The sequence below is a fragment of the Echiichthys vipera genome (genome assembly GCF_963691815.1).
Source record: "Echiichthys vipera genome assembly, chromosome: 21".
Taxonomy (NCBI): Eukaryota; Metazoa; Chordata; class Actinopteri; order Perciformes; family Trachinidae; genus Echiichthys; species Echiichthys vipera.
In genome coordinates this window covers 3,067,461-3,355,818 of record NC_139846.1, presented here as the reverse complement: position 1 = coordinate 3,355,818, position 288,358 = coordinate 3,067,461, and the positions used below count along the sequence as shown (strand labels likewise).

The 288,358-nt window shown below is 42.1% G+C and overlaps 1 protein-coding gene and 2 long non-coding RNA genes across 4 annotated transcripts; 2 read left to right on the top strand and 1 right to left on the bottom strand.

The window, feature by feature from the left end:
* Positions 1-33,455: 33,455 nt before the first annotated feature.
* Positions 33,456-38,923, top strand: LOC310963510. The gene is made up of 3 exons (XR_014593696.1): positions 33,456-33,611; positions 38,409-38,553; positions 38,885-38,923. It is a non-coding gene; the product is annotated as an uncharacterized lncRNA (long non-coding RNA).
* Positions 38,924-59,793: 20,870 nt separating this feature from the next.
* cubn (cubilin (intrinsic factor-cobalamin receptor)) lies at positions 59,794-215,992 on the top strand (the record flags this gene model as incomplete). Its single annotated transcript, XM_083936559.1, has 67 exons — positions 59,794-59,915; positions 60,495-60,624; positions 63,080-63,175; positions 64,905-64,943; positions 65,026-65,127; positions 66,616-66,719; positions 67,899-68,025; positions 69,602-69,770; positions 74,180-74,311; positions 77,097-77,192; positions 79,399-79,523; positions 92,594-92,786; positions 93,973-94,091; positions 96,982-97,216; positions 97,492-97,673; positions 98,149-98,311; positions 101,127-101,317; positions 105,566-105,722; positions 106,907-107,082; positions 114,716-114,881; positions 116,486-116,711; positions 116,809-116,939; positions 118,838-119,027; positions 120,372-120,532; positions 121,734-121,915; positions 122,787-122,943; positions 124,681-124,865; positions 125,068-125,227; positions 127,042-127,223; positions 129,694-129,862; positions 136,780-136,961; positions 138,247-138,403; positions 139,432-139,548; positions 139,862-139,975; positions 140,256-140,384; positions 140,500-140,632; positions 143,115-143,320; positions 143,484-143,665; positions 145,001-145,193; positions 148,734-148,931; positions 149,552-149,698; positions 154,618-154,808; positions 155,445-155,610; positions 159,013-159,187; positions 164,425-164,603; positions 164,990-165,199; positions 166,116-166,256; positions 169,398-169,582; positions 170,664-170,835; positions 173,294-173,497; positions 176,689-176,838; positions 176,928-177,049; positions 182,711-182,936; positions 186,600-186,787; positions 187,770-187,926; positions 189,069-189,218; positions 189,375-189,560; positions 189,809-189,938; positions 194,055-194,272; positions 197,864-198,063; positions 198,728-198,890; positions 199,975-200,183; positions 204,501-204,645; positions 205,656-205,837; positions 207,525-207,690; positions 208,792-209,027; positions 215,885-215,992. 67 exons carry the CDS (start codon positions 59,794-59,796, stop codon positions 215,990-215,992), a joined length of 10,884 nt encoding a protein of 3,627 aa, XP_083792685.1.
* On the bottom strand, positions 71,868-72,925 carry LOC310963666. Of its 2 annotated transcripts, none has more exons than XR_014593697.1 (3): positions 72,848-72,925; positions 72,359-72,396; positions 71,868-72,082 (listed from the first exon to the last, which is right to left on the bottom strand). It is a non-coding gene; the product is annotated as an uncharacterized lncRNA (long non-coding RNA). The 2 variants fall into 2 exon arrangements; XR_014593698.1 differs by having other exon boundaries at positions 72,359-72,455; positions 72,848-72,916.
* Positions 215,993-288,358: the final 72,366 nt, after the last annotated feature.

Genomic DNA, 288,358 nt, shown 5'->3' with positions numbered 1-288,358 from the left:
CATATTTACGTTTATCCTTAGCCAGAAGTTTCAAATAGGATTCAATGTTGCCCGCTCTGGCCCCTGGGACGCATTTTACTATGGTCCCTGGTGTCGGGCAGATGGTCAACCATGGGCTTCGATTTAGAACTATGCTTTCCTCTCACAGTCACCAAGGAGGACCCTGGCTGCTCAGGGATTGCCGGGGGAGGGCTAGCAGGAGCTAACGCTACACTATGTGGCTTTGCACCGGCTAAAGTCATAGGTGGCCGACTAGCTACTGTAGCGTAAGACTGAGCTTCCATGGTGCGGAGCCGTGCCTCTAACTCACTGAGCCTCGCCTCCAGCGCTACAAACACACTACACTTATTACACTTACCATTATCACTAAAGGAGGCAGAGGAGTAGCTAAACATATGACACTCCGAGCAAGAGAGAGCAGGAGAGAGAGCAGGGGAAGCCATCACCAGCCGTGAAGCTAACTGCTAAGCTAAAGTGGCTAACAGCGTGTAACGTTTAATTAGCCATAAAGCGGCTGAAAGAAGGAGAGCTGTGAGTGCTTGAGTAGAACTAGTTGATGATTAAATGTTAAGCGCTAGTTAGCCGCTGTGGTGAATATTATAGCAAAAACAGTTGAATTTAGTGAGAGCAGCTAACAGTGAAACAACAACGAGTGACCAACACACAAGCACCGGAAATTCCGTAATACGTCACCGTAAAACGTCAGCACGTCCTCGTCCACCACCTGACCGTGGCTGCACTCAGTGTCCTACCAGTGTGGATCAGTGTCAGATCAATAAGGGCAGGAACTGACAATACAAGTTAAGTTGGGTAGACAATGGGACCCAAATTATGACCACAAAGCCCATATAAAAACAACTGAACAAACCCAAATGAGTGCTATATGGGGAGACATAAATCTAGAAAGGGTACCAGAGAAGTTACCAGAGAAGTTAGAAGGGAACAAACTACTTAGGACAGAGGTGGTAACAGGAGGGAGATTAAGGTTTGGTAGAAAGAAGAGAGGTGACAATTTCAAAAATCCTCAAAGATGGAAGTAGGCAAGTTATATGTGAGTGGATGTCAGATAAGTTAGGATCGTCAGTGTGGGACTATGGGGCAGTAAAATGCGTGCTGGTAGTGCGAGAGGCGTTGTGTGGATGGATCATGGAAGTAGATAATGAAGGACACGGATCAGAAGAAGTCTAATTGAGGACAGGGAAGTGTTTTTTGATGTTATAGGACAACCACAAGGAATTACATACGAGTTTAAGGCCCGAGATTAGATAAAGCTATGAACAAATTAAAGAAGTTACAGGCCGAAATGACAAAAATGCTGGCAGAGATGCACTTGAGTGGAGAGGACTAGAAGCAATAGCCGGAGAGTGGGGAGCGATATGTGTAAAAGCTATTGCGATCATTTTCATATTGTTAATTATTGTACTATTCCTACACTGTTGCATCATACCCATACTGAAAAGGTGGATCCAGGGAATGTTGTATAAGCGGGCAGTGGAAGATACAAAACTACAAATGGCTCGGCTGGAGTTGGTCAACTGAACCACTACCCAGAGCAAATGAACTATGAAATGTCTACATGGTTTCTGATTCTTTCTCTTTCTCTTTCGGAGCAGTAAGGAGAATGGTGAAATGGACACAAACTAACAGAGAGAGCTCATCAGGACTGTGCCATGAGACATCCTCTCACTCTGAAATATTGCGCAACTGAATCTTGGTATTGGCGGAGTCAGCGACTTCCAGGACTGATGATGGGCGATGCCGACACATATTATTCCATTATTGCTTAAGACTCTACAAGAATGTTCATGCATTTCATATGTGTATGCTATCCAATATTAGAGTGTAAGTCACAGTATAAAGGTTACATCATAATTATACACTAGATAATAGTTACAGGTTTTATGGTAATAAGACAATCAAGGTAAATCACATATAGTGACTTCAGGAGGGATGTGATATGGTGGATGTAAACACACACACCGGGATTAGATGGTTATAATCACCAGATCACAGCGGATGATCTGCATAGTTGAGAGTCAGGAAAGTCAGTCATTATACTCAGTTAGATTAAGATTAATTTTCATTCATTGTTTAGTGTTTTCATTCATTCGTTTTTTTATTCTAATCAAAACATGATTTACCAACAACTATATTCAGTTAGGTTAAGATTCATTTTTATTCTAATCAAAACATGATTTAACACAACTGCACAACGCAGGCAAGCGCTAGTGTAATGTTGCTCAGGCTTACACTACATTTATAACCCAGTTGATAGTTTTACAGGTTATTAAAGATTATGATTCATTTTCAGATATAGACACATACTGTATATACTCTAATTTCATGTTCTGATTTAACACAACTGCACAACGCAGGCAAGCGCTAATCCACAGTTGCTCAGGCTTACACTACATTTGATGATTTCAGTTGAAAGTTTTACAGGTAATAACACTATATCATGATTGCATTTATTATTTACAGTGTTACAGTTTATTAATTTAGGTTTGTATAATCTCATTTCCAAATGTTTTATCATTGGTTAATTTTTACAGTTTAATAACTTAGGTTTGTATAATCTCATTTCCAAATGTTCTATCATTGGTTAATTTGAATCACATGCTAAAAGATTAACGTGAAGAAATCCATGCAGCCGTTGCTCGCGCCCAGAGCAGTCGCCCATTATCTATGTATGTCAAAACAGAGGCCATGGGGACTATACAGGACTTTTCTCCTCTACAGAATGATGAGATAATCAAGAATGATTACATGATGACGAAATGAAGGCCGGAGGTTTTTCACCTGCATGAGCCGTGGATGGCGAATTGATTTCTAACGATAACACTTTAATGAGGGTTAAAACCCTCACAGGAGGGATATGTGGAAGAAAACATGATTGAGAAAGTGAAAAACAGGCTGAGGTCACTGTACTGGGGACATAGGTCTGATAAGCACATTCTGTTTAGAAAACAATTGAACTGTATTTGGGCATGATGACGTCTGGACACAAAGTAGACGCCACTGATTGTAAATGTACTGAGTGTGTATTGGAAAGACCTGATGGGGCGTGTAAACGTCATCATGCAGACCTTGGTTGCTGTGAGACCTCTCTGCTGACTCCTTCCTGTAGACCTTTCTATTTTTATAATACATTGTTCTACCATAGTCACGGCTGTGAATGAGTGGCCGACGCCTACCTCCAGGAAGCAAGTACAGCGGTTTTTGGGTTTCGCCAACTTTTACCGTTGCTTCATCCAAAACTACAGCCATGTAGTATCGCCTTTGACCAGGTTGACATCCCCCACAACTCCTTTTGTCTGGTCTTCAGCCGCCAACGACGCTTTCTGACTCTAAAGAAACGGTTCTTGTCCGCTCCTGTGTTGGTTCAGCCAGATTTCGCTCTTCAGTTCATTGTGAAAGGTGGATGCCTCGGATCTGGGTGTGGGGGCGGTTCTTTTCCAGCGGGCAGTTTTCGGACAACAAGGTTCACCCATGCGCGTTCTTCTCCAAGAAGCTGTCCCCGCTGAGAGGAACTACGACGTTGGGAACGGTGAACTGCTAGCAGTCAGGTTAGCTTTAAAGGAGTGGCGACACTGGTTAGAGGGATCAGAAATTCCGTTCTTGGTCTGGACTGACCACAAGAACTTGGCTTATATCCAGACTGCAAAGAGACTTAATTCCCGTCAAGCCCGGTGGGCCTTGTTTTTTGGCCGCTTTAACTTCACATTAACCTACATTCCTGGCAGCAAGAACATTAAGCCAGATGCTCTCTCTCATCAGTTTGGACCTGCCGAGGAGGAAGAGACCGGTTCCGATCACATCGTTCCCGCATCTTGTGTGATGGCAGCATTAACCTGCACTGACCCCGACCCTTGTGGTGGTCCACCAGGGCGTCTGTTTGTTCCTGCCTGTGTTCGCTCCCAGGTGCTCCAGTGGGGGCACTCTTCTTGTCTCTCCTGTCATCCCGGAATCACCAGGACCCTATCAGTCCTTCGTCGTCACTTCTGGTGGAAGACCATGGGTACGGATACCCGGGAGTTTGTTCTGGCCTGCAGAATGCATAATGCTCCATCGCCCCCTCACATGTGAACAAGATCCCGAGGTACTTGAACTCCTTCAATTGGGGTAAGGACTCATTCCCTACCTAGAGTAAGCAATCCATCGGTTTCCTGCTGAGAGCCATGGCCTCAGATTTAGAGGTGCTGATCCTTATCCAAGCCGTTTCCCACTCGGCTGCGAACCAATCCAGTGAATGCTGAAGGTCACTGAACTGCGACCCCTCCCCACCACGACTACGCCTTGATATCCTGTCCATGAAAATCACAAACAGGATTGGTGACAAAGTGCACCCCTGGCGGAGGCCAACCCCCACCGGGAACAAATCCGACTTACTGCCGAGGATCCGGACACAGCTCTCGCTTTGGATGTACAGAAATTGGATGGCCCACAGAAGTGACCCCCTCACCCCATACTCCCGCAGCACGTCCACAATATCTCCTGAGGGACCCGGTCATATGCCTTCTCCAGATCCACAAAGCAGATGTAGACTGGATGGGCTTACTCCCAGGCCCCCTCCTTGCGTCAGTGAAGAGATGGTCCGTTGTTCCAAGTCCAGGACGGAATCCGCATTGTTCCTCTTCAAACTAAGGTTCGACTATAGGACGAACCGTCCAGACCTTGGAGTAGACTTTACCAGGGAGGTTGTAATTGGCACACAACCTCTGGTCCCCCTTTTTAAACAGGGGAACCACCACCCCGGTCTGCCACTCCCTTGGCACTGTCCCAGACTTCCACGCAATGTTGAAGAGATGTGTCAACCAAGATAGCCCCTCCAAACCCAAAGCTTTCAGCATTTCTGGACGAATCTCATCAATCCCTTTGACACTGTGGAGTTGTTTGACTACCTCAGTGACTTCCGCTTGAGATATTGACAATGATTCCCTGGATCAGCCTCCAGCTCTGCCTCTATAAAAAAGTGCATGTAAGTCGGATTAAGGAGTTCCTCAAAGTGCTTCTTCCATCGCCCGATTACCTCTTCAGCTGAGGTCACCAGCGTCCTGCCCTTACTGTAAAGAGCTTGGACAGTTCCCCATTTCCCCCTCCTGAGATGTCGAATGGTTTTCCAGAAGCACATTGGTGCCGCCCGAAAGTCCTTCTCCATGACTTCTCCTAACTCCTCCCACACCCGCTGCTTTGCCTCTGACACAGCAGAGGCTGCAGCCCTTCTGGCCTGTCGCTACCTTGCAACTGCCTCCGGAGTCTTCTGACATATACAGCTCTGGAAAAAATTACACTACAAAAATGATCAGTTTCTCAGGTTTTACTATCAATAGGTATGTGTTTGAGTAAAATGAAATTCATTTTTTTGTTTTAGTTTATCAACTACTAACTAAATATATATTTTTATATATATTGGCTAATGACTAAACTAGTCTAAATAACAAAAAAAAGTATCGTCAGACCTTGAACAATAATAATCACAATAACAATAATAATAATAATAATTCAGAGAAAACATGTTGATATTTATTCCTAAAGACCACAGCAAGAATATTTTATCAGTTTTCGTGGGATAAATCAATGTTTAATCCCAGCAGTTGTTTTTATAATCTTCCTATAAAATCAGATTTGGTTCAGGTGATGACCTCATCAGTGTCTCATTAAGTAGAATGAGTTGTGTTTGTGTTGGTATTTAAAAAAGAAAATAAAAGAATGACTGTCTGCTTTTAAGAAACATTTATAAAAGTGGTCTCTTATTTATATAAGTGGTCTCTTATTTTTTCGGAAACAAATAAGAGACCACTTTCAGTGAGTTAAAATAATCTTGCTGTGTTCTTTAGGAATAACTATGAAGCTGTTTTCCTTGCATTATTATTATTCAAGGTCTGAAAGGACTTAATATTTTTGTTATTTAGACTAGTTTAGTCATTAGCCAATAAAAGCTCTAGTTGATAGAATAGAACAAAAAAAAAGAATTTAAACATCCCAGCTTAAATTGTGGAGTGTCTTTTATCCCTGCAAATTAAGATCCATGCAGCTGAGTCCCTGTGCTTTTATCAGAGCTGGAGGACGAGGCCAACCAAAGTTATTTTTTTCTATGGAGCTTCTGTCCTGGCTCATCGATGTCCCCTTACCAGTGTCTTGCATTGCAAATCTGTTGGGTGTCAGCCAAAGCACAATTTTCAGGCAGGTAAGCGTGAACTTGGCTTGTCCATGTGGTCTACATACAGCAGCCTAACTGACAGTGAATTGGATAATGCAGTCCAGTCCATCAAAAGCCAGATCCCAAATGCAGGATATCAAATGGTAAAAGGCTGTCTGCAAGCCGATGGGCATAGGGTCCAGTGGGATTGGATCAGAGAGTCAATGCACAGAGTTGATGCTCCAGGAGTTTGGAGAGAATGACACGGCTGGGGTGCATTGTGAGGAGGAAATACTTTGAGCAGGGGCCTTTGTCATTAGTCCATGCGGACACCAATCATAAGCTCATACAGTATGACTTATTTAACATTTAACATTTATTCACATTTGTATTTATTGGGGGGGGGGGGGCGGTGTAATTTCTTATTTTGTTTTGAAGGTACAACATCATCATACGTGGTGCAATAGATGGGTACTCAAAGGTTGGTCACCTATGGCTGGCCTTCCAGCTAAACAATGATATGAACTTGGGTTATTGTTTAATTGTCCTAATAACTAATTTCAGTAATTTTCAATGGAACATTTTGTTGTGATGAATATGGCTGAACATTTCTTCAATGTATTTTCAAGGGTCAGGGGCGATGAAGGCATTGAAAATGTCTCAATTGCTGAAACCAATTTCACTGTTAAAGGCGCTGGAAGAGGGAGCTTCATAGCTGGGCGCAGTGTACATAATCAAAGGCTACAATAAACAGTTCAAATAATTTGGGAAGGCGGCATTCTGTTATAATGGCCCCCGATTGTGGAACAGTCTGCCAATTTCAAATTCCTTATTCCTTATGCTTCTTAGATTTTTTTAAAAATTGGTTTTAGCTTCTATTCCTTTTATCTTATTTTTACAGTTTTGACTGTTTTTATTCCCTCAGTTTCTATCCTTTTTATCTTATTTTACTGTTTTGACTGTTTTATTCCCTCAATTTTTAGCTTCTATACCTTTTTCATCTTATTTTACTGTTTTAGCCCCAGTGTTTCCTCCTGGGGGCCGACCACACCTGGAGTTGTCTCTGGTACACTGATGGGGGTGCTGTCCCGTGGACGGCCCTGGTCCGGGTGGCTTGAGAGCTCTATACCGTGGTGTGGAGCCTCCTGTCTGCCTGGGCTGGGGTTGTCCCTGTGGCGGCGCCCCCTGCAGCCATGGACCATGATTCCTCTTTGTGTGTGCGGCCCCCAAAGGTAGATTCTTCCTCACCTCAGATCTTGGTGCCCAGCCATGTCGCCTCAGCAATAGCTTGTGTGTGTGGGTATGTGTATGGCTATGTGTGTGCGTGAGTGTGTATGTCTTTATGTATCTCTGTATGTATATTTTTGGGGGTGGTAGGTTTGGGTTTTCATGGTGTTTTTTTGTTGTTAATTTTTTGTTTTGCTTATATTATATACCGTGACACACCTTTACTATGAAGTTCTTCACAGTCTTGAGGAAGATGATCTGTTGCATTTGCAGATGTTGTTCATCTGTTTTGTGTCCACTATGTCTTCATTCCACGTCTGGCAGAGGCCCTTCACACCTTCATAGAAGGCTGGGACAACCATCCTTTACGGTGGAAGGTGGAATCTTCCCAAACCAGCTCTGGGTTTTGGGCCACATGAATAACCCATGTGACCCGAATGAAGATTTGCAGATTTATTGAAGCTCAAACTCAAGTTGCTGTTTACAAAGGCAAAGTGCAGTTGACAGGTTTTGAACCTGAATATTTGAGGTTAGGTTGATATAAATGCAATTGATTTTTTTTATTGTCATTTGAATATCTTCAACAGTGTGGAAGGAGTATGACGTTAAAATTCAGGAGCAAGTTGTTTAAAAAATGAATTACAAATAAGTGTGTGTGATACTTCATTGAAGTGATCACACAAATAGAGCACGTAAGCAAAGCAAGATTTATGATAGATGTGCTCAATGTTGAACATGAAACAAAGTTTGTTCTCTGGATTAATGTTTTCTGTTCTCACTGCACGGTGCCTGTGTATGTCAGTGTGTGCTTTGGTATATTGTTATAATATTTATCCATTATTACCTTTATAACTTTATTGCCTATGTCATATTTTGACTAAATTGTGATATCTACCTAGTTCCCCTAACACTGCAGATTCATTCTGACTCAGGCAGTTATTCTATCAGGCTAACAAATGCCTTTTTCATACAAAATAGCATTAAACGTTTTGTTCTGGGTTTTGTTTTCTTTTTCAGAACACAGAGCTATTTGGAACAGACTGGGAGATTTTTGATGCTGTACATGAGTAACCATATTGAGTTCATGTCCAGGAAATCGAGTGCCCTCTGACTGTGGATTTTATAGAAACTGTACAGTCCATGATAAATCGTAAAACACATTGTAAAAATTGTATTGAAAGTCTAATGGAAACATGAGAAATGCCTGACACGACCTTGCAAAGATATGAGTAGTAAATAAGGTATACCGATTGGGCGTGCACGCGCACGGCGCGCGTGCGCGCGCGCGGCGTCGTGCGTGTGTTTTTTTTTTTTTTGCGCATTTAAAATATGTGTGCGGTGTGTGTTATAGGATGTTGTGTAGATATAAATAGTTTATGTTTTAACTATACTGGTTTTCTTGTGTGGAATCCTTTTGTTAATGTATTTCCTGAGCGTCTGTGTGGGTGTGTGTGTGTGTGTGTGTGTGTGTGTGCCTGTGTTGTCACTGCGCATGCTCTGTTTTAGCTGTCGTTGTTAGGTGACGTGTTATTTCAGCGTCTGTGTGTGTGTGCCTGTGTTATCACTGCGCATGCTCTGTTTTAGCTGTCGCTGTTAGGTGACGTATTATTGCAGCGTCTGTGTGATTGTAGTTTAAATATGTTTTGTGTGACAGCGCATGCGTGGTAAGCTCCTCCGTTTTGTTTTTAAAAGTATAAGTCTTTTTACATAAGTTGACGTGTCCTACCTTGTTTTAATGTGAGGGTTTTACTGAAGCCTTATGCTGTTAATAATGTGAAAGGGGTAGAGTGGGGTTTAAATGAGAGTTGTCTTGTTTTTTTAAAATAGTAAGACCATGTTTTCATGTCTTTGCGGCTGTAATGTTTTTTTTTTTTTTTAAATAGAGGTTTTAAGTTAAAATAGGTATGAGCAGAGTTATAAAAAATCGTATTGTCTTAAGGTGAGGTGTCTGGACATGTAGAGACGGTAGAGACGCCTCACATGTGTAAATAGTAAGACCATGTTTTCATGTCTTTGCGGCTGTAATGTTTTTTTTTTTTTTAAATAGAGGTTTTAAGTTAAAATAGGTATGAGCAGAGTTATAAAAAATCGTATTGTCTTAAGGTGAGGTGTCTGGCCATGTAGAGACGGTAGAGACGCCTCACATGTCCAGACACCTCACCTCTGCAGACGCGACGTTTTTGCAAAGTATAAGTCTTTTTACATAAGTTGACGTGTCCTACCTTGTTTTAATGTGAGGGTTTTACTGAAGCTTTATGTTGTTAATAATGTGAAAGGGGTAGAGTGGGGTTTAAATGAGAGTTGTTTTGTTTTTTAAATAGAGGTTTTAAGTTAAAATAGGTATGAGCAGAGTTATAGAAAAATAAAAAGTATGCAAGAGTACTATATAAAGTGGTGTTTTTTAAAAATAAATAAAATCTGTTTAGAATATTGGTGTTATATGAGTAGGGATTTAATCAAAATAGTATTTTCTAGTTCTGTGTCTTGTGATGTAAATTAGTGGTGTTTAAACAAGAAGAGATATAGTCAAGATTCTATTTTCTCTTAGAGGCTGTGTTTTCTTGTTAATTCTTTCTCATTTGATATTTGTGTGTGTGGGTGTGTGTGGGTGTGTGTGTGTGTGTGTGTGTGTGTAAGTGTTTTTATTTTATTTTTTTAAAAACAGTTGTTTATATGAGAAGATTTTTTCTTAGCATTATAAGTTTTTATTCTTGATACTGTTACAGTCGTGGGAAGCAGGGGTTTTGGGGGTGGTTCGCAGACGCATTGTCTTAAGGTGAGGTGTCTGAACATGTAGAGACGGTAGAGACGTCTCTACAGACATGTCCAGACACCTCACCTCTGCAGGCCCGATGTATGCTAAGACTGATAGCCTTTGATTGTTAATTCTTTCTCATTAGATATTTGTTTGTGTGTGTGTGTGTGTGTGTGTGTGTGTGTGTGTGTGTGTGTGTGTGTGTGTGTGTGTGTGTGTGTGTGTGTGCCTGTGTGTGCGTGTGTGTTTTAAAGCTGCAGTTTTCTCTCACTATTTACGTATTATTATATTATTCTTTTAAAAGTAAATAACTACATTCAAGACGGAGTCTTTAACATAAAAAAAAATAAAAAGACAATATAGAATTGATACAAAAAAAAAATAAAAACATTTAACCACCAAAACCAGGTTGGTGGGAGGTACTGTCGCTAAGAACCGTATGGAGGTATTTGGAAGTAAGTATGGAACAACTTTCATCAAAGCTGCAGTTTTTCTCTCACTATATACGTATCATTATATTATTTAAAAAAAAGTAAATAACTACATTCAAGACGGAGTCTTTAACATTAAAAATAAAAAAAAGACAATATAGAACATTTACCCCGCCAAAACCAGGGTGGGGTGGGGGAGACACTGTCTCTCACGAACCCCATGAGGTGTGAGATAAATGTCAATAAAAGCTGCAGATACGAATCAGCATAGACATCCAGAACAATCGAGGTGTTACTTTGAGGAGGGTTTTTCTGTATAAATCTAGGGACTCTGGTAAAGAAATTTTCTCAGACCTCAGACTTCATATATTCCCGATCTTCAACATACAGCATACATCTTTACAAGGAACCGAGACAACAGAAGCGCCTATTCTGATAAAGGACACACAGGAAGAAACTGATGAAGGACCCTCTACCTCAGCTACCAACACTGACACAGAATCAGAAATTCCAAACTGGACTGAGGCACAGATACAAGACTGGGACGAAAATTCTTTCACCGAAGAAAATCAGCACTCATCTCATAGTAAGAAAAACAATACATATCAACCTGTACAACAGCTGTCTACAAATAAGTCTTTCACCTATGCAGAAAGAGAGCTACAGGGGTTGATAAGGCGTAGCAGAGCCCAGATTAAGGAATGCCGTTATACAAAGACGGTAGTCAATAACAACAGCATCAGACTCGCCAACATAGCACTCAGACAGATTAGGAAATCACATCAGCTGGAAAGAGAGGTTGGATTGCTTAGAAGCGAGGTTTTGGAACTTAGAGGCCATCTTAAAAGAGATTTCAATATGATGAGTAATAAATTGGATCTACTGCTAAGAAAAATGTGAATAGCGTGTGTGCTAGACTCCTGGAGGTGGATAAGTTTGTGTCTGATTTAGCATACGGTGTCTTGCGTTGTCTTAAAACATGGGTCGCAAATGCGCTCGCAAATCAAAACATGGCAGACGTTGTGTTGTGGTATCTAACGATGATGAAAATGACCCTCTCAATAGCCTATCGGAGATAGAAAAAGAAATACATGGAATGGTTGATGCAAATTCAGGTGTTGAGGAGGAGGAGGAGTGGTATGAATATACTCCATCGTCTCTCATCGACAGCCTATCTGATATTGAAATTGAAATGGATGCATTAGAGGAAGATGAGGTGGATATGACATCGGTGCAGGCTCTTAATCTTTTGCATAGCATGGGTATATTGAAGCATGATATCTCAGGATTTGTTGAGTCAGATGAGGAGTTGCAAAAGGCACAAATGACTGGTGCTTCTGTACACCAAAGACAACCCCCTCAGAATGATAGCATCCCTTCATCACATAAACACAAACATAAAACTGCAATGTACAGCCCTGAATTAGCCACACGTTTGAACCGGGTGGGGGGAGCACGTGAGTTTAATATCACAGAGAGGAGCAATTTTAACGGTGCAGAGATAAGACAGCGTGTTAACCTGAATGATATTGCGTTGGATAATCTTAGCACTGCATTGTCAACACTCAGACATAGACTAACAGATATAGTTGACTTTTCAACAGATTTGGCAGCGCCAGATGGCGTATTAAATGTAGTTTTAAGAGGACCATCATTGTCCAGCGATGTGTGTGCGTTGTTAAATGCATCTAACAACTTCAATGCTGAAGCTTTCCTGAACGAAATTGAGCAGGTGATGCAAAGTAATGACAGGATTGCGTCAGATGATCAGCTTGAATTTGTAGTCTCGGCAGCATTCAACAAGCGTGGGGGTGTGAGACGCAAACTAGCATCCATCCCCTATGACGATATAATAAAAAAGAAAAAATTAAATCTCTACATACCCCCAAACACGGATAATAACTTGTGCTTTTCCATTTGTCTCGTACACTACATGAACCCAGACATGCATGAAAATGAGGTCCAAGAGCAGGCCCTGCAGGTTCATTCCGGTGTAGGTTTTGATGTGGATCAGAAGGTATCGTTGTCAGACGTGTCCAAATTTGAGCAGCATTTGGGTATCAAGATTATTGTATTCCATCACAATAACATTACGAAAAAATTGGAGACATTCCAAACACATGAAGACCCCCACCCCAAAACAGCCTGGCTCTACCTGAACGATGAACATTATTACATGGTAGAAAAGAAAACCGGATTTTTGGGGTCTAGCTATGTGTGTGATTACTGCTACAAAGGTTACCAAGCACCAGCATTCCACAAATGCAAATACTTTTGCAATGTATGTCTGTCTGCTGAATGTCGCACACAGCAAGGTTTATCAGCCATACGCTGTGCAGATTGCAACCGCTTCTGTAGGTCAAAAGAATGTTTTGACAGGCACAAGCGTGTAGTTGATGCTGCAAGCAAAAATTTTAGACCTTGTGAGCGCACTAAATATTGCAACGATTGTGGTCGTCTTTATGGCATCAGCAGCAAATCAAAAGCGGGGGGTCATAAATGTCTAAAGGACAAATGTAGTCACTGTGGCGCATTGATGGAGTCTGACATAGATCATCAGTGTTTTATACAACCAGAAAAAACGCCAGAGCCCCAGACTAAATATGTCTTTTACGACTTTGAGACACACACTGATAACGACAACCACGAGGCCAATTTTGTCTGTGCTATTGATTTTGAAAATGAGAAATGGACAGCCTCAGGCCCAAAATGTGTTGAACTCTTTCTACAAAAGTTTAGGAAACCAAAATACAAAGACTACACATTCATTGCTCATAATGCTTCAGGATTTGACCACTACATTGTGTTGCACTATCTCACCAAACAGGGTATCACCCCTAAAATCATAATGAAAGGAAGCAGGGTAGTGTGCATGTTTGATTCGGTATACAGACAGAGGTGGATTGATTCGTTCAGTTTCCTACCCATGAGACTTGCAAAAACTCCTGCAGCATTAGGTTTTGAAGACCCCAGAAAAGGCCATTTCCCTCACCTGTTCAACGCCGCAGAAAACTCAGAATACATAGGCGCCTATCCAGAGCCTCATTACTATGGATATGACAACATGTAAGTACATGACAGGACAGAGTTCATGCTGTGGTACAACACAGTACGGCATGGGGTGTTTGATTTCCGGAGGGAACTATATTCTTACGGGGTGAATGATGTGATTATTTTGCGCAAAGCCTGCATTGTTTATCGTGAAACCTTTTTGGAGGGTGCCAAGCTTGATCCTTTTGAATATACCACATTGGCTTCATGCTGCATGGCAGTGTTTAAGACACAATTTCTCCCCCGTGACACTCTGGCACTGACATATGACGGGGCTTATACCAGGCAACACAAGGCATATTCCAATGCATCCATCCAGTGGCTGGAATTTGAGGCTTTCAAAAATAAAACAGAAATTAGGCACGCTTTGAATCATGGCGAGGAGCAGTTTGGACCATACTATGTTGACGGTTTTTGTCAACAAGACAATAGGCGAATTGCTTATGAGTTTGCAGGCTGTTTTTGGCATGGTTGCTCCAGATGTTTTAATCACGGCCATAAAAACCCCTCAAACCACATTGCATTTGGGGTTCTTCACCGACAGTTTAAGGAAAAAATCCAATCACTTAGACTAACACATAAACTAGAAGTCAAGGTTATGTGGGAATGTGAGTGGGCGAGAGCCAAGCAAGGTGACCCAATTCTGCAGGACTTTTTGAAAACTTATGATGCGCCTGAAAGACTCAACCCTCGAAAAGCCCTGTTTGGCGGTCGAACCAATGCGTACAAACTGTACTACAAAGCAGCTCAGGGTGAAAAGGTGCATTATTATGATTTCACATCGCTGTACCCCACTGTTCAGGCCCACAAATGCTACCCCATAGGGCACCCCAAAGTGATCTTCCGCGATTTTGAACCGCTGGAAAATTATTTTGGGTTGATAAAGTGTACTGTACAACCTCCCAGAGGGTTGTACCACCCCGTGCTGCCATATCACTGCAACAGTAAGCTGATGTTTCCTCTGTGTCGCACATGTGCCAAAAGTGAAAACCAGGAAAGCGAATGTAGCCATTCTGTTGCTGAGAGAGCTCTCTCAGGTGTCTGGGTGAGTGCTGAGCTTCTATAAGCTGTAGAAAAGGGTTATACTGTAGACAGGATAGATGAGGTATGGCATTTCGAGCACAAAAGTGACAGTCTGTTTAAAAACTACGTGAAAACCTTCCTACAGCGGAAGCAGGAGGCGTCAGGGTACCCCTGCTATGCAAAAGACGAGGAGTCAAAAGCAAAATACATCCAGGATTATCACGACAGAGAGGGGATTCATTTGAACCCCGACCGGATTGAATTTAACCAAGCGGTGCGTAGCATTAACAAGCTTCTTGTGAACTCTCTCTGGGGGCGCTTTTCCATGCGTGAAAATCAGGTCACAAGTGAACTTGTGACAGATCCTAATGTTTTTGCCCGCTACATGTTTAGTGATCTGTATGATGTCAGACATTTTCTATTCCTATCTGATCATGTCGCACTTGTCCAGTGGCGGTTCAGAGAAGCACAGACGGGTAGAACAAAAGACATAAACATCTTTATAGGAGCTATGACTACAGCATACGCACGTCTGATGCTTTATGATTTGATGGATAAGCTAGGTGAGAGATGTCTCTACTCTGATACAGACAGTGTCATTTTTGTTTCAAAGGAAGGTGACTGGATGCCCGAAACAGGCCCCTTTTTAGGGGATTTGACCGACGAGCTCAACGGTGATAGCGATGGGGGTGATTATATTGTGGAGTTTGTATCTGGTGGGCCAAAATGTTATGCATACCATTCTCTACACAACAAGACTGCTCTAAAGTGTAAGGGTGTGACGCTGAGTGCACACAATGCATCCATTGTGACATGTGATGCACTCGTGAAGCTTGTCCACGAATTTGTGGGGTGTAATAGGACAACGCAAAACATTGTAACAAAATCAGACACAATAGTGAGAGATAAAAAGACACTTCAGCTGAAAAACAAAACAGTCAGGAAGCGCTTTCAGGTGGTCTACACAAAGAGACGGTCACTCCCTGATTTGACTACACTGCCGTATGGTTACTGAGATGAGTGTTCGGGACATTGGGGTGTTTGATTGTAGGCTGCAGCATCCTTTCAGTCTTATTGTGTCAGGTCCTTCAAACTGTGGCAAGACCTATTTTGTAAAAATGCTGATTGAAAATGCTGATAAAATAATATCAAAAAATATTGATAACATTGTGTACATATATTCATGTTGGCAGCCAATGTATGATCATATCTTAAAATCTAGAAATGTAAATTTTATTGAAGGCCTGCCGGTAACTTTATGTGATGATTCATTGTTGCCTGTAAATAAAAACAATTTGTTGATCATTGATGATTTAATGAATGATGCTTGTAATAATGTTGAAGTTCAGAATGTTTTTACAAAGTATGTACATCACAGGAATTTAAGCTGTTTGTATCTTGTACAGAATTTGTTTTTTCACGGTAGTAGTAGCCGTACTATCAGTTTAAATGCCAGTTATCTTGTTATTTTCAAGAATCCTAGAGACAAGTCTCAAATTATGGTTATGGCACGACAGATGTTTCCTGGGAAAACTAAATTTTTTATGGAATGTTATGAAGATGCTGTGAGTAAACCTTTTGGTTATCTTTTTATTGATTATAAAGCCACGACACCTGATCATCTCCGTCTCAGAACGGATCTGCTTTCAGATCAACCTGTTGTCTACATTCCTAAATTCAAATAAAAACATGTTTGAACGGATCAGAAGAAATTTGTCCTTGTTGAAACTTTTGCATGATGCATCTCCTTCTCAGAGAAAGAACATTATTAAAAGTGCTTCCTCAGACTTTATTCTAACATTATGTGAAATTGCATACAATGTTCTAAAAGGCAAGATCCCTCTAACCAAAACACAATACCACAAGTTGAAAAAGAAGAAGGCGGGGATTAAATTATTTGCTGATAAAAAGGTGGGCTTGGTGAAGAAAAAGAAGAAGCTAATCAATCAGTCTGGGGGATTTCTTCTACCTCTCTTAAGTATTGCTGTGCCTTTTATAACTAGTCTTATAGCCTCAAGACAGAAATAGAAAGAACATGGAACATGCTCAGAAGATGTTTCTTGTACCACAACAACAACTAAATCTTTTAAGACATCAACCCCCGCGAGCGTCTATAAGGGATATGGTTGAAAATGAATTGGATCGCGATATTAGAGACATTTTGGACAAGAAAACTGAGGATATTCATGAAAAGGCAAAAAAATATTCCATCGTCTTGCAGAGATTTCTCACAATGGTTAGGCAAGGTGAGCGTGATCAGAATACACTTACATTGTCTCTACCCCTGAATGAAAATTTGAACGGGACAGTGCATGAGGAGGGCCGTGAAGATAAAGATTCTGTGGTTGAAGAAATTTTAAAAAACATTCCAAAAAACAACAAGAATAGAGTGCAGCATATCATGGATAAGATGATATCTGCAAAACATATTACTTCATGGACTAAACAGGGGGAATTTGTTTTTAATGGCAACGTGATAAAAGGATCCCACGTTTACGATTTGCTAAGAAGTGTAACAGCCCCTAACAATATATCTGACAGTCAAAGGCCTACAGGATGGGACAAATACCTGCTATCATTATCTATGCTGAACGTCCCTCTCTCAGTCGTACCCAATCATCAGGTTAAAAGAAGAATTGAAGAGCTTAAGAAACATTCATCTGTCACTCAATCTTTGAACCCCAACCCTGCTAAAAGAAAGCGAGTAGTAGACGAGGAAGAAAGTCTTTTTCCATCTCCGAGACTTGTGTCTTCAAACTGGGTGCATTTTTGATTTTTGTACTGTCTCATGTGGTGTTAAATAAAAAAGAAAAAACCAAAAGATTACGTAATAGAGTGTTCAGAACCCTTTTATTTATATTTTCATGCATAATACAGTTGGTATAAAATACAAATAGCAAAAACAAAAAACAAAACAAAAACAAAAACAACAAAAAAAATTCATCTTAAAAATAAATCTCCAGATTGTACACATTGTACACACCCAAAGTCACTCTTTACACATGAAACAGAGGGTTGTATCTTTTTCACAAATTTGCACACCATAACATCATTTTTCTGTAGGTTATTACTATATTTCTTCATTAGAGCATCATAAGAAACCCCTTTATCCATCTGATAGAGAAAAAAAATACAATGCTGACCACACACTGTGGAGCACACATCTTGCACTTGTTTTACAGAATGCTGTATAGACACACTATTTCTATTAAGAAAGGAAAAAATTGATTCAGGGAAGTGTGCGTAAGTAGGCGCATTCCCAAAGCTGTCAAAGAATGAACCCACTCCATGTTCATTGATGTAGAGAGCCAACCAATGTTGTCCACTCATGTAAGAGGGGTAGGTATTTATCACCAGCCCATAGGGTCTATTCATTATCATTTTTTTTTTAGGCAACTGATCGCTGGCAAATACTCCTACAAAGACACTTTGTTTTACCAACTTGCCAAGTATCTCAGTCAACTCTATTGTGTTCATATTGTGGCGATCTCAGTAAAAATCAATGAGAACCTGCCGCCGTGAAGATATCTCGATTATAGAATCATGTGTGGAATAAATGATAGCATTTATTGTTCTCTGTAGAGGGTTTCTAAAACGCGCCTCTAGACGAACACTGCCATTTTTTACAAGGGACATATGCCCTCCACAGCCCTCGTCAGGGGTCAAGTTAAAGCAAAACATGGAATAGCCTTTACAAAATTCATCCCTGGATATCGCTACAGCAGTGTTTTTTAAATACTTGCCAGTGGCTGTATATAGCTGGTGGTACTCTCTTACGGCATTACCCCTGGCAAAATTGGGCTGAAAGGGTTTTGAGGGATATTGCTGCCCATCAACGTATAAACATAAAAATTCTATATCATATTGGTTAAATGTAAAAGGGTTACGTGCATAAGAGCCACTAAAAGATTCATTATCTACAAATGCTATAACAATACTTTTCGGTATCTGCCCCAAAAATATATTTTCCTGATTACAGACCCGGGTACCTGCCGGAATGCTAAAATTCTTGATGCAGACCCTATCAATAGGGTATTTCACGTTACTGTGCATTAGAGCTTTGGCGTGGGCGATCTTAAAAGAGGGTGACACAGTGACTTTCTTTATAAACAGGCTCGCGGACATAATACTGACCTTAAAGTCATCCACCGTATTTCTCATTAGACAAAATTCGTTTTTTGCTCTTATAAATTTAAGTTTAAGATCAACACCATTTATCAACAACTTGTCCTGAAAAAACAGATCAGAGTGTATAGGGGAAATTAATTCCACCACACGACCTCCTTCTGTATACCCCATTCTCTTGATAAGTCCTTCATTATCACCGCCAGCTGTCACATCCTCCATATGACCCGCAGTGTCCATGCAAAACAATCCAGATCCAAATTGTGATTCTAATGCATCTTTTCCATAATTTAAAAGACATTCTATAATCCCTCGATAAGGATATGTGTTTGACGACTGTGTAATGAGTCTGTCCCCCAGCGATATATCCACTTGGGAAAACAGAGTACATCCAGGGTAATTGATAAAGCCAACTTCATCTCCGTGTGCCAGATTTCCCCCGTTAGCCTTGGTGATCTTAGCACGGATGTACATAAAAGTATTGTTCAGGTCCAGATATTCTTCTGAGCTTGCTGGGATGTAAAATTCTAATGGAGCTGTGTCTGTAATGGCTGCTAGAGGAGGTACTTCCACATATACACATTTCTCAATACTCGTTTGTGTTAACGGAACGAGAAACAGGTCCAATTCCGATTTCACACATTCTTTTGACATTTCGTGTACTAAAGCCATTTTAGAATATATCTCCAGCTCTTGCCTTGCGTTTTGTTCCCTTACGTCTTCTCAGGGGTGTACTTTTTCTTTTTAAAGCAGCCCTCTTCTTATTTGCAACTAGGCGGCGCCTCTTTGGCTGGGAACTCCCCCTGCGCCCAGGTGGACGTTTTATTGGACGACGAGATATGGCCATCATTCCGGACCCCTCTTGCTTTCTACTGCTATGGTTCATGACGTTGGTGACAACATCAGAAACAATGTTTTTAGCAGCCGTCTTTAAATGTGGTGCGGCTACAGTGAATCCTTTCCTAAGCAAGGGAAGTGCAAGTCTAAACAGACCGCGAAATATTCCACCCAGTCCTAGACCGTACTGAGACTGCAGCCCCGAAAAACCACTAAGGTCACCGCCCGCTTGGGCTGTGTAATAGGCGACGTACTTGTCTGGGTTCTGTATATGCGGCTGATACATTGTCACACCTTGTCTAGAAGTGATATTTCACAGGTCTGAAGTGTAGTTTTAATATAACTTTTCCGTATGTAAACAGAATAGGTTGGTTCTGATCCGTCTTCAGGGAGATTTCAATGGTATCAATGTGTGTTTTACAGAGCCTATGATAGTGTGGTCTGTCATATGTCCTTGTGATCATTTGGTTGTTGGATCCTTCAATATGTACGATTCGTAAAAGTGGTACATAACTGTCGCCGACTGTCTGATATTCAACAATGTCAGAGTATACAAAGATATTGTACAGGCCTACATTTACATCAGCTGGATATGGTGCAATATACACCAGGGGTGAAATATGTTCATCGTCTATTGCGCTGTCTTCTGGGGTTTCAAAGACCTCCCCGGGTATAAACCCCAACATTTGTGCAAGTTTTCCTCGAAACGTCAATTCCAGGTCTCTTAGCGGTATTACAGACACTCTGTTTGTAATCGTATTGTATCTCAGCTTGATATAGGGCATATTATTATTGGACAGGCAGTTGTTTATCTCAGTTATTAGCTGTGACATAGTATTGTAGAATCCGCTCGTTACTGTAATACAGGCCCTCTTGTCTGTTTTTCTATCAAATGCAACAAATTCTGCATCACTTGCTGAAAAGTTTGTCCATGTTTTGGGGTATTGAATTTCTATTAAACCCACTTCATAACTCCCTTTAATCTGTAAAGGTTTTGGCAGTTTTGTTCTAAAATTTGCTATTGTATTGTCAGGGTAGAATGCAGCAGAAGAGTTACTAGGCAGTGTGAGATAAAATCCCTCACCGTCCATGTTGGACCCCTATGGTAACTGAATGACCTGTTTTTCTGAAATCCAGGTATTAAACTTATCCGGCCACCCCACCAACTTGACTAGCACCATGGATTGCCCCTGTCGTCTCTCTTTAGATAGTATTTTTTCTATTTTATACGTCTTGTTTTTATCCACAATAACTTTTTGTAGCTCTTGTTCGTAAAAGGTTCCATGCAGTATCTCGCCGTCATAGTCCTTTAACCTGTAGACAGGAGGTCTCCGCGGTACACTCTCCACAATAGTAAAATATTCATCAGTGAAATTTTGTTTTAAAAGGTCCTCTTAATTTTTAAATTCTTACTGTATCACCCACTAAATACTTAAAATGAGGCACTCCTTCATCTTTTGTTTTATACAAGTTATTAAAAACAATGTATTCGTTGTCTTTTGTCACTTCAGATGGTCTCATTTTAATACTACGGTGATAACTCATGTTGTAGGAGCTCACTAGGCCTTGTAGAATGTCCACATAGCGTTTTGAGTTATTGGCTGACAAATAACGCCACATTTTAGATTTCAGAGTTCTATTGAAACGTTCTACTACAGAGGCCTTAGTTTCATTTGAAGTGGTAAAGTGTATAATTTCATTATTTTTGATTAGTGACTCAAACTCTTTGTTTAAGAACTCCTTTCCTTTGTCTGTCTGTAATTTATGAGGTATTCTACCTTCTTTTAGAATATCTTTAAAAGCTACCGAAACACATCTACCCCTTTTGCTTTTCAAACATCTAACCCAGGCATATTTTGAAAACAGGTCTATACATGTTAATAAATATCTCACCCCATCGTTTTCTGAAGAATATTCCGACATGTCCACTAGATCTGCCTGAAACTGTCCGTCAATTTTATTTACCAAAACTCTATTTCTCCTAAAATGTATGGGGGCTGTTTTATGAAGATTATACGCATCCTGTTTTAACAGCCAATTTTCTACATCAGAGTCTGCACAGCGAGCTCCTAGATGTTCGTGTAAAGCATTTTTAAGTTTCTGTTTACCCCCGTATCCTCCTGTACTTTCCGGATCATAATATATTTTTCTCATAACGTCCTCCATGACTGATGTTGGTAAATGAATACTCATTGTTTGTGATCAAGGGTTTTTATTACCAAAACCACAATACTTCACACACCTCAGAATCTTGTCTTTTAAAAAACAGACAAATATAATCTACACATTGTCTTCTGTTTAACATAAAAAATAAAAACGGCACAAGGTTTTTCAAAACTCAAGACATAAAAACAAAAAACATGGCCCTTATGGTCTTTGTCATCATTTGAAGAAAACAATTTACAACATTGACCAATGCAGCCTTTATCTCACTGCATTTACCGACAATCCTCCGTACCATGATCCCTTGCCTCAAACAATCCATCTGTTTTTTGATACTAGTCAAATACATATTTCTGTCAATAATAGATAATGTATTATCAACGGTATTACTCCACAAAGGTCTCAAATTGTACATGATACATTTTTTTCTTCCCCCATTTAGCATGTTAGATACACTCGCCATTACGCTGTAGTGTTTTACACACACCAAATCTTCAGAGAGTCCTGAGCTACAGTGTTCAGTCTACTGTATTCCCTAGTTAGCTGCTTGAGCCTGGAGATGAGATATGGTTCTGTCAGCCACTTCAACAAGGCAGTTGCAGCCACGTCTCGTATGCTGGTCAGAGAAGATGAAGCGATGCCTAGACAGTCCAGCACATATGTCTGTGCCCTTGTATAATTATCATTTAAAACCTCTTGCTTAATCTCTCTCAGATTTCCTCTAATGTAGTGTAAAGGAAGAATGTCGAGACATGAATGCGGTGTTCTATACATATCATATGTATAAATACAATACACACAGTCTTTTTCAGCCCTTTGTTGAAGAACTCTGTGTAGATAATGGGCTACTGTTACCTCTATAACATCATGGGCTGTGGGGATGTTTGGCGTTATAGGAGGGGAAATGTCCATCGGCTCATCATCCTGGTCGTCCTGTGGACCCCTGAAGGGGTCGTCTGTTGGTTTTTCTCCAACAGTAAGAAATGTCAAATTCCTTTTCCCCAGATCTTCAGCAAAGTCTTTCAACCAGGTGTTGTCACTGCAGGACTCCTGGCCATTTGTCAGAGGTGTATCACCCCCTGCATAATTGGTCACACCTGTACAAACATACGCTAAAAATTAGATCAAATAAAAAAAGAATAAAAAAAAAAAGAAAGAAAACTACCATTCTGTCCTTGTTGTTTTACACTTCGTAAAACAATACTACAAACAGCTGTTCTTGACATTCTCTGGTGTACCAGTAGTGTCAAAAAGTCTTTTGCTAAGCTTTTCATAGCTCTTGTAGATCTTGTTCCAACCGAATAAGGTGTCTATACGTGCGAAAACATCAAGGGCCTTCCTCCAATCGCCCCACTGGATTAGAAATCCAGTAGTAAACCATGTCTCCCATTCTTTGGATGTGCGCGGGAAACGATTGTCTTCATCAGGCGAACCCCTCCTTGTCTTTTGAATGACGCTGTTGTCCATGCATTGTCTGAAAAAAATGTATGCTTCGGGGTCGTATACTTCGAGATCAGTCTCCACACGGTATGTCTCTCCGGCCACTGATCCATCCCATTGTTCAGCGTACACACCATTTGAGCTACATAGCTCACGGCATATTTTGTTTCTAAAATGATACCAGTCTTCGGCAAAAAAACGAATGTGCGGGGTTGTACCATGCACAAACATTTCATCGGCCTCTCTTGAATACAGGTATACTGTCCCCTGTTCAAAAAAAAAACCAGCCACCCTAAAGTCTGCAACATCCCATTCATACATTGGAGACCATGCTTTTTGATCCAAAAATTCTGCCAGGTTTTTAGGAACTCCCCTTTTCTTTTTAGGAGCCATAAGTAGCTCAGCATCAACAAGGTTTATACGGCGTTTTGGCGTCAAGACACCGCTATAATTACCTGTGCCACCCATGTCCTTGGTAGTATTTTCACAAGGGATCGTAGAATAGAAGAAAATTCGCTTGAATGTAGTGCAGCCTTTGTCTCGGCGTTGATCTTTCGTGAAATGATCGCTCCAACATGCCCCCGCTATATAGTCGTGGAAACGCCACTCCCTCAAGGCGTTTACAATCACACACACCCCCCACGTCGCGTCTGCAGAGGTGAGGTGTCTGGACATGTGAGGCGTCTCTACCGTCTCTACATGGCCAGACACCTCACCTTAAGACAATACGATTTTTTATAACTCTGCTCATACTTATTTTAACTTAAAACCTCTATTTAAAAAAAAAAAAGCATTACAGCCGCAAAGACATGAAAACATGGTCTTACTATTTACACATGTGAGGCGTCTCTACCGTCTCTACATGTCCAGACACCTCACCTTAAGACAATACGATTTTTTATAACTCTGCTCATACCTATTTTAACTTAAAACCTCTATTTAAAAAAAAACAAAACATTACAGCCGCAAAGACATGAAAACATGGTCTTACTATTTTAAAAAAACAAGACAACTCTCATTTAAACCCCACTCTACCCCTTTCACATTATTAACAGCATAAGGCTTCAGTAAAACCCTCACATTAAAACAAGGTAGGACACGTCAACTTATGTAAAAAGACTTATACTTTTAAAAACAAAACGGAGGAGCTTACCACGCATGCGCTGTCACACAAAACATATTTAAACTACAATCACACAGACGCTGCAATAATACGTCACCTAACAGCGACAGCTAAAACAGAGCATGCGCAGTGATAACACAGGCACACACACACAGACGCTGAAATAACACGTCACCTAACAACGACAGCTAAAACAGAGCATGCGCAGTGACAACACAGGCACACACACACACACACACACACACACACACACACACACCCACACAGACGCTCAGGAAATACATTAACAAAAGGATTCCACACAAGAAAACCAGTATAGTTAAAACATAAACTATTTATATCTACACAACATCCTATAACACACACCGCACACATATTTTAAATGCGCGAAAAAAAAAAAAAAAAAAACGCACGACGCCGCGCACGCGCGCCGTGCGCGTGCACGCCCAATCGGTATACCTTATTTACTACTGATATGATTGCATAGAGGTGAACAGTGAGTGTACTTGTTTCAAAATTGGCATGCCTGACATCTGTTCAATTTAACATGAGACAGTAGTCCCAAACATTTTTATTGAAAACTTTCCCATGAAATCTCCACAAGAGTCATAAGAATTTAATTTGTGACTTTTCCAACTTGACCCAAAAACAAAAAAATGACTGGATATTCTGAAGAGTACATGGTGGTAAAAACCAACTTTGGAGTCAACCTTCTACCAAAAGAAAAGCAATGGTTCTGTAACAGTAACAAGTAAAAAGACAACTGAAACAGTAAGCTGTCACATCAAATGATAAAATAAAATAATAATACATATGAGCTGTTGCAGTTACGGTTGTTTTCCTTATCAAAGGCTTGTCCATGGGGAATGGCTTGTGTCATTATGTTTTTGAATCCTCTGTATGTTTTCAAGTAAGCTGAATGGAATGTGACAGTGCGACTTCACATACTTACAGTCGGAAAAGTGTGTGTTTTGTGTCACAGTCATGTTTGAATCTTATATGACACTGCTGTCTTAAAAAAAGAATTCACAAGACCTGTGAATAAAGCCCGACATTATCCCAGAGATTAATATCTTAATTTACCAGGAAGGCACACACAATTTCACCTTGTCTGTCTGGTTGAAAATGGAATCTGGGATTTCATCATCATGTGCTTCGTTGCAGCTTTCCTGGGGGATATTAATTAAATCATGTGTCAAAATGAATTCTAAGATGGGTGTTTTTCTCTTGACTTGACACAAGGCGGTAAATTAATGGTAGTGTACCTAAATGAGTCACGTTTTCCAGTGGCGAACCGTGAACTGGGCCTTCACCTCTGCCCTCATTTCTCAGAAAAGAAATCATCACGGAAAAAAAGCCACAGTACGATGAAATGAAAGCGTTTAACAAGTAATCCTTTAATCAATGGTTAAAGGTTTAATCAAGTATAAACATAGACCATAACATATCAATAACATTCTCCGCAACAACAACAATTCTCAACATTAACTTTATAAAACTGGAGACAATTTAGGCTACATTAAATAAACATGCCAAATCTGGAAGTATAGAATGAGGTCACCCAGAATGTTACCCGTGACACTGCTGACACCAAGGCTCATTTCGTCACCATGGACAGCGCTATGAAACAAACCGTACAGACATTGACAAATAAATTTATGAGCATCCTCAAACTACAATACAATTTCAAATGCACAAAAATTAGCCAAAAGTTACACAAATTTGGTAATGTAAAGACATTTTTTTAAAGTTGCAATGAAGTGCAAATACCTCTCCATGCGCAATTAAGCATTGCGCAATGAGTACCGATGTCAAATAAAAGTCACAATATTCATAGGTTCCACTACACCTCCTTAATACTCTACAGATAATACAAAATCCTCGAAAAACAAAAATACAAACACACACTTCTATTAAGTTCACATGTTGAATTAAAGGAAAATTGCGCTGTAAGTGTTACAGACAACCTACAAATTATTGAATGTCCACTTGGCCTGAATCAATCACTTGAAATAATCAAGGTGATTTGTACCGTAGGCCTACCTTACATGATAAGGAAACCATTTGTCTGTCTTTCTTTGTAAAGTGGGCGATGGTAGCGTCATAAAGTGTGTCCTTTGACTTGAACTCCAAAAGAAGTCCTTTGCATTCGTCTTGATGTGCTTTAGAGTCGAGAAAGATTGCTCCAAGGAAGAAGTGGACAGGGGCATGGTCAGCACCAGGCAGGTGAGGTGATACAGCGGCATGCTCTCAGTCAGCTCTTTAAGTGTCAGAAAGTGCAACAGGTCTGATGGGCTCCTTGCCTCAAAGTTTGCCATGTTGTACATTACTGTCACTTCAGTCTTGAGCCTGGGGAGGTCAAAGTGCAGCCCGTAGTTTTCAGCGAGGCTCTGAAACTCAGAGCTGGGGAAGTTTTCTCTGTATGAGGCAAACGGCCTGTGAATGTTCTCATTTGTACTGGTCATCGTTATCCTCAAAGCAATTTCAGTGAAAAGCAACTGGACTTGGTTATTTGTCTAGGAAGATGTTTCACCTCTCATCCAAGAGGCTGCATCAGTTCATGTACGCATCTGATCAGGCTGGGACTGGTCCAACTAAATGGTGTGGAGATCCAGGTATTTAACCTTTCACAAGGCCGATAATGTCACTGGAACCCTTTGAGGCAGTCGTTGGTGAGAAGTTGGTTTCGACTTCTTCGGACTCCGCTTTCCACTTGAAGTTCTGTTACAAAGAAGAAGATTTTTTTCGTTGTATAGCAAAAGAACCAGTGGAAACAGTAATCCTGACCAGTCTAGAAAAGTTTCCACTACAACTTGGTGTCAGAAGTGGGAACGTTCAAGAGTCCGTCTGGACCGACCGATGTGGGGGGGTAACAGCCTGAAGTGACAACTTTATCCTCTACCTCCATTCAAACTTGAGAGAAGAGAGGACCGACGTCCCGAGGCCGACTGGCTGACTCTGCAACGATCTACACAACGAGAGAACCACCCATTTGGTGAGAAGTTGAATTTCCTTTCATTATTAACATTGAACTCGAAACAACGACTTCTTCTGAACAAAAGTGTAGTAATATATTCTTGAGCCTGTGATGTATTGCCTTTGTATCACTGATTATGTCAGTGATTTGGTTGGTACTAAATAAGTCGACTCATAACACAGAATAACTCCTTGTCTGATCAAAGTACAGATTGAAATTGAGTCTTGTATTTTTATAGTGTCTGGACGTTGAGAGATTTGACTCCTTCTTGTGTGATACAAGTTAAGTTGAGGATTTGTGTTTACTGCTTTTTCGAACAAAATTAAGTGAGGGAATCTCCTTCCCCGATTAGAATTGACTATTTGTGGGGTCAAGTGAGGCTGGATTTCTGTTTACTCCTTTTTTTTTTTTAAATCGAAATTAAGTGAGGGATTCTCCTTTCCCAATTAGAATCAACTGTTTGTGGGGTCAAGTGAGGCTAGATTTGAGTTTACTCCATTTTCAAACAAAATCAAAATTAAGGGAGGGATACTACTTCCCCAATTAGTTGACTATTTGTGGGGTCAAGTGACGCTAAAATAATTTAAGAGGTTAAAAGAAATTTAAGAAGTTGCAAGAAGGAAAAAAAAACCCAAAAAACCCCAATAAGAAATAAAAATAATAAAAAAAAAATGTAAAAAAATAAATAAATTAAATAAAATAAAAAAAGGAAAAGCTAATTTTAAAACAGAGAAAGAAAGAAAAAAAGAAAAAAACAACAACAACAATAATGGGTAATACTATTGGTAGAGAGGCTGGTCCTGAACCACCTAAAGGACCAATGAATCATATTGGGTTGAATGTCACAGGTTTCCTGAGGGAGGCTCTTTGAGCAAGTTTCAGTTGATGAAACTGAGGGAAAGTCTAGAGAATGAAAGGGACATGGTATTAAAAAAGGGAAAGATTAAGTCAGAGAGGGTAAGAGAACTGGACAAAAACGAATATTGTCGGAAACTGTGGGAAACTGAATGTGAAGCAAGGGAGAGAAAACAAGTCTGCGGCCAAATGTCACGCATGCAGATAGGGAGTGAGGGAAAGGACGTGAAGAAAGAAAAAGAGGAAATAGATGTTAAACCTAAGAGTAAAAAGGGTTCTCTGTATCCTCATCTTACAGGCTGCAGCTGACCTCTGTTTGTTGACGAGACTCCATCTCCGGTACCTCCCCCAGCCTACCCTCCACAGGAGGAGAGCCAAGACATGGGAGAGCCACTTGAAAGCCATCTTCCTCCAGAATCTCCTTCCACCATTAAAGAAGAGGGTAGAGAAAACTCCTGTATTGACATTGATGATGCACGCCTAACTGACGTAAAGAAACATGCCATGCACGCACAGAAACAACACCAGTTTGAGCAGTCCAGAGACAAGCAGAGTAAAGAGGAAGCGGCGCACCAAGCACACCTTACACTGATGCATTAATCTGCCAACGCCAACGCTGGAGAGAGAAGCAGACTCCCTCCTAATCCCAATCCAGGCAGACACCGTGGCCGTGACATGCAGAGAGGCCGGCGCCCCTGGCAAAGCCACAGCAGAGAACCCCTAAGACAACAACAAGGGGACCCTAATGTGTGCTTTAACTGTGGCGAACATGGACACTGGGCAAACTAATGTCCACATCCTTGTGACCATCAAAGAAACAGAGGTAGAGGTCATGACCCCAGCTGATGCCCAGGGTCCTCACCTCAAATCTGACTGATCTACAGGCTGGACAGGTGACGGAGTGGAGGCTGACTTCGTACAGACATCCGTTTCAACACCTGCTGAGGGACAGGGAAGTGAGAACACACACACACACACCGCTTACACCGCAGCAACAACTCACCATACACCATGCTATCTCTGTTTTAAAGAAAGCTACTACTCCTGTTATTTCTGTAGGGACATATGCTAAATACTCTCAAGAAAACTTTGAAAAAACTCCTAAAATGATGGTTAAAGTGGCAGGGAAACCTGTAGAGTTTCTAGTGGATTCCGGAGCAACATGCTCTGTTATTAAACTAACTGACATGCCAAATGTTAAACTCAGTGGACAGTTCATATATTCTCTTGGTGCATGTGGAACTTCTGTGAAGGAGAGATTTTCTGCCCCATCATCATGCTTGCATGATGAACCGTTGACTATGTTTAAACACTCTTTTCTTCTCTCCCCATGTTGTCCTATCAACCTTTTGGGTCAAGACTTGATGCTCCGTTTGGGCATTGATTTGATTTCTACACCAGATGGCGGTAAAGCTGTGCGAGGATCGTCCCCCAACGAGGAAGAAGCCTGCACACTGGTGAAGTATTCTCCAACCACACCACTCTATGTGTACCAATGGAAGGTTTCACTGACAGTGGCTCCTCCCCATGTGGCACAAGCGAGTGCAGTGGTAAGCCAGACTGCAGATGCAATGCGGCCGGAGGTGCTCCACTGCACTGTGCATGTCACACGTGGACCTGACAACAGATATGAAGAGTGTTTTATTCAGACCTGAATGACGTCATTCTAACCAGTACCTTGTTTGAGGGTACTTGGCGCAGCACTATCACTGTTTGTTTGTCTTCAAAACAGCATGCTTTATTCCAGGTTGACAACTCCCACCCATACATCTCACTGACTAAAGCACAAAGTGATCAGTGGAGAGATTTGGGTCCCTAGGTTAAGAAATGTAAAGCCCTTGATGACTGGGCTCCAACACCTGACCCACATGTGATGTATTCATCAAAGGGGGGTGTTTATAAGACTCCAAGCCTGGCACGTTTACATGTGTAAAGGTCTGTTTAACTTTTTGATACTATGACTGAACCTGAAATACCAGACATGACTCTTCTCTATGCAACGGACGTAGACCCAGATCTCAGTATTGTTCCTAACACATTTTGGGCAAGGGGAAAATATGATGTTGGCCTCATTAAAGGAGCAGAACCAGTTGCGATCATACCTAAATCCACATTTAGGCCAAGAAGAGTACAGTATCCTCTAAAAACTGAAGCCGTAACCGGCATTCAACCAGTATTTGATTCACTATTACAGGCTGGAGTAATTAACTTTTCTGTGGTGGACCTGTCGAACACTTTGTTTAGTGTCCCGGTCCATCCAGACTCCCAGTACTGGTTTGCATTTCAGTTCAAAGGTAGAGGGTACACTTTCACTCGTTTGTGTCAGGGCTATTGTGAGAGTCCAACCATTTGCAACATGGCTCTTCATGACTCTTTGGCACGCCTTGAGTTGACTCCAGGTACTGCACTCTTGCAGTATGTAGATGACCTCATGGTGGCTGATCTATCTCAAGCTCAATATAAAGCTGATACTCTCACTCTCTTGAAACATCTGGCTGCAGAAGGTCACAAAGCCAGTCTCAGTAAACTGCAGTTTGTCAAACAGGAAGTGACATTTTTGGGTCACATTGTGTCAGCGAAAGGGAAGACTTTATCTCCCAAACGCATTGAAGCCATTGCTGAGATTCCAAAACCATTAACTACTAAACAAATGATGTCGTGTCTCCTGTTCCCCCAGACCTGATCTTTCGGACACTCCCCTGCCTAATCCAGACCTCATTCTCTTTGATGATGGATCTGCTACTAAAGATTTACACACAGGCCTCAACAAGGTAGGGTTTGCGGTCTGTTCTGAAACTAATGTGCTAATTTCTGTACCCCTCCCTTCTCATTACTCTGCACAGGCGGCTGAGTTGGTGGCTTTGGCTGCTGCCTGTGATCTTGCTCGGGGTAAATCTGTCACCATCTATACAGACTCTAGGTATGCCTTTGGGGTTGTACATGACTTTGGTCAGCTTTGGAAACATAGGGGTTTCCTCAAGTCAGATGGTAAGCCCATTCTTAACCACACACTTGTTGCAGATCTTTTGGAGGCTATTTTAATACCATCTGCTGTTGCTGGCTGTAAATGTGTTGCTCACACAGGAAACACTGACTCTTTCTCGAGAGGAAACGCCAGGGCGGATGCTGCTGCAAAGGCTGCAGCTTTTCTCCCCCCTCTCTCAGGCCCAGGCACAGTTGAACACACCTGCTCCTTTGCAGTCATTTTCGACTCCTGATGAGAAGCGCTTGTGGTCTGCCAGTGGTGCCTCATTCTTGACGGGCATTTGGGTTGGCCCTGATGGTAAACCGTGTTTTCCCAAACTCTTTTTCCCACACTATGCCAAATTTTCACACGGGTAAGACCATGTGTCAAAAGGGGGGATGTGTACACAACTGAACACCGTTTGGTTTACAAAAGGGTTTGCTGCCTATGCACAAAAACATTGCCAAGCATGTGTTATTTGTGCCACACACAACGTGGGCAGACCCAGCCATTCATCACACCAAGCAGCACACCCACCTCCCATGGATGGATTTTGTTGAACTTTCTCCTTCTGAAGGTAAATCACATTGTCTGGTCATGGTGGACATGTGGTCCAAATGTGTTGAAGCATTCCCATCATCCCAAAGGACAGCCTCTGTGGTGGCCAAAGCACTGCTCACTGAAATAATTCCACGTTGGGGAATCCCATCTGGAATTTCCAGTGACAATGGCCCACATTTTGTGAACAGTGCCATCACAGAGCTTGGTCTTTATATGGGCATAAATCTGATGACGCTGAAAACCAAACTGGCAAAATGTTGTGCTGACACAGGTCTCACATGGAAAAATGCTCTGCCACTTGTCCTGATGTATATGAGAATGAGAAAACGAGGCAGGAGTAATCTCAGCCCATTTGAAATTCTGTTTGCTATTCCACCCTTTGTAGGGTTAGACAAACCTCAAGCACCTCTTCCGACAACCACTCTCTGTGAAAACAACATACTAACCTATTGCGCTAAACTGTCTCATGATCTCTCTGATATAAGGCAACAGGTTGGTGCTGCTCTCTCGGACCAGGCTGATAGTCCACTGCACACCCTCCAACCAGGCAACTACATGGTGGTGAAAGACTTCAGAAGGAAAAGCTGGAAACACAAGAGGTGGAAAGGCCCGTTCCAGATCCTTCTCACAACACACACAGCAGTGAAGGTCGCTGAGAGAGCAACCTGGATCCATGTGAGTCACTGCAAGAAAGTCCCAGCTCCAATTGAATCAGAGAATCACCGAAAGTGTCGTGACTAACATCTGTGACTAGCACACCTGTGACATCACAAGCACCAGTTGGCGTACGCAGTTACACTGCTCTCAACACATCTCTGCTATAGGGAGAAGACATCGAGTGCAGGCGACGTTGGATGTGATGTCACAAGAGAACACATACCATCTCTTCTATTACACACACCTATCTCACGGACACCACAAGGAAGACAATTTATTGCTGAAGTAAAAAAAAAAAAAAGACTATACCTGTTATGTATTAAGTCATATTGTTATGATCATGTTGCAGGGCTCGTAATTACACCAGTCAGTGTATTTGTTGTTAACCAGTTAACCTATGATTGAAGTCTGATTGTTTGTCTAGTGTTTATCTATGTCAGTGTCTCTGATGTGGTAAGTGATTTGTGGAAACCTAGCGGTGATAACATAAACAAATCACTCCATCATACGGGTCAGTTGCTCGGGTGAACTCCATACGAACTGACTGGCTGATACCTGGTGAAGTGTTGAAAAACAACTGTTTTAGTCTTGATGCTTGATTAACTGGAATACTTGTTTTATATTTAGTTGATTCTAAAGGATCAAAAGGGGGGAATGTAATGGTAAACGTATTACTAGATGTGATGCTTGTTGCAAGGTAAAATAACTAATAACCATATTTGCTTAAGATTATGTTTGTGCAACATCCCGTGGAACAAATGTGCATGTAGCATGACATTTTGACTTTTACTTATGAAACTGTGACTTTATGAACTCTTTTTGCACTTCTCCAATACCAGGCACATCTTCTGAGAAAGCACATGCAGAGGCAGCCTGTTCAGCTAGACATCTGCTAGCTTAGTTCCTCTTTAAGGTGTTATATTGGGCGCGTGATCATCTGAAGTGTACTCCACATAGACACCAATGTATGATGATCTTAAGTGTACTCCACATAGACACCAATATATTAGAATCCTATAAAAACGCCCTGTTCTTGTATTCTGTGCACCATAACCTGACATTTGCCTGTGCACATGTTAGCAGATGACACCCTGCGGTATACCCAGTAAATAAAGGCTTGTACTTGCATCAAGGTCTCAAGAAGTTCTGTTACAAAGAAGAAGATTTCTCATTGTGTAGCAAAAGAACCAGTGGAAACAGTAATCCTGACCAGTCTAGAATAATTTCCACTACAACACCACTGAGGGCTGTCATACTCCGCCGAAAACTCCAGTAACTCCAGGTAGTTCCCCTTGTTTTCGGAATCTTTTCTTTCATCATGTCCTCTAAATGCCAGCTCTTGCTTTCCAAGAAATGTGACAACATTGATAAGATGTTTCAGGATCTCTCTGTTCTGCCTGACCTTGTTGTTGTTTGCCATAGTATGGTTGCAGCGCTGCCCAATTAGGTGAAGATCAACTCTTGTGTCCCCAAAAGTTTTCAAACTGATCGTTGCTTGCAGGTGTGCCGCAGAATCTTGATGTCGGTGGGCTAACTTTGTCAGATTTGTAAGGCTGACAAATTCGCTGCTGACCCAGGTGGATGACTTGTCAGTTGTAAAGAGTAAACAACTCCTGCAGTACAGCCTGTTCGTTTTCTTGAAGCCTGTCATCCATGGATATCACTGATGATTTTCAGTCTTGAAATGCCTTACCACTTAACCTTAATTTCTTTTAATTCCAGTTCTGGAGTTGGTCTTCCGTTTTTTATTATTTTAAGTTTTTCTGTGAAAGGCCGCCTTGAAAAAGGTGTCGCTATCAAGCTAGCCACAATGTTGCTCTTAATCATTTAACTGAATTGTATTAAATGTATGGTATTAAATTTAATTAGATTTTTAAAAAATATATACATATATATTATTTAATACTATACGATATATTTTTTGGATCAGAATTTTAAGGCCCTGAAGGTTACCCTCTGACTTTTTCAGATATGGATAGTGAACATTTTCCAAGGACAGCCAGCATGAGTGGCAGTTCCTCTTCTCCTTTTGTTGTTTTTTTCATATTGTTTTTCAAAACGAAGTTCACCAAAAAGCTCTTCTCAGATTCCTTCGTCCTATATGGTGCAAATTGCCTCTTGCCTCCTTTTGAAAAAATCCTGGAAAATACCTAAAAAGATGGCATACTATTATTCACATCTTTTATATTCCTTCAACAACAAGTAACTTCGAAGACTAAGTAATTATGTTAGCTTTCAGTATGTAAAATTATTTAATTTGTTTTATGCAATAGTTAATATGATGATGGTCTGAAGCTCCAGAAAATAAATTATAAATTAAAAAATCCAGATGTTTCACTGCCTTCTGATTGAATCAGAATCAGGGCATGCGCCATTTCTTGTTTCACTGACAGTCCATTATTCTGAGATCTTGTAAGTTGTTGCGCTGCCTGCTGAGGCTGCCTTGCTGTCGGAACTGACAGCACTCCCTGTCAACAGCATCTTCTCCTGGAGTTCCCTGACTGACTGGCCTGACATTTGCTGGTACACTGTTACTTAACATCAACACCAGATTTTGTGCGGTGTTGATCATGTACCGTAATTGGCCTTGATTGAAAAAAATAGACAAAATTAAAAAGTAAATGTTACAGACATGGGTACTTTTCAAGATTTTACAGAATGACCTCAAAGTTCACTAACTTCTTCTTAAAGTCTGAGCTTGGGTCAACGTGCACACCAAACAACAAGCCAGTCTGGACCATGGATGTATTATAATAGATCCCTGGTCTGTCTCTGGACTCATGCAAACCACACTTGAGCGCCTGATCTCAAGCAAATGACTGCAGGCAAATAATAAGAACTCTTATAGGGCTTTATTGAGGGTTATCAATGTACGTCTGTTATTTGTGTTTATTAGATCACTGCTGGGGATGCCACTCTGATCAAAGAGGCTACAAAGGAACTATGCAGGATATTTGCCTTATGGTTCTTTTTTTTTACCTTGATTAAACCGCTTCAGAGAAATAGTGCTGGTTAAATAAACGACTTATTACATGGAGAATGGAGCCTCAGACCTGATGTCCGAGCTCTCGTCTCTGCAGCACTGCGACACAAATGGGCACTGTAACGCATAATCTCTTGTTTATGACAGATAAGACTACACAAAAGTAAACGTGGTAATGGTTATGCTTCGTTGTAAACAATTGCACGTGACCGAGAACAGAGTCAGCAAAGAGGAATTAAAGCCTGACTAATACAATGGACAGATTTATATTAGTTTTATTTTTGTGTTCATCAGTGCTAATTAGTTAATTGCTAGTAGCTAATGCAAGCACTAACTGAGTATCACCTGCCGGCATGTTGTTAGCTTGTAAGCCAAAGCAGTATGTCTTTACTTGCTTCCTGCTTTGCTACAGTGCGAACGCTTTTCTGCTTGCTCTCGCCTTTGCTTGCATTTTTTGCTACTATCTGCTACTATTTGCTTCTCCTCAATAAGAAACAAAGAGCAACAGCTCCTGGATACTTACAAAACCAGTGGGATTATATTTCTTTTAGATAACAGGCATTTTTCAATATTTTTACGACTTCCTCAACGCTAGGCAGGGAGGCCTACCATTCAAGATAAGCCTGAGCCTGTGCTACAGTGCTAAAGGTAATCAGCAGAAGATGCCTCCCTTCTCTACGGAAGATTACCACAAACTACTACAGAAGATTTTACTGTTGGAAACAAAAATTAATTCGTTAGAAGTATATATAGAAGTGAATGGATATTATGGAAACAATCAACACAGTCTCACTCCCAACGCGTCAAAAACTGACGATCGGTCAGGGGCCTTTGGCGTTAGTTACGGACTAAAAAGGTCTCCTTAAACGTACAAACTCGACGCAGAGGGCTTTCAACTCATTCCAATGTAAGCCCATCCGCGGCGATATTTGAAGCTTAGGGCTATCCTTAAACGTCCATATTTGAAGTTTTGGGCTCTCCTTAAATGTCCATATTTGAAGCTCAGGGCAGTCTTTAAATGAGTTGAAAGCCCCCTGCGTCGGGTTTGAACGTAGGCAGGACGTATGCCTCTTTTCGCATGTGTCCATGGTGCATTGTGGGTCTATTTGATTAAATATTTTTTCATCGCTTGACACACGGACTATTAAACGTAAGTAGCTAGTAATAAATAGTGCTAAAAACGATTTGAGAACGATCAAATGTGTAAATCATTGCATTCTATGTCCTTTCGCCGTCTATTAATGTAATAGAAACTAGATTATTATCGGCTGTATAATGTTTTAAGAGCTCAGTTAACATTCATTTAACAAGGCAATAAAGCTAGTCAGCTAGCGCGGACAACCGCTAACGTAATATTTAACTTTGATGATGCTTTGTATAAATATCTGTTTTCACAATAGCTAATATTAATTGAAAGAGATCGCTCATCGTTATTGTTTTAGGTGTTTAACGTTATATGCGTTTACACGCTCCCAATTAGTCTGACGTTACATGAAATGGTAAGCTAAAATGATATGTATTTTAGATTTAATCTTTTCTTTTAATCAGGCTGTCTAGTTGAGATTAAAATATATTTTTAGACACCCTAGATTACGTAAAGACACGTACAGGTGCAAAGCCAGGAATACATAAGACACGGTAGAGGACAGACAATTTGGAATGTTTAAGTTTACATCTTTGAAAAGTTCTCTAGGTATTTCTTAATTCAGAACAAGCAGTTATTGTTACCTTCTAGAGCCCTCAAGAAACTATCACATATACAGTTTTTATAAATTGACTTGGAAAAAAAACTAATTTGGGGACACAGGTCCTGAGTAGTATTATGCTGTAGCAGTTTTCTTTGAAGGCCAACATGTAAGAGCACTGTATTTATTGTGTTAATTTATTGTTCACTGGTAACACAGCATGCAGTGTTCTCATTTCTTATTTATCTTTCTGTCTCTGTTTCTGTTATTTTTTTTCTTTCAGACAGTTGTCATAAATAATAAGTAATTAATTGCTGATCTTTACATTTACATTGCTATATTTCTCTTACATTATTTGCTTTTGCAGCAATTTAACACTCATCTTTGTTTTATTGTGCAAGACAATCCTGAATTCTCGATTTACTGTACCACTCCCAATTGTCTTGTCTTGTTGTCTTGTTTTCACTCTACCTAAGGGCGCACTCACACTGTCCTTCCGCACTGGGCCAAAACTGGTTTTTCGGCTAAAGCCTTGTGCGTTTGACAAGTGTGAGTGCATCCGCTCCGGGTATAACTGCGGCCAGTGGGCCGTCCACAGCCCGCCTGAGAGAGGTGGGCTTTTGTAGAGCCCGTTTGCACATGTACGAGCCAAACACGATGCCTACAGCGATTCTGACGTCATTTATGTGCGCCTGTTCGGACATAGTAAATAGAAGGACGGACCATGCGCGGACATTTAACAACAACAACAATGGCGGCAAAAGGTTCACGTTGGTGTGATGCGGAGGTGGAGTGTTTACTGCAGATTTGGTCGATGAAAATATTCAAAAACAGTTGGACAAGACACACAAAAACTCTGAGGTCTATGGAAAGATTTGTAAACAAAGAGACGCATGGCGATGACGTCAATCAATGCATGTGACATGTGAAGCATTTGCGCGAGGCCCAGGCAGTGTGTGTACAAACGGGCCTGGGGCGCGGGGGGAGAACATTTACATTGCAGGATTAGAATTCGGAAGTTGTTCCTTAACGCATATCTGACGGTATTTGATATCTTCTAGTGTTTTTTTGACCTGCTCTTTATGAAAAGTGTCCTGAGACTACTTCTGTTATGATTAGATACCATGAATAAAATTTAATTGGATAGTTTGTAGCGTTAGCTGTGTTTTTAGATATTGAAGCATTGATCCTTCCCTTGTCTCACACTGAATTGGAATAGCTGTGTTTGTTACCAAGGTTTTTTGTTTTTTACATTGCTACTAAAACAGTTTATAGTGACATCACTCTGAGTCTCAATGTATAGCTTATATGTAAAGGTATCAAAGCATAAAATATATTTTTTTATGTATTATGACCTTCCATTTATGTATCCAATTTTCTGTCTTGTGATTTTGTGCCAATTTTGTTTCAGCTCCACAATCGACATCCCATCCTCCTTGCCAGCAGAACTCCAGATGGGTTTACAGCCGAGTGTGTCTGTCCATGGGAAATGGACACAGAAGATGCCAGGAATGCCCTTATTACAATTAAGAGGATTTATGAAAGTCTTCTTAGCGGTAATGTACACAGTGCATGCTATATCTTCAAGACTCCTTTGAAATACTGCCTTTGCAACATATTTCTGCATATAGCAAAGCAAAGTCTTTTTTTCTTTATTAACATGTGAACAACATGGCTTAGGATGAAAATGCAGACCTGGTTACCCATCAGTCTTTAACTATGTCCTTCCACAATTTGATGCGGAATAATGAATCTTGATTGATTCCATAGTGCTATTATGTCTCTTTCATTTGGTACTGACATGTTCAGTTTGTACAGCAAACTGTTTTGTGCTCTAATCAAGTGTCACACACTTATTGTTCCTTATATCTTTCTTTCTTTTTTAAGGACCGTGCCGAGGTGTTGGTGCAGTGGCTGCCTTGCTCTGGATGGTGTGTATGTTCTTAAGTTTATTTTACTGATGAGGAAAATCCACTAATAAAAAAAGTAAAATGTCTTCAACTTTAACTGCAGTTTAATAAGGGACAGCAAAGTCTGAGGGTCAGGCAAGTCACATAGCAGTCAAATGTTTTGGGCAGTATTGTGCATTGGACTTGAAATAAATTCACAGTATATAACATAATCAAGAAACCCCCTGTGCAATATCACTATAATGTGAAATGATTCAAAATTGTATCACCTTATAAAAGTGAACGCCACAATTTTCTCAGTTTTGGCCTGGTGTCTAATGCAATCTAAGAAAAAAACATTCCTCATAAAACGGCACAAAACTGCAAGATTTAACTTGGCCAAAAACATGAAGAAAAAAAGATTCATACTGGCAATACATTCTTTAGTCAAATTAAACCTAAATTTACAAATTTTTTTCCCCCATACAAATTTCCCATTTACACAGACGTCGACTCTGTGCTGTTGCGTCTCTGTGACTACCTCCAATGCCAGCTCAGAGGTGTAACAGTTCTGTTGCCCCCATTCCTTCTCCATACCTTTCACACAGACGTTGGGGAGTTTTGTTATACACTGTCTAAATATGATATTGAAAAGCTCATTTTCAAAAAAGAATGCATGCATACCTGTATAATCCATATCTCATTGTAAATAGTACAGTGTCAGTTATATTCTCAAAAATTATGAACAATTTGACAGTAATACTTCTGCTGTGTTTCTGTCTTACAGTGGGGACAAATGGAAAAACTCCTGGGAGCCGAAAGAAAATGTTTTGCAAAAATAAATGTTTTTAAATCACATATACCAGTTACTGGCTGTGTTCCTTCATATACACTTGATTTCTATGATCGTTCAGAACCTTTCAAGAGAGAATTGTAGTAGTTGCAGTTTCCCAAAAAAAAAGAACATTTTGTGTTATTTTTACTGTTGGCAAATTTAGTGTTCAGTCACCATCTTAAAAACATGAGAAATAGAATGATTTACTGAAAAAAGGTGGATGTAAAACAATTATTTTTTGGCTTATTCCCTCACCTTTTCTTAAAGCAGAAATATTTTTCCATCCCCTGGGTTTCTTTCTATGTATTATGTATTTGTACGCTGAAGACAATACCCAGACAAAAGGAAGAGTACATCCGTTTTTACCCCCAGCCACCGTTGCGCTTGTTTGGCTTGTGTTGCAGGCGGAAGTGGTGTGTTCGAATACTATTTTGAGCTGTCCGCCGTGGATGGGCTGCATTCCAACTCAAATTGCCACCGGTCAGCGTCAGTAGCTCTGTTGATGAGACATTTTATAGCCAGTGATTGTAAAATATGAAGTGGCTCATTAATATAATTTAATATTATATTTTTAAGAATATATGGCTGATTATATTTAAAATAAAATCGTATTTCGTATGTGACTTCCTCAATTAATATTGAACCACATACGAATCAGAATGGGTTTTTATTATCATATTGTCATATTAAAAGGAAAAAGACCAAAAAATAAATAAAAGGTAAATACTAAATAATAGATAACAGGCTATAGACATTTGAATGTAATTCCCGTGCTAGGCAACAGCCTTGGTCCTTGTTAACTTCCCCAAATTTCAGTCCTGGAGGGCCACTGTCCTGCATGTTTAAGTTTCTCCCTGGTCCAACACACCTGATTCTAATGATGTGCTCGTTATCAAGCAGCTGAAGCATGTCACAGTTTGAATATCATATAATCTATATATGTAATAATATGTTGCTGAGGATATTTGATCTACATCATCAAATAAAGCACTGTGTGTGTTTGTGTGTGTGTGTGTGTGTGTGTGTGTGTGTGTGTGTGTGTTTGTGAGTGAGTGAGTGAGTGAGTGAGTGAGTGTGTGTGTGTGTGTGTGTGTGTGTGTGCGTGCGGCATTTGTGCGTCATACATAAAACATCATTCTTAATGCTTGCATTGGCTAATAATAACATATACACAGTGAATATTGTGATATATGAAGGTAACTCATGTCAGTCAACAAAGAAACAAACATAGAATGAAAGAAAGAAAGAAACAAACAAACTTTTATGTGTAGAGCCTTCAAAGTGCTGTCTAGATGTAGGGTTTGGATGACATCATCGGAAAGGTCTCGACCTGGGGAGTAATAATATGTTAGTATTAATATTCTACATGGCTCCTGTTTTGAAATAACGAACTTTGAACCTTGACCTCAGGGCCTGTTTGAGGGCTTATAATTCTGCAATAAAAAGAAATACAGAAATGGGACCAACTGTTATGGAGAGCTCTTGACCCCAGCTATAACATGAGTACAATCAACAATTTTGGGTTTTGTCAATTATGGGTCAAATTAATTTTCACCTATGAAATAATTTGATTTTAAAAATCTGATTACATCAATGTGTTAACTATGCCCTTAAACTCCTCAATGTATTCTCATTTCAACATTTACAACTTCCAATTCTATGAAAAATACAACCTTAATTAAAGGACTACAACTCCAATGAGCCGCGCAATAACGCTAAGTACTGCTATCTTCCGGTTTGTAAATAAATAGGTTCACAAAAAAAAAAAAATATATATATATATATATATATTACAAACCGGATTCCAAAAAAGTTGGGACACTATACAAATCGTGAATAAAAACTGAATGCAATGATGTGGAGGTGCCAACTTCTAATATTTTATTCAGAATAGAACATAAATCACTGAACAAAAGTTTAAACTGAGAAAATGTATCATTTTAAGGGAAAAATATGTTGATTCAAAATTTCATGGTGTCAACAAATCCCAAAAAAGTTGGGACAAGGCCATTTTCACCACTGTGTGGCATCTCCCCTTCTTCTTACAACACTCAACAGACGTCTGGGGACTGAGGAGACCAGTTTCTCAAGTTTAGAAATAGGAATGCTCTCCCATTCTTGTCTAATACAGGCCTCTAACTGATCAATCGTCTTGGGCCTCCTTTGTCGCACCTTCCTCTTTATGATGCGCCAAATGTTCTCTATAGGTGAAAGATCTGGACTGCAGACTGGCCATTTCAGTACCCGGATCCTTCTCCTGCGCAGCCATGATGTTGTGATTGATGCAGAATGTGGTCTGGCATTATCTTGTTGAAAAATGCAGGGTCTTCCCTGAAAGAGATTACGTCTGGATGGGAGCATATGTTGTTCTAGAACCTGAATATATTTTTCTGCATTGATGGTGCCTTTCCAGACATGCAAGCTGCCCATGCCACACGCACTCATGCAACCCCATACCATCAGAGATGCAGGCTTCTGAACTGAGCGTTGATAACAACTTGGGTTGTCCTTGTCCTCTTTGGTCCGGATGACATGGCGTCCCACATTTCCAAAAAGAACTTCAAATCGTGACTCGTCTGACCACAGAACAGTCTTCCATTTTGCCACACTCCATTTTAAATGATCCCTGGCCCATTTAAAACGCCTGAGCTTGTGGATCTTGCTTAGAAATGGCTTCTTCTTTGCACTGTAGAGTTTCAGCTGGCAACGGCGGATGGCACGGTGGATTGTGTTCACTGACAATGGTTTCTGGAAGTATTCCTGAGCCCATTCTGTGATTTCCTTTACAGTAGCATTCCTGTTTGTGGTGCAGTGTCGTTTAAGGGCCCGGAGATCACGGGCATCCAGTATTGGTTTACGGCCTTGACCCTTACGCACAGAGATTGTTCCAGATTCTCTGAATCTTCGGATGATATTATGCACAGTTGATGATGATAACTGCAAAGTCTTTGCAATTTTTCGCTGGGTAACACCTTTCTGATATTGCTCCACTATCTATCTGCGCAACATTGTGGGAATTGGTGATCCTCTACCCATCTTGGCTTCTGAGAGACACTGCCACTCTGAGAAGCTCTTTTTATACCCAATCATGTTGCCAATTGACCTAATTGGTGTTAATTGGTCTTCCAGCTCTTCGTTATGCTCAAATTGACTTTTTCCAGCCTCTTATTGCTACTTGTCCCAACTTTTTTGGGATTTGTTGACACCGTGAAATTTTGAATCAACATATTTTTCCTTTAAAATGATACATTTACTCGGATTAAACTTTTGATCTGTCATCTACGTTCTATTCTGAATAAAATATTGACATTTGCCATCTCCACATCATTGCATTCAGTTTTTATTCACAATTTGTGTAGTGTCCCAACTTTTTTGGAATCCGGTTTGTACATATATCATATATCTAGAACAGCTGGATTAGTATTTAGATTACATAAAGATGATCTATGTCAACAAAAAGTAAAGATGTATTCTTGAAATAGGTATGCAGTCTTCTGGTTTGCAAAAAGGGTAGTAAATAATGTGTCGTATACTTTAAATATTGAATATAGCCTAACTCCCGTTTTCTCATCATATATATGGTCTTTATGTTAAGAAACAGTTCAGATGCTAGGTGTTTGAAGAATATTTATTAGTTTTAAGTAAATTAGGGTTTGCATGCAGCGGACTGGCTCCGTCTCTATAGCCACTTCCGGCTTCCGCAGCGTGCGTGGCAACCACCATAGCAGTATAGAAAACGATGCATCTGTGCATTCCAACTATTTGTTCGCTTTGTAATAACTCATAAATAATATATCATAAACATTCACTGGACAAAGCTGTAGATTAGACATTTATTTGTGAGGCTTAATTCTTCATGTCTACGTTGTTATTACATACAAAATACAATATTTTTAAAGATTATCTCCAGACATGTTAGATGTATGAAAATACCTCGTTTGTAATAACAGTAATGTTTGAATGAGCCACCGGTATACTGGATGAACCAGAACACCATGGCACAACAATTTGTGACACGAATAATGTTACATTTCAGAACGCTGTTTTTATATTGTATTTACTCACATTAGAATATGCCACTCTCATGCAAAATAAAACACATCCCACTGTGATATACTGTAAAGCTTACAGAATCTTTAAAATATTTAAACAAATAATTGGTCACACTGTCCAGCACTAGGCACTATATAAATGCAGCCATTTACTGAACTTCCACGAGTAACAAGTACAGCACTCTGCCCGAAACTGAGCACAACTTTCGTCACCTGTTATGTTAACTTTATACAACAGTTAGTTTCCAGCTTACACAAAGTATCAAGCTATTGCACAGACAAATGGTTATGTGTTGCTTAGCCACAGTCCAGTTCCAGTCTGGTGCATTGTAGAAAGGATGTATAAAAGCAATATCACACGAGAGGGAGTGATGTTGTGCTGAACATCATCACAGCTGTGAATATGTAAAAGGCACAAGGCCTGCGGCCTTATGTCCACAACTGAATCCCAGCCTCAAAGGCTTTACATTTCTTCCTCTGAAATATCTGGAGTGCTGTTGTCCTCCTGGTCACTGTCCTCTTCAACGTCCTCATTGTCTTCCTCCAACATGAAAAAGGAGGGTTCAGTGTCAAAATGGGTGTAAGTGCTGGTGACTGCGCTCAGTTTCTGCTGCAGAATGTGCAGCTTGTGCAGCAGACAACAGAGCAGCCCCCTGTATCCCTCTTTTCTCAGCTCTCTGGGAGGTGCTAAAATAAAATGTAAAAAAAAGAAATAATAATAATCAGATAGAAAATAAGGCAACTCTTTATGAACATTAAAATGCAGATTGTCTGCCCAGCTCTGAGACTGTACCACTACATACCATACTATGTTTCGTGATATTCTCTTGAGTGTGACGAAGGAGGCTGTATACTTTGTCCAAGGCCTTTCTCAGGTACTGGCAATGCTGGGTCATCTCCTTCACAATTATAACTTTTTCCTCTTCCATAGGCCTGACCAGCATAACCTGGTCAAAAAGTCGCCTCTTCAGGCGAAGACTCACCACTGTTTTGGAAAAGAGAACAGATGGGACAAAAGTAAAACACTTAAGCCCCTTTCACATACACACTGCAAACATAAAATGATCTAGACAATCAGTATGTGAAAACACAAATATTTGATCCAGTCAGACTGTACATCAAGTGGAATTTACCTGGCCAGCTCCCAAGTACTACTACTATGAGCTACATGTCTCTTTTGAAAAACAGAAAAACAAAATAGTATTGTAAAACATATAGCGAAATGTATGTCAAGACTACCAAATCTATACACCCGTGACAATAACACATACCAGTGGCTTCCCACTGCTGGACGTCACACACCCATTCCTCCGTGTCCTCCAGAGAGATGTTGAGCTCCTGCTTGAGACTCTCAAGATTAGCTCCTTCGATTTCTGCTCTCTGTTTAGTCCATTTAGAATGTTTAAAAAAAAAAAAACATAGATAAGTCATGGTGTGATCCGTAAAAAGGTATGTTAACATAAGGCATTAGAGATAAGAGAATAAAGATGTTTTCACATTTGAACCCAGAATAATGTCAGAGAATCAGGTCCGGAGATAGTCCCGAGTTTCTCTTTCACACATGCAGCACACACTTAGATGTGTTCACACTTAATGTAACTACTTAGTTTGGTTTAGGCAAGGGGAGCGTGCAGCTGTATTCACACATGTGCACACTCTGGAATTACCCAGTCTTTGCACTATTAAGCTGGGAGGGTAAACTCCATTTGATGCCCGGTCCGACTGAATCCGATATTTGTGTACACACACAGCTGTACCAGGAAATATTCAGATAGTTTCAGGTTTGCAGTGCATGTGTGACAGGGGCTTAAAATGTAGGACAAATATCTTTTGGAATTTAATACACCAAAAGTATTTCATAGTATCAGACAAAATATGTTATTTTAAAAAAAGGGGACAATATCAGTGAGTGTATCTCTAATCATGATTGAAAAACCTAAATGACAACATGCAAAACATTCAAGCACAAATTTATGAGGATATTCTTAAAGGTATGTCCTCAAAAGAGACTATGTGCCTCATGAAACAATTATTTCCTTGTTATAACAAAGGCTATTTTATGGTGAAAGAATGCAATACGTATATGAGAATGCTAATTGGATAGAAAGGACATTGAGTGGTTTGCTGCAGTCATTTGATGTCAAAAACGCTTAATGGTGATTTTTGTGAGTTGTCATGATGACAACACACGCCAGTGGGGCCGTCAAGTGTGCCACAGCTAGTTGGGAGAATGTTCTTCAGAGGAAGGTGTGAGGAGAAGGGACTGTTAAACTCAGTAGCAGTGAGTCAGTGGACCATAAGCCCATTGTTCTGCTCATTTTTTGTAGCCAATGCAGCACAAAAACACAGCGATCCAGCAAGCCAGCAGCCAACCAGCATATGGCTCTGCCATGCCTCCACACCACACCAGTCACAGGACATGAGCTGAACAAAGTTGTCACTCCTTTAACCTGTGTAGTATTCAAGCCCACAGAAAGTAACCATGAAATGACAAATGTTAACTTGCAGTAAAGACTTCTTACTTTGAAAAATCTTTTTGCCAGGGTCTTGTGCAGACTCTCTGTCTTCCTGTTGTTCCATCCCATGGCAAGCACAGTTATCATCTCTGCTCTGCCTGTAAAAAAAATATCCACACACACAAAACCCCCCAGAAAATATCAAAATTCAGAAAAGCCTACCCTCAGTCAAGGCCTACCCTTTTCTGACTACACACCAACCAGCATCAGCTGTTTTACATTGCTGACAGCAATGTGGAGTTACAGTCTCTGCGCCCAATTTCGAATTCGAGAGCTCTGGAATTGCAGCTCTGAATTCTTTTTCAGACATTAACTGTTTTCTTGTCCATGCTGACATTGTGGGTGTCTCCTCCACTTTAGTCTCTGAAGATGTTGATCTAAAATAATAAAACACAAATATCGATGTAAAGGACAGTGTATTTAAAGACAGAAAAGTCATTTCCATAATGGCTTTGTTACTGCATGTGCATAAAAAAATCACGGCCACTACTTAAGTCAGTTGCCTAAATTTCACGTTTTTAAATGGAAACATAAAGGTCGTCTTTAAGCTATTTAAGCTATCAGATGTAAATATGCGTACCAAGACTTGGGACATCTTGAGGAATGTCATCTGTCAGCAACTCCTCCACTTCTGGGGGCTTCCTAGCGCCACACGGTTTAACTATAAACACAAAACATAATGCAAGAAACATTACTGCTGACCAACTTGTGATTAACAGTAGAACTGTATTATATTTTACTGACCAGACCGATTCTTCCTAAAGTGTTGAGCTATAATGTTCCCATTCTTGTCCCTCTTCCTCAAGGTAACTCTGGAAACTTTAGTCCCTTTCTGTTTTCTTTTCTTTTCCAGATGCCATTTTAGAGAGAGAGAGAGAGAGAGAGAGAGAGAGAGAGAGAGAGAGAGAGAGAGAAGTAACTAACAAACAGAAGACCAAACAAAGGCTACAGTCAAAGTAAAGACAAAGAGACAAAATGACAAAGCAAAAGCTCAGAAAATTAAATTAGTGTAACAGGAAGAAGGATTAAGAAAATGGCTCTTAAAAGAACCGTTGTATTTGTGATATATGAAGAGAGTTTTTTTGATACTAAAAAAATGAAGCAGGATTAGTTGCACTTCCATAAATGTTACTTATTGCCACTAAAAATTAAAATTTAGCAAAATGTAGAGTAAATAATCAAAAGAATGAAAAGAGAAATAAAACGTGTGCCTACAAAAGTTAGTACACTAACACTAATTAAAACTATCAGGGCTCTGTATTTAAGAAATGATTAAGTATCAAAATGCGCTCTCTAAGTTCTTACAGTGCATTTTCACCTGTTTATTACCGAAATAAATAGTTAACAGATGTCCTAATACTGACGGAAATACACAAAATCACATAAGGTAGCATTTTTTGTCAAGGTAGCATAAATAAAAAGCGTGTTAGCATGTACGCTAACCTTAGCACCTTATTGATAGTTAACATATGACCTCCGTGGCATTCCCAACTGAGTTGTAACTTAAAAGTCAAACTGAACTAACTTACTTACACATGATTTGCAGACAATCACCGTGATAGCTCACGCACAGAACACAACATGACCACATAAATTGAGTACACAAACGCACTTACCAATGCTACGACGTCCAGTGAAACGTGAATGCCACGCCTCCTTCTGGCGCATCACATTTTGATTGGTGCCAAAGGTTAAAGGGTAGGCGATGACGACATACCCAACACACCGTTTATTGTAGTTATGTACACGACCGCTAAACTAAGCAACGTGCCTATGGGTCGTAATAAGCTCCTTGATCAAACAACCTATGTGGTCGTTTTTGGGTGGAGGACAGGCTGCTTACATTGGAATGAGTTGAAAGCCCCCTGCGTCGGGTTTGTACGTTTAAGGAGCGCTCCGATGAGCGCCCCGAAGAGCGCCCTCAAGCTTCAAATATCGGCGCGGACAGGCTTACATTGGAATGAGTTAAAAGCCCCTGCGTCGGGTTTATATGTTTAAGGACTGCCCTGAGCTTCAAATATGGACGTTTAAGGAGAGCCCAAAACTTCAAATATGGACGTTTAAGGATAGCCCTAAGCTTCAAATATCGCCGCGGATGGGCTTACATTGGAATGAGTTGAAAGCCCTCTGCGTCGGGTTTGTACGTTTAAGGAGACCTTTTTAGTCCGTAACTAACGCCAAAGGCCCCTGACCGATCGTCAGTTTTTGACGCGTTGGGAGTGAGACTGTGTTGAAACAATACCACTCTAGCACTGACTGAAAACACAGGACAGGGGCATGCCAGAACCCAGCTAACTAGCAATGATGAAGCTACGAGGAAACGGGAGGTCCCTGTACAGGGTAATAAATCTACCAGCGATAATCCTCCCTGGAACACACTTGGTGCAAAGCCAAAGAGAAGACCACCTCCCTGCGACAAGGGAGAAGGGATTACTGGGAGGACCCAGCGCGCCGATATCTCTGATCGGTTGGCCTTCGCTACTATCTCTATCCAGGCATAGCGCTTCATCAACTCCACTGCCACATAGGACACAGCAGAAGACAGTTGAGAAGAGGAAAAGTACCAAGAAACCTCCCCAGCAAGCAAGTGTTCAACTAAAGAACAGGTTTGCTCCACTGTTGCCGGACAATGGATCCCCCTCTGATTTCCTGAATAACCCACCTGCTTCTCTCTAAAACCACAGAGAAAGCTAACAAGTGGGCCTGAAAATTTGATTGTGGGTGACTTTTCTGTAAAAGATATGAAAAGCAATAATAGCACCAAAGTACTCTGCTTTCCGAAGGATACGGTGTCTGACTTGGATAAAGGAATCCTGCAAATTGTGGCTGCACACCCAAATGTGAAAAATATCATTCTTGGTTTGAAAAACAACAATCAAGGGAGCTGAGAGAGCACTTCAATAAACTCTTTGAAACAGTCAGCGCTGTGAATGCTGAGGTGTTTATTAGTGGTCCTCTACCCCCGATCCGGAGAGGAGCTGAGAGATTCAGTCGACTTTACTCGCTGAATGAGTGGCTCTCCAGCACTTTTCTTGCTCGTTCAATGCATTTTATTGAAAATTTTAGCTTTTTCTGGGACCGCAGGCATCTTTTTAAGGCAGACGGACTTTGTCTAAATAAGCTGGGAGTAAAGCTTTTCATGACCAACATGTCTTACTTCCTGCGTCATCCATCTATCATCACTGCCAAGGACAAGAGACAAGAGGAACCAATGAAAAAGGAAGACACAACACAGTTTATCATGAACGTCGAAGGAGGACCGCCATTGCAAAAGGAGAGTGCTGACCATGAGAGACACCAGAGCAAAGAGGAGAGGTGTCCACCCCCCTCTACCGCCCCCTTCATTTCGAATGCGCGTGAAGATCCCTCCCCCACACCCCCCAAGCCTCCATCTAGGTCTCCATCCTTCTCCCTTCCTCAAGTAAGCCTTTCTCCCCCTTGGAGTTCCGGGAGCTACCCCCATCCACTCCCCGCCCTACTTCTACTTATACCCCCCTTGACCGACCTGAGCGATCCCCCCCTCGATGGCATCGTCATCTCAGTGGCACCCCCTTCTCACCCCCCCCCCCCTCCATGAGGGCGTGGTTCACAAACCCTCAGCCCTACTTCGCCCCTCTCACGTCAAACCCCTCTACACCCTCAACGTCCACCTTCAGTAGTTTGTTCCAGCTCTGACGCTGCTCACTCCTCCTCCCCCTCATGGCCACCCCCGCCCCGCCCTGACAGCAGTCCTGACTATTACTGATACAGAAAAGGGTTCAGCAGCAGACCACATTATCAGCTGGGCCCAAGGCTGCCTATGTCAAAGCTTGGCACCTTCTACATTCCTGTTGTGACTACCGAGAGAGTGAACATTGGGGAACTTAGACACCCTGCTAACCTAAACAATCTTATTCCTATTCTCTCCAAATCAAAGTCAACATTGAAGCCTGTCAATAACGAAGCCTGTCAATAACATGTTAGGTCTCTCATTTTTAGTCAACGATTTTATTACCACTTTCAAACTTGATTTTATGTTTAGAACTAAAACATGGCTGGAGCAAAATAACAGTGCAAGCATTCTGATCAAGACAGCACCCCCCAACTATAACTTTATTGATGTATGTAGATCTGGGAAAAGGGGGGGAGGGGTTGCTGCTATATATAAAAACATATTTTAGGGGAAACAGATGTCACTTGGTGATTTTACATCATTCGAATACCTGTGTGCTGTGTTGAAATGCTCTCCCAAAATTCTCCTGTTAATTATTTACAGGCCACCTAAATATTAATAATTAATAATTTTTTCGATGATTTTACCGAATTATTGTCTAGCATCTCCACTGACTTTGACGGCCTAGTTATAACTGGTGACTTGAATTTTCATATTGACCATTTGAATGACAAGGGTGCAAAGGAACTTTTTTAATGATAAATGATAGAACTTTTTTACTATTTTAGAACTGTCTCAACATGTGAAAGAGGCTACTCATTGTAAAGTACACACCCTGGACCTGATTATCACAAAAGGTCTCAATTTTTCTGATGTTCTTGTGACTGATCTTTCATTGTCTGATCACTTCTGGGTTTTCTTTAATATTTCTTTGATTCCGGAGACACAAACAGATCGCCCGATAGATCTTCTGTGCCAGTGCATTGAGCAAGTTAAACACTGGATATGCGAAAATTTCCTTCAACTCAATGAGGATAAAACTGAGATAATTGTTTTTGGTGCTAAGAAAGAAAGGTTAAAGTTATCCAACACCTTCAATCACTGTCCCTGAAAACCTCAAATAAAGCCAGAAATCTCGGGGTTATTATGAATTCTGATTTAGATTTTGACAGTCACATCAAATCAGTAACAAAATCAGCCTACTTTCACCTTAAATATGTAACAAGACTTAGAGGGCTCATGTCAGCTCAAGACTTAGAAAAACTTGTCCATGCCTTCATTACCAGTAGACTGGTAGAGAATCGATTTCAAAATCCTCCTGCTCACATATAAATCACTACATGGTCTAGGGCTGATGTATATCACTGATATGCTCCCACTACATAAGCCTTCTAGATCACTAAGATCCTCTGAGGCTAATCTGTTAGTAGTTCGCAGAGTAAACTCAAATCAAGGGAAAGCATCTTTCAATCATTATGCAACAAACAGCTGGAATAAACTCGACCTGACTGAAGATGTAAGACTTTCACCAACTCTGACAGCTTTTAAAACTAGACTGAAAACGTTTATGTTCACCTTAGCTTTCTGCTAAATCTTTGCACTTTTAACGTCCGCACTGTTTTTATTATTGTCTATGTTTTTTTTCTCTTTGTCTTTCTGTAATGCATTTTAATTCATGACATGTTGTGCTGTGAAGCACTTTGAGTCCGCCTTGTGTATGAAAAGTGCTATACAAATAAAGTTGCCTTGCCTTGCCTTGCCTTGCTTTGCCTTGCCTTGCCTTGCCTTTACGTCCATAAATTAAATTATTTAAAACAGCACAATTTCATGAAATAAATAAATAAATAAAATAAAATAAATGATTGATGTGTTATTGACTTTACCTGTGATTATGCTTCCCCTAAGTTACCGACAGTGTCCATGGGTGCACTGTTGTTGGCAGCCATCCTCGGATTTGGTGCATCATTCGGGGTTCGATTACTTTCCCCTGTGACCTGCCTGTGATGCTATTTCAACAGTCCAATTGTACCCACAAAGTGAATTCGTATTCACAGGGAAGACCTTGTAATCGTAGAAATTAGAGTTGTTCTTACAGCTTTTAGATTCATACTCGCATACAAAGAATCCTAACACAAACAATTTCTCAAACTCATGTGTATGACAGCAGACTTTTGTGTACAACTGTTTTTATTTACGAATACGAATCGCAGAATCGTGGACGACGTCCTGTGTACCCCACCTCAAGCCCGATTACAGCTGGGATTGGCACCTGCCCCCTGCCACCCGATAGGGACAAGTGGTTGAAGACGGATGGATGGATGGAGAATCATGGACGCAATCTTTTAATCATGGACACATCTTTTTGGAAGTTGTCTTACTCTATCGTCGAGGGTGTGATTAAAACAGTCCAACAAAACAACTTGAATCAAATAGAGAGATAAACACAATGCTAAGGCTATCATTATGGATGTCAACGTGAATATTAAAATATCCTACAATGATTACTTTATCAAACTTAAGGACTACATTTGACAGAAACTCTGAGAATTCAGATAGAAAAATAGAGAGTACGGACCAGGAGCACGGTACACTATAACAAGTATAATTGGCTGCACGGTTTTCCAGGTTGAATGTGAAAGACTAAGGACAAGACTGTCAAATGCATTATAATTTAGATTAACAGGCCTGCGTCATAAATAGCACCTCCTCCTCGACCACTGCCTCAAGGACTATGAGTATTAATATGACTGGGAGGAATAGATTCATTTAGGCTAACATATTCTTCATGACACAGCAACGTTTCAGTCAGACAGAGTAAATCAATATGGTTATCTGATATCAGATAATTTACTAATACAGCTTTAGATGACAGAGATCTGATGTTTAAAAGTCCACATTTCATTTTAGAACTTTAGAATTTTTTTATTTAATTAATTTAGATGAATGTGAGGCAGACAGCGTTTGTAAAGGATACTGAGTTAGAAATGCTCCACAGGGAGCGCAGAGGGGTGTGAATGTTCTCATTTGTCCAGGTCATTGTTATCCCCAAAGCAATTTCAGTCAAAAGCAACTGGACTTGGTTATTTGTCCAGGAAGACGTTTCACTTCTCATCCAAGAGGCTTTATCAGTTCATGTACGCATCTGACCAGGCTGGGACTGGTCCAACTAACTGGTGTGGAGATCCAGGTATTTATCCTTTCACAAGGCCGATGATGTCACTGGAACACTTTGTGCTCCAAGTGCCAATGACCGTCGTTAGAGTGACAGTCATTGGTGGGAAGTAGGTTTCGGCTTAGTTAGTGCTCTATTGGGTCATACCGACGTTGGAGTCACAGGAGGTCATTTGTGAACAGTTTTTCTTTGAGGTTAGATTGTTGAATCTCCTGGGAAGGGATGGAAGGGCAGCATTGTAAATTTGAGATAAGTGGTGTCTCAGGTGCAGAAGGGTAACTACAAATTGTGAGGGCGCCTCTCAAGTGCTTGCGTTCTTCCCCTTGGGCCTGTGAGCTGGTGGGTACGTTATCAGCTCTGTGTTGCAGGGTTCTGATAACTCCAAGCTTGAGTTCCAGGGGGTGGTGGGAGTCAAACTGTAGATATTGATCTTTGTGAGTGGGTTTTCTGTATACCCCAATGGGGAGGCTCCTGTCATCACACATATGTCATCACATATGGACGTCTCAGTCTAAGAAAGGCAAATTGTTGTCCTTGACTTCTTCTCTGGTGAACTTGATGTTTCTTTCCACTGAGTTAATATATTCAGTAAAAGTTTGCACCTCTTTGGATTTGATATTAACCCATGTGTCGTCCACATATCTGAACCAATGGCTCAGGGTTACTCCTTTGAAGGAGTTTAAAGCCTTGTCCTCTACCTCCTCCATGTATAGAATTGCCACAATAGGGGCAATACTGGTGAACCCATGGCACAGAACGTGTTTTTGTCCGTAAAAAGTGTCATGAAACTGGAAATATGTGGTGTTCAGGCACAAATCCAGAAGTTGGCAAATGTTGTCTGGTTTGAGATTTGTTCGGTTGTGTAAGTTATCCTGTGTGAGCCGCTCTCTTACTGTGGCCAGAGCCTCCATGGTTGGAATACAGGTGAACAAGGAAGTCACGTTGTAGGATACTGTTGAGATCAACCTGCAGTTACCTCCCCGGGTCCGTTGATCGGAGGATAGAAGGAGAGATCTTGAGACGATGGCTTGAGATCACACCAATATCTTTATTGGAGCACTTTGCAAAGCGGCGACAAGTTCTGATACAACTCAAACCAGGTCATACATCAGAAGAGTCTGTTGTGGTCTAAGGGTAGCGGCTTTAAATACCCTGGTGGGCTGATGGTAACGCCTTAAAGGTAAAAAAGGCGGCAATGGGCATTAATCTGCCTGGCAACAGATTATAACACTAACAGCTGAGTGAAGGAAATTAGTGCATGTCCCTGTATATGGCTATCTAGAGAGACAGATGTGTCTGTGTTTGCACCACACGAAATTGTTAGTTAATGAGTATGTGTGTGTGTGCCTAAAATGAGGAAATGAGCATTCCTCTGTTCTTTAGAATCATAACGAGGTGATGTGTGAGAGAGCACGAGATCTCTATCTTGCACACTCTACAGATCTGAACTCTCTTTTCTGTGAGGCTCTGTGATGCAAGTTATTATCTGCTCAACCAGCCAGGACTAGTCTCATTCCAGGGGTTTATGTACCATGACCCCACTGTGCACCAACTTCAGTTTAGCCATTTCAAAAGCCACATGACCGAGAAGCTCATTTCTCTATCTTCCACAATACCATGGTTTCATCTGGATCAATTTTTAGATTCCGGGCTTTGATCACAAAGTCTATGGAGTTTTAGATATAGTGTGGGGTGTTACCCATCAGTGGTGCCAGGATAATGGCAATGTGCTTGGCAATGTTGTAAGTGACCGAGTTTATGCTGCTGACAATGGGCCAGAGCGGGGCCCCTCCTTATGGATTTTTGGGAGTCCATATAAGCAGGGGGTTGAGTCCTAGGGGTAGAGCCTGTAATATTATGATTTATAAATGACCCCTTCTTTTTGTAGTTGCTGTAGACACTCTATAACCTTTTTTTGTAACCGCTGGTAGGGTCTCATTTCAGAGTTTAGTAAGTGTTACTGAGTAGTGCAGAGATCTTTGCCTGGTAATCATTTGTATTGAGAACTACTGTGCATCTACTCTTGTCTGCTGTAAGGATTGTGATGTTGTAGTCTTTGCTTAGTGCTGTTACTGCTTTTCTCTCCTCCATGGTGAGGTTGGATCGGGGGACTTTAGCTTGGGACAACGTTACTGACACTTTTAACCTTAGCTGTTCAGCCTTAGTTCCAGTAAGGTTGTTTTTCTTCATAGCAGATTCTGTAGCTTTAATCAACTCCCCTATGGGTAACTCTTTTGGTGTCATGGCAAAGTTCAAGCCCTTGACTAAGACCTCCTTCTCTGGGTGGGTAAGATCTCTGTATGACAGATTCTTAACCCATCTGTTATGTGTTTCTTTCTGTGCTGGAGTGTAGAGTTTTTTGCTTCCAAGTGAATATTTCTGTGTTTTTGCCAATATTCTGGGATTGTAAATTGTGAAAAGTCTTTGTTTGTCATTTTTTGCTCTTGTTGTGTAGAGATAGTTGGGCCGCGTGAAATCCACAACCTTCTCCGTGATAGAAACAGGTAAGATTGATGTCAGTTTCTGTAGTGAGAAGTCCGCTTTCTCTTTTAGCCCTTGTTTAGTGAAATTGGCCTGTCTTATTCACTCACTGATGAGTTGGTTTTGAGCCTTTTCTATGATTTTCTCCACTCTATGACCTCTCATAGTGGAATTCAAGCACGGGGTAGTTTGTGTAAGCCTTTGTTGTTTGCATCTCAGACTAAACCATAGGTGGTTTTTGTAATCTGCAATTTTCCAAGCCAACTTTTCATGTTCCCACACCATTTTAAGGGTTGCTGACCCAAATTGGTGTGCAATAAGCCTGTGAATGTTCTCATTTGTCCAGATCATCCTTATCCCCAAAGCAATTCCAGTCAAAAGCAACTGGACTTAGTTATTTGTCTAGCAAGACGTTTTACCTCTCATCCAAGAGGCTTCATTAGCTCATGTACGCAACTGACCAGGCTGGGACTGATCTAATTATCTGGTGTAGAGATCCAGGTATTTAACCTTTCACAGGGCTGGGTTTCAGTGACATTATCAGCCTTTTGAAAGGTTAAATACCTGTACCACACCAGATAGTTAGACCAAATGGTTAGACCAGTCCCAGTCTTTTGCATACATGAACTATGAAGCCCACATCATTTACCAAATGGCTCCCCATCGACATCTGGACAGCAGAAATCCTACACATCTTCTGCCACAACGCATCTCTTTCAACTGCACATTGGCTAAGAAGATGATGATTTTTTTGAACTAATTGAAAATATATATTATTGCACTTACATCCTGCACTTATATGTAGCACTCTGTAGCTTGGCTTATTTGAAGCTAATGCACAAGTTAATTCTTGCTCTTCTGATTTGTACCCCAATGATTGAAAGCGCTTTTTCAAAGTCGCTTGGGATAAATGCATCGGCTATGTGAAATATAATGTAATGTAATGTAATCCTAGGCAGGCTAGTCTGACACCTTTAATGTGAGGGCTGCTGGGAACTCCTCTACTGGAGGGCCCTGTAACAGTGCCAATGGTATTTCACCATAAACACATCTAATCTTAGCAAAGTTGTTAACTTTATTGGCTGTCTCACATGATCTCAGGAGATTGCAGAGTATGTCCTGTTTGTTTGTCTGTGTGTGTGTGTGTGTGTGTGTGTGTGTATGTTGGAAGATGTTACGTAACTTTGCAAGATGGCGAGCTGCTCTAAGGTGACTGAAACCCTGAGACAGCAGGTTGTCCCGAGGAAGGCCAAAGGGATGACCCTCTCAGCCATCAGAGAGACGTTGGGCGTTGACAGTCTGTGATTTCAAGAATATTGAAACTTTACAAGGACACAGATTAATTTAAGTCCCTCAAAAAGGCCGGCCATCCACATAAAACAAGTGCACGAGAGGAAAGGATTATGAGAAGACTCTCAATGGGGAATCACTTCAACACTGCAGCTGGAGTTGGTCTCCAGTTCAGTGCTGAACAGGACAACGATCGTTCTCTGCACACAGTGGGCCTCATTTATCAAACGAACGTACGGCAGAAAAACGTGCGTACGACCATTTCCTGGCAAACGTCGGCATTTATCAATTTGGATGTGAGCGGGAGCTTCGATCAAATGTCACGTCTGGTCTGAGGTTGTGTACGCACATTTCAGCCTGTGTATTTGCGGTGCAGCACGGCGAAATCTGGCTGAAAATAATGAACAAACCTCAGCTGTCATCAAGCATAAGCAGTCACATATTAAGAACAGATCAAAACGGATTCTTAAAACAAATAAAAAAAATAAAAATTGTGGTTGGAGCGATTTATTGTACTCATGTGCGTCTGAAGGCACCATCCATGAATGATTACGCATTCATCAATCGCAAAAACTACCACTAGATAAATGTACAGGTGATGTGTGATGCCAAGCTGTCGCTTTTAAACGTGGTGGCCAGGTGGCCGGGGACACACACACACATGATTCTTTTAAATATCAAAACAGCTCGGCTCCAGCCCCCCGTGACCCCGACATTGAATGAATGAATGAATGAATGTGTTGGCGCGCGGCTGCAGCAAGACGCACTGCAGAGCCAAAGTCATCTCCTCGGTTCGTGGCTACCCTCGATAAATTGCATTAAATCAAACAAGGTATCAGATGATTAACATCTTGGTATGATTCTTCTAGATGACAAAGGAATCTTCTTACGGAATACCTAATGACCAACCTGTAGCGCCGGTGTTGTGCCGTATTCAGCCCCCTGCCGTGAAATGCACCCCTCGCATTATAGGTTATATTCTGGATCAGAAGTCTGTTGTTTCGACCTAAAGGAGTAGCTTATATACAGGTAACCCACAACGGTCAGAACACTGGTTACTTACAGTCTTTAAACTATTTTAAAGAGTTTAAAATCACAATCTTGGATAATAGCGAACACAAACAACACCTTTTTGTATGTTCTGTGGAAATAAACTGCAGCCATAATTACAAAATGAGTTCAATAGATCTTTTGAATATCACCTATAATGCGAGGGGGTGCATTTCACGGAAGGGGTGCTGAATACGGCACACCTGTCCAACAGTGCGCACAGGCGCACTCGGATCACAGTGGGGCGCTGCCTCAGTTTGACTGCCTCCGTTATTCTCTTCCATACAGCGTTTTTATGGGCCCCTTTTATTCCACTCTTAAGACTGCCAAAAAGCACCTCCTTATTTTGCTCCATCTCAGATGTCAAGATGCCGATCTGTGTGTCGGAAAAGTTTCTTTTCAAACCTGCGTTCCTTCTCTCCATGTTTGACCTCAGTGGGCGAGGCCTCCCAACCAGGAATATTTAAGGGCGTAACATGTTAAAGACGATCGAATTCAGCTGAGATTGGTCCGATACGAATGTTTCATAAATCACACGTGGGTCCTTTCCTACGACTAATTCTGCGCTCAGATCTGCGCCCGTTTCCACGCAAGTTTGATAAATGAGGCCCAGTGTCTTAGCGTTTAAGAATTTTTTTATTTGGATAATAAAATGGCCAGCCCAGAGTCCAGATCTAAACCCCATAGATAATCTCTGGAAAATCCTCAGCAACAAAGTAATGTCTAAGAAACCCACTACAGTTACTGAACTGTGAAAGAGACTGAAGAAGAAAGGACCAAGATCAAACCAGATCTGTGGGTTCAGATGTGCTGAAGTCATTCAAAGCTGTGGCCTCTACACTTCCTATTCATTTTTTAATCCTATAGCCGGAAGAAAATAATGTTGAAATCTTCTTTTCTGACACAGTAGTTACTGTTCTCTAATTTTGTTCACTGTTTTTTTCACAAAATAAAGGTTTCTGTTGCCAAGTACCTTGGTTATTTAAAAAAAACATGCTAGTACAGTGAGATGAGTAACCTGCTTCATCTGCACAGTGATTACCCCATCTGACATCTACAGCAGTGGTATAGCCACAGTGGATATTCTATTAAATTCTAAACAGTAAAAAATAACAATATTTCAGAATAAATCAAGTATTTATAATTTGTTCTCTAATTTTTATCTCCAGTGTATTATTGTATTTTCTTTTTCAAAATTCCTTTTTGATGTTTCCTATAAGACCACTATCATCAAAATTTGTTCTGCTCTAATATGTTGATGACACGGCACTATTCTGCTAAATTGACTGGAATTAAATTAAATATTTCAATTTAATAAAGTTTTGAAACTCAAATGGTTACAATACCATCATAAGGGAAACATTTCCCACAGTTCACTCGGAATCATTTGGATGATACTGCACCATTTACAGTGTGTGTTTCTGTTGGGACTTTATTTTTTTCTTTAAATCAAAGAAATGAAAAAATTTGAACTGAAGAAACCGTTTCAAAAAGTTACACTTACTGTTAGTGTTAAAAAGTTAATGACTAATAAATATAATATATAATGTTCCTATAATCCCTTTCTAGGTCAGGAATAAAATATTTCATCAGCTTATATTCATCTGCACAGTGATAACCCCACCTGACATCTATAAAGCACACGCATGTTTAGTCACACGAAGCAGGTTACTCATCTCCTAAAATCATGTGAGGGACATTCTCACTCAATAACAATGTGAACCAGCTTTGGTAAATTAAGAAGTACTTTATGGTGGCACTGTCAGGTCAAAGTCTTGGCAATGAGCATTAGAGTGTGGCAGCACGTCAAACCCCAGTAAAGTTGTTTTGAGTGCCCAGGCAGCACACATCTCTTTTCTATGGCTGTGACACTGCCGCTCTCATGGCTTTTCTTCATGCTCATTTTTTTTCTGGTGGGACTGCAAGGACAGCCAAGGGATACAGAACAAAGACGAAACAAGAGGAGCATTAGCAATGACCAGTGAGTTGGGCTTTATAGTGATGATGATGATGATGATGATTGATCAAAAATGATGGTTTCCTCCAGTAGTACTCATCTTATGTGTTGCTTTGTTGAAACAGCACCAACTACAGTTTATATTCAGCAGGTTGCTATACTGTATTAAATGAGTCTTACTGTTTTTTGTTGGTTTTCAAATTATGTAGATAATAAGGTCTTTGAAAAGCCAAGAATAATTTAACAATTAGTCTTTTGATATAAATTAGTATCTGAGACGTCAAATGTCATGCTGGTTGGTCTTTTTTTTTTGTAACTGCAACTCCCAAACTTTATATTGTAATACTGCCGTTGTGCACCAAGAGGAGCTGACTTCCAGTAGAAAGAAAATATGTTATTATTGGACTGTCATTTGATTCAAGCAGGGATCTAACTGATTATAGACCTTTAGGGAAATACATTCTCTGAATCCTTCATGAAGTTCACAGTGGGCTTCCTGATAGAATGTGTATAATTGTATATCCTATTTTGATTGACACAGCTGCCCTGTGCAAATTATATCAGCCTGTCTGTTGATTGATTGTGGTTGATTTGACCCCTTAGGCCTCGTATGCTGTCAGATGAGGGTCACCTTGTCTTCATAACAGGGGACAATAAAGAGATCCGCTTCCAGACGTCAGGATCAGGCAGGGTTAAAGTGAATAATGAAGACCTCAGCCAACTTTTGACTCAGGTACGACTTCTAAACGTGCTCACTGGATGTAACTGAATACAATAGTTCTGTGGTTCATACGATTAAACAGTTCAGGACAACAAAAGTGACATTTTATACTGTATGACAGATATCCACTAACTTCTTGGTTACAACAACCAGAGAGCATACTGTACAAGTTTAATGTGTTCCCATCCCAACATCCCATGAGTTACCTCACAATTAGAACAGCAGTTAATGATGATTTTGATCAATCTGTCCATCATTTTCTTGGTTGGTGGTGATTTGGTACATAAAATGTCAAAAAATGGTGAAAATGTAAGTGTTTCCCAAAGCCCAAGATGACATCCTCAAATGTCTTATTTTGTCCACAAATCAAAGAGATTTAGTTTACGGTCACAGAGGAGGAAAGAAACCAGACAATATTCACTTTTAGAAAACTGCTATCAGAGAATTGGGACCTTTAAAAAAATATGAATTTTATGAATATTAAAATAGTTGGCCATTCATTTAATAGTTAGACAAATAATTGATTAATGCAGCTCTACTCACATAAGTAAAACTAAATAGAAGGGTTTACAATATATGTAGGTCTTTATTTATTGAAACAAGGGATCTGGTTGTACTGCAGCACCTCACCAACATCACAACAGCACTAACTAATTAGCCTATCCAAACAAGCTAGAGAATATCCACTACTTTACTCCGTAACTGCTCATTATAACCTTCTTATCACACCCTGGCAGAGCTGAAAGCCTGCTACTCCTCATATGAGGCTGTGAAAGATTAACCAATTAGGAAGCAGACACAGCAGTTTGGACAGGACCAAAGATCAGGGGCCAGGTGCATTAGAGTCAGTGAATGATTACATTTTTTCTTTGTGGCTTTGGCAGTTCTTTTGAACAATCAATCCAATTCTCTAAACATTCTCTTAAATTTAAGTGTAATCATCACAACTGTTGTGGGACTTTACAACACTATAATATGCCTGCAAAAGGTAGTACCACACCCCAAACCTTTAATTCATCAGCAGTTTTTTTCATTAGCAGTCAACCCTTGGGCCTGTTCCTTAAAGGACGCTAAGAAAAGAGGGGTAAATGGGGCCGTGTATTATTGAAGTGAGAAAAAACCCAACATCCTATAGATATGTGCTGTCTCACCACTTTCATGGTCTGCAAGTACTATGCTTAATCTTTATAGTGCACGTCAAACAAGAGAAATTAACAGTGCAGTTATTTTTGTTGCAGGCAAAAACAAATGTGTTTTAGATGGAAACTTGGTCTTCACAGTAAATAAAACTATTTATCTGGGAGTTTCTGCATTTTGTTTGTGTTATAATATCACTGCCCGTCTATTATTACATTTGTGTATTCCATTAAATTAAATTAAACTAAATGAATGTGTTTATTATACATGTATGACAATTTTCATCTTGATCTTTCAGCTGCTATCAAGGAGATAACAGGTTAATAAAGTAGGCTTATTAGATATTCAACCAGTGTCTGTTGTAGGGTGATACATACACAATCAAAAGCACAATCAATTAAAGCCTACACTCAGTCACAGGTCCACTGCGCAGTGTGTATCATCACAACTCCTGATTTGTTATACAGGCCTCAGGTTTCAGGTTAGTCTTCCAGCATAGGTTGCCATAGTAACTGAGTTTGAACTGTGCCGAGCTTACTTTATGGAACAAAATTAAAGGTGGAATATGCAGAATGAGCAGAACACCGCCATCTAGTGTCTCAAGATCATAATCGTGCCTCTGCTTTTTGCCCGTCTCCGGTCACTCAGCTGCTGGGACAAATAATGCCCCCTTCACTGAGGCTTCGAAATAGCTCCATTTCACCCAGTGCCAGCCTAAAGAAGCTGCATCCAAAAACCGACAACCCTGGCAACTAGCAACGCTATTGGCTGCTACCATGGAAACGGAACGGGACAGAAAGTCATTGTCAAACCCGTCAATGATTTTAAAAATATTAATTCAGACTAAATATATATTTTTTATGGAAAAGCAACACTTTTATTCTTTACCCCTCAAAATGCCCCTTGGGTGTATTATTATTATTATTATTTTAATATAGCATTTAATAAAGAGTCAACATATTCAACCTTTAACTGAAAATTAGTTAAACTAACTGAAATAAGCCTGGATTAAATATATATAAAATAATCTTGAATATATAACGTTTAAAAAAAAAGTTGTGTATTTTTTTTTTACAAAATGTGTTCACGTCGTCCCAACAGATCTTCTTTGGTACCCCCACTGCAGGTACAAGTTTATGAGGAAAAATCAATACTGTACAACACAGTAGTACACAGAAAAAGAATATGCACAGCTCATATGTATGAACAGTATACAGCTGATGTTTTTGTCTATCAATGTGTTACATGTATCAGGCTAATATTATGTCACTTGATTTCCTTCTTTGCTCTGGATGTTTATTGTATCTGAAGTGTCTGAGTCTGATTTCAGATCCAAACCAACAAAGAAGACATTACTGACATAAAGACTAATGGAGGTGGAGTTCCCCCTGATATCACCAACAAACTAAACCAACTCGATACCAAGGTACTGTAGGGCATTCAAAATGACTTACTTTTCTATGAAAATCTTATATGCAATAAGTAATTGTTTTATTTTGAAAAAATGAAATTAATTAAATCCATATGGAAATTACATTTTCAACAATTCCATATGCATTAAAGTGTAATTCTATGTATTTGCACCCTGTGGTCTTTTTCGGCATGAATATACATTAAATAAGCCATCAAAGACAGTTTTTTTTCATTGATCACCTATTAACAGAGAAATCCTGGACATGGGCTAGTAGCCAGACATGGCTAACACTGAATAGCTCAGGGTGGAGCATTGAACCATCCAAAACGGCTTTTTTTATTCACTAACATTGCTTAAAATAACACCAAACCTCTAACCTGACTCCACCAGATGTATTCATTCTTGTTTGGAAATCTTTGGGGAAGCGGCAAAAATACTGGTTACTGATTGGATAAACCATCTGTCTATCACCAACACACGGGCCAAATCAACCAATCATACAACGAAGCATATGACGCCAAATCAACCACTCAGATCAACAAAGCATATGACGTACTAACAGCGGCAAAGCTCAGAAACATCATGTGGGTAAAGGATATTTTCCGTTTGTGTAATGTGAATTTTCGGATAAAAGGCCCAATTTCAGGAACCTGGTCCATATTCAACAGAAGGATCCAGAGAAAAAAGAGTTAGTGAGCGGCTTGCTCCATAGCTGCTCATCTCATCCGTGAAAGCCTCCATGTTGTTTACACTGAACAGTCTCTTCTCGTTTCCTCACTTAAATCCACCTCAAAACCAATGCTGATTGGTTTGGTCGCTTGGCAAACTTCTCCAAATTTTCTCCACCGCACGTTACCAGACTGATCTGAGAGCTCTAACATTAGCCGAGTCCATCTGTACTTTTTCAGGGGCTACAATGAAGCCCAGGAAAGATACGGTGTTGTCACACACTTTTCTCTGCCTTAACATACAGGTGATTATCACATGATCATAGTGTGTGTCTAGATCGGGATAGTAGATCAAAATATCATCAAGGTAAACATACACAAAACGGTCGAGGAATTCCCTAAGTACATCATTTATCATTGCTTGAAATACAGCAGGAGCATTAGTGAGTCCAAAGGGCATGAATCTGTATTCGTAGTGCCCACTAGGTGTGTTAAAACCGGTCTTCCACTCATCTCCCTCCTTTATCCAGACCAGGTGATAAGCATTGCGGAGATCCAGCTTTGTGAACACTTTGGCTTGTTGAAGCTGATCAAAGACAGAGGACATGAGGGGGAGAGGATAACGGTTCTTTATTGTTATATCATTATCATTACTGTTGCCGTCTGGGACTCCTACCAAGCTCCTCTCCTGTGGAACCAACTCCCAAGTGGTTTTCTGGAGGCAGACACTGTCCCCATATTTAAGAGTACGCTCAAAACTTTCCTCTTTGATAAAGTTTACAGGTAGGGCTTACGAGCCCCTAGCTATGTTGTTATTTTTAAGATGCTTGTGTCGGGACAGATGACTGTCTGTCCGGCGTTCCTGCCTGTTTTGGAAGATTTTTGTTGCCGCCGTACTCTGTGGGGGAATTGTTGGGTTATACATGCTCTGTAAAGGGTCCTGAGATGACTTTTGTTGTGATTTGGCACTGTAAATAGAAATAGAATTGAAAAAACTTTTTCTCATTCTGAATGCACTGCCCATTGTTAATTCCATAATTCATATTTCACATACTTCTTTCTATTCTCTCCAGATATCAACACTTGAGAATAAAGTGACTGCACTTGAATCGGTAAGACATTTAAGAGCTGTTTGTTATAATGGCTGAAACTCATGACCGTGCTGTCATATTCCTCTCCTCTTCTCTCTTCCAGACAGTCCAGAAGGTTTCCTGCAGCAGTAATCCTTGTCAGAATGGAGGAACTTGTCTGAATTTACTCAACTCATACCACTGTGTGTGTCCCAAGAACTGGGATGTGAGTTCCATGCTGGTTATTACATTACAGCGTTGTTATGCATTACCAATTGATATGTGTGATAGAATAGGAATAGAATAGAAATACTTAATTGATCCCAAGCTGGGAAATTGCAGCAATACTGGTGCAAACAGTCCACAGAGCAGCCTACCTAAGTTTCTGTCCAGAGCCCCAGAAACCTACTATTACTCCTGAAATACAATTTACTAGATTCAGCTGAAACGTACTTGGTACTTCATACACATATCACTGGCCACAGGTATATACTATATATTAGAATACCTCTTTTGTCAATTTACAAATACAATGAGATTAAAATTGCAACTCTGTATCAAAGAAATCTGAAATCAATAAATAAGGTTAAAAAATGCAAAATAAGGTGAAAGTATAAAAAATTTAGAATAGTAATAAAGTGACAGTAAAGTTAACAGAGTAAATTGTACTTAGCAGTATTCTGCTAAACGGAACCAACAGTGTAAGTCGCACCCTGGATAGGACGCCAGTCCATCACAGGGCACATAAAGACAAACAGAGAGACAGACAACCATTCACACTCACATTCACACCTACGGGCAATTTAGAGTCATCAATGAACCTTTCACCTGCATGTCTTTGGACTGTGGGAGGAAACCGGAGAAGCCGGAGAAAACCCACACAGACACATGCAAACTCGAGAAAGGCCCCAGCCCGAATTCGAACCAGGAGGTGACAGTGCTAACCACCATATCACCATGCCGCCCAACAGTGTTTTAATCAAACACTATTCAATTTAAATTGTGCAAATAGTAGCTCACCTGATAGCCGCAGCATCCCGAGGTTGGAGTCTGACCTGAGGCCCTTTGCTGCATAACATACCCCCCCTCCCACCTACCTGTATCAATCATAAAGGAAATAAAGCCCCTAAAATAATCTAAAAAAGAAATAAATAGTGATGAGGTCAGTAGATGGCGATAAAGTGACAGTGAAGTTACAACATTGTTTATAATATGGCAGTTTTTTTTATCAGAGTTTTAAAACCAAAAACAGCACAAACAGAACCTTAATATGGGAGTATGGGTTTGTCCATGTTGAGAGTTAATTCAGAGCTACAGTGATTTTTATAGTCAGTCAAAAAACGTGCATACAAATACATAAAAACATCTAAAACATCAGAGCAATCTTACTCAGAATAATTTTAATCATTTCACTTGGTATTAAGATTTAGTGGCACATTTCCAAATAGGTTTTCATTAAATCACATATCCAAAAAACAAATGAGACAGAGGGAGTCCCTCTCTCCCTTTGCCATGTTGAAATCCAGTATTGAAGGTGACAAATGTCTATCCATGCAGCATTTATATATATTCCGTAGATCAGTAAATTTGGAGTGCGTGTAGTTTTTTAGGCTGATTCTGAACCAGCTGTCTGTTTCTTACATTTCACTCTCTCTTTCTCTCTCTCTCTCTGTGTGTCTGTGTGTGTGTGTGTGTGTGTGTGTGTGTGAGTCAGGGTCCTAACTGTGCAACAGATGTGAATGAATGTCAGGTGTATTCAGGAACATTTCAGGGTTGTCAGAATGGAGCAACCTGTGTCAACACCCCCGGGTCATTCAGGTATGTTGTAATACTCTATTGATACGCTATTGTGATGTCATCGTATTGAGTCACATCAGTATACACCTCCACACAGACTAAAGCAGCCCCACCACAGGTGGAAAGGTCTTACAGATTTGTCTTGTTCTACCAGATCAGCCAACCAGAGGGCAGTAGAGACACTCACAGAGCAGTTGTCTTTTGTGACAGACTGTCCTCAGCACAGTACATGAATGTCTCTGCTGTTGAAATGATAGACTCCATAAAAAACACATCTTACATACATGTACATACAGTATCTGACATGTACAATATGTACTGTATGATTTCTGCCACAACATCACTATCCCTTTTGTGATAGTGATGAGTGATGAATGAAGCTTCATGAAGCATTAGTTGTATTTGTTGAGTCCACTAGATAGAGCTCTTGGTTTAAAGATGAAGGCTCAATGAATGGTGATTCAGTGTGTTTTCAACCCTTTGTTGAACAGATAGCTTCATTTGGAGAGCACTAGTCTGTGGTGCTCACAACATTAATAAAAACATTATCAGCAATGTCCTAGTTCTTTAAGACACACTGAACACCATACAGTGGTGATGTAGGGCCTCTGTAGTACTGTCCTGTTTTTTGTTTAAATAACTTACTGCTTGCTTCAGCCATCATTAATGTATTTTTACATCAATATCTTCTTTTTGATCTCTCTTTGCAGAAGACCACTTACAGTTACACCTTGCCTGCCACATCCATTACATTTCTTAGATCAAAATTATCTAGATATTGTATAAAAGCATTTTAGGTTAAGCAATTTGTTACCTTTAATAATGCAAGTTATATTTTCCAAAGGTTGAGTTATGGACAATTATTTGATCTAGTTAATGAACTTTGGTTAACCGAGCTTCTTCCAAGATTGTGAGAGAACTCTTCCTGCAAGCAGCAAACAAAGATTTAAGGCAACAATATCTTTCTTGGGTGTATGATGTTTATCAGGGTGTTGACGTAGAATGAAACCCTTTGGGTTGAGTGTTAAATGAGCCCAGAATATTCTCCAGAGCTGGTTTAATCTCCTTCCAGAACTCTTTCCCATTATCACATTCCCAAACACATTCAAAGAAGGTACCTTTATTCTGTAAACACCTAATTTACAGGTCTGGGATAGCACTATTATCATTATGGTATTGTAATGATATTTGTCCTTGCAGCTGCAACTGTCCTCCAGAATGGTCTGGAAGTCTCTGTACGGTGCGTTATGATGACTGCAGAACTGCAGGACAGGACCTGTGTGTACATGGCATGTGTATTGATGCAGACCGGATTATACCTGGACAGGTAACAAGTCACTTAAAATGTAATATCACCCACAGTCCATTGGAAAAATGCAGCAAAGTGTGCAGATAGCTCAGAGGGGGGCAGAGATGGGGCAAGGGAAGGGCTGTCCACCACAGATTAGAGCTCCTTAACTTTTTTATATTTGAGGATATAGAACCATCCTAACTGGTCGACTCTAGCTCACCATTGGACTTGCAAGGTTAGGACTGATTTAAAACAGTAGTTGGCATGTTAGGACATTTTTAACCCATGAAATGTTACTTTTTATAAATTTGGTAAAGAATGTCAATATTAACACCAGCATCGATGTGTTTCAAAGCACAGTCATAAAATTTAGTTTACAGCAGAAAAAACATGTTTAAGTATGAAGTTCCTCTTTAACCAGTCCACGTAACACATTTGATATTTAATATAGAGAGTGTGTATTGATTTTATGTATCACAGTATCCACTGGACAGAAAAAGTTAAAATCCACTCCATTACATTGAATTTATACTTAAAGGTGGAATATGTAGAATCTTTATTAAAAGCTATATATTTTAAACAACTATTACACCCACGGGGTGTTTTGAGGGGTACAAAGTGAAAGTATTGCTTTTCCATAAAAAAATACATTTAGTCTGAATAAATATTTAAAACAATTTTGACGGGTTTGACAATGACTTTCTATCCCGTTCTGTTTCCATTGTAGCAGCCAATAGAATTGGGCATTGCTGGTTGCCACAGTGTTTTCTGTTGTTGCTACAGAAACAAGGAATCATTTTGAGTTAATAACCAGCTAATGGATTACACACCACTCAAAGAAAGACTTCTAGTGGAATACTGGCTAACATTAAATACTGTTGTTAAATTAAGTGAATTAGTGGTTACCCTGAATGAGTCATCACTTGACATGGTGCAGGCTGATCGCTTGACACACTCCTGGCAAACCTGGCAACCCCACTGCTGGAATTATTTTTTACGATCTCAACTACGATCTTGAGACACTAGATGAGGGTGTTCTACTCATTCTCCATATTCAACCTCTAAAGTAGCTTTTACAATACTATCTGTTCAGAGCATGTCTCGGGGGACAAATCCTTTCAACTGCAAGAAAACAATTTTTTATTTTTATTTTCTTTCAAAATAGTAATGGTGTTTTGGTATACCTATTGTATATGGAATGGGTCACTATTCGCTTTTGCAGTTTTACTAGCAACAAGTGATATCTTGTAATTTCCTGCCATGGTCCATGGAGGCCCAGTAGTTCAGATATTTTTAATCCACACTATCATGTCAGAGCATCCCTTTCAATGTGAAACCTTTTTAAACCTTGCATGGACTGCTGATACTAGTGGAATCACTGTTACAACCTGGAGTCTTCAACAGTCCTGCATATATGAACTTAAAATAAGACGTTCCATTTTGACATGTCATTGGGTCTAGATGGCATATACAGTTGTTGTGAATACCTGCTCTTACTGTGTATTACAATTCAATATTCTCTGAATTGAGTTTTTTTATGATTCTGTTTCATTATAGATATGATTTGAATGACAGAGTTTTCACACTGTGACTGTTATTTCCCAATAAACAGCCTAAATATCAATGTATTTGTGAGAGTGGCTGGGAAGCTCCAGCTGGGAATCCGTCCTGTGTGGCTGATGTTAACGAGTGTAACCTACCCAACAAACCTTGCTCCACCAACCCTGCTGTCCCCTGCTACAACACTGAGGGTTCCTTCTACTGTGGACAATGCCCTGCTGGTAACACTCAACAACACAACTCATACTGGGCTCTATTTGAAATCAAACAGATTCCTTTAAACCAGAAGCACATGTGGAGTCTTAGCACAGTATAGAGAAACCTAGGAGACTGGGTTGGAGCAGGAACAATTAGATTTATGAGTAGGCTAACTTTGATAGAGAAGTCTCTAATCTCAGGACACATTACATATGGAGTAGGTCAAGATCACACTCTACAACTTATTTACAATTTATTTATTTGAGGACGGACATTTGTCTTAACCGGTTAGGGAGAAAGAAAAGGAGAGAGAAAGAGAGAAAAGACAGACAGAAAGATGGACAGATAGAGACAAAGACAGACATAAAGAGGGAGAGAGAAACAGTTCCAGAGATCCAAGCAACAACAAAAGTAACAGCAAATATAGTAACATCTTTAGTTATGTGAATATGACTTAAATGTTATGGTATTTAATATAATGTAGTATAATAGTGAGAAACAAGTACAGCTAAGGTGATAGAAATAGTATAGTATAATAGTAATAATAACAGCAGGAAGCGTCATGCAGGACCAAGGCAGCAGGCACCACCACAATTGGTAGAGACCTGTGAGACAACAAAGCACAAACAACTCCAGGGAAGAAGTTGAATTAGTAACATGCATTGATGAGACATGAATGATACAGACAGAAAGAAGCTCAGAGTATCAAGAACAGTATTATCCTCCAGCAAAGTAGGCCTAGAGTAGCATCATTAAGCATGACAAAATCAGTTTAGGCCCCGTTGATGCAGACGCGAAGAGAATTTGAATGCCAATAACAGCAAAGCTAAGGTCTAGTAGGCCCTAGCTATAAGCTTTATCAAACCGTAAAGTTTCAAGTTTAAAATTTGGGACCTGCACTATCAAGTTGGTATTTATTTAGACTAACTTTAAAATAAGAATGAGAAAAAATGCATGGGACTTTCATAGAGAAATCAAGGGGCCCCTTTGTAAATGGCCATGGCAGTTTTTCCCTCACCCAATTTTTGCCTAGCTTTAGGGTGATATTTATCCTTCGTCCTGATAAACTAGCATGACATGGATGGTACCAATGAATTCCTAGTTTCAGACCATCTAGTTTCATGAAACAAATATCATAAAGCTAGCTTTAAGCATCCAACTGGGGGAAGGCGCCTGGGTAGATCCAGAACGTGCTAGAGAGAATCTATATCTCGTCTGGCCTGGGAACACCTTTGGTCCGTCAGATGGAGCTGGAGGGTGTTGCTGGGGAGAGGGACATCTAGAATACTGTGTTTAGCGTACTGCCGCACAACCCAGCTTTGGATAACGAATGAAAGTGGATGGATGGATAGCTTTAAAGTAGAGCCCTTAACAGCCTCTTACAGACACTCCTATGGACCTCTTACTGGGGTGGCCAGTCAGATTTCAGGGGTTAACCATGCCACCACTGGTCACTTCTGTAACTCCTATCAGGTGGCCGCATGGTTACCAGGCTGTGGCTTGGCAGGTTTTGCCTTTTAATATCCTTTGGGCTCTGTCCAGGCACTACACCGATATCACTGATGCTCTGTAGGTGGATACCAATGATGTTCAGGCTGTTTTAATCACCTGGGCCCAGTATTTCAAACGTGATCTGACAGGATTATCCTGGTCGGATTGGATTAAATCTAGATCTGATCTGAAAACTGGGTATTTCAACACAGATCAGGAGAATCCTGATCCTGAAGATCAGGGTTTCAGCTCTGGTAATCCAATCCTCCCCTGAATCCAGATAAAAGGCTGATTTGGGTATTTCAAAAGTTAAGTCAGATATCTGGATCAACTTGATACCAAAATTTCAGGATCATTTGAATCCCACCTCAGAGGTGGATTTGACTTGGATTGACAAACTCTCAGCGCATACTTCTCCTAGATATTGTTACTCAAGATGTTTGTTACACTTAAGTGTTAGTGTTGTACTTCTAACAAGTAATTTAAGTAATATCAAAAAATGTAAAGCATAGTAAAATTTTTGACCACACTGTAAAACTGCTGTAAATAAAATTACAATTATTTCTCAAATTCTAGTTCACCAAACATTGTAACTTGCATGTACCAAAACAGAGAAAGACAAAGGAATGCAGGGTCCGAACAAAGTTTTATTCCAACAAAATAATTCTGTCTCTTTTTGCTGAAGCAGCGTCAGCTTAATTTGCCGTTTGGCCAGTTCAGTCTGTTTGACTGCCCTTTCGGTCTCCATTTTGAGGAGCCTCTCATAGGCTTCCTCATCCCCGGCATGCCTCTTCCGTCGCCGTCGCTCTGGCGCTGGCGCTGGCTTTGGCTCTCGCCCCCGTGCCTGATGTGGTAGATAGATAAGTTTATTGGTCACATGCAAAGCTAAAACCAAGGTTTAAAAACAGTGTAGTGAAATGCAAAAAAAAACAAGCTCTCACCAATGTTGGAGAGGAATTAGGATGAAGAAATGTTTCTAATTGTGTCACTGACCAATACCATGAAAGTAATGCCATTACAAATTTAAGCAGTTTCAAGCACTTTATTCAAACTCCAATTACTTGAAAGTCTTAAATGTATCAATACAATTAAAGCATTTTCAAGGATTTCCAGCACTCACCCTGTTGTAGCTGAGTGGTCCATGGCTGTGAGTGGACTCTGAAGGTAGAAGGTGTATGAGTATCTTAATCCACAATCCCAAATTGTGTTTATGTAGCCTACACAAAAACATGATATCATCACCAGCATTAGGCTACTGTAGCATTCTGAACCTTCTGAACAAACCTTGTTGTTAATACTCAAACTGTGTTGCGTTGTGTTTTCTAAGCACTGAGCAGGTCTGTACACAATGCAGCCTGCTTATACTGTAAATCTGCCGTGTTGCAAATGACGTGACGCTAATGATAGCCGCTAATGATAGCCCGCTAGCTGCTTAACACACAAGTCAATGGAGCCGCGTTAGCTCCCGTTAGCACGGCCGCGTCTCAATTAGAGATCGCCACGGCCTGCTTTTAATAAGGTGACAATTCAAATAGTTGGCTTGCATGATGTGTTGGTTGCCGTTCGTATGGTATTAAAACCGCTACACAATAGACGACGGTTAACTTACACTTTTGACGTGAAAGTCGGCTCTCTGCTACTCCTTTCATGAAGTAGTCCACCATGTTTCAGATCCCGGAGGCGGAGACTTGAGATTGGGAAATCCGTATCCGGCCAGGTAGGGATGACGGTGATCCACCCTGCCTGTGTTTTGAAATACTCAGATAAAGTCAGCAGGATCACCGTGATCCATGACTGAGAAAAGGAGGATTTCATTATCCGGATTATTCTGATCCAGATTACAAATTTTGAAATACTGGGCCCTGGTGAAGAGCCCTCCTCTCCTGTGCTGTGTGCACACCATTCCATTAGTAATGTTTTCGGTCAGGATGCTTTCTACTGCTCCTCAGTTGACAAGCTATGAGATATTTTCAAAAGACATTTCCCTCTGAATTTTCTCTCCAGGGTGGAGATTTGAGATAACCATGTCGGGTTTCTTTTCTTAGGATCCTAAAACTGTTGCACCACCTCAGCTTCACTGATATAGACAGGGATGTGTTTCTTCGCCTCCTTTTGTAGTGATCAGAAACGACAATGAGTCTCATTCATATTTTTTTATTCTTGCAATGGCTCTAATAATTTAATTTGCTAAAAGTAATAAAAACGGGAAAAACTGAAATAAGAAACCCCTACACCTGGTCCAGAAAACCACACTAGAAGTAGAAGTTCAGTTAAGTAAAAGTTAACGTGATTGTAACATGGCCACTATGACAAATAGCTAGTAACGGCTTTTAAATGTATTTATTTCTCAAAATGACTCTGCTATTTAATGGTTAAAACAACGCCATTATCCCAACTATTCTTTTGAAAGTTGAAGGAAGGGTCAAATAGGATGATTATTGTCTTTTAGGTCAAATAGAACAGGTGCAACGTGTTTTCATGAACAGCTCCGTACCAAATTCTATGAAAGGCTATGCACAGAAATTAGCACGAAAAAACACACTGACGGACTGCAGGACTGGGCCGGAAGTCAAAAAACGCCAAACCAACACAAAAAACAATGTGACGTGACCGATTTTAGCCGACAAAAGGTGACGGTTAGGGTTAGACATGAAAAACCCTTGGTTGAATTGGATCAGTTTAGTACAGACAGGAATTGAACCGCACTCCCCTGGCTTAAGGTCCTGTGTATTGAGGCTTGCTTTCTTATACTACATCACATGCTTTCACTATGGGGAATACACACAAAATACATGCATTAAACACACACAAATGAATGCATGTTACTTCTCGGTATATGTATGAAAACTGCATGAGAGCAGCCTGGCAGGTGACGCCATGCTTGCAGTAAGGGTTTGCACTGAGATTTGCTCTAATAATGTTTTGCTCTACTATGTCTCAGGTTGGCAAGGAAATGGCTACAGCTGTCAAGATGTGGACGAATGTTTGATCAATAATGGTGGCTGCTCCACCACTCCAGTGGTGCGATGTTTGAACACCATGGGCTCCTTCCACTGTGGTCCCTGCCCCCCAGGTATGAGAGGAGAAAAAGAGAGTTAAATGATGCACATGTGCAGGAGTTTTAGACATTATACTGACAAAGACACACATATAACCATTGTGACACATGTAACTATTATTTATTTGTTTATTTAACAGGGACAATGGATAATCATTGATTATCCCAGAGTTAGCTAAATTTCCTCAGCAGTCCATTAAGTCTGACACCCATCGGTGTTCTCCTACAGTATCTTCTCATCAAGATTCAGAATGACAATGAACCCTGAAATTCATTCAGAATTCATAGATCCATAGTTTCTTTTGTTCTGTTTTTTTTTGTTTTTTTTTACTGCCAGGAACAGCATGGAATTCTTGGATGACTCATACCAACATGGTCACAAGAAATCTGCACTCATGTTGTCTCAGATGCAGAGTGGAGATGCAGTGTTGCAACAGGATTAGGGGTGACCGCATTAACCCTGTTAAAGTATGTAAAGATGCAGGATAAAGACCTACATATGTCACAAAGGCTAGATTCATGTGTAAAGAGGAAAGCCTTTTCGGTAGTACTGTCCAAATGAAGCTTCATGAAGCATTTTCTTTATTTTCTGAGTCCACTAGACAAAGCTCTCTGTTCAAAAAGGGTTGAAAAACACTGAATCACCAATCATTGAGCCTTTCTCTTCATGAAGTTTAATTTGGACATCACTACTTTTGGGAAAGAATGAGAAGAAGAGAAGAAAAGCAGTCTTTCCAGACAGCCACCTCATATCAACCTGGTCAAAGGGTGCAATTGATGATGAAGGCAAGGCAAGGCAAGGCAAGGCAAGGCATCTTTATTTATATAGTGCAATTCATACCAAGACAACTCAATGTACATTAAGATAAAACATTTTTTTTAAACAAAAAACACTATTACAAGCAGGAGCAAAGAAGAATCCCCCCCCCCCCGGTTCTGGAAGATGAGTTTTCTTTTGGGGAGTTTTGTGAAAGTGGAGCAAGCCTGTTCTCTAGTAGAATCCCTGTGTCTTGGGGCAGTTGCTCTTAGTTTTTGTAGCAACCTCAGTCCGTGGTTGTTTCCTCTGTGGTATTAGGGTTGAAGAGACATTCCTGTGTGATAGCAGTGCAGGCCACTCTGTGTCATGATGAGTCTCCGGGTGCTGGGTTCTGCCTGATAACCGTCTTCCCATATTTGAGGGAGGCAATTTGTAGTGCTTTTGTTTTGCAACAAGAGAGTTCCAGGGATGACTGTATTAATTACTGCCATTTACACCTGGCTCCTGCCGTGTCTTGGTGGTGCAAGTTAGCTTTCTATTAGCCTGCTCCCTTTTTAGTGTTTTGGGTTATTGGCAGAGTAGTTTCATTCCTATATTGTCCATTTATCTCAACGTTCACTTCGAGCCGAAGCATTTTTGTATCCAGTACTGCTATCTTCTGGAGCAGTTTGTGGTAATCATCCTTGGAAAAGGGAGGCATCTTGTTGCTTATTAGCTTCTGTTAGCTGAACTCCTCAATCCCAAGGTCGAGCAGTACTAGTATTAGATATGCCTGTGGCAGTCAAGAAGGATGAAATATTGCTGTATGTTTATTTAACATTATGTGATGAAGTGATCGCCTCCACTTAAGCCATGTACCCCCAAGTTTTCATCTCCTTTTCCTTTCCTTTTACCCCTTCAGGGAGCAATAGAATCATATCAACTACTCCTTAGTAAGAACCAGGGATTATTTGTTTGTGTCGTTATGATCTGAAGCATCACAACAACCAGAATTTCCACATTAGAAAAAGTATTCCATTAATATTGTAATACAATTGTGATTCAATCATCACCCAGCCCTGGCTGTAACCAGTCAGTGCATTTACATGCATAAGTAACCCGAAAATGGCCTTAAACCCGGTTTAGAGAATGATCAGATTATTGTTGTTGAGAAACCCGATAAAAATCCAACAATGCCGTTTACATGCACAAATAATCGGGGAACTGAAGGAGTTATCTAGGGGTGCACTCACACTGTCCATCCGTACCGTGCCCCGTACTTTAGGGTACATGCCCCCCCCCTCCCCCTCCCTCTCCCCCCACGCCCCAGGCCCGTTTTTACTCACACCACCTGGGCCTCGCACGAATGCTCCTTGCTGCCTATACGTCATCACGTATGCGTCGCTTTGTTTACAAATCTTTCCATAGACCTCAGAGTTTTTGTGTGTCTTGTCCAACTGTTTTGGAATATTTTCATTCGACCAAATCTGCAGTTAACACTCCACCACCGCATCACACCAACGTGAACCTTTCGCCGGCATTGTTTTAAATGTCCGTGCATGGTGCGTCTGTCTTTTTTCTATGTCCGAACAGGCGCACATAAAATAACATCAGAACTGCCGTAGGCCTTGTGCTCGTGCTCGTACATGTGCAAACATGCTTTACAAAAGCCCACCTCTCCCAAACGGGCCATGGCCGGCAAGTGTACCGCTCCTAGGCGCAGTACGGTTGCACTCACACTGGTCAAACGAACTAGACTTTACCCGTGAAACGTGCTTGGGCACGGTACGGATGGACAGTGTGAGTGCGCCCTTAGTCTGTTAACCGAGGTAAGAAAACTCTGAATTTACCCAGGGTATGGTGTTTACATGGTGTTTAAAAAACCGGGTGTTATGCCCTTAACCGGAATATAATCTGTTTTTTAAACTGCATGTAAACGCACTGACTGAGACAAACTACATTTTGAATATGAGTGAATGTAGGATGCTTTGCTCTGAGCCCCACTGACAAGCAACAAACAACCTGATATGCCTGATTTTAAAGAAAACTCTTGTATTTGTGCAGGTTATGAGGGGGATGGGAGAACTTGCACCCAGACCAATATCTGTGCTAGCAACAATGGAGGCTGTCACCCTTTAGCTACTTGCTCCTCCACCCCAGGTAAAAACACATATACATGATTTTATTAATTTTGTTTTTTTCTGAGCTTTTATGATTTTGTCAAGTAAACAAATATACATACATACTTTTATTCATACATAATTGCATCACAACACTGTGCTTCAAGGGACATTTTGGATTTTATGAAAATGATTTTGGGGAGCAGCAGAATCATAAAAGTAGAGTCATGTGTCTGTAATGTGACTTCATTGGGAGAACAGAGGACGGCCTTTTCATTTTGTCTTTTCCCAGATTCATTTTATTTCAGCATAGTCACATCAAACACAGCTATTAAAGGTTGTCATATTGTCCAGGACAACAAAAAAAAAAAAATTAAAATCAAGTCAAGAAGCAATATGTCACTTTTTAGATGACATCTTTACAGTTACTGATGATTGAACATTGTGTTTCAACAGAGCCACTTTTGGATAACAGCTTGTACTTTTACTTACAATGAAGATAAATGTGTTTTTCTGAATTCTGCCTATTATGCTTATTCAAATTAAAGCACCACATTTTGCCAAATTCATCTACTAATGATTATCTTTAAGCTGTTTACAGTTTAGAATGTTGATATGACACGTCCATTATTGTTTCATGTGAAAAGAGACTCAAAACACGGGGGGTGCTTCTACTTACGCAATTTATGCATATCACTGAGCTGATTTTAACTTATCTATATCTTCTGACCATTGTGTGCCTCAAGCTATTGATTATACTAGACCCTGGAGCAGCCAGCTCTGAGCTGATATTTGATTCCAAAAGAGTTCTGTTCTTAAACTGCTATTATCTTGACATAATGAATCAGAATGTGTGACTGATAAATGCCTACTTTGGAATTACGAAGACTGCATGTTGCACAGTGTTTCAGGTACCAGAGCTACAGTGAATGTTGCTCACAGTTTTTTCTAGTGCTGTCCAAATGAAGCTTCATGAAGCATTGTCTTTTCCACTAGATGGAGCTCTCTGTTCAACAAAGGGTTGAAAACACATTGAATCACCATACATTGAGCCTTTCTCTTTAAACCAAAAACTCCCTCTAGTGGGCTAAACAAATACAATAATGCTTCATGAAGCTTCATTTGAACATCACTATTTTTTTCCTCTCTTCAGCGCATCAGCAAAGATCAGACTTTAATTAACCGTGTGTGTGTAGCAGGTGTATTTTGGTTATAGCAGAGGTAATCTGAAATTTTTCAGTCTGTAAATAACAAAAGACCCTCCGATGGATGTCGTTTGTACTGACGTAACGACTGCCGACATAAATAGAAACTAGTTATAGTCTGAGACAAAAATAATAAAACAAAAAAGGCTTCTGGCAGGTTTCTTCTAGACACCATATTTCTACACTGCATCAGTTACAGGATCAACAGTGGCTATTTAACACATACATTTCAAAAAATAATATTCAGTTATATTCCAAACACAATTATATATCTTGATAACTCAAACCTCAACAAATAGGTCTTTAACACAGATTTGTATAACATAAGGGAAAGTATAAGCCCTATGCCTAACAGTGAATAACAAAAAAAAACAATAGCTCCAACAGTTGTTTGCCTACACCTGACGAAGCACTGGTTTAGCCAGCTAACTGTTATGCTAGCATGCAGTGCTATTGACAGTCAATACGGCCTCAAGAAACTTGCAGTGTGTTCCTCCTTATTACTCACATTAAAATATGTTAAAAATGCACATTATTCACACACTATTTAGTAAATTAGATGGCAAAAACATATCATTATACTTAAATTTACCATCTTGTTTACCTGTAAATAACAGAAGAAAGATTGATGTAATTTGTACTGATGCAACGGCTGACATAATCTACACTTTCCAAACTGTGGACAAGTTCCTGCTGTTCTACTCTTAAGGGTAACTCTGCCATTTACCAGGAAGTGTAGCTCTAGTGGTGAGAAGTGCAAATCCGGTATGGTCTTTCTTGGGTGTACATCTAAGCATCTTAAAATGGCAAATATTATAAATGCACAGGAAAACTATGAATGAATGAATGAAAAACTGCATGTAACACTATGAAATGAAATGAAATGCAACCTCCCTCACCAGTCCAGTGATATTGGTACAGTACCTTACTTCTCAAAAGAAGGACTGTTAAACTTTATGATCTGTGCTTGGTTCAATAACATTTGTACAGTGTTCACATGCTCATCTCCTCCTTCTCTCTCACCCTACCCACATCCACCAGGCACAAGTTTGCCTATGTGTACCTGCCCTCCAGGCTACACAGGCAATGGTTATGGACCAACCGGTTGCACCCTGATCGGCAACATTTGTCAGACCAACAACCCGTGTGTCAATGGAGAGTGTATGGTGAGTGTGTATGGCTGTTCAGACATGGTGAGATGCTGTGACCATTATGATTGACACTATCCATCTGGGTATGCAATCAATAATTTTAAATGATAATACTGGTAATATTCTATATTTTAATTATAATGTTTTGATTATAGCTAACTGATACTGAAGTATTGCATGTGTATCCAAAGCCTTATGGATGTGCTGTAGAGCTCAACTGTAATCAAGCACATCAATGAGCCACACTGTTGCAACTTTATACTGTGGGTTGGGCTTAAAGATAAGTCAGGCTTTAACTTTTAAATGCCAGTAGAGCAAATTATGCAGCACAGATTCTGCATTATCATTCACCTGTAAGTATTTTTTACAGTAGAGTCAGATGACTTTGCAACCATAGAATAGCTATTTTAATATCTGTATACTTTTTGGAGTAGCATTATAAACCAAATAGTAAGCTCGGTGTACAGAGGCACAATCCAAATGATCATAGAGAGCAGACAGAACTGAGGCTGCAGAGCCCAAGTGGAGTATGAGCTGTTGATCCCACTCCTCACCAAAGGATGCTTGCAATGCACATATAGTCGTGTCGACTGAAAGGGAAGGACCAAACAACCAGGGAAGCAAACACTTAATTTTTACACAACCCTGTTTTTTTTTTTTATTAATTCATGTGACAGGGAGAATACATATAGGCATTATTACAATTAAATACAATGCCACGATGTCTAAATGACTTCTAACTGCAGCTACATTGCAGTCCTTGTCCCTGGTTAGACAAACAAGCATAAAACATAGAAAAACTACACACATGACTGACAAAAAAAACTAAAAGTATACTATGCAGGACTTTGCTAAAAACAAACAGTGTAAAGACTCATACAAAACTAATCCCTCTCAATCATCACTCTTGATCTACTGTATCGTCTGTATCTGTATTGTCTGCGTCTGTATCTGCAGAGATCCTGCTCTTTGCTTGGATTCTCTTTTTTTCTCATTATTTTGCTGTGTTTGGGATGTACCTGAGCAACAACCATAGTCTTTTTGCCTCATGTGCAGGGTTCTAAATTAACTTTTTTGATCACCAGCCAATGTGGCTGGTAACTTTAGAAAGTTACGAAAGTTGGGCTTAAAGATATATAATAAGTCAAGCTTTAACTTTTAAATGCCAGTATAGCAAATCATGCAGCACAGATGCTGATTCACCTGTAATTATTTTTTACAGTAGAGTCAGATGACTTTGCAACCATAGAATAGCCATTTTAATATCTGCATACTTTTCCTTGGAGTAGCATTATAAACCAAATAGTAAGCTCGGTGTACAGAGGCTCAATCGAAATGATCATAGAGAGCAGACAGAACTGAGGCTTCACCTGCTGAGACCAAGTGGAGTATCTGCACAAAAGTTCCGGAGGCAGGCAGTTCCCCGGTGGTAGTGAGACGGGCAGATTGGACAGTCGGGTGGATTGAGGAGGAGGATCTGAGAGTGCAGGAGGGGGAGGCAACGTCGAGGAGGTTAGACAGGTGGGGGGGACGAGACTGTGGATGGACTTAAATACTAAGAGGAGGATTTTGAATTCAATGCGGAACTTAATTGGGAGCCAGTGGAGCTGTTGTAGGATGGAGGTGATGTGGTGGATGGATGGGGTCCTTGTGATGATGCAGGCAGCTGAGTTCTGGACTAACTGGAGTTCATGGAGGGATTTGTGAGTGACACCGGAGAGGAGAGAATTGCAGTAATCGAGGCGAGAGGTGACAAGGCTATGAACAAGTATAGAAGTGGTATGGGGGGTGAGGGAGGGGCGGAGGCGGTTGATTTTGCGTAGGTGAAAATAAGCAGACCGAGTAATGTTATTGATATGAGTGTGAAAAGGTAAAGTACTGTCGAGGATGACACCAAGACTCTTGACCTGTGGGGAGGGGGAGACAGTGGAGTAGTCGATGGCTATTGAGAAACTGTCGGTTTTAGATAGTGTTGATTTGGAACCAACAAGGAGAACCTCGGTTTTGTCACTTTTTAATTCGAGAAAATTGGAGGAGAACCAGGATTTTATGTCTGTTAGGCAGTCAGCAAGGGATGAGGGTGGGAGGGTGGAGCTGGGTGTCATCTGCATAACAGTGAAAACTGATGTTGTACTTTCGCAAGATATTGCAGAGGGGAAGAAGGTAAATTATGTTTTCGAAGAGTCCTCTCGGAAGCTCCAGTGAGACCCTCGGTGGATGTATCTTCGACGGGGCAGGAAAGCGATGTCCTGGTGGAGGTGTAGTGGAGTCGGCGGAGGCTCGAGCAGGTGGAATAACAGTCTCAGGAGCTCAACCGCTGAGTACTGGAGCAGTCCCATCACGGGCTGGCGAGCAAGCGACAGAAGAGTCCAGGCAAGCATGGACCAGGTGTATATCCTGTCAGACCACATTGTTGGCATGGACTCTGGTAGCTTAGGCGACAAGGTGAGCAGTCAACATTCAAATAAGTTTAAAAGTGCAGGTGAGCAGTGGCAGCCGGCCGCCCCAGCGTTCACTCATCTAGCTAGGTCCGCCATCTTGCGTAATGAGTCATTTACTTTACTAACGTTAGCATACTCCCTCCTCTTTTGTCATTTAGTTTAATCTTAACTTTTGACTTTACTTCACTAACGTTAGCCAACTCCCTCCTCTTTAGTCATTTAGTTTAATCCGAACATTTGACTTTACTTTACTAAGGTTAGCCAACTCCCTAATCTTTAGTCATTTAGTTTAATCTTCTTCATTCATTCCGGATGTCTTAATTCTGCCTATGGCAACAGCCCCCTAGTTTGTTTCCTGTGGCAGTGTATGTGAATGACATCAGCTGACAGGAAGTTACCATGGATGTTGCCTAGCAATAGAATTCCGTTGAACAGGTCGATTAGACAAACTATCTTTATTGTGCAGTTAAGTTACTGCTAATGCAAACAGAACACCATACAGCTGCAGCTTCACATTAAAAGCTTTTAACTGGCCAAATGTGAGTTGAGTTTTATTTTGAAGCAGACCTGCAGTCAGTGAGTCAGTGTGTCTTCAGGGTGGGGTTTTTACACTATAAAAGAAAAAGACAGATAATTTGACAGACTTGCAAGGCAGAAATAAGCTGCGGAGGAACAACAGCAAAAATACACTGACCAGCAGTAGCGTGAATCTTGAGCGCACCGTAGCATTAGCCTGAAGCTGTGCTTTTTCAGACACCATGGCCACTGCAATAGTCAGAGATGATGGAGAAACAACAGAGCTTTGAAATCCTCCTGCTTCTCTAAAGTCACCGGTGTGGAAAAATGTTATACCAATCAATACCGTCTCTGTAAGTCATAAACAAACAACAAACAGTAGTGCGCTGACAGGACTTCATGGTGCATTCAGGTGAACCTTTTGAACTGGGACAAGCAGATTCCACAACAACGATAAACAGAAACAGGTAGATGAGAAAAAGAGCCGCCTGTCAGGTGACAGAGATGCTTCTGTCTGTAAAGAAAAATCTACCATTAATGTTCAAATGACTACATTTAGCTTCTGACAACAACAGCAACAACAACCTAAAGATGCCTTCTAATCCTTCAGTTGTTGCTTTTACATGTTGCATATTTTTTATCCGGAAAAGCGCTGTAGTACAGATCATATATTTTTAAATTTACAGGTGCCTTCAGTTTTAGGTTGTTAATCTATGATTAATTTTAAACTACCTCACCTGTTACATTTAAAACTGCTGTAGAATCGAGAAACACATGAAGCTGCATTCCAATTCCAGTGAAAACAAGCTGCCGGCTTTGACTGCCGGTAAATACAAATTCTGCCATAATCTGTCCTGGTTTCCCCTATTTTACGTTAACCCGCCTGGAAACCTCCTCCAATGGCTGACGTTAGTCAGGCATCTCATCTCATCTCATCTTCATCCGCTTATCCGGGATCGGGTCGCGGGGGCAGCAGCTTTAGCAGGTGACCCCAAACTTCCCTTTCCCGGGCCACATTAACCAGCTCTAACTGGGGGATCCCGAGGCGTTCCCAGGCCAGTGTGGAGATATAATCTCTCCACCTAGTCCTGGGTCTTCCCCGAGGCATCCTCCCAGCTGGACATGCCTGGGAGGCGCCCAGGGGGCATCCTTACTAGATGCCCGAACCATCTCAACTGGCTCCTTTCAACGCAAAGGAGCAGCGGCTCTACTCCGAGTTCCTCACGGATGGCTGAACTTCTCACCCTATCTCTAAGGGAAACTCCAGCCACCCTCCTGAGAAAACCCATTTCGGCCGCTTGTACCCGCGACCTCGTTCTTTCGGTCATCACCCAGCTTTCATGACCATAGGTGAGAGTAGGAACGAAGATTGACCGGTAGATCGAGAGCTTTGCCTTCCGGCTCATCTCTCTTTTCGTCACAACGGTGCGGTAGAGCGACTGCAACATCCCCCCCGATTTTCTGGCCAAACTCACGCTCCATCATCCCCTCACTCGTGAACATGATCCCGAGGTACTTGAACTCCTTCACTTGGGGAAAGGACTCATTCCCTACCTGGAGCAAGCAATCCACTGGTTTCCTGCTGAGAGCCATGGCCTCAGATTTAGAGGTGCTGATCCTCATCCCAGTCGCTTCACACTCGGTTGCAAACCGATCCAGTGAGTGCTGAAGGTCACTGACCGACGATGCCATCAGGACCACATCATCTGCAAAAAGCAGATACGAGATCCTTAGCCCACCGAACTGGAACCCCTCCCCACCAGGACTACGCCTCGATATCCTGTCCATGAAAATCACGAACAGGATTGATGACAAAGCGCACCCCTGGCGGAGGCCAACCCACACGGGGAACGAATCCGACTTACTGCCGAGGATCCGGACACAGCTCTCGCTTTGGGTGTACAAACATTGGATGGCCCACAGAAGTGACCCCCTCACCCCATAATTACCCCGCAGCACCTCCCACAGTATCCCCGAGGGACCATGTCATATGCCTTCTCCAGATCCACAAAACATATGTAGACTGGATGGGCATACTCCCAGGCCCCCTCCAGGATCCTTGCGAGAGTGAAGAGCAGGTCCATTGTTCCTCTTCAATCTGAGGTTCGACTATAGGACGAACCCTCCTTTCAAGCACCTTGGAGTAGACTTTACCAGGGAGGCTGAGTAGTGTGATACCCCTGTAATTGGCACACACCCTCTGGTCCCCCTTTTTAAACAGAGGAACCACCACCCCAGTCTGCCACTCCCTTGGCACTGTCCCAGACTTCCACGCAATGTTGAAGAGACGTGTCAAACAAGACAGCCCCTCCAAACCCAAAGCTTTCAGCATTCTGGACAAATCTCATCAAACCCTGGGGCTTTGCTTCTGTGGAGTTGTTTGACTACCTCAGTGACTTCCGCCAGGGATATTGACAATGATTCTCTATCAGCCTCCAGCTCTGCCTCTACAAAAGAGGGCGTGTTAGTCAGATTAAGGAGTTCCTCAAAGTGCTCCTTCCACCGCTCGATTACCTCACCGGCTGAGGTCACCAGCGTCCCGTCTTTACTGTAAACAGCTTGGACGGTTCCCCGTTTCCCCCTCCTGAGATGCCGAATGGTTTTCCAGAAGCACCTTGGTGCCGCCCGAAACTCCTTCTCCATGACTTCTCCAAACTCCTCCCACACCCGCTGCTTTGCCTCTGACACAGCAGAGGCTGCAGCCCTTCTGGCCTGTCGATACCTTGCAACTGCCTCCGGAGTCTTCTGGGATAACATATCCCGAAAGGCCTCCTTCTTCAGTCGGACAGCTTCCCTGACCACTGGTGTCTACTGCGGTGTTCGAGGGTTACCGCCCCTTGAGGCACCTAAGACCTTGAGGCCACAGCTCACCGCTGCAGCTTTAGCAATGGAAGCTTTGAACATGCCCACTCCGGTTCAATGCCCCCAACCTCCACAGGGATGCCAGAAAAGTTGAAGATCTCTCGGACAGGGGCCTCCTCCAGACGTTCCCAGTTCACCCGCACTACTTATTTGGGCTTACCTGGTCTGTCCAGAATCTTCCCCCATCCTCTGACCCAAGTCATCACCAGATGGTGATCAGTTGACAGCTCTGCCCCTCTCTTCACTCGAGTGTCCAAAACATACGGCCTCAGATTAGATGATACGATCACAAAATCGATCATCGACCTTTGGCCTAGGGTGCTCTGGTACCATGTACACTTATGAGCATCCTTATGTTCGAACATGGTGTTAGTTATAGACAATCCGTGACTAGCACAGAAGTCTAATAACTGAGGACCACTCGGATTTAGATCAGGGAGGCCGTTCCTCCCAATCATGCCTCTCCAGGTGTCTCCATCATTGCCCACGTGGGCGTTGAAGTCTCCCAGCAGAACTATGGAGTCACCTACCGGAGCCCCATACAGGACTCCATTCAGGGTCTCCCAGAAACTGCTGTTTGGTGCATATGCACAAACAATAGTCAGAGTTTTCCCCCCTACCACCCGCAGGCGTAAGGAGGCGACCCTCTCGTCCACCGGGGTGAACTCCAACACCGCGGCGCTCAGCTGGGGGTTCGTGAGTATCCCGACACCCGCCCAGCGCCTCACACCCTGGGCAACTCCAGAGAAGAATAGGGTCCAACCCCTATCCAGGAATACGGTTCCAGAACCGAGACTGTGTGTGGAGGTAAGTCCCACCAGATCTAACTGGTAGCGCTCCACCTCCCGCACAAGCCCTGGCTCCTTCCCCAACAGAGAGGTGACATTCCACGTCCCCAGAGCCAGCTTATGCTGCCCGTGTCTGGTCTGTCGAGGCCCCTCACCTTCACTGCCATCCGTCCAGCAGCGCACCAGACCCAAGTGGTTCCCCCTGCAAGTGGTGGGCCCACAGGATGGAGAGGAGGGAGGTGCCATGTCACTTTTTCGGGCTGTGCCCGGCTGGGCTCCGTGGCAAACCCGGCCACCAGGCACTCGCCGGCAAGCCCTCCGTCTGGGCCTGGCTCCAGACGAGGGCCCTGGGCTTCCTCCGGGCAGTCTCTCTTCTTCTTCCTCGTTTGTCCATTGAGTCTTTGTGAACCATTCTTAGTCCGGCCCCTCGCCTGAGACCGCTTTGCCATGGGAGACCCTACCAGGAGCACTAGGCTCCAGACAACACAGCCCTCAGGTTCACAGGGACACACAAACCTCTCCACCGCGATAAGGTGATGGTTCAGGCAGACAGATATATTACATCGTTGCAGAGCGATGATTGGGGTTATACTGTATGTAAAAAATCAAAGAGTTGTGGGTAAAGGAGCCCACTCAGTGTCCAGAGGTGACATCCCCAGACATTTATTCATACCTCACTGAATCCCAAGGTAATGCAGAAATATGACAACTATGATAATGATCCCTTTCTCTGTGGTTAATATACTGTAATTTTGGTTTCACTTCCTGCTTTGCTACAGTGCGGACGCTTTTCTGCTTGCTCTCGCCTTTGCTTGCATTTTTTGCTACTATCTGCTACTATTTGCTTCTCCTCAATAAGAAACAAAGAGCAACAGCTCCTGGATACTTGCAAAACCGGTGGGATTATATTTCTTTTAGATAACAGAGGCATTTTTCAATATTTTTACGACTTCCTCAACCCTAGGCAGGGAGGCCTACCATTCAAGATAAGCCTGAGCCTGTGCTACAGTGCTAAAGGTAATCACCAGAAGATGCCTCCCTTCTCTATGGAAGATTACCACAAACTACTACAGAAGATTTTGCTGTTGGAAACAAAAATTAATCGGCTAGAAGTATTTATAGAAGTGAATGGATATTGTGACAACAATACCACTCTAGCACTGACTGAAAACAGTGGACAGGGGCAGGCCAGAGCCCAGCTAACTAGCAATGATGAAGCTACGAGGAAACGGGAGGTCCCTGTACAGGGTAATAAATCTACCAGCGATAATCCTCCCTGGAACACACTTGGGGCAAAGCCAAAGAGAAGACCACCTCCCTGCGACAAGGGAGAACGGATAACCGGGAGGACCCAGCGCCCCGATATCTCTGATCTGACCGGTTGGCCTGCGCTACCATCTCTATCCAGGCATAGCGCTTCATCAACTCCCCTGCCACGTAGGACACAGCAGCGGACAGCTGAGAAGAGGAAAAGTACCAAGAAACTTCCCCAGCAAGCAAGTGTTCAACTAAAGAACAGGTTTGCTCCGCTGTTGCCCGACAATGGATCCCCCTCTGATTGCCTGAATAACCCACCATCACCACGCAGAAGGGTAAGACCTGCTAACTTAAAACCACAGAGAAAGCTAACAAGTGGGCCTGAAAATCTGATTGTGGGTGACTTTTCTGTAAAAGATATGAAAAGCAATAATAGCACCAAAGTACTCTGCTTTCCGAAGGATACGGTGTCTGACTTGGAAAAAAGAATCCTGGATATTGTGGCTGCACACCCAAATGTGAAAAATATCATTCTGCACATTGGTTTTAATGACATTGAAAAACAACAATCAAGGGAGCTGAGAGAGCACTTCAATAAACTCTTTGAAACAGTCAGCGCTGTGAATGCTGAGGTGTTTATCAGTGGTCCTCTACCTCCGATCAGGAGAGGAGCTGAGAGATTCAGTCGACTTTACTCGCTGAATGAGTGGCTCTCCAGCGTTTTTCTTGCTCGTTCGATGCATTTTATTGACAATTTTAGCTTTTTCTGGGACCGCAGGCATCTTTTTAAGGCAGACGGACTTTGTCTAAATAAGCTGGGAGTAAAGCTTTTCATGACCAACATGTCTTACTTCCTGCGTCATCCATCTATCATCACTGCCAAGGACAACAGACAAGAGGAACCAACGGAAAAGACAGACACAACACAGCTTATCATGAACGTCGAAGGAGGACCGCCATTGCAAAAGGCGAGCGCTGACCATGAGAGACACCGGAGCAAAGAGGAGAAATGTCCATCCCCCTCTACCTCCCGTTTCATTTCAAATGGGCGTGAAGATCCCTCCCCCACACCCCCCAAGACTAAATCCAGGTCTCCATCCTTCTCCCTTCCTCAAGTAAGCCTTTCTCCCCCCTTATCCCCCTTGGAGTTCCGGGAGCTACCCCCACCCACTCCCCGCCCTACTCCTATTTTTACCCCCCTTGACCGACCTCAGCGATCCCCCCCTCAGCGTCATCTCAGTGGCACCTCCCTCCCACCCCCCCCCCCCTCCACGAAGGCGTGCTTCACAAACCCTCAGCCCTACTCCGCCCCTCTTACGTAAACCCCCTCTACGCCCTCAACGTCCACCTCCAGTAGTTCATCCCAGCTCTGACACTGCCCACTCCTCCTCCCCCTCATGGCCACCCCCGCCCCGCCCTGACAGCAGTCCTGAATACTACTGATACAGAAAAGGGTTCAGCAGTAGACCACATTATCAGCTGGGCCCAAGGCTGCCTACGTCAAAGCTTGGCACCTTCTACATTCCTGTTGTGACTACCAAGAGAGTGAACATTGGGAAACGTAGACACCCTGCTAACCTAAACAATCTCATTCCTATCCTCTCCAAATCAAAGTCAACATCGAAGCCTGTCAATAACGCCATTAGGATGGGTCTGCTCAATGTTAGGTCTCTGAATAACAAATCATTTTTAGTCAACGATTTCATTACTACTTCCAAACTTGATTTTATGTTTTTAACTGAAACATGGCTGGAGCAATATAACAGTGCAAGCATTCTGATCGAGACAGCACCCCCCAACTATAACTTTATTGATGTATGTAGATCTGGGAAAAGGGGGGGAGGGGTTGCTGCTATATTTAAAAACATGTTTCAGGGGAAACAGATGTCACTTGGTGATTTTACATCATTCGAATACCTGTGTGCTGTGTTGAAATGCTCTCCCAAAATTCTTCTGTTAATTATTTACAGGCCACCTAAATACTCAGCAAATTTTTTCGAGGATTTTACCGAATTATTGTCTAGTATCTCCACTGACTTTGACTGCCTAGTTATAACTGGTGACTTTAATTTTCGTATTGACGATTCGAATGACAAGGGTGCAAAGGAACTTTTTACTATTTTAGATACATTTGACCTGTCTCAACATGTGAAAGAGGCTACTCATTGTAAAGGACACACCCTGGACCTGATTATCACAAAAGGTCTCAATGTTTCCGATGTTCTTGTGACTGATCTTTCATTGTCTGATCACTTCTGTGTTTTCTTTAATATTTCTTTAATTCCGGAGACACAAACAGAATCAAAGAATGTCAAAAAGCGCTACATCAATGAACATGCTAATGTACTCTTTAAAAATGCCATCTCCTCGCTACCACCTCTAAACCCATGCCATGCTGATGATCTTGTAAACAACTTTAATTCCAAAATTGTGAATATCATAGATGTCATTGCACCGGTTACAGTTAAAACGATTTCTGGTAAGCAAAAGGCACCCTGGAGAAAAGCTGCTGTTGCAACAGCCCAGAGAAGAGAGTGCAGGAAGGCTGAACGAATCTGGCGAAATACAAAACTTCATATTCACCATGACATCTATAAAGAGAGGCTCCAGGCCTACAATTTAGTCTTAAAAAGTGCTAGAGAAACATTCTTCTCCAATATCATAAACAGCAACACTAATAAGGCCAAAACCCTATTTGCAACTGTCGACAGACTGACCAACCCCCCGACACAAATACCAGCCGAACTCCATTCCACACAGAAATGCAATGAGTTTGTATTCTTTTATACTGATAAAATTGAAGGTATCAGACGTGCCATCAATATCTCAAACAAAAAAGTTGGATCACCACCCCGTTTAGGCCAAAATAACACAGCAATGATGGCAAGCTTTAATGCCATAGACTCTAAAACTCTAGTGGAAACAGTGACCGATCTAAAGCCAACCACCTGCTGTCTCGATGCTTTACCTACCAACTTCTTTAAGAATGTTTTCGACTGCCTATCAACAGACGTATTGCAAATAGTTAATAACTCTATTCAATCGGGCAATTTCCCAAAGGCCTTCAAAACTGCAGTCATTAAACCTCTTCTAAAAAAGCGGAGCCTAGATGCCTCTATTATCAACAACCACAGACCAATTTCAAATCTACCATTCATAAGTAAAATAATTGAGAAAGTTGTACTCCAACAACTAAATCACTTCTTGGCTTCTACTGGCTGCCACAACAACCTCCAGTCAGGATTTAGACCTTTTCATAGCACCGAGACGGCCCTTATTAAAGTTATAAATGACATCCGTCTTAACACAGACTCTGGCAAAACTTCAGTACTAATGCTATTGGACCTCAGTGCTGCATTTGACACTGTCGACCACTCAATACTTTTGGACAGGTTGGAAAACTGGGTGGGGCTCTCAGGCACAGTCCTAAACTGGTTCAAGTCATATCTACAAGATAGGAACTAATTTGTTTCCATTGGCGACTTTGTATCAGAACAAACCAACGTAACGTGTGGAGTCCCCCAAAGTTCAATCTTGGGGCCGACTTTATTTAACATCTATATGCTCCCACTAGGACAAATCATGCAAAATAATAACATTGACCACCATTGCTATGCCGATGACACCCAAAGCTATGTAGCACTATCACCAAATGACTATCGCCCCATAGATCTTCTGTGCCAGTGCATTGAGCAAGTCAAACACTGGATGTGCCAAAATTTCCTTCAACTAAATGAGGATAAAACTGAGATAATTGTTTTTGGTGCTAAGAAAGAAAGGTTTAAAGTCATCCAACACCTTCAATCACTGTCCCTGAAAACCTCAAATAAAGCCAGAAATCTTGGGGTTATTATGGATTCTGATTTACATTTCGACAGTCACATCAAATCAGTAACAAAATCGGCCTATTATCACCTTAAAAATGTAACAAGACTTAGAGGGCTCATGTCAGCTCAAGACTTAGAAAAACTTGTCCATGCCTTTATAACCAGTAGGCTAGACTACTGTAATGGTCTCCTTGCAGGTCTTCCCAAAAAAACTGTCAGGCAGCTACAGCTTGTTCAGAACGCTGCTGCTCGAGTTCTAACAAAGACCAAAAAATGTGAGCACATTACACCAATTCTTAAATCATTACACTGGCTTCCTGTACGTCAGAGAATTGATTTCAAAATCCTCCTGCTCACATATAAATCACTACATGGTCTAGGGCCGAGGTATATCACTGATATGCTCCCACTACATAAGCCTTCTAGATCACTAAGATCCTCTGAGACCAATCTGTTAGTGGTTCGCAGAGTAAACTCAAATCAAGGGAAAGCATCTTTCAGTCATTATGCAACAAACAGCTGGAATAAACTTCCTGAAGATGTAAGACTTTCACCCACTCTGACCACTTTTAAAACTAGACTGAAAACTTTTATGTTCACCTTAGCTTTCTGCTAAATCTTCGCACTTTTAACGTCCGCACTGTTTTGATTATTGTCTATGTTTTTATTCTCTTTGTCTTTCTGTAATGCATTTGAATTCATGACATGTTGTGCTGTGAAGCACTTTGACCCTGCCTTGTGTATGAAAAGTGCTATACAAATAAAGCTGCCTTGCCTTGCCTTGCCTTTAGCTCTGTGAAACAAAACAAACAGCCAAGGCTTTGTCCACCTGAGGTTGTCCAATGAAGGTGAAAAATGTACTGACTTTCTCTTTCTTACACACACACTCACCGCATCTTTCTGCCATTATTCTATTAATAAATATGGAAATATTACTTGTATTTCCTCATTTGTGATCAAATTTATTTTTATAAACTGAGTACTCACTTCTGTTTTTTGTATTAGCGCCTATTGAACACTGAGGTCTTCTCCTTCTCCAGCCTTTTACGTGACGTAGGGCTGCTCTCTTCTATATAAACTTACAATAGAAATCCATGCATCTCAATGTCAGCCAGAATTTTGTCTTAGTTTTGAAAGCTTTAAAATCAGTTAAAGTTTTTATTTCTGAGGGCAGAGTATTACAAATCTGTGGGCTGAAAAACAGACCGACCAATGAAAATAGCATTTTCAGATTTACTTTCATTAGTGTGGCTGTACTCTGAATCAGTCTATGAATGCTTGATAAGTCTTTGCTTTTTTATTAATGATATCCTCAAGAAACAGAAAATCCAAGATCAAATCCCTTTGTAACAACAATATCAAAATGTCTGACCAGTGCACTACTGCTCACACAGGGCACCACCTCAGCTCCTGGTTACATCTGCAATTGCAACTCTGGCTGGCAAGGAGTTAACTGTGACCAGACTATCAATGAATGCTTAAGCAACCCGTGTCAAAATGGAGGAACCTGCACCGACGCCAATAATGGATTTACATGTACCTGCACTACGCAGTGGACTGGCCCACTCTGCCAGACCGCCCAGCAAGGTAATCGAGGGACAATATGGAGGGACTGGGAAGATGAAGGGCAGATATAGGGAGGGATGGGCCAAAACGAGGTGAAGGAGTGTAGAGTGAGAGTGGATGTGCAGTCACAGAAAAAAGTTCAAGGACTGGATGTGCTGGTAGGGAGTTGGTGACTGTGATTAGGGATGATATTGTTAAATATCTTATCATCATATAATCATCTCATAATGATATATAGCAATGGGGGAGGGGGCTCCAAACAGTGAAAAAAAATATTACATTAATTTTCTAAAGAAGATTGCATAGAAATACCTACATTTGTGATTTAGTTAAAGAGACAGTCCAGAGATACAGTAGTAGCCTTTAGATATTCCTTTTTTATGTCTCATTACTTCATACCTTCATGACATTTTACTGGGTATACCAACACAAGCTTGTTTTTAGTCTAATAAGCTTGCAGAGTGTAAAGAAAGGACTAAAGGAAATATTCTGAAAACTATTTTCTTGTTTAACAGAAACACAACTGTACACCTTCTGAAAAAAAAACTTAATTGCCTTGTTAACTTGTCATAAAACACTTCTTTGAAATTGGACAGAAAGACAATAAAACTCACCAAAACTAGGATAGTGTGTTCCAACAATCACCGACTCTGGTTTGGTTGAAATAAACCCTTAATCCACTGAGTGAGATGGGAAAATATTCCCTGCTGACTCTGCTGTTTCTGGCCTGTACTAATCAGTCCTGACATCATTCCCATCACTCCAAGTCTTTCTCAGCTCAACTGCCTGTTCCACCAGTTGAGAGTAGACACTGACCTCTGGTGCGCACTTTATCACCATCATTAAAATAAAAAGAGGAGGGTTTAATTGATGGTATTTAAAATCAAACTGTCGGGACATATACCATGGTATACAGTAATACCTTGATACCGCCAACGCCTAATTTTTGTGTAGTCTGAAGTTAAGTCAAACAGCAATGTTACATGTATATCTTGGCTCAGTTGTTGAAAGTCTATTGGATGAAACAACATAATCATGATCCCATGTGCATCCAGGAATTGAGCAAATCTAAGCAAGTGCACTAAGGCAGGATAAGGGAGAAGCTTTTTTTCTAGCTTTGTCTAAAGTGAGGCCTCAGTCTCAGGCATTGAAAGCCCTGATATAAAATTTAATCTACTGTTTGAAATCTATGTATTTGTATTCACAGTGTGTGGAGGTTACCTGACTGGCCCTGCTGGTTCCTTCAGTTATCCCAACACCCCAGGTCATGATGAATACGATCACCAGGTCAGCTGTGCCTGGGTGATACGCACTGACTCAAACAAGGTCAGTTGAGTGAGAGCACTTGGGTCAAATGTTTACTGTGTTTCTGGACAGGTAGTATTGCTGTCATGTTTTAGCTTCTCATGTAACAAAATACATATGTATGTAAAGGTTATCTCGATTGATTGAATAAATGAATCATCCTATTTCACTGTAGTATTGATATCTAATACATGTTTGTTTTTGACATCCTCTGCATTTATCATGATGGGGAAGCATTGTTGGAATTGTGCACTTATTAGTTTTTTTGTCTGATTAACTTTTCTCCAACTGCATTCTGCGAAGACCCGCCCTACTCCACCTCTGATTGGCTAGTACTCGTGTGGGGAAAAAATAACACCACGGCAGCTTTATGGTACATGTTCACAGGGTCCATCATTTACCCACTTCCTATTCCTTGTCTAAATCCATGCTGTGCAATGCATTGTAGTAGCATGGACGCAAGTTTCGAGCGATTGGGCAGCGAGTTGCCCACTGCTCAAGCTTAGGTTCTGGCTACTTGATGCAAATCATGGGTATGCAGCCACTCTCCTCTTGAAACTCTAGAAAATATTTTCAACTAAACCTTCTCAGTCTAACATGAAGACAGATTTATCAGCTGCATAGCTTATTTCTCACATAAAATGTTTTCAGAAACGCATTTCATTGAACAGGCAGCTCACAAGCGTTTGTTCAATCAGGTGCAGCCATCGCAGTTTTACAGTAGGAAAAGTCTGAGCATTTTAGTCTAGTTTTAGTTGACTAAAAGTCTGAGCATTTTAGTCTAGTTTTAGTGGACTAAATGTCTGAGCATTTTGGTCAAGTTTTAGTCGACTAAAAGTCTGAGCATTTTAGTCTAGTTTTAGTCAACGAAAACCTATGACATTTTAGTCTAGTTTTAGTCAAAGAAAATTGTATATTAGTCTCTTTTTAGTAATGCAATTATATTTAATCAGTATAATAAAAGTACCTAGAAGTATTGACGAAACCAACATTTTCTTTTAGCCAAACCCATGAAGATATCTTTAGTTTACATGCATGTACAGGTCTAGAATAAGTAATCCAATTTATGTTGATGCCAAATTCAGTTCAGTGTTATATGCTCTGGGAAATACAAACCTAGTGAAAGTTTTTGGCCAACAAGGGATGCTTACTGCACTTACAGAGTGAGTCAGTCAGGTAGGAACTAAAAACACACTTTACACTCACACAAACAAATACACATACACACACTAGTCACACACACAAAGGCTAGTCACACACACAGACACACACGCTAGTAACACACACACACTAGTCTCACACACACGCTAGTCTCACACACACACACACTTTTTCTCAGCTCTAGTGGCTAACGCTAATCCTAGCGTTAAAACCCGACACATTAACCGTAGCATCGTGTCACATGAGCTTAATAAAACAGAAAGTATTGTTACGTTAATGTCTGAACCTACCTAAATTTCATTATGGGATGCCCTGAGATGTCTCTGAAGATTCGTGGTGTTTATTCCTGTGATTTTGTGGTCGCATTTCTCCCTTTCTTTTTCCACAGCACATCCCGTTTTCTTTTCCACGTGAAAGTGTTTCTTCTTTTTCTCCCAAACACGACCCTCGGCTGGTGTCAGTAATTTTTCTTTAGTGGGGATTGAGGAAGTGAGGAAGTGACGCCCAGACGCGGGACTGGGAAAAAACTACAAAATTATAATAATAAAAACGTGACTACATGAGATGAAACAACGTTATTTCGTCGTTATAACGAAAATGAAGAGACATTTTAGCATAGTTTTTATTTTGTAAACCACATTTTGTCTTGTTTTTATTCGTCAACGAAATTGCATTATATATTTAGTCTTAGTTATCGTCACATAACCAGCATTTTCGTTTTGTCTCGTCTAGTTTTCGTCACTTTATAAAGGTTCATTGACGACAATATTTCATCATCATTTTAGTTGACGAAAGCAACACTACAAGTAACCTGACTTTCCCAGATGGATTGATTCTCATCTGCTCAGCATGTTCATCTGGGAACTCTGGTTTGAATATATTTTAGGAAGGGGCGAAAATAATGGTTGCTGATTGGATAAACCATCTATCTATCACCAACATACGGGCCAAATCAACCAATCAGATCCTCAAAGCGTTTGACGTAATAACATTGTTATTACGTCACATGTGGTAAAGGTAATCAACATGTGGGTAAAGGATATTTTCCGTTTGTGTAACGTGAATTTACGGATAAAAGGCCCAATTTCAGGTGCCCGGTCCATATTCAACAGAAGGATGCCAGAGAAAAACGTTATTGAGCAGCTTGCTCCATAGCTGTGCTCATTTCATCTGTGGAAGCCTCCATGTTGTTTATACTGAAAAGTCTCTTCTTGTTTCGATACTTAAATCCGCCTTAAAATCAACGTTGATTGGTTCAGTCGCTTGGCAAACTTTTCCGAATTTTCTCCACTGAATGTTACCAGATCGATCTGTGAATAAAATACAATGGAGCTCAGAGATCAGGATGTTCTCACAAGGCTAAGTGACAAGCCCATCAAGCGTGTAATGCTGGGAAGTAGTGCGAGCATTCACCAGTAAAACACCACTGAGGACACATACCATTAAGCTGCCTTTCATGCCGCAGGCAGCAAAGGGAAAGCAGTTTTGACCAAGGTGACAGAGGTATGAAGAGATTGCTACCCAGGTGAACGCGCACAGAATTTTCTCTTCCGATAGAGTTCACAGTGCTGAGCTTTGGATGGTGTCAGGAACCATTTTCAAAAAAGGCTTTGCTTTTTTGGAAAACTGTCTTGAAAGAAGTTGTACATATGGTACAATTCATATCAGAAGGATCGCTGACCCCTGCATTAGTGGATGTGATATATTTTATAGAGCAGACTGACAGAATGATATGTTCTCTGTGTTTTAGATTCTGCGTATTACCTTTCCTTTCTTTCATCTGGAGAGCAGCACCAACTGCAACTATGACTTCCTTCAGATTCATGATGGGGACAGTGCCTCGGCTTACATGATCGGAAAATACTGTGGCCAAAATAACCCGCAGGAGCTCTACAGCTCCCACAATTCCCTATATTTCTGGTTTCGCTCCGACCACTCTATCAGTGCTGGTGGCTTCACAGTGTCTTGGCAGTCTCAGGAACCAGGTAGGGGTGTTCCATCTGTTTTGGTTTGGGTAATGAGTAATCCTTAATGAGTAGGTTAGTGAGTGTTAGAGAGGTTAACAGATGTCTGGTTTCATGTAAATAATATAAATAGGAGATGGCTGATATGAGACATACAACAAAAACGGTGATTTCATTTTTGCACATGTCCAACTGTTTGACTGAAAATTTGACTGTGCTGCTGCAAATTGTTAGTGGTTACGGCCGAAGTGCTAAATAAATGTTCATTCTTCCCTGAAATCTCCCGTTCATGTTAGTGTGTGGAGGCCAACTAACTGCCCCCTATGGCAACATCAACTCACCTGGTTACCCTGGAAACTATCCACCTAGCCGAGACTGCTATTGGACAGTGACAGTGGAGCCTGGCTTGCTTATTACCTTTGCATTTGGGACTCTCAGTCTGGAGCAGCACACTGATTGCAACTATGACTTCCTAGAGGTGAGAAGTGCTAGATAGGTCAAATCAATTAATAAAACAATCATGTTCAATAACAGTTCAACTGTCATAGCCAGATTTTGTGTGTCCAATATAAACGGCACTTCTTAAGCATTTGCCTTCAGAGCAGGCTGATTGCTTGGTGCCCAGAAGTGCTTCTTGCAGCATTCTTGAGAATTTCTCACATGATAAATTTCACACTCAACACTACACACCCTTGGGTCCTCAGCAATAACAAATGTGAAGTTGATCAGTCTTGCATATATGAGTGTCCTGTGCATATTTCAAACGTATACAGACAGAGAGCTATTGAACTTTGATCAAAACTGTTCAGTTGTTTCATTTTTAGCTATGTTGTCAAGTTTCTGCATCATATGCCACTAGTGAGCCACTCTATGCAACAAGCCTACCATGTAGAATAACCTTTAAACTTCTTGCAGTCTTTCTATTGATTGTCTTGCATGGCCAAATATTGTAGATCCGAGATGGTCTTCTACCCGAAGACCCAGTTCTGGGGAAGTACTGCAGTACTGCATCACCTGCTCCCCTGCGGACCACGGGTCCAGCTGCATGGGTCCACTTCCACTCCGACTTTAGTGTCTCTGACCGAGGCTTCCACATTACATACACAACATCACCAAGTAAGAAACTGTGCATACCAATTGTACACCATGTCATAATTTAACACATACATACAGGCTGCAAATGTCTCTCATGTAATTTATTGTAAGATTATTCTTGACCTTGGGAGCAGTTTAACAGGAGAGGACACCTACATCAGTGGTCTTGTCATCAGCCCTTAGTGATCCAAATAAGTTAAGGCCGCTCTCAGTATAGTTTATCAGTATCACTGCTCTAGTTAAAACAAACCCCAATGATTTGCAAATCATTGAAACATCAAATGAAATTGAACACAAATTGTATTTGAAAATTTCCTCATTTAGAATTTGATGCCAGCAACACATTTGAAAAAAGGTGGGAAATTTCAATTTGCCAAAATCATAAGCAAAATACAATGTATAAATTCAAACAGGCCAAATTCAGTGTATAAAATTCAGTGTATACAATTTATCTGGGGAACCAAGGAAGAGAAATCGATTCCAGATACTACTCACAGAGAGCTGTGACAAGAGTGGCTGCTAGTTGGTTAATTCCCCCACAAATTATGGATATATAAACGTTATAATCTATTATCCACCATACTTTCGTGCAGGGATGCTGAAAAATGAAGCCAACATGCAGTTCCTCGAATGACCACTTGATGCTGGCTCCCAAAGGGAATGAATCCCCATAGAACCCAACTATATAGCAGAAATAAACATGTTTACAGCAAAATTATTTTGGTCTGGATAGTTAATTTCACTTTTTATGACATTGGTGAAATTTTATACAACTCAATTATTCAATTATATTAAAGTTATCTGTAAGATTTTCATCTCAAGAGTGAAAAACAACAGTAAAGCTATGGTGATTGATCATATGACCCACTAATGAAACCGCTTGTATAGATGAATCAGGCAAAGCACCGGAAGTGAACAAGCAGTCATTGCTGCGGTGGTGTCTCCCTCCAGTATGGGCGTGATTGAATGGGAGCTGTCATTAAAAGTGAACCTTTTTTACAACCTTCACCTCATTGAGAGTACTTGTGATTATTTACCTCCATTACGGATTAACTCAGTTGGGAACCGTAGGGTCGCCGGTTCGAGTCCCTGTGTGGACCATGAATGGAGTGTGGACTGGTGGCCAGTTCATCTCCTGGGCACCGAACCCCCAACTGCTCGGGGCGCCGATCCATTGGCAGCCCCCTCGCTCTGACATCTCTCTATTATTTGCATGTATATAGGTCCAGTTGGTGTGTATTTCGGGCCTGTGTGTGTGTAACCTGAATAACAACAATAATAACAAAAATGGAATTTCCCCTTGCGGGATTAATAAAGGAATTCTTCTTCTTCTTGAGTTAATTTACGCTGAGCTAGCTAAACAGTGTTAGCTTAGCTGACATTTCTTTTTCACTGTGTCAAGCTAGGCAGCTGCATGCTGTTGACTGTGAGATTAATGACAGCACCCAAAACTGAGTGTGCTGTTTGGAACTAAGTCCCCTCTGGTAATTTTCTTGATCCACTTCTGGATGTGCACGCCCAGGGAATCAATGTTGACCGTACGGCCTCAGACAGGGGCGCTCTTCATGAGGTAATTGTTTGTGTCGTTCATTCAGTTTTTTTCCAAAGTTGAAGTTTCCCACCGCTTTTGGAGCAGCCGAGAATTGCACAGGTTCTTCCCAACTCCCTAGACATCATTGTTAAAAGTAATGCTGCATAAATGTACAGGTAAAAGTAGAAAAAGATACACTTCTAATGACAGCTCCAATTCAAGTGCGCATACTGGAGGGAGACGCAGTAATGGCAGTGCTGCTAGATGGTGAAACACACAAGTGGCTCGCCAAATCTGTCTATTTGCTGCTTTGCCAAGAACTACGATCTTAGTGTCTGTGGCGTCTTTCCTGCACTAAAATTCAATGCGGCACATCCAAGCTACTGCTGCCCCAGGGGCTGTCGACTCATCAGCAAGGACCAACGGAGCAGCTCTGCTTCTGACTGGAGCAGCAAGCCGCTGCAGTCGGGTGCAGAGCTTTTCCGTCTCACTGCAGTAGAACCTCCAGTGGGAGACAGAGGTCATCTAACCTCACTTAGATACAACACCGGTCCCCGCTCATGAAGGTAACCAAGGCAGCTGTGTCTGTCTGTGTCTATAGAACCTGGAGCTCACCACTGGCTTCCTTGAAGCTAACACTGACACCACGCTGCTAGAGGCAGAGTTTAGTTCAAACTTTGAACCTTAAACTTATCTCCTCAGAAATGTGAAGTTTTCGCGACACAATGCTTGTGGAAGCAATATCACATAAAGTTGCTTCCCATAGTTCTGCATAGCATCCAATCACAACGACAAGTCGAGACAATGATACTAGCCAATTACAGCACAGTAAGGCGGGACTAGGCAGAACACGGGGAGTGGCTGATGAAGGAATGAGATGCAGGATGCATACTGTATATATTAAAACAAAATTTTCTCTTGTAATATAAGGATGTGCTTCCCTACTTGTAACCATACAACATAGTTAATATTTAATACGGCTATAAATCCATTGTCTCATGCTGCCATCTAATGTTTAGGTACTAATGTCTGTAAACGTTTGTTTTTAAAAGGTGCTATAAGCATAAAGTGATTATTAATGTCATGACAGAAAAAGCTTAATGAGTCCTATTTGTCACTGTCTTCACGTGGTGTAGTGTACTTGGTAGGCAGATATGTATTGCACATGAGACAGTGAGAATTGGGAACCTGTGGTAGGATAATGCAAGCTTCGGCTTTTCTACTTTGAACTCTGTCTCTATGCTATGCTTTATGAAATGAGCTGCACAGATAATGGAACTCACCCTGGGATGTGTTGTGTCTTAGGTGACCCTGGTTGTGGTGGTACCTTCACTGACAGTGAGGGCATCATCATCTCTCCCAACTGGCCGAACGACTATGCCCACAACCGCCAGTGTATCTATTTGATCAGGTTGCCAGTTGGTGAAAAGGTGGCCCTTAACTTCACTCACATGAACCTGGAGGCTCACGGAAGCTGCACTTTTGACTATGTGGAGGTATGAATTGTTTATGACTCACAACCTTATATCATGATGCTCAAATAACCCATATCTTCCAAAAACCACATAGCAGTGGCGGCTGCTGGTCTTTCAAGGAGGGGAAGCTAATTTTTCCGGCCTACATCATAAATGTGTTTGTCTATTTATATGTAAATTCTAGAAGTCCAGGCCAGCCCGCTGCCCCATAGACCCCCAGAGACGCTGAGCGTCGATGGGCGGGACAAATCCCAGCATTTATCCAATGAGCGTTTAGTTTCGCTGCAGTGGAACAACCTGTTCTACACCTTCCCATTGAAGTCAGTAGAAGCTGAGCGTCCGACTGTGTAAAGCGCTGTGGGGATGAATGAGAAGGAAGTTGCGCCGGTTACCTGTGATAAGTAGCTGATTCTGAACAAAAGATGAAGGCTTTCTAGCGCGTATTTAGTCAATGAAATGTACAAACAGCGGTACATATTTTACCACTTTTTTTGGGTGACATTTTAGGGAAAGCTGAGCTTCACTTGCAGTCTTAGAGTAATCAATTAAGAGGCTCTTCTTAATTCTCTTTATTTTAAATTCAGTTTAAAATTATAATCCGTAAGATTTTCATCTAGTTAATTGTCTGATGAATTCCTATCCATCAAAAAGTGAGTGAAAACAATGGTGATTGATCATATGACCCACTAATGAAAGCACTTGTTGCCTTTTTGCCAAAGAATACCATCTTGTATGTCTGTGGAAACATTCCCTCGCTATATTCAAATGCGCCGAAAGGTTAGTTATGCTTTTTGCCCACAAGGTCACCGCAGATTATGCTGTGTTCCATTGTACTCGGAAATAGGGAACTGCCAACTTCTGACAAGTAAAAGTGCAATGAAACGGAATGTTCAAGTCTGAATTTTGAGTCAGGCTCGCTCTAATGTGTTTGACCGGTGCAGTAAAATTTTATTACTGCTGAAGACAATGGAGGATTGACAGACATATGGAGCATGTGAAGGCAGCACGAAGCATCTCGAAGGTGAGAGCTGCCAATCTAATTATGTCAAATGTGACAAAACTTCCTCCAGTGGGCATAAAAGTTTTTACGTTCCCCTGAGGTGTTTTGTTTTGTTTTTTTTCCAAATTTCATTATTGAGTTTTTGTAAATAAAAGTACACCAGTTGCATACTGAGTCAAAACGTCTACTTTAAAGTAAAAAGTAAAAACAAAAACCCCTACATGAATCCCACTATCCCTACCAACAACCCATGTCAGTAGTAGTCACAGTAAATAACTAGGTAATTACCTAATATATAACATAAGTAAATGATTATAGTAATATGAGACAAAATATAGTAAAAAATGATTATAGTAAAGTGAATAAAGTAATTAAAGGGAAAAAAAGAAGCAGTAGGGGGAAGTCTCTCCTTCCAATTATTAGGAAGCATCCTCAGCATCGTCAGGAGTAACAGTAAGACTATTACTAATAAGACCAGCAGTGAGTCCGAAATTTTGTGGAATGCTGTCAAAGATCCCCTCTGTGAAAACCTTAACTTCTCTAACTGTAGACATTTTAAAATTTCACGCATCCAACTGTTATGAGTCTGCGAAGAAACATGTTTCCAATGAAGGAGAGGCGAGCAGGGTGGTAAAGGCCATGACACCTGTAGTAATGGGCAGAATTTTAGACGGAGGGAGCACAAAAAGAGCAGTCAAATTTCAAAAAGGATCGGGTTCCAAATTTGTGTTTTAGTTTTAGAATGTCCCTCCACTGGATCTCAGTAGTGTTTATCCCCAAATCCTTTTCCCATGTATTTTAGGGTCATACAATGTCCAGGATTTGGACAAGGAGTGGGCTTTCTCTTTGAGATGTAGTTGGACAGCAGAGTCCAGGCCTGAGGAGTTAGCTCTCCTGTGTTGGGCCATGCATTTATGCAGTGGTTGTTTTGTTTCTCCAATGTAGAGATCTTTGCATTCCTCGTTGCATTGTGGGTGTGTGGTGTTCTGTCCTTGGGATGTACTAGTCTCTGTCTGAGTGTGTTACTGGGTTTGAAATACACAGGGATGCAGTGTTTGTTGAAGATCCTCCTGAGTTTCTCTGATACCCCAGCCACATACGGAATGACTGTTGTTTCTCTTGTTTTCTTTTTTTTTCTAAACCACTTTGGTTTTCTTTCTGGAATCAGCTGCCGTTTTCACAAAGGTCCAGCTGGGGTACCCGCAAGTTGTGAGGGCGCCTCTCAGGTGCTTGCGTGCTTCCCCTTGGGCCTGTGAGCTGGTGGGTACGTTATCAGCTCTATGTTGCAAGTGAGAGACACGCAGTTATTCAAAACTGGAGCAAGGATCAAAGCCCTGTGCAAGCCGTGCTGCTTCCTGAATTCAATCCATGGTATTGGTGATGACCAGATTAGGTGAGACCTCATGGGCAATTATGGGGAGCTGTGAGCAAATTGTAGAGTGCAAAGAGCAGGAGAGATCTTTTCTCAGTATGAGCCCAGGGCGGGCAGACATCTGTAACTCCACCATGGAGCCAATGTAAAAGTTTATTAATATTGCAAGCCCAGAAGAAGTGGTAGAAATTAGGGAGTGCTATTCCCCCTTCAGGTTTAGGTAGTTGGAGAATATGTTTTTTGATACGGGCTGGTTTATTCTGCCAAATAAAGGTGTCAAATTGTTGGTCTAGATTAGTAGAAAACGATTTATTTTGAAAAATTGGGAGGTGTTAAGAAAGACACAGAAACTTTGGTAGAATGACCATCTTTAACCCAATATTCAATTAATACCCCGAACCCAAACTGATCCAGAATTGATAAAACTAGGGAGGGAGGATGTAGGGTTTGAAATAAATAAGAGAAGGTCGTCTGCATATAAGGAGAGTTTGTGGACCAGGCCAAAACGAGTGATGCCTCATTCTGGTTTCTAAGCCAGATGGCTAATGGCTCGATGGCTATGTTGAACAACAAGGTTGAGAGCAGACAGTCCTGCCGGGTCCCACGTTTGAGAGGGAAATATGCTGAGCGGACACCGTTAGTGTTTACAGATGCATAGGGGGTTACATACAGAAGCTTAACCCAAGAAATAAAACTGGAATCAACGCCAAATTTCTACAAAATAAAAAATAGAAAGCCCCACTCCACCCGTACGAAGGCCTTCTCTGCGTATAGCGCCACTACGACCACGGGAGTGTCTGACCCAGGTGAGACTATGATGTTGAGCAGCCTTCTGGTGTTGAAGAATGGGTGTCTCCCTAATGTGAAGCCTGTCTGGTCTAGTGAAATTATTGATGACATCACACTTTGGAGGACGGAGGGTGAGGACCTTAGCAAGTATCTTAAAATCTATGTTTAAAAGTGAGACCAGTCTTTTGTTGCCACATGATGTAATATCCCTGTCTTTCTTCAGGAGCAATGAAATGGGCGCCTCATACAAGGTCGCTGGTAGTCTGCCTTCAGTAAAGGAGTCATTAAACATTCACAAAAGGACGGGGGCTAGTAATATTGAGTATGCCTTAAAGAACTCGACTGTAAAACCATCAGGAAGAGGAGATTTACTGTTTTGCATAGACTTGATCACTTCATGCACCTCCAACAGAGAGACGGGTCTACCGAGTTCCCTAGCGATATTTATATCAATCTGAGGATAAGTTAAGCAGTCTAAAGGATAAGGGGTTGCTGCAGTAATTGGGCCTAGACACTTTAGCACGTGTTTTAGCTTCTAGAGGGCACTTTAGCATGTGTTTTGGCTCCCAAGAGGGAACTTTAGCACATGTTTTTCAATAATTGGCCACAAGGGCGGTGTGGCGGCCCCTCCTGCCTCCCCCCTGTGCACGCTTATGGTTCTGTTATAGCAAACATTTACCACACATGGCTGAAAAGCTGTTTCCGCTCTTAGGAAATATCTTCCCAGATATTGCCAAAATGTGTCTTTGTCTCCAGACAGTTTGAAAAGTGGACAATACTAGCTGACAAGTCAGAACTATTAAAACTATCCCAATTTCAATATAACCAACTTTCTCAAGACCTCTGCATTTTTCATGGATGTGGTTAGATGACTGAGGCAACTTGTTTTGTTTCTGGTTATCATCTGCTCAACATAATTCTCTTGACATTTGAATGGAAACACTGCTTCTTTTTAGTTTCTAACTGTTGCTGACAAATGTAATACATTTCGTCATAGTTCTCCTTTTCAGAGGTTGCTTTTTCTTTAGTTTTAGTCTTGTTTTTATTGTGTAAAATAGGTGTTTTCACTGACAAAATTACACTGCGTCTTACCCACCTTCTCCTTCAGGTTCGTGATGGCAGAATGGAGACTGACCCTCTGATAGGGAGGTACTGTGGGATGTCCCTGCCATCTCCCATCCTCTCGTCCTCCAACTCCCTGTGGATTCGTTTCAGGTCAGACAGCTCAGTCAGTCGGGCTGGTTTCAGGGCTGTCTACACCGTTGGTGAGATACACACTCACACGCTTTGGCTGCTTGTGCACACATGCTGGTAGTGAGATATGTATGTCATGGATAATCTTAGGGCGCACTCACACTGTCCACACTGCCCCGTGCTTTAGGGTACTTGTCCCCACCTCCCTCTCCCCTCACGCCCCAGGCCCGTTTGTACTCACTACACTACCTGGGCCTCGGTGCGAATGCTTCTTGCCTGCCTATACGCCATCACGGTGTAACACGTCACACGCGTTGATTGACGTCATCGCGATGCGTCACTTTGTTTACAAAAGCGCACAGTCTTTTGGCTACATAATGGAAAGCAGCGCAGAAAACAGGGTAACCTTTTTTGGCTTTGTGCATCACACCAACGTGAACCTTTTGCCGCCATTTTTTAAAATGACTGCGCATGGTCATTGGCCGGCAAGCGTACCGCGCCTAGGCGCGGTACGGTTGCACTCACACTGCTCTAAGGCACTAGACTTTAGCCATGAAACGTGCTTGGGCACGGTACGGATTGACAGTGTGAGTGTGCCCTTAATTAGTGATAGACCGGTACATCGGCTGGCAGATGCGGGGTGCTGCGTTCAACGATAGCTTTACTGCAATTATTTACAAACAGGCGTCTACAGGCTCTTGTAAGTCCAATAAATGTTGATGTTAAAAATTGAGACTCGTAACATTTGTTATCATCATTGTGTCATTTTTATGATGTAAATTAAGGGAGCAAAAGTAGAATCAGCTCCAAATATCGGCTCAAGACAATCGGCACTACTTAAAAAAAAATTGGTATCAGCATTGGCCTTAAAATCCATATCAGTCGACCCCTAATCTTAATTGACTTGACATTGAATATCAGATTCTTTGGAATTAATCATGCATACAATCTGAATTGAAAGAATGCATTCAATCCAAAGACAATTAGTCTGTGGTGTGGAAAATCATTTGACCTTGCCTGATCAAAAATGAGGGCAGAGATTTGATAATCTGTTTTAGAATTGTCTTGAGAAGGAGACTGTGGTATTTCACAAATTCAAGTCAAATGACATTCTCAGAATTAGGACAGGTACTGTTTGACAGAAAAACGGATGAGCACCAGTAAACCATTAAGAAGTAATCATCACAGCAGGCAAAGATTTGAATCCCTGCAGAAGTCAAAACCCTTGACCAACCATTAACCCTTCTCTCCCCAGGTTGTGGGGGTACTTTGTCTGGGACTGGGCAGTTCCGCTCTCCCTACCACCCCAATGCCTATCCCCACAACAAGGTCTGTGAGTGGGTCATTAACCAGCCAGAGGGCTATGTTGTCACCCTCAACTTCCTGTCGTTCGACGTTGAGGGAGGCTCCTGCCGTTATGACTCTGTTGAGGTAAACAAATGTTAAAATAATTGTTGAAACCAAACTGTTGGTGTGGATGTTTATGATAACACATGAGAAAGTCATCAATAAAACTACAATATTATATTATATATGGATTGTGGCAGGAAAGATTTCCTATATCTGTTGCTACGACAGCGAAGCTGGAGCAGCCTTCTGGAGAAGGTGCTCTGCTGTCTGACCAGTGTGAGTTGGACAGGGTGGAGAGGATTATCCATGATGGATAACAGTTTTTTCAGTGTCCTCCTCTCCACCACAGCCTCCAGAGTGTCCTGTTTGCAGCCAATCACAGAGCCAGCTGTCCTGATCAGTTTGTTGAGTCTGTTGGTGTCGCTGTGATGCTGTTTCCCCAACAAACCACAGCAAAGAAAAGTACACTGGCCACCACAGACTGATAAAAGATCTCCAACATCTTGCTGCACACGTTGAAGGATCTCAGCTTCCTCAGGAAGTAAAGTCTGCTCATCCCCTTCTTGTAAACAGCTTCAGTGTTAGATCTCCAGTCCAGTCTGTGGTTGATGGTAACACCCAGGTACTTGTAATCCTTCACCGCCTCCACATCCCTTCCCAGAATGCACAGAGGTTGGAAAGCCGTCTTCCTCTTCTTCCTGAAATCTATCACCATCTCTCTGGTCTTGCTGATGATCAGCCGCAGGTGATTCTGTCCAGCCCACTTCACAAAATTGTCTACCAGTGCCCTGTACTCCTCCTGTCCCTCACTTCTACACCCAACAACAGCCGAGTCGTCAGAAAACTTCTGCAGGTGACACGACCCAGTGTTGTACTGAAAGTCAGTGGTGTATAAGGTGAACAGGAAAGGAGACAGTACAGTCCCCTGTGGAGCTCCTGTATCACTAACCACCACATCAGACAGAACACTGCCCATACGGACAAACTGTGGCCTGTCTGTCAGGTAGTCAGTAATCCAGGAGATCATTGTGTCGTCTACTCCCATCACCCGCAGCTTCTCCCCCTGTAGCAGTGGCTGAATGGTGTTAAAAGCACTAGAGAAATCAAAGAATGTGATTCTCACAGTACCTCATCCACCATCCAGGTGCAATTGGGCTTGTTGCAGCAGGTAGATGACCGCGTCATCAACTCCCAAGTGGGGCTGGTCAGCAAATTGCAGAGGGTCTAGCAGGGCTCTCACCTGCGGCCTCAGGTTGACCAAAACCAGTCTCTTCAGCACCTTCATGACGTAAGATGTGATGGCCACTGGTCGATAGCCATTGAGGTCTGATGGTGTCGACTTCTTTGGAACAGGAACCAGGCAGGAAGTCTTCCAAAGCACTGCTACTCTCTCCTGACCAAGGAGACAGCTGACTGGCACATGTCTTCAGGATCCTGGGGCTGATACCGTCAGGGCCTGCAACCTTATGCTGGTGGAGTCTCTCCAGCTGTCTCCTAACCTGGCCTGCAGTCAAAGTCATGTGGGGGAGGCTGCTGGTGTCTTCAGTGGAGGACGAGGAGGTGGAGGAGGAGGAGACAGAGGAGGAGGAAGAGGTGGAGGAGGAAGAGGGAGGAGGAGGAGAGGTGCTGCACAGGAGAGCTCACAGCGGGGGATTGAGGGGGGAGGGGGAGGAAGCATTTAGGGCAGTGAGGGTGTGTGGGGGTCATGGAGACGACAGAAGGCTGTGCGCTGAACCTATTGAAGAATCTGTCCAGCTAGTATGCCCTCTCCAGGTTGCCTGATGACTGTCTGCCGCTCACCTTACACCCAGTGATCTGCTTCATACCAGTCCACACATCCCTCAAATTGTTCTGCTGGAGTTTGGCCTCCAGCTTCCTCCTGTAGACTTCTTTACAGGTCCTCAGCATATCCCTGAGTTCATGCTGCACTGTCCTCAGTTCTTCCCTGTCTCCAGACCTTAACGCCCTCTTCTTTTTGTTAAGAAGGGCTTTCAGGTCATGGTGATCAACAGCTTATTATTAGGGAAGCGGCGTACAGTCTGGGTTGGCATGCTGGTGTATTCACAGAACCTAATGTATTCTGTGATGCAGCGGTCATGCTGTCCAGATCCTCTGCATGTCTGTCGACTCAAGTCAAGTCCTGTAGTGCATCAGCAGCCTCCTGAGTCCCCCTCCCTTATGCTCCTAGTGTGGACAGGCTGCCGCTGAACAAGGGGAATATACTTACGGGTCAGCAGAACCAGGTTGGGGTCAGATCTTCCAAGAGGGGGGAGGGCTGTTGGACTGTATGCATCCTTAGCATTTGTATACAACAGATCCAGTGTGTTACAGTCTCTGGTGGGGCAGTCAACATACTGGTGAAATGTTGGAAGGGTTTTATCCAGTGAGGCGTGATTAAAATCCCCAGTGATGACAATAAATGGGATGCAGCGTCTTTATCTGGGCAACAGCGGAGTGGATGACGTCAAAGGCCAGCTCTTTCCGCTGCTTGTCACGTCCCTGTCCGCCCGAATAGTCCTGAAGCCGGGAATCGCCACGCTGTGGTCCAGGATGTGTGAGTGAAGCCACGTCTCCGTGAAACACAACTGCACTCACGATATTCCCTCTGAGCCTTTATCAGCACGGCGAGCTTGTCCGTCTTGTTCCCCAGAGACCTCCTGTTTCCCATGACGATCACCAGTCCAGCCAGTCTGTGTCACCTCCTCTTCACCCAACGTTTCACTCCAGCTCTGCAGCCACGGCGTCTCCTCCACAGCTCCTTCAGTACCTCAGGTCTGGCTCCCGGCAGCAGCACAGGTTCACACAGCGCAATCAGCTGGTCGCGTGTGTAAACAATGCGCTCAGTGATGCGCTCCTGACCCTCTGTTGCTAGGGTTAGCAAAAACATCACAAAAAGTGCCATAAAAGTTCAAAAACGGAAAAAAAGAAAAGAAAGGTGTTCGTCCTTGCCCAGTCTCCGGCAAAAGTTCATCAAAAACAAGAACACAAACACAACAAAACTTTTTAAAAACCCACGGGAGCTGCTGTTAAAGGCTGCCACCTAGTACGGCGCCTTAGCAACCAATTAACAAACAACAGTTATACAGTCAGATGAGATTAAAACTAAACTTTTTGGGCTGAACTCTAAGCTCTATGTTTGGCAGAAACCAAACACAGCACACCACCCAAAACACACCATACCTACAGTTAAGCGTGGTGGCAGCAGTATGTTGTGGGCTTGTTTCTCTTCAGCAGGGACTGGGCAGTTGGTCAGGATTGAAGAGAAAATGGATGCTGCCAAGTCCACCCAAATTCTTGAGGAAAACCTGCAGCCCTCTGTTAGACACTTGAAAATGGGCAGGTGGTTCACCTTCCGCCTGACAACAACCCAAAACACACCATCATAAAAACAACACATTGGCTAAAGGACATGAAGGTGAATGTCCTAGAGTGGCCTAGTCAGAGCCCTGACCTTAATCCTACAGAACATCTGTGGATGGACTTGAAGAGTGCAGTCCATCACCACTCACCCCAGAATTTGACTTAACTCCAACAGTTCTGCAGGAAGAATGGGGAAATATTTCCCAATCTAGGTGCTCAACGCTGGTAGAGACAAATCCAAACAGACTGATGGCTGTAATTAAAGCAAAAGTATTAAATCTTTAAATCTCTTTTCAGAAATTTTGAAAAAAACGATTTCACTTGAATGTTGTAAGGCGAAATGTGTAAATCACGCTGGGAAAATATATATTGTTTTATGTATTATCATTTCAGGCTGCAAAACAAAAAAAGGGACTATTTCATAAGGGTATCTAAACTTTCTATAGACACTGTATACATCACTAGTATAGACCAACATACCTGTTCAAATCTAATTGATAACCTGTGCTTTGCTGTCCACCATACATCATACCAGTTGTATTGTTTTACCTTGTGTTACTTTTGTTTGGTTGCTTTTAGTGAAAAAACACATGACATAAGTGTCTTTGATGTCATTTTTGAGTTATCATAGGTTACTTTGTGTTGTGTCACAAAAGAGTGTGTTATATACTATAGGGAGAGAGACTGATGGATGAAGGGGGGAATAAGACAATTCACCATGATGTCAAAGCAATAATATACGTTCTTCTGGGTGGCAAAAGCTGAATCATTCTCCAATGGCACCACTAGTAACCATGTCATTTGAGCAGGGCAAAGCGATCGAGGAAACAGAGTAAATGGCTTGAAAACTGGGTGATCTGCAAGTAGAATTATTTTACAGACTTCTAAGAATCTACAAGTGAAATATCCTATTTGCACATGAACATTCACGTGTCAAATTATTATGCCAAAGTGATCTTGATGAGAGAAAGCAGTAAGAACAACGCTCAGCCTGAGCGGCTCAGGTGGTGGTTTACAGTAAAAATATGTGACCCCTTCCTGGCGCTGGAAGTATAGTACGAGATAAGGTTACTAAAAAAAAGGTTTAACAAACAGGATCCTGAGCCCTTAGCAATTGATGGTGAATTGACTAAATTCCCTTTCACCAGTAGATGCTAGTATCACAGGCTTGCAACTACAATGAAATAAAGAAATAAAAGCGCCTCCACTGAGGACTAATTTAACTCACAGTCTGTAGGTAATACTGGTATTATTATTAGTAAATTATTGTTTTTATTATTTATTTATTATTATTATTATTATTATTATATTAGTAAAATGAAATATGCAGGACAACCTAAATGAAATGTATTACACAAGTACCGTAATTTCCGGACTATAAAGTGCACCTGACTATAAGCCGCACCAGCTAAATTTAGGGGAAAATACAGATTGCTCCATATATAAGCCGCACCCGACTATAAACCGCAGGCGTTTTGATGTGTAATTACCGTAGTATATAGGGGTTCCTGCTACCACGGAGGGGATTGTCGGGACAGAGATGACTGTTTGGGAACGCAAAGCGTCCCATTTATTAACAATAAATCTTTCAATCATTCAATCAAACTTTCACATCTTTGACATGGCGAACAGCATTCGTGCAGAGTACAAATAATACAATGGTGCAAAGTAATACAAAGTGCTCGCCTGTAACACGGCAGTAAAAGTGCAGTCCCGCGGCCGTTTACGTTATCAAAATAACCAGCCATTCATTGATGTCAAGGGTACGTGCAGCAGCTCTATTTCCTTCTTTGACAGCCAGATCGATTGCCTTTAACTTAAAAGCAGCATCATATGCACTTCTCCGTTTGTTATCGATGTTGAGGGTGTTTGCATGAACACTTCCTTCGCGAAAACTGTCGCTGAAGCTCTCCTACTCTTTGTTTTGCTTTCGTTACCTGGCGCCAGATGTCTGCCTCGGTCTCGCGCATCCTCGGTAGTGCGCGCCCCTGGTTACCGTAAGCTGTAGAAAAGCTGCACCGTTGTATAAGCCTCAGGGACCAGAACGACGGAAAAAAGTAGCGGCTTATAGTCCGGAAATTACGGTATATTTATTTGCTTCAATTCTAAGTTCTCTGTTGTACTCAAATTGTTTGTCCTTATTTGGTTCACTCTCTAATTATCTAGTGATAGTCAACATAAACCGTTTCCTTCTGTTGCTTTACTGTTATAAAACAATCATAGTCAACAAAATCCTCAAAGAAAATAACAAATGCAGACAAAAGTTTAGGCAAGTGTTTTTTACCCCTTGTTCTTGACTATTTAACTCTTATAATTAGTTCCCTTTTTAGCTTAACCAATATTTTTTACTAAGTCGCACTCCACGTGAAATATGAGACACAATTACATTTTAACACAGTCAGCAGTCAATGAAATTACACCTTGTGGGTGGTTAACCAGTTACACCTTTGGTTTTAAATGTTCAGAACAATACCAAGCGCTTTTTTTTTTACCATTGGGGCCCATGAGTTGGTGCACATATGAAAAACGAATCCTTAGATCCTTCTACATTCCGTTCCGATAGAGAAAACACCTTCGTTACTCACGCGGTAACGAAGAAGCAGTGTGGTAGAGTCGGTGAGCTGAGTAGATGGTGGAACAGCTTCAGTCGAGGTTTTAACAGGCAAGCGTCCGCGTAGCAACACGGGTCTGGCGGGTCCCCTCCTCACAAGGCAGTAGCGTTAGCGGCTAATTAACACAGTGCTCCAGCGAAGTCCTCGTCTTTCCCGGAACCTTGATGAAAAGCTGCGGCTGGCGTTTACAGCACACTGTCCCGCACGACAGTGCTAACATAAACCTCCATGTTTTACAGTTCACACTTAACGCTTTTTCAAAGCTAGTGAAAACAACAAACGCAGTTAACCTGACTGCACTTCACTCAAATTTAAAAAAACAAGTCCCAAACTGCGAGTTAATATTTGTGCCAATACTTTAACAGTATTTAAGTCTACAAGCATCAGTCACCTCGATATCAATTTTAGTTTTTCTGCTATGTTTGCTGCATTTTCACACACAACTCCCGCAAATAGATGAAAAGAGGGAAACAGAGGATTATGGGAAATTAAGTCCTACTCTACTCCGTCTTCAAGTATCAATATAGAAGGATAATCTGCATATTCCAATCATCACTAAGATCATAGAAACCCAGTAAAATAAACAAGGAATGTTCTTGCACATTTTAAGAGAACCCTACAAATATAAATTAAGAAGACTTTACAGTTTATTTTGGAACTGTCAAAGCATACCATTTTATTACGAAGGACTGAAGTATGGTCCCTGATGCTTGGACAACATTGATGTTAATGTGGACGACCAGCTGCTCCCAGTGTTTACAGGGAGGAGATCGGGCTGTCCAACTAGAGAGGAGCACATGGCTAATTCACCGGTGTTAGTGTCCTTCTGACCACTCTGGTTAACACAAAGATAAATCAGGCTGTTAAAATTGTATTTGGTTACAAATATATGAAGTTAGACTTTAGTTAACCTCCATTAAATTAACTCAAACATTACATCATCATTTATATTTGGTTACAAATATAAGAAGTAAGACTTTAGTTTAACTACATTAAAATAACTCTAAACATTACACCATCATTTATATTTGGTTACAAAGAGAAGAAGTTAGACTAGTTTAACTCCATTAAAATAACTCTAAACATTACACCATCACTTATATTTGGTTACAAAGAGAAGAAGTTAGACTTTAGTTTAACTCCATTAAATTAACTCTAAACATTACATCATCATTTATATTTGGTTACAAAGATAAGAAGTTAGACTTTAGTTTAACACCATTAAATCAAAGCATTACATCATCATTCATATTTGGAGGTTCAACAGAAGGTTTGATAGAATTTAGCCAAAAAGTTTTCGTCTGGTGACACAGATCGGTTATCTGTGAGAAAATGTCTCCACAAACACGATGATGGAGGTTTGGTCCGTTAAAAGAGGCTCCTCATCCACCAGGCAGTCTTGCGGTCTTCTCTGTAGCACTCGTACTTTTGACCATGTCCGCTCGCTTTAACCTCCTCACCCACAGGTTCAAGGAAATCGATAAAACCCTTCACCTTTTGCTGTTTATCTGGCAGGGCAACCCCAAACACAACACATTTTCATCATCACTTCACTTTCAGATCAACAACAATGTTCTTAACTATGTAACACTGTTTACAGTAGCCGGCCGGATCGCTTCAGGTCAATGGAAGCGTCTCATGTTCTGCCACCCGGAAGTATCTTGACGCCTGTTGTTTACAAACATTCTGAAATGCTTAATAGAGGATCAGTTATAAAGGTGCATGTTTCCTCCATCTTCCAGGTCAGGGATGGGTCCATGTCAAGCTCTCCTCTGCTAGGGACATTTTGTGGTGTTGAGATTCCCCCCAGACTCCAGTCCACTCAGAGATCTATGTACATCCGCTTCAAGACAGACTCCTCCATCAGCAACCATGGCTTTAAAGCAGCCTATGGCTCCGCCATAGAGGGTGAGAGAAGTATCAATATTTACAAAAAGGTTTGATTGTGGCTGCCCTCCTAGGTTAGAAACAATTATCTTGTATGTCACCACAGATAATGTTTATCGGTAACAAACTGTTGTCGTGCACACCTTTTATGCTTTGAAATGAATTTTATATAGTTAGGTTTTGTTTGGATCCACTCTGATAATTGTCTGCTTTAAAGTTGTTTCTCACCAGTGCAAGCAGGCATGGACAGATTATCTTGACAACAGGCCCTGGACACAAACTTGCCACAGACCCCTACACACAACATTCACACATGGTTTGGTTGCACAAAAGCAACCACAAACACACAGCAAGCATTTATCATGAAACTATATTTATTTTTGGCAGTTTCGTTCTATACAAGCCATGTACAGCAAATTAGCACACAGCAACATACAAAACACATTTTCAACAGTGCATATTGTGCGCGACAGCACAGACACAAGTAAACAACAGCATGGCAAAATTCACATAAAAAAAACATCACAACCCCAGATTTGCTTTTGTCCTGTACTTGGCCCACTGCTGACCACAGCAAACAAAGTCACACTGCAGAGCCAAACCACATTTTGCACTAGGCTGCAGTGGATATTGAAAAAAAGTGTCTCTTTTATCTCATAGTTTGCATCAAAAAAACAAAAAACATTAGAAATGATCTCTGGTAGGTAGGATCCTTAGTTCAGTCAACTTTGATAGAGGCAGTGGCCGTGCTATTCCATACCGGGCTCGGCCCAATTGGATGTTAAGCTAGCATCATCTTTGCTAAAGGTTGATAATGATAAATCCTTACTAGTGGTTTTACTCTTAAGACATTTTATGAAATGCATTTTTAAAAATTAAAACTGTAAACAGAATGCCAACTCATGAAGTAACTCCAGAATAGGCACCACCTGCTCCTGGTTAAAGAGAGTAAGGTAAGATAAACATTTGCCTCTGGTTTATTTCCATTCTGTGCAAGGGAAGGAGAAAATAAAACATTGGCCTCTGGTTTCCATCCATTCTGTGCGAGGGAAGGGGCGAATAAATCATTTGCTTCTAGTGGCAAACCAAATCTGTGTGGGGTTCAACTTTGAGGAACTTTGACCAGCACAAACTAGTGGTCAGTCGCCTGTATTCGATTGTGTGAGTGTACTGGTTTCATGTATAGTGACCAAAAGACACACCTAGACCAAAAGTGTGTTTTGTACCAGGATGTAGATATGTTTATTCTTGTTGTAAAGTTGGGAATTTTTACTTTCACTTTGATGAACTGCACTGGCACGTCAGTGTTGGCATCGTTCCTCAGACCTGGAGGTTGCTGCTTGATTTGTCTGATATTCTGTGTTGGCAGCTATAGAAATTATATCTTCTTCTTTTGATATAATTCTTTTTTTTCACACATCCTCCAACTCTCCTCAGTGTCCTCATATTTTCACTTAGCAGCTGCACTGTTTTTGTAGGTATTCTTTCACTAAATTATTGGAAAACGGTTTGTTAAAAATGGCAACAAATGTATTGGGAATGTTATGCAGTATCCTCTAAAGCTACTTTCAGAACTTTCAAAAGTCTACCCATGTCTAATGTTGACCATTTTTTCCCTATACCAGGCTGTGGGGATACCCTGACCAGTCCTTCAGGCACCATCACAACCCCTGGTCACCCCAGCAACTACCCCCATGGTGCCAACTGTACCTGGTACATCAGTGTTACCCCAGGCAACCTGGTCCGGCTGTCGTTTGACTCCTTCAACCTGGAGTACCACACCAACTGTAACTTTGATTACCTGGAGGTGTACGACAATGGCACTGTACAGACTGGAACCAAGATTGGCAGGTACATGATATATTTCTTCTTGAAAATAAATGCAGACATTTGCTTTGTGTTTGTTGTTATTTGGGAATCAATACATTTGGATGCTTCATATGTGCAGGTACTGTGGCCGTGTAGTGCCTCCATCCGTCACCAGTACAGACAGCCTGATGACCCTGCTGTTTGTGTCTGACTCAAGTTTAGTCTCCGAGGGATTTTCTGCCAGCTATGTTTCATTCAATGCCACCACAGGTACTCAACCTATTGGACGGGCAGTCACACACACACACAATCAACTCCACTAGAGCTATATAAGCCACAACTAAATCATGTGCAAAATATGCCACAACTTAGGCCATCATTTTGAATACAGTACTACCAAATGTAGTACTACTACAGTAATGAAAGATGAGTTAGCTGTACAACTTACCTCCGATTATCCAAGCTAATATTATTAGCAGCAGCAGCAGCGACTCAGACACGTCAGGTTGCTGATAGAAATGGGCATGCACACCCAGGATCCAATCGATGCACCCCTCTCTCGTCCCCCCAAGCTCCTCCCTTTCTTGTCCACGGTTGCAAAACTGGCAGCGCCCCATGGACATAGAAAAAAGAAGATGGCAGCGTCCGAGTTGGTTTCTTTTCGGATGTTCGCAAATCTATGAGTGACGTCACTGTAGCTCCGTCCATTCATTATACAGTCTATGGTCCAAACTCATAAGCAAAAAGCTGGAAGCCTTTTCTGCCTAGGGACGACACCTAAATCTGATTGGATAACTCTATTTTCAAGGTTTTAGGACACTGACACTGTCATTTCTGAAGCAAACTTGATAGAAAATTGGGCTTAAAGCTGTGGTCGATGTTCTGAAATTCAGTTGAGCCTCTGAGACAGAGCTTGTATCGCCTTCCCTCGCCTTCTAACGACACGCCCCGTCTGGCAGAGCAATGTAATGCTAGTTTACAATGCTAAAAACACATCGCTAATGTATGCTAACGTGTTGATATAGCCGTTAATCGGACTGGGGATGTTCACAGTTATAAGCAAGTATTGGCACAGACTAGTGACTAGAGCCTTCGTGACGGATGGCTCCCATTGGTCAATTTCTATGCAGGCCAACAGCTGATAGACTGAATGGATTTTTTACTTCTTTTTGCTATTTATATTGTGACTCCCGGAGGCAAATAAGATTGGATCAAGTTGAGAGAACGGGCCCTGGGCGGAGAGGCTACGTCCATTTTTTATAGTCTATGGTCTCTACATAAAAATGTCCTAAGTAGGCATTAAAGCCAAATTCAATCTACTCCATAAGATTTTCATCTGGTTAATTGTCTGTTAAGTTTCTATCTTATCACAGAGTGAGTTAAAACAATGGTTTGATCATATGACCCACTAATGAAAGCACTTGTTTTTTAATTTTTGATGAGTATTCCAATCGGTGTGTCTGTGGAGACATTCCCTCTCCAAATGTAAATAAGCCGCTATGTTAGTGACGCTAACAGTTTTGCTGCGTTCACTTGTTATCAGAAATCGGGACTTTCCAACTTCTGTGTCTTGTAGTAAGGGCAGAAGTGTAATAGGAACATGTGTGTGTATGTATGGATTTAAGATGGGAACATATATTGGACAGACAGGAAGTAGAGAGGTTAATGTGTTTCAATAAAGAGTACAAAAGAGCAAAGTCAACACATAATGACCATAAATGTGACAAGACGGAGGCTCTGAAAGAACAGGCTCAATTACATGTTACTGCCAAAGAGGCCGCTAGAAACAACATATGTCAAATCTTATGGAGTACAACTTTAAAGCATGGAGTTCAAACCAAGAAAATACAGAAATAATGCAATATAAAACACAGCAATCAAATAGAAATATAACATCAAATTACAACATTACTTCTGCCCTGTGACACCAAAAATTAATTGATAACATTTTTGGGAATTCCAAGGAATGTTTGATAATGTTTCAGAGAACTAATCCCAAATATACAGTATTACAGTATTTTTTATTTGGAAAATGTAGTAGTACAAGAACAAGGTTGTGAATAAATCTCTCTCTCTCTCTCTCTCTCTCTCTCTCTCTCTCTCTCTCTCTCTCTCTCTCTCTCTCTCTCTCTCTATCTCTCTCTCTCTCTCTCTCTCTCTCAAATCAGACTGTGGCGAGACTTTCACATCCTCTACAGGGTCCTTCAGTTCACCCAACTACCCTGAGTACTACCCCAACAATAGAGTTTGCATCTTCAAGATCATTGTGCAAGTCAACATGCAGATTATGCTGAACTTCACTGACTTTGAGCTGGAGGGCACCCCTCCTTCTTGCAATTATGACTTTCTTGAGATCAGGTATGGATGAATCAAAAGGCTGTCTTTGGAGAAGAGGTAACTTTTTCGTTTGTTGACATGCCAAGGACATCTCTAAAAGTCTGAAATTACAGCCTGCCAAACAGAACATCTAAATGGTTCAACTGGAATGCCTCCGTTCTACCAATCTGTGTGCTGTTGAGCAAACAGCAAGCAGCACATTTCCACTGATAGAACGAGCAGAGAAAAAAGGAAAGTTATAAAAATGAATAGCTGCCATGCAGTTATATGATATATGTAATGTAGCAGGCTGTAAACATGTTTCTTTCTCCGGTAAAGTTGAGCATTTTCACATGGGGCTCTATGGGCATTTTCTCTGTTTTGGTGTCAAGTGAAATGTAGTTTCAAAGTTCTGCATGAGCTTAATTTTTCAGCGCTTGGGGTTTCCATATGCAAAAAACAGACATAAATTAAGCAACCAGGCAGACAAACAAACAAAGAAAGGCAGACTTAACCAGGCAGGGAGTAGGCAGAAGGGTAGGAGTCAAGGTTCAGGCAGAGAGTAGTGTCGGCAGGTAACAGGCAGGCAGGTGAAATGGCTGGAACATATAAGCACATGCACTGCAAACTCGAAATGATTTCGACATTACCTAGCAGGGCTGTATTTGAGAAAGCACATGTCGGATTCAGTCAGACTGGACATAAAACCGAGTTTATCCTCCCAGCTCCCTACAGATCAGATCAGATCAAAAATACTTTAATAACCCCAGGGGAAAATTATTTAAACAGCTGCTCATTCTCCGGTGTATTCTTGGAATTCTTGGTTGATGACGTTTATATCACGCGTCGGAGATTGGAGTTGGAGAGACAACAAGATTCAAACCAACACTATCAGACAAATTCAAAGAACAGCAAGAGACTTGGTTTAATCCTTGTCATGTCCTCTTTCCTCCGGCTCTACACAGAACCTCCCAGACAAAAAAATACACTATTTCCAGTAAGTGAGAACACATCTGATATGGACACTCTGCTTCTTGTGTGCTGCATTTGTGAAAGAGAAACTCCTGGAACTGTCCATGGCAGCTTTCATGAGACACTTAACAATCTGACATGGAGCAGGTGGAAATGGGCCAGTATATTTACTGCACGGCAGAGGAGAGAACTGGGGACAGGAGAGCATCTGGGTGGGACAGTCAGGTGAACAGGAGTTAATGCAGGTCAGAAAATAATGACCTAAATATAACTGGTGTCGTGACAAGTTTGTGCATCAAACACTCTGCTGCTAAACTTCCCAAGCTGTGTGATGTCTAAACTGTGTGAACACATAAGACACCTGCATCTTTCTTTATTCAATGTGACCACACTTTGAACTTTGATCTTTTGCAGGGACGGTGGATATGAGATATCTCCATTGATTGGTAAGTTCTGTGCGTCTCAGAGGCCTCCAGTCCTGGTATCCCATAGCAACCGTCTTTGGGTTAGATTCCGCTCGGATAGCTCCGTCACACGTCGTGGATTCACTGCCCACTGGGATGGCACACAGAGTGGTGAGTGGTTAATCTTTTGAATGTTATACTTTCCTTTTCTTTTAGCCAGGTTGAGCAGAGAAAGTGAAAAGCACAGACTATCGAGTCATGACCACTACCACTTCTGGACTGTATTCATGTTCATTCATGTGTTCTTGAAGTATACTCTCAGTTGTTGATGAAAATTAATTTTTCTTACCGTTGTAATAAAGTCAGACGGAATTTAAATTGCACATTTTTGACCACTTTGCTTTTTGGCTAAATTTGGCATTATAGGACTATTACAGATCCAATCTTTTTTGCCTAGACTGCTCACATTCATGTTTTAAATGACCCATGTCTGACATCAGTGGTGTGAAGGGATATCTTGCCTTAAAACACTTCACATGCAACCAATATTTCACACACATGCATGCTGTAACAAAAACAAAAAACGTCACAGGCATGTGGCAGCTGTAGCACAGCTGCAGCAACAGACGTTAGCTGAAAGTCCATCTCTGCTCTCCTCCCAGTAAAGGCGAATGAGGTGGAGGGAACGATGCTTCAGCTCATTTTCTGTAATGAGAGGGGCATTAAAGTATGAGGGAATGAACCTTCTCAGTGGAGTGTGATGCAGAAAAACACACATGAATTTTGACATGACCATTTTCATGGTAGTCCCAAGGCTAGTGATCAGATATATATCAGATTAAGGACCACATGGGAAAGTGACCCAGAACTATTCGGGGAAAAAAATAGATTTTTGTGTCCAGATTAGTCAAAGAAAATCACATCTGTGTCACATGAGAGCAAAAAAAAAGATTTGGACCACACTTGCCTGTAATTTGAATGTAGCCTCTGACCTCTCATCTTTTTTGTATGAAGTTATAATGATCATGCTCTTAAGACCATTTAAAAAGAAACATGTTTAGGTGTCAGGATTTAGCTTTGTCATTTTACACGTTGCACATTGGAACTCAAGCAATCTTAACAGTGTTATTATCATTTTTTAAAACCAGTTTTACATCTTCCAATTATGCACCTAAAATGCATCATTAATTTGCATCTTCCAGCTCTCACACACACACAGACACACGCAAACGGACACACACACACACACACACACACACACACACACACACACACACACACACACACACACACACACACACACACACACACACACACACACACACACACACACACACCTACCCACCCATTTAATTGAATTTCTGTGTCCAAGGCTGTGGAGGGATGTTGACCACTGCATCTGGAGGATTTTCCTCCCCTAACTACCCCTTGCCCTACCACCCCAATGCTGAGTGCTACTGGAGAATCAGGACCAGCCAGGGCAGCCAGCTCCTCCTCTCTTTCTCTAATTTCCACCTGGAGTCCAGCTCCACCTGCTCTTATGATTACCTGGCTGTGAGTACCGTACCTCGCAGATTGTGGATGCATAATGCTATTTTGATTTTACAGGCTGAACGTGTGACTTCATCAAATAGAATATGGAGGTTCAAAGCATTGTTATTGAGTAAGTGGTGAAAAGTATAGATCCATTAATAGTTTTTCAATGACCACATGATCAAAATAATAAAATCTCTGTTGACATTGAGAACCAGCTGCCGACTTTGACTGGCATACAAATTCCGCCGTAATCTGTCCTGATTTCCCCTATTTTACGCTGACCAGCCTTGAAACCTCCTGCAATGGCTGAGGTTAGTCAGGCAGACAGCTGTATTACGTTGTTGCAGAACGATGATCGTTATATGGAAAAAATCAAAGAGTTAGTGAATGTTTGTCACCTCACCTTCACCCCCGACCAAAGCGGTTACTCCTGTGTGTGGTGGGCCCACAGGATGGGGAGGGGGGAGGTGCCACATCACTTTTTCAGGCTGTGCCCGGCCAGGCTCCATGGCGAGCCCGGCCGCCAGGCGCTCACACAAAAACGGTAGTAAAAACTTTAACTTTGGAAACACATTGCAGAGAAGTTAAATGTATCCAAATACAATTCCTGGTATAAATGTAAGGACATAAATGTTTGATTCAGGCTGGCAACGCAGTTTAAAACACATATAAGTTTCACTTTCAAGAGATATTTTGAATTGTTTGAAGTGTGGCTGTATGAGGTACTTCTCCCCTGTGTTAGATACAGTAGATGATGGTTGGCACGGCAGAGTACAGGCATACACATGTCTAAAGTAAGTTCAGGTGCTGCCCCCATCCACAGCAGAACATTACATAGTGTGTGTGTGTGTGTGTGTGTGTGTGTGTGTGTGTGTGTGTGTGTGTTCAGGTGTACGATGGTAACAGCAGCAGTGCTCCAGAACTGGCCAAGTTGTGTGGCAGTCAGCCGCCCAGCAGCATCAACTCGTCCAGCAATGAGCTCTACATCAAACTACGCACGGACAGCAGCATCAGCACAGGAGGCTTCCTGGCATCATACACCTCCAGTATAAAAACACGCTCACACACACAAGCTTGCAGGATATGGAAAGAGTGTGGGCATGCAATGTTGTGTTACATTTTTACATTTTTCATCAAGCTTTGTGTTTTTGAGTTAAAACATGCAGATGCAAAACTTTTCTCTCCCATGGAACCACAATGTACAACTTCTACTTCTACTTGAGTCCAAAAGTATCTGCTGAAAAGACTTCTTCAGTTGCAGTTGCACACAACTCTCTTTCTTTTATTTGGTTCAAGCTCACTGACATCATTTGACCACAGATGATAATGATGTGACATTTCATCATGACTATTTTTTATTGATTAAATCCAAGTATAATTATAATTCCTGTATTTAATTTAGAAAATAGTGACCATCTTGTTGGATAATTAAATAATAAAAGAAAATAGGATTACGATAGGAATAAAAATAATGTCCATGTGTAGGTAAGAAAGTTTAGGAGCGTGAACACTTTTTTTTTAAACTACAGTCTTTTCAAAAGTTGAAGTTGAAGAACATTTAGAGTATTGAATTTAACTAATAACAGTTCATCTCTGAAACTATAGTTCTCAAAGACACACAGATAATTTTTAATGCCTTTTCAGAAATGATGCTGTCATATCTCAAAGCATTTGATTGAAACATAAATCTTAATAGTATGTCGAGGATATCTTATCTGCTCTTGAAAAGATTGTTTGCCTTTATGGTTAGATTGTATTTTTCAATACCCCTCATGTCAGACATGGATTATCAGTGTCCATCTTAAAGTGTAATTAGGGCGTAAAATCATCCCATTGTCTTTTTTGGCACTTTCATACGTCAAATAAGCCATCGAGACAGTTTTTTCATGTAACAACTATTAATATAGAAATGGTAGAGTTACTTTTACTGATTAGCTCGGGGCAGTACGGTGAAGGCATTAAAAAGTATTTTTTAACCACTAATACTGCTCAAAATAACAGCAAACCTCTACAGTAGCATGATAAGAGTTCCCACACAGAAAAACGAAGCACCAACAACGTAGTTAGTGAACCAAGAGTTTATTAAAAGAGTGTTTTGAAAGACTGAGATGTCCAGATTTAAAACAATAAGCCACTGGTTTATCAGAGCACGGTCATCGTACCGCAATGGCAGCCTATGAAAAGTTTCTGGGTTGTAAGCTTTCATTTTTGTTTCGCAGCCGGGAAAGATACAAAGACAAACTATTCTGTTTCTCTTCAGTTGAGGTTGCAGGCTAGTTGGCTTTCCCTGTGTTTGCACTCACATATGTTGTGCATCTTCTGGCAACACACGCCCCCTGACCCCTGAGATCTGTGTACCGTTTCGGTGCTGATCTATTATTAACTTATATTTCACCAAGCTGCCACAAACCACAACGTTTACATGTATTACTGAAATAGATCCTCAATGGGTTCCTTCCTTTTGGATTGACTTTGGTAATCGACTTGAATGGACTTTACTATGAGAGGAGCTGGTACCGGGGACAGTAGGTAGGTCTTTAAAACACTCTTTTAATAAACTCTGGGTTCACTAACTACGTTGTTGGTGCTTTGTTTTCTGTGTAGGGACTCTTATCATGTTACTGCAGAGGTTTGGTTTATTTTGAGCAGTATTTGTGGTTAAAAAAAGCCATTAATCATTCATACATGAAAAAAATTGTCTCGATGGGTTATTTGATGACCAAATTTGTGAAAGGAATTACACTTTAATGAATGTTGGAAAAATGAAATGTGTGTGTTTCTAGATTGCCGCACCGTGGTCACAGGCCGACACAGAGGAGTGGTGGAGTCACTGAACTTTCCCAACGACTACCCACAGAACTCTGAGTGCAGCTGGACCATCCAGGCCAGCAGTGGAAACACCGTCAACTACACTTTCACTGCCTTCCAGCTGGAGGACACCTGGAGTTGTGGCTATGACTACATCAGGGTACACCGATGCACTCTATTCAACCATCTAGTAGTCGATATGACTCATTTTAGATGCACAGAAAGAGTAAAAATAGCTCGATTTAGATTTTTCGAAACAAAAAAAACAACAACCTGTATGAGAACCAAAAAACATTTTAATGTGTGTATGTGTGTGTGTGTGTGTGTGTGTGTCTCATACCACTTTCTCCCAACTGTCCTAGCTCTTCAATGGGCCTAACACACAGGCTCCTCTCATTGGTACCTTCTGTGGATTCACGCCCCCTCCAGCCAACGCCACCACAGGCTCAGCTCTCACCCTGGTCTTCAGATCAGACTCCTCTCTGTCCATGTCTGGCTTCCAGATGATGTGGTACCAGAATGGTAAGATGTAAATCTCTTTTGTTGTTTTTGCCAGTCCAGATCAAGGGGACAACGCACACAGATATGCACTTTATCAATTAAAAACAAGTAATAGCTGGATATAATATAATCAGTAAGATTGTGATAAGAATTTTGAAGAACAAAGACTTTATTGTGGTCAACCAATGGGCACGGCCAATCATTACAGTAGATGACTATGAGTGAATCCTCTGTTTTGGATGTTCATACCGTGGGTGATGGTTTTGCTTTGCACAGATCTGAAACATTGATGCCTGCTTTGATCCCTGGCTCTCTGAGACTCTGTGCACAGCAGTGTTCCCGGGGAGCAGCACAGTGGTCCGGCAGTAGACAACTTTATTTGTAGGTTCATAAAATATATAGGACATTATGACAGACATTCCTGTAATCTTATATCGCGACATCTGCTGTATTATGCTGCGCTCCAGTTGATCTCGCCCAGTCACAGATCTGTCAGAACCCAAACTTGCAATCCAACATGGCTGTGCCTGTGTAACTGTACACGGTATTGCTACAATGGCTAACCTGGCAAACTGTTAACATAAATAAACAGCCAGCCACACTCTTTTTCAAGAGCCAGGACGAAAGCGTGCTGGCTCCTTAAATTACTTATTTCAGAGCAGGTCAAACCAGGAAGACACATTGAACCAGAGTAAAAAAGAAACTCTTCCATTAACTATGATAAAAAAAAAGGTGTACAACGGGTACCTATAAGCACCATAAGTAACATAGACAGTGTTACTGTTGAACACTCCAGATGACTGGCAATTATTAAGAAAGTAGAAAACTTTGGTTATTTTTTTCTTTGGTTGTTTTGTCACAGCCTGATGCTGGTTGCACGTCATTTAAAGGTTGAATATGTAGAATCTTTATTAAAAGCAATATTTTTTTAAGACATAATACACCCACGGGGTGTTTTGAGGGATACAGAATAAAAGTATTGCCTTTACATAAAAAAATATATTTAGTCTGAATTAATATTTTAAAAATCTTTGACGGGTTTGACACTGACTTTCTGTCCCGTTGTGTTTCCATTGTATCAGCCATCAGCGTTGTTGTTGGGTGCAGCTACTGTAGGCTGGCACTGGGTGAAATGGAGTTTGCCAATCCTGCAGCTGCTTCGGAGCCTCAGTAAAGGGGGCGTTATTTGTCCCAGCAGCTGAGTGAGCGGAGACGGGCAAAAACCAGAGTCAATATAGGCCAAGCATTCACTCCATGGACTGAGAGAAAGGAGAGAAACACCATTAAAACGCATGCCCAAATGGCTACGTTTCTCCTTGATCACTTTCATCTTTACTTAGCTGTAATGCTAACGGCTAATGGCTAACTGCTAACGGTAACTGTTAAACTCCTCTGCAATTCTTGTTTTTATGGTGCGATTTGCTGGCGCTGTACGTTGGCTGTACAGGTTACTAGCTGACCTTAATGGAAAGTGCTGGTCAAAAACACTCATTGGTTTCTATTCTGTTTCGCTGACATTAATGCCATAATCAAACATAATTGTAGGATCACATGTCACAGGTCAAACCGGTGAGCAAACAAGGAAAAAAACAGGTAAATGCCACTTCGCTGATCGCTACCCTCTTTGCCATATGCTTGCACTAAGTAGAGTGCAGGTCCAACTGTCTGCTTGCTGTGTGATTTCTTGTTCCCTTTGCTTCGAAATGTACAGCAGTAATTCTTGAGTCTTAGTCATCACTGTGTGAAAATTATTGTATCGTCAGATTTAGTATCTATTGTTAGATACACTTTGGTAGACTCTTTAGTCCACTCTGACGTGGTGTGTGTCCCTGCAGGGTGTGGTGGGGAACTCTCTGGTTCCAGTGGCTCATTCAACAGCCCAGACTACCCCAACAGGTATCCAGAAAATAGAGAGTGTATCTGGTACATAACCACAGCAGCTGGCAGCAGCATCACCCTCACTATCCACGAGTTTGATGTGGAGTTTCACCAAGACTGCAACTATGATGTTCTGGAAGTAAGATATAACCTGTCTGTCTGATTGCACATTGCAAAATTTATTTAAACCATGCTGACTGTATCAATGACCTAGGTGGTATAAACTGAAAATGTGGTTTCTGAAACTCATGTGCAGTTCAGTTAAAGTCTTCTACAAGCTGAACTCAATTCAGGCACCTTCTCTGACACACATAAATACATACCCTCTAAAAGCGGACCTATACTGCTTTTCCTTAGCTTCTTACATATACCGTATTATAATGTCTGATATTGATGTTAAACATTAACAAAGTTTCAATTAACGAGGTAAACGTGTGTATGGGTAACCAGTCTAACCCCCGTGAGCAGATCTGCTCAGGATACAGACTGCTGTCAACAGGGTTGCAGATCCGATGTCAGGATTGGGAGGAATACAAAAGTGATTTTTTTTTTTGCCCATATGTAACTCATACCATTCTATCATAAATCATAACTTCATAGAGACTCTTGATATCATTCAAAAAGTACTGCACATGGAATCATTGACTTTGTTTACCTTTCTTGTTTATTTGTCCTAAACAGCCAACAGAGTATCACTGCTTACTGAACTGTTATATTAGTAAATCATCATTTTAACTGTTATATTAGTAAATCATCATTTTAAGGGTCATCTGATGTCTACTCAGCCCCAGTTCTTCTCTCCATCTTCCTTTTCTCCCAGTGTATGGGACTACATTATGCATGATTAACTGATATGGATGAATATGAAAATATGAAGCCCTTTTTTTAAAGCCTGCTGATCATCAGCGTTTGTATAAGAAATTCCCCTTTCATTTGTGTTGTAGTGGAGGAGAGCAGAGATTAATGTGGAGCCAGAAATATATTTGTCAAGCATTTTTTTTTTTACATCATTTGAATCATTTATCATTATCATCATTATAATTTAATAATTTATGCTAGTGGCAGAAAGCTGAATATGTGTTGCTTGCGTTGGTCATTGCTCCTTAATTTGAGAGCACACTCCTACAACATGTCCGGTTGTGCTGTGTTTGGTTTATAAAGCATTATTTTGTGATTTCTGACGGTAGAAATCATGCTTTATTTCTGCAGTCTGCTTTTTACTACATGTAACTACATGCTAGTGGCAGTAATAAGGAACAGGAGAGAGGAGACCAGGAAGTGCCTGACCAATCAGAGCAGACTGGACTTATCAGCACGGGATCTTAAAGAGACAGGCACTGTAACAGAGTGTCTCAGACTGAGGGTGAACACAGGTGCAGCAGCCATGAGCACTAAGAGAAAAATAAAGTGTTTGTTGAACATTAAAGCATGTAAAAATGTTCCGGTAAAAACAAACGATAAATGTATGAACCTGAGCACAAGCATAATAGGTCCCCTGTAAGGGTTTTTATTTCTTAAAATATGATCATGTGACTCAAATTTGACAACAGATCAGATAACAATAACACATAACAAAGTCAAATGTGCAGTTGTTTGGAGTCTTTTCAGACTCAGACTCAGACAACTGTATTAATCCCATCAGGGGCAATTGATTTCAGCAGCTTGAATACTGGCCTAGTACAAAAACACAGTGCACACAAAAAATACATAGGAAAGAGGTTAATAAAGCAAATAAGTAGAATACAATGCCAAGGATTACAGTGTCATCAAGGATTAGCTGAACAAAGTGAACAAATACATAGGTTGCAAATGCCCGACCAACAAGATGCACATGGTAAGAGGAATAAAATCCTTATAAAGAATTTAAGAGAGACAGGTGAGACATAGAGACGACCTGAGGGCAACAGAGGAATTTCACTTGTGACCAGGAGAAGACAAAATATGGTTTGCTTTCCTCAAAGTTTGTTGGTCACAAGGTAAGGTCCCTAAATTTCACTCCTGTGATCTTGGAACATGTTTTTATAATGCTGTACAAGATGATTTTTTTCTTTCAGTGTAAGATTGAAAAACCAGTAGATGAAGCAGAAACACAGGAGACTTTAGATAAAAGACTGATGAAAACCACACAGAATAACAGGGCTGACAGAGAAAGAGTTCAGTTTACGGAGAAGATGGATTCTCTGTTACTTCACAATCTCTGCAGTGTTCACATCAAATTTCACCTTCTCGTCAAAAAAGGTGCCGAGGTATTTATATGAAGGAACTCTTTCCACAGTTTGCCATGAATCTAAAGCTGGGATTTTGTTACGTCTAAAATCACTTATGAGCTCCTTAGTTTTAGACACATTTAGGTCTAAGTAGTTTTTGCCAAATCATGAGACTCCTCCTCCTCCCCTTCCTCCTCTTGAAGTCTTGAATGGGGCTATCCATAATCCATGCCTCAACAACTATGTTTTGTGAAGACTTTTGTGTTGACATAAGGTAGATATTCATATTTGCCAATACATGTTGACTCAATAAATTACTCAGTAGTGTAACTGGTGACTTTTCAGTGTGGAATGGATACTTTCTGAAACAGCGTTACAGTTGTCCTTTTGACTTCTTCTCAGGTGTATGGAGGCCCAGACCTGCTGGCCCCTCAGCTGGCCAAGCTCTGCAGCACCACATCCAGCCCGATGCGTGTCTCCAGCACTGGCAACCTGCTCACTGTGCGCTTCAAATCTGATGCTTATGTCAGCGGTCGAGGTTTCAATGCAAGCTGGACTGAAGTTCAGGGAGGTGGGTTGACATCATTGAGTAAACATTATATGCCCCACCTCTGTGTCACTATACCATAGCAAACAATATCAGACTGGAAAGAGTGGTGAACATGACCGCACAAAATGCATTTTTTATTATTATTATTTTTAAAGCTTTTATTATATAGGACAGACAGGAAGTGGGGTGAGAGAGACATGCAGCAAAGGGCCGCATGTCGGAGTTGAACCCACGGCCGCTTCCTTGTGGACCTTCAGCCTCTTTACATGGGGTGACTGCTCTAACCACTGTGCCACCGGCCACCCCACAATATGCATTTTTGTCCATGACTCAAGAATTATGCTCATTATGACTGAAAAGTCCAACAGAATATAGTGATGAAGTGATGACATTTTCTATCCAAAAGGTCAAAAGTCAACTTCACTGTGACATCATAATGTTTGATAGCTCAGGGACAGAAAGGAAGACTTTTGGTCAGATACTGAACTGGTGACGCTGATCTTGAAGCTGATTGTTTAGGTCTGAAGATGTGTGTAAAGCATCCACCTTTTATCACATTCCTTCAAAGTCTCTACCACATGTATTATGGGAGTCTGGACAGTTTGGATGGAAAGTTGACCATTTGCAAACTTGACTGGTTAGCAGAGGCATAAAACCACAAGGCACTAATTCTAGTTTTTAAGCCGTTTTTAAAACAATACTCGATCCCATGTGTATATTAACACAGTTTTTATCTCTGTAATTGTTCCTCCTTTCCATTCTAGCCATCTAGGTGTAGTAATGGATAAGTGCTATAAGGACTAATCCGTTATCGATTCACAAGCTAGATCACCACTTAAACACAGGTACAGTCCATAATAAACGGGGCGAGAGGCTGATGGCTCCAACAATATAACACATTTTATTTCCAGTCACCAATTAAAACACATTTATATATTTTATATATTTTTTTTTTTATAAATTGTGAAAATTGTCTAGAGCTGCACAGTAACACCACCAGCCACTTGTTAGTTAAGACAATAAGTTAGACGATTAGTCAAAGACGTGGCAGACCTAAATTATACAATAAACCCGGACTAGTTTAGACAACCAGTTGGACAGTTAGTTAAACACTAATGCATTATATATATATATGCATATTTCCACACACTGCCACCGAGCTATGAGCGCACAAGAGGGCCTCACTAAAATAACAGTGAGCTTCTAATTTCTTCTAATACATACATATTAGGTTACCTTAAGGCATATTTTACCAAACACTATATTTAAATTAAAAGTGCTATACCTTAAGCTCATCCAGGTTTAACCAGGCCAGTAACCTGCTAAATGCTGTGATGACACCTTCTTCAAGAGGCATAAGAAAATATACTGAATATCACAGATGCATTAATTTTTACGTAAGACCTAAAAGGTCATAGATTACATACATTTTATTTCCTCCGTTTTCTCGTGATAACGAGATAACTAATTTGAGATCTGGAGAATCAGTGTATCAATGTCAGAGGAGCAGGAGTATATCGATCACCATCACATATCTCTTCAGTCAAGGCCTGACACAGGCTGAAACAGCTTTATTTAGTTTGCGTCATCTAAGAAGACGGTTAGCAAGGCTTCAGCTTTATCAGAGGCGTGAGTGAGCCTGATGTCCTCACTACAGTTTTTTGTTTTTTAACAAACTTTATTGGCAACAATTTTATATTACAACAACATAAATACTAGTACAAAGAGTTTTACAATGCGCACATAAATATACAGATTACAGTTTAATTTCTTAACAGTAAATAACCAACTGGAATCATCTGTCAGTATTGACTATAGTGTTAGTCCTTATGAGGCATCACATGTCAGGTATGATGGAAATCTCAGGCCTATCACATTTCATTTATTTTCTATAAAATTAATTATCTTGTTATCAGCCTTCTGTCACGTAGCGTCTAACACCTCCGCGTTGTGCCGGTAGTAAAAAGGGAGAGGATGTACCCAGCATGCGTTGTCCCTAAATAACTTCCCTCCCGAAAGAAAAGGGCGTGAGCTACGTTTGTTCCGACATAGTCAAATCTCCCCACTACATAGGGATCCCGTCTTGATGGGGACACAATCCACACCTCATTCTGAGAGAAAATGCAATGTGAAGTTTCAAAAATCTGAATAAGAAAAAAAAACATATATCTTCCAAAGTTAATAAGAAAAAGAAGGGCGCCCTCACAACGTGTGGTTACCCCAGCTGGACCTTTGTGAAAACGGCAGCTGCTTCCAGAAAGAAAACCGAAGTGGTTAAGAAACAAAAACAAAACAAGAGAAATAACATAGTCATCCCGTATGTGGCTGGGGTATCAGAGAAACTCAGGAGGATCTTCCCTGTGTATTTCAAACCCAGTAACACACTCAGACAGAGACTAGTACATCCCAAGGACAGAACACCACACACCCACAAAAGCAATCTGGTTTACACTGTCCAATGCAACGAGTAATGCAAAGATCTCTACATTGGATCTCCACACCAGATAGTTGGACCAGTCCCAGCCTGGTCAGATGCGTATATGAACTGATGAAGTCCCAGCCTGGTGCTGGTCCTGGTCCATTCCCAGCCTGGTCAGATGCGTACATGAACTGATGAAGCCTCTTGGATGAGAGGTGAACTTTCTTTCTAGACAAATAACCAAGTCCAGTTGCTTTCGACTGAAATTGCTTTGGGGATAATGATGACCTGGACAAATGAGAACATTCACAGGCCTAAGAAAAAGAATGAGCGTTTTTTTTACAACCAACACTGCTGGAGCCTCAGCTGAACATGTTTTTTAGACCCAACAAAGACAGTGGATCACTTTATCATCAAAACATCGTCATTCAAGGCCCAAAAAACTGTTAGAATGTACACAAGGGAATGTGAATATTATTGTAGGTCACAGAGAGGCGATCGCTTCCTTCAAAACAACAACGGCTGGCCTAAAGAGGAAAGCTTAGATGCTGCAATAGCATCAGTTTGATCACAACCAGAGAGGTTTTCCTCATTAAAAGAACAGAACTGCACTGAATATTGTTCTCGCTGGAAAATATGTTTTCTCTTCTCCTGATTGACTTCAGTGAGAGTTTGATAGACAGGTGATTCATCCAATCACCTGTCAGGTATGTTTTGAAATCACCTGCCCTTTACCAAACAGCTTCAATGAGGCCTTCTCAGATGGTTCTGTGAAAAAAAACATCTGCCCATTAGCTTATGGCTCCCATACGGTACTTCAAATGTTGCTGTTACCACCCTGAGGCAGTTTTAAGTTACTTCATGTTAGTTCAGTTGGCTGGGACATGAACAACCACAGTGACTGAAAGAGGATAATAACACTTAGGTAATCCAGAACCACAAAGAAAAAAGAATGACTATATTGTTGAATTTATGCATTATTTTTATTGTATATAATGTATTGGTGTGCACATTCTATTATTTTGTAACAGCAGTAGTGGGTCAGCAAATAAAAACTTTGTAAATAACATAAATAGAATCAAATATATACATGGTGTATATATACAGTGCACAGTGTGCTATATACAATAAACAATAATAATATATACAACAAAATATGAAAAATATCCTAAACAATAATAATATATACAAAAAAAAACAGTAGAGAGAGCAGAACTCTCTGTCAGGCAGAGGTGAGAGAGTTATTATAAAAAGTGATGGATTGTGGCAGGAAAGATTTTTCCTGAATCTGTTGCTACGACAGCGAAGCTGAAGCAGCCTTTTGTAGAAGGTGCTCCGCTGTCTGACCAGTGTGAGTTGGAGAGGGTGGAGAGGATTATCCATGATGGATAACAGTGTTTTCAGTGTCCTCCTCTCCACCACAGCCTCCAGAGTGTCCTGTTTGCAGCCAATCACAGAGCCAGCCGTCCTGATCAGTTGGTTGAGTCTGTTGGTGACGCTGGCGCCAATGCTGCTTCCCCAACAAACCACAGCAAAGAAAAGTACACTGGCCACCACAGACTGATAAAAGATCTCCAACATCTTGCTGCACACGTTGAAGGATCTCAGCTTCCTCAGGAAATAAAGTCTGCTCATAACCCTTCTTCCCAGCTTCAGTGTTAGATCTCTAGTCCAGTCTGTGGTTGATGGTAACACCCAGGTACTTGTAATCCTCCACCACCTCCACATCCTTTCCCAGAATGCACAGAGGTTGGAAAGCCGTCTTCCTCTTCTTCCTGAAATCTATCACCATCTCTGGTCTTGCTGATGTTCAGCTGTAGGTGATTCTGTCCAGTCCACTTCTCAAAGCTGTCCACCAGTGCCCTGTACTCCTCCTCCTGTCCCTCACTTATACACCCAACTACAGCCGAGCCGTCAGAAAACTTTTGCAGGTGACACGACTCAGTGTTGTACTGAAAGTCAGTGGTGTATAAGGTGAACAGGAAAGGAGACAGTACAGTCCCCTGTGGAGCTCCTGTATCACTAACCACCACATCAGACAGAACACTGCCCATACGGACAAACCGTGGCCTGCCTGTCAGGTAGTCAGTAATCCAGGAGATCATTATGTCATCTACTCCCATCACCTGCAGCTTCTCCCCCAGTAGCAGTGGCTGAATGGTGTTAAAAGCACCAGAGAAATCAAAGAATGTGATTCTCACAGTACCTCCTCCACCATCCAGGTGCAAATGGGCTCGTTGCAGCAGGTAGATGACCGCGTCATCAACTCCCAAGTGGGGCTGGTAAGCAAATTGCAGAGGGTCTAGCAGGGCTCTCACCTGCGGCCTCAGGTTGACCAAAACTAGTCTCTCTAGCACCTTCATGACGTAAGATGTGAGGGCCACTGGTCGATAGTCATTGAGGTCTGATGGTGAAGACTTCTTTGGAACAGGAATTAGGCAGGAAGTCTTCCAGAGCACTGGTATTCTCTCCTGACCAAGGCTCAGGTTGTAGAGGTGTTGTAGGACAGGAGACAGCTGGCTGGCACATGTCTTCAGGATCCTGGGGCTGATCCCATCAGGGCCTGCAGCCTTATGCTGGTGGAGTCTCTCCAGCTGTCTCCTAACCTGGCCTGCAGTCACAGTCATGCGGGGCTGCTGGTGTCTTCAGTGGAGGACCGGGAGGTGGAGGAGGAGGTGAAGGTGGAGGAGGAGGAGGTGGAGGTGGAAGAGGTGGAGGAGGAAGAGGTGGAGGTGGAGGAAGCATTTGGGGCAGTGAGGGTGTGTAGGGGTGTGGAGGTGTCATGGAGACGACAGAAGGCTGTGAGCTGAACCTATTGAAGAATCTGTTCAGCTCGTTTGCCCTCTCCAGGCTGCCTGACTGTCTGCCGCTCACCTTACACCCAGTGATCTGCTTCATACCAGTCCACACATCCCTCACATTGTTCTGCTGGAGTTTGGCCTCCAGCTTCCTCCTGTAGGCGTCTTTACAGGTCCTCAGCATATCCCTGACTTCATGCTGCACTCTCCTCAGTTCTTCCCTGTCTCCAGACCTGAACGCCCTCTTCTTCTTGTTAAGAAGGGCTTTCAGGTCATTGGTGATCCACGGCTTAATATTAGAGAAGCAGCTCACAGTCCGGGTTGGCATGGTGGTGCATTCACAGAACCTGATGTATTCTGTGATGCAGTCGGTCATGCTGTCCAGATCCTCTCCATGTGGCTCAACAAGTGCATCCCAGTCTGTCGACTCAAAGCAGTCCTGTAGTGCGTCAGCGGCCTCCTGAGTCCACCTCCTCACGCTCCTAGTGTGGACAGGCTGCCGCTGAACAAGGGGAATATACTTAGGGGTCAGCAGAACCAGGTTGTGGTCAGATCTTCCGAGAGGGGGGAGGGCTGTTGGACTGTTTGCATCCTTAGCATTTGCATACAACAGATCCAGTGTGTTACAGTCTCTGGTTGGGCAGTCAACATACTGGTGAAATGTTTGGAGGATTTTATCCAATGAGACCTGATTAAAATCCCCAGTGATGACAACAAATGCGTTAGGATTCAGCGTCTGTATCTGGGCAACAGCGGAGTGGATGACGTCACAGGCCAGCACTGCATCAGCTGAAGGAGGAACGTACACACCAATAATGATGGCAGACGTGAATTCCTGGGGCAAATAATAAGGCCTCATCCCCACAGTCAACAGTTCAATGTCTGGGGTACAGAGACGTTTCACATGAACGTGTCCGGGATTACACCACCTCTCACTAACGTACAGTGCAATCCCTCCTCCTTTTTTCTTTCCACTGCTTGTCACGTCCCTGTCCGCCCGAACAGTGCTGAAACCGGGAATCGCCACGCTGTGGTCCGGGATGTGTGGGTGAAGCCATGTCTCCGTGAAACAAAACACACTGCACTCACGATATTCCCTCTGAGCCTTTATCAGCTCGTCCGTCTTGTTCCCCAGAGGCCTCACGTTTCCCATGACGATCGGCCTGTGTCTCCTCCTCTTCACCCTCCGTTTAACTCCAGCTCTGCAGCCACGGCGTCTCCTCCGCAGCTCCTTCGGGACCGAAGGTCTGGCTCCAGGCAGCAGTACAGGCTCACACAGCGCAATGAGCTGGTCGCGTGTGTAAACAATGCGCTCAGTGATGCGCTCCTGACCCTCCATTGCTAGGGTTAGCAAAAGCATCACAAAAACAAAAACAACATAAAAAGTGCCGTGAAAGTTCAAAAAAAGAAAGGTGTTCGTCCTCTCCCAGGAAATATGAATTACGGAGAAGAGTCGCCAAAAGTTGAGCAAAAACCAAAACACAAACACAACAAAAACTTTTTAATAACTTAAATAACCCACGGGAGCTGCCACCTAGTACGGCGCCATAGCCATATTTATCCACCCTTGTTTTTTTTACCTGTCCTGTAGTCGGGCCCAGCTTTTATTTGAATACTGGCCTTTATTTGAGAAATAATGATACATCAGAGACAAGCTGCACAGTTTTCCACCAGCATCAGCACTCTAACTGAGCTTTCATCAACTGTCCTTCTTCCTGCAGGTTGTGGAGGCCCAATCACTGCTCCATCAGGGGAGATCCATTCTCCTTTATACCCCAGCAGCTATCCCAACAATGTGGACTGCTCCTGGATTATCAGTGTGGATCCCAACCACCGTGTCTTCTTCAACTTCTCTGACTTAGACATTGAACATCATAGCGACTGCTCCTGGGACTATGTGGCTGTGAGTGATCCAGGAACATTTCATTTAGAGTTGAATAGCATTGTGTCACAGCAATTTTAATTTGTCACTGACCTTTGAGAGCTCCCACTCTCTTTTGTATTTGTCGGTGTTTGTTTCAGTGGTTTATAGATGTATATGACTTAGCTTTTGAGTACATTTAACTGCTTAATACTGAGGAATTCATCAACATACAGTAGAAATGATGTAGCCTAGCCAGTGAATGGGGAAATACATGTATATAGCAAGTGACCTACTTTACTACTACCACTACTACGAGTTCTGCATAACCTGAATAACTGAGATCATCTTGAGGCTTCATGATGACTATGGAAGTAATCTTACTGTATATACCGTGGAGGAAATTAGCAGAAGAAGCAGTTTTGACAGTTCCTGCAAGACTAAGCAAGTCTACCTCTGCTATCAGTGTTTGTGTGTGTGTGTGTGTGTGTGTGTGTGTGTGTGTGTGTGTGTGTGTGTGTGTGTGTGTTTGTGTGTGTGTGTGTGTGTGTGTGTGTGTGTGTGTGTGTGTGTGTGTGTGTGTGTGGTGTGAATGGGAGGCGAAGTGTAGAGCAATTTGTTGGTTAAGGTAGAGTCCTGGGATTCTGACCATTACTGTCCCCTCCTGCAGTGTGTGCTATACTCCTGCCCCCACAAACAGGGCAGAGAGCTGAGGTAGGACCCTTTTTTAAAAAAAGGGTCCGATGTTCCCCACTTTTCACAGAAAGGGTCCTATGTTCCCATTTATTTTTTTCCACAATCAGTGCCGAATTCCCCGGCAAATAGGCCTATGTAGACCCTAACCCTGACCCAAACCCTAACAAAATACTGAATTAAATCTGCAAAGGCGGAGGCTTATGCGACCGGGGGACATAGAACCCAGGGAACATAAAGATGACCCCCAGCTAATGTTAGCCTCCTCTGACGGCAGCCACCTGCCACTCAAAGTAGCCACACTCTAAATGATGCAAAACGTTAAGCCTTAATACGAGTCAACTGGGTTACACAACAATTCACCCCCTGTATAGTTGTCATGAATAGGAAAATTGGCTTTGGGACCATTTATGTACCAGACTGTAAACATGTTCATTTCTGTTTTGGAGCCAGCCTCAGGTGGCCACTCAACGAACTGCAGTTTTTGGCACTTTCCTGAATTGCCCCCAAGGGACAAATTAAGTTTTTTGAATTGAATTGAATTGAACTTCCAACTTGGTTAATTTCTCAGACTTTATGTTTAGTATTTAAAGTTGTATAGCTTTAATGAAACCATATGTATGTCCCTCTTTAGATCCATGATGGTCCATCCATATCTTCGACTCTGCTTGCCCGTGTGTGTGGCATCAGTCTTCCTCAGTCCATCACCTCCACCCAGAACACCATCTATGTTCGCTTTAGGTCCGACTCAAGTCGCAGCCACCGCGGCTTTAGTGCTCGCTTCTCTGAAGGTGGGCCTCCTTGAACCTCTTAGTTTCTATTTCTAGAACATGGGTAAAATAGCAAATCCATCAATCCATACATCAATCAGTGCTCACTTACTGTATGCGTTGGAAACTGCAGACTACATGACTTTCAAAGGTGCTGCTCATGTCACAGGACATTTGTCTGTCATGTTCAGCTCTGACTGGGGGATCCCGAGGCGCTCCCAGGCAAGTGTGCAGATATATTATAGGTGAAGATACAGTATATTCTCACCCTATCTCTAAGGGACACTCCGTCCACCCTCCTGAGAAAACCCATTTCGGCCCCTTGTACCCTCAGCTCTCTATACGTCACAACAGTGCAGTAAAGCGATGGCATTATAATGGTGCATGGTTTCCTGCTGAGAGCCATGGCCTCAGCATTAGAGGTCCTAGTCCTCATCCCTGCCGCTTCACACTCGGCTGCAAACCGATCCAGTGAGTGCTGAAGGCAACTAACAAATGATGCCATCAGGACCACACCATCTGCAAAAGGCAGAGATGAGATCCCCAGTTCACCGAACTGCAACCCCGGATGGGCATACTCCCAGGCCCCCTCCAGGATCCTTGTGAGAGTGAAGAAGTGGTCCATTGTTCCACGTTCAGGACGGAATCCACATTGTTCCTCTTCAATCGGAGGTTAAATCCTCCTTTCCAGCACTTTGGAGTAGACTTTACCAGGGAGGCTGAGTAGTGTGATACCCCTGTAATTGGCACACACTCTCTGGTCCCCCTTTTTAAACAGGGGAACCACCACCCCAGTCTGCCACTCCCTTGGCACTGTCCCAGACTTCCACGCAATGTTGAAGAGACATGTCAACGTCAACTTTCAGCATTTACAGGATCCAATTATTTATCCATATTATTATTATTATTATTATTATTATTATTATTATTATTATTACTAGCCAAGTAATCCATGCAGGTAGGTCATCCAGCTCTACCTGCATGTTCTGGTGGCTGAGGGGTGGAGGGCACTGACAGTGTAATTTTGTTTTTTTGTTTGTTTTCAACAGCTTGTGGTGCAACCATCATAACCGATGACATTGGTGGGGCCCTTGCCTCACCACGGTACCCAGCACTGTACCCACCCAATCAGAACTGTAGTTGGATCATCAGACCACAGGAACCATGTGAGTTGTGTTAGTCAAGGCCCTCAGACTAGGTCATGACTGGAAGGTAACCCTAGATTGGTGAAAACTCTCAAAAGACTCGCTTCCTTCATGACCCACTGTATACTAGTGATGTCCAAATGAAGCCTCATGAAGCATTGCCTTTATTTTCTGAGTCCACTAGACCTTTGTTCACCAGAGGGTTGAAAACATACTGAATCGCCATTAATTGAGCCTTTATCTTTAAACCAAGAGCTCCATCATTGTTGTATACATGGTGTTATACACTAAATGTTTTGGTCTTTTAACCTTTGACTTGTGTTTATGTGTCCAGTCAACCATGTTACCCTGTCATTTACTGACTTCGAGTTAGAGATGATGAACTCCAACTGCTCCCATGATGTTGTGGAGATCCTGGATGGGGACAACTACCAGGCACCATCTATAGGTAGTTATACCATGTGTGTGTGTGTGAGAGAGAGAGAAAGAGAGAGAGAGAGAGAGAGAGAGAGAGAGAGAGAGAGAGAGAGAGAGAGAGAGAGAGAGAGAGAGAGAGAGAGAGAGAGAGAGAGAGAGAGAGAGAGAGAGAATATTCTCACCATGGCACATTATGTTAACAATAATCAGGTAAGAAAACAAAAAATATGGTTGAATATAAAAACGGTTGCTTGTTCACTACACATTTAGCCTTAAAACTGAAAGTAAAATGTAATGGCAAAATTTGTTAGGGCGCTTCTGTGGCATGGAATTACCTCACCCAGTGACATCCTTCAGTAACGCCTTGGTGGTCAACTTCATCTCCGACTACTCCGTCTCTAGAAAAGGGTTCAGAGCAACCTACTCAGCATCCACCTCAAGTAAGACACACCAATACTGCTGACAGTTCTAGATCACCGAAAATCATTGTGTTCTCATGCATACACACTGGCAGGACCTCCAGGAAAACTCATGCTTCTCACCTCTTCTGCTCAGGTTGTGGAGGAGATCTGGTGATGGAGAGTGGTGCATTTAACAGTCCTTACTATCCAGATGCATATCCACCTAATGTGGAGTGTGTGTGGACCATCAGGAGCTCACCAGGGAACCGTCTCCAGCTCTCATTCATGTGAGTCCATTTGAGGGTCTGTGATGTGATACTCTAAACTCATTGTTCACTTTGTCCTTTGTCCTTCCATTAGGAAATGGAACTTGTTCAGGTGACAATACATGAAGATATATAAAGATATAATCTGTAAGATTTCCATCTAGTTAATTATCTGTTAAGTTCCTATCTTATCAAATAGTGAGTTAAATCAATGGTGATGATTATATAACTCACTAATGAAAGCACTTGTTGTCTCTTTGCTGAGTATTCCAACCTGTGTGTGCATGGAAACATTCCTTCCATAGATATAAATACACTGCGTTAGTCAGCCGTGGTTGGTCTAACCAGCTGGAGATTGTCATTGCGTTCACTTGTACTCAGAAATCAGGAGCTTCCAACTTCTGACAAGTAAAAACACAATGAAAGGGAACGTTCAAGTCGGATTTCCGAGTCAACTATCATGAACGATTACATGGTTTAACTAGCCCTTGTCCCCCCACCCCCACCCTCACTGCAGCCATCTCTCCTTCTTCCCTCTACACACCTCCCCCCCGACACCACAACAACACCCCCCTCCTCCTCCACCTCAACACAATCCCCGCCTCACATCACCACAGACCAAGTCAGAGGACATCTGAGGAAGCTCCGGCCCAGGAAAGCGGATAAAGTGTGTCCGAGACAACTGAAGACCTGCACTCCAGAACTGGAAGAGTGCATACCCTCTGGAAGACATCCTGCATCGCTCCGTTTCCCAAGAAGAACAGGCCCAGCGAGCTGAATGAGTTCCGACAGGTGGCACTCACTTCACACCTTATGAAGACGATGGAGCGGCTCTTCTCAGCCTCCTCAGACCCCAGGTACCACACGCCCAGGTCCGCCTGCAGTTTGCCTACCAGCCAGATGTTGCTGTGGAGGATGCCGTCCGCTACATGCTGCACCGGGTCCACTCCCATCTGGATAAGGGAAGCGGCACAGCCAGGATTCTCTTCCTGGACTTCTCCAGTGCCTTTAACACCATGGAGGACACTGGACAAATTGCTGGACACTATGGACAAAGCCAGCCACCCCCTGCACACCGTCATCAGCAACCAGAGGAGCCTGTTCAGTGGAAGGCTGCTCCTGCCCAAGTGTAGGACCAACAGGCTCAAGAACTCCTTTATCCCTCAGGCCATCGTCCTCTACAACTCCTCACTCAGGGGGAGGAGGAAATAAAGAGGACAGAAGGAAAGGAGTGGGAGCCACTCACTGTACAATTAATAATCTACTCTTACATACCTGGACACTTATCTTCTTCTTTTTTGTGCAATAACTTTATCCACCACTTAAGTACAATAATTGAATCTTACTGCTCATTTCTGTCATATACAGTCATACATATTATATTTTATCTTATACACTTCCTGTTCATGTAACTTATCTGATTTAACATTCTGTGAATTTTATTTGACCTGTATTCTTACATCTACCTCATATATATTTGACTAAGAGTTTTTTGCTTACTGTTTATTGTTTTTTTATACTTTCTGTTCTTTCTTTAGCTAAGAGTTTATTGGTTATCCTATACTGTATTTTTTATACCTCCCCACTTAATTTCCTTGCGGGAGTCATCCGAAAGGATCAATAAAGAGAAGTCTAAGTCTATGGTAAATGCACCTTCCTAGTCTTCTGACTACTCAAGGCGCTTTCACATTTGTCACATTCATCCATTCACACAGACATTCACACTGATGGCAGTGGACATCTGCATACCATGTAATCTAATCAGCACAGGGAGGTGTGAACAGTTTTGATGTCAAATATTATTTAAGTATTATTATTTTTAGTATTTTGCATTCTCATTTCATTTATTTTGTTACGCCCCTGCTGTGTAAAGACCTCAAGAATAAAAGCAAGAATAAGAAAAAGAAGAATAAAGAATAAAAAAAAATCAAAGGAATGATTTGTTAATGTTTTGGACATTAACTGTTTTCATTGGCTATGAAATATTGATATACAGCAGCTGTTATTGCCAAAGAATTCGCTGGGCCAGGGAAAAGCAGGAATACAAAATGGCTAAGTTCAGATGTAACACTGACAATGGCTCTGTGGAGGTTAAAGGTAAAGGTGGTTGATAAAAGTTGTAAGATGTTATGGTTGGGATGATTACACTGGGATCCATTAGAAAGTGTGTATACTGTATGTATATACAGTGCAGATTTTATCACAGATGTGTTGTATTCACATATACAGTATGTTGGCCAATTTGTAACATGTTATGTGTTTATATAAAAAGAATATATCATATTGTTACCTGGTTTTCTCCAGACTCTTACCTATTGATACTGATTTTGACTACTATTGCTATTTAAAACAAATAGCAATAGCAATAATAATAATGTTTGGGCAATTTGTTGAATGATTAATTCTTGTTTTTTTGTACCTAATTAATTTAGCTAATGTTTTATGTTCAGAATAGAATACACCATTTTTCACTATCAGTGACTTCTTCTTGTGTTTTGTACAGTACCTTTCACCTGCAGGGAAACTCTGGCTGTCAAAATGACTACCTTGAAATCAGAGAGGGCAACTCCACCGGCTCTCTGGTTGGTCGCTTCTGTGGTAACTCACTACCCTCCAACTACACCTCTGTCATTGGTCACATCCTGTGGGTGAAGTTCGTCTCAGATGCAACAATTAGTGGAGCAGGATTCAGAGCCACCTTCTCACATTGTGAGTGTCTGTGGGGAAAGGCAATTCACCAGTCTCTTTTATATTAAAAAAATATTTAGTCAACATTGTTATTAATTGAAGTGTTGCCTCTCCAGAAGGAAATACTGCATCTTACTGACGGCTCTAAGAAGGCTCTAACTTTGACTTCCTTGTTGATTCTTAGTGTATGGCAATGATGTAGTGGGGGAGTTTGGTCAGATAGCTTCCCCACTGTATCCCAGAACGTACCCCAATAATGCCCACTACCGATGGACCATAACTGTGGAGGGAGACAGCTACATCCAGATCCGCTTCTTGGACATGGACATAGAAGACCTGCGTGACTGCGCCTACGACCACCTCAAGGTAAGACTGTGTGTGCTGTGAAATCACATTTGTATCATTGATAACCTTGATGTGTCCCATTACAATTGCATTCAGAATGTTTGCACTATTGTTTCTCAGTTGTGGTCAAATTAGTGATGTCAAAATGAAGCTTCATGAAGCCTTACTTATTTGTTGATCCATCTTGATGGCACTCTTGATTTAAAGAAAATTGCTCAATTCACTGTGTTTTCAACCCTTCATTGAACAGAGAGCTCTTGTGGAAAATAAAGAAAATACTTCATGAAGCTTCCGTTGGACATCACTAATTTAAATGCAATGTATTGTTTCACATAGTACTTTATGGCAACAGTCATAAACATGTCATGTTGATCCATTGGTAACTTTAAATTGGATGCAGTGCATCATATCATTGATTGACTCATCAAGATGCAAATCAAAGGTATTTCAGTTCAGATACACAACATTGGAAATAATGGAACACCAGTCTGTTGTCAGCTTCACCTGTTTAAAGTTGCAGTCGTAAACATTTGCTTGATCATATTCACTGAAGCAGACCCTCTGCTCCGATAGAACAAGATAAATAATGCAAAAATCCATACGTGCCCGTATCATCCTGTCCACTCCGGGTAGTTCACAGTTCGTGCACATGCCACAGATCCCTTCTGCCCGCTTGCACATGTTACAATATCACAGGCACACACTTCAAGCTAGGTATATGCTAAATGACATTAGCAGTTGCTGTCTATGTGTAAGTTAGTCAGCCTACCTCCATGTAGCAAGTACTCCATGATGTTTATCGATGAGAGAAGACACAGGCATGTTCACAGGAATCTGGTGCACACGCACTGACGAGCACTCGATGGGAGGGAGCGGAGGAGCTCATGGGAGGGGGAGGGAAGTGAGAGTCACCTAAAATGACTTTATGCAGTTATTACAGACACAGTAAGGCTTCTTACATGTTCCCACATATGTTTTATGTCATAACTCAGGAGCAGCAGGGGAGACATTTGGTCAGACACTGATGTTGAAAGTGTGCAGATGATTGTAGAGATCTGAAGAAAATACAATTAAAGTCGAGTTAAAGTAAATTCAGAGAAACACATTATACAAGACCTGTAAAATACTGAATTATAGAGTTAGAGCATTGAACAGTTTTCCACATTTTTTGGGTTTAGGTTCATCAACACAACAATAAAACACAACAGGGCCACCGGGTCAACTGTGCCTTGAATAAGAAAGGAGCATGTATAATGGAGAAGAGAGGTCACAGCCCTGGTGATGACAGCCCAGGGAGGTGTGTGTTGAAATGAAACAACCTTGTGTACTCTGCCCTAAATCTTTTTTTTCTTGCAGATATTTGATGGCCCTAGTGTTCATTACTACCCCATTGGAACTTTCTGTGGTCTGGCCCTGCCCCCTCCTCTAAGAAGTTCGGCAAGCTCCCTAACCCTACAGTTCCAGACGGATTCAGTGGTGGCAGGACGAGGCTTCCTTGTGGAATGGACTGCTGTCCAGGAATCTGGACCACCACCCACTGTTCCACCAGGTCAGTTTGTCCTTTTGAGCCATTTCCAGTCAGGAGAAAAAAGTAAATGAAGTCGACACATGTTTTTTATAACAGATGAGGCGTGATAATTCATTATTAGCAGAAAGTATTTGGCTTGTAGACTGAACAGGGATATTTGTAAGGAAAGGGGGCCTGACCCAAGCAAGATAAATCCTCCCATGGAGTCCAGACTGGTGATGGTGGCTGATGATTCCCTATGAGGCTGATGGAGCACATCAATCTGCAAAGACTGTTGGTGATGGGATCGCCTGACAGCAGCAGAGAAAACACATAGAAAACACATCAGAGTGTTCAAAAGACAGAGAGAAAATCATATTTAAACAGAGGCAGAAGCAGGATGATGGGCTAACATCAAGATTTGGGTTTAAAACTCTTTTCAGTTCCAAATTTTCTTCTTTCTTTTCTGGCATCCATTATGTGCACGTCGTGGTATAGCTCCAACCTTAGCTAATAGTTTCTCAGGTCATGTGGCCGCCGGCCTGTGCATTTTTTTCTGCAACAGTTGCATACAGAAAAACTACTCATACCATGTTTCAGGTGTCATGATGTTTATTTTTGTCCATTAAATACATAATGTTATATATTATGGTTCAAAAATAAACAATGTATTATTGCTTCAGAATACCTTTAATGGCCAAGTAAGTTTGAACACATACAAGGAATTTGACCCCGGCTTTTCGTCACTTTAAATATACAAACACAGAAATAGACATACAGCCAAAAACAAGGATGACACAAATGAACAAAGGTAAAAAAAACATTAATTGTTAACAGTATATATACACAAATATATAAAAACAGATTTTTTTTAATTCAAATTTTTAATCTTTATTGGACATGTTAAAAAAAAAAATCCAAACTAAAGAACGTCTTCCTAGACAAATAACCGAGTCCAGTTGCTTTTGACTGAAATTGCTTTGGGGATAACGATGACCTGGGGTCCGTTTCACAAAGCAGGTTAAAAAAAACTCTAACCCTGAACTCTGAGTTGATCTACTCTGAGATAGGAAACTCTGAGTTTTCGGTTTCAGAACAGCAGATTTGCGTTGGTTGATCAACTCACAGTAGTTTGACTTGGAGTTAAGCGCGTGCTCCACAAGTAAAAAAAGACAGCATCAATGGAGCCCTGATTCGACGAGTCACCATGGCAACGGGGAAGCGGAGGGCTGCGCTACAACTGCAACTGTATTAATGCGCTCATACGGAGAGTTTGAGCAGGTTTACACCGCTGCAGCAGCAAAAGAGAGGGAGACGGTGCAGGAGAACATTGCGGCTCGGGTCAGTGCATAAGTTTAAATGTAGTCCTGTTGCAATCACAGTAATATCACAGGGGAAACTGCTTGAGTGGGAGCCTATTAGTTTATTTCATTTAAGTGCAACCCTGTGGGGGAGAAGCGCACTTGGCAGCAGCTTAAAATGAAACATAAAAACATACAGGTATTCAAACAGGTAAAACATCTGCAAAATCTCATGGTGACGCCTCATTTTGAGCATGTTTTACATGGTAAAGTAAATATTACCGTAAGTGGCTGTTTTTTATACAACATATAAATGTTGTATAGAAAACTCCCATTTGCAAAAAAACGCAGCGCAACACACAATATCTGCTGTGATATGAGAGCATTACTGGTTGTTAATGTTGGAAATGTAAGGAGGGGTGAGATGGACTGTGACATGAAACGGTGTGCCGTATTCAGAACCCCTGCCGTGAAATTCACCCCTCGCATTATAGGTGATATTCTGGATTAGAGGGCTATATAGGAGTAGTTTATATAGCGGTAACCCAACTAAAAGCACACACTTTTGAACCTATGAATTGCAAGAAAAGCTGGGATTATATTTAGGAAACGCTAAGTCAAATACATTCAACTTGCTCAAAAGATCCATTTCATTCATTTTGTAATTATGGCTGCAGTATATTAAGGACGTCTATGCGCGGTTTGATAATCATCTCCCGACGAATATTTAATTCTCTGTGCAGTAATTCTGCACCTTCATCCACAGGATCGTTATCAAAAGGACATGCCATGGTAGTGAAATAGTCGCCACCTAATATAACTTCTAATGTCTGATTTTTGCAATGATTTTCTGAAAAAACTAACAGAACCATACTACGCCAAAACTCGCCTGCTGACTGAATGAATGAGGAAATCAAACACCGTGTGTGGCTGAAAGAGGGCGGAGACAGAGAGAAACTCGAGGTTTTCTGAGAAAAACCTGGTCCCGACCAGGTTAGTTTCAGAGAGCATGTTACCAAGGTAACTGACCGAGAGGTTAAGTTACCTCTCTTTGTGAAACAGGCTAGAGTTACCCCTCTGTCTCTGGTTTGAGTTACCTCCCTTTGTGAAACGGAAAACTCAGAGTTTCCCTCATTTCAGGGTTAACAGACTCAGAGTTTTCACTAAACCTGCTTTGTGAAACAGGCCCCTGGACAAATGAGAACATCCACAGGCTTAATACAAACTAAATAAAGCGAATGAGCAGTAAAAATGAAAGCAAAAAAGAAAAACAAGCAAATGAGATCCTAAGAATCCTGAGCAATAAATAGATGACTCAAATAATATAGTTCATGTTCAAAGGGATAGGAAGAAAGTAAAAACTTTTCTTTTACTTTTTTTTATAATTAATCATAAACAAAGTAAAAATTCAGTTTAGATCAGTCGGTGTCTGATATTTGGCTCGTGACTTAAAACAAATCACAGCAAAGCAATATCAAAGAGAAGAACAAGAGATAGAGAAGAAAAAAACAAAACAAACAAAAAAGAGCAACAAAAAACAAACCAATGATGAAATTGTAAACATAATGACAACAGTGCAAAAGGTGTTTTAATCAATACGGGATTATTGATGTCCCAGATTGCTTTGTAGTTGTTTAGTAGGGGCTATACGTGTTAACTGTTCCCCATGGTGACAGCCTGTGGGCAGAAACTGTTCCTGTGTCTGGTGGTTTTGGTGAACAGTGTTCTGTAGCTGAGGCGAAGTGAGGGCCAGAGGCTAACTGTCACTCAGGAGTAGTGATGTCTAAATGAAGCTTCATGAGGCATTAGTTGTATTTGTTGAGTCCACTAGACTGAGCTCTTGGTTTCAAGAGAAAGGCTCAATGAATGGTGATTCAGTGTGTTTTCAACCCTTTGTTGAACAGAGAGCTCCTTCTAGTGACTCAGAAAATAAAGAAAATGCTTCATGAAGCTTCATTTGGACATCTATACTCAAGGTCCGTAATTATTCATAAACTTTAACCTTCAATAAAATAAATAAAAAAAAATTCACCCCCCTCAGTGTTGTCATGGAGATATGACCTAAACATACAGACTAGCTTTATTTTTTTTAGTCCTAGGCCTTAAATCGGTTTAATTGTGCTGTTAAAACAGCCTGTTTAACATGGGGGTCAGTGAGAAACAACATGCATGGTCATACTTTTTCAGTATAGCATGTGCACCATCTGAATGAGCCTGTGTGTGTGTGTGTGTGTGTGTGTGTGTGTGTGTGTGTGTGTGTGTGTGTGTGTGTATATCTCAGGTGCATGTGGTGGAGTGCTGATGACAGGGGAGACCCCTGGCTTCCTTTATTCTCCTGGCTGGCCTGAAAACTACGCTCCTGAGCAGGAGTGTACCTGGTTGATACGTTCTCCGGACTCCACTGTAGAGTTTAATCTCTTGTCTCTGGACATAGAGGACTACCCCAACTGCTACTTTGACAGCCTTGTCATCAGAGATGGTAAGCAATCACACCAAAGGTTAAGACAGTGATGAAAAAAATAACAAAAGCTGTTTCACTCTAGGTAGCTGTCATTTCCAGAGCAACTCGTCTGACTTTACACATTGACATGAAAATCAACCAGAGAAAACAGTTGTCTTATTCTTTTGTGGCTGTGGGGGAGCTTTTTTTTTTTATCAGCGCATGACAGCATCCTCAATGTCTATTAATTTAATTATTTCTTTAATTCTTGTGGCCTGGTCTGTACTTACATCAGCAATTACTAACTAACATTGTAGCCTATTAATTGTGTGTTATGCTATGTTAGCATTGAAGAAGAAGACATGGATTTTTGTGTATGTATGTATGTATTGATGTATGTAGCTTTTTTCTTTCAATCTGATTAATAATCGGTTAATCAATCGATTATAAAACGAATTGTTAGTTGCAGGCCTTAATCTAATGAGTCCCTTGTGTGTGTGTGTGTGTGTGTGTGTGTGTGTGTGTGCGTGCGTGCGTGTGTGCGTGCATGCGTGTGTGCGTGTGTGTGTGTGTGTGCGTGTGAGTGATTGAGTGAGTATGTGTGCGGCTGTGTGTGTTTGTGTGTGTGTGTGTGTGTGGGTTTGTGTGTGTGTTCCAAGGTGCGACGAGTCTATCCCCTGTGTTGGCCAATGTGTGTGGTCGGGATCCTCCAGCTCCTCTCCACTCAACAGGAGACTCCATGTTCATCCACTTCTCCTCAGACAGTAGTGTCAGTGGTCGAGGGTTTAATGCTACCTATTCTAGAGGTAATACAACAGAAGCAAATGCATTAAGCAATAAGTCACGACAGGCCATGAAATGTTGGAATTATATCAAGGCTAAGGTGCGTTGTTCGGCTGGACGCGAAGCAAGTGAGCTATAAAACAGTTACCAGCTAGCCATTACCACCTTGTAGACATTGTGAAATAAACTGAAATAAGACCATACATAAACTGCTTTGATAGCTCAATCCTCATCTACCGAAAAAAAAAAAAATTTCTGTGGACAAATTTAGCTACTACATCTGTGTGCATATAGTGTTAGCTTAAGCGAAAGATAGCATTCTGTCACTACCTTATCAATGACACACCTGCACAGCTGATTGACATTGAGAGCGTTGTTAGAAATCAGATTAACCAATTACTTTATGAATATGTTGCAAAAAATAAGACTAACCATCACTTTATAAATATGTTGTAAAAAATCAGACTAACAAATCACTTTTTAAACATCTTAAAATATTTTGCAAGTTTATGTTTAAGTCCCTATACTGTATAAAACGATGAAAGAGGAGTGATATATAATTGTGACAAGGAACTGGACATCATAGCCGTGGTATACAGGATTTATAGCATGGCTAACCACCAATCAGATTGCTTGATCGATCGGTTTTGTTACTCTCAGTATTATAAACAAACAAAGGGGATGGTTGACAAACAGGGGTTAATGTTTTTTTATTTATTAATGTTTTTTGGTTACTTCATACATATTACTTGTATGTGTATACCAGTTGTATGAGATGCATATGTCTGTATGCGTCTCTAAAAATTGTCTAGGGTACACCTATGGTTAAATTGTATCTCACATGAATAATAATCTATTGTAAAATTATCTATTGTATATTATGTTAAATATTACATGTACTATGTATTTTCTGAAAAAAATATAGAAGCATACAAAAAAGATACCTTGAAAATATGAATATTATATTCTGAATAGAATTTGTAATTGATAATGCACTGAATTAGTATTGATACATTAGAATAACTATTATAAGTAATATAAATTATTATAATTATTATTAATTAATTAATTAATTAATCACTCACTCATCACTCATCACTCATCACTCATCTTCAACCGCTTATCCAGGGTCGGATCACAGGGGCAAACTTCCCTTTCCCAGGCCACATTAACCAGCTCTAACTAGGTGGAGATATAATCTCTCCACCTAGTCCTGGGTCTTCCCCGAGGCCTCCTCCTAGCTGCACGTGCCTGGAACACATCCCTAGGGAAGTGCCCAGGGGGCATCCTTACTAGATGCCCGAACCACCTTAACTGGCTCCTTTCAACGCAAAGGAGCCACGGCTCTGCTCCGAGTTCCTCGCGGATTGAGGAACTTCTCACCCTATCTCTAAGGGAAAGCCACCCTCCTGAGAAAACCCATTTCAGCCGCTTGTACCCGCAACCTCGTTCTTTCGGTCATGACCCAGCTTTCATGACCATAGGTAAGGGTAGGAGCAAAGATTGACCAGTAGATCGAGAGCTTTGCCTTCTGGCTCAGCTCTCTTTTCATCAGAACGGTCAAACTCATGCTCCATCGTCCCCTCACTCGTGAACAAGATCCTGAGGTACTTGAACTCCTTCACTTGGGGTAAGGACTCATTCCCTACCTGGAGTAAGCAATCCATTGGTTTCCTGCTGAGAGCCACAGCCTCAGATTTAGAGGTGCTGATCCTCATCCCAGCCGTTTCACACTTGGCTGCGAACCGATCCAGTGAGTGCTGAATGTCACTAACCGACGATGCCATCGAGAGCACATCATCTGCAAAAAGCAGAGACGAGATCCTCAGCCCACCGAACTGCAACCCCTCCCCACCAAGACTACGCCTAGATATCCTGTCCATGAAAATTACGAACAGAATTGGTGACAAAGCACACCCCTGGCGGAGGCCAATCCCCACCGGAAACAAATCTGGAGGACTGGACACAGCTCTTGCTTTGGGTGTTCAGAGATTGGATGGCCCACAGAAGTGACCCCCTCACCCCATACTGCCGCAACACCTCCCACAGTATCTCCTGGGGGACCCAGTCATATGCCTTCTCCAGATCCACAAAGCACATGTAGACTGGATGGGCATACTCCCAGACCCCCTGGAATCCACATTTTTCCCCTTCAATTTGAGGTTCAACTATAGGACAAACCCTCCTTTCCAGCACCTTGGAGTAGACTTTACCAGGGAAGCTGAGTAGTGTGATACCTCTGTAATTGGCACACACCCTCTGGTCCCCCTTTTTAAATAGGGGAACCACCACCCCAGTCTGCCACTCCCTTGGCACTGTCCCAGACTTCCACGCAATGTTGAAGAGACGTGTCAATCAAGACAGCCCCTCCAAACCCCAAGCTTTTAGCATTTCAGGACGATCAATCCCTGGGGCTTTGCCACTGTGTAGTTGTTTGACTACCTCAGTGATTTCCGCCAGAGATATTGACAATGAATCCCTATCAGCCTCCAGCTCTGCCTCTACAAAAGAGGGCATGTTAGTCGGATTAAGGAGTTCCTCAAAGTGCTCCTTCCACCGTTTCCCCCTCCTAAGTTGTCGAATGGTTTTCCAGAAGCACCTTGGTGCCCCCCGAAAGTCCTTCTCCATGACTCGGATTTAGATCAGGGAGGCCGTTCCTCCCAATCACGCCTCTCCAGGTGTCTCCATCATTACCCGCCTGGACGTTGAAGTCTCCCAGCAGAACAATGGAGTGCCCTACTGGAGCCCCATGCAGGACGCCATTCAGGGTCTCCAAGAAGGCCGTATACTCTAAACTGCTGTTTGGTGCATATGCACAAACAGCAGTCAGAGTTTTCCCCCCTTCGGCGTAAGGAGGCGACCCTCTCGTCCACCGGGGTAAACTCCAACACTGCAGCGCTCAGCCGGGGGTTTGTGAGTATCCCCACACCTGCCCCGTGCCTCACATCCTGGGCAACTCTAGAAAAGAATAGAATCCAACCCCTATCCAGGAGTACGGTTCCAGAACCGAGACTGTGTGTGGAGGTAAATCCCACCAGATCTAACTAGTAGCGCTCCACCTCCCGCCAGGAGCACTAGGCTCCAGACAACACAGCCCTCAGGTTCACAGAGACACACAAACCTCTCCACCATGATAAGGTGATGGCTCCCGGAACTAATAAATTAATTAATAACAAAAAGTATTAACAAAAATGAATTATAAAGTATTAATTAATTAATTAATTAATATATATTAATATTATTATGTAAGGAGGGTGTAGGGTGAAGTGGTTAGATTAAATTAGTTATTCTTCTTCCTACTCCTTTTCAAGCTTGAATAGAAAAATTGTTGTACTTTTAAATTTCGCTCTATGATTTTCATTGCTTTGCAAATATTGCCTGGAATGTCTAATTGTTTTACTATTTTGATTGTGTTGTTGATATTTATTCCTATTTAATGTATTTACTTGTTCTGAAGAGAGAGTGGAGACTACACTTATTATAATAAATTAATTAATCACCTTATTAATTATTAATAAGGCTAGTTTATTATTACTCATTAAAAAAGGCCCCACCATAGCTTAAACAGGGAATGTGGACTAAATCCGATGGTAACCTAGTTACCTGCAAGAATTAAGAGAATACTTTTCTATCTAGTTAAGACTCTTTGCAAAACAGAATGAAAGATCACAGACAATAACTTGGGTTTTGGGGTATTACTACAAAAATATGATTTATTTATATACATACATATAAATCATAGGTTATAACATGAAATGATACACATGAGAACAACACAGTAAATGTATGGGCATGGCAAAGTTATAATATGGAAATACTATTTCTAATCATACCTTTATGGAAAGTAACGTTTAATATCAAAAGGCCAGTGGTCACATGATCTGCTCATCAAAGTATACCAACAACATCATTTCACCAAAACTGAGCTGTGAAGAGAGCGAATCAAAGAGGAAAGAGATTTATTTCACAGCTCCAGAGCAGTCTCCAGATGTGGACCGGCTGTCCAACATGGCAGCACACTACTGTTTCTCAATAGGGGACGCTTTATACATTGTTGTTAACCCTAAATCTTTAGCAATTAAGCAAAAAAGTATTTTTGGATACCTCAGCAGAGACAGCTTGAGTTAGGTGAATGAGAGTTCACTTTTCAAGCTCCTGGCGAGCACTGGATTTAATATAAACTTAAAACAAAACAAAATATAATCCTTATTTGATTTCTTCATGACAGTACTTAGTAGTATAATAGTATAGTTTAGATATCATGACACTTCTGTAACTTTGGCATTATTGGTCATTGAAAATTCAGAGTTGTTTCAAACAACACAAATTCCTTTACAGATTAATGAAATACACAGTATTACAGTTTACACTTCCTTTAATAGTTGTTTTAAGAACATACTAAAAATCTGTCTCTGGTCTCCTCTTCTCAGATCGGATAAGGAGTCTGTGATCTGTTCAGGGTCATAAAAAGTGTGTCACAGGTTTCCTGTTGAAAGGGATGCGGGGGTCTCGAGTTCGAGTCAAGGTTCAATAAACCAATCACCTAAAAAAGAGGAAGGGAGAGAGTTGTTATTCTCACTTTTTCTCTTTTTCTTTCAGAAAATAGTCATTCAAGGTTCTTTTTTATTAACGACCTTGCCGTCATTTTCTTTTTTCTTTAATGACCTGCAGTTTCTCTCAAAGGTCAAAGCGCCAGAGAGAGAGAGAGAGAGAGAGAGAGAGAGAGAGAGAGAGAGAGGGACCCAGTTCTGATAAGGAATTAGGGATTTCTGCTCAGACTGGAATTAGGGGTGTCATACCGAATAGTGTCCCCTTTCTTTGATAACGACATATAGGGCAATATTTCCTACAGAAGAGAGAAAGGAAACACACTGTTCAGTTTTTATTGCTGAGAGCCCAGGTGTGCTAGATTAGCTGATGATGCTGATACTTGTCTTTTCAGGTTGTGGTGGCCTTTTGCATGTAGACAGGGGCGTGCTGAGCAGTCCTCGCTACCCCCAGAACTACCTGCCTGGTCTGGACTGTAACTGGCATGTGATGGTGACGGCTGGCTTCAAGGTTTCTGTCAGCTTTCAGAGCCCCTTCCAGGTTCAAGGTTATGGGACTGGATGCAGCACAGGAGATTACCTGGAGGTAAAATACATAAAGATAGCGGAATATTATATCAAAGTTCAATTCTGGGTCCATATTACTACAAATGGCAGTTTAGTTTTGCAAGTTAGCATCAACTTACAATTTTCTGTTGGTTACAAGTTGTTCAGTTTTTATCTAAACTACTCAGATACAACAACTCTATTTTCTATTAAAGAGGCACTATTATGCTAGTTTTCAGGGTAATACTTGTATTTTTCGGTGCAGCTACAATAGGTTTACATGCTTACAAGCACATTATATTTCTTGTATTGTCCCTATCTGCAGCACCCTTGCAGCACCTCTGTGGCAGGCTCTGTCACAATAGAGATTTCAAATTTATCTCTATTAGCAAGAGACACTCTTGCATTCAGAGCTGAGCACAGCCAACCCAGACGGTTGGCAGGGCTCACGTCTAAATGCGTCTAAGTACTTCATTATTTGACGCTTTAATATTATTTAAAAAGATTATAAAACATTAAAACTGCAATTATAGGTCAGAAAAGACGGAGAAACACAATAGGTCCTCTTTAACTATTCCTTCTCTCTGTCTGCAAGTTTGGATTCAGTATAAATGATCAGTTGATTAATTGTTTATTTTACATCTCAGTTATTCTTCACTTGCTGGTGTCTCCGCAGCTCAGGAATGGTCCAGATGGTTCATCTCCACTGCTGGGCAAACTCTGTGGTTCAAGTCCTCCATCCCTCCTACAGACAACTGACAACCACCTGTTTATTCGCTTTGCATCTGATGTCTCCAATGAGGGCAGTGGCTTTAAGCTGACATTTGAAGCCCACAGTCGGGGTATAACCATTGCCCTTTTTTCTATTCTCTCTCTCACAGTAGAATACCAGCATGGTTGGTGTTGGTTGGTGTTCACACAGTAATGTTAATCTGTGACTTTTTCAGTAACCAAGAAATTACAACAGTGTTGTTGATTGTTACAGTTAAAGGAGTTGAATAGTAAAGCCCAGATTTGGACTCAACCGGAAACGTATTGAAATCATTAATTGTTATTGTCAGATCTCTTGTGAGATTTATGGGCTGTTCTTATAACTGTTTGTCGTTACTGTTTATGTGTTATTGATGTATGTAGTGCAGTGATTTTTTAGCTTCGATAGGGGGACATATGCAGACTTCCACTGTGACACAGGTGTCAGGTCATGATAATTAGATCAAGTCACATGGTTCTCAAAGCATTATGATGAAGGCAGATTGACAATACTTCCTGTGACTGGTCAGTGACTTGAAATTGATTCTATACCGGTTATACTACTTTAGAAATACTTAAAAAAAGGTATAATATGCAGCATTACCCTAAAAAAACTACATAGACTACTAATTCTCAATCATCACTTCCAACCCACTAGAAGTGTGTGGCGTTGTCTGCAGAAAGGCTGCCATTATTCCTGTGTGGGGGTTGTCCCTCTCCTCTGCTCCGTGAACTGTGTGCAGCACATAGACTGTAAACATTAGGCATGTTTCCATTAGCCCTGTAGAGTGGCTTCCAGGAAAGTTTCAGTCCACGCCCTCTCAAATGGCCTTCACTCGTAGTGTTTCCATTACAAAAAAAAGGCCCGAGAGGGATTTACGAGACTCCGGAGGTGACGTATCACTCTGTATGGGTTTAGAACGCCGGTGATTAGCTGATCAGTGATACAGTGGCCCGTTCTTCCTCAAGAGAAATACAGAGCAGTTGTAGTGTGATTTAAGGTAGCTCGTATTATTCACAACGTCAACTTATGTACAAGTTACATGAAAGAAAACACACTACCTTAAAGATTTGAGGCGCTGTAAACGTGTTTGTTGACAGACAGGCTGTCACCCCACTGCAGTGGTGTGTGTGTGTGTGTGTGTGTTTGTGTGTGTGTGTGTGTGTGTGGTGTGTGTGTGTGTGTGAGTGTGTGTGTGTGTGTGTGTGTGTGTGTGTGTGTGTGTGTGTGTGTGTGTGTGTGTGTGTGTGTGTGTGTGTGTGTGTGTGTGTGTGTGTGTGTGTGTGTGTGTGTGTGTGCATTCGTGTGTAAATGGGAAAGAGAGAAAGAGAGAGGTATGGAGCATGCAGCAAAGGACCAGAGGTCGGAAATTCAATCCAGAATCCGTGCACAGGCCATTTTCTGTGCTGTGTTCTTCTACACCACTGGATAAAAGTGTCTACTCTACTACACCGGCTTGCTGTGGCGTCTGTTCTATCACTCGACACATCCTGCTGAGAACTACATCCCATCAGCAACCGGGCGTATCTCAGGGGACAGTTTATGTCTCAGTATCTAGTTTCAAGTCTTCTTCAATACAGCATGATGTTCCTTTGGTAAATCATGGTCCCATTTAGAGTCAAATAGACCATAAAGCAGGGGATGCTTTAGGGCAGGTATACAAGATGACCAGTGTTGCCAACTTGGTTACTTTCTCCCTAGATTTAGTCACTTTTCAGACCCTTTTATCTACTTTATTTATAAAAAGTGACTAGCAACCAATTTAGTGACTTATCTAGACCATCTGGAAAAAGGGAGCAATTTATTATATGTTAATTAATTTCCATGCATGATGTTCAGAGTAATCCAACTCCACGGCTGCTAAGTCAACCAGCTCTGTGTCACTGCTGTGAGTGCAGATGAACAGCACCAGCACTGGGAGCTTCTCGCTCACCTGCTGGCAAAAGTCCACCGGAGGATTCAGCTGGTTCAAAATCAGTAAAAGTTTTCCTCTGAAGTGTGTGGGTGCGTGAAGCTCCATTTAAAACTAGCAGTCCTTCCTAGCTCCACCCGTGGGTCCACACATGGCGGCTGTGGCTCAGTGCTAGAGTGGGTAGTCTTCCATTCGAGAGATCGCCGGTTCGATCACTAGCTCCCCTGGTCCACATGTCGAAGTGTCCTTGGGCAAGACACTGAACCCCGAATTGCTCCCTGTGCTGTGCATGGGTGTGTAAATGGGGTGTGAATGGTGAGATTAGATGGTATGTAGATGTCCACTGCCGTCTGTGTGAATGGGTGAATGTGACAAGTAGTGTGAAAGCGCCTTGAGTAGTCAGAAGAGTAGTCCATTTACCATGGTAACTTATCATTCTCCTGGCTTCGAAAACAATCTGCAAACCAATGCGCAACATCACAGTGGCTACATCCATGTCTATGATGCAATAGAATTCTGCTGCTGTCGGTCCATGTGCCTATATTACTATCACAGACAGACAAACCCACACAATGAAGCTTTGATTCTACTCAAGATCCAATATTGTGGCACTTTCCAGCAGGGATATGCGGCTGTGTGTGTGTGTGTGTGTGTGTGTGTGTGTGTGTGTGTGTGTGTGTGTGTGTGTGTGTGTGTGTGTGTTTGTGTTTGTGTGTGCACGTGCATCTTTAAATGATGTGTTGGCAAACACCAACAGACAAAAGTCAGGCTACATATTGTACCTTCGACGAATAAACTTTGTTATTTTCTTAATACATGTATGTATTTGCTATCAAGTAGTGATATCCAAATGAAGCTTCATGAAGCATACACTTTATTTTCTGACTACTTCTACCCACTAGATGACCCTCTCTGTTCAGCAAAAGGTTGAAAGCACACTGAATTAGGGGTGGGCGGATCGATCTAAAATATCGATAGTATCGATACCAAAGTTGGTATTTGTATTGATAAATACTTGTCTGATGAGATCAATATCTACGTTTCTGTTTCTCTTCTCTTTGGTGATTGACCAAACACCGCTCCTCTCACTTTGCTCATGCTCACTGTGCCCCTCCTCCCCTGCCATGCTGTGAGTTGAGCGCACAGCTGGCTGCATGATTCCAGAGCGAGAGGAGCGCCCATTGGGCTTATTTTACAACTTTTTTACAACAACAAATAGGCTACTGTGGTAACACCACATAAACCACATAAAAACATACTCAAAAGAGAACTGCAACTGTATTTAATGGAAATTTGCATATTGATGATGCCTTCACTTCATAAATCATGATGAATTTCTCTCCCCTACACAAAAGTAGCTATTGGATCGATACCAAATTTATCCAGTATTGCACACCCGTACAATGAATCACCATTCATTGAGCCTTTCTCGTTAAAACCAAGAGCTCCATCTAATTGACTCATGAAGCTTCATTTGGACATCTCTACTGTCAAGGATTGGCTGATATGGACATGCAATGAGTAATGCTGGTCTATTGCAAAGTGGTCCAACATAGTGTTATTCTTTCTCCTTTTCCTTAGCATGTGGAGGCTTCATTGAGCTGAATGATAATGACCCTCCAGGGTATATCACTTCACCAAACTATCCTCAGAACTACCCCCAGAACATTGACTGTATCTGGGTCATAACTGTGCCTAATGGAGAAGCGGTCCAAATTGACTTTGAGGATGATTTCTACATTGAACCCACAGCCAGGTAGAGCTTCTACTTTCACTTTCAAGCAGGGTGGTCTCATGCTAAGTTTTCTGTTACATTTAACAAGAAAAAGTACTGCACAGTGATTTGTGTGTGTTTCAGGTATTTTTATGTTCTTTTAGCAGCCAATTTCTGGTCAACCACAGCCCATTTTCTAATCATAACTAGTGTTGGGAGTAATGTCATACAAAAGTACCCCCAAAAAGGGTAATATTCTCAACAAATCTCAGTTAGGTGCATTACAATGTATTTTCAACCCAAAATTAAGTGGTGTTTGATTTTTATACAAAACAGACCCAACGTTGGACAGCACATTCACGAGATAGACATACACCCATTACTTTCAGTTTGTCAGAGACAAGGACATAAGAGAATATTATAGTTAAGTGCAGTTTGTGTGTGAAACCAAAAGATCTATTTACTTCCCGAAATAACAAGTCGTATCTTTAGACGTTATGTTACAATACAGTAGGCTCTAGCTCTATTGATTTGAATATGAACAGACCTAAAGTTACAGTATCTCTATCCCAGTTTACCAGACTTTGACCTTTTGTCTGTTCTTGCTATGATTGTTCCTTGTATTGCCCCATGAGCCATCAATGCGGCTAATACATTCTACTGTTTTTAGCCTTAAGCCTAGCTGGATGTGTAATGAGCTTATTAAGCGTATCATGATTTATTGATAGATAGAAATTCGTTGTACTCATTGTACAAAATTTAAAAAGAAAATAATCATAATTTTTATACAAGATCAACTGATATTTGTCTAGTCTATTTGTAAAATGGACTAGGCCACTAAAAATCATTCGACATCGTGGGCTTTTGGGGCTAAGGGAGCTGTTAGCCTGGGGCTAAGGATGCATTCACACTGGCACATTCCAAGTGGGCTAACCCCAACTTTGGCCCAGGGCTATTAGAAGTGCAGTGTGAATCGTATATCTTAGGGTAACTCTGGGTTAAAAAAATGCATGGTGAAAAAGTCCAGAACCATCCCTTAGAATGCAGTGTGAGAAATTATTCTGGCCAGTGGGTTTGGAGTTTTGACACATAAATAGGCCAGGCATTTACTAGGGCACTTGTTCTCAAACTATGGTACATTTACTACTGATGTATACTCTTTCTAGTGGGACTCACAGGAATCTTTGTAATATTTGAAAACTATATTAAAATACATATATACTGTATACAGCTATCAAAATATGACATTTAATTATTTTAAATATGAGATACTTAAACTGACTATGATATACCTTAATTGTAATTTAAAAAAGAGTTTGCCTTCTCTTACTATACAAGATAGTAAGCAGAGGTAAAAATGAATGGTTTAAAGGCTACCAACAAGAGAAGTGAAAAGGTGGAGCTACATTACCTCACTGTCGAGTCCTGCACCACCACCACCACCTCCTGACAACAACCCAGTGTTTGGATCAGGATGCAGAGTCACAGTCTAATACTCCTCTCTGCGCTGCCCTTACCACAGATGCCAAGAAAGCAGAGTTGCAGTCTTACACAGCTCTCAGCGCTCCCTGTGGAACTTTTTCCAGCTCAGCATCCTATACTAACGCTGTGTGCCTCACGGTCATCTAAATTAATTAAATCAAAAATGAACAGAAGTGGAGCTATACAGAAAAACTTGATACCAATCAACACCAAATCTGCAATAATGAAACAAAATCAGAAAAAAAGTGGAATTTTAAACATCAGATCTGATATCAGATAACGTCATTGATTTACTCTGTCTGACTGAAACCTGGCTGCGTCATGAAGAATATGTTAGCCTAAATGAATCCACACATATTTATACACATTCCTCGAGGCAGTGTTCAAGGAGGAGGTGTTGCAGCTATTTATGACTCAAGCCTATAAATCAACCCTAAACCTAAACTGAATTATAATTCATTTGAAAGTCTTGTTCTTAGTCTTTCACATTCAACCTCGAAAACCACACATCAAATTATACTTATACGTTATAGTGTACCATGCTCCTAGTCCGTACTCTGAATTTTATTTGAATTCTCAGAGTTTCTGTCAAATTTAGTCCTTAAATCTGAGTAAGTAGTAATCATTGTAGGAGATTTTAATATTCTCGTGGACGCTGATAATAATAGCCTTAGTATTGCGTTTATCTCTCTATTGGATTTGATTGGTTTGGAGTGTACATAAACTTACTCACTGTTTTAATCACACCCTCAACCTTGTTTTGGCTTATAGTGTGGAAATTAAAGACTTAATAGTCTTTCCACAGAATCCTATTTTATCAGACCATCATTTGATAACTTTTGAATTCATATGACCGGACTACTCACCTCTGGGCAATAGTTTCTACACTAGATGTTTATCTGATAGTGCTGTAAATAAATTTAAGGAAGCGATTCCATTTGCATTTAATTTAATGCCTTATTCTAATATTCCAGATTCCTGTACGAACGTTAGTTTCTCTGAAATGGATCACCTTGTTGACTGTGTAACAGGCTCACTACGAACAACACTCAACTCTGTTGCTCCTTTAAAAAAGAAGATAGTGAAACAGAGGAAGTTAGCTCCACGGTATAACTCACAAATCCGTGAATTAAAACAAGTATCGCTAAGTATAGTTTCTTCAAACCCAGGAACCTTAGAAACAACTGTATGACCTGATATATTCTTGGACTGCTTTTCTACAGTTTACCTTAACAAATTAACCTCTACTATTTCGGCATCAAAGCCTTCTACTTGTCTCCTAGACTATATTCCGGCTAGGTTACTTAAAGAAGTGTTACTTTTAGTTAGCACTCCTGTATAAGATATGATTAACATGTCTTTATCAGCAGGTTATGTACCACAGTCTTTTAAAGTGGCTGTAATTAAACCTCTTCTTAAAAAACCCAGTCTTGATCCTGAGGTACTAGCCAACTATAGACCTGTATCTAACCTTCCTTTTCTCTCTAACATCCTCAAGAAATGTGTAGCCAATCAGCTGTGTGACTTTTTACATAATAATAAGTTATTTGAGGACTTCCAGTCAGGATTTAGAGCGAATCATAGCACTGAGACAGCACTGGTAAAAATTACTAACGACCTTCTTATAGCTTCAGACAAAGGACTTGTCTCTGTACTTGTCTTACTAGATCTTAGTGCGGCCTTCGACACTATTGACCATCACATCCTGCTACAGAGACTTGAGCATCTAATTGGCATTAAAGGAACTGCACTGAGCTGGTTTAAGTCTTATTTATCAGATAGATCTCAGTTTGTACAAGTTAATGACAAATCCTCCATTCACACACTCACTACAACTACTACTACACTACTTCATTGTTATGCTGATGATACACAATTATATTTGTCGATCAAACCAGAAGAAACCCATCAGTGAGATAAACTTCAAATGTGCATTAAGGAAATAAAAAGCTGGATGACCTGCAATTTTCTGATGTTAAACTCAGATAAAACTGAAGTCATTGTACTTGGCCCCAAAGGCCTCCGAAATTCATTGTTAATCTGGATGATGTTGTGTTGTCCTCCAGCACCACAGTAAGGAATCTGGGTGTTATTTTTGATCAGTATATGTCCTTCGATTCTCACATAAAATTTACGACAAGGACTGCATATTTTCACCTGCGTAATATTGCGAAATTTCGGAACATTGTGTCTCAGAAAGATGCAGAAAAACTAGTCCATGCATTTGTTACTTCTAGGCTGTTAAGAGTCTCCAGTTGGTCCAAAATGCTGCAGCTAGTGTATTAACTACAACAAATCGAAGAGAACATATTTCTCCTGTATTAGCTTCTTTGCACTGGCTACCTGTAAAATCTAGAATAGAATTTAAAATCTTTCTCCCTACCTTCAAAGCTCTTATTGGTCAGGCTCCATCGTATCTTAAAGAGCTCATAGTACCGTATTACCCGACTAGATCACTGCGCTCTGAGAATGCAGGACTACTTGTCGTTCCTAGAGTCTCCAAAAGTAGAATGGGAGGCAGAGCCTTCAGCTACCAAGCTCCTCTCCTCTGGAACCAACTCCCAAGTGTTATTCGGAATACAGACACTGTCCCTTTATTTAAAGGTAAACTTAAAACTTTCCTTTTTGATAAATCTTACAGCTAGGGCTTGCGAGCCCTTAGCAATGTTGTTATTTTAAAGCGGATTTTGTTCTGCTCAATTATGCTGCTATAGGCCTAGTCTGCCGGGGGATAATACTTTTCCAGATACTCTGAGCGTCTCTCCTCTCTGTTTGTATCATTCATGTCTCATCAATGCATGTTACTAATTCAGCTACTACCCAGGAGTTGTTTCGCAGGTCTCTGCTGATCGTGGTGGTGCCTGCTGCCGTGGTCCTGCATCCTGCTACTATTATAATCTATAACCTTAGCTGTGCTTGTTTCTACTATTCTGCTGTATTAACTGCCATAACATATAAGTCATATTCACATTACTATAGATATTATTATAGTTACTGTAAGTGTGTCTGTCTCTGTCTTTATGTCTGTCTTTGTCTTTCTCTCTCCATCTGTCCGTCTTTTCTCTCTTTCTCTCTCCTTTTCTTCCTCCCCAACCAGTCAAGACAGATGTCCCTCCTCCACAGAGCTGTGTCTGTCTGACTTTCCTGCCTGTAATAGGGAAGGTTTTCGTTGCCACCGTACTCTACGGGGGAATTGTTGGGTCTATGTTTATCATAGAGTGTGGTCTTTACCTAGTCTGTAAAGTGTCCTGAGATAACTTATGTTATGATTTGGCACTATAAATAAAATTGAATTTAATTGAATTGAATTATTCACATTGCTTTAGCTATCACTATAGTCACTGTTACTTTTGTGGTTGCTTGAATCTCTTCAAGTGTGTCTGTCTCTCTTTCTTTGTGTCTGTCTTTGTCTCTCTCTGTATATCTGTCAGTCTTTTCTCTCTTTCTCTCTTCTTTTCTCCCCCCCCAACCGGTTTTCATGTAACAACTAATAAACAGAGAAATCTGGAAGAGTCGCTAACAACCGGACGTGGCTAACATCAATTAGCTCGGGGCATTACGGGGAAGGCATTAAAACGTCTTTTTTTAACCACTATACTGCTCAAAATAACATGAAGAGAGAGCCAAGTAAAATCTAATGAAAATGGAAAAAGTTTGAGAATGGAAATCTTTTGTTGCGAAGATTAAAACCAATGATCATTTTATTAACATTTTTCCCCTGTCATCTTCTAGCAATTCTTTAGGGTTCATGACTTTCATAAGACATGTTTTCAGATATCCAACTCTGTGTTTCTCAGCTGCATGTATGACTACTTGGAGCTGCGTGATGGCTCGACTTCAAACTCTGGCTTAATTTCCCGCCTCTGCGGCACAACCCGACCACCTACCCAACATTCAACAAGTTCCTCCATGCTGCTCAGGTTTCGTACTGACACCAGTGTCACGCACAAAGGCTTCAAGGCAAAGTACTCCATAGGTAGGCAAATCCCAGACCCAAACGTTTTGATTCATGGTCTTTGGATATTGATCCAATTCTAATTATGACATGGTTGGCTAAGAACTAACCAGCACCAATCATACACAAACACAAACACTTCCACTCAATTTCAACATCAGACTTTGATATGTTTGAAAGTATGCCATTTAAAAGGCAGAACAAGTGAGTTGGTACCGTTTCCTTTTGTGATACTGTGGTGCCAGAGACAGGAAATCCTCCACAGGAGGTTTTACTGCATGTTTTGGGTTGAACTTCTTCTTCTTCCCTTTCTCTCTTCTTTGTTATGACAATTTACTAGACTTTTTTCAGGATTTTAAAAGAAAAAAATAGTTCATACTCATTTTCATATCTCCACTCCCTCCCAGCAACATGTGGAGGTACCTACATAGGTCAAAGGGGTACGATCAACAGCCCTGGCTTCCCAGGATCAAACTATCCTGACAGCTCCAGTTGTGAATGGTACCTGGAGGGGCCCACAGGGCACTACCTCACCCTCAGCTATGGGACCTTCAACCTGCAGGCCACTTCAGGATGCTCTGCTGACTATGTGGAGATCAGAGAGTACAATGCCTCAGGTGAGAAAACAAAATCATCAGTTCAGATACTCTTTTTGTTTTCATAGCCACCACCATACACTGTGCTGCCAACAACATTTCAATAAGGCAAGCAATATCAAATGTCAGGATTCTCTTCCACCATCTTCTGAATTGCTGAAAATTGTGAATTTAGTTTTGTTGGGTTTGGTATAATGCCACCTTTATACTCAAAAACTATAGAGGATGCATTACATATGTATAAGCTTATTTAAATTGACATGAGTGACCATTATAAAGGGTTCACACACAGGCCTCGGTTGGGGCTAATTCAGAGTTGTTTATGATCAAAAGTTATACAACTGCAATCAAAGTTACTTTTGGGTGCAATAACTTTTACACTGAATGTCAAGTCTGTGTTTTAGCCAAAAAAGGGTAGGTGTCCAAAAACACGCACAGAGTAGGTGTTACATGACATAGCCTAAATCGTTTACATCTCTGGTTCATCCCAAACAAAGATAAAACACTAAAATAATCTCACAAAAGCATGTATTCCATAAGTAAGTAATCATGTCAGCGAAGTCCAATGCTTTCATAGACCCAGGCAACATGGGGTTACACCAAACTACTTGGCTAGGTCAAATAATGAAGGGGTTAGGATATTTTAAGGGCTACCTGCCCGTCTTGGATGCATCTTGAAAATTACACCTTTCTAGTGGTCAAACTTTGGTAAACTTTGGGTATGTTACTAAGGACACCTAATACTACAAAAATAGCTGAGAAACCTTTTGTTCGAATTTTTTTAGGGTTAGATGTTTTTTTTCCATATATGTAGCCGCCTAGTTTACAATTAACAATAATAGGACTACAGAGGTAAAAACCGTATTACTTAACACTGACACGATGAGATGCAACAGACCCACACTTAGATACATTTCCTGTGTTGTACTGTGTGTAGGGCGCCTGCTGGGCCGACACTGCGGCAGTAACATTCCACCTTCCATTGACACGTCCGACAGTTTCGCCTATGTCAGGTTTGTCAGTGACACCAGCGGAAATGCAGCTGGCTTCAGTCTGACGTTTGAAGCCAGCGTTGAAGGTACGTATGATCATTTTCAAAAGATACTACATGACATTTGCATGATATTCAAGAACACATAGGATGGTGGCATTTCAGAGCTGATTTTCTGAAAACTTTTATCAGCTAACTGAGCTCCTGAAACTCATCACAGCTTCTCACTGACAATCTGGTATTTGTAAAATAACGAAACGTGTTGGGTGTAATATCCATATTCTTTCATAAATTTGCTTCTTCTAAGACACTTAATATAAGAATTTGAAACCTTCATGACAGTTGCACAAAGATGAATGTTTTAGCATTCAAAAAGTACAGCTCACATCAGGTTTTATTTTACATTATTGTAGAAGTTTTGAACTTATCTACAGCCGACCAACCTTCTTTTTTTAACAATATGTTTATTGACGTTTTACTTAAAAAATACAGTATGTGTACAGTGTACTATTACAAACTCACAGAAGACATTGACAATTCCAGACTACACTGAGACATAGGTGGTATACACAAAATTTCAAACAAACAATTTTAGGTCAAAAGACTAAAAGGAGAAATTAAATACATTCAAGATACAAATGAAAAAAAAATCTTATTATATTATTATAATAGTAAAAAAATGAAATGAGCAAGCGTCGATGAACGGGCCCTCACACCCGACGTCCGTCGCGGGAGGCTGATTTCCTGTTACCGGTAGGTGGCGCTGTGGCTGTTGGTAAACATTTGCTTGTGGTTGTCTTCAGGCCCGGACTTATCATGTCTGGAAAATTTGGTGCAGTTTGGACAATGTATTTGAAGTTAGAGCGACTTCCTGTTTCATGGCGAGAATCACAAAATGGCCACCATGCCATAACGCAACATTGCACAAAGCATGCCTTATATTACCAAACATAAAGTGCAGAACCCACGATGGAAATTACATGTAAATCAGATTATGTTTGTCATTTTTTGTCCTGCCAATAGGGGCACTATCACTGTGAGTCATTATTGAGATGTAGGTGTGTTCAGGACATTCTTGTCATGCATGATCAATTTGGTGGAGATTGGACAATGTATGCTGAAGTTACAGCTACATCCTGTTTCAGGCGAAAGGCCAAACGTCAGTGCCATGCCACGGCAACACAGAGCAAAAAAAAGAAAATCTGCCGAGTATTGTTTGGTCAGACATGTCTTAAAATGGTACTGGCTGATTTTGAAGTCGATCTTGGTAAATCTCTAGGACGAGTTCGTTAAAGTATGACACGTGTAAAAGTGGAAAAATTACCACAAAACACACTTGTCTTAAGATGGTAATAACCAATTTTAAAGGCGATTCTGTTAAATCTCCAGGAGGGTAAAGACATGTAAAAACAAGAGACTTCCTGTTGCCAGCAGGGGACGTTATGACTGTGAGTCAGTATTAAAGTGGGGTTGGATGGAGCTCTTATGAATCATGAGAAATTTGGGGGAGATTAGACAATGTATGGAGAATTTACAACAAGTTCCTGTTTTATGGCGAAAGGTTTAACATGGGGCCAAGACGCGGCAACATGGGGCGAAAAAAGAAAAGAAAAATGTGCGGAGTATCGGTTTCTGAGCCATTTTGAAGTTGATCTCTTAGAGAGAGTTTGTAGTATGTATGTAAGTATGACCTGTGCAAAGGGGAAAAATGGCCATAAATTTCAAAATGGCCGACTTCCTGTTGAGTTTAGGATATTGCTCAAAGAAGCTTTTTTGTACATCTTGATGAGTTCTATATGCCCATCGACAATTGGGGAGTCTGGGCTTTTTTTTCCAGGGGGCACTAGTGAGTCAATTTGCCATGCCCATTTCTGAAAACAATGAAATACGTAAATTTTCCCCACTCCTGAATTATTTGTGAAGTTTGGTTAGTTGTAAATATAAGAAAGCCTCCAAAAAGACGATTCATTGGAGAAAAAGAGAAAACTAAGAAGAAAGGGAGCAAATTCAATAGGTCCCTCTCCAACGACTTCGTCGGTGCTCTGGCCCTAATAAACCTCTCAGATTTTAACACTTGTATAATACAACAATAGTACAACAAATTGTTGTCTAATCAATCTTTAATCTTTAAATGTAAAGATTCTGAAGTCTTAAACATAAGATTAAGATATTGAACTAAACTGGTAGATATAATTGTCTTGTTGTGGTCGTTTTTTAGTCTTGGGGTCAATTTAACTCAATCCTGATTTTAAAAGCATTCTGACATTTCTTGGGGCCTTTGTGTAAAGAATGAAATGATAAGTTGAAAATTGCTTAGTGTGGTGGAATTATTATATAATACACATTATTTGTCCAAGTACTAATTACTTACTGAGACTATGGTATTTCTGTTTTATCAACATGTACTAAAGCTATGTAACCAGGGCTGTAAACTGTAACTTTTTAGCTCACCTGCCAAGTCAATTTTTTACCGGCCAAATGGTAAATTTTCTCTTTTTGTTGCATATACATCGGTTTCAGTCCTTTTCTTTGAGGTAATAGTATTATAGAGCAATAAATGCTTACTAAAGAGGCCAAAGTATTATTTAGAAATACATTTTAATATGATAAATTGTAGTTTCAAAACATTGCAAATTGAAAACTTTAACATTGCAAAACTTTGACAAAGGAAACACTCATAAATGACTCATCAGAACTACAGATGGGACCGATCCAGTCTGCATCTCTTAACAGAACTCCTCATCACTGTCTTCAGCCGACATCCTCTGAACCACTATCCATATACAATATATTATAATAATATAATGTAATATAATATAATATAATATAATATAATATAATATAATATAATACAATATAATATTAGAACAGTCAGGCCGTCTGCTTCTAACTGAGCTCTTGTGCAACAGCAACATAGTTGTGCTCAGATCAAAGTCACTGTGCCAAACTTTTCAAGAGCAGTGACTTTTACGCTACGTTGCTTCTGAGGGGAACTACAGCGGTGTCAAAATTTATGTCGCCTGGGGAAAATTTTAGTCGCATTTGGCGAGTGGCGACCGCTAGTTTACGACCCTGTAATGTATGTAACATATAGGTCATAAATGTTCAGTATGTACTCTCAGTTACATAAATGTTCAGTCCATTTTGCTTCCCGCTTGCAGGGATAAATATTCACTAACAAAATGTTGAAAATCTCTTTGTTTTACTCTTCCTCACCTTCATCGGCAGTCTGTGGAGGGGAGCTGAACGCTCCCTCGGGAACTATCTCCTCCCCCAATTACCCCAACTTGTACCCACACAGCCGGGTGTGTCGCTGGGAGCTGGTGGTGTCACCAGGCCGCCGCGTTACACTCACCATCAATGACCTATCGCTGGAAGATTCTGGCTCTTCCTGTGCATTTGATTATGTTGATGTGAGTCCTCTTCTGCCAGTATTTTCTTATGTTTCACCATTTAACTTTGTCCAGGTAATCTTGCTTCTTATTTATTTTCTCACATTTAACCAAAATGTAGAGGTCCCCAATTCAATACAATTCAATAATATGTTAAACCATAACAAAAGTTATCCCAAGACACTTAACATATAGAGTAGGTAAAGACAACACTTATTCATGATTTACATAGACCCAACAATTCGAAATCCACCATAGGGATTTGTAGTAGTATTTAAGTTAAGTTAATTCCATTCATGTCAAATGTGTTTGAGTGGTAAAATTGGAACCAGTAGCAAATAAATAAAATAAATAATAATAATCTCAAATGCCAGACTGTTAGCATGCCTGGACACCACTCACTGAAGTGGGACATTTTTTTTTTGTCGATTTAGGTGACCCATCCAATGAAAACTAAAGGCAAACTAGGAATTATTAAATGTTCTTTGAGGCAGAAATATTTTTTATTTTGTTTGGTGTATCATTGACCACATACACATAAGTTATAGCACTGACGCTGAAGCTCAGATAAGTGTTGATATTTTACATTACATATTTCAAGTAGTGCTGTCCAACTGAAGCTTCATGAAGCATTTTTTTTCTTTTTTTCTTTTCCACTAGATGGAGCTCTCTGTTCAACAAAGGGTTGAGAACACACTAAATCACCATTTAATGAGCCTTTGTCTTTAAACCAAGAGCTCCATCTAGTGGACTCAACAAATACAACTAATGCTTCATGAAGCTTCATTTATCTCCAGCCTTATCTCCATAATCAATGACCTGATGAACTGCTAATGTTTCAGATGGAATGGTCAGTCAAAACCAGATTCCCTTCTTTGTCTGCTGTATTGGGACTGTTTGTAATCACTGTCAAACTCATTAAGGTTCTGTGCGAACATTCATACCTACATTTAAAGTGGAATTCCGGCGCAAAATCATCCCGTGTTTTTTTCCGGCTTATTTGATGTATGTAAGTGCCAAAGAAGACCATGGGATGATTTTGCGCTGGAATTACACTTTAAAGAACTCCGAAGGGAATGTTGATGCCTTCCTTGTCTTCTAGATACTGAACGGGTTACTGGTCGATGCCCCTCGCCTGCAGAGACTCTGTGGAACAGTACCAGCAGGCACACAGGTGCGCTCCTCTGGAAACACCATGACGGTTGTGTTCCGCACTGACGCTTCTGTGTCCAATGGTGGCTTCATGGCATCTTACTCCTCTGATGAGCCTGCAGGTTAGATATGCCCTCGGACACAATTAAAACTGAACTACTATCATAGTATGATATCAAACATCTGAACATGCTGCATGTCCCTCCATTTTTTCTATGTAGCAAGTGCTTAAATACATGTGTACAGCAAAATGTTGCAGTAACATTCTCTCAAATGTCTTTTCATATTGGTTTAAGAGAAAGCATACGAGAAGTGAACTCCAGACGCACCAAACGTTCTGCTCCTACCCATGTGTGCTGAATGATGAATCTCACTTGATCGCAATTGTTTGTTCACATATGGTAACTCCCCCTAAACAATAAGAGCAGCTGCTGTGCTGTGTGCAAACACTCACACATGACCAAGAACTAGAGAGACGTCCCCAAAAAAATTGTCAAAGAAAAATAACTTCTGGGATAAATAAAGTTAAACAAAGTAAAGTACTGGTGTTACAGGAAAGTCAAAAACATGAAAACATATGATAATCTAATGTATAAATATAACAATGAGCAGCTGAAATGGGTTTTCTCAGGAGGGTGGCTGGAGTCTCCCTTAGAGATAGGGTGATAAGTTCGACTATCCGTGAGGATCTCGGAGTAGAGCCGCTGCTCCATTGCGTTGAAAGGAGCCAGTTGAGGTGATTTGGCCATCTGGTAAGGATGCTCCCTGGGTTCCTCCCTAGGGAGGTGTTCCAGGCACGTCCAGCTTGGAGGAGGCCTCGAGGAAGACCCAGGACTAGGTGGGCGCACTCACGCTTCCATCAGTGCTGTCCATCCGTACTGTGCACCAACACGCTTCACAGCTACAGTCTAGTTCGTTTGACCAGTGTGAGTGCAACTGTACCGCACCAAGGCACGTTTGTGGTGGTTTGATGCAGAGGTGTTTACTGCAGATTAGGACAGATGAAACGTTAAAAAGCAGTCGGACAAAACTTAATCCCCGAGGGGTGATGACGTATACGCATGACATATTCGCCTCTGGGAGCCGCCATCTTGTCAGACTTTGACTCCTCCTCATTTCCTCTTACCAAAAAAGGGCATTGATGCGATGTTGGGGGAAGGGAGATATGTCTGTCTGGGTTACGTTTACAGAATTAGCCAAGTTAGCTCACATTAGCTCCACTGCCCGGGAGCTAGGGTAAGAGAACATGCTACTAGGTAACTGGAGTGGGAGTCCCATGTCTCTAGTGAAGATTACACCGGCTCCAGTTGTGAAGTGCAGGCAGCATTTATGATCTCTGATTTAAACTGATATTCAACACAGCACCATGCTCATAGACTGTAAAACACAGCGGCCCGAATCCTCCCGGTGCTCCAGATTAGCATCTAGTGTATGTGCCATCGATAGCAGGCTGTACTGCAAGTCATGGTGCAAATGCAGCTATGTAATTAGCATAACAAAGCTAACGTTAAAACGGTGTGTTCCTAAACCATCTGTTGGATAGGTCGATCGAAGAGCAAACCATCTTGTCACTTATAGTAACACCACCACACGAATGGCCGCAGTCCAGGTCGAGATGACAGAGTTAGCATGCTAATGATGCTAACCCTGACAACTAGCCTCCGAGGAAAAGTGAGGGCCAGAGGCTAAATGTCACTCAAGAGCCCACGCCCCTAATTATTTATACACTTTTACCTCCAATAACATAAAAACTAGCCTGTTACAAAAAAATTCACCCCCTCAGTGTTGTCATGGAGACATGACATAAACATACAGACGAGAACGTTTTTTTGTAAACAAGCTCTAAAAAGGTTTAACATGGGGGTCAATGAGAGACTGCTCTATGGTGCAAACTACTCCTACTGGACACTCTGAGAACTGCAGTTTTTGGCACTTCAATCAGCCTAAAACACGGGGCATTGTACGAATGGACAGTGTAAGTGCGCCCTATATCTCTACACTGGCCTGGGAACGCCTCAGAATCCCCCAGTTAGAGCTGGTTATTGTGGCCCGGAAAAGGGAAGTTTGGGGTCTCCTGCTAGAGCTGCTGCCCTCGTGACCCAATCCCGAATAAGCAGTTGAAGATGAGATAATATGATAATAGAAATGTGATTATATGATATTCATGATTTGTTTTATGTCTATCTCAGATTATCTGGTTAGTTATTGTCATGTTCACAATAATTGCAAGATGCAGTCATTGGCATGAAAAAGGTTCCCTCCAACAATACTCATTAAATACCTATTAAAAGGGAAAATCACAGTGAAGTCAAAGAAAATGAGAATGATCCCTGCATGATCCCTTTGCTCCCAAATGTGTGTCTAACTTAAGTATTATTAGGTACACCTAGTTCAGTCTAATACAACAGCCCAACAATGAATCCCTCATAAATATTTAGTTTTTGTTGAAACTTACTATTAAGTGATGATTCAACTTTTGGAGGAATTAAGGAATTAGTTTGTGCTGCTGTAGAACTGTATTGTGTTAATACAGAGAGCTGTGAGTGTGTGCTCTTACATTTTCATTTTGCCTTTTGTTAGAGTGTGGTGGACTCCTTAACAACCCAGCGGGTGGGAATTTTGCTTCCCCTGGGTACCTGGTGTCCAACTACAGCAACAACCTGAACTGTGAGTGGCTGATCCAGAACCCCCAACACATAAACTCCTCTATTGTGGTGCTGATACAGGACCTGCACTTGGAGAACCACCAGAACTGTGAATCAGACTACCTCCAGTTCCGTTTAGGTGAGTGTAACACAGAGAATACATCTAAATCCATAAAAGTATTGCCATGAAGTTGCCTGCACAACATTTCTGCTGCCCCAAACACGAAGCCTCTGTTAAGGACATACCATGGAGCTTTCTCCCAAAATTCTACTTTCAGCACAATATATCTCATTGCATCTAATTATTTGTTAACCCCACACAAACAGCAATATGTATGCTTATATATTTAAAAAATACAATTACATCATAGTACATCAGTTCTTCAAAATCAGCCACCGACTAGGTGACCCTTGAACAGGTAGTAGCCTTGTGGCTGCTGATGGAACTTCATCAATTGAACAGACTTCAGATTCCAAATAATAAAATAAATATGAGTTTGAATCATGGTATAACATGATATGCAATATGAGTGACCCATTTTTGTTCTTACTTTTAGGCCGAAAAGTAAAAGCACATAGGAAATGACGAATGATTGTGCAAATATTTAAGAGAGCTCCTGGGGCGCCTTGAACTATTATCTAACCTTTATTAGTACAATCCTTAAACTTTTTAGAGACTTTTTAACATTTTTAGAGGGGTGAGGGTGGGGACAGGGCATGTTCACGGGCAGACAGCAGTTCAACAGTAGAAGTCACATAGAAGTGCAGTACACTGTATATCATCTGAAAGATGGAACCTGAAGTTTCATTTGAGATGTAGCTCAGCACTGTGTCAAGTTTAATTAAATACAATTACATGAATTAATTGATTACTATTGTGAAAGTGTATTAGGGCTTAGAACTTAGTTAGTATATGATGACCATTCTTATGCTCTACTATACAGTATATCATAAGTTGTTGCAGAAAGTTTTGGGTCAATTTGTTTCACACATTTGGTGAAAAAAACAAAAAAACAATGTAGCAATTGAGAATCGATGAAAAAGGGTAAAAACCCTTCCAAAATCCCAGATTAAGATACCCTGTATTGAGGAAGACCATAGAAAAATCCATGTTGTGTTTGAGATCAAAAACTTTTGACATTTGGAGATTCGATTGGCAAGCACATATACAGTTGGACTTATTATATCCACCGCAAACTAACATGGTTGGCTTGGGCCCCTTAGGTTGTTTACTTTCATATGATATCAAGCTTCATTCTTGTTTTAAAACAGAGCTTGCTCCAGCCTCTGTAAGACTGCCCCTGACCTATAAATGGGTTGGGCATGTACTGTAATACTGATTACAATTATCCATCGTTTCTCATTAACAACTCTTATTAAAAGTTAATGGTGATGGGTCGTGTCGGGTATGTGGTGTAAGAAGAACGTCACAACCACACAGGTCTTGCTCTGACTCTGGTTTCCTCTTTTAATCTGGTGTAAAAAGCAGCAACACACAATGCTGTCATCAGAGATTAACATCATGGTTAACATCAGAGGTTAACCAACTGCATGCCTTCAGATATCTGACTTAGAAGTCCCTTTCTTTTCAAAGTCACCATTTAAAAACGTGATTGTATAGTTTTACATTGAATTCATATATATATATATATATATATATATATATATATATATATATATATATATTTGAGCAAAAGTTACCAAGAGCTATTTTTCTTTTACATTTACATAAAAATGTCAAAACCAGAATTTAATGAATTCATTCATTAATAGTGAACAGAAAAGCATTTAATCCCACACAGGACCACAAACGAGAATAAAATTCTATTAGTCCATTAAAGGTAACATAAAATATGTAATACACACACATTAATAAAGCCCACCTGGTATAAAAAGCAGCAACACACAATGCTGTCATCAGAGATGTTAACAAACTACATGCGTTCAGATCTGTGTATCAGAGACTTACACAGACAGGAAGTCAGTCTGTGAGTCAGCAGTAAAGAAGCATTAGCTTGACAAGACTGGAAGCCAGCTAGTGAGTAAGCTATGTGGCTAGCTAATTAGCATTAGCTCAACACAAAACATGAACAAAATCACCATTTCTGCACGGAATCTGTAACCTCCAGAATACATGCTTGATTCTTTCACAGTCAAAATACACATTACTGAAAATCATTAAAATCATTCTAAAACATTAAACAAAAACTAATAATTTCTGCATTGCTCTGATACACCCACCTTCAGCTTAGAAGTTTCTTTCTTTGTCGAGTCACGTAGGCTACGGTGTCAGAGAAGGGACACTGCAGTTGCACGTTTAACCCACCAGGTGGCTTCAAAACAAATATAAAGGACAAGCACATCAATTTTGTAGAAATTCATAATAGGTTATTTATAACCCTGTTACATATGCACAGAAATACATACGAACAAACCATAACAAATGGACGTAGCCTCTCTGTCGAGGACCGTTCTCTCAAGTTGATGCAATTGTCCTCGCCTATGGGAGTCTCCATCTTGTCAGACTTTGACTCTGCCTCATTTCCTCTGACCAAAAAAGGGCATTGATGTGATGTTTGGGGGAGGGAGATACATCCATCTGGCTGACCTATACTGAATAAGCAACATTAGCACGATACAGTCTATGCCAGGAGCTATGTCCATGAGGCTACAAGCACATGCTATTAGATAAACAGGAGTGGGCGGGAGTTGGAGTCAATATTGAGATTTTTTCTTCAGAAGAGAAAGCCATCTTGTCACTTATGGTAACACCACCACATGAATGACCACAGTCCAGGTCAAGATGATGGAGTTAGCATGCTAATGATGCTAATACTGACAACTAGCCTAAGCAAAGTGAGGGTCAGCAGCTAGCTGTCACTCAAGAGGCCATCAACTTTAACCTCCAATAAAATAATAACTAGCCTGGTACAAAAAAAAAAATCACCCCCCTCAGTGTTGTCATGGAGACTAGACTAGAATGTTTTTTTTATACCAGGCCTTAGATAGGTTTAATGATGCTGTGAAAACATCATCTTTATCATGGGGGTCAATGAGAAACTGCTCTATTATGAAACCTGCCACTAGTGGACACTCTGAGAATTGCAGTTTTTGGCACTTCTGTCTTGGATCAACCTGGAAATCGCTAAGTCACATGCTTCCACTATGAGGGATACACACAATGACTATGTGCAATAGTTTTTTGTTGTTCTACAGGTATGTATGGAGAACAGCCTGAATGATCATATAGTGTGGGCAGCCCAGTAGCTCAGTAGGAGAGAGTCTGTCTTTATGTTTTGCTTTTGTTAAACTGTCTCCCCCCTCCTTCAGGTGACTCTGATGGGGAGCTGTTGGCCAAGTTATGTGGGCAGTCCACCCCCAACATTCCCATTGTGGTTTTTACCCCACAGCTCTGGGTCCATTTCAAGACTGACAACTCCCAGGGAGATCTGGGCTTCAAGGCCAAGTACTTGTTCTCTGGTAAGATAGACATATTTAAATTTGTATTGGTCTAATCAAGCGTCATAATGTTCCTATCAAAGTCCTTAGGCAGATCATTCTCTCTGCAGAGTGTGGAGGCTGGCAGACAGGGGAAGGAGGGGTGTTATCCAGTCCTAACTACCCCAACATCTACCCCAGCCCCAGTCGCTGTGCTTGGCTGCTACAGGCCCCAGTGGGCCACACTATTAGGGTGAGTCCATACCATGGACTGGTGCATTGACCAGTAATATACTGTTTCCTTCTTTATGATACTGTTACTTCTGTATTCATAGCCTTATTTAGATGCTGAGGAACCAAGTACAAGCACAACAGCAGGAGCTCAGCTATCTTAAATGACATACAGTGATGGAACAGACAAATGAAAACTAAATCAGACACAATTTCGATACTTTGTAAAGTAATGTGCCATATCTAACTGAAGACATCTGTCTTTTATATTATGATGTCAACGCTTGGTGAGTCAGCCACTAAAGTGGTTTCTGGATGTGGGAGTTTTACACTGCAAAGACAGAGTCACACAAAGTGTTGTCATGTACAATAGGGCTACCCCCGACCAATTGATTTTCTTGGCCAGTGGTCGTCATTTAGAAAGGTTAGTCGACTAATTGACGCATATTAAAAAAAAATCTTCTCCTCACCCTCTGCGTGTGCACAGGTGGTTGACCCTCTCTCTAAGCTGGGGTCCTCTACGAGAGGCCAGGGAGCTTGAGGGTTCTGTGCAGTATTTTTGCTGTTCCGAGCACTGCACTTTTCTGGACCGAGATGTCCGAGGTTGTTCCGGGAATCTGCTGTAACACTCCTCCAGCTTGGGGGTCACTGCCCCGATTGCTCCGATCACCACAGCCACTACTGTCACCTTTACCTTCAAGGCTCTCTTTACAGCTCTTCTCTGAGCCCTTGGTATATTTCAAGTTTCTCGTGTTCCTTTTTGCGGATGTTCCCATCGCTTGGTATCACCACATCCACCACCATGGCTTTCCTTTGTCCCTTATCCACCACCATGATATCTGGTTGGTTTGCCATTACCATCCTGTCAGTCTGTATCTGGAAGTCCCACAGGATCTTCACTCGCTCATTCTCCACCAGCTTTGGAGGAGTTTCCCATTTGGATCTTGGGGTTTCCAGTCCATACTCTGCGCAGATGTTTCTGTACACTATGCCAGCCACTTGGTTATGCCGTTCCATGTATGCTTTCCCTGCCAATATCTTGCACCCTGTGGTTATGTGTTGGATTGTTTCAGGTGCTGCTTTGCACAACCTACACCTTGGGTCTTGTCTGTTGTGGTATATCTAGGCCTCTATCGTTCTGGTGCACAGGGCCTGCTCCTGTGCAGCCATGATGAGTGCCTCAGTGCTGTCCAGCCCTCAATAGCCATTGGTAGGACTTCTTGAGATCAGCCACTTCAGTGACGTTCCGGTGGTACATGCCGTGTAGGGGCTTGTCCTCCCATGTTGGCTCCTCCTCCAGCACCTCCTCATTTGCTCGCCATTATCTGAGACATTCGCTGAGTACGTCATCCGTGGGGGCCTTATCCTTGATGTTTTCATGGAGCTTGGATGTTTCATCCTGGATAGTGGCTCTCATGCTCACTAGTCTACAGCCTCCTTCCTTACGGCTTGCGTACAGTCTCACGGTCTGCCATTTGCCTGTGGCATTCCAGGGTACTTGTAAGTGTCCTCCACGTCTGTTATTACTCCTTCTGGGAGTGGGACCCCTTCGGGGTGGACTACCTTGCCTCTCCGTGTCACCATCCTACTACATTTCTCAAGGCCGAATGATATCCCAATGTCAATGCTGTAGATAGGTAGGTGGTGTGGAACAGGGAATCGATGTCCCGTTTGCTCTTAGCATACAGCTTGATGACATCCATGTAGAGGAGGTAACTAATCGTAGCAACATTCTTGATAAGGTATCCATAGCCAGTCTTGTTGATTATTTGGCTTAGGGGGTTCAGACCTATGCAGAACAGCAGTGGGGACAGAGCATCTACGTGGTAGATGCCACATTTGATGGATAGTTGTGCAAGTAGCTTACCATTGGCCTCGAGTGTGGTTTTCCACACCCCCATTGAGTTTGCAACGAAGGCCCTTAGAGTCCTGTTGATGTAGTACAACTTCAAGCATTCCGTGATTCATGTGTGTGGCATCGAATCGTAGGTTTTCTGGTAATCAATCCAGGCTGTGCACAGGTCGGTGTGTCGGGACTTGCGGTCTTGGGCGACTGTCCTGTCAACCAGGAGCTGGTGTTTGGCTCCTCTGGTGTCTCTACCAATTCCCTTCTGTGCTTTGCTCATGTATTGGTCCATGTGCCCACTTATCTTAGCCGCAATGATGCCGGACATGAGCTTCCATGTTGTAGCGAGACATGTTATTGGCCGATAGTTGGAGGGGACTACACCCTTTATGGGGTCTTTCATGATCAGGACCATTTGCCCTTCGGTTAGCCATTCTGGGTGAGTCCTGTCTCTCAGCAGCTGGTTCATTTGTGCTGCAAGGCACTCATGGAGTGCTGTGAGTGTCTTTAGCCAGTAGGCGTGGATCATGTCCAGGTTCGGGTGCTGTCCAGTTTTTCATACCTGAGACTCGTTCTTGGATGTCTGCCTCTGTGATGGTCACTAGGTTCTGTTCATGGAGGTTGCTGTGCTCCTCTCTCAGAGAGATCAGCCATTGTGCACTGTTGTTATGTGCTGCCTCTTTCTCCCATATGTTCTTCCAGAACCATTCAGTTTCCAGCCTCAGTGGGTCTGCTCTGCTGTCATTTCCCTGCCACTGAGCGTACACTTTCGCAGGTTGAGTTGCGAACAACCTGTTTATTCGTCTGGCTTCATTGTCTTTCGTGTACATCTATAGGCGTCTGACCAGGGCTGGCAGCCTTTGTTTGGCAGTTTTGAGTGCTTCAGGTATGGGCATCTGGCTGTACCTGTTTGGTAGTGGTTTGTTCATTGCACCACTCTGGGCCGCCGTCAATTCGCTCACTTCTTTCCGAGTAGCCTTGATCTTAGCCTCCAACCGTCTTTTCCATGGTGGGTATTGTTTCTCATGGCTCCCATGGTTGCTCTTATAGCCCAGCATCTCTAGGATCACTGCTGCTGAAGCGTAAACCAGCTCATCGGTCTCTGTGATTGTTGTGGTAGGGATCACTCTCACTGCTGCATTCACACTTTCCATGAGACTTTCAGGTGGTACTTCACTCAGCCGTTGTAATCGGTGTCGGGGTTGCCCTGTGCTCATTCTCGCCATGATCCTGTCTTTCAGGTCAGTCGCTACCTCGCTCAGCGTTATTGGTTCCATTGGGGCTATATACCAATCTTTGTTCGGGGATTCAATGTTTCCTCCTCTCTGACCTCGCACCCTGACTCCCCCTTGCCGTGGCATTTGTGTTGTATCTCGTCAATCTCAAGTTGTGATAGCAGTTGCCGTTTGTGGATGTTGGAAGACTGAGCTACTTGTTAGAGCTAGTTGTTTCGGGGTCAATCGTGACTGTGGGTTTCGAAGTCACCATTCATCCCACATTCACTGCATGTACCCTCTCTGCCCAGAGTTACTTGAGTAGTAGCATTCCAACAGAGCCTTGTTCTCGCATCTTGCCCATTTAATATATATATATACAGTATATATATATATATATATAAATATATATACACATACACACATACAGGTGCCTTGCAAAAGTATTCACCCCCCTTGGCATTTTTCCTGTTTTTTGCCCGGAATTAACATGGATTGTTTGAGGATTTGCATCATTTAATTTACTTAACATGCTGACAGATTTAAAGATTTTATTTTTTTATTGTGAAGCAAACAACAAATAGGACAAAATAACAGAAAAAAGTCAATGTGCATAACTATTCACCCCCTTAAAGTCAATACTTTGTAGAGCCCCCTTTTGCGGCAATCACAGCTCCAAGTCGCTTTGGATAAGTCTCTATGAGCTTTCCTCATCTTACCACTGGGATTTTTGCCCATTCTAATTTGCAAAACTGCTCCAGCTCCTTCAAGTTCCACGGTTTGCGCTTGTGAACAGCAATCTTTAAGTCTGACCATAGATTTTCTATTGGATTGAGGTCGGGCTTTGACTAGGTTAGTTTCCCCTTAAACTACTTAAGTGTTGCCTTAGCAGTGTGTTTGGGGTCATTGTCCTGTTGGAAGGTGAACCTCCGCCCTAGTCTCAAATCACGCACAGAGTGGTAGAGGTTTTGCTCAAGAATATCCCTGTATTTAGCACCATCCATCGTTCCCTCAACTCTGACGAGTTTCCCAGACCTGGCTGCTGAAAAACATCCCCACAGCATGATGCTGTGGAGTTCTTTGGGTGATGTGATGTGTTTGGTTTGTGACAGACGAAGCATTTTCTTTGATGGCCGAAAAGTTCAATTTTAGTCTCATCAGACCAGAGCACCTTCCTCCATACATTTTGGAGTCTCCCACATGCCTTTTCACAAACTCAAAACCTGTCATTTTGTTTTTTGCTGAAAGTAATGGCTTTCTTCTGGCCACTCTGCCATAAAGCCCAACTCTATGGAGCATACAGCTTATTGTCGTCCTATACTCCAGTCTCTGCTGTGGAACTCTGCAGCTCCTCAAGGGTTACCTTAGGTCTCTGTGCTGCCTCTGTGATTACAGCCTTCTTGCCTGGTCCGTGAGTTTTGCTGGGCGGCCGTCTCTTTGCAGGTTTGCTGTTGTACCATGTACTTTCCATTTGGTTATGATAGATTTGATGGTGCTCCTGGGGATCATCACATATTTGAATATTTTCTTATGACCTCACCCTGACTTGTAATTCTCAACAACATTATCACTTACTTACTTGTTTGGAGAGTTCCTTGGTCTTCATGGCAGTGTTTGGTTAGTGGTGTCTCTTGCTTAGGTGTTGCAGCCTCTGGGGCCTTTCAAAAAAGGTGTGTATATGCACTGACAGATCATGTGACACTTAGATTGCACACAGGTGGACATTATTTCACTAATTGTGTGACTTCTGAAGGTAATTTGTTGCACCAGAGCGTTTTATGGGCTTCATAACAAAGGGGGTGAATAAATATGCACATGCCATCACACTAAAGGCTGTAATGTAACAAAATAGGGGTGAATACTTTTGCAAGGCGCTGTATAGAGAGAGATTTTCACCTAATTTTGACATGAAACGGTTCCAAATGTTTGTTGTTTTTTTTCCTGCTACCAAGTGACCAATTTATTTTTGGTCCGCTAATGATTTTTTTGGTTGACCAGTGCTTGGTCTACTGTTTGGGGGAAGCCCTAATGTACAGTGTCATTCTTCTTAAGTTTTTGTATATGTCTAATGTTACTTTGCAGTATTACCTTTAGCTTGTCGGCATTGAACAACTGAAATATGGAAGAATCTCAGAACCCAATGGCGACCCGTCTGACATTTGAGCATGCTTTGTTTGCATTTGTAATGTCCAAATGAAGCTTTATGAAGCATTTTCTTCCACTAGATGGAGCTCTCTGTTCAACAAAGGGTTGAAAACACACTGAATTTTCAGTCATTGAGCCTCTCTCCCACAGGCTATTGTCTGACAACAATTTAGCTTTTCATTAGCTTTTTGTTATTAATTGGAACTAGTCAGGTTGTATTTTATCTTTGCAAACTTTAAATTTGATCAATCACTCATCTTTTTATTGTATTTCTTCATGCCTATCAGTTATGTATTTATCTGTCGAAAAAAATATTAATTATATATACAGTATATTATTGTTGATTTGACAGCATCGGTTGTTTACCATTTTTGCCGATGAAGCATATTGAATTGAGTGTTATACCCTCAGACCTACAGCTTAGTAGCCACCCACATTATAATAATCCCTTGCTTTCTACTCTCCTATCTTACTGCAGCTGACCTTCAGCTACTTCAACCTGGAGCCCCACTCTCAATGTGGCTGGGACTCTGTCACCATCTTCAATGGGGGATCCCCTGGCGCCCCTGTTATTGGCCAGTACTGTGGGACTACATCTCCAGGGACCATCCAGTCAGGATCCAACAAGCTTGCTGTGGTCTTCCTTGCTGACCACAGTGTTTCCAGGGGAGGCTTCATGGCTTCTTGGTCCACTGATTCCTCAGGTGGGTTTACACTTCCTAAAAGATGCTGCTATACATGTCCTCTACAGACATAACCAGAGAAAAGGCAAGGTAAAAAACAAAACAGAGGTTCTTCCTGAACCAGGGCAGTTACTTCACTTTATTTAAGTGACCCCCTGGAGAAACATGGGAGCAAGAAGTCAGGTAGGGCATCAGTCTTTGGTGTGCTACTCAGTGGCGTCTGGTGGAATTTATTTAAGGGGCTTTGTCATAAAAATATAACCTGTCCTGGCAAGAAACAGTGAGAAGATTGTGTGTTGATATAATGTACACAGACACAGTTCATATTCTGTGTTCTCAAAAACGGCGTTTTAAGATAATGATTGACACATTGTTGTTGCTGAACATGAATAAACAAGATGTTTTCATATTTAATTTAGCAAATAATCTACTGAATTTTCAATGAGAGATCTCCCTTTTTCATATACATATACAGTACATATCCATATAAACATATACTGTATATATTATTCAGAAAGGTGCTTTAGATAATTTGTTACAGTATTTATCCAAGCTTGAGGGAAGTAAAGCAGGGTAGTTCCTGAGCATCAAAATGGTTAAATGTGAAGCCTGTGAATGTTGTCATTGGTCCAGGTCATCGTTATCCCCAAAGCAATTTCAGTCAAAAGCAACTTGACTTGGTTATTTGTCTAGGAAGACGTTTCACCTCTCATCCAAGAGGCTTCATCCGTTCATGTACGCATCTGACCAGGCTGGGACTGGTCCAACTATCGGGTGTGGAGATCCAGGTATTTAACCTTTAACAAGGCCGATGATGTCATTGGAACCCTTTGTGCCCCTAGTGCCAACCACCGTCGAGAGGTTAAATACCTGGTAGTTAGTTAGACCAGACCCAGCCTGGTCAGTTGCGTGCCAATGTCGTTAGAGTGACAGTCGTCCCACAAATGACTGTCACTCTAACGACGGTCGTTGGCACTTGGAGCACAAAGGGTTCCAGTGACATCATCGGCCTTGTGAGAGGTTAAATACCTGGATTTCCACACCAGTTAGTTGGACCAGTCCCAGCCTGGTCAGTTGCGTAATGAACTGAGGAAGCTTCTTGGATGAGAGGTGAAACGTCTTCCTAGACAAATAAACAAGTTCAGTTGCTTTTGACTGGAATTGCTTTGGGGAGTTAACTGTGAAGGTTTTACAAACCTCTTGTTAAACTTTCGATTGTATTCTTTTCCTCTCTCACTGGTTGTCATGACAACTGTAACATCATGCTGATGCGGTCCAAATTGTTTAACATGTTTGTCTTTTAGTGATCTTTTCTTAAATAGATTTAGTTTGAGAGATTTGACAGTGAAGAACACCGGTCGGCTCCATGTTGTGGTCCTATCGTTTCAGTTTCCAGTCACACGTAGGCTGTCAATCAACCATCAGAAACACGACGGCTGAGACTCGCGAGAGATTAGGGGAGTGGTTTGGGGTAATGGAAATAGCGCCCAGAGGTTCCATGTATTCGTTCATAGAGCACAGCAAGCTGCGTGCGCTACCTCTTAATGAGTGTGTATGTGGAACCGACGGGCACACCGAAAAAACACCCTCAATCTCTTCCGAGGCCTGTAACCTTGCGAGACCAGATTTTCTTCGCCTCGGAAGCAGCTCCGCTCAGCTTGGCTCAGCTCGGCAGAGACAGAGATGAGAGATCAGATAAATATGTCATGCAGTCGTTGCTTTTAGTTACTATTATTGCAGAAAATAGATTATAAGCTACTCACTGACCACACAAAACATAAAATCAATTTAAAAAAAATTAATTAATAATCAATAATCAGTAGCTCATTTTTGTAGGGACCAAGTTATGTGTGTGAACTGGTAGCTGGATAGGTGCCAGTTCTCCTTTCGGGGGATCAGTGTCCCTATCCCAAATTCCTATTTGCTTGCTTCTGCCTCCTTTGCTCGGACAACACCCATCTTTGAACTCCTGCATTTTAGTCTTTTATTACTGTGTTGTCTTAACAACAAATAAATATTTGTAATTAAATTAAGTGTTACAATTTTCCTGATGAATTATAAAGAAAATCCCACTAAATTGTGAGAGAAAGTACTTTATTAAAAAAATGAATAATTCCTGACAATTGTGCTGTAAAAACACATTGCTTCATAATTTCTGACAATGGCTGATATATTTTAGTTCAGGACATATTGGACAACAGATACAAAGTCAAGCATTTTTAAAGAATGGATTTGGACATATTTCTAAATAAAAGTCCCATATTTGTACATTCAAACTTCAAGTCTAAAATTCGAGGTGAGTTGTCTCCATGTGGTTCAGATCCTGGTTCACATCCCGGCTGGGGCCCTTCTGTGTGGAGTTTGCATGTTCTCCCCGTGTCTGCGTGGGTTTTCTCCGGGTTCTCCGGTTTCCTCCCAAAGTCCAAAGACATGCATTTGTTAGGTTCATTGATGATTCTAAAGTGCCCGTAGGTGTGAATGTGAGTGTGAATGGTTGTCTGTCTCTGTTTATCTCTATGTGCCCTGGAATAGAATGGCGTCCTGTCCACGGTGTATCCCACCTCACAGCAAAAGTCAGCAATAAAATTCTGATCAAATTTTTGATTTCCTTCTATAACAGACAAAGTTACAACAATCATTAAAAAAAATAAGCTGTAGAACCATGCACCACTGACAGCTCCACGCCAATGATATCAATACTGTATATGTGTTAATCCACTGGATTTTTGTTACTGTGTGAGGGGCTTTCCAGAGTAAGGCTAGCATCTTTTTGGCTGCAGTGATGCCTAGAATATGTGTATTTCTACCTGTTAATTCTAATGAGGTTGTATCATTCAGGGGCAGCAGAGCAGGAGAGCATAGTACAGTTACACCCAGTACATCATATAGAACAGCACAAACCTCAACAAAGTTTTTACATTTTTGCATTCCCAATACATATGTATGAAGGAACCTACAAGACCTTCTGTGCACAATGTGCAGTTTGGGGATGACAGTCGTTTCATTAGACAAGACTTTCTTGGAGTTAGATACGCCCTATGAATGTAGTTGAAATGTATCAGTTGGTGATCAGGGTTCCTCAAGACAATAACAATCGAGGACCACATCCTCTTCTAGTCAGACCTGATCTCACCAGCGTATTGATTGAAGTCGCCAGCCCAAGCATGTACAATAGGCAGCTCTTTATAGGAAGTTGTCCGAAAGAATGAGTAAAGCTGAGAAACATCACCTTTGTTTTGCCCATTTGGGGCTAAGATGTGATGCAAGGGTAAGGTCCTGGTAAGTGGAGAGTTACAAGGTACATATCCATATGCTTTCATGGAAGCTCGCAGTTGAAGGTAGAGGAAGGATGGAGACATTTCTAGTCATTATGATTGAGTTTTTCCTCAGGATTCTCTAAAATTGCTGTATTATATTGAAATATTAATTCATCATTCTGAACCAATATACACTTTGATCGATAAACAAACAGCAAGTTGTTGCAATATTGTAACTGAAACGTCCAATTCAATGAATTTAAATTTAATTGCAAACATATCCCATGTTTCATTTTCTTCAAAAATATTTTGTGCTGTAAAATACATGTAATTTGGTAATTCCTTGAAAGTATTATTGCTGTGAATTGTGTTATTTGTATGATCATTTATACATGCACTGTACAGTCACCTTTCCTTTCCTGGCCAGGTTGTGGAGGGGTGATCCATGCTGATACAGGAACAATCAAGTCTCCAAACTATCCACAGAACTTCCCAGCTAATGTGGAGTGTTCCTGGCAGATCATTGCCCATGAGGGGAACCACCTGGAGATGACCTTTAACAGTGATTTCCAGATTCCAGACAGCAGTGGGACCTGCCAGAGCAGCTTTATCAAGGTACTAGCAATGAACTACAGCAGAAACATGTTCAAATGATGCGTAAGTTCAGGGGCTACTTAGGGAAGGAGTACAGACTGCCGGCAGGGTTAGGTTGATATTGCTGCGTTCTGAGATCTCAGTAAAGTAATTACTTTGGTGAGTACGAGTATGTGAATGTGTATGAAAACAAACGCAAACATTGACAGATGTCCTGAGACTAGTTATATACAACATGGATCATCTAGGCCGAGTGTGAGTGCGCCCTTAGTCTTTTATTTTTAATCATATTGTAATAGCAATAATAACACATGACTTATTAAGACATAAACACAGATTCCTCTCAATGCCACACATTTTTTGGAAGCACAATTAATGAGCGCACATTCTGTGATTATGATCCCGGCCTTCCCCGTAGTTTGGGAATTTAGAAAGCGATGCAGCAGTAACAATGGCAAGTTTCAAAGTCAAATGTTTCTCTGGACAAGACCAAAGTTATCTGCATTTACTGTACATGTGAACTGAGTTACCCTCGGAGCATGTCCAGTCTCAGATACCACCTGCTGTCCAAGCACACAGCTGATGCAGAGAGGCTCCTCCCCCTCAGCAAAGACACACCACACTGGATAGTTTCACTACAATGTGGTAGTATTACTAAGTTATGTAACATCACATCAATATGTCCTTTCTGATCTGATTGAGGTTATTCTGGAGAATATTCTAGATTAGCATTTGTGTTTTGGATTGTTGCAGTAATACTTAACATGCATTTGCATACGTCAAGCATATTTGTCCACTCCCATGTTGATAAGAGGATTAAAAACTTGAATAATATCCCCTTAAAGTAGATTTAGAACAGATAAAATGAATGGTGAGTCAACTATTGACAATCATGCGATTAATATTTTGTTAAGTTCCCAAATAAATCTTTCCAACGTGTACAGTATGTATCTTTAAAAGAATATTCCATTTGAAAACAGTGTCTGAATGAATTTTCCTTCAGGTGTGGTCGGGTCAGACCCAAAATACTGAGGCTCTGCTGTCAACAGGCTGTGGCTCTGTGGCCCCAGGCCCCATCATTGCTCCATACAACATCATCACAAGCCGATTCCAGGGCACCGATGCCCCTGGCAGAGGTTTTTCAGCATCCTTCAGCACCAGTAAGAACCAGGCAGCCAAAAAGACCATAATGATTGACTCAGTGTTTGGGATAAAAAAAAGACTGTCTTCTGTTTTCTAAATGTTCATTTTCTGTACACTATGAATTCACAACATACTCCTCATCAACTAGTCTTGCTGTTTTTAAAAGCCGTTGGTTCTGTCTTTTAGCTTTTTTAAACATCCATCAGACCAGAGGGCTGAAATACAGTGAAACTGGGGTGCCTTTAGTTCACAATGCACAGGTGAAGCAAACAGCAACGCAGATTTGAAGAGAACTGAACTCAGACCACTGCCTGAGGTTTGCTTCAGAGGGGTCTGCTCACATATGCACTAAATATGCTGAATATGTTGTTTGGAGGGATGCAAGGGTTACTATTCTGCTATTTTAACTGCCATAACATATAAGTCGTAGTCACATTATTATAGATATTGATATAGTCACTGTTAGTTTTGTGGTTGCTTGCATCTCTGGAAGTGTGTCTCTGTCTGTCTGTCTTTGTGTCTGTCTTGTCTCTCTGTACATCTGTCTGTCTTTTCTCCCTTTCTCTCCTTTTCTTCCTACCCAACCGATCAAGACAGATGTCCGTCCTCCACAGAGCTGGGTCTGTCCGACGTTCCTGCCTGTTATAGGGAAGGTTTTCGTTGCCACCGTGCTCTACGGGGGAATTGTTGGGTCCATGTAAATCATAAATAAGTCATAGAGTGTGGTCTATACCTACTCTGTAAAGTGTCCTGAGATAACTTTTGTTATGATTTGGCCCTATAAATAAAATTATTTGAATTGAATTGAATTAAAAGGCACCGAGTGTGAAAACACCCTGACAGTGTCTGGATCTGAAAAACTTGAATGTTAGATACCTGTGTTTGTTCACAACTAATCTACTCTCACATAAGAGTGCAGAAGACATGTCACCTGGTAAGGGCCCTTTGTGACTGGAAAAATCCAATTTTTCCCCCTAAAACTGGATTTTCTGTGTGATTTATTGGCTTTTTCATTACAGTAAGAACTAACTTTAAATACCAGCTTTCATAAGACACAGTGTTATTTTACACAACATGCACTTCGGTGTACTGTATGAGTGACACGACAGCTGGCCAGTCCCAACAAAATGCAGAGATGCTGATGTCCTCTGTTTTTCAGGGTGCGGTGCAAATTTCTCAGCTCCCAGCGGTCGTGTAGTTTCTCCAAATTATCCAGCCGACTACCCTGACTCCTCTAACTGCAACTACACCATAGACGCTGGAGAACAGACTGTGGTCGTCCTCACCTTTCAGGTCTTCCAAGTAGAAGGCAAGTGATGCATTAGCAACATACTGACAAAGAATCCCCCACATATGTCTGGTTTCCCTTTTGCAACTTTTGAAAATAAATGTTTTAAACTCTCTGTTGTTTGATAACCAAGCAGTTATTTGTTGAGTACTGTATGTTGACTGTCTGTCTGTTTAGCACACTCCACCTGTCAGTTTGACGGGCTGAAGATCTACAGCTTGGCAACCAGTGGCTCTGCTATTGCCACTCTGTGTGGTGGCAGTGTCCCAGGGTCCTTCTCCAGCTTTGGCCCCATGTTACTCCACTTCTACTCTGACTCTCTTATCACAGACAGCGGCTTTGTGGCAGAATACAGAGCCATTCGTAAGTAATGTGGCGGTGAATAATAACTATATTCTAATGAGCAAAATTAATGAAGCCATCAGCAGTTGTAGTAAACAAAATAAGGTGAGAATGTTAGGACTTAGGACATCGGCCTTTATCAAATGTATGTTGTTAAATTTAGGGCTGGTTCACAGAGTGTGTGTGTGTGTGTGTGTGTGTGTGTGTGTGTGTGTGTGTGTGTGTGTGTGTGTGTGTGTGTGTATGTGTGTGTGTGCGTGTGTCTACAGCATGTGGTGGCATCTTCAATAGCACGATGGGTACAGTGAGCAGTCCAGCACTCTCCATGACCAACTACCACCACAACATCAACTGTACCTACCATATCATGGTCCAAGCACATAGAGTAGTGGATCTCAAGTAAGACTGCACTGAGTGCACTAACTGTATTACTTCGACTGAAGGGCCACAGTGGTAACCTGACTCTGACAGATGGATGGATCAGGAATACTTTAATAATCCCAGGGGGAAATACTTTTTGTTACATAACTACAGATATACAAACAACAAATATTATACAGACTAAACTTAGATTTAAAATCTAATTTAAATTAACAGAAATTAATATTTACAGTAGTGAAATATATACAAGATCAAAGATTATCTGCGGTTGGGTCTGAATTACAGAGAGGAAGTGACAGGCTCTCCAAGGGAATGCATTGTATAGTTTAATGACCACAGGCAGGAAATATTTCCTGTGGTGCTCTGTGGTGCATCTAGGTGTGAAGAGACTTCTGCTGAATATGCTCCTCTGCTGCGCCAATGTGTCGTAGAGAGGGTGGGAGACATTGTCAAGAATACGGAGCATGGACAGTATCCTCCTCCGTGCCACGGTCATCAGGTGTCCAGCTCCTCCCCCACGACGGCTCTCCTGATCAGTTTGTTCAGTCTGTTGGTGTCTGCCACCTTCAGCCCTCTGCCCAAGCATGTGACAGTGAAGAAGATCGCACTGACCATAACAGACTCATAAAACATCCTTAGCATCATCCGGCATATGTTAAAGGACCTCAGCCTCCTGAGAGAGTCAATTTTGGCCTTTTTTATAGAAAGCCTCAGCGTTTTTAGTCCAGTTCAACTTATTATTGAAGTACACCCCCAGGTACTTATACTCCTCTACAGTGTCCATGGGGACCCGCTGGATGGAGACCTCCTCAGATCCACTTCAATCTCCTTTGTTTTTATCACATTGAGCTGCAGATGATTAAGCTCACTCCAAGTGATAAAGTGGCCCACAACAGTCCTTTATTCACTTTCATCCCCCTTTCCAATGCAGCCAACTATTGCTGAGTCATCAGAAAACTTCTGAAGGTGGCAGGACTCAGTGCAAAAGTTGAAGTCTGAGGTGAAGAGGGTGAAGAGAAAGGGAGATAGGACAGTCCCCTGTGGGGCCCCAGTGTTGCTGACCACCCTGTCAGACACACAGTTCTGTAGGCGTACATACTGTGGTCTGACCATCAGTTAATCCACAATCCAGGACACAATGGGGGCCTCCACCTGCATTGCAGACATCTTCTCACCCAGTATAGCCGAACGGATGGTGTTGAATGTACTGGAGAATTCAAAGAACATGACTCTCACAGTGCTCGCAGGCTTGTCCATATGACTGTAGACTCTGTTCAGCAGGTAGGTGATGCAGTCCTCAACTCCCAGGTGGGGATGGTAGGCAAACTGTAGTGGATCAGTGAAGGGCCTGACCATAGGCCTTAGCTGCTCCAAGATGAGTCTCTCCATGGTCTTCATGATGTGGGATGTCAGGGCCACCGGTCTGTAGTCCTGAGGGCCACTGGGATGCGGCCTCTTTGGTACAGGCAGGAGGCAGGATGTCTTCCACAGCACAGGGACCCTCTGGAGGTGCAGGCTCAGGCTGAAGACTTGACTCAGTACTCCACACAGCTAGGGGGCACAGGCTTTAAGCATCCTCAGAAATACACCATCGGAGCCTGCAGCTTTACCACAGTGGAGTCCCGTCAGCTGTTTTCTCACCAGGTCAGGCGTGAAGGACACTTTAGATATGTCCATTGGGGGAGGGCTGAGGTTGTCAGTTTGTGGAGGACATGATGTAGAGCAGGGGGAAGGGGTGGAATAGATGGGTCTGAAGTGAGGTGGTGAGGGGCAGACAAAGGGTCTGTGAGGAGGAGGAGTAGGGGGAGGTATCAAACATAATGAAAAAATAGGTTCAGTTCATCAGCCTGGTCCACAAGGTCCTCCAACCCCCTGTTACCAGTCTTCTGGAATCCGGTGATGGTTCTCATGCCACTCCACACATCCCTCATGTTGTTTCGCTGGAGTTTGTTCTCCAGCTTTCTCCTATAATTGTCTTTAGCCTCCCGGCTTTTCAGTTTCAGTACCCCCTGCACTCTCCTCACCTCTTCACGGTCGCTATCTCTGAATGCTCTCTTCTTTTCATTCAGGATGGCCTTAATGTCCTCGGTGATCCAGGGTTTATTGTTAGTGTAGCAGTTTACAGCCCAAGCTGGGACATTGCAGTCCAGGCAAAAATGTCTGTAGTCCGTGATGCACTCAGCGAGCCCATTGATGTCTTCCCCATGCGGCTCACAAAGTGCAGGCCAGTCAGTCATTTCAAAGCAGCCCTGCAGTGTCTCATAAGCCTCCTCAGACCACCTCCTCACAGTACTTGTGGTCATAGACTTCCTCTTCACCAGAGGCACATAGCAGGGTTTGAGGTGAACCAGGTTAGGATCTGACCTGCCCAGTGGGGGGAGAGAAAAGGAGATGTATGCATCCTTAATGTTAGCATACATCAGGTACAGAGTCCTCTCCTCTCTGGTAGGACAGCTCACGTACTGTTGAAAGGTTGGCAGAACTCTATCCAAAGTGATGTGGTTAAAGCCTCCTGACATGCTGATGAGGGCACTGGGGTGTGGAGTCTGGAGATGGTGGTGTGTATGATGCTGCAGGCAGATATCGGGTTTGCAGAGGGAGGGATATACAGAACAACTGTGATGACATTCGGGATCTCTCAGATGGTATGGGCAGAGTCCAACAGCCAGCAGTTCAGCGTCCGGACTACAGAGCTGTTCTTTAATGGTGATATGACCAGGATTACACCATCTGCAGTTTACTAAAACGGCAAGCCCCCCTCCTTTCTGCTGACCACTCTCGGTGCAATCCCGGTCAGCCTGAATGGTATGGTAGCCATCCACAGAGACGTTCTGGTCCGTAATGTCCCTGTGCAGCTATGTTTACGCGAATCACATCAGACTGCACTCACGGTACTCTGGTAGGCTCTACTTAAGTGCCGTCAGTTGTTGTAGAGAGACAGTACATTTCCCATAACGACAGAGGGGAGACACGGCTTAAATCTTCTCCTCTCCATTAGCCCATCTCGACCCTCCTTTATTGCCCCGACGTTGGTTCCCACCTCTGCGTCCGCGGTGTGTTTTTCTCCAGAGTTCGGGTGGAATCTCAGCTGATCTGGCCACTATGCCAGCCAGCATTAGCGCGGTCAGCTGTTCTCTGGAGTAAACAAAGATGGCGTATCCCGGTGGAAGCGGCATTGCTAAAAACAGCACGAAAAAAACCCAGGAAAACTAGCCAAAGTAACGTCATTGTAGAGGGAATAACTTCACAGAAGTTAGGTTGAAGAAACAGAATGAACAAAAGGAGACTAGAAGTTAAGAAAGTTTTAAAAAAGCGAACTCAAAGACTGGAGTGGTAACAGACAGCATGTAACTTTCGCGCATGTGCACTTATTTATTTATATGACCACCTATGTTGGTGATAGACAGGCCAAATCAACGTATCAGATCAACGAAGCGTATGACGTACTAACAGCATCGAGGCAAAGCTCAGAAAGTAAACAACATATCGGTAAAGGATATTTGCCTTTAGTGTAAAAGGCACAATATCAGGTGACAGGTCCATATTCCAATAGGGGAATTTTATGTTCTTATGTGCTTTTTTCAAGTCAAATTTATCTTAAATTATCTTAAGCACTAAAGCAGAAACTACAAACTACATTGGTACTAATACATCTATGACCAATGTAAAAAGAGAAAGGGAGGGCAGAGGGATAGAGAAGAAGAGAGTATTGGTGCACAAAAGTAATAGTGGTAATTGTGAAATTACTACTCTTATAATTTGCAGATTATTACAATATTCTAGCGTGACAATTTTGTTTTGAAACGTAACCAAATCTAATTGAGTGCACCCTTATTTGTCACTCATTTTAAAAGAATGTAAAACTTTTACATGATTTTCTTAACCTAGAAACATTTTTGACCAAATCAAAGCCTTTCCTGTTGGTCCCTTATTTGGATAAGGCTAGATAAGGGTTGTACTGTACAGGTTCCATGTGGCAACAGAACAAACTGTTCAAACTGTTGGCTCAGGTCCTTCCAGTTATCTGTCGAGCCTGTAAATCAGGATGTTGGTGTGAAAGAGCTTTAAAGACTTAAGAGGACTAGCCATAAAAGGAATTTCAGCCCTTGATGTTCTCTTTTCGTCTCTGCATAGGTTTAACACCTTCCACCTGGAGGCATCTTCCTCCTGTCGCTATGACTACGTGGCAGTGTATGATGGACAGGACACCTTGGCGCCCTTGCTGGGTAAATTCTGTGGCGCAGTGCTCCCACCTGATCTGCGCTCCTCCACCAACCAGCTGTTCATCGTCTTCAGGACAGATGCCTCAGTGAATGGAATTGGCTGGAGGGCTACTTACAGTGAGACACTCGGTAGGTAAACAATACTGAATCTGTGATTGCAGTTAAGAAATGAGTAACTACTTCCATTTGTTAACTTTTCCAACATTTAATAAACAATTTTTTTTTTTTTTTAAATGAGAAAATGTCACATGATCTGACATTTTTAAAGAAGACGTAACAAAACAACAACAAATATGAAGATAAATTGATAGAATAAAATTATGGAAGAATTTTGACTTTGAGCAAAGCCGTTTTTGAGATATTTAAATATGAACGTAAACTCTATCGTCACAGTGCCACCTTAAGTTTAATAAGTGTATTTGTTTGTGCCTGGGTAGTAGGTGAAATTTGCCAATTTTGGTGACTTTTGGTCGTATGTTTTATTTATGAAGAAGAATGAGAACAGAAACAATAGGGCTCCCACAGCTGCTTAGAAACTTAAATACGGGGCATGTAGATTTTGACACAGGACCCTGCTGTCAGAAGACAGATGTACAAACTGGACCTGCCATGAGGCACTTATAATTAGGGCCGAGCACCGACTAAGTTGGTGAGGGACATATTGTAACCTTATGTGTTTGCAGGGAAAAACAAGGTGCTTGGACTACTCGAAAACAAACGAACACAGTCATAGCACAGTCATCGGGCCTTTCTCTATCCTTTGCTTTGCTTTTCTAAAGTGGTTCATCAGATTTACTGCAAACTTTTCAGAAGAGCCTGAAGGAGTTTATGATGCTTCACTGTGAGAATTATAACTTTCGACTAGGGGGCATGGCCTTGGCAGCACAGCGTATTTTGTCACATAACATAACACAAGAAACTGCTCTAAATCCACTACACAATACATTGCAGTGCCTGACAGCGACTGGCTGGTTCCCCAACGTGTGTGGAGTGCGAGGGCCCATTCAGTGCTGCTTACGACTTTAATGAGGGCCTGAGCGCTAACGTGCCAGGGGCCAACGGGTCTGAGGAAACCTACTGATTTTGATGAAATTATTATTTTTCTTCTGCGCCATTTCTGAGGGGCTCAGGATGCATGTAGGCTCACAGAAATTGGCACACAGGTTAGAAGTGGCAAAAATTTCAAAGTTTTGCAGTAATTGGGCTTGTGTGTGGCCAGCAGGCTCCATAGCACCCCCAAACGTACGCCATGGTTGGGAAAAAGTTATTTTGATGTTCACGAAATTTGGTGGGGTCATTGCGGAATTTTTTTTGTCACCTAACAGAAAGTCGGCATCTTGGATTTTGTGCATTCATTTTCATTTTACGAACACATGTTTGAGACCTTTAGGATGCACAAAAATGCAGGAAACTTTGGACACATGTTCAAACCAATTATATTCTTGATTTGATGTTGACTTGGGATGTCTGGTCTATAGCGCCCCCTAGTTACTTTGAGCACTTGAACGCATTTTAAGCGCACTTGTGATATTCGAAAGCGCACAAAACTTGGCAGGGACATGAAAACCCTTAAACACTGTGAAAGTATACAGTGATTTGGTCCATGTGTGTTTAGCTGGCTCCATGGCGTCTGGAAGGCCTTAGTTGAAACAAAGTTGCTCTGATATTCACAAATTTTGGTACCCACATAGCTTTAATCATTTCAGACATAATACCCATTAGCTTTTGTTAGCTCCGCCCAACAGTTGGTTGGCCATCTTGAATTTGTTTGGTTTTTAAATATTTTATGTCAACTCTTTCAAACTCCTCCTAGAGAGATTATCTGATTAATTTCATACTTTCTTGGTATAATCCTCCCACTAATGTGATGCTAAATTGTAAAGAAATAGTCATTACCTCGAACGATGACATCATAACTCATGTGACTACTTCTAGAGAATTCAACAGATCAGTCACAAATGTGGTTAGCAGAATCACAAGACCTTCAACATGCTAAATTTGAACGCATTTGTGTTTTACTGTGTTTTTACTTTTCTGCCCCCCCCCCCCCCTTTAATTTAACTGGATATTACACCCTTTAAGGCAAGACCAATGTAGTTGCCCTTTTGTTAGCCCTGTTAAATTTAAAAAAGTGTATGGTCTTTATGTTTATTTTTACAAATATTAGTTGTACTTTTTGTGAATAAAAATTGGCCAATGACAACATATGACTCATCAAGTTACTCAGCAGAAGTGTTTGTCTGGGCAGTCGGCTGGTGAGTGGGACTTTTTGGCTCGTCACAAACTTTCTCATTTTTGAGCTAAACAGTACACTAAAATATGTTTCTGAAAGCACTTAATGCTAGCATAGGCAATACATAAACAGAATATTGATTTATTTTTGAGTTCAGAGCAGTTATTGATACTGCGTTAGACACTCCTCAGCACTGATTCGTTGTTGTAGGTCAGATGCAGTGCAATTCAGCAGATACCAATTAGGATTAGACATAGAGCAGCAGCTCAGTGCAGAAGTACATATTTTTTTCACAGATTGCCTGTCTCATAGTGCTGTCAGGACATGGTGACAGTTTCAGCCAATATGGGAAAAAAACACACACACAGGTGCCCTATTCTAAAGTTGCCTCCTGTCCTCCTCAATGACCTCAACTACAATGGCACCATTTGGACTTTTCTTTAAGATGTCGTCAAATGTTATAAGGCCAGTTTGACAACAGGGAATACAGTATTGAGGTAATGGACAGATAGCTCTACTTGTTATAACCACTAACTGCTTCCAACTACCTCTAGCCAGTTCTCTGATAGCTTTGCATCTAGCAGTCCTATCGGACTACAGGGTCCCAGGAGTCAAACCCAGCAAGAAAATTACCTTGGTACTGTATTTCCTGTTGTAAAACTGGCCTGTTACTGCATATTTATATGTGTGGAAACCCCCATTCACTGGCCAAATGGTCATAAGAAATGGGAAACCCCTTCACTCTAATAATTGAGCAAAGGTTGTTGTTCCTTGGATCATGGGACAAAGTTGTGGCTTGGGTGGCAGTCTCTATAATATATTATACAATAGATGGCTCGAATCAAGCTGATTGGTTGTTAGCCATGTTATTGGTAAACAGGATTTATACCACGGCTAACAATGCAGATTTCATTCAGCAGATATCTTAGATACAACACGATTGAGCTAACAAATAAGTTTAGTGTTTATAGGTGCGTTCTTTATTCAGTTTGAAAAACTTCACAATGTCTACAAGCTATGCTAACGCTAGGCTATGCTCAGTTAAACTAACAGGGCAGAAAATGGTTAAGTTAAATCAGATAGTACGTTCAATAGCAACCGGGCCTATTTCTTTTTAAGAACAATGGTTTATGGATCATTTTGTTAATAAAACGGTTTAAATTGGAATCTGTCAATTACTTTAATATCGCCATTGTTGGTAACCATTTTGTTAAAAGCAATAGCTCACTTCAGGCCATGATATGTTGGGCAACACCCCTTAGCTGTGATATAATCCCAATATACCACGGCCTGTCGTGAGCTATTACTTAATTGAGTACATATTTAAGTCATCACATATTTCTATAACATAAGTTCAACTACCAAAGGCAACCTATCTGCATATTTTTGGTGCTGTGCATCATGACTTTTCTACCTCGGAAAGCTGTTCTGCAGTTGTAATAACACATTATGGGTTTGAATGAGTGCTGTTTCTGCATTGCCTGCAGGTCCAGCCCAGGGATGTGGTGGCTACCTGTCCATGCCCATGGGCATGTTTGGTTCTCCAGACCCAAACCTGGATGGGCGCTATGAGCCCAGGATGGACTGCCTGTGGACTATCGAGATGCCAGTCAACAGGGCTATCAACCTGACCTTCACCTCCTTTGAGCTTGAGAGCTCCTCTACCTGCCGCTACGACTATGTCAAAGTAAAGTATCCCAGGCCATTGAAGTTATAATGGCAAATATTACTTTTAGGGCAACACAGTGGAGTTTGCATGTTCTCCCCGTGTCTGCGTGGGTTTTCTCCAGGTTTTCCGGTTTCCTCCCACAGTCCAAAGACATGCCCATGTTAAGTTAATTGATGACTCTAAATTGCCCGTAGGTGTGAATAGTTGTCTGTCTCTGTGCGTCTCTATGTGCCCTGCGATAGACTGGCGTCCTATCCAGGGTGTACCCCGCCTCACGTCCGATGTCAGCTGGGATCAGCTCCAGCCCCCCGCGACCCCGACAGGGACAAGCGGTTGAAGATAAATTAATGATATTACTTTTTATTTAATTGCAACAATTCATAGTCATTTATGTCCAACTGCAAATCAAACAACAATGAACTGTAGGAAGCAGATACGGCATAATGATTTCATCTGTATTGCTAGTGTAAACCAATGACAATTAATTCATTAATTAACCATTTTGACCTGTATGACCTTATATGAAATACAGTTGAGGATTTGCTTCTATGTTGATGTGTGCAGATGTGTTCTACTTGTAATACTATGGGACTGTAGTAACGCTCCATTGGCACTGATACTATGACAAAAAATTACTTTGCTTTTTTTTGTTAATGCCTTCTAATGTATGTGTCTCTATCAGGTATATGACGGTGACAACGTTAACTTTCCTCTGGTTGGAACATTTTGTGGAAACTTCATCCCTGCTTATTTTGCATCGAGTGGAAACTTCCTAACTATTCACTTTGTCACTGATAGCTCAGTACAGAGACGAGGCTTCAATGCTACCTACAGATCTGTGCCATGTAAGACACATCCTGCTCACTTTGAACTAATACTGAACCCTAAAATGACTGTGTTCTAATACTCATCTGCCGCTGCCTGATTGACCAGGGGTCTCAAATTCACACAGGATTTGTTAATCCCATGTGAATAGGCCATTTATATTACAGAAGTCCTGAGGTAAGACTATTTTACCCCAATTCCCCACATTAGACAAATCCTGTCCGAATAGGGCTAAAGTTTTATCAGATGATGGTTTAGAAATGCACCAGAAAAATACAAACATGGTGTGCAAAGGCCTTAAGTGTAACCTATATGTAACCATTGAACTAATCCTGTCTGAATAGGGCTTAAGTCAGCACCATAAATGCTAGTTGGTTAAACTTATCATTAAAAGTATTATTTTATTACTGTAGACATTTCAGTTACATAGTGCCATCATTTGCACTGATGTCTTCCACGTAAAATGTTTTGCCTTATAGAAAAGCATCTGTTAATAAAAACCCTTTGGCCTGTTGAGAGCTGTCAACTCTCACAGCTTTGACTGTGACACTTGTTACACACTCTCACGGCACACATCCATTTCCTCACATAGTGAACTGTCTTGACCTCAGTGTTTTACATTGCTGCTGTTGTGCTGTGCTGCTTTGTGTGGTCTGTCTGTGAGTTGTCAGTGATCTTTTTTAGTGTTGCAAATTTATAACTGGTAACCAGGGCAAACAGGGAACACTGACAGCTCACAGACCCACAACAAAGAGCAGCACAGTGCAACAGCAAAAATGTAAAACACTGAGGTCAAGCCAGCTGCCGCTTGGATTTCTAGGCACGTTTCTTTGTACTATGTACTTTTTTTGTGTTCCTGGAGTGGCCAAAAAGGATGAAAATGGTATCATATAATGAATAAGAAGAAGTCCTTATTTGATCAAACAGTTTCCATTTATAGGTTTTTAACACGCTGAACAGCATTTTAAAACTCACACAAATCAAATAAATAAATGCTGGTTTCACACAGCTCTGTGGCAGCCGCCCTGACAGCTGCCTTGACATGTTGCTGCTGTACTTGATTTTGTGCATTACCTAAACCTCTCTGTGTCTGCCTTCCCTCAGTGTTTTGCGGCGGGACTCTAAATGCCACATCCACCATCCAGACCCTGACATCACCTTCCTTCCCCAATGCCTACCCTCCTTACACCTCCTGCCGCTGGATACTGGATGCTCCAGTCCAGGAAACAATCCAAGTGTCAGTCAACACCTTTGTTCTCCAACCGAGCCAGAGCTGTTCCACAAACTACCTGGAGATGAAGGACTGGCCTCTAGTGAGTATCATGTCTTTAATGTGGATCTGTTGGCCTTTGTAGATGCACCAGGTGTAACAATGACAGAAAACAGTAGCAAACCTAGCAGCTAGCCCAACCACCCCTTAATAACCTCATGTACAAAAGCTGCTACAGTTTTTTCTTGCCAGTGTTGATGAGTGAATATGAGTAATGATGTCCAAAGGAAGCTTCATGAAGCATTAGTTGTATTTGTTGAGTCCACTAGATGGAGCTCTTGGTTTAAAGAGAAAGGCTCAATGAATGGCGATTCAGTGTGAGAGCTCCATCTAGTGGACTGAAATGCTTTATGAAGCTTCATTACGACATCACTAAATATGAGTGACCAGGTCCAGAGGCTAGAGGGCTATGGCAATGTTGCAGTGAAGAGTAGAGGCAGAGGACAGCTGGCCACAAGCAGCTCAGTTCCCTTCTTCCTGGTTATACAGTATATAGCACTTGCATGTTGTCATTACCATAGACTGTATATAAAGGTGGACAGCTTGACAGGTCCCTGAAAGTGAAGCCAAAAAATAAAAGGTAATAAACAAGTCCCTCCCCTTAGCAGATGGGACATTGGCCAAACTAAAAGTGCGCCTAACTTTTTTCTACGTGCACCAGCACAAAATTGAAGTGCACCTACATTTTTCATTGCGTCATCTTTAACGCCAAAAGGTCACCTTTTTATCTCTCACTATAAGTTTCATATAATGTGAATGATTTTTTTAACAATAGTGTACAGAAATGCTTATCTTTATTCGAAGCACAATTGTATATATATATAAATATACATATATTAGTGGTGTTACACGATTAAAAATGTATCTAATTGGTTAGAGGCTTTGTTATTATTTATGCGCGATAAATTGCTTATCAATATTTGACACAAGGGGCAACATTTTTCAATTTAAATGGATTTGGTATATGACTTAACACAAAATGTGTTTATTTTTATCAGTAAGCACTAACTTTTTGTAAACTTTTACTTCTTAAACACATTTGTTTTGGTTTATAAAAAATAAAATAGTGCTTAGTGCGGTATATTCAAGAAAAGTGGAAACCTAACATTGCAAAAATATTAAGAATAATATTCTTGGTATGAAATAAACAGTTAAACATATAGTGCTTTTTCTCCCATGATTTCAAAAACACAGAAACAAAAATGATCCATCGACTAATGACAATCCCTCTGTGCTAACGTTAGCTGCAGCATGTTCGGAGGCTGAAGAGCTCGGGTGGGAGGTGAATTTTTCTTGCACAATTTACACACGACTGGCCTCTTGTCCATGTTTTCACTTTTTAGAACTCAAATTAATCGTAACTAATTAAGTCCCAGCCGTAATATATAGCTGAAAGCTGAAATTGATCATTTAAAACATAAACTAAACTAAAACATCCTGGACCTTATTAATACTGCCAGCCTCTGAAATGCAGTATGCAGTATGGTAGAGGGGCCACTTTATCTACATACGTGTCATGGCATATAGTATGCTTTTTGGACATGCTTTTTTAACGTTTAACGTTAACGTTACAAAAACGTTGTTGACTCACCTACGAATGCAATATTACTGGTCTACATTCTGACCGCACTCCAAACAGTAAACACAGTGCATTACGTTCCATCCATTGTCGTACCTCAGCCAGGGAAATTGTGTCACCGGTCGTGTCTGAAAGAATACATTTTGGGCTTTTTAATTTGAGTCTTAGGGCGCACTCACACTGTCCTTCCACACCGTGCCCCGGGCTTAAGGGTACTTGTCCCCCCCTGCTGGCCAGCCTGTTTGTACTCACACTACCTGGGCCTCGCACAAATGCTTCTAGCCTGTCCATACGTCATCACGCCGTAACACGTCACACGCATTGAGTGACGTCATCGCGATGCGTCGCTTTGTTCACAAATCTTTCCATAGACCTCTGAGTTTTTGTGCGTCTTGTCCGACTGTTTTTAAATATTTTCATCCGCCCAAATCTGCAGTAAAACACTCCACCTCCGCATCACACCAACGTGAACCTTTCATCGCCATTGTTGTTGTTGTTAAATGTCCGCGCATGGTCCGTCTTTTTTTTTTTTCTATGTCAGAACAGCTAGGCGCGGAGCGGTTGCACTCACACTGGTCAAACGAGCTAGGCTTTACCCGTAAAACCTGTTTTGGCCCGGTGCGGAAGGACAGTGTGAGTGCACCCTTATGGCCGGGCTCTATCTCAGACTTGTTTTTTATTCTGGTTCCGAGTCTAATGTTAACGCTGAAGGACCGGGGCTTGGCATCTTCCCAGGGACCGTCACAGAGGCCGAGCTCACCGTGTCTTAGCTCGATGGACTTTCAGAAGTGGGGATGGACTGAACAACAGTAGGGTTGGTTTTAAGAGTAGGCTTAGTTTTAATAATGAAACAACTTTCAATGGTTCTACCTTTCTTAATTTTCACTTATTTTGTCACGTTTATTTTCTTTTCTGTTTCAGTTAGGCTACTCTGGTGCTCAGCTGCTCAGACTGCTCGTAGTTTTTGAACACACACACAACTTAGAGCAGTGAACAGGACCACAGCCAAAGGCAATGACCCGTCCCTGTTAGGCCTGGGCAGGAATGAGGACTCAGATGCGGAGGTTCGCAGATCAAAACTGAAATTTTATTCTGAGAGCCAAAACGTGAGGCACAGAGCCAAAAAAACACAAACAAAAAGTCGCTCCATATAGGAAGAAAAAACAATTATCTAAGTTTATAAACAAAGTACAAAACAAAGTCGCCCCGTCCAGGAAGAAAAACAGACTACAAAGTTAACAATTAAAACGCAAAAACAAAGTCGCTCCGACCAGGAGGAAAAACAAGGGGGGGAAAAGCGCATTCAAAAAGGGTTAAACTTACGATGAGAAAACAGGGAATACAAACACCTGAGCGAGGATGCTAAGATCTCTATGACGTGAACAAGGCTGTGACAAAGTGCCGGAAACATTCGACGTAACGGACGAAATATTCTGGCAAAGAGACAGGGGAAGACACGGATTATATACACATGAAGGGAGGGGAACACAGGTGGAAACAATCAAGGATCAGGGGATGACGTCAGACTGGTGACACAAGAGGAAGGGCAAGTGACCTGGAACGAGAGGACAGTTACTTTTCAAAATAAAACAGGAAATTCACAGCACAAAACCCAAAGACAGGACAGACCCCACCGCGGTGTGACGGTCCCGAGCACTGTCTATTATTGGTTTAAATCACAATACCATCAGGAGAACTAGAGAGACGTTGCACTTGCGAAATAAATTCATGTTTTTACCCGAGCAGCACCAGGTGCACCAGTGGGACCTAGAATTTTCTTTAGTCACGCACAAATTTTGGTCACATGTGCTACCAAATTAGCCGCACTCTGGAGCCCTTTTGATTTTAGTTCAAGTAATTTCTCTAATAAGTTTGGTTTTAATTTGTTATTTGATGCTATGCTATAAAAACAGGGTGAAATGTCATGATTGACAGCTGTGATTGACTCGTCATTGGTCGGGTGGATCTATGGCCGGGACTTCTCTACCACCCGGTTACTAATGTGCAGATTCTGGCTCCAAAACTACAACATGGTGGTGGCCGTATCGGGCTCTTTTGGCTTCACTTTTGTACATGGTCTATGGTCATGACCAACATACAGTACATGAACACAACCCCACGTCACTGTACTGTAATGCAGCCACATATAACACAGTCAGACTGCATTGTGTCTTGTGAGAAAGACTGCAGGTATATTCCATCAAATGTCAGTCGTGTTAGGTTTCTACAATAGAATAGAGTAGGACACAAGCAAAACACTGTTTTGACTCGCTTTCACTATTGATAGATTTGGGTAAATCCTGACATTCATGTGCATACCATGTCTACTTACAAATATTGTTTATTCCTTTAGGATATGCAGACGGATTCAATAATAGCTTCCAAATTGATGCTAAATCTTGCTTTGCTGAAACACACCAAAGTAAACGGGCCTTTGAATATGTTAGGTGAAAGTATTCTCAATCACTGTAGAATGATCAAATGTATCAATAAAAAAACCTTCTGCACAGTTACAACATGAATATATCCATTCCAAAGAGATCCCCAAAGCAATTTCAGTCAAAAGCAACTGGACTTGTTCCTTGTGAAAGGTTTAATACCTGGATCTCCACACCAGATAGTTGGACCAGTGAAGCCTCTTAGATGAGAGGTGAAACGTCTTCCTAGACAAATAACAAAGTCCAGTTGCTTTTGACTGAAATTGCCTTGGGGATAACGATGACCTGGACAAATGAGAACATTCACGGGCTGATTCTAATGAGATGATTCTTGTGTTTCTAGGGTGACTATGGACAGTCACATAAGTTCTGTGCATCAGATGATCATCCACCAGTCTTCTACAGCTACGGCAGAACAATCCTCATGCACTTCAAGTCTGATGCCTTCATGCCAGGAAATGGCCTGAGTTTCACTTATCAGATTGCCAGTAGGTACCTGTACAAAATGTGCAGCAAAATAAGAAACTAAACCAAATCCGGTTAAAGTAGAAGCACTATTTTTTTGTTTTCTTAACATAAATGAAAACAATCATTTTCTATGTAAAGATATAATGGATTGATGGTGTCCTGAGCAGAGAATGAAGTGACTCCCTATGTGTGAGTTGAAATCTGAACTACTTTGTTTTGAGCCAGTCTGGCCGTGAGTGCATTTAAGTTTGTGTGAACCCCTCTCTTTGTTAGTCCTCACTGTTTCTGTCCTCTATTCGTGGTCATGTCCAGTTGGCTGGCAGGTTAAGACCACACTGCCACCAAACTTTGACCCATATGTACCAGTCACTGGCTGTCAACAGAGAGCCCACTGGGCACCGCTTCACTGACTGAGACTTAGGAAATCACTTTTAGTTTCTGGGGTCTGCTAGCTTGTTAGCTTGTAACTGTCAGAGGCAAACAGCTATGATGACAGTGTGTTTTCTCTCTGTACTGACAGTCCGCTCTGAGCTGGAGGTTTCACATTTCTTTGCCGGTGTTATGTTGAAGTTGTTCCCCTGTCCAATATTGTTTCACATAAGACAGTGATTGGTTTATGGATTAGTGACGCACCAACTAAATCTCAGAGAAGTGCAAAGACATCTGCTCCTTCATGAGATGAATGTGAAAGCACCTCTGATACAAGTGACTATAGTAAGTGTCATTGACATTTTAGAGGACAGAAACAGAAGAAAAACACTTTTTTAAGTCAAAGGGGAATTTAATTTTCAAGGTTGTGAAATATCTGGCTCTGAAATTTTTGCCCTATCCCAATAAAATGGAGGTAAATGAAATTTAATTTCTGCTGCTAACAACAATTTACAATAGTCAACATATTTTTACAGGTTTCATTGACGCCTTATCCTTATTATATAAATAGTCCCAATAACAGCTGCACAACAGGTTTTGAAATAGTGTGAATGATGTGCAGAAGGAACTTGTTTGTGACTGTGGTGGTTGTGATTTCTAGGCTGTAGCCGAACGTATGAACATGAATATGGCTATCTGAAGAGTCCGGGCTGGCCTGACATCTATCCCCACAACATGGACTGCATCATCATCCTGAAGGCACCACAAAACAGCTACATCTCCTTCTTCTTTAACAATTTCGACGTGGAGGGCCACAGTCAGTGTGGATTTGACTACCTGGAGGTAAAACAAGCAGCACACATGCTGAGACTCATAAAATATGTATATTTGTAAAATCACATTTATCAATCAACCCAATGAGCTCTGTCCCACTTTATGTAGTATAGTCAGCCTGAGCTCACCTCACACAGAGAATGCAAACAGATCATTTGTTCATGGAGGTAAACTACTTGGAAAAATATTATCTTTCTTCTTCTTTGTTTTTTATTGAATGAGTCCTTACCCCAAGTAAAGGAGTTCAAGTACCTCGGGATCACGTTCGTTTGAGTGAGGGGACGATGGGGCGTGAGTTTGGCCGGAGAATCGGAGCAGTGGGGGCGGTGTTGCAGTCGCTCTACCGTACCATTGTGATGAAAAAAGCTCTCGATCTACTGGTCAATCTTCGTTCCTACCATGAAAGCTGGGTCATGACCGAAAGAACGAGGTCGTAGGTACAAGCGGCCAAAATGTGTTTTCTCAGGAGGGTGGCTGGAGTCCAGTCCGAGGAACTCGGAGTAGAGCCGCTGCTCCTTTGCGTTGAAAAGAGCCAGTTGAGGTGGTTCGAGCATCTAGTAAGGATGCCCCCTGGGCGCCTCCCTACGGAGGTGTTCCAGGCACGCCCAGCTGGGAGGAGGCCTCGGGGAAGACCCAGGACTAGGTGGAGAGATTATTTCTCCACACTGGCCTGGGAACGCCATGGGATCCCCCAGTTAGAGCTGGTTAATGTGGCCCGGGAAAGGGAAGTTTGGGGTCCCCTGCTAAAGCTGCTGCCCCCGCGACCCGACCCCCGGATAAGCGGTTGAAGATGAGATGAGATGATGAGATGATGAGATGATAAGAAATACATGTTATCAGCAAAATTATTTGATATTGCAAACGCAAAGTAAAAAGTAATTTGGCAGAATTCTAAACTGAGCTTCACACAAAGCCTCTATGCTGATTTATCGGTTCTCTACACTACAGGGCCAAACTTATGTGGACATGTGTGTGTACTTTTTGCATTAAAGGTTGAATATGGAGAGTGAGCAAACATCACCCCCTTGTGTCTCAAGATCGTAGTCGCAACAGCAAAATAATTCCAGCAGTCGGGTTGCCAGGTTGTCAGACCCGCCCCAGAAGCCTACAGGAAACCAAGTTTGATTGAGCCTGTTTGAACCCATCCCCTCTGGCAAATTGCTCCATAAAAACAAGTATTGCAGAGGAGTTTGACTGACAGTTAGCGTTAGCTGTTACCGTTAAGTAAACATGAAGGTGACCTTACTGATCAAGGAGAAATGTTGCCATTTGGGCGTGCATTTTAATGCCATTGAACACCTTTATATCAGTCCGTGGAGTGAATGCTTGGCCTATATTGACTCTGTTTTTTGCCCGTCTCCGGTCACTCAGCTGCTGGGACAAATAACACCCCCTTCACTGAGGCTCCGAAGCAGCTGCAGGATTGGCAAACTCCATTTAACCCAGTGCCAGCCTACAGTAGCTGCACCCGACAACAGACTTAACATATTATTTTATAGAAAAGCAATTCTTTCATTCTGTAAAAAACGCCCAGTGGGTGTGTTATTTAAAAAATATATATAGCTTTTAATAATTATTCTACTTATTCAACCTTTACTATGTATGCTCTGATGTGTGTGATCTGTCTGACCATTCCCATCTCTGATGTGATGAATGAATAATAATACATAAATAAAAACACTCTGTTATCTCTAAGATCCGTAATGGCAGTACAGCAGATTCCCCACTGATTGGTCGGTTCTGTGGAAGCACCCTGCCCAGCCCCATCTTTCCACAATCCAACCTGCTCTACTTACGATTCAAGAGTGACTACTCCAATGCCCGGGATGGCTTCGAGGCCACATGGACGTCCTCCCCTCACGGTCAGAGCTGCACTGGTACTATTAAACATTAAGAGCCTGCAGGTTTTCATTTCAACCAAAGAATTAAAAAAGTGTCATCAATGACAATTGACTGTGTTCAAACTGAGTGATTTTGTTGATGCAACACTTCATCTCACACCCTAGGACCCACCATGGTGTGGTTCTTTTGCAGCTGTAAAATTCCTTTGGCCAAGAGCCAAGAGCCAAAGATAAAATCACATCAAAGCTTTTATACTGTACATAAAAACTCGAGATGATGTTCTGTGGAGCTCCCTACATACCTAACTTCTGCCTCTCTGAAGACCATTTTTTGGTCAGAAATTTATTCAAGCAATTCAAGCAATTTAGTATTGCACTTCCATCAAGTTAGGATTGTGTAAGCAATATAAGCCAACATTTTTCAGAATGCAATATCATAGCGTCTTTCATTAGACCCTGTCTGTTCATCATCAGTGTCTTTCAAATTCCACATCCCAGTTTGAAACACAAGCTTTCTCTTTACACAGTAAATCTGTAGTCTAAAGTAGAAGATGATAACACCAGGGTTATCTCATCTATCATAGTCTGACACTGCCAACAGGTGGACCACTGATTTGTCAGTCTCAATTTATCTCATTTTCCTGGTATTTCCAGCTCCTTGTTAATGACAGTGTTCTCCTAAATGTCCAGAAAAACAGCTAATACAGATGCCTTTACTCATGCTGTCCAAAGGAAGCTTCATGAAGCGTTGGAGCTCTCTGTTCCACAAAGGGTTGAAAACACACTGAATCACCATTCACTGAACCTTTCTCTTTAAACCAAGGGCTCCATCTAGTGGGCTCAACAAATACAACAAATGCTTCATGAAGCTTCATTTGGACATCACTAGCCTTTACAGTGGTGACTGTAACTTAAGTTCTTGACCAGCTCTGGAAGACTAGTAGAGCTAATGAGTCGAATGTTTGTGGCCAAATGCATTTCCTTTGACCTGGTTTTATTCTCCTAGGTTGTATCTTGTATGTCTTTATTCCTACTGTCTGGTAGCAGTAGGAATGCTTCATGAATTCCTGCTTTCGTCTTAACTGAAACCTCTTTGTTTGATATGTTTGTGTCCTCCTGTAGGTTGTGGTGGTACTCTGTATGGAGACCACGGCTCATTCTCAAGTCCCAACTACCCAGGCACCTATCCCAACAGTACCCACTGTGAATGGGGCATCATGGCACCCAGAAGTCGTGTGGTGACCATCACCTTTGCCCAGATCAGTATCGATGATCCTGGAGATTGCCAGAACAACTTCTTGAAGCTGTATGATGGCCCAGACACCTCCGCCCCGCCTGTTGGACCCTACTGTGGAGTGGTATGTAACCTCCAGAAAGCAATCACCACTTCTTCAACTGTTATGCAAATGAGCCCAGTCTTACTTCAATATAATTCAATTCACTTTCATAAATTAATATATTAATTAAAATAAATTAAAAAGTGTATACGGGCTTAGAATATTCAGATTACATTTGTAGGCCATCCTCATGCTCTATTATGTCTCAGAAGTTCTAGCAGCAATTTTTGGGTTAATACAAGAGATAGGCTTTGCTTGCATCTCTGGAAGTGTGTCTGTCTGTCTCTCTCTGTCCATCTGTGTGTCTTTTCTCTCTCCTTTTCTTCCTCCCCAACCGGTCAAGACAGATGGCCGTCCTCCACAGAGCTGGGTCTGTCTGACGTTCCTGCCTGTTAAAGGGAAGGTTTTCGTTGCCACCGTACTCTACAGAGGAATTGTTGGGTCTATGTAAATCATAAATAAGTCATTGAGTGTGGTCTTTACCTACTCTGTAAAGTGTCCTGAGATAACTTTTGTTATGATTCGACACTATAAATAAAATTGAATTGAATAGATAGTCCAAATGAAGCTTCAGTTAGTTGTATTTGTTGAGCCCACTAGATGGAGCTCTTGGTTTAAAGAGAAGGGCTTAATGAATGGTGATTCATTGTGTTGTTTTCAACCCTTTGTTGAACAGAGAGCACTAGTTGATACCATTTTTACATAGATTTGGTGCTGAATTTAACCATGTTTTCACTCAAGAATTGACAGAGAAGGGTCAACAACTCACATTAAGACATCCAAACCTTTAGGAACACCAAAGAAAAATCCAGGCTTTGCTTTGTGATCAATAACGTTTGACATTGATAACTTCCAACCAATTTCCAACCTACCATTTCTTCCAACAATTCTTGAAGAGCAGTTGCAGCTCAAGTTCTGTCTTTCTTTGTGTCTGTCTGTCTGTCTGTCTGTCCGTCTGTTTTGTCATGAACGGTGCAGGGAAATAACACTGGGAGACTGGACCCAAGTGCAGATACGGACACGGGGTAAAAGTACAAACAAATATTTAATAAACATGACAAACAAAACGTGAATCACTACAGAGGAAACACAAACACTGAGGACTAGACGGTCGAGGAAAACAGGAACGAGGAAACAACGGACGATCAGGGAACAGATCGAGGAAACAGGAACACGGGATACTACGGAAAGAAACGAAAGACAACAATGATTAATACGATACCAACAACAAGGAGCGCAAAACCAACGAACGAGAAACGGGAGCCAATCCGACAAAGACTTTACCAATGGAAGGATTACAACGGGATGGCACTGCATGCCTGTCAGCTCTGGGTCTTTATAGTCCTTCAGGTGATTAGCGTAACAGGCTGCAGCTGGGCAAGGACACGCCTACCCATACCTGGACCAACAAAACACAAAGGGGAGACACATGCACGGAAAAACAGACAGAGGGAGACAAACTCATACAAAAGGGAGAGAGGAGGGCACTGACAGAACCAATGCTTGACATTTTTGTTTGTTTGTTTGTCTGTCTGCCTGTCTGTCTTTGTGTCTGTTTGTCTGTCTGTCTTTGTGTCTGTCTGTCCGTCTTTGTCTCTGTCTTTTCTCTCTTTCTTCTTTTCTTCCTCTCCAACCGGTCAAGACAGATGTCCATCCTCCATAGAGCTTGGTTTGTTCCACATTCCTGCATATTAAAGGGAAGGTTTCCGTTGCCACTGTGTGCACAAGATAGTGTTGCTGCTCATGGGGGAATTGTTGGGTCTATGTAAATTATAAATAAGTTAGAGAGAGTGGTCTTTACCTACTCTATATGTGAAGTGTCCGAGATAACTTTTGTTATGATTTGGCACTGTAAATAAAATTGAATTGAATTGAATTGACAACTCAACTCAAACACTTCAGATCACAGCTCTCCCTAGTCACTCCCAGTGTTCCTGAGGGTTCTGTCTTGGGTCCTCTACTCTCTTCATCATATACCTCCTACCTCTCGGTCACATTTCCAGGCGCTTGGTATTCACTTTAACTGTTAAGCGGATTATACCCAGCTCCAGCTGTCTTCCAAGCCCTATTCCAGCCTCCCACTCTCATTCCGCTCCGACTGCTCCTCGAAGTTAAATCCTGGTTCTCTCCTAACTTTTTCAAACTCAATAGCAATACAACTGAAGTTCTCCTTGTTGCCTCCAAATCAAACCCCGGACGCTAATGTGAAAACAGCTCTAACTTATCTCTCAGCTGTTGTACACAAACAGCAGCGCTCAAACCCAGATAGTGTGCATATCATAGCAGGTGATTTCAACCAGGCATGCTTAAAGACAGACCTTCGTAGCCACGCCCCCTCCTCTCCTAGGCCAAGCCTCACAAGCCACCATTCCTCCATGTTTAAAAACAACAACAATCATTTCCATCCCCAAAAAGCCAGTCTCAGAGGATCTCAACAATTTCAGACCTGTGGCACTCACATCAGTGATCATGAAATGGTTTGAGAGACTCGTTCTTTGCCCCATCATAGACAGCCTACCTCCTTCGATCCACACCAGTTTGCCTACCGCACCATGATGCTATGTGAGGATACTCTTCATAGACTATAGCTTGGCAATTAAAACCATCATTCCAGTTACTCTCACAAGCAAACTCTTTGCCTTAGGGATCTCTCCCCTATCTGCACCTGGATCCAAGACTTTCACTCCAACCGTTCACAGACCGTTAAACTTGGCCCACACATCTCCTCCACCACCACACTCAGCACTGGGGCACCACAAGGCTGTGTGCTGAGTCCACTACTATACTCTTTACACACACGATTTCACACCAGCTCACCGCACCAACACCATCATCAAATTCACAGACGGTACAACTATCATTGGTCTCATCTCAGGGGGCGATGAGTCTGCCTACAGGGATGAGATCCACAGGCTAACAGCATGGTGTTCAGTGAACAACCTCTCACTGAACGCCACAAAAACAAAGGAAATCATTATCGATTTCAAAAGGACACAGACCACAGAACCGGCTCTGATCTACATTGGAGGGGCGTGCGTGGAGAGGGTTCACACCTTCTAATCTGAGACAACTTTTCCCGATCTGACAATACAAGGGAAACGGTTAAAAAGGCACAGCAGGGACTCCACTTCCTGAAGGAACTGGAGAAGAAGCTGCTGGTGGCCTTTTACCGGGCAGTCAGAGCGTTCTGACCTACAACATCAAGGTCTGGCTTTCCATGTGCAAAAATAAATCAGAATCAGAATCAGAATCAGGTTTACTGCCAGACAATTTTCATTGCAAGGAATTTTACTTGATTTGACAATGCCTACATAAATATAAACATGAACACAAGCAAACTAAACATATGGCATTGAATTATATACATGAAATATAAGTGACTGTATTTGTATGACCAGTGCAGGTGGTAATGTGCAAGTTAAAGTGTCCAGTGAAAAAGGGGGGGGGGGGGGGGGGGGGTTAATATAACACCTGTGATTTGGGTACGTTAATATAACGTGTGAGTTCCAGATGTCGTTAATATAACGAATGACAGTTAAGTGTCTTTAACAGAATTCCAGAGCCTGACGGCAGAGGGGAAGAAACTGTTCTTGTGGCGGGAGGTTTTGGTCCTGATGGACCGCAGCCTCCGGCCAGAGGGGAGAGGTTCAAACAGATAGTGTCCAGGGTGGGAGGGATCAGCAGCTATCCTCCCTGCTCTCCTCAGGGTCCTGGAAGAGTAGAGTTCTGGGAGAGAAGGGAGGTTGCAGCCAATCACCTTTTCTGCAGAACGTATGATACGCTGCAGTCTGCGCCTGTCCTTGGCAGAGGCAGCAGCATACCAGACGGTGATGGAGGAGGTGAGGATGGACTCGATGATGGCAGTGTAGAAGTGGACCAGCATTGTCCGTGTTAGATTGAACTTCTTCAGCTGCCTCAGGAAGTACGTCCTCTGCTGAGCCTTCTTGATAAGGGAGCTGATGTTTGGCTCCCACCTGAGGTCCTGGGAGATGATGGTTCCCAGGAAGAGGAAGGACTCCACAGTGTCCACTGGAGAGTCACACAGGATGATGGGGGAGGGTGGGGCTGTGCTCTTCCTGAAGTCTATAGTCATCTCCACTGTTTTTGAAGCATTTAGCTCCAGGTTGTTCTCCCTGCACCAAGTCACCAGTTGGTCGATCTCCCATCTGTAGGCAGACTCATCCCCACCAGAGATGAGTCCAATGAGGGTGGTGTCATCCGCGAACTTAAGGAGCTTGACGGACTGGTGACTGGAGGTGCAGTTCTTAGTGTACAGGGAGAAGAGCTGGGGAGAAAGAACACAGCCCTGCGGAGAGCCGGTGCTGATCATCCTGGAGTCCGAGGTGAGGCTTCCCAGCCTCACGTGCTGCTTCCTGTCAGTCAGGAAGTTGGTGATCCACCTGCAGGTGGAGTCTGGCACGTTGAGTTGAGAAAGCTTGTCCTGCAGACGAGCCGGGATGATTGTGTTGAATGCAGAGCTGAAGTCCACAAACAGGATCCTGACGTAGGATCCTGCAGAGTCCAGATGCTGGAGGATGAAGTGTGTAGCCATGTTAACAGCATCGTCTACAGACCTGTTGGCTCTGTAGGCAAACTGCAGGGGGTCCAGGAGTGAGTCTGTGATGGATTTGAGGTGGGACAAAACCAGGCGCTCAAAGGATTTCATGACCACAGAGGTCGACAGGTCTGTAGTCGTTTAATCCAGTGGGTCCTGGTTTTTTGGGGACTGGTATGATGGTGGAGGCCTTGAAGCAAGCTGGCACACGGCATGTCTCCAGTGAGGTGTTAAAGATGTCCGTGAACAGAGGAGACAGCTGGTCCGCACAGTGCTTCAGGCAGGATGGCGACACGGAATCTGGCCCAGCAGCTTTGCGGGGGTTCTGTCTCTTGAAGAGCCGGTTAACGTCTCTCTCAAGGACAGACAGAGGTGTCGGTGGAGGGGGGGTGGGGAGGGGCAGCTGTGGTGGTAGGAGGTTTACAGTCTCTATTGTGGTGGTGGGGGGAGAAGGGCTGATGGGCTGGAGCTGGTGGGTAGTGTGGTGGGGGGTGGTGTGAGTACTGTCCAGGTGATCTTCAAAGCGACAGTAGAAGTCGTTGAGGTTGTTGGCAAGTTGTTGATCGTTAGCAGCAGGGGGGGCTCTTGGCTTGTAGTTGGTGATCTGCCTGAGCCCCCTCCAGACAGACGCAGAGTCGTTAGAGGAGAACTGATGTTGTAGCTTCTTGGAGTACAGCTGTTTAGCGTCCCTCACCGCCCTGCTAAACCTGTACTTGGCCTCTTTGTACTCTGCTCTGTTGCCACTTTTGAAAGCCCTTTCCTTGTCAGACCTCAACTGTCGCAGTCTGGGTGTGAACCAGGGCTTGTCATTGTTATAAGTCACCCTGGTGCGTGTTGGTACACAGCAGTCCTCACAGAAGCTGATGTATGACGTCACAGCTTCTGTGTACTCATCCAGACTGGTGGAAGCAGTCCTGAACACATCCCAGTCAGTACAGTCCAGACACGCCTTTAAGTCCTCTGCAGCTTCGCTGGTCCACTTTTTTGATGTCCTCACCACAGGTTTAAAGAGTTTTAGTCTTTGTCTGTAGGCAGGAATCAGGTGGGCCATGTTGTGGTCAGAGTGTCCAAGTGCAGCGCGGGTGACGGCGTGATAGGCGTTACTGACTGCTGCGTAACAGTGATCCAGAGTGTTCCCCTCCCTGGTTGCACATTTAATAAACTGTCTGTATTCGGGCAATTCCTGACTGAGGTTACCTTTGTTAAAATCCCCGAGGACAATAACTAAGGAGTCCGGGTTGGTCCGCTCCACTTCCAGTATCTGGTCGGCGAGCGCTCGCTGTGCGTCCTGCACGTTGGCCTCCGGTGGAATGTAAACACCGACCAGAATGAAGGAAGCGAACTCACGTGGGGAGTAGAATGGTTTGCAGTTAATAATAAAAGTTTCCAGGAGGGGAGAACAGTGTTGTTGTATCACCGTTACGTCGTTGCACCAGCCGCTTTTGATGTAGAAACAAATACCTCCACCCTTTGTTTTGCCAGAGAGCCGTGTGTCACGGTCCGCTCAGTGAAGCTGGAATCCATCCAGCTGTAGCGCAGAGTCCGGGATGTTCTCACACAGCCATGACTCGCTGAAGCACGAAACAGAGGATGAATTAAAGTCCTTGTCTCTCCTCAACAGGAGCTGAAGTTCGTCCATTTTATTGCCCAGTGAGCGCACGTTAGAGAGAAATATTCCAGGTAGCGGCGTGCGTCTTCCCCTCTGGCGAAGGCGCACGAGCGCACCGGCTCGTTTCCCCCTGCAACGGCGTAAAGTTGTAAAGGCGAGGGTACCTTGGACTAAAAAGTTCACCAGAACCGATGTGGGAGCCAGAAATTCGGGAAACAAATCCCGCGGAGTTGTTACCCGAATGTTCATGAGCTGTTCTCTGGTGAAAGAAAGCCGTGAATCCAGACAAAAAACACTGTTTACAAACAAAACAAGACAAAACAAAGCGCACCAACAAATCGAGGCAGCCATCCGCGGCTCCATCTTGAGCATTTGATACGACAATTAGTCGACTATAGGCAAGGCGTGAAGAATCAGATTTAAGTATGAACACTTTTAGTCGGGGACATCCCTAAACCCACATAACTTAAGGTCTGAGGACAAGGGACCTTATTTGAAAATTTAGCATAACTTAATGGCATTATTTAGCCCACTTCCCAAAGCTACCATGATATGGTTGGTGACAATGGATCCTTCAATAATCATCAACATCTCCCTGCTACAGCCTCTGAAAGACAAAAAGTCAGAAGTCTCAAGGGGTTAACTTAATAAGGGCTATGACTGATAGATTGAATACACAAACATGTGATTTGTTTCTCCTCTCTGTTTGTTTAGGAAACCAGCATCGCTCCGTTCACATCCTCCTCCCATCATGTCTACATTGTTTTCCAAGCCCAGTACGCAACCCTGCCTTCTGGGTTCAGACTCACCTGGAGCAGCTGAAAGAATGCCCTTCAACACATACACACTTACATACACGCTCATGCAGACACCTGCTGACAAATGTCCTAATCACGACCTGCTGTGCATTTATTTTTCAATGAAACCAATGTAATATAATAATAATAATAATAATAATAATAATAATAATAATAAAAAATATATATACTGACATAACAAATGCATGATTTGTCCTTTGTGATTCCAGATGTTTTTAGTTTTACATTTTATAGTTTTATATTCATTTTGAGAGTGCAACAACCCCACTGACCTGCCGATGCACCAGACTTTACAAACTGTTGTCGGATGGACAAGCATTGTTCATACCTAAGGGACTTGAAATTACATAATTTGTTAAGAGGAATGATACCATATCAGAGTGTACTGGATTGATAAGCTGTTATCAAACTGTATCAAAATCATAAAGGCCCAGAGCCTTGACTAATGCAAGTTTATGCTCAGTTTCTAACTTTCAAACAGCATCTTATACTCTTTGTCTTCTGAAGAAAGAATAAACTACTATCTAAAGTTTTACAAACAAGGTTTTCTCATGTTTTTGGAATTTCCCATTTTTTTCATTTTTCTTTCTGTGCCTGCTTACACTATTATGTGAATTCAGATTATCCTTAATCAGCCTTTGTGCCAAGTTCTGGAAGCTCGTCCACATGTGTATTTCAGTTTGTTACTATACATTTTATTTAAAGCTCTATTTTCTTTTCTTTTAATTTTTTAGCACCCACAGCCACAGGGTTTTTTGAAGTATTCTTGTTCTCTGTTTGGTCAAAGGGCTTTAGTGAAGCCTGACACTTATCATAGACTGATGTACAGAGGTGACCTGTATCGATACTGTATGTGCATTCTAACCCAGGGTGGACGGTTGTGTTTCATACAGGCATTCTATTAATCTCTTGTGGTGAGTTAAGGGATCAAACACTGTTAGTTAAGGTAGGAGACCCCAGAAGCTCAGTTTAGCTGTTAGTTGTGAGCTGGAGAGCTCAGAAGGTTTTTTTTTCTATGGGAGTAGCCCTCAGATTGGTCACAATGTCATTGTCTTGTTTTATATTGTTTTGTTTTGTTTTATGTGTGTTTGGGCCCTTTTTTTGTTTGTTTGTTTGTTCTGTTTTACGTTTCCTCCCCACTCTCTTCCTCAACTACTGCAGAATACTTTATGGTCATGTAGTGTCATTCTAACTTGTTATTATTGTTCCTATGGCTAATGCTGTAAAGAGTGCGTTTGATTTTCTGGAATACTAAGGGAAAACTTGTAAGGTCCTAACAGTTACAGCACCTAAAGGGGGATGTGATGTTCCTGCAGGAAACACATCTCAAATCAGCTGACACCCCACGTATTAAGAGGGCGTGGATGTGTCACTTATTCCATTCAAAATTTACAGATAGAGTTAGAGGGGCAGCTATCATCATTCATAAAAGGGTCCTGTTTGAGCCGACAAATGTGATTCTAGATAATGACGGCCGTTATGTTATAGTTCGGCACGCTCCAGAACACAGCAGTGGTCTTGTTTGTGTTTTATGCGCCCACATGGAACAATGAACAGTTATTTACAAGGCTATTATTGAGAATCCCACACGCTGACAGTCAAGGCATTATCATGGGTGGGGACTTCAATCTGGTGCAGGATGTGACTCTCGACAGATCTTCTCCTACACAGGTTACACTATACAAATCAGCACACATAGTAAAAACATACGCATCACAGTTGGGAATTTCTGATCCTTGGAGGTTTAAAAAAACCCAACAGTAAAGCCTTCTCCGAGTAGTTTTCCATGGGATACAATTTCACGTTTACAATGGAAGTTCAGTTCACACTTACTGTGGGATAGTAAGTTTAAAGATTTTGTTGCAACCCAAATCTGCTCTGACATAGAGTTTAATGACACCCCTGACTTCAGCAGTGGCACTCAATGGGAAGAGCTTAAAGCTACTATTCGGGGACAAGTAATATCCTATATTTCTCAAATGAGGAGGGCTGAACGGCATAGGCTGGTGGAAATTGCAGAGGAACAGGTGAAACTCTGGAACTTGCTCCACCCCCCCTATATAGGAAATGGCTACTGCTACATTCAGAACACGGACTCTTGATGACACGCATGGAGAGGCAGCTCCAAACAAAGCTTTTTTGGCGCACCAGGTTCTTCTGGACTGAATTCTAAAATTTGACTACACGACGGCCACACTTCTGATCCAGTGATTATTAACAAGTCTTTTTCTGATTTCTACACCGCACTATATACTTCTGAATGCAACCCAATTACTGCAGCGATCTCCCATCTGTTAGACTGTTTAACATACCCTCAAAGTGATATAAATATCTCTAGGGAACTCGGTAGACCCATGTCTCTGTTGGAGGTGCATGAAGCGATCAAGTCTATGCAAAACCTGAAATCTCCTGGTCCCAATGGTTTTTACAGTCAAGTTCTTTAAGGCGTACTCGATGTTTTTAGCTCCCATCCTTGTGAGAATTTTTAATGACTCCTTTACTGAAGGCAGACTGCAAGCGACATTGTATGAGGCATCTATTTCATTGCTCCTGAAGAAAAAAGGGATCCTATCTCATGTAGCAGCTACAGACCGGTCTCATTTTAAAACGTAGATTGTAAGATCCTTGATAAGGTCCTCAACCTCCGCCTCCAAAGTGTGATGTCATCGATAATTCCATTAGACCAGACAGGCTTCACATTAGGGAGACACCGATTCTTCAATACCAGATGGCTGCTCAACATCATATTCTGACCTGGGTCGTATTGGCACTAGATGCAGAGACAGCCTTCGACCGGGTAGAGTCTGGCTTTCTATTTTTCATTTTGGAGAAATTTGGCTTTGATTCTAATTTTATTTCTTCGGTCAAACTTCTGTATGTAACTCCCTCTGCATCTGTAAACACTAACGTTGTCAGCATATTTCCCTCTCGAACATGGGATCCAGCAGGGCTGTCTGCTCTCACCATTGTTGTTCAACATAGCCATCGATCCATTAGCCATCTGGCTTAGAAACAGGAATGAGTTTGAAGGCATCACTCCTTTCCTTATATGTGGACAATCTAATCTTATTTATATCAAACCCCACATCCTCCCTCCCCCAGATTTAAAGAGTTTGGGCAGTTGAATATTCAGAAAAGTGAGTTATTTCTTGTTAACAACTTGGCGAGATGACTCCAATAATCCATATACCCCTTTAAAACAGCAGACAAGGGGTTCAGGTATTTTGGGCTGTTTATCACCAGCTCCTTCAGGGACCTTTTTCAAAAGAACTTCCAACTGCTATTAGATAAATATATGACAGACTTGTCCAGATGGGCAGGCCTCCCCCTGTCCCTTGCAGGCCGGGTTAATCTTACTAAGATGGTCATTTTACCAAAGTTTCTGTACCTTTTTCAACAACTCCCAATTTGTCTTAACAAATCATGTTTTACTAATCTAGACCAACAACTTAACACCTTTGTTTGGCACCAGCCTGTATCAAAACATATTCTCTAACTCCCAAAACCTGAAGGGGGACTAGCACTCCTGAATTTCCGCCACTTTTAAATATGCTCTGCGGTGAAGTTGCAGGCGTCTGCCCACCCTGGGCTCATACTGAGATACAACGATTTGCTCACAGCTCCCCATAACTGCTCACAAGGTCTCACCTAATCTGGTTGTCGTTAATACCATTAAAATTTGGATACAGTTCAGGAAGCAGTACGGCTTGCAAATGGCTTCGATCATTCCTGCACCGACCCAGCATTCCATATATGGTCAGATAATGGCCTCAAAATGCTTAATGACCTATATGACAAAGGTGCTTTTGCGTCCTTTGCATTTATGTTGGACAAATACAGTCTGCCTAAGAGCCACTTTTTTCGCTACGGTATGAGACATTTTATCCAAAAGCAATTCCCACATTTTCCGAACCGCCCCCCTGAGGCTCAGCTGGACCAAATCCTGGCTCTCAACGTACAACACAAATGAATCAATATCTGTCATTTATAATAAGATTGCTCTTCTGAGCCCAGTCCCCACTGCCTAACCTAAAAATGCATGGGAAAAGAGCTTGGGGGTAAACATCACTGAGGTCAAGTGGAGGGACATTCTAAAACTGGTTCACTCATCCTCGATTTGTGCCAGACACGGCCTATTACAGTGGAAGGTGCTTCATAGAGCCCATTTCACCGATGCAAAGCTGTCTAAGATATACCCTAGTCCCAGTGACACTTGTAACCATTGTAAGCAGTCCCCAGCTGACCACGCACACATGTTCTGGACGTGCCCGAAGCTTTTTGAATTTTGGTCCAATATATTTTAAACTGAAAGAACGAGGTCGCGGGTACAAGTGGCTGAAATGGGTTTTCTCAGGAGGGTGGCTGGAGTCTCCCTTAGAGATAGGGTGAGAAGTTCAGCCATCCGTGAGGAACTCGGAGTAGAGCCGCTGCTCCTTTGCGTTAAAAAGGAGCCAGTTGAGGTTGTTCGGGCATCTAGTAAGGATGCCCCCTTGGCGCCTTCCTAGGGAGGTGTTCCAGGCACGTCCAGCTGGGAGGAGGCCTCGGGGAAGACCCAGGACTAGGTGCAGAAATGATATCTCCACACTAGCCTGGGAACGCCTCGGGATCCCCCAGTTAGAGCTGGTTAATGTGGCCCGGGAAAGGGAAGTTTGGGGTCCCCTGCTAAAGCTGCTGCCCCCGCGACCCAACCCCGGATAAGCGGTTGAAGATGAGATGAGATATTTTAAACCCTCAAACAGGCTCTTAACACAAATTTGGAACCCAATCCTCTAACATTCTCCTTAAATGGAAACATGTTTCTTCACCGACTCATAACAGTTGGATATGTGAAATTTATCAATTTCTATGGTTGGAGAAGTTAAGGTTTTCACAGAGGGGATCATTGACAGCATTCCACTTGGGACCCACTGCTGGCTCTTATTAGTAATAGTCTTCCTGTTTATCCTGATGATGCTGAGGACACTTCCTAGTGCTTGGAAGGAGAGACCCACCCTTCACCCTCCATTTTTATTTTTTTTGTATTCCTCCTTGAATTATTTTATTAGGGCCCGAGCACCGCATAAGGGTACGTCCACCCGATCGAAAAGGACCTTTTCTTCCTCCATCGTTCTTAAAAAGTTTTCTGTCTACAAGGCCTCGGCTCAAGAAATATCTGTGTCCACAAGAAACCAGTGAAAAATCTAAAAATGCTTTAATACACATGCCAGGCCTGGATGTGGTGCTGTAACTGCCACAGAAATACACCAACACAGAGAAGAAGAGATGGGGAGATGCTGTTGCGTATAATCGTAATAGAAACAATGGAGAGTTTCTCACCAAATCCCAAATCCTCATCCATCCTAGAGAGAAACGAGCAGCGGGTGCTGCTGTGAGCCTCGTCTCCGTCCCAAAGCACTCACAGGCAGTCACTGTCTCGCTACTTTTTGCGACCTTCTTTGCAACTTTATTTATAAAAAGGGACCAATTTAGCAACTTATTCAGACCACCAGGGAAAAGGGAGAAATATATGGTCGGCCTTATTTATTCCTGTGCATGTGGCTTAGAGTACAGTTCAGTGTATGGATCTGTGTCCCTCCTCTTGCAGCAGCACCGTTGTTATGTCGGGCGATGACTGCATCGTTAAAAAAGTATGCCGTCCAGACGACAAGCCTAGGGGGGGCATTCTCAAATCTTCCCACTCTGGGACCTAGTTACAAAAAATACCATTTTCAGGCTCCGATAACGCAGGCTGTGTGTGGATGGTCGGCCTAACCGATACTAAAGTTGTGCGGTTACAGGAAAACGTGTCTTCGTGTAGACGGGCCCTAAGTCGGCGAGGACCCTATTGTAATTGGAATGATTATAATTATTATTATTACTATTATTATTAATATTATTAGGGCCCAAGCACTGACTAAGTCAGTGAGGGACCTATTGAAACCCTTATGATTCTTCTTCTTTTTTTTTCCCTTTTCACTGAAAATTTGAGGTGCTTGGGCAACACAAAAACAAATTAAATTTGGTGAAGTCGTCAGGACTGGAGCAAATTCCAGACGAACAAAAAAGTCAGCGGGACCAATACCCTTAACTCGACAGGAAGTCAGCCATTTTGATTTTTATGGCCATTTTTTTGTAATTGGAAAAATAATAATAATACCTGAGGGCCCGAGCACCGACGAAATTGGAGAGGACCCTGTTATAATTGAAATGATGATGATGATGATGATGATGATGATGATTATTATTATTATTATTATTATCGACAAAGTTGTCGAGGACCCTATTGTAATTGGAATGATTATTATTATTATTATTATTATTATTATTATTGTTATAATTTAGGGCCTGAGCACCGACTAAGTCGGTTGAGGACCCTACTATAATTGGAATGATTATTTTAATTATTATTATTATTATTATTAGGGCCCGAGCACAGACCAAGTTGGTCGAGGACCCTATTGAAATGGGAATTATTATTATTTTTTTAATTTTTTTAATTTCATTTTTTTTCCCTACTCTTAAATCACATTTCTGAGGGCCTAAATATGTATAACTTTTTGTGAAACTTTGCACAGAAGTGTTAAAAAATTTGATATTTTATGGATCTCATTCTTGGGCGTGGTAAATTAGCTCGAAAGCGCCCCCTTGAATATTGCCATTCACGTACATGTATGAAAATTGGTAGGAATGTAATGAATGCAGAGACACGATATCCTCTAAGGGGTATGCCCCAAACACAACAGGAAGTCCGCCATTTTGATTTTAACGTGTAACTTTTGATCATTTCTGGACGCTTTTTTCAAAAACTTTGCTCTGTACTTTAACAAACTCGTCATAGAGTTTTCAACAGAATTACTTCAAAGTTGGTCTGTACACCTTCAAGACATGACCGAGCATACGCGTTTTCATCTATCAGTCTGGCCGTTGCGGGGCCTCAAATTTCTCCGCCATGCCATGAACCAGGAAGCGGTCTTTAACACTTTAAAATCATGAACATACATTGTCCAATCTTTCCCAAACTTCTCAGGCATGATTGGCCTCTCGGCCTGAAAACATCTATGAGACAATATTTACGTATAGTCATAGTGCCCCCTGCTGGTAACAGGAAATTACATGTTTTATACTTTGATGTCCTTAGCCTGACTGGTTCATCACATCCTCCTCAAAAGTGGTGATTAGAGCCTTAAGACGTGAATGATGCTTCACTGTGACCATGGGACGATGTCATTAAACGGCAAAGCTGTGGCGGCACGGCGAATTTCGATGCAACGCCATGAGAAAAGACACCACTGAAAATGCACACCAGGGCCCTCATTTATCAATCTTGCGTGAAAACGGATGCAGATCTGAGCGCAGAATTGGTCGTACGACAGGACATGTGATTTATGAAACATTCCTATCGACCAATATCAGCGTATGAATGAATGGGCCTTGATAAATGCGGCGGCTGAATTTGATCGTCATTAACATGTTACGCCCTTAAATATTCCTGGTTCGGAGGCCTCGCCCAATGAGGTCAAACATGGAGAGAAGAAACACTGGTAAGAAAAGAGACATTTCCGACACAGAGATCGGCACCCTGACATCCGAGATGGTGCAAAATAAAGATGTGCTTTTTGATGATGTGGGAGTGGAATAAAAGGGGCCCATAAAAACGCTGTACGGAAAAGAATAACGGAAGCAGTCAACCCGAAGCGGCGCTCCACTGTGACCCGTGTGCGTGTGTGCGCACTGTTGAACCTGCGCTCCTGCTCTGTAGCGGGGTTTGCCAGCAGGGTTATTAGGTATTCCGTTAGAGGATATCCTTTGTCCCCTAGAAGAACCATACCAAAATGTTAATCATCTGATACCTTGTTTGATTTAATGCAATTTATCGAGGGTAGCCACTTACCGAGGAGATGACTTTGGCTCTGCAGTGCGCCTTCCTGCAGCCGTGCGCCAACACATTCATTCATTCATCTTCAACCGATTGTCCCTGTCGGGGTCACGACAGGGACTATTTTATTTGTTTTAAGAATTCCGTATTGATCTGTTCTTAATATGTGACTGCTTATGCTTAATGACAGCTGAGGTTTGTTAATTATTTTCAGCCAGATTTTGCTGTGCTGCACTACAAATCCACAGGCTCAAATTTGCGTACACTTAGACCTGACGTGAGATTTGATTGTAGCTCCCGCTCACGTCCAAATTGATAAGTGCCGAAGATTGTGTGGAAATGGTCGTACGCAGGTTTTTCAGCCGTACGTTTGTTTGATAAATGAGGGTCCAGGTTTTCAGATCTCTTCCAAACTTCACATGTATGAAGAGAGACCTGCAGTGAACACAGATGTAGGACAATTTTTATTGGTAGTCATAGCGCCCCCTACTGGCGACAGGACGTTACATTTTATATATTTTGATGTCTTTTTCCTAGCCGGTTGAACACATCCACCTCAAATCTTGTCAGCACATACTTAATACCTTCATGATGCTTGATCATGTAGCTTTTGGCTTTTCATCAAATTCTGTTGTCGTGACGACCATCCTTCGCAGTGAAACAGGAAGTGGTTGTAACTTCAACATACATTTTCCAACATGCCCCAAATTTCTCATGATTCATAACAGTCCAGGCCTGAACACATCTGTATCTCAATATTTAGTCATAAGTTTAGTGCCCCATACTGGCAACAGGAAAAATGACAAATATCTACCGATTTACATGAAACTTATATTGTGGGTTCTACACTTGGTGTAGGGTAACACAATGCATGTTGGGTAATGGCATGGCAGGCATTTTGTACCGCCCGCCATAAACAGGAGGTTGCTCTAACGTTAGCATGAATTGCCTAAACTGCACTACATTTCCCAGTGATTGTAAGAGTCAAGGCCTGCGGACAACTACATGCCTATAACGACTAACAGACACAGCGCCATCAACTGGCAACGGGAAATCAGACTTATATGGCATAGGTGAAACCCTGGTCAAAAATCTGTATTAAAAATAATTCATTGCATAATAAAAACCAAGATGTTTGAATTAAAAACACAGTATCATAGCAGAAAAATCAATTCATGAAATATATTTTTTTGTGTATGATTGAAATACAGATGTTTGCTTAAAAAAAGACAACTAGAGCTGTAATAAAATAAGCTATTTAGAGTTTTAATTTGTAAGAGCTAGGATGGAGATGTTCCTTCATCTAATCAGAGAGAAGCCACGTTGAACACGAGTCACAATACACACACTTCGGGATGGTGAAACACTAAAATAAAACGTGGATAAAACTGTTGGAGAAATCCCCCGGACCACCTGGACCTGTGTGAGCGCAGTTGGAGGAGCTGCTTGGGACGAAAAATGCATCGGTGAGCAACCGGTTTGAAATACTAAATCGCTAATGCTAAAAGCGAAACGAGCTAACCGTTAGCATACGAGCTAATGTCGGAGCGCTAGCTCCTGGTACTAATTAGCATTAGGGCAGACACACTAGATAATGCTGAAGCATTAATCTGACATTTTAAAGACGTTAATTTTCTATTTTGTTTGTTTTTTGTGCACACTGAGCTGCATTATGTGTTTGTTTAGCACTTTATCTGTGAACTTTAAGCACATTTAGCCACAATTTACCAACTGTGTTCATTAGATATTTGTCTTTCTTAATGGCTGATGTTGTTTGTGTGCTTATTACTATATAAAGCACACAGAATATTTTGATAGCACAAAATATTTTGATACTGTTGATTTTGAGAAGTTATTTCAATAACATATGATTATTTGAATGTTGTTTATTTTTTTACTGAGAATTGTGATGTCATACAGTACAGTAATTCAGTAAAAATAGTTATTCTCTATTGATATAGTTTGTCTAGATTTAACATGATCTATGAGCAAAGACCACAACATCACAATCCTTCCAGCAGGCAAGGGTAGATGCACAGTTGTTCTGAATACAACTGATTACCAGGCAAAGATCTCTGCACTACTCAGTGACTCTAACACTTATGAAACTCTGAAAGGAGACCCTACCAGTGGTTCCAAAAAGAAGGTTATGGAGTGTCTGCAGAAACTACAAAAAGAAGGAGTCATTGACAAATCACAATATTACAGGCTCTACCCCAGGGACCCCAACTGCTTATATGGACTCCCAAAAATCCATTAAGAAGGGGCCATTGTCAGAAGCATAAACTTGGTCACTTATAACATTGCCAAGCACGTTGCCAATGTAGGAGATTAAGCCTACTTTTGCTATGGCTAAAATATATCGGTCGCTGAATTAATTATGAATTAACTCGACTCGTTAAAATTTAGGATTTATTTTACCTCGAAGTAAGGGCACCACACCAAAATAAGACAGGATGTTTATTAAACTTTGGTGAAGGTTTAATACCTGTTAGTTATTTAAAGTAATTGATGGTTTAAATTTTATCAGTCTCGTCTTGAACACGTTAATTCGTACCACAGCCTTTATTAGTGACCAATACTTTCTGTACAGAACGGAAGACTCTCATAACGACGTAAGGTTATAAACATTTATTTGACTACCTAACAAGGAGAATACAGGATAGTGCAACACTGAATAGACAAGTGAAAAAAAGGTTAAATGTGGATATAAGAAGCTCAAGACTAGAGTGATTCAGACCTATGGGCTTGTTTATAATATCACTGGCGGATAAAAAAAAACTTGCTCTAATTAGCCGGCCAACAGAACTCGGATCAGAATCTAACCGTCACCAACGTTTAACCAAGAGTTGCATTAAAAGGCCAACCTTACTTTGCCGATATTACAGTCGCCCTGGCGTCTTACAGTACCGATGCAGGTTCCATGGGTCCACGTCCCGGTGTTTGGCGGACCTTAGTTCTGGTTCTGTAGACTGGGTCAGCTGCACGGTTGGACCGGCGGGCTCGTCTGCTCCCGCTCCGGCTCTTCAGGTGGCTGTGGCTCTGGAGGTTGTTTTTGGGTTGACAAAAATGTTCTGACCGGTTCTGAACTAGAGTTTGATGCAATTTGTTGACCGGACATAAGGGAAAAGACGGCACGAGGGGTTTTACTATACTTAGGAAAAATAAAAATGTGTCTTAGAATCTTATAAAGTTCCGCGGTAAAAATAGATTAATAAACGAAAATACTTAAGTTAGAAAACAACGTCTCTTGCTAACTTTGGGTTAACAAAGTTAGACAAAAGAACAAAGGGAACGAAGAGGGAAGAAGAGGTAAGTGCAGGAGGTGAAGTAACAAAAGGGGGGCAGAGGTGCGAAGAGGTGCAGAGGGAAGTTGCAGAGTGAGAGAGAGGTCAAGAGAGTGCAGAGACAGCAGTCTCTTCCTTCTCTACTCAGACAAAGGGGGCGTCTCGGTTTAACCCATCCCTTTGACTCTGAGCGAATCAACCGCTTTTTACCCTGTAATTCTAATTCTGAGATTAAACTATCTTTGGTTGATTTTCCATTATTAAGCTTTCTGATATCCAATTTAACCAAAATCTTTAGGCAGACAGTTTTAACAGATACAGATACTACACATCATCACATTCTCCTAGATATAGTGACAGGCCTATTATTAAAACACAACTTATTTCAGGAATTAGACAGAGACTTTGCACTTCTGAAACCACATAAACATAATCACAACAAGGAACAAATAATGCATATACTGTTACACACTTGCAAGAATGTCTTTGAACAGCCAGTTGCAATTAAACATTGAACTTTAACTGTGTTCCGAACTTCTACACAAAGTTCAAAGTTTAGATTTTATTACTGAAAGTCCCTCTGTCTCCCAACAGAGCACAGCTCCTCCAGTTCGAACTGCGGTCAGATTTGACGTTGATTTAGGTCAAAAGGGGTCCTTCTTTTGGCGTTCTGGTCCTTTTTATTACCCTTTTATTAAACGCATACAAATGTCTTCAATTCAAGATTCAAGATTCAAGATTCAAGAAGCTTTTATTTATCCCGAGGGAAATTATTTTGCAACAGTTTCAATACACAGGTGGAAAGGGATCAGAGTAACCATAAGCATAAACATAAATCAAATCAAAATAAAGCTAACGTCAGATAAATCAAGCAATGAACCAAGTGTGACAGAGTGCAACAGACATCGTGGTTAAGCGTAGGTATATACAATATACAACAATACGCGCTGTGCAGTTTAGCAGCAGATTGAAATAAAGTACAAACTAGATAAGTGAGAAGGAGCGATAAGTTATAAGTGTTAAAAATGTTAAAAATGCATTTCCTACAGAACTAAGTGACAGTATGGCACAGTGGAGTTTAGCAGCATTTCGTACTTAAGTAAGTTACAGTAAACCACAGTGAAATGTAGCAGCATGTCCTAAAGCACAGTAAGTGTATCAGCAGATAGTTACAGTACCATTAATATATAAATAAAGTGATGTAGTGGTGATATAAAGAGACAGTGTAAAGTGTAGCAGCAGTAAGTTACAGTACCACAAATAAGTGATGTAGTGGTGGTATAAAGTGACAGTGTATTATAGCAGCATTACTTACTGAACTAAGTGACAGTACAACTGAATAAAGTGGTGCAGTGATGGTATAAAGTGACAAAGTGACATTTTTAGGATACAGTGTCTCCACTGTTCCTTACCTGACTGGGGGGAGATGAATTATAAAGCTTGATGGCCGCCGGAAGAAAAGACTTCCTCCGGCATTCAGTATTACACCGGGGGAGAATGAGTCTATGGCTGAATGTGCTTCTGCTGGAGGTCAGCAGCTGGTGGAGAGGGTGAGAGTTATTGTCCAGGATGCTGTGCAGTTTGGACAGCATCCACCTCTCAGACACCGCCACCAAAGAGTCCAGTTTGACCCCCAGGACGGAGCCAGCCTTCCTGATGATCTTACTGATCCTCTTTGCGTCTGCTGCCCTCAGTCTGCTGCCCCAGCACACAACAGCAAAGAAGATGGCACTGGCTACCACTGACTGGTAGAACATCCTCAGCATGGTGTTACATACGTTGAATGACCGGAGCCTCCTCAGGAAATAGAGACGACTCTGGCCCTTCTTGTAAACAGCCTCAGTGTTCTTGGAAAAGTCCAGTTTGTTGTCCAGGTATACTCCAAGATATTTGTAATCCTGGACAACATCCACAGTCACGCCGTTGATGTAGATGGGTGTGGGAGCAGATTTACTCGTGCGGAAATCGACCACTAGCTCCTTAGTCTTGGTGGCGTTTAGAATCAGGTGATTAGCTGCACACCAGTCGACAAAGAGTCCACAACGCCCCTGTACTCCTCCTCCTTCCCCTCACTGACACAGCCAACAATTGCAGAATCGTCAGCAAACTTCTGCAGGTGGCAGGACTCAGAGAGGAGCTGAAAGTCTGAGGTGTACAGGGTGAACCGAAATGGGGAAAGAACAGTACACTGTGGAGCTCCAGTGCTGCTGACCACAGTGTCAGACATTCCGTCCTGCAGTCTGACATACTTTGGTCGACCCGTCAAGTAATCCGTAATCCAGGAAACCAGGGGAGGGTCCACCTGCATCGCCGTCAGCTTCCGTCCCAGCAGAGCAGGCCGGATGGTGTTGAACGCACTGGAGAAGTCCATGAACAAGATTCTCACTGTGGTCCCCGCTCTGTCCAGGTGGGCGCAGGCACGGTTGAGCAGGAAGATGATAGCATCCTCCACACCTAGTCTCGGCTGGTAGGCAAACTGTAGAGGGTCCAGTGATGAGCTGACCAGGGGCCGAAGAAGTGAAAGAGCCAGCCTCTCCAGGGACTTCATCAGGTGCGACGTCAGCGCCACCGGTCTGTAGTCTTCGGAGGTGCTGGGACGCACCTTCTTTGGTACTGGTACCAGGCAGGATGTCTTCCACAGCACAGGGACCTTCTCGAGACTCAGGCTGAGGTTGTAGATGTACTGCAGGACTCCACACAGCTGGATCGCACATGTTTTGAGGACCCTCGGGCTGACACCGTCGGGACCCGCTGCCTTGCCTGGGCGGAGTCTGCACAGCTCCTTCCTCACCTGCTCTGCAGTGAAGGTCTGTCTGCTGTGTGTGTTGGTGGGGGTGGAGAGAGGTAATGGCGGGGGGGAGGGGACAGGTAGTGCAAAATCAGGAAGGAATTGAGGGGGAGGTGTCAGCAGGGTTGGAGGTTTGGAGGTGGGTGGTTGTAGAGGAGCCGTGGGGGGGTTGGTCCAGAGCCCTTTCATCAAATCTGTTGAAGAACAGATTTAGTTCATTGACACGTTCAGTACCACCTCCTACCGTCTGGCTACCAGATGGTTTGTAGCCAGTGATGCTCCTCATGCCGCTCCACACGTCCTTTAAGTTGTTCTGCTGGAGTTTGTGCTCCGGCTTTCTCCTGTAGGTGTCTTTGCCCTGTTGGATCCTCTCCTTCAGCTCCCTCTGGACCTGCCTCATCTGCTCTCTGTCCCCTTCTCTGAAGGCCCTCTTCTTCGCATTCAGCAGGACCTTGATGTCTCTGTTGACCCACGGCTTGTTATTTGGGAAACAGCGTACAGTCACTGTAGGAACAACGCTGTCCACACAGAAATTGATGTATCCTGTCATGCCCATGTGAATTACAGAGCAAATCCCAGTCTGTGAATTCAAAGCAACCCTGTAAAGCTTCGTCAGTCTCCTGTGACCATCTCCTCACAGTCCTGGTGGTCACAGGAAGCCGCTGGACTTGGGGCTTATACAGGGGCTGCAGGTGGATGAGGTTGTGATCTGATCTTCCAAGAGGAGGACGGGCAGACGAGCTGTAAGCCTCCTTAACGTTAGCATACAGCAGGTCCAGTGTCTTGTTTTCCCTGGTGGGACAGTCCACAAACTGCTTGAAAGTGGTCAGTGTTGCAGCCTGAGTGATGTGGTTGAAGTCCCCAGATATTGCAATGAATGCGTCTGGGTGCCGTGTCTGAAGTCCCGCGACGACGGTGTGGATGACGTCACTCGCGCCCGCCGCGTTTGCAGTCGGAGGAATGTAAACAACCAGAACGATCACGTGTGAAAACTCCCTCGGCAGGTAGTATGGCCGCAGACTCACGGCAAGCAGCTCAATGTCCGGGCTACACACACGCTCCTTTACAGTAACGTGTCCAGGATGACACCACTTGTTGTTAATAAGAATAGCAAGTCCCCCACCTTTCCTCTTGCCACTCTCATGGTGACTCCTGTCTGAAAGCTGTCCACAGTTACGTTAGAGTCCGGGATGTCCTCGTGGAGCCACGTCTCCGTGAAACACAGCACACTGCTCACACGATACATCCACTGAGTCTTCACCAGGCCCGCCAGCTCGTCCATCTTGTTAGCCAGCGACCTCATGTTCCCCATGGAAATGGAAGGGAGAGATGGTTTATATCTCCTCTTCTTTTCCCGTTGTTTACGTCCAGCCTTACATCCCCTGTACTTTCTCCTCAGTTCTGTGGGGATTTCAGGCCTCTCCCGCATTAGCGCCGTTGGTGCTAGCGACAACAGCTGTTCACGGGTGGAGCCCGTGAACGGAGCCGCCACATTGTTGTGTCCAGACGGAGACGCGGTCGGCAAAAATAGTCCCAAGAATGAGACAAACGGACAAAAAACACGTAAGAAAGTTCACAAACATAGTTGGCTAAGGTTAGCACGACGACTTACAGGAAAAAGCACTCATAAAAAGACAGTAAAATAAGATAAAATAGCAAAAAAGTGCGGAAAGGAGAGGGAGCAACTGTTGCTGGCTGCCGCTTTACACAGCGCCGGAACCGGCTACAGCTCCCTCACTGTGGCGCTGAGCAGACAACCAGACACAAAGAATTCCTTAAACAGCACTTCCTCTGGAGGTCCTACACCAATATCCTGGCACAACTGGTGGGCAACACCCGACACCACATCCAAAACTCCATAGACTTTGTGAACAAAGTCTGAGACTTAAAAATGGATCCAGATGAATCCATGGTATCCTACGATGTGACTTCCTTGTTCACCTGTATTCCAACCATGGAGGCTTTGGCTACAGTAAGAGAGGGGCTCACACAGGACAACTCCTTCCACAACCGAACAAATCTCAAACCAGACCACATTTGCCAACTTCTGGATTTGTGCCTGCACACCAAATATTTCCAGTTTAATGGCACTTTTTACAGACAGAAACACGACTGTGCGATGGGTTCACCAGTATCCTCTATTGTGGCAAATCTATACATGGAGGAGGTAGAGGACAAGGCTTTGAACTCCTTCAAAGGAGTAACCCCGAGCCATTGGTTCAGATATGTGGACGACACATGAGTTAAAATCAGATCCAAAGAGGTGCAAACTTTTACTGAACAAATAAACTCAGTGGACAGAAACATCAAGTGCACCAGAGAAGAAGTCAAGGGCAATAGTTTGCCTTTCTTAGACTGTGATGTCCATATGGAGAATGAAAGGAGCCTCCACATTGGGGTATACAGAAAACCCACTCACACAGATCAATATCTACTGTTTGACTCCCACCACCCCCTGGAACACAAGCTTGGAGTTATCAAAACACTGCAGCATAGAGCTGATAACGTACCTACCAGCTCCCAGGCCCAAGGGGAAGAACGCAAGCACCTGAGAGCTGCCCTCACAACTTGTGGCTACCCCAGCTGGACCTTTGTGAAAATGGCAGCTGCTTCCAGAAAGAAAACAAAAGTGGTTGAGAAAGAAAAAGAAAACAAGATAAACAACAGTCATTCCGTATGTGGCTGGGGTATCAGAGAAACTCAGGAGAATCTTCAACAAACACTGCATCCCTGTGTATTTCAAACCCAGTAACACACTCAGACCGAGACTAATACATCCTAAGGACAGAACAACACACACCCACAAAAGCAATCTGGTTCATGCTGCCCAATGCAACGAGGAATGCAAAGATATTGGAGAAAAAAAACAACAACCGACACAGGAGAGCTAACTCCTCAGGCCTAGACTCCACTTACATCTCAAGGAGAAAGGCCACTCCTTTGATGATAACAAGGTCCACATACTGGACAGAGAGGACAGATGGTTTGAAAGAGGAGTAAAAGAAGCCATCTATGCAAAAGTAGAGAGACCATCGCTAAACAGAGGAGGAGGTCTGAGACACCTCTTATCTCCAATTTACAATGCGGCCCTTTCATCCCTTACCAGGAGATTCAACAATCTAACCTCAAAGAACAACTGTTCACAAATGGCCTCCTCTGACTCCAACGACTGTCGTTAAGACTCAATAGAGCAATAACGAAGTCGAAACCTTCTTCCAACCAACGACTGTCACTCTAACGACGGCCGTTGACACTTGTAGCATAAAGGGTTCCAGTTACATCATCGGCTTTGTGAGAGGTTAAATACCTGGATCTCCACACCAGTTAGTTGGACCAGTCCCAGCCTGGTCAGATGAGTACAAGAACTGATGAAGCCTCTTGGATGAGAGGTAAAACGTCTTTCTAGACAATTAACCAAGCTTTTGACAGTTGATTCAGGTTCCAAAGCAATTTCATCAGTCTTGTGAGCTTAGTTGACTGTCCCCCCAGAAGGGGAAAGGGAAATGCGTCGCATCTGTGTGTGTAGTAATCCAGCCTTGCGAGAAGGTGACAGAAGGCAAAGGTTTGCAAGATAAAGTTTCCGTGCTTGCATCCAATTGGTGTGCAACATCCCACCTGCTCCTACACGTGGCCCCTGACAGTCTGGTTGCAGGGAGATGCACCCAGATTGTGTGGTGTCAGGTATTTCCAAAAAAGCACACAACTCCTTGTTGTGGTCACAGATTCAGGGTCTGGCCATGTTGTGATCAGGACATTGGTCTAGTGGGCAAAGTTCTTGATGATTCCTGACGGCACAGGCTCTTTGAAAGTTGCCATTGTTCCATGGCCTCAGAGATGTCAAGCAGCCACACCACCACAAGCAGTGCTGGGAACACACCTAGCAGCTGTTTGGTCATCTGCCTGGTGGTCAGAGCGACGGCTTTATTCTCTGGCCCAGTGACTGGGCTGGTCAGCCACAGGGGCTTTTGTCTCTAAGATTGTTTCCCTAGAGATTCTCCAAAACTTTCTTCATCTTTCTCTTTTTATTTTTTTATGTTTTTTTGAACTTTCACAACATTCAGTAAAGTAAAATTAAAATAGGTTACTTTTATCTGGACAGGAAAAACAAAAAAAAAGAAACAAAACCAAAACAAATATAAGCTCATTCAGTTGTTGTCTTTTTAAAAAAAACAAAAAATAATTCTTAATATAAAAGTGAAAGGTCAAAAATAAAAATCAACCATCTGTTAAATCATTTATTTTGAATAATTAAATTAATATGTATTTTCCAATTTGAATAAGCTTACTCAGAAAATAGCCAGGCCCAGCTATTGAAAATTGTAGAAAACCAGTGATCTTATCCAAAATCCACAAAGTCTCTCGTAATGTCCACAGTTCTTGCTTGAAGGGCGAACAAGGAAACTCAGTTGTTCCGAATTGTACCATCAATTTTGTGTGCAGGTCATTACCATCTAGCGGTATGGTTGGAAATTACTCTATTTGTGTCTTAGTAAGATCAATTCAGACACAGTGCTGGCCTTAAGCAGATGAGAGATCTCAACTTATTTTGACACCCCCTTCTTGAGGTCGCTCACTGCTCAATGCACATTTCAGATTACTGACTATCATCAACTATGATAATCGGTTATAATCATCGACGATTATAATGCTGCCACTATTCTCAGGTGAGATGAGTGACACTACCAAAGGGGAGGGGAAATTCTTGAACTGGAACGTGGCTTGTGTAGCAGTCAGGACACCATGCGGTCATACTAACATCGAAAAGGCAGCTTTTCTCGCTCAGCGTTGATCCATAGTAGATGCAGGCAGCCTCTCCCAATGATGTAGCAACACAAAGTCTGATTACTTCAGTAAATATAACTTTTTAGCATAAGTGAGCGAGCAGAGATCTGTCATATGTAGATTATCTTGCCCCTATTCTCAGAACGCCTTTGAGCCAATGATGCCAGCCAGGGGGATTGCAGATTCATCGCCGGTGTTCTCCCTGGACTGGAAACAGTATTCCTTCTCAGGAAGCAGGCAGCATAAGTCATAAACCAAACCACCATGATCAGTTGATCAATTAGGCTCAACCAACACAAGATCGATAGTATTCTCCATCCAATGCCCCAGAGCAAGATGGCACCGATTGTGAGCAGACAAAGCCTTCTTCCTCTTTCTTGTAGGGCCATGGTAAAAAGTGACCATGTACCCCAGTGTGGCAACGACCAATAGCCCCTCGCACACAGCACTAACAATCTTCAGGGCTTTGTGGAAAACTGCTGCTGAATCCAGGATCATCCAGAACACAATCAAGGAACCCCGATAGAGTCCTGGACGATCGATGGTCAAGGTCAGGCGGCCCATCATGTAGATCACAAACAGTGACACCGCTGGATAGTGTGTCTTATACCATATCTTGTTGATAGACATTTAGCGCAGCCTTAGAGCAGAGCTATTATTCTTACAGGCTGATCTGGAGACCATCTTCCGGTATACCAGTAGAGAAGCCACAGAGTCAGAAAAATTATAAACACTACTCCACTAACTTTGAAGAAAGCTGTCATTTTTTCGGTGGTTGTCTAGTTGGTAATGGTTTGTTCAGATTATTTCTCCGCCAGTAAAACCTTTTCAGCGTACGCTACCTTGGTCTTGCTTCTCCAGCAAAACAGGAACTGCAATTGGCTTTGGCGTCCGTGCGCCCGGTTCTTAGAGGCGAGTTGGCCCCTCCCTCTTCCGGGAGGGGTTTCTTATCTTCTTCCTGGTGCGAAGATGCTGTCCTACATGTCTGTAAGGTCCCCTAAGGCCCAACCCAGATTTGTCTGGGTACGGCCGAGGAGTTGTTCTCCCTGGTCGATGATTTATAGATTGAAGCTCCATTCTTGATTGGATCCTCTCTTAGTTATGAATGATCAATCACTATATAATTACTTATATGGAGGATGACCAGGGATTGGCACCGTCCTTGCTTACTCCTCTATCTCCAGGACTTTTTGTAACTCACTGTGTAGCTCTGTTTTTGCACATTCCAACGGTGAAGGGTGGAATGTTTACTTTGTAATGTTCATAAAAATCCTAAGTTACTTCTTTCACTTTTACCATACACTTGGTTCTTTTCATCAATTTTCTTGGGAGCCTGTTGTCATCAAGGTCATATGGTCCAAAAGGTATCGCTGCTATCATGGCACATAGCGGATTTTTGACATACTGTTTATCTAGGGCATCTGACGTTTTAGTCGGAGTTCTTAACCAAACAGGGCTGGGGAAAGACTCATCCTTCTCTTCTTCGTCTATCTTTTCAGGGTTGTTGCAGTAGTCAGATTGTGGGGTCTGCTCTCTGGGGTCGTAGCAGTAGTAGGAAGAGGGTTTCGTTCCTCTTCTTTTACTCTCCATTTACGGATAAATTCCTTTCATGTCAAGGGATTTGTAAATCCAACAGCTCCTAGTTATCCAAGATTTTCCTTTCCTCTGGGTATGATGGGTTTTCCTATTCCTTCTTGGATAACAACAACATATGTACAGAACAGTCCCATCGGCAGCATTACTGTTCTACCTGATTCAATGGTAAGCGTCTTTTTCTTCTTTATACCAATTCCCAATTTTCCCCGTGCTCCCATGCTTTCACTGCTATCCTGGGAGCCCCGCTTGGAGCTCCCTTTACTGGAAAAAAGGTGCCACAGCCACTTTCCTCTGCCGGCTGGGACAGGTTCTTCTGGGCTGCTCCTCAACCACGGAGATGTCCACGTCCAGCAAGACTATTCTGCGGAATGGAACTGTTACCATGGGAACCTGTACTAGTACTGTCACCATCTGATCCAGCATGCTGGCCGTGCTGCACTGCTAGCCACCCCAGGAATCATCGCACCTGCCATCCCTTTGCCGACTCGACCGTCAGAAGTCTCCCGGTCTGGGACTGGAGGGCACAGCTGCAGCAGTAGTGGACAAACTCTCCATCCCACCAGCAGGCACACTCTGATGACTCCCTACAAGTATTTTGTAAGTCCCACTGAGTAATAATGTTTGCCTTGGTAGGAGTTTTACTCGACATAATCCACATACGTAGGAATCCATTACCTTCATCGGCTTGCAGCCCATTCCCTTGAATTCATGCCTTTCCCCCTCTTATAGAGTTGGCTTTACCATGCCCGGTCCAGTTGGACCAGTTGGTTCTATGCACACTACCCATGAATTCTTCACTTTTCTCCATTCCACCATTTCTGGCTCCTCTGACAGGAACCCTCTTCTTGCAAATTGCAATTTTTTCAGTCCTCTGCCTGCCCAGAGCCCCGTAGTTGTTCTTCTTAGGAAAACCACCCCAGAGACAGTGGCCAATCTGACGTAGGGCCATTGTCATTGTGTGTGGAGAGCAGTGAACATGAGAGCAGTGATATGTACATAATGTTTACTTATTCTTATTAAATAAACCTTTAGTATTATACATTTCAGTTACAGTTTTCTAAAAAATATTCATTGGGGCCAAGAATAATTTTTTTGAGTGCATGGTCAAAGCAGTTCAAGTGTGCTTCATATCGACAAAGGCTATTTAGCCACAAGAGGAAGTTCCTGAGCAACAAGCAGTTTGATGAGAAGTACATAAAATTTGAGATGATAAGCAATGGCTATGCAGAGCAAGCACTTTCACATCAGTCAGGACATAACAGTGGCAAGGTGTGGTACATTCCTCACCACAGTGTATATCACCCTAAGAAGAGGACGCTAAGGGTTGTGTTCAACTGTGGTGCGTCATGCAAGGGAACATCTTTGAACCATCAGCTTTTACAAGGTCCTAACCTCGCTAACACATTGCTGGCGTCCTCCTCAGATTCGGACAGGAACCTGTGGCGATCATGGGTTATATACATTATCTTCCATCAGGTTAAGGTGGCTGAAGAGGACAGAGATTCCTTCTTATTTTGTGGTTGCCAGGGGGAGATCTGACCAAGGTGATCACTGAGTTCTGCATGACTGTCCATCTGTTTGGTGCAGTGTCCTCTCCTAGTTGTGCTAGCTTTGCTTTGAGGGGAACTTCAGATGACAACCAGTCAGACTTTCCACCTGAAGTTGTTCAAACCGTTAAGGAGATCTTCTATCTTTTCAATTGTTTGAAAAGCATGGACTCTGAAGCCTCAGCTGTTCTATTGGTAAAACAACTAATTGCTCTGTGCCAGAGAGGAGGATTCACGTCGACCAAATGGATGAGTAACAGTCACATGATGTTGCAAACCATACCTGAGGAAAATAGTGTCAAGGATCTGAGGGAACTGAATCTTGACAAAGACAACCTACCTGTGGAGAGAACCCTTGATCTGCAATGGTGTGCTGAGACTGATTCCTTACAGTTCAAAATGGAGATTCCACAAAGGGCTTCTACGAGATGGGGAATTCTGTCAGTGATAGGTTCTGTTTATGATCCTCTCGGCTTTCTTGCACCAGTGATGATGCCTACCAAAATCATTCTACAGGAGCTTTGCAGAAGAAGTTTTGGATGGGACGAAACCATACCGTAGGACATGTTGTATGAGTGGACTACATAGTTGAAGGACCTGGATGTTTTGTCTGAATTCAAGGTTTAAAGGTGCATTAAATCTAAGTGCTTTGGAAACTCCATATAGGTGCAGCTTCATCATTTTTTGGACTTTTGGCAAGGCCAGAGTTACACCTTTGAAGACGATCACCATTCCTCGTCTGGAGTTGACTGCTGCTGTCCTTGCTGTGCGTGTTGACCTGATGCTGAAGAGTGAACTGAAGCTCCAGCTAAAAGAGTCAGTCTTCTTGAGTGATAGTACTTTGGTGCCTAAGTACATCAAGAATGAGGACAAACGTTTCCATACCTTTGTGGCGAACAGGGTCACAACAATCAGGGAAGCCACCAAAACATCTCAATGGCGACTTGTCGGCTCCGAGAAAAACCCGGCGGATGATGCATCAAGAGGAGTGAGGTTTGGAGATTTCATGCAGGGCCATAGGTGGATTGGTGGTCAACAGTGTTTGCATGGACTAGAAGAGGACTGGCCGGAAAATGCTGTAGAGACTGCAATACGAGCAGATGATGTGAAGATCAAGAGAAGGGCCACAGTGAATGTGGTTGTGGACGCCTCACTTGATACCATCAATCGGCTTATAGCCTACTTTTCGATTGGAGGAAGCTGAAAGTAGCAATGATCTGGTTTCTCAAAATCAGAAAGACTCTTTTGGAGATGAGTCACAGGAAGCGTGTGCCAGAAGCTCAAGGTCACCGAGAGAAACAAGCGCCAAGAGGGCAGTCTTTGTCAATGGAGGATCTTTTGGAGGCCGAGCTTGTCATCATTCAGTATTGTCAACAACAAAGATTTGCAGAAGAGATTTCTATGTTGTCATCTGGGAAACGCACAGTGAGCAGACAGATTGCTATCTACAGATTGAACCCATATTTTGATAATGGGCTCCTGAGAGTTGGAGGATGGTTAACAAAAGGCTCCTTGTCAGAGGAAATGAAACCACTCATCCTCTCAAAGGATCAACACGTAGCCACTCTCATCATCAGGCACATTCATTAACAGCCTGCCCATAGTGGTCGTAACCATACACTGTCCATGCTGAGAAAAAAGTACTGGGTTACAAATGCCAACTCAGCTGTGAGGAAAATCATCACAGACTGTTACTTCTGTAGAAGATACAACGGCAGAACGGTGGAACAAAAGAAGGCAGATTTGCCCAAGGAAAGGATTCTGCCTGATCTCCCGCCATTTACGTTGGAATTGACTATTTTGTACCTCTTGGGGTTAAAAAAGGACGAGGCACAGTCAAGCTCTATGGAGTGATATTCACCTGTCTGAAAAGCAGAACAGTACATCTGGAAGTGGCAAATTCTCTGGATACAGATTCATGCAATCAGATAGCAGCTCATACATGTGTGTAGTTGGGGAAAAATTGTGTCTAATTGTGTCATTTTGATTATCCAGAATCCTGCATGCTTTGAGACACTGACAGAGATGAGGTTGTCTACCCCTGGCTTTGCTTTGATTTCCCCTGAACTAAGGATCCCTTTGCCTAATCTGTTGTCCTCTATCTGTTGTAAACATGTCTTTATCTTAGTTAAGTGTTAAACTGGAACCTCCTGCTAAAATATCCCTTCAAGATGAATTAAATAAAATATTTCAATTGCTTCAGTATAACTATGTGAATAAATGTATAGCTGCCCCCCTCAATTTGTATCTTCATTTTAGAATGTAGGGGTAAATTACTTAAGGTTTAAATAAAATTGACACTGCGTGAAGCTAAGACCAATTAAAATCATGAAACTCATTTAAGCGGTGTGATTAAGCTTTTCAGTATCAACATGCAGTTTATGTTATGAGAGAGCACAGCATTTTTGGGTTTGCTATTTAGTTACCTGTTTTTCATGATATCTGAGGTTACAGCTTCTATTTTGTTTTGTTGCTCATTGTTCACATTGTTTTCCCCATAAAACTTCCAAAATACAAACATTACATATTATTAATTCATCTTTATTCTTGCATTCATTTTATTAAATAACATTTTGATTTTTATAGGTTGTTCTAATTTGTCTCTGTTTTGTCGTGTACTTCAATTGTTCTCAGATTATTTTCAGATTTCCTGCGTTTTATTACAGGCTTGGTGCCTCAAAGATATTTCTCTACCTTTGTTTCTCATACTGATTTTTGTTTATTTTCTTTTGCTTAAGGAGGAGTCCTTTTTATGTCTGTTAAAAGTTTTTCTGATGCAGTTTTGGTCTCAGTTTGTCTTTAACTTTGAGACAACCAAAAAACGTTGCTGTAAACCACCTCAAACAACCTCATACTGTTAGACAACGTTTTTCTGAAACTTCACTACTAATATGACTAAAACTGAAAAGAGAGCAGCTGATCAAACTGCTAGGCAGTCCTTGCACAGTCTCCCACTATATGTCTACAACAAGTGGACTCAAACCACTTGCAGAGGAGGGATTCGAACCCTCATCTTCTAGTACCACAAACAGAAAAAAACTCACCAGAGAATTTGTTGAGACTTTTCAACGGTTTTTCTGTGGTTTTATTCTCAAAGCATTTTCTGCAGAAAAGGACTGTGCTCTAATGCTCACAAACACAGGCTGCTCAAGAGACAGAACCAGAGCTGAGGGCAGTTCTCAATTTATACATAACATGAATACATAATCTGCATTCAGATGGGTGACGTACAAGGTTAAACACTATCATTAGTCACATTCGTATCATATGATTTCTCAGTAGCATATGAACAGGCAATAACCTTCGTCATACTTGTATCACAAGAAAGGCAGTATCTTATACCATACACAGAACTGACAATTGTATGCTCAGATAAAGAACTTCTTCACGAGGGGATACAGAATATGTCTTGTCCTGTGTTTTAAACCATGTAAATTGTAATTGCCACCACACGGTCTTCATGGGATGTATTGGAAATATACAACAGCTGTATCCTTTGATGTATTTCGAAGCTGATTAATAGTCTGATTATCAGACTACATGCTGACTCTCAGATCAAATCTAAATACAGCTCAGGACAGGGGGAAATACCTTAAAACTGTGCTTCACTTACAATGGGAGAACAGGGAAGAAGATAAATTAGTTACATGCATTAATGGGACATGAATGATACAGATAGAGAGGATAGAAAGTCAGTATTATCCCCTGGCAGACTAGGCCTATAGAAGCATAACTAAGGGCTAGTAAGCCTTAACTATGAGTGTTATGAAAGAGGAAAGTTTTAAGTTTACTTTTAAATATGGTGATGGTGTCTGCCTCCCAAACAGCACTTGATTCTACAGGAGAAGAGCTTCGTAGCTTAAGGCTCTGCCTCCCATTCTACCATTATCACCTATTTGCTGTGAACGTGTGTCCATTTTTCTCTGGCACAAAAGTGCTGGCAGCGACGATGACAATATCTTGACAACATATCTGCTGTTGCATAATAGACTAGCCTCGGCTCTTTGCTTTTTGTGTTCTATTTAGGCTACTGCCTTTTTATCTGACATGGTGTTTTATTGCCATGAGCACCAACTGGAGGACGCTTTCCCTTAGCAAGCGTTGTATGGACGATCTTGACTACGCTCAATCTTACAGCTGTAGAGCAAGGAGGATGTGGGACCATGACACAATCTGTCGTAGACAATAAAGCACATATCATTGTCTCATCCAAGAGCTACTGTGAGACAAAGCCTGGTTCAAGACCCATTTATGCATTCACATGCGGCTAAACATATTGGGCCTCATTTATCAATCTTGCGTGAAAACGGGCGCAGATCTGAGCGCAGAATTGGTCGTAGGAAAGGACCCACGTGTGATTTATGAAACATTCGTATCTGACCAATCTCAGCGTACGAATGAGCGGGCCTTGATAAATGCTGCGGCTGAATTCGATCGTCTTTAACATGTTACGCCCCTAAATATTCCTGGATCGGAGGCCTTGCCCACTGAGGTCAAACACGGAGAGGAAGAACGCTGGTTAGAAAATAAACTTTTCCGACACACAGATCGGCATCCTGACATCCGAGATGGAACAAAATAAAGATGTGCTTTTTGTCAGTCTTAAGAGTGGAATAAAAGGGCCCCATAAAAACGCTGTATGTAAAATAATAACGGCAGCGCTCCACTGTGACCCGAGTGCGCCTGTGCGCACTGTTGGACAGGTGTAACCCAATTAAAAGCACACACGTTTGAACCTATGAATTGCAAGAAAAGCTGGGATTATATTTAGGAAACGCTGAGTCAAATACTTTCAACTTGCTCAAAAGATCCATTTCGTTCATTTTGTAATTATGGCTGCAGTATATTTCCACAGAACATACAAAAGGGTGTTGTTTTGTGTTCGCTATTATCCAAGTTTGTGATTTTAAACTCTTTAAAATAGTTTAAAGACTGTAAGTAACCAATGTTCTGACCGTTGTGGGTTAGCTGTATATAAACTACTCCTTTAGGTGGAAACAACAGCCTTCTGATCCAGAATATCACCTATAATGCGAGGGGGTGCATTTCACGGCAGGGGTGCTGAATACGGCGCACTTGCTCTGTAGCGGGGTTTGCCAGCGGGGTTATTAGGTATTCCGTAAGAGAATACCTTTGTCACCTAGAAGAACCATACCAAGATGTTAATCATCTGATACCGTGTTTGATTTAATGCAATTCATCGAGGGTAGCCACGAACCGAGGAGATGACTTTGGCTCTGCAGTGCATCTTGCTGCAGCCAACACATTCATTAATTCATTCAATGTCGGGGTCGCGGGGGGCTGGAGCCGAGCTGTTTTGAAATATAAAAGAATCGTGTGTCCCCCCCCGATCACCTGGCCACCACGTTTAAAAGCGATAGCTTGGCATCACAAATAACCTGTACATTTCTTTTATCGAGTGGTAGTTTTGGCGATTGATGAGTGCGTAATCATTCATGGATGGTGCCTTCAGACGCGCATGAGTACAATCAATTGCTCCAACCACAATTTTTTATTTTTTTTATTCGTTTTAAGAATCCGTTTTGATCTGTTCTTAATATTTGACCGCTTATGCTTAATGACAGCTGAGGTTTGTTCATTATTGTCAGCAAGATTTTGCTGTGCTGCACCGCAAATACACAGGCTCAAATGTGCGTACACAATCTCAGACCAGACGTCAGATTTGATCGTAGCTCCCTCTCACGTCCAAATTGATAAAGGCTGACGTTTGCCAGGAAATGGTCGTACGCACGTTTTTCTGCCGTGCGTTCGTTTGATAAATGAGGGCCATTGTGTTGAAATTGCCTGCTTACATTAACAGTATTTTTTCTGGTGGAAGTGGCATGGTGGAAGTGGCATGGTGTGGATGAATGAAAAAATGAAAACAAATGCTTAATCACTTGACATAATTAATGCAACAATGTTACAGAAAACCACAATATGTTATATTACTTTATGTTACTCCTAAAAGAAATACTGTAATTATAAATTACTTACGCATTACCCCCAACACTGATGTGGAATTTAAGCTGAAACATGTTCCTCTATCTTACCAGCAGGACATTTGTGTTCACAGGACAGAATGCATGACACCAAAGCTATTTCTGTCAGCTGATTCTAATTTGCTGGCATGTGACTGCAATCACTGGCACAAGTGGAAGTAAAAAGCCAACAATGACATTGAGACTAAACCATCACACATACTCTATGTGAACAAAAATAAGAAGACATATCTTATTAACTCTAGAGGGGAAATCGTAAATTAAATGACAGTTATCTGTACAACAGAGTATAATTATCAATAATCTATCATGCAGATTCCCAGCTTTCTTAAGGAGCGAACAATCACAGCAATGTTTTTGGATATTAAACAGACATCACCAACATTATATAATTAAAAATAAAAAAGTTTCCTTCTTCAACAATATGCTGTTCTCTGAAGCTTGCAATAGTTGCAATATCACTTCGGTTTAACCCTTTTGATGTAATATGCATCTCGTTATTAATTCTACCAGAGTTTCACTGCAGGTAATAGCAGGGGAGAGTAAGGAATATGGTCAATTCTTGGATGATCACAGAACTGGCTCACCATAATCACTCAAAGTAGTCCATAACATCTCAAGACTCTTAAACAACAATCAGCACACTGCAGCATTTTCTTTATTTTCTGAGTCCACTAGATGGAGCTCTCTGTTCAACAAAGGGTTGAAAACACACTGAATCACCATTCATTTAGCCTTTCTTTTTAAACCAAGAGCTTCATCTAGTGGGCTCAACAAATACAACTAATGCAACTCATGAAGCTTCATTTGGACATCACTATTTTCACAGCATAATTAAACCTATTTAAGGCCTGGTGCCAAAAAAAAAAAATTCTAGTCTGTATGTTTAGGTGATATCTCCATGATAACACCGTTGAGCATCTACATCCACCCTCATTTGGAATCACTTTTAGAAGCATCGTCTTTGTATATATAGTGATAATAAGATGCCTACATTCGCCTGATGTTGATGCTTTCTGTGGATGACTCTGTGTTTCACGTCTTTTTCATATCCAACCATGTACAGTGGAGATAAAATTAGAGAAAAAAGTATTATTCTTGATTTACTCTGAAATACTGTTATTTTCTTACTGTTCATGATTTGATATAATATCTGCTGTGGCTATACCATTGCTGTACTAGCATGTTTTTTTTTTTTTAATAACCACGGCACTTCAACAAAAACCTTTATTTTGTGAAAAAAACAGTGATCAAAGTGGCCTGCACCCACAGGACATCACTAGTTTCTCACAGTGCTCTGGTTTGATCTTGGTCCATTCTTCTTGCAGTCTCTTCCACAGTTCAGTAACTGTAGTGGGTGTCTTAGACATTACTTTGTCGCTGAGGATTTCCAGAGATTCTCTACGGGGTTTAGATCTGGACTCTGGGCTGACCATTTTGTTTTAATATTCTTAGCTTCAATGAACTGCTGCTTAACCTGTTTTGCAATATGACAGGGGGCATTGTCTTGCATGAAAATTACAGCTGATTGGGAGACAACTGCAGTGGAGGTATTGCATGTTGTCGAAGGAGGTTAACATGGACATTTGAATTCACCCTGCCATGTAGCTGTACAAGAGGCCAAACTCCTGCTGCAGAAAACATCCCCCAAACCATGACACTTCCTCCTCCAAATTCAACTCACTTCTTTACACACTTTGGGTTCAGTTTTTCCCCAGTACTACGCCCAACATAATGTTTCCATCAGGCACAAATAAATTGAACATCACTCATCACTGAAGTCACTCTGGACCAGTTCTCCTCTGTCTACACAACATGCTCCTCAGGACTTGGACTTGAATGCCCAACCTCTCTCTGAAGCTGAGAGGGTCATCCCTTTGGCCTTCATCAACTTAGAGTGGCTCACTGCTTTTTCACAAAATAAAGGTTTTTGTTGTATGCAAGAAGAATAGACCAAGAAACTAGTGATGTCCTGTGGGCGCAGATGTGCTGAAGTCATTCAAAGCAAGGGCCTCTTCACTTCCTATTCATTTTTTAATTCTATAGCCCAAAGAAAACATTGTTGAAATCTTCTCTTCTGACACAATGGTTACTGTTCTGTAATGTTGATCACTTTGGCCTTCATAAGAACAACCTGCCGTCTCAGTCTCAGGGGTTCAGTCATCTTAGAGCTCACTTTGTTTTTGTGGAGGTGCCTTGGTTATTTAAAAAAAAAACAACATGATAGTACAGCAATGGTATAGACATACAGGTAGCTGATATTTATATCAAATGAACACTAAAAATGACAGTATTTCAGAATAAATCAAGAATTAATACTTTGTTCTCTAATTTTGATCTACACTGTATGTTGTAATGTTGATGGCTTTCATCTAGCTAAATTACTAGCCATGTACGTGGGATCGGCTTTATGAAGCAAGAAATATATGATGAAAATGTATATTAATGAGGCGTATTATGCTCATTATTGCCGTTATGTTCTGTCTTTATTTCAGTTTTACTCCGTTCTCATGCTGTCAATATAAAGCGAGAGCATTTTCCACTAGATGGATCTCTCTGTTCAACAAAGGGTTGAAAACACACTCATTCATTGAGCCTTTCTCTTTAAAGCAAGAGCTCCATCTAGTGGGCTCAGCAAACACAACTAATGCTTCATTAAGCTTAAATGTGCACAAAAGTGCTTCTGAGTGTGCTCAGATTTTAGAATTTTAGATTTAAGTACAAGAATTTCTTCCCAAGCTTGGTTGGTGACTGAGGCCCAATGTTTTATTTTAATGTCAAATGAATATTGACCATGCTCTCTCTAATGCCATGTATTTTCTGCTTTGTTGTTGTTCACACAATTTCTCTCCAGGACAGAATGTGTGGGGGTGGGAGGCTGTGAGTGTGTTATGATGGCCTCTTCAGAGAGACAGGCTTACATTAGGATGACATCTACGACAGCACATATACTCCATACAATGCCAGTCATTAGAGACACAGTGGAGAATGTGGTGTTGTCATGTGGTATGGGAGTTGTAATTGGCAGGTGAAGTCATCTACATTTCTAATGATTTGAAATTTGTCTTGTTGTTTCTCATATTCTCATATAGTACTTTTTGGTTACGTTTGTGCTATGCTTACAGATCATGTGTGATATAGTAATAACAGAAATTATTTTATCTGATTAAAATCAAATGAAGAATCCAAACTATTTTCCTTTAACATTACTAAAACTTGGTCAACATATCACCAATTTTCACCAATTTTAGAAGAGACCAGATTTAGTTTTCACAGCTGAAATGCAGAAGTTTGTGACACTGTTTACATGTCTTTGCTTTGGATTCCTGTGGTCTGGCAAAATTGAATTGGAAATTGGATTTGTTGATATGCGGCGGGTAGCAGGTCTTTCTGCCACCGTGAGTCACCCTCAACAAAATCCACAGTCATGACAGTCTGTTCACAAACAGCACTATTCACTTAGCTCAGACACTTTCAACATATACTCAATAAACCTTTCAGCCATTTACAGACCAGCTGTGTGCATTTGGTTGCCCTGCTTCCCTCATGCATGGTCAAGTTGCTCACAGATTAAACATAGTTCGTTCAAGTGTGTGTGGTGTGGTATAGCCATTTATTTTTTTTATTTTAATATTCATTCTTTTTTTTAAATTGTTAGCAGCAATTGATACTATCACCTTAGCTGCACTTTTTTTTATCACTCTGGTATATTAACTGCCATAATGTATAAGTCATTTTCACATTACTATAGATAATATTAGACTTAGACTTCTCTTTATTGATCCCTTTGGGATGACTCCCGCAAGGAAATGAAATGTCCAGCAGCTTACAAAAACACGAGTGTGGTATAAAAAAATACAGTATAGGATAACCAATAAACTCTAAATAGATACAGAAAGTATACAGTATATACAACAATAAACTTTTAGTCAATTGTATACGAGGTAGATGCAAGAATACAGGTAAAATAAAATTCAAGGAAAATGAAATAAGATAAGTCAAATGTAGAGGAAATGTATAAGTATGTATGTATATGTATGACTGTATATAAGAGAAATGAGCAGTAAGATTAAATTATTGCACTTAAGTGGTGGAAAAAGTTATTTGAAATCGCTGCCTCTTAAAGGTCTGTCTGCCCCACGATCATTTAAATTAACCAGATCAAAATTGAACAGAAGAGGTGCTATACAGAAAAAACTTGATACAAATCAACGCAAAATCTGCGATTATGAAACAAAATCATAAAATAAAATGTGAACTTTTTAACATCAGATCCCTTTCATCTAAAGCTGTATTAGTAAATGCTCTGATATCAGATAACCATGTTTGATTTACTCTGTCTGACTGAAACCTGGTTGTGTCCTGAAAAATATGTTAGCCTAAATGAATCCACTCCTCCCAGTCATATTATTACTCATATTCCTCGAGGCAGTGGCCGAGGAGGAGGCGTTGCAGCTATTAATGACTCAGGCCTATTAATAAACCCTAAACCTAAACTAAATTATAATTCATTTGAAAGTCTTGTTCTTAGTCTTTCACATTCAACCTGGAAAACAGTGCAGCCAATTATACGTGTTATAGTGTACCATGCTCCTGGTCCGTACTCTGAATTTCTATCTGAATTCCCAGAGTTTCTGTCAAATTTAGTCCTTAAATCTGATAAAGTAATCATTGTAGGAGATTTTAATATTCATGTGGACGTTGATAATAATAGTCTTAGTATTGCGTTTATCTCTCTACTAGATTCGATTGGTTTTAGTCAGAGTGTACATAAACCTACTCACTGTTTTAATCACACCCTCGACCTTGTTTTGACTTACGGTGTGGAAATCAATGACTTAATAGTCTTTCCACAGAATCCTATTTCATCAGACCATTATTTAATAACTTTTGAATTCATATGATAGGACTACTCACCTCTGGGCAAAAGTTTCTACACTAGATGTTTATCTGATAGTGCTGTAATTGTCACGGACCAGACAGATGAGGACCACAAGTGCGTCACGTTTTAAGAGTTTTATTGAGGGTTCCAGAGAGGGAAAGAGAGTGCAGTTCAGGGTGAGGCAGTGATCGTAGTCAGGCAGAAAGGCAGGTCGGTTTACCGGGGCAGGAGATCATACAGGTCCAGAGGAGAAGGCGGGTCGGGTTCTCCAGGGCAGACGATCAGGCAGGTTCAGGGGCGAAGACAGGTCGGGTTTACCAGGGCAGAAGATCAGGCAGGTTCAGGGGCGAAGGCAGGTCGGGTTTACCAGGGCAGAAGATCAGGCAGGCTTACAGGCAGGTCCGGGTTGTACAGGAGTCAGGGAGTAAAGCCAGTGAAGCACGATACAGAGGCAACTTCGCAGACGGTCTGACAAGGCTGAGCTGAAAAGCAGGACTCTTTATGCTGGAGGTGGTGAGTGGGAAATGCACTGCAGCTGGCAGGTAAACGGGAGCAGAGCAGAGACAGGTGAAGCTGATGAGTACAATTAGTGAGTTGCCAGGCAGAGAGAGAGAGCTCATGACAGTAATTCAATTTAAGTAAGCGATTCCATCTACATTTAATTTAATGCCTTATCCTAATATTCAAGATTCCTGCACAACGTTCATTTCTCAGAAATTGATCACCTTGTTGACAGTTTTGCAGGCTCACTACAAACAACACTTGACTCTGTTGCTCTTTTGAAAAAGAAGATAATGAAACAAAGGAAGTTAGCTCCGTGGTATAGCTCACAAACCCGTGAATTAAAACAAATATCGCAAAAATTGGAAAGTAAGTGGCGCTCCACTAAATCGGAGGAATCTCACTTAGTTTGGCAAGAAAGTCTAAAAACATATAGGAAGGCCCTCTGTAATGCCAGAGCTGCCTATTACTCATCTTTAATAGAGGAGAATAAGAACAATCCTAGATTTATTTTCAGCACTGTAGCCAGGCTGACAGAAAGCCACAGCTCTATTGAGCCATGTATTCCTATAACCCTCAGTAGTAACGTCTTCATGACCTTTAATGACAAAATTAGATTAGATTAGAGACAAAATCAACTAGCTTGGCACCAATTTTTCTTCAAACCCAGGAACCTTAGAAACTGTACGACCTGATATATTCTTGGACTGCTTTTCTACAGTTGACCTTCACAAATTAACCTCTACTATTTCAGCATCAAAGCCCTCTTCTTGTCTCCTAGTCTCTATTCCAACTAGGTTACTTAAAGAAGTGTTACCTTTAGTTAGCACTCCTGTATTAGATATGATTAACATGTCTTTATCAGCAGATTATGTACCACAGTCTTTTAAATTAGCTGTAATCAAACCCCTTCTTAAAAAGCCAAGTCTTGATCCTGAGGTACTAGCCAACTTTAGACCTATATCAAACCTTCCTTTTCTCTCTAACAGCGTGCTCACACTGTCCTTTTGGCCGCGGCCAAAACCGGTTTTTCAGCTAAAGTCTAGTACCTTTAAGTAGTGTGAGCGCACTCGCTCCGCGCTCAACTGGGGCCAGCTGGGCCGCCACGGCCCGCTTGAAAGAGGTGGGCTTTAGCGGAGCCGTTTGCACATGTACGAGCACGAGCGTGCGCACGTGCACGCGCACGCGCACGAGCCATACGGCAGTAGCGTTATGTCCGCCTGTTCTGACATGTAAATAGAAGGACGGACCATGCGCGGACATTTAACTACAACAACAATGGTGGTGAAAGGTTCACGTTGTGTTTACTGCAGATTTGGTCGGATGAAAATATTCAAAAACAGTCGACAAGACGCACAAAAACTCCGAGGTCTATGGAAAGATTTGTAAACAAAGCCACACACACGCGATCAATGCGTGTGACGTGTTACGGCTTGATGGCGTGTGGACAGCAAGAAGCATTGGCCGAGGCCCTGGTAGTGTGAGTACAAACGGGGCTGGGGCGCGGGGGGGAGAGGGAGGGGGGACAAGTACCCTAAAGTCCGGGTCTCGGTCCGGGAGGACAGTGTGATCACGCCCTAAGATTCTCGAGAAATTAGTCGCCAATCAGCTGTGTGACTTTTTACATAATAATGAGTTATTTGAGGACTTCCAGTAAGGATTTAGAGTGAATCATAGCACTGAGACAGCACTGGTAAAAATTACTAACAACCTTCTAATAGCTTCAGACAAAGGACTTGTCTCTGTACTTGTTTTACTAGATCTTAGTGTGGCCTTCGACACTATTGACCATCGCATCCTGCTACAGAGACTGGAGCATCTAATTGGCATTAAAGGAACCGCACTGAGCTGGTTCAAGTCTTATTTATCAGATAGATCTTAGTTTTTTCATGTTAATGACAAATCCTCCAGGCACACTAAAGTCAGTCACAGAGTCCCACAGGGCTCTGTCTTTTGACCGATTCTATTCACCTTATACATACTTACCTTAGGAAATATTATAAGGAAGTACTCCATACATTTTCATTGTTATGCTGATGATACACAATTATATTTGTCGATCAAACCAGAAGAAACCGATCAGTTTGATTAACTTCAAATGTGCATTAAGGAAATAAAAAGCTGGATGACCTGCAATTTTCTGATGTTAAACTCAGACAAAACTGAAGTTATTGTACTTGGCCCCAAAGGCCTCCGAAACTCAATAGCTAAAAATATTGTTACTCTGGATGATGTTGTTTCCTCCAGCACCACAGTAAGGAATCCGGGTGTTATTTTTGATCAGGATGTCCTTCAATTCTCACATAAAATTAACGACAAGGACTGCCTATTTTCACCTTCGTAATATTGCGGAAATTAGGAACATTGTTTCTCAGAAAGATGCAGAAAAACTAGTCCATGCATTTGTTACTTCTAGGCTGGACTACTGCAACTCCATATTATCAGGCTGCTCCAATAAGTCTGTTAAGAGTCTCCAGTTGGTCCAAAATGCTGCAGCTCGTGTACTAACTAAAACAAATCGAAGAGAACATATTTCTCCTGTATTAGCTTCTTTGCACTTGCTACCTGTAAAATCTAGAATATAATTTAAAATCCCTCTCCTTACCTACAAAGCTCTTATTGGTCAGGGTCCGTCGTATCTTAAAGAGCTCATAGTACCGTATCACCTGACTAGATCGATGCGCTCTGAGAATGCAGGGCTACTTGTTGTTCCTAGAGTCTCAAAAAGTGAGAGCCTTCAGCTACCAAGCTTCTCTCCTGTGGAACCAACTCCCAAGTGTTATTCGGGAGGCAGACACTGTCCCTATATTTAAGAGTAAACTTAACACTTTCCTTTTTGATAAAGCTTACAGCTAGGGCTTACAATCCCCTAACAATGTTGTTATTCTTTAAATGATTTTGTTCTGCTTAATTATGCTGCTATAGGCCTAGTCTGCCGGGGCACAATACTTTCCCTGATACTCTGAGCTTCTCACCTCTCTTTCCTTATCATTCGTTTCTCATCAATGCATGTTACTAATTCAACATCTTCCCCAGAGTTGTTTGTGCTTTGTCGTCTCGCAGGTCTCTGCTGATCGTGGTGGTGCCTGCTGCCGTGGTCCTGCATGACGCTTCCTGCTGCTATTATCACTATTACTCATATAAACTATCATTAGTTTATAAATCATAACATTTGTAGCTATGAAAACACCATCAGTGGTATGTCTCGCTGTATCGTAGCTGCTATTGCCACTACTCATCATTGATCATGTTTACCACCATAATTATTATCATTTTCATATTCTATCACCTTAGCTGTGCTTATTTCCATTTTTCTGCTGTATTAACTGCCATAACATATAAGTCATATTCACATTACTATAGATATTATTGTAGTTGCTGTTATGCTTTGGTTGCTTGCATCTCTGGAAGGAATCCTTTGGGAAGAGGTGGACTTCAGAATATCAGGTGCGTTCGTGGAGATCATTGACAAGCTCATCACTGCACCTGTCTTAGGATTTGCAGACCCTAAACTCCCATACGTCCTTCACACTGATGCAAGCACTACAGGGCTTGGTGCGGCTTTGTATCAAGGACAAGATGGATGGATGAGGACTATCGCTTTCGCAAGCGGAGGATTGACAAGGAGTGAAGCGAATTACCCAGCTCATAAATTGGAATTCCTCGCTCTAAAGTGGGCTGTCACAGCTAAGTTTAGTGATTATTTGTATGGTACTGACTTCACTGTTGTCACTGATAGTAATCCCTTAACTTACATCCTGACCTCCGCAAAGTTGGATGCCACAAGTTACAGGTGGTTGTCAGCTCTATCGACACATAACTTTAAGCTCCAGTATAGAGCAGGAACTCCGAATCAAGGCGCAGACGGACTCTCTTGTCGACCACATGGGGAGCTCCAGGATGATGCAGTGACGAGGAAAGAGCGTGAAAGGATTAAACAGTTCACTCTACATTACCTGAAGGATCAGGAGACTCCAGATGTTGTTCTCCCAGATGCAGTAAAGGCCATACGTAAGAGACGTAAAAATTCCACATGTCCATCAGTTACATTTGTCAAATTTCTTGCCATCCATTCCAATTCTCTGCCCAGTGGTTTCCAACAGGAAGATGATCATCAACCCCCTCTTATTGGTCATTGGACTGAAGAGGAGATAAGGGAAAAGCAACGAGCCGATCCTGATCTCAGAGTGGTCATTGAGCATAAGGAGTCTGGAGACGGGTGTTATACAGGACAAGGCAAGAACATGACCGAGTCACACAGCAGCTTGTTCTACCAGCTGAACTTAGAGCCACAGCACTGAGAGGCCTTCATGATGAACTAGGTCACCTAGGCATAGAGCGGACCCTCGACCTTGTGAGATCATGATTCTATTGGTCGAGAATGTCAGCATGTGTAGAGCAGAAGATCAAAATGTGTCAACGTCCAAATGACAGAGCAGTGTAACGGGTGGTCTATGGACCCAATTGCAGTACAAAGGACTCAGAAACAGTGGTAAAAGTTCAACGGTTTACTCAGACTCAGGCAGGCAGGCAAACAGTTCAGAAAACGGCAAACAAGAATCAGGAGAGGAGAGGCTAAACTCTTGGTCAGGGACAGAAGGCTGGGTCGATTTACCAGGATGCAGACGAAGCAGGGAATCAGGGACAGGCTAGGTCGGTACCGGGAAGACAGGCAGAAGAATGCTGGAAAGTCTTGCATGGCATAGAACAATCTGGCAAAGGAGTGAGTGTGGAGCTGGTGATTATATGGTGGGCTGATTGCATGTGATGAGAGGCAGCTGTTTGCACAGGTGAGTAGAGTGAACTGACGAGGTGGGTGTGGCTGACAGGCTGAGTGGGGCAGAGGCAGGATCAATGGAAAACTACTGAGGGCTGGATGACTGAACTGTGACAAGCAGCTCCTTTGTGTAACATCAAGGCTAGCAGGCCCTTGGATCTGGTCTGCATGGACTTTCTATCGGTGGAGCCTGATCGGAGCAACACAAAAGATATAATGGTACTGACAGACCACTTCACAAAATATGCAGTTGCAATTCCAACTGGAAACCAAGAGGCGCAGACTGTGGCTAAGTGCTTATGGGCAAACTTTCTGGTGCATTATGGATTTCAGGAAAAGCTTCTGAGTGACCAGGGTCCAGATTTTGAATCTCGCACCATAAAAGAACTGTGCTCCATCGCTGGCATTCAGAAGATCAGAACTACTCCTTACCACCCCAGGGGGAATCCAGTGGAGCGATTCAATAGGACCCTCCTCCAGATGTTGGGCACTTTGGAAAACAAGGACAAGTCTAATTGGAGGGAGTTTGTCAAGCCTCTAGTGCACGCCTATAACTGCACACGGAATGACGTGACCGGATTCAGTCCCTACAAACTAATGTTCGACAGACAACCCTGTCTTCAAGTTGATTTGGCGTGTGGTCTACCTTCCAGCCATGAACCCAAGTCACATTCCCAGGATGTGCATGACTTAAAGGGCCGCCTCAAGGAAAGCTACAGAGTCGTCACAGCGAATGCCTCAAAGACAGCAGAGCGTTACAAACAGCGGTTTGACAGGCCAGTTGTTGAGTCCACTCTTGAAACCGGTCGTGTCCTTGTGAGGAATGTTCGGATAAGAGGGAAACAAAAGTTTGCTTATAAATGGGAAGAAGACGTTCACGTGGTGCTCAAACGTGATGGTGATCTACCTGTGTATATTGTCAAGCCAGAGGGAAAAGATGGACCACTTCGCACTTTACACCGTGACCTCTTGCTGTCGTGTGGGTTCTTACCTGTGGCTGAGTCCATGCAATCTCAAAAGAAGACTACCAGCAAACCTAGAACTAGGAGAAAGTCGAGAATGGAAGTCACAGCCGAGTCTGAGGTGGCAGATAATAATTCAGAGTCAGAAGACAGTGACTGCTATTTCTACTTACCTGGAGAGACACTGAATACTGATCTTGGCCAAAGACAATACCTGCTAGGGAGACATCTTGGAGAGACAACAAGCAAACCTGTCTTCAGTTGTTTGGTTTCCTGCTCCTGGTGACCTGAAAGAAAAGCCAGAGACATTGATCATGGAGAAACAAGACAGAGAAAAGAAGAAAAGAGACGAGCATCTGAAAGAGGGACAGTACAGTGGATGCCTGTGGAGATCATTCCATCTAAATCAGAAAAACCTCCAGCTTCTGGGGATGACACCTCAAATGAGCCAAGCTCTGACGGATCAAACTGTTTGATTGAAAGGAACTTCAGCAGTTGTTGATCTCGAGGCTGAAGTCATCTCAAGGCACAGAGAAACTGATCCCCCAAAAGTGAGAAGAGCTCTATTTGGAAACTCAGGATGCCCCCACTAACGATTCAAGACAAGAGGATGAGACCGTACCTGTCCAGATGAGCATGTTGGAGTCTCACTTAGAACCAAACAATATGGATGAAAGCCTTCCGGTTTTTTCAGTGGCTGCACCAAGAATGAAGGCTGCTTTGTCAATAAACCTTGTGAGGATGTGTCAGTAGACAGGACCAATAGGGGGACAGCAGCTGGGAAATCTGGAAGAAGAACCTCTCCAGTCATCATGGGAGGGAGTGAAAGTGACAATATTCCCAGACGTTCCCAAAGGCATAGAGAGCAACCTGACCGACTGCAGTATGGTCAATTGGGAAATCACTTGCTATCCATAGTCCAGTCACTCTTCCAAGGCCTCAACCTTGCTTTTGCAGACGCACTCCAGAACCATGGCTTTGCAGACACATCCCCCACGAGTAATCCCAATGTCCCAATGTCATCTGTGTATAAATGGACATACACACCTATAGAAGGGGGGATGGGGGGGGGGGGTGTAACCCAGGTTACTAGGCCCTTATTAGAAGTCCAGTTATCAGTTAATTGACTCCGATACTCCTCCTCTCTGTCACCCCTGATACATCCCACAATGGCTGTGTCATCGGCGTACTTCTGTATGTGACACAGCTCCGAGTTGTAGCAGAAGTTCGAGGTGTACAGTGTAAAGAAAGGAGGAGATCCAGTGCTGCTGACCACAGTGTCAGACGTGGTGTCCTTCAGCCTGATGTACTGTGGCCTGTCAGTGAGGTAGTCTCTGACCTAGTCCACCCGATAGGGGTCAACTCCTGTCCTGTTCAGTTTGTCCTGAAGTATAGGGGGCTGGATGGTATTTAAGCCACTGGAGAAGTCCAAGAAGAGAATCGCTGCTGTGCCACTTCCATTATCCAGTTGGGAGTGGACTCAGTGCAGCATGTAGAGGATGGCATCCTCCACACCAACACCACACTAACATCTGGCTGGTACGCAAACTGCAAGCGGTCCTGAAGTGTGTGCCACCAGTCGGAAGTCATTCAGCTCGCTGGGCCTGTTCTTCTTGGGAACCGGAACGATGCAGGATGTCTTTCAGAGGGTAGGCACTCACCCCAGCTGCAGCCAAAGATTGAAGGTCCGTTGTGGTTCCCCCAGTTCAGCAGCGCAGGTCTTCAGTAGTGATGCTTTCCTGGGTAGGAGCTTACTCTGCTGTCCTCTGACCTGGTCTGTGGGGATGTGAGGCGGGGATTGTGTTGAGGTGAAGGAAGAGGAGGGGGGTGTCGTGGTGTCAGCTTCTCCGCCACCTTTCTCCTAGAGCTGTCCTTAGCTTCCTTCACACAGTGTTTCACCTCCTGCTGTGCTGCCCTCATGGCCTTCATGTCCCTGCTCCTGAAGGCAGCCTTCTTCTTGTTGAGAACAGCCTTAACTTCCCGCGTTACTCATGGCTTGTTATTAGGGTAACAGCGGACTGTCTTGAAAGGGGAGACCCTCTGCACAGAAGTTTAGGTAATCCGTCAGACAATGTGTCATCCCCTCTATGTCCTCACTGTGCGGGTTGATCAGCACATCCCAGGCGGTGGTGTTGTAACAGACTCTCAGGGCACTTTAAATCTCCTGATGGTGCAAATTGTCACCAGCTGTTTTTGGACCAGAAGGGTACACTGGGGCTGTAGGTGAACCAGTTTGTGATTGGACTTCCCCAGTGGGGGGAGGGGATAGCACACAGGAGATCAATTGTCCTGTTGTTTCTAGTGGGACAGCCTGGTGAAGAACAGCCAAACCAGAATCCAAAGTTGCATGATTAAAGTCCCCAGAGATGATCATACATGCCTCAGGGTGCTGTGTCTGCAGCCTTGCAGTGGCTCTTGTCACAGGCAGTGGCTGCGTCCGCTCTCAGAGGGATGTAAACACAAAGGGTGACCATGTGATTGAACTCCCTCGGCAGATAATATGGCCGTAGGCTAACAGCTAGCAGGTCTCGGCAACATGAGACTTTCTTTACGGAGATATGTACTGGGTTACACCAGCGGTTGTTCACATATATGATGATTCCCCCACCGTTGCTTTTTCCCCTCGCTTCTGTGTAGCTGTCGGCTCTCACGGAAGTGAATCCCGGCAGGTCCACGTTAGCATCCGGTACGAGGTGGTTTAGCCATGTCTCCATAAAGATGAACAAGCTGCTCTCACGGTAGATCCGCTTGTAGCGAGTTCACATTCCCCATGATTATGGAGGGAATTGATGGCTTGTTTCACCTCTGATTCTCCGTTCACTCAGCCTTTAACTTTAGGTCTGTCCGTCTTTGTCTCTCTCTGTCCATCTGTCTGTATTTTCTCACTTACTCTCTCCTTTTCTTCCTACCCAACCGGTCAAGATAGATGTCCGTCCTCCACAGAGCTGGGTCTGTTTGATGTTCCTGCCTGTTAAAGGAAAGGTTTTCGTTGCCACTGGGTACTCAAGATTGTTGGATTTATACTATATATAATAGCTATGTAATTAACTACCTTTATTAAAGATAAAGCTCATGGGGGAATTGTCTGTAAATCATTAATAAGTCATAGAGTGTGGTCTTAAAGAGCAACTTGCAGGTTAGAGACCGCTGTTAATCAATGTGTTGGAAAATTATATAGAAACTATATTTTATATGTTTATAAATAAACACTATATCGACATCTGGAGTCGTTTTTGTAAAGATATTTTACTTCCGCATCAAATAATTGCCCATCTTGTTGTTAATGTAGGAGAAGGGATTCAGCTAAGTTTCTTATATGGATCACAATGCTTATTTGGTGTTATTTTGACACTAAAGGGGCTGAAAATGTATATTCATAGGCATATCATGGGCCAAAGCCGTATAAGTATAATCCTGAAAGGTGTCCACGAGACAGGGACAGGAGAAATAACTGAAAAATATTTGAGATCAGCCAGAAATTGAGGACTTGTGTGAGATGTGAACAGCTGGGCAGCTTTCTGCCAGTGACCGCTGTCAGCTGACGATCACTAACAGCAACAGCTGTCGGTCACGTCACAAGACTGTAAAGTTAGGCTTTAACGAAACTAGTATTGGTTATAATAATATAGCACAGGTACGGGTATTAATACTCAACACTAACAGAAACAAATGTGCATATGTTGTCAGTCATATCTGGAATTACATTATATAACTCCACACTACGTGTATGTGCTGTTATGAACCACAGGAGAGCGAGCACGGACCGAAAGAAATAATTTATTACTCTATTTACTTTCTTCAGTTACTACATGTTCTAGACCAAGTTTAATGAGCGTCAAGCATCTTTTAAAACCCAGAACTCATTGTCTGTTATACAAGAGACAATGAGTTCTTCATCACATTGCTAGGGTGTAGATATTGTGTCTCTACCACCAGGCACTATCATTACACAGCTAAGATGCAGGTCACCCGCTTGGCCTGTGGCTGGCACATTACAAATACTTTACCTTCACGTCTGCCGTCATCAGGAGACAATTTAGATTATGAAATGTCAATCTACAAAATGAATCTACAAAATGAATCACAAAGTGTCTTACTGTATAAAACAGTTTATGCAGTTAAGGTCAGATACTGCGTTAGTGGTTAGGCCTGTATACAGAAGTTACAAAACTATTAACCAAAATCCATAAATATTTTATAAAAGTATTCTTATATTCAGGAACTACAGGTAGAAACATTCTGCAGTGCAAATGTAAACTAAAAGTTAACTGCACCACCAAAACTCAAAACACAAGACTGGATCTTTTTAAAATATGGATGTACCATATGGTGAAAAGGAAAAAAAAAAAGATTTATCCATTTAAAACTAGAAAGCACTCACTAAAACTGTGCAATCCTTAATTAGCTATTGTATTATTAGAAACATGTTTTAATTGACTTCCAGTTTAAGATAAAAATGCACACATACTGTAGACAATCATGAGATATGCAACATTTTTTTCTCAACCTAGTAAAATATGCAAAAGTGAATAGTGATAAAGGTAAAAAAAAAAAAACACCTTGCAATGTTTAGAAAACATTCATTCATTCCTTTGAATCATATGAATTGTAGACTTTGATCTGACTTTTTCTTTAATAAAAATAATCTTAAGCAGTAAACTTTCACACTGATGTCCTGTGTTAAACTGTGAATGTTGTGTCAGAGACAGGCTGCCCAGCTTTCCCCTGTTGATCGTTTGGCGGATGTGGAAAGGTGTGGTAGTTTGATGAGATGATGTGATGTCCTCTCTCTGAAAAATCTGTTAGGGTCGATGTGAATGCTGACGGAGCAAACACATGCTTTTAGATCACATTCTCCTTGATAGGGTGATCAGAACTCAGCATCAATGGTCTATCAACCTCTCAGCTGCCAACGTGGTTTAAAAGCAGGACTGACAAGAGTAGCCATTAGAAAAAGCAGATTATGCAGTTCACAATTTGAACATTTGTGAAGAAACCCATAAGTAAAGACAATATAGTATAAAAACAAAATCTAGTATGTAGAAAACCTGTTAAACAACACATTTTCTTGTATTGTGTAGATTAGGGGCTCACTGCCACTCTGATAAAACTGTTGCATTAACCACTGACAATAAATAAAAACTAATGTAGTCTGACACAAGGACCCTGCAATTAATTCTATATACATGAAGTTTGTAATGTGTTTGTTCAAACTGTTTTAAAAATGATTCAACTTTATTGTTTGTTATTTATGATTCTGCAGTTGAATTCTATTGTGTACTACTAAGGTGTTTACGAGTCCAGTTTTAGCTGAGATGAGTTCATCACATTATATGCCATTGAGATTATTATATTATCATTGAGGTCAGAGGGACTAGTAGAGTTGTATCTGACTGCATTATACTCAGTGCTGTTATTTTACACTAACGTTTCATAATGTAAGTGGAGTGGATATGTCTGTGTCATGGCTCGGGCTGCCCCGATTTATTCAGGGACGTATGATTGTGTGCACCCTGCTCTTTTTTCTGTGTTTTTACTTTCAGTGTGGAGAGCGGCAGGAGGGGCTAAGCGGGGCTGACCCACTTAGGCAAGCGCAGCAAGGCACACCTGGTTCCCATCATCACCTAATCACCTGCTCCATAAGAAGCCCGCTCTGACTCCACTCCTATGCCAGATAATTCCGTCTCATCGGTAGAGCTTGTCGCCAGCTTGTCGCCAGCGTTCTCAGACTCCCTGACTCTGTTTTTGTCCTCCTCATCAGCACGGTGCCTCGCCGCCCTGCCTGCCAAGCGCTCGCCACCAGCCTCCAGCCGCCTGCCAACGCGGACACCTTGTGTTAATCATTTTGGACACCTTCTGTTAATCTTTTTGAACTTTGTTAATAAACATTCCATTCGCTCAGTCTTCCGCTTTTGGGTCCTCCTCCTTGACGATCCGTAACAGAATTATCTGGAAAAATGGACCCAGTGGAGACCGAGCGCATGAGGCACGCCCTCACGTACCAAGGCACCCTGGTGGGGCAACACGACACCACGCTGAGGCAGGTTCTGGAGCAAGTCCGGGATCTCGCCACCAACGTCCACCAGCTCAGTGGATTCGCTCGCGGGCCGGCTCATTTCCCCAGCTCCCGCCACAGAGTCACCACCTGCAGCTCCGCCAGCAGAGGGTCCACCCGGCGCTTCTACACCCCCGCAACGAGAGCCTTACATCCCTATCCCCGCCAGATACCCAGGTGACTTAGGGACATGTCCGTGGTTTCTATATCAGTGCTCTTTGGTTTTTAATCAGCAGCCTAATACTTATTCTACGTCTCAATCTAAAGTTGCCTTTGTGATGAGTCTGCTGTCCGGGCAAGCTGCGACCTGGGCTTTTGCGGTCTCGAGTCAGTGACGCGATTTGAGCACAGACTATAGGCGCTTTTCCAGCGAGATGAAGAGGGTTTTTGACCATCCCGTTAAAGGGAGAGAGACTGAGGGTCAGCTACTGAACTTAAGACAGGAGGGGGGGCAATCAGTCGCCCAGTATGCTGTGACCTTCCAGATTTCGGCTGTGGAGAGCGGTTGGGACGAGTCCGCTCTCCAAGCCGTGTTTCTAAAAGGTTTGTCAGACGATATAAAGGACAAGTTAGCAGTGAGGGACCAGACCTCGTCGTTGAGGGAGCTGATGGAATTGGCCACCCGTCTAGATAACGGGATGAGAGAGAAGCGTAGGGAAAGGACGGGCAGGCAGAGGTTCCGCTCCTTCTCCCAATCGCCTGTCTACTCCGCCACAGCGGCCTCTTCACCACCACCGCCCTTCCCTCGTATTGCCCTACCGGAGACCTTCCCCGAGGAGCCTGCCCCGGCATCTCCGAAGGAGCCCATGCAGCTGGGGCGAGCCCGGGCTTGCTCCTGCGGAGAGACAGCGGCACCTGCGCAATCAGCTCTGCATCTACTGTGCCCAGGAGGGACATTTTCTCGCTTGATGCCCGGAGGTGCCAAAAGACCGGGCTCGTCAGTGAAAAGGGGGGCACTGATGAGCCGATCCTCCTCCTCCTCCGCCCGGATCCAAGTTAAAGGTATGTTACACCAGTCACAACAGACAATTCCAGTCCAAGCTTTAGTAGACAGTGGGGCGGACGACAACTTCATTATAGACCTACTCCCAGGCTCCCCTCTTCCGACCAAAAGACTCTACAACCTCAGTAAACTGGAAAAAGACGCCATGGAAACCTACATCAACAACTCCCTGGCGGCAGGTCTCATCCGCCCATCCTCATCCGTGGTGGGAGCCGGGTTTTTCTTTGTGGAGAAAAAAACACCCTGCGCCCCTGCATCAACTATACAGGTTTGAATGACATAACTGTAAAAAACAAATACCATCTCTGCCTTTGGCCCCCTTCACGGGGCCAAAATCTTCTCAAAACTGGACTTAAGGACCACCTCATCTGAATTAGAGAGGGGGAAGAGTGGAAAACGGTGTTCAACACTCATTTGGGACATTTCGAGTATTTGGTGATGCCTTTTGGGTTAACTAATGCGCCTGCTGTCTTCCAGGCCCTGGTAAACGATGTGCTAAGAGATTTACTGAACAGAGTGGTTTTCGTGTACTTGGACGTCATTTTGATTTTCTCCCACACTTATGAGGAACATGTTAGCCATGTTAGAGAGGTACTGAGAAGGCTGATGGAAAACAAACTCTTTGTTAAAGCTGAAAAATGTGAATTTCCAACACAGTCTCACACCCAACACATCAAAAACTGACGCTTGGTCAGGGGCCTTTGGCGTTAATTACTGACTGCGTCGGGTTTAAACGTAGGCAGGACGTATGCCTCTTTTTGCATGTGTCCATGGTGCATTGTGGGTCTATTTGATTACATATTTTTTCATCGCTTGACACACGGATTAATAAAGGTAAGTAGCTAGTAATAAGTAGTGCTAAAGAGCTCAGTTAACATTCATTTAACTAGGCAATAAAGCTAGTCAGCTAGCGCGGACAACCGCTAACGTGATATTAAACTTTGATGATGATTTCTATAAATATCCGTTTTCACAATAGCTAATATTAATTGAAAGAGATCGCTCATCGTTATTGTTTTAGGTGTCTAACGTTATATGCGTTTACACGCTCCCAATTAGTCTTACGCTACATGGAATGGTAAGCTAAAATTATATGTATTTTAGATTGAATCTGTTCTTTTAATCAGGCTGTCTAGTTGAGATTAAAATATATTTTTAGACACCCTAGATTACGTAAAGACACGTACAGGTGCAAATCCAGGAATACATAAGACACGGTAGAGGACAGACAAAACAGGTGTACCGTCAAATTTGTGACCAATTTACTATGTTTGTGACTATTTGTGCATGTTTTAAGGAAGAATGCATTTGTTAATATACCACCTAACGTATTTTGTTCTCAATAGACCTTTTCAACGGAATTCCATTGCTAGGCAACAGCCTTGTTCCTTGTTTACTTCCTGACAGCTGGTGTCATTCACATACACTGCAACAGGAAATAAACTAGGACTGTTTTGGAATGTTTAAGTTTACATCTTTGAAAAGGTCTATAGGTATTTCTTAATTCATAACAAGCATTTATTGTTACCTTTGACCTCCGACCTCTTCTAGAGCCCTCAAGAAATTGACAGAACGGTCCGGACATAACATGGACCCCGCGGACATGGAAACCGAACCCCCGGGTTTTTCCGGGCGTCAACCGGGTCACTTCCCAAGGAATACTCCTCGGTAAGCATTCACAGACGCTGGAACGAATTCTGACAAGTCTCAGTCAGTTGACTGCCTGCGTTGTTCGTCTGGAATCAAGACAGGTGGGACCTCTCCTTGCCGCTCCTGTGAATGTTGAGTCACCCGCTGTTACCGTGAGTACACTCCTTCCTTGCCTATTGTGGAACGCTGGGTGAATGCAGGATTTTTCTTTTCCAGTGCTCTCTGGTGTTCGGTCAACAGCCCCTCACATACGCTAACGACAGCACCAAGATAGCCTATGTGCTGGGCTTGTTGTCAGGTAGGGCTCAAGTCTGGGGAGCTGCGTTTTGGAACGTTCCCCTGGCTCGGCAGGCAACGTTCCAACAGTTCACCAGTGAGATCATGTCTGTGTTCGATCATCCCGTCGCTAATAGCGATTCCAGCAACCGGTTGCTGGATTTACGCCAGGGTTCCACTTGTGCGGCGGATTACTCGGTTGAGTTTCGCACGTTAGCAGCAGAATTAGGATGGGATGATCGGGCTCTTCAGAGCATTTTCTTTAAGGGGCTTAATGAGGAGGTTAAGGACAGTCTAGTGGGCAGATCCGAGACTGCTAACCTCCAGGAGCTCATTAACCTAGCGATCAAGATTGACAACCGTCTACGTGAGAGACGCCGCGAGAGACGGTCAGTGTTCCCCATAACTCCTGGTCCTCCTAGTTGTCTTCCTGAGCAGATCCCTGTTGTACCTGTGATTAGTCAGGTTCCTCTGTCCCCCGCTTCTGCCCAGGAGGAACCCATGCAGCTAGGTCATAGCCATTTGACTCCCGCTGAACGTGAGCGGCGTTTTCTTAATAGGCTATGTATTCATTGTGGAAGTCCAGATCATCAGATAGCTCATTGTCGGAGATGGTTAAACGGTCAGACTCACCAGTCTACAGGCGTTCAGTGGTCCCAAACATTCCCCGTCAGTGCATAAATCTCCCGAACAAGAGTCGATGGAGACCTACATTAACGACTCCCTCAAGTCAGGGATTATTCGCCCTTCGTCTTCCCCACTGGGAGTGGGGTTCTTCTTCGTAGCCAAGAAGGATAAATCCCTGCGTCCCTGCATTGATTACCGGGGACTTCGAACCGCTGCATGGCGCAACCGTCTTCTCGAAACTCGACCTCCGCAATGCATATCACCTTGTGAGGGTAAGGGAGGGGGACGACTGGAGGACAGCCTTTAATATGCCACTCGGGCACTTTGAATACCTGGTCATGCCTTTTCGGGTTAACCAATGCTCCGGCTGTGTTTCAAGCTCTAGTTAATGACGTGCTTCGGGACCTGCTCAACCGCTCCGTATTTGTGTACCTTGACGACATCCTGGTATTCTCTAAGGACTTGAACGAACACGTGGTGCACGTTCGTCAGGTTCTTCAGCGTCTCCAGGAGAATCGGTTATTTGTGAAAGCCGAGAAATGCAAGTTTCATGTATCGTCGGTAGCCTTCTTGGGTTATATTGTTGAGAGCGGACAGGTGAGGGCAACCCTGCGAAAGTCACGGCTGTGACTGAGTGGCCCACACCTACCTCTCGCAAACAACTTCAGAGGTTTTTGGGTTTCGCCAATTTCTACCGACGATTTATCTGCAACTACAGTCAGGTAGTTTCTCCGATGACCAGTTTGACCTCTCCCGCTACTCCGTTCGACTGGTCCCCTGCCGCCAACAGCGCCTTTTTGACTTTGAAGAAGCGTTTTTCATCCGCTCCTGTGCTAGTGCAGCCTGACTCTGGTCTTCAGTTCATCGTTGAGGTGGACGCTTCGGATCTGGGAATAGGGGCAGGTTTGTCCCAGCGAGCCAAGTCCGACAATAAGGTTCACCCCTGTGCTTTCTTCTCCAAGTAACTGTCTCCTGCAGAAAGAAATGATGATGTCGGAAACCTTGAGATGCTGGCTGTGAAGCTAGCGTTGGGGGAGTGGCGACATTGGCTGGAGGGGGCAGAGATTCCATTTGTGGTCTGGACGGACCACAAGAATCTGGCCTATATCTAGACGGCCAAAAGGCTTAACTCCCGCCAAGCCCGATGGGCTTTGTTCTTTGGTCGCTTTAATTTCACTTTGACATACATTCCAGGAAGTAAGAACGTTAAGCCTGATGCCCTTTCATGGCAATTTGGACCTACCGAGGAAGAGGAATTTGGTATGGAGAACATCGTCCCCTCGTCTTGTGTCATGGCAGCATTGACCTGGGAGATCGAGGCTACGGTCAGGCAGGTGCAGCGCTCGTAAACAGGCGTCCTGGTGGTCCACCCCTCCAGTGGGGACACTCGTCTCGTCTCTCCTGCCATCCCGGAATCACCAGAACCCTCAAACTTCTTCGTCGCCACTTCTGGTGGAAATCCATAGTGCCGGATACGAAGGAGTTTGTCCTGGCCTGCACCGTCTGTGCCAGAAGGAAGGCATCTCATCGACCTCCAGCTGGTCTTCTTCGTCCTCTCCCGATCCCCAGTCGACCATGGTCCCACATTGCACTGGATTTTGTTATCGGACTCCCCGTGTCTCAAGGTAAAGACACCATCGTTACGATAGTGGATTGTTTCTCCAAGATGGTGCACTTTGTTCCTCTCTCGAAGTTGCCGTTGGCCATGGAGACGGCCACGTGTTTCGCCTCCATGGGATACCTGCGGACATCGTCTCCGACCGTGGTCCGCAATTGACCTCTTTACCTTTAGCTCTCCTGGGTCGAGTACTCCCACAACTCCCTGACCAGCACCGCTACAGGTATGTCCCCCTTCGAGGCTTCGTTGGGCTACTTACCCCCTTTTTTTCCGGCCCAGGAGGCCGAGATAGCGGTGCCATCCGTTCAGCACCATCTCCGAAGAGTGCGTCAGATTTGGAGGGAGGCCTTTTGTTACAGACCTGGACAAAAGGTGTGGCTGAATCCTCGTGACATTCCCCTGAGTGTCTTGTCTAAGAAACTCGCCCTTCGTTTCATTGGACCCTTCGAGATCGAAGATATCGTGAACCCCAGTGCTGTCCGCCTGAAGCTTCCTGCGTCCCTCAGAATCCACCCGACCTTCCATGTTTCCCAAGTCAAGCCCATAACCACCAGCACGTTGTGCCCGCCTGCCATCACCCCACCACCCCCCCCCCCCCGTACCGTTGACGGCCATCCGGGCTTACACGGTCAGTCCGATCTTAGACGTGCGACGTCGTGGCCGGGGGTTCCACTACCTGGTGGATTGGGAGGGTTACGGTCCTGAGGAGAGGAGTTGGGTTTCCCGAGCCCTCATCCAAGATCCGACCCTGATCCGGGATTTCTACCGGGCTCACCCTGGGAGGCCCGGTAGAGCGCCTGGAGGCGCTCGTTGAGGGGGGGGGGTACTGTCATGATCTATGTCTGTCAGTGCCCTCCTCTCTTCCGTTTTGTGTGAGTTTGTCTCCCTCTGTCTGTGTTTCCCTGCATGTGTCTCTCCCTTGTCTGTGTGTAGGTCCGGGAGGCGTTTCCCTCAAGCTGCAGCCTGTTATGCTGATTACTCCACCACCATAAATACCTGAAGCTGACAGGCATGCAGCGCCGGACCGTCGTCGACCCTGTATTGGTAAAACTATTCCCCCCGGACTGGCATCCCCTTTCTCATTGTGGTTTTCACGCTCCCCGAAGTAAGTTGATTAATCGTGTTTGTTTTCTGTTTTTCTCCGTAGTTTCCCGTGTTCCCGTTTCCCGTCCGTCTTCCTGATCTTCCGTCGTCTTCCTGTTCCTGTTCTTCCCGTGTTCGTTTAGTTAGTCTTTGTATTTGTAGTCTCTGTAGTGTTTTGCGTTTGTCCGTCTATTATATGAAACGTTTCATTTGTAACTTTACTTTTTGTCCGTGTCTGCATTGGGTCCACCTTTTTGTGCTATCCCCGTACCGTTCCTGACAATGCAAGATTGATTCAAGCAACTTTCAAATACATAGCAAAACCTGAAAATTAACATTTTTATTGCAGGATTAGAATTCGGAAGTTGTTCCGTAACGCATATCTGATGGTCTTTGATATCTTATAGTGTGGTTTTGACCGGCTCTTTATGAAAAGTGTCCTGAGACAACTTCTGTTATGATTAGATACCATGAATAAAATTTAATTGGATAGTTTGTAGTGGTAGCTGTGATGCTTCCCTTGTTTCACACTGAATTTGAATAGCTGTGTTTTTTTTAAGGTTTTTTGTTTTTTACATTGCTACTAAAACAGTTTATAGTGACCTCACTCTGAGTCTCAATGTATAGCTTATATGTATAGGTATCAAAGCATAAAATATATATATTTTTATTGTATTATGAACTCCAGTTATGTATCCAATTTTCTGTCTTGTGATTTTGTGCCAATTTTGTTTCAGCTCCAGGTGGCAACTTTTAGAGCGACATCCCATCCTCCTTGCCAGCAGAGCTCCAGATGGGTTTACAGCCGAGTGTGTCTGTCCATGGGAAATGGACACAGAAGATGCCAGGAATGCCCTTATAACAATTAAGAGGATTTATGAGTCTTAGCGGTAATGTACACAGTGCATGCTATATTTTCAAGACTCCTTTGAAATACTGCCTTTGCAACATATTTCTGCATATAGCAAAGCAAAGTCTTTTTTTCTTTGTTAACATGTGAACAACATGGCTTAGGATGAAAATACAGACCTGGTTACCCATCAGTCTTTAACTGTGTCCTTCCACAATTTGATGTGGAATAATGAATCTTGATTGATTCCATAGTGGCATTATGTCTCTTTCATTTGGTATTGACATGTTCTTGTACAGCAAACTATTTTGTGCTCTGATCAAGTGTCACACACTTATTGTTCCTTATATCTTTCTTTCTTTTTTTAAGGACCGTGCCGAGGTGTTGGTGCAGTGGCTGCCTTGCTCTGGATGGTATGTTTGTTTTCTAAAGTTTATTTTACTGTAGATGAGGAAAATCCACTAATAAAAATAGAAAAATGTCTTCAACTTTAACTGCAGTTTAATAAGGGACAGCAAAGTCTGAGGGTCAAGCGAGTCACATAGCAGTCAAATGTTTTGGGCAGTGTATTGTGCATTAGACTTAAAAATAAATTCACAGTATATAACATAATCAAGAAACCCCCTGTGCAATATCACTATAATGTGAAATGGTTCAAAATTGTATCACCTTATAAAAGTGAACGCCACAATTTTCTCAGTTTTGGCCTGGTGTCTAATGCAATCTAAGAAAAAAAAACATTCCTCATAAAACGACACAAAACTGCAAGATTTAACTTGGCCAAAAACATGAAGAAAACAAGCTTCATACTGGCAATACATTCTTTGGTCAAATGAAACCTAAATTTACATTTTTTTTCCCCATACAAATTTCTCATTTACACAGACGTCGACTCTGTACTGTTGCGTCTCTGTGACTACCTGCAATGCCAGCTCAGAGGTGTAACAGTTCTGTCGCCCCAATTCCTTCGCCATACCTTTCACACAGACATTGGGGAGTTTTGTTATACACTGTCTAAATATGATATTGAAAAGCTCATTTTCAAAAAAGAATGCATGCATACCTGTATAATCCATGTCTCATTGTAAATAGTACAGTGTCAGTAATATTCCCAAAAATGATGAACAATTTGACAGTAATACTTCTTCCTGTGTTTCTGTCTTACAGTGGGGACAAATAGAAAAACTCCTGGGAGCCGAAAGAAAATGTTTTGCAAAAATAAATGTTTTTAAATCACATATACCAGTTACTGGCTGTGTTCCTTCATATACACTTGATGTCTATGATTGTTCAGAACCTTTCAAGAGCGAATTGTAGTAGTTGCAGTTTCCCAAAAAAAAACATTTTGTGTTATTTTTACTGTTGGCAAATTTGCTGAGTGTTCAGTCACCATCTTAAAAACATGAGAAATATAATGATTTACTGAAATAAGGTGGATGTAAAACAATTATTTTTTTGCTTATTCCCTCACCATTTCTTAGAGAAGAAATAATTTTCCATCCCCTGGATTTCTTTCTATGTATTATGTATTTGTAAGCTGAAGACAATACCCAGACAAGAGGAAGAGTACATCCTGTTCACACAGCTAAAAAATGTATTCACAATCACCATGATCTACAGGCACCTTATCGATTCATCTAAAATGCTCATTCTTGGCCCTTGGCCTGTGTAATAACACCCATTAGGATAGGGTAAGAAGAAGCCAGAGAGGGATAACGTTTTTTATCGTAGAATCACTTAGCTTAGACTCATAATTGTTTTACTTTATTATGTAAATAATTGGGCTTTTGTTTTTGAATACATTTATGACTTGACATGGGTTTTTAATCATCCTGCAGTCCAATTGGAGAACCGAGGACCTGCCTCCCGGAAGTATTTTCTTCAACAAATCTCTTGATAAAGAGTCCTTGATAACTTCACAATATGATGGGTCAATGCAATGGCCATAGATTATAATTATTTCTTTTGGATCTGAGAAATTTACTTTTTTTTTGTCAGTTTTGGATAACGGAAGGCTACATTTTTACCCCCAGCCACCGTTGCGCTTGTTTGGCTTGTGTTGCAGGCGGAAGTGCTGTGTTCGAATACTGTTTTGCGCTGCCCTCCGTGGATGGGCTCCATTCCAACTCAAATTGCCGCAGGTCAGCGTCCCTAGCTCTTTTGATGAGACATTTTATAGCCAGTCATTGTAAAATATAAAGTAGCTCATTAATATAATTTAATATTATATTTTCAAGAATATATGGCTGATTATATTTAAAATAAAACATATTTCGTATGTGTCTTCCTCAATTAATATTGAACCACATCCGAATCAGAATGGGTTTTTAATATCATATTGTCATATTAAAAGGAAAAAGACCAAAAAATAAATATAAGGTAAATACTAAATAATAGATAACAGGACATTTGAATGTAATTCCCGTGCTAGGCAACAGCCTTGGTCCTTCTTTAACTTCCCATCAGCTGATGTAATTCACATTCACTGCAATAAATAATAATTGCAATAAACTTGGACACATTAAGAATGTTTATGTTTACAACTTTGACATTTTTAGATGACCGTTCCTGTTGCCCAGCAATGGAATCCCATTAAAAAGGTCGATATCAGAGGTCCCAAATTCCAGTCCTGGAGGGTCACTGTCCTGCATGTTTAAGTTTCTCTCTGCTCCAACACACCTGATTCTAATGATGTGCTTGTTATCAAGCAGCTGAAGCTTGTCACAGGTTTGAAAATCATATAATCTATATATGTAATAATATGTTGCTGAGGATATTTGATCCACATCATCAAATTGTGTGTGTGTGTGTGTGTGTGTGTGTACCCGTTACCGTTAATTAATTCTGCATTCGAACCGCTGCATGGCGCAACCGTCTTCTCGAAACTCGACCTCCGCAATGCATATCACCTTGTGAGGGTAAGGGAGGGGGACGACTGGAGGACAGCCTTTAATATGCCACTCGGGCACTTTGAATACCTGGTCATGCCTTTTCGGGTTAACCAATGCTCCGGCTGTGTTTCAAGCTCTAGTTAATGACGTGCTTCGGGACCTGCTCAACCGCTCCGTATTTGTGTACCTTGACGACATCCTGGTATTCTCTAAGGACTTGAACGAACACGTGGTGCACGTTCGTCAGGTTCTTCAGCGTCTCCAGGAGAATCGGTTATTTGTGAAAGCCGAGAAATGCAAGTTTCATGTATCGTCGGTAGCCTTCTTGGGTTATATTGTTGAGAGCGGACAGGTGAGGGCAACCCTGCGAAAGTCACGGCTGTGACTGAGTGGCCCACACCTACCTCTCGCAAACAACTTCAGAGGTTTTTGGGTTTCGCCAATTTCTACCGACGATTTATCTGCAACTACAGTCAGGTAGTTTCTCCGATGACCAGTTTGACCTCTCCCGCTACTCCGTTCGACTGGTCCCCTGCCGCCAACAGCGCCTTTTTGACTTTGAAGAAGCGTTTTTCATCCGCTCCTGTGCTAGTGCAGCCTGACTCTGGTCTTCAGTTCATCGTTGAGGTGGACGCTTCGGATCTGGGAATAGGGGCAGGTTTGTCCCAGCGAGCCAAGTCCGACAATAAGGTTCACCCCTGTGCTTTCTTCTCCAAGTAACTGTCTCCTGCAGAAAGAAATGATGATGTCGGAAACCTTGAGATGCTGGCTGTGAAGCTAGCGTTGGGGGAGTGGCGACATTGGCTGGAGGGGGCAGAGATTCCATTTGTGGTCTGGACGGACCACAAGAATCTGGCCTATATCTAGACGGCCAAAAGGCTTAACTCCCGCCAAGCCCGATGGGCTTTGTTCTTTGGTCGCTTTAATTTCACTTTGACATACATTCCAGGAAGTAAGAACGTTAAGCCTGATGCCCTTTCATGGCAATTTGGACCTACCGAGGAAGAGGAATTTGGTATGGAGAACATCGTCCCCTCGTCTTGTGTCATGGCAGCATTGACCTGGGAGATCGAGGCTACGGTCAGGCAGGTGCAGCGCTCGTAAACAGGCGTCCTGGTGGTCCACCCCTCCAGTGGGGACACTCGTCTCGTCTCTCCTGCCATCCCGGAATCACCAGAACCCTCAAACTTCTTCGTCGCCACTTCTGGTGGAAATCCATAGTGCCGGATACGAAGGAGTTTGTCCTGGCCTGCACCGTCTGTGCCAGAAGGAAGGCATCTCATCGACCTCCAGCTGGTCTTCTTCGTCCTCTCCCGATCCCCAGTCGACCATGGTCCCACATTGCACTGGATTTTGTTATCGGACTCCCCGTGTCTCAAGGTAAAGACACCATCGTTACGATAGTGGATTGTTTCTCCAAGATGGTGCACTTTGTTCCTCTCTCGAAGTTGCCGTTGGCCATGGAGACGGCCACGTGTTTCGCCTCCATGGGATACCTGCGGACATCGTCTCCGACCGTGGTCCGCAATTGACCTCTTTACCTTTAGCTCTCCTGGGTCGAGTACTCCCACAACTCCCTGACCAGCACCGCTACAGGTATGTCCCCCTTCGAGGCTTCGTTGGGCTACTTACCCCCTTTTTTTCCGGCCCAGGAGGCCGAGATAGCGGTGCCATCCGTTCAGCACTATCTCCGAAGAGTGCGTCAGATTTGGAGGGAGGCCTTTTGTTACAGACCTGGACAAAAGGTGTGGCTGAATCCTCGTGACATTCCCCTGAGTGTCTTGTCTAAGAAACTCGCCCTTCGTTTCATTGGACCCTTCGAGATCGAAGATATCGTGAACCCCAGTGCTGTCCGCCTGAAGCTTCCTGCGTCCCTCAGAATCCACCCGACCTTCCATGTTTCCCAAGTCAAGCCCATAACCACCAACACGTTGTGCCCGCCTGCCATCACCCCCCCCGTACCGTTGACGGCCATCCGGGCTTACACGGTCAGTTCGATCTTAGACGTGCGACGTCGTGGCCGGGGGTTCCACTACCTGGTGGATTGGGAGGGTTACGGTCCTGAGGAGAGGAGTTGGGTTTCCCGAGCCCTCATCCAAGATCCGACCCTGATCCGGGATTTCTACCGGGCTCACCCTGGGAGGCCCGGTAGAGCGCCTGGAGGCGCTCGTTGAGGGGGGGGTACTGTCATGATCTATGTCTGTCAGTGCCCTCCTCTCTTCCGTTTTGTGTGAGTTTGTCTCCCTCTGTCTGTGTTTCCCTGCATGTGTCTCTCCCTTGTCTGTGTGTAGGTCCGGGAGGCGTTTCCCTCAAGCTGCAGCCTGTTATGCTGATTACTCCACCACCATAAATACCTGAAGCTGACAGGCATGCAGCGCCGGACCGTCGTCGACCCTGTATTGGTAAAACTATTCCCCCCGGACTGGCATCCCCTTTCTCATTGTGGTTTTCACGCTCCCCGAAGTAAGTTGATTAATCGTGTTTGTTTTCTGTTTTTCTCCGTAGTTTCCCGTGTTCCCGTTTCCCGTCCGTCTTCCTGATCTTCCGTCGTCTTCCTGTTCCTGTTCTTCCCGTGTTCGTTTAGTTAGTCTTTGTATTTGTAGTCTCTGTAGTGTTTTGCGTTTGTCCGTCTATTATATGAAACGTTTCATTTGTAACTTTACTTTTTGTCCGTGTCTGCATTGGGTCCACCTTTTTGTGCTATCCCCGTACCGTTCCTGACAATGCAAGATTGATTCAAGCAACTTTCAAATACATAGCAAAACCTGAAAATTAACATTTTTATTGCAGGATTAGAATTCGGAAGTTGTTCCGTAACGCATATCTGATGGTCTTTGATATCTTATAGTGTGGTTTTGACCGGCTCTTTATGAAAAGTGTCCTGAGACAACTTCTGTTATGATTAGATACCATGAATAAAATTTAATTGGATAGTTTGTAGTGGTAGCTGTGATGCTTCCCTTGTTTCACACTGAATTTGAATAGCTGTGTTTTTTTTAAGGTTTTTTGTTTTTTACATTGCTACTAAAACAGTTTATAGTGACCTCACTCTGAGTCTCAATGTATAGCTTATATGTATAGGTATCAAAGCATAAAATATATATATTTTTATTGTATTATGAACTCCAGTTATGTATCCAATTTTCTGTCTTGTGATTTTGTGCCAATTTTGTTTCAGCTCCAGGTGGCAACTTTTAGAGCGACATCCCATCCTCCTTGCCAGCAGAGCTCCAGATGGGTTTACAGCCGAGTGTGTCTGTCCATGGGAAATGGACACAGAAGATGCCAGGAATGCCCTTATAACAATTAAGAGGATTTATGAGTCTTAGCGGTAATGTACACAGTGCATGCTATATTTTCAAGACTCCTTTGAAATACTGCCTTTGCAACATATTTCTGCATATAGCAAAGCAAAGTCTTTTTTTCTTTGTTAACATGTGAACAACATGGCTTAGGATGAAAATACAGACCTGGTTACCCATCAGTCTTTAACTGTGTCCTTCCACAATTTGATGTGGAATAATGAATCTTGATTGATTCCATAGTGGCATTATGTCTCTTTCATTTGGTATTGACATGTTCTTGTACAGCAAACTATTTTGTGCTCTGATCAAGTGTCACACACTTATTGTTCCTTATATCTTTCTTTCTTTTTTTAAGGACCGTGCCGAGGTGTTGGTGCAGTGGCTGCCTTGCTCTGGATGGTATGTTTGTTTTCTAAAGTTTATTTTACTGTAGATGAGGAAAATCCACTAATAAAAATAGAAAAATGTCTTCAACTTTAACTGCAGTTTAATAAGGGACAGCAAAGTCTGAGGGTCAAGCGAGTCACATAGCAGTCAAATGTTTTGGGCAGTGTATTGTGCATTAGACTTAAAAATAAATTCACAGTATATAACATAATCAAGAAACCCCCTGTGCAATATCACTATAATGTGAAATGGTTCAAAATTGTATCACCTTATAAAAGTGAACGCCACAATTTTCTCAGTTTTGGCCTGGTGTCTAATGCAATCTAAGAAAAAAAAACATTCCTCATAAAACGACACAAAACTGCAAGATTTAACTTGGCCAAAAACATGAAGAAAACAAGCTTCATACTGGCAATACATTCTTTGGTCAAATGAAACCTAAATTTACATTTTTTTTCCCCATACAAATTTCTCATTTACACAGACGTCGACTCTGTACTGTTGCGTCTCTGTGACTACCTGCAATGCCAGCTCAGAGGTGTAACAGTTCTGTCGCCCCAATTCCTTCGCCATACCTTTCACACAGACATTGGGGAGTTTTGTTATACACTGTCTAAATATGATATTGAAAAGCTCATTTTCAAAAAAGAATGCATGCATACCTGTATAATCCATGTCTCATTGTAAATAGTACAGTGTCAGTAATATTCCCAAAAATGATGAACAATTTGACAGTAATACTTCTTCCTGTGTTTCTGTCTTACAGTGGGGACAAATAGAAAAACTCCTGGGAGCCGAAAGAAAATGTTTTGCAAAAATAAATGTTTTTAAATCACATATACCAGTTACTGGCTGTGTTCCTTCATATACACTTGATGTCTATGATTGTTCAGAACCTTTCAAGAGCGAATTGTAGTAGTTGCAGTTTCCCAAAAAAAAACATTTTGTGTTATTTTTACTGTTGGCAAATTTGCTGAGTGTTCAGTCACCATCTTAAAAACATGAGAAATATAATGATTTACTGAAATAAGGTGGATGTAAAACAATTATTTTTTTGCTTATTCCCTCACCATTTCTTAGAGAAGAAATAATTTTCCATCCCCTGGATTTCTTTCTATGTATTATGTATTTGTAAGCTGAAGACAATACCCAGACAAGAGGAAGAGTACATCCTGTTCACACAGCTAAAAAATGTATTCACAATCACCATGATCTACAGGCACCTTATCGATTCATCTAAAATGCTCATTCTTGGCCCTTGGCCTGTGTAATAACACCCATTAGGATAGGGTAAGAAGAAGCCAGAGAGGGATAACGTTTTTTATCGTAGAATCACTTAGCTTAGACTCATAATTGTTTTACTTTATTATGTAAATAATTGGGCTTTTGTTTTTGAATACATTTATGACTTGACATGGGTTTTTAATCATCCTGCAGTCCCATTGGAGAACCGAGGACCTGCCTCCCGGAAGTATTTTCTTCAACAAATCTCTTGATAAAGAGTCCTTGATAACTTCACAATATGATGGGTCAATGCAATGGCCATAGATTATAATTATTTCTTTTGGATCTGAGAAATTTACTTTTTTTTTGTCAGTTTTGGATAACGGAAGGCTACATTTTTACCCCCAGCCACCGTTGCGCTTGTTTGGCTTGTGTTGCAGGCGGAAGTGCTGTGTTCGAATACTGTTTTGCGCTGCCCTCCGTGGATGGGCTCCATTCCAACTCAAATTGCCGCAGGTCAGCGTCCCTAGCTCTTTTGATGAGACATTTTATAGCCAGTCATTGTAAAATATAAAGTAGCTCATTAATATAATTTAATATTATATTTTCAAGAATATATGGCTGATTATATTTAAAATAAAACATATTTCGTATGTGTCTTCCTCAATTAATATTGAACCACATCCGAATCAGAATGGGTTTTTAATATCATATTGTCATATTAAAAGGAAAAAGACCAAAAAATAAATATAAGGTAAATACTAAATAATAGATAACAGGACATTTGAATGTAATTCCCGTGCTAGGCAACAGCCTTGGTCCTTCTTTAACTTCCCATCAGCTGATGTAATTCACATTCACTGCAATAAATAATAATTGCAATAAACTTGGACACATTAAGAATGTTTATGTTTACAACTTTGACATTTTTAGATGACCGTTCCTGTTGCCCAGCAATGGAATCCCATTAAAAAGGTCGATATCAGAGGTCCCAAATTCCAGTCCTGGAGGGTCACTGTCCTGCATGTTTAAGTTTCTCTCTGCTCCAACACACCTGATTCTAATGATGTGCTTGTTATCAAGCAGCTGAAGCTTGTCACAGGTTTGAAAATCATATAATCTATATATGTAATAATATGTTGCTGAGGATATTTGATCCACATCATCAAATTGTGTGTGTGTGTGTGTGTGTGTGTGTGTGTGTGTGTGTGTGTGTGTGTGTGTGTGTGTGTGTGTGTGTGAGTGAGTGAGCTCGCGGCATTTGTGCATCATACATAAAAGATCATTCTTAATGCTTGCATTGGCTAATAATAACATATACACAGTGAATATTGTGATATATGAAGGTGACTCATGTCAGTCAACAAAGAAACAAACAAAGAATGAAACAAACAAACTTTTATGTGTAGAGCCTTCAAAGTGCTGTCTGGATGTAGGGTTTGGATGAGCTGAGTCCATAACATGAAAAAATTAAAACTTTGCTGTAGAGCTAAACCAAATACATCATTGGATATTCTACATGGTTCCTGTTTTGAAATAATGAACTTTGAACCTTGACCTCGGGGCCTGTTTGAAGGCTTATAATTCTGCAATAAAAAGGAATACAGAAATGGGACCAACTGTTATAGAGAGCTCTTGGCCCCGGCTATAGTACAATCAACAATTATGGGTTTTGTCAATTATGGGTCAAATAAATTTTCACCTATGAAATAATTTGATTTTAAAAATCTGATTACATCAATGTGTCAAGTATGCCCTTGAACTCCTCAATGTATACTCAATTCAACATTTCCAACTTCCAATTCTATGAAAAATACAACCCTAATTAAAGAACTACAACTCCAATGAGCCGCGCAACAACGCTAAGTACTACTATCTGCCATAGTTGTAGTTCTTCTGTAGTTCTTCCGGTTTGCAAATAAATGGGGTCCTAAAATGATATACCTATTAAATATATCAAACATCTAGTACAGCCAAACAAGTTATAACATAGTATTAAGATGATCTTTATCAAGAAAGAAAAAGTAAAAATGTTCGTTTATTAGGCATACAGATAATTTAACGAGTATTCTAAAACGGAGATTTGGGTACTTCCGGTTTGCAAATAAATGGGTTCGCAAAAATACATACCTATTACATAAATCAAATATCTAGAACAGCTGGATTAGTAATTAGATTACATAAAGATCATCTATGTCAACAAAAAGTAAAGATGTATTCTTGAAATAGGTATGCAGTCTTCTGGTTTGCAAAAAGGGTAGTAAATAATGTGTCGTATACTTTAAATATTGAATATAGCCTAACTCCCGATTTCTCTTCATATATATGGTCTTTATGTTAAGAAACAGTTCAGATGCTAGGTGTTTGAACAACTTTTTTTTTAGTTTTAAGTAAATTAGGGTTTGCATGTAGCGGACTGGCTCCATCTCTATAGCCATTCCCGGCTTCCGCAGCGTGCGTGGCAACCACCATAGAAACGATAGAAAACGATGCATCTGTGCATTCCAACTATTTGTTCGCTTTGTACTAACTCATAAATAATATATCATAAACATTCACTGGAGAAAGATTATGAAAATAAAATGATTTTAAAAAATGATTAACAGGTATTTTTTGTAGAAACTAAACAGGTAGGCCTAATAATCAACAGAAACAGTAGCTGTAGATTAGACATTTATTTGTGAGGCTTAATTCTTGATGTCTACATTACATACAAAATACAAAATTTTTAAATCTTATCTCCAGACATGTTAGATGTATAAAAATATCTCGTTTGTTATAACAGTAATGTCTGAATGAGCCACCGGTATACTGGATGAACCAGAATACCATGGCACAACAATTTGTGACACGAATAATGTTACATTTCAAAACTTACACCGCAGAGCGCTATGTTTTTATATTCTATGTACTCACATTAGAATATGCCACTCTAATGTAAAATAAAACACATCCCACTGTGATATACTGTAAAACTTACAGAATCTTTAAAATATTTAATATTGGTCATACTGTCCAGCACTAGGCACTATATAAATGCAGCCATTTACTGAACTTTCACGAGTAACTAGTACAGCACTCTGCCCAAAACTGAGCACAACTTTCGTCACCTGTTATGTAAACTTTATACAACAGTTAGTTTCTAGCTTACACAAAGTAGCAAGCTATTGCACAGTCAAATGTTTATGTGTTGCTTAGCCACAGTCCAGTTCCAGTCTGGTGCTTTGTAGAAAGGATGTATAAAAGCAATATCACATGAGAGGGAGTGATGTTGTGCTGAACACTCACTCAACTCCACTCAAGCCGAGGGAACCCTGGTTGAGGGTGAACAGGGGAACTGGGGCTCGCCAATCTCTCCCCCCTCCGCCTCCGGATCTACCACTGGACAACAGGTTTGACGTCCTAAGCCTGCAGGAGTTTCCCCCGCTCGGTGCGCGCTCCAGCTCGTCTCCGGCATCCGCCCACAGAGTCAGTCGTGGCTCTCGCCGACCCAGGAGCCGGGGTCCGCTCGCCCAAACCAACCCCCCTGCTCCGCCCCGGTTAGGAGCAGCCGCGAGGCAGCGCATTCCCCCTCCCGTGCTGGTTGTCGGAACCTCGATGGTCAGGCACGTGAGGGTGCGCTGCGGCCAGACTTTCTGCTACCCTGGAGCCTGCGTCAGGGATGTTGAGTGCTCTGCCCTCCAGCTGTGTTCACAACACAGGTCGGCCTCCACGCTGGTGCTGCAAGCTGGCACCAACGACTTAAAGAAACACCAGTCCGAGGTCCTCAAGCAGGACTTCAGGTCCATGGTGGACCGCCTGCTAAACACAGGGAAGCGTGTGATCATCTCCGGCCCGCTTCCCCCGCCCCGTTTTGGTGACGTCATGTACAGCCGCCTCCGCCAGCTGCACCTGTGGCTTAAAGGACATTGCCTGGGGAAGAGCATTCGTGGACAACTTCACAACTTTTTTTAGAAGACCCAAGATTTTTAGACGCGACGGCCTGCACCCTAACCAGGAAGGGTCAAGACTTTTGTCTGCAAATATTGACCTGACTATCGAGTCCTGCACCTCCACCACCTCCTGACAAAAACCCAGTGTTGGGATCAAGATGCAGAGTGTGGAAGATAGAGAAATGAGCTGCTCGGTCATATGGCTTTTGAAATGGCTAAACTGAAGTTGGTGCACAGTGGGGTCATGGTACATAAACCCCTGGAATGAGACTAATAATAATAATAATAATAATAATTCATTTAATTTGTATAGCGCTTTTCAAGGACCCAAAGTCGCTTACAGAGCAGGACAGGTAGTACATAGACACACATGTAACAGGTAGCAAACAACAGAAGACAAGGATGATAGGGAAACAAAGCAAAGGGGGCATGGGGTAATGCTGATACAGACAAACAGGCAGAAACAGGTACAACAATAGAGGTGGGGGGATGGATTGAAGAGCAGTGGAGGGGGGGGGGGGGGGGTCAGGGGCTGAATGGGTGAGGAGAGCGGAAGGGGGGGCGGTCGGGGGGAGAGGACAGGAGTGAGTGTAGTTATGGGTAGGGGAGGTTGTAGGCTTGTGAGAAAAGGAAGGTTTTTAGACGGGATTTAAATGTTGTGAGTGATGGAGAGTCGCGGATGGGCTGGGGGAGAGAGTTCCAGAGTCGGGGTGCAGTTCTCGAGAAGGCTCTGTGTCCGAAGGTTTTGAGTTTGGAAGGTGGCATGGTCAGAGTTAGGGAGGAGGAGGATCGGAGGGCTCGGGAGGGGCGGTGGGGGATAAGGAGGTCAGACAGGTAGGGTGGTGCCAGATGGTGGAGAGCTTTGAAGGTTAGGAGGAGTATTTTGAAGTTGATGCGTTGTTTGATCGGGAGCCAGTGGAGGGTGTAGAGAATGGGGGTGATGTGTTCACGAGAGTGTGTGTGAGTGAGGAGGTGAGCAGCAGAGTTCTGGACCATTTGGAGTCTATGGAGGGAATGGGAGGTGATGCCAGTGAGAAGGGAATTGCAGTAGTCAAGACGTGAGGAGATGAAGGCGTGGATGAGGGATTCAGTGGCAGGGGGGGAGAGGCAGTGTCTGATTTTGGCGATGCAGCGGAGGTGGAAGTAGGAGGTCTTGACAATGGAGCGGACGTGGGGATCAAAGGAGAGCGTGGGGTCCAGGATAACACCAAGGCTGCGTGCAAGGGGGGAGGGAGAAATGATTGAGCTGTCAATGGTAAGTGAGATGGGTCCGGTTTTGTTTAAAGTGGATTTGGTGCCAATGAGGAGGAGTTCTGTTTTGTCACTGTTGAGTTTGAGGAAGTTCTGGGACAGCCATGTTTTTATTGCAGAAATGCAGGTTTCAATGTGGTTGAGTGGAAGATTTTGGGTGGGTTTGGTGCGAATGTAGATCTGGGTGTCGTCAGCATAGCAGTGGAATTCGAGGTTGAGTGAGCGGATGAGGTGACCAAGGGGGAATAGGAAGCAGATGAAGAGAAGGGGGCCAAGGACTGAGCCCTGAGGGACCCCCTGCGAAATAGGAGAGAGGGTGGATGTGTGGCCGGAGAGGGAGACGAACTGTTGCCTGTCGGTGAGGTAGGAGGTGAGGCAGTCAAGGGCAGTGACTAGTCCTTGCTGGTTGAGTAGATAATAACTTGCATCACAGAGCCTCACAGAAAAGAGAGAAAGATAGAGATCTTGTGATCTCTCACACATCACCTCGTTATGATTCTAAAGAACAGAGGAATGCTCATTTCCTTATTTTAGGCACACACACACATACTCATTAACTAACAATTTTGTGTGTTGCAAACACAGACACATCTGTCTCTCTAGATAGCCATATAAGGACATGCACTAATTTCCTTGACTCAGCTTTTACTGTTATAATGTGTTGCCAGGCAGATTAACGCCAATTGCCGCCTTTTTTACCTTTAAGGCGTTACCATCGACAGAAGGGTATATAAAGCCGCTACCCCTAGACCACAACAGACTCGTCTGATGTATGACCTGGTTTGAGTTGTATCAGAACTTGTCTCCGCTTTGCAAAGTGCTCCAATAAAGATATTGGTGTGATCTCAAGCCATCGTCTCAAGATCTGTTCTTCTATCCTCCGATCAACGGACCGGGGAGGTAACTGCAGGTTGATCTCAACAATTTGGGGGCTTGTCCGGGATCGGAAGGAGGAGAAGGTAAATTCGACCCAAAAAGGTTTCTTCACGGGGAACAGCGTGAGACACAATCCGGCACATTAGTAAAGATAAGCAGAACCTGTTTAATCGAAACTCTGCACATTGGGCATTCTAAAACATTGTGTCTTGCCTGCGCCACAGTGAGTAAACTATTTAAATTGAGATAATGGCAAAACTGAGAATGGTAAACTGAGAATGGTAAACTGAGAATGGTCCCGGGTCGTGGTTGACCCCACCGTTATTCTGACGAGGATACGGACAAAACCTAGGAGGTTACTGGGTTAGAGGCCCGGGGAACTGAGGATACCCCGAATTCTATTAGTGGGTTAGAGGCCCGGGGAACTGAGGTTACCCCGAATTCTATAAGCCGAGTCTGGGACTCATATGTAGAGGCATCGCAATTTTGCTATAAGTCGAGTCTGGGACTCATATGTGTGTTTAAAGAAGTGTGGGAGGTTCATGTGTATATCCACTTTGACATCAGACTCAGGTTCTGAGGACTACACATTTCTGTGGGACAACAGAGGGTGGTATAGTTCTGTAGCTGTTTTTAACTGAAATGGGAAAAGTGGTGCACGTTCTGGGGTAACCCCAAGAGTGAAGGCGCACAGATGTGAGTCTGTGTAGAAGCTTCCTTTACTAGAACGGCATTACCGGCATTGACCCCCGTTGACGAGAACAGAGAAGTGTTTTGGAAAATACATAAGCATTTAGGGAGAAAATGAATGATCAATCAATTCATCAAAGGGGTGGACATTTTTAAAGAGTGTAGGGATTCCCAACTACAATAAAATGGGCCTATGAATGTGGTAAGAAAAATAAACTTTGTGGTAACTCATTTCAGTGTCTAAATATCCAGTTTGGATATTAAAGGGTGCGTTGTCGTACAGACCACCTGGCTGAAAGATTATCCAAAGTTAGTGTATGTGTGATAAGATCTAACCATATTCGTATGGAAAGATCAGCATGTGTGAAATATGTCTGAGTGAACAATAAGCCCATTGAAAGTAAAAGCACACCCCAGTGAGTCAATAGAAAAATGGGAAACAAATGGGAAAGTTAAAATTTTTACAGATCCTGCTAAATTTATAGCAGATACATGGGTTAATGTGGTTGAGAGCTTCCATTTTGGCATTACTAGACTAAGAGGTTTTTTAATTTTTTTAATTTTCGTCTTTTATTAGGCACATCTTTAGGTACAAATGTAGTGAAGAGGGTAAAGTGATGAGAGAGAAAGGGACAGCGAGTAGGGAAAGATAGGAGGAAAGCAAACTTAGTTATAGAAAGACAAGAAATCAAAGAAATAAGTATGTGTGACAGAAAGAGAAGTGAATGAATGATGAGGAGCAGAGATTAGGGATAAAAGACAGGGCCTCCTCCTAATGTCTCCAAGCCATGCAGCCCCTGCATCAAGCCCATATGCATATTCCCAGAAGGACTCTGACAATGAGGGGGAGGGGAGACTGAACCTGCATCTGATGTGTCAGTTGTCACAAAACCAGTAAATGAGGAAAACAGACTGAAACAAGGAAAAAGTTAGCATTGCTTCTCCAGAAAAGTTCTCTCTCCAAACAGCAACTTCTTTTTTGACTACTGGCCTGAAAAAAAGGAAACGGATGTCCACGGCACCAGATGTTCACTTGAATTGAACACTGAAGAGCTTGTGTTCAGGACATGGCAGCCAGAGGCACTACAAGATTGCAAGGTGGTGGGAGCTGAAGAGGTGTGAACGCAACATTTGACTGACCATTTGGTTCACTATACCAGCAGAATGGGGCACAGAATCCTGGACAAAGATGGCCTCATCAAGACAACAGCAGAAGGAGAGAAAGAAGGAGACTGGGACAAGATCCAGAGAAGTCCTGGTTGCGTGTTTCTGCTTGGGGTTTTTTCATGGTTCCCCCATGAACAGGCCATACAGACAGCGGAGGAAGGTCAGAGCATTTGAAAATCACAAATTAGAAATTAAACATAAAAACATCCACACTAGATGACATCGTTAGTTGAACTTAGAATGAACAGGATGTTAATGTTAAACACATACATACACTTGCATATACATACAGGAACATTTATTAAGAATAAGTATTGGTGTCAATAGGGAAAATTAGGGTTTTGCAGTGAGAGTTGATCATTAGACAACCAGAAAGTTAAGGTTTTGATTGCTATGCCCAGACAAAATCTTTTTTAGCTCACATAAGAAATAATTCAAGTTATTGAAAGCAACACTGATTATTTCTTATAAAACAAACATGTCATTTTGGAATGTCTCAAATATACCTCCCATTTTACCTGTAGAGGCATCATAGATGTCACAGGTTTGAGTTTCTGGTGATTGATTTTAGAAAATGCAATATTGATGCATCACTGTAAATCCTGACTCATTATTCTGGGTTTTTTTGCTTTCACTCTCAATGGTATTTCAATTTTTGGAATTTAATGTTATAGTTTTCTGGGAAACCTGGTTTAAAAAACTGCCATAGGGATGGTGAAATTTTCAGAAACATACGTCTTGTTTTTGCAAAGTGAAGCATTAGATATAACAATAATAATAAGGATAATATTATTAATAATGATAATAAGTGGGTCCTGACTGCATCCATAGGAACTGGATGGGTTTTTAAAAGAAAAAATAAATAAATAAATAGATTAAATTCTATTGCCACTTATGGATTATTTTATGTTATTGTGGAGATCCCCTAACCCTGTATTAAGAAACTTGGCCAATGACTGACTTTTTAGACTGTGACTACTGAGGCAAACAGCCTCTACCGACTTAAAATGACTTACCTGATCGAGCTCTGATTGTTTCTTTTTAATATTTGCATGATAATTGTATGTCAATAGTTTTATGTCGATTAACAAACACTAACATCTGACCCTATTGTATTTTCAGAGTGTGCATGTTCTGCATGATACTCATTGTCACACTAATGTTTATGTCAGCCTGAAGCGCTGTACCGTCTTAATTTTTGGGCCTTTGATCCTACAGCTGAAGATGGAGAACCATTCTTGGATGGAAATGTTTAACAGTGGATCAAAACCATGGGATGCATTGTTTGATACATAGTGTCTAACGATGATTCTGTTTTTCTTTATAGATGGTTCTGCGAGGAATCCATCTAACTGCTCTTTCTGTGTTTGCCTTTGAACTAAACTGCCAAAATAACTCGTCGGCTAAGGAGACAGAGTTATTTGTATTAATCTGTGGTTTTCTTTCTAGGCGCAACAGATGATACAGTGTCAGAGTCACAATATGCTTTAATATTGTCCATAACTTGCAGACTCTGGGGAAAACTGTGGCATTCTCACTCCTACAGGAAAACCTTTTGTTCTTAACCTTTTGTCTCCAACACTTTTACCTGTTTACAGTTAAAAGAGTTCACGCTGACTGTAAAAACTCAGTTTTCACAGGGCTATGCCATAGCAGATGATGATACGTGTGAATAGAATTGTTTTTGTTTTAATGTTTTTCGTTGTTTTTATTTTTTCCTTGTTATATACGGAGAGTTAAAAGTTAACCTCTACTAATGTTTGCAGTGTGTAGTCAAAGAAGGAGTTAGTTGATGATATTGTGTTATTTCAAGAAAATCATTTGACACTTTGTGTCAAAAAGGGGGAATGTGAGAAACAACCAAGATTGACCTTACTTTTTTTGTAACTCTTTATTTATCTATGATGTAAATCCCTGTATGTTGATTTACCTAATAGTCAAGCTATGAATGACTGCTGGGGGGATTGTGGATAGGAGACATGGGTTCCCGGAGAAAATCAGGTCAGATAACGGAACACATTTCAAGAATCAGTATTTGCAGAAGGTTGAATCGATGTTGGGTTTGAAACACACGTTTGGTAAAGTTTACCATCCCCAGTCACAAGGGAAAGTAGAAAGAATGAATCAGACTATAAAAAACAAATTGGCCAAAATCTGTGCACAGATCAAAATGAATTGGGTTGACGCCCTACCATTAGCCTTGATGTCTGTTAGGAGCTCTGTGAATCAGAGCACAGGTTTCACGCCTTTTGAGTTGCAAACGGGAAGGGCTCTGCCAGGGCCACAGTCTAGGCTGCCTGGTATGAAAAATGATGACCAATCACTAACCAACAGAGAGTATTTCCGTGAATTGCAAAGTCTCGTTTCAGCATTCGCCAAACAGGTGATCGATCGACTCGGCAACGCGGAGGCCCAGCCAACGCCGGAGACAGACTGGGTGGTGCTGAAGGTCATCAAGCGGAAGTGGTCCGAACCTCGCTGGACAGGTCCATACCAGGTGGTGGAGCGAACGTCCCACGCCGTCCGACTGAAGGGGAAAGGCGACACTTGGTACCACTGGAGCCAGTGTGCGGATGCGGCAGAACCACAACGCTCCTTGAGTGAGGTGCAACAGGACCTGAAAGCATCGTGCACTGTACCGGCTGGTACAGAAGAAAAGACCACGGACCAACAAGGGGCAGAATAATCCCCTGGTGGCACTGGAGGGAAGGTAGTATACCTGAGCTCGTTAAAACCAACACCCGAAGAAGACGACGTCGCCAGACCCACCATCTCCATGACAAAGTGTCAACTGAACTTTTCATTTTTCTATCTGTAATATTTGCTATTTCCTTTGCTTTAGGTTTGCTAAAACTAATACTCACAGGCACCACTAGGTTTTAGTGCTAAATCATGCTACTATTTGGTAATAGAGGAGTGTTATTATCGTGTGGTGCTCTAACATGTATAATTGTACCCCTGATTTTTTGGATATGCGAAGGTCAGCATGAACAGAGTGAGGCAGTGACACCCCTTAGCCCACTTTCTCGTAAGAAACGAGGAACGCAAAAAAAAGGATGAGTGCATAACCCATATACGGCCGAACTATAGCATACGGCCAAGCTATATCCAGTCTTGCTATCAATGATTGTCTGCAATTGCGAACGCTTGATGTTGAGCTCTTTTGAGAGCTCAAAAGGGGGAATTGTGGAAGATAGAGAAATGAGCTGCTCGGTCATATGGCTTTTGAAATGGCTCAACTGAAGTTGGTGCACAGTGGGGTCATGGTACATAAACCCCTGGAATGAGACTAGTCCTTGCTGGTTGAGTAGATAATAACTTGCATCACAGAGCCTCACAGAAAAGAGAGGAAGATAGAGATCTCGTGATCTCTCACACATCACCTCGTTATGATTCTAAAGAACAGAGGAATGCTCATTTCCTTATTTTAGGCACACACACACATACTCATTAACTAACAATTTCGTGTGTTGCAAACACAGACACATCTGTCTCTCTAGATAGCCATATAGGGACATGCACTAATTTCCTTGACTCAGCTTTTACTGTTATAATGTGTTGCCAGGCAGATTAACGCCCATTGCCGCCTTTTTTACCTTTAAGGCGTTACCATCGACAGAAGGGTATATAAAGCCGCTACCCCTAGACCACAACAGACTCGTCTGATGTATGACCTGGTTTGAGTTGTATCAGAACTTGTCTCCGCTTTGCAAAGTGCTCCAATAAAGATATTGGTGTGATTTCAAGCCATCGTCTCAAGATCTCTTCTTCTATCCTCCGATCAACGGACCCGGGGAGGTAACTGCAGGTTGATCTCAACAAGAGTCAGAGTTTAATTCACCTCTCTGCGCTGCCCTTACCGCAAGCACACAGCAAGCATAGCTGCAGTCTTACACAACTCTCCGCGCGCTCTATGGATCACTTTACAGCTCAGTATCCTATACAAACGCTGTGTGCCCCACGATCATCTACATTAATTAAATCAAAAATGAACAGAAGAGGAGCTATACAGAAAAACTTGATGCAAATCAACACCAAATCTGCGATAATGCAACAAAATCAGAGAATAAAATGTGGACTTTTAAACATCAGATCTCTGTCATCTAAAGCTGTATTAATAAATGATCTGATATCAGATAACCATATTGATGTTCTCTGTCTGACTGAAACCTGGCTGCATCCCGAAGAATATGTTAACCTAAATTAATCCACTCCTCCCAGTCATATTAATACTCATATTCCTCGAAGCAGTGGTTGAGGAGGAGGCGTTGCAGCTATTTATGACTCAGGCCTATTAATAAACCCTAAACCTAAACTAAATTATAATTCATTTGAAAGTCTTGTTCTTAGTCTTTCACATTCAACCTGGAAAACTGTGCAGCCGATTATGCTTGTTATAGTGTACCGGGCTCCCGGTCCCTACTCTGAATTTCTATCTGAATTCTCAGAGTTTCTGTCAAATTTAGTCCTTAAAACTGATAAAGTAATCATTGTAGGAGATTTTAA